The sequence below is a fragment of the Dermochelys coriacea genome, chromosome 4 (assembly GCF_009764565.3).
Source record: "Dermochelys coriacea isolate rDerCor1 chromosome 4, rDerCor1.pri.v4, whole genome shotgun sequence".
NCBI classification, from domain to species: domain Eukaryota; kingdom Metazoa; phylum Chordata; order Testudines; family Dermochelyidae; genus Dermochelys; species Dermochelys coriacea.
Genome location: NC_050071.1, coordinates 143,976,640 through 144,241,614, shown reverse-complemented (window position 1 = coordinate 144,241,614; position 264,975 = coordinate 143,976,640). Strand labels below are relative to the sequence as shown.

The window sequence follows — 264,975 nt, the reverse complement described above, 5'->3', positions numbered from 1 at the left end:
GTTACAAGCATCCAGTCTGACCGCCTGCGTAGCACAGGCCAGAGACCCACCCCCAGAGATTCCAGCATCCAGCCCCATCACCTGTGCTGGAGCTAGAGCATGTGGAGACTGCACCACACCCCTGGGCAATCTCCAGTAAAGTTACCCTCCTTGGTTAAAATTGCCTCTCGTTTCCAGTTCGCTTTGTAATCTGGTGTGTCCCCTCCAGCCCGAAACTAGCAATGGGTTCAACCCTCCACAACCTCAGAGCTTCCAAGATCATGCCAGGGCCATCTCCACCCTGCCTCCCAGCTCCCCAGGTCCCTAGGGGCTCTCCCCACAGCTCCATCCCACGCAAACTCCCACAGCAGTTGGACAGGCTCAGCCTGGCATCGCTGTAGGCTTGGGGGGACACGGGGGATCATATTGTGGATCCCAGCAAAGGGACCCCCCAACCATCCTTTGCCACCCACAGGATCAGGAGTTATCAGGGAGCAGGCCTGCGAGTGGGCATTGCTCCCCTTTCACTCACCCCCAGCCTGGGCCGGCTGAATTTTGCACCCAGAAGGGTGAATATGGACTGGTAACAACCAAGGCCTTGTCCGTCCCGGGGTTAACCATTCAGCTGTGCATGGCACAGCAGAGAAGGCATGGTGGAGGGCGGGAGGCAGATTGTGTCCTAGGATGAGTTAATTACTGCTGAAAAACACCTCTGATTTAAGATGAGCATTCTGGGCCAAATTCACCCTGGTGTAAAGGCCGTTGTATTCCATGGAGTTGCAGCAGCCACAGACTGAGGTCACAGGGGCCTAAATTGTTTCATAAGTCTGTTTCATGGTGGTTTCTTCAACAGGAAATCTACAAATCTACTGGGTGTTATTTCAGGAAGGGCTCTAGGGAGGAAGTGTAGTTTTGTGGCTGGGTCAGAGAGAGGCTGGGAGTCAGGACTCCTGGGTTTTAATGCCAGTTCTGGGGGTGGGGTCTAGTGGCCAGAGATGGAGGGAGAGGAGGGCTAAGAATCAGGACTCCTGTGCTCTAGTCCCAGTTCTGAAAGGGGAGTGGAGTCTAGTGGATTAGTGTAGAGGGGATTCAACACAGATTGGGAGTCAGGAGACTTGGAGTCTATTCCTGGCTCTGCCACTGACCTGCTGAGTCACTTCCTCTCTCTGTACCTCAGTTTCCCCTTCTGGGAATGATGAAGTTGACTCACCTCACAGAACAAATTCATGAATGTGCGAGAAGTGCTTTGAGAGGCTCAGCTGGAGCTGGGAGGGGCAGAGTGCCACGCTGGGTCATATCCGCCCCTGGTGTGACTCCATCCACTTTAGCAGAGTCACAGCAAGCATGGGCTTCACCAGGGAGTTACAGCTGTCAACTGCCAGGGCCCAGACGTGCCAGGCTGCCCTTTAAACCCCATCAGCTCTCCCATTTATCCCATGCTAACCAAGGAGGGCTGGTCCGCTTTGGTGATTGTTAGTGGAGGGCTTTGTCTACACAAGGCTTTTTTGCCAGACATCTCAATCTTTGCTACCCTTGGGCACCAATGGTGGGAGTGCTAGTGTAGACAGGTCTCTGGCACCCACTGGAGTTTTAAGACAGAGTCTATAGGTCTGATTCTCCTTTCAGTTATGCCAATTTTATAGCATTGAAATTCCATTGACATCAGTGGAGTTGCTCCTGATTCACATTAGTGTCAATCAATTAGGGGGCCATCAGTCCCAGGGAATCTAAGGGAAGTGTGATCTACTTCCCCATTCACATCAGTTGGGGTGTTGACTCTGAAACATAACAATGACCATTTGAATATCAATGTACTTTTTCGCTAGTGACGACTTTAGCAGGAACATTCAGCTAATGGTCGTAGATTCTAAAGCTAGAAAGGAACGCAGTGGTCTTCTAGTCCGATCTGCATAACGCAGGCCAGAGAATCCTTCCTGGAACTGAATTAAAGCCTATCTATTAGATGTCTAATCTTGTTTTAAAGACCCCAAAGCAATGGTGAGTGCACCAACGCCCCTGATAAGCTGTTCCAATGTTTAATCACCCCTCGCTGCTAGGAAATTGCATCTTATTTCAAGGCTGAATTTGTTTAACTTCAGCTTCCAGCCATTGGCTCTTCTTATGCCTTTGTCAACACGATTGCAAAGCCCCTCCACTATCAGATCTCTTGTCCACGTGCAAGTCCGTATACCCAGGGATCAAATCACCTCTCAACCGCTCTTCCGTAAACCGAATAGATGGAGTCCCTCCACCACTGCAAGGCTTCTTTTCCAGTCCCGTGATAATGTCTGCAGCTCTCCTTTTGAACTCTCTCCCCATCCTTCTTGAAGTCTGAACACCAGAACTGAACGCTGCATTTTAGTAGCTGTCTTACCAGCGCAGTGTACAGAGAGGCAAGGTCTCTTCCCTCCTTTCTACTTCTTATACACCTAAGGATCCCATTAGCTCTTTTAGCCAGAGCAAGCATCACCCTGAAATCACTCATGCTGAGCTCAGGGCCTGCGCTATATCCCAGAGCATTTGGATTCCTTTGAAAGGAGAAGCCACCGGGGGAGCAGGGGGGAAAGGAGGCTGGACATTTTAAATGCAGTTAGTGTAATGTTCTCTCCAGTGCTTGCTTTCAGTTATTTGTTTGTCCTCAAAATAGGAATCTTGAGGGGGAGGGGGAGGTAAGGTAATCTTGATTAGGGAAAGCATGGTGAAGGTAAATTCTAGTCTTCAAAAGACAAGAAGAGGGTGAAAACACCCCACTTCATTCAAAGTTAGTAGCAATATGCTAAAGTGTTAGAGTTTTCAGCTGTGTTGGGAGTGAATTTGCTTTAAAACGTATCTGATTAAAAAAAAAACCCCACGGAACAATGTACTGTGGGTGGGCTGGGTGTGTATGACAAAGGGGGTGTGTGCACACCACCACAACACTTCTGATATTTTCCCAGTGCTTCCACTCCTTTAGGATTCAGCTAGAGCCAGCGTTTGTCTCATCAGCAGCTCTCGTGATTTCGTCGTGACTCCCATGATTTCTGGATGTTTTGCTGAATCATTTTCTAAAGTCTTGGCATGGTTTTCTTAAATCCCCAGCTCCTGTAGTCATGGGGTTAACTGAGTCTCAGCTTTTACTTTTTAAAATGTGAGTTTCTGGAGTCATGGCTGCAAATAAAAGCTCAAAAATATGACCAGTCCCACCCCTACCCCAAAGGCTCAAAAACCCACAGGCAAATAAAAAGATCTAATGTTCATTTTTGTAAAAAATCTGATTTTGTGGGGTCCTTACTCTGATTTTTGAGCCTTTGACATTGGCAATACTGTATATATTGTATATTACAGTAATGCCTGGGGCTTTGTCCGTATTGAGCCCCAGTGTGCTGGGTGCTGTATAATCATATATTACATGAAGTGCTTATAGTCTAAAAGAAGATAAACCCTAGACTGCAGCTGCGTCTGATTTGTTGTTCCATGCCATTTCCCCTTTGATGGGTGGGTTTATATGGTCCAGCTGCAGGATGAGCTCAGGCACCTCACCCTGCTTCAGTTTCCCCAGCTGTAAAATGGGGATCATGTGCTGACCCATCCCACAAGGCAAATCTGGGGACTGATTAATTAATATGTGAAGTGCTTTGACAGCAAGTGCTATAGAAAGGCTGAAGATTATTTTTCTAATGAAGGAGCTCAGAAGACAGCTGGCCTTTTTACATGGTTTGTCCAACTGGAAAGTTTTCACACCATCCCCCTGAATTTATCTTTGCTCAAATGCGCCTGCAGAATGTCGAGGGATGATAGCTGCATTTTGCAACCAGTTTTCAGGAAATTTACATTCCTCATAAACTGGAGGCAGTTGCCCAGTGAATGAACACTTAAGAAACATCGTCATCACAAATCAAGGACTGCCCAGCTGTGACTTGAACCTATGAAGAGAATTGGGCTGATCCCTGGTCCAAGCCTCCCAGGGCAGAGTGATCTAATCATGACTGTTATGCAGAGCTGGGGTGATTGCAGTGTCCAGACAGAGAACTAGATCAACTGCCTGCTGAAATCAATTGAAAGACTCCCATTGACTTCGGTGAGGTTTGGATTGGGCACAGAGGGCATGTCTATGCTGCAGCTCACAAGTGTGATTCCCAGCATGGGTAGAAAGACTGGCACTAGCTCAGCTAGTGTTAGCGTGCTAACAACAGCCGTGTGGACACCATGGCCTGGGCAGTGGCTCGGGCTAGCCACCAAAGTCCAAGTCTGCCTGACCCCCTGACATTTCTGTAGCCTCTAACAACCTATGCACCCTGAGTTAGGCCTTGTCTACACTGGGTTATGCGGATTTCAGCCATCAGTATAGCTGACCCAGTGCAACCATCCGTGTAGACAGGCAAAGCGACTATTTGCACTGATGGGTGCTTAGTTCTTCTTGAAATAGGGGGTAACCTGTCCTGCAGCTGTGCAAATAGTTGCTTTGCCTGTCTGCACTGATGGGTGCACCAGTGCAGCTGCACTGATGACTGATATCTGGGCACAACTCCCAGTGCAGACAAAATCCTACAAATTAGGAGTGAGTCCTCATTTCATTTTTACCCAGTCGTAATTCAGACAAAACTCCAGGCCATTCTTGCACTAGGAGGTCTTTGCTTGAATATCCCCCGATTGCTACCACCAGTTCAACTCCACCTGTGACAGCAACAGCGATGGCAGTGCCAGTATAGGCGGAGGGCTCAGGTGGCTGCTGGTGTTTGAACCATCATATCACATAGGCCTAGTCTGAGTGAGGCTAAATGGCATGGTGCTTGAAACAGCTGTGGCCACCCAGAGACCTAAATTGCAGTCACCAATGGAGCTGAACTTGGTGGTAGCGGTGATGGGACTTTGGGGGGGGTGTCAAAAAGCCTAGTGTAGACACCTCTCCTCCCCATAGGGTCAGAGCCTTAAGTACACAGGCAAACTCTCTTATAGGCAGTATAGCCTAGTGGATAGGGCACTGAACCTAGATCACAGAAGGTTATGCTTTCAGGGCACTTCACAGTCTATTTGCACCATACCTATCATCCCTCATTCGCTGTCAAGCTGTGGATCCTCACCTCTGATCCGCCTCCATCGCCCACTTGTTCCATTTTCAAACAAGCCCCTTCATGCTTCCTCCCACAGGACCCCTCACGCTTGGGAGGAGCTCCCTGTAAATATCCACAACGCTAATCGTCCTCCTCCAAACCCCTCCTTAAAACTCTCCTTTGCCGCCACGCCAACAAAAACACTGGCACCGATTAGGATCTGGGATCCCAGCTGATCATGTTGAGCTGAATTGTCTTTCGGTTTCCTTGCACTCCCCTGTCTGGCTGTCTCCATCTGTCGCCTCTTGTCTTGTACTTAGCTTGTCAGCTGCTGGGGGCAGCGCGATGGGACACGTCCCCGTGCCTGACAGCCATCCATCCAAGAAGCATCCTTGCACTCTGGCTGTGCCAATTCGGCGCACCCGCAGAGTGTGCTGCGTCTGGAGAAGGGGAGCTTGAGAAGGTGAAGCTGGCCACAGAGTTGGAGAGAAGTTTGCGCAGGAAGAGAGGCTGCAAGAGAGCCCAGCCCAGCCCACTCACCTTCCCTCCCTTGCGTAGGCAGACGTATGCCACAGCCTTGAGAGGGGCTCTGGACCTTGGCTCTGTCAGTGCCCTGCAGGTGGACTTGAGGTGCGGCCCCAGGGTCTGGAGGTAACTAGACTGAGAAAGGACCCAGGGTGAACCCAGCTCTCTCAGGGAACAGACTGTGCCCAGGATTGCGGTTTCCAGAGGGGATCCAGGGGCCAGGGACATAAAGAGTGAGCCCGGCTGACTGCAGGCAGGGACTGTCTTTTTATTCCGTTTGTACAGCAACTAGCAAAATGGGGCTTGGGCCATGACCAGGGCTCGTAGGTGCTACTGTAATACAAATACATTATCACAATTAACAATAACAATAATATAACTGGCTCATTGGGTGGCCTTGTGCAAGTCGCTTCCCCTCCCATTCCCCTCCACAGTTTCCTCATCTGTAAAATGAGGCTAATGATACTGACCATCCCCCTGTAAAGCATGTTGAGATCTACTGATAGAAATCACTATATAAGAGCTAGGTGTTATTAATTATTATTGTATTTAATGAGTAAGGACTGAGCTAAAAACTGAGTCTGTATCCATCCATCCATCCATCCATCCATCCACACCCCGCTATTTATCTCTACCGTGTCCGTCGCCGTGGTGTCTGAGCTGGGATGTATCAGTGTCCTGTCCTGAGGGTGCTGGGTGATCTGTGTGTGGATACGCCTGCACCCGGGGCCTGATCCAAAGCTCACTGAGGTCAATGGCAAAGCTCCCACTGGCATCAATGCGCGTGGGATCGGGCCCTAATGAGGAAGCCTATGGGGACACTGCATGACATGGCTGGCTGTGGCGCTCACCCTTCCACTGCTCAGTGCCTGACACACACCCACAGCGAACTGGGAAATCAGGGGAGTTAGGCGCCCAGCGGCTTTTGAAAATCCCACCTAACTGCCTCTTCAGGCACCAAAATACTGATACAAATCTGGCCCCAACATGGGCGACTGCCCTCATGCATCGTGGGGCTCCTGCAGCAGCTATCCCACAAGGCTGAGCGCTGGTGCTGAGAGCAGGGCTGTGGAGGCAAGTTCCCAAAGGCTAAGGAAAAGATGCTGGGAAAGATCATGCATGCTTGAGAAGCCGCCTCAACCAGCCGGGATCCGTCCTGACTCTCCCCACCAACCACCCGCCTGCCTGAGCTCCCAGAGCTCAACCCCCCGCTCCTGAGGGATTTCGGTGTGCACTAAAGGAGGCCTGGCCCAAGATGTGCGCCTCCCACACAAGCCCTGCCTGGCTGGTGAAAGAGAGTCACGTAACGACTGGTGCCGGTCCTGACCAGGACAGCCAAGGAGCCAATCCTCCCTTCCTTCTTCAAACACACAACCATCCAAATACCACTGGAGAAACCCACCGTGGACTCTTCAGTCCTAGGCCACTGCCACCCTGTGTCTAACCTCCTGGAGAAGCCAGAAAGGCCAACTCCAAACACTTCCCACAGCACGGTCAGGAGTCAGGCCAGGACACAGAACTGAAATGGCTTCTGTGGCACTGAGGGATGCTCTTCTGCTCTCAATAGACAGGGCAGACATGCATTCCCGCCCCGCTGGACATCTCTGCAGCATTGGACGCTGCTGACCTGCCTGAGGGAGGTGGCCGTGGTCTAGGATAACGCGTTAAAATAGTTTGAGCCCTTCTTGCAGGGACACACCCAAAGAGAAGTGATGGGAAATTGCACTTCCACCCCCGGACCCCCCTCCCGTGTGGAGTCCCACAAGGATCCTTTCTCTCCACAGTCCTACACAGTGAGACACAGTCCTACACAGTCCTACACAGTCCTCATCATCTACAGGGAACCACGAGGTGAACTATTCAGAGGACAAAGACTAATGTACCAGCAATATGCAGATGATGCGCAGCTCTACCTATCCTTCACCACATCCGACCACGCCACTGCCACCAAGATGGCCCAGTGCTTGCATGAGACCAGCTCTTGGCTGAAGAGCAGCTGGCTGAAGCTGAACCTGAGCAAGACAGAGGCGATGGTGATGGGCAGAGGGAAGAGTTGCTGCTGCAGATACACCCCCAGAATTGATCAGTTCAGGCCAGAGTCTAGGAGTACGCTTGGATTCCTCCCTGAAGCTGAGCTTGCACATAGAAGCATCCATGAGTTACGTTTTACAACATCTCCGGTTGCTCAGAGACTCCATCCCACCCTGGTGGACAATGACCTGGCTTCAGTTACTCACACCTTCACCACCTCGCAGCTGGGCTCCAGCAACGTCATATACCTGAGCATGAAACTCGCAGTGCTTAGGAAAGTCCAGGTTAGAACAGAACACTGCCGCTTGTCTCCTCAGGAACACGGGCTACCGTGGGCGCATCAGACCTGTCCTCTGCTCAAGTTCAAGATCTCGGCCCTTATCTGCAAGGTGCTCCATGGCCTGGGCCCAGGACACCTAAAAACTTTCCGAAGGTCTGGGACGAAGGTGGCTGACAGCTCTGCTCCTCCGGCTCTGCAGAACTTTACCATGAGGGCAAAGCTTGCCTTGCAGGAGACAGAACCTCCTCCGGGGTGGGCTGAGATTGTGGCATGAACTCCCCCAGGAACTAAGGACTATCACAAACCTCATCTCCTCCCGCTCCAAGTGCAAGTCACCTTTCTTTGACCTGCCCTTTCTACTATCAACAGATAGCAACAGGTATATTTATATTAAACAAAATCGCCAGGAGACACACTCTTCCAAAACCAGACACTCTGTGGCACACGCGTCTCTCTCTGGAGAGGATGGGACAACAAACAGCACGTGACCAATGTGTGGTCATGTGGCTGAGCACTACTGCAAGGCTCATCCTACGGTGCTGAGCGTGGTATGAAAATCTACATAGGCTAGAATAGAAAGTACCAAGTCATTTTGTGGAGCTGGGCAGCCTGGCCCGGCTGAACTGGTGCCGCTCCCGCTCTTCTGCATCCAGACCCCACAAAAGGGGAGCTGTTGCAGATGACACCGGTTGAGTGGGGCCTGAGCTAACGACCCCATTGCAGGCCAATGAGTGCAATCAGCATAGGAACAGAGCAACTGTTGCATCTGATCAGGCCACCAGCCAGTCCCAGCCGCTTCAGAGGAAGGTGCAAAGAAACCCATTTGTGGACCATTATAGGCTTGAAAGAGGACAATTATCCACCTATAGAGCAAATTTCTTCCTCACCCCTCATCAGTGAGGCCCCATCTAGCCAGGGTGTTTTCACATTAGTGTAGCTGCACCAACATGGTGATGCTAGTGATATATTGGTGCAAACCTCTAATCTAAATATGTTGTTAACATGGAGCTTTCCCACGGCAGCTCTGACACCAGAGTGAGACGCACCTCTCTGCAAGCTTTGCTTTCCACCAACTGTAGCACATTTTACACCAGGGATTTGCAGTGGGGGAACTACGCGGGTGCAAAAACCCCTTTACAGATGGGGCCCTAGTGGGTAGCTTCAGCCCTATAGTAGGAAAGTTTGTAACCGCATCTAGCGTGACTCTGGCTGTTCCCACTATCGATCTTTTTTTGGACCCCTGCAAAGCTCTTGTCTCAGGAATATCTTGTGGCGAAGGGTTCCATAGGACAATTCTTGTTAATTACTGTTATTATCTGTGTCTCAATCATTGTGCTAGGTGCTGGACAAACATAGAGTAAGAGACAATCCTTGTCCAGAAGAGCTGACAGTCTAATGGCTGTTGCATGTAATGCAGTATTTCCTTTTATCAGTTCTATGGCCCCGATCTCGCAGGTGAACCCATGCAGAAGGAGCCCGGGCCTGTGTGGAGCGCCATTGCAGGGGTCTAACGACATGGAACCGAGTTCAGGATCAGGGCCTGAGTTTGTTACCCTTCACTTTCACTGGACCCCCTTTATGCCATCCTTATGACTGGCAATCCCTTGTCCAAATGCCTCTGATGCTCTCTGTGTGAGGACAGGCCCAGCCTCCTGCAAGCTCAAGACCTTCCAAGTTGCGGGGTTGGACCAGGTCTGTACTAAAAAGTTAGGTAAAGCCAGCTATGGCGCTCGGTGGGGGGGAACCCTTACCCCTGAGCGACAGGGTTAAGCCAACCTAAACCCCGGTGCAGCCAGCACCAGGCTGACGGAAGAATTCTTGCAGCACTGCCGCTGCTGCGGTTTAAGTGAAGACATAGCCTTATCGTTTGCAAAGCTTTTGGGATTAGTGTGGACGGGGCCCACCTGTCAACGCCAGCCAGAGCTTGTGTGACTTGGGAGGTTTCCAGGGCTGAATGGTGTGGAGCTTTCTCATGTAAAGCAGCTGTTATCAGCATTCCACTGCCCTGACCCCGGCTCTCCGAGGGCTCCCCAGGGCTGGGGGTGGCATTCCTTTCAAGCCAGTGTCAGGGAGGGCTTCATTCTTTCTTTTCGAGGGGGGGACCCAAAGGGGAACAGAGGGCGGGATCTGTTTTGCCTCTGCCCAGGAGATCTGAGCCTTGCTTTGAGCTGGGGCCAGGAGTGGGGAGCCGGGTGCTTGCGAATGGAGGATGGGAACAGCAGGCTGGGTTGACAGACCACAGGGGAACCTCTCAGCTCACCAAGCTGAGCGGGGGAGGTTGGAAGGAGACAGAGAGATCAGTGAGATCACTTGCTCCATGGGGAATAGACAGTGGGCCAGATTTGATCAGGGACATGGGGCAAAGGCCAGATTCTGCTCTCAAGTCATTGACTTGGATAGGGCCAGGGATCGGCCCTAACTCCAAAGAAATTCAAGCCCAGGGAGATACTTTGGATTGACACCAGCGTCACTGAAATCTGGCCCAGTTTCTTTATTACTCCTGGGAGCAAGGCTGGAGCCAGACAGACTCTGTGTGCCAGGAGCCACGAGGACAGGACCTTGCTTACCTAATACACTGACCTAGGTTTGAATATTAAAATTCAGTAATACGCCAACACCTTCCCCATTTCCAGAAGGAGTCAGGCTGTCACTGATTCCTTCCGCCCTGCCCTCCCCAGGACCCCTTGTGTCTCCTGGTCTTGTCCTCACCCAGCTTCCTGCCATATCCGTGAACTAGCGAGTGCCTGATCATGGCACTCCACCAGCTCGCTGGAAGGGCGTTCGTGCTCGAGCGGGGAACATCACAGGGAGGCTTCTTCTTCTGAGGCTCTGCCGCGGTCACAGGCAGCGGCTGCTGATGAAACCCCACTCGACACCGACCAGCCCCAGTGTGGAGATGGTGGAGGCTACGCACAGGGTGCCAGGTGCTCGGCTGGTGGGAGCCGGGGCAACCTTGGCGAGGGAGGAATATAAGTAATGTAGTCCTCCAGCGTAGGCCATCTCCCTGGCAGCAGGGTCGTGGTTCATCGCTCCCGATAGCAGCAAGATCGGAGGGGAACTGACTTAGCGACTGGTCGGGGGCCCCTCGGACACTGGGGCGCATGGCCCTCGTTTATCACAAGGCCAGGCACCCTTTGGGCACTTAGCAGGATGTGATGAATTACACTGCCCTGCCCCTGCATCTGCCCTTCCCGATTGGCCCCCCCTGTAGTCCAGCCAGCCAGAAAGCCCTGGGGGCCAGACCCACAGCTGGCGCCAATGAGTGCAGCTCCAGTCAAGTTGACGCCGCTTGGTGCCAGCGGAGGATCTGGCCCAGAGAAGCGAGAGGAGAAAGCACCAGAAGGCTTTGCACCATACTTTCTAGTGCAAGAAGCCAAGCAGCACTGGCCACCAAAGGTGACTTGGGATGGCGGGGGCCTTCCATGGTCAAAACACAGAGCCAAGCAAACAAAGCTCTCTCCCTGGTGCACTGCCTGGCCCCATCCAACAGGGCTGCCATGCCAGGGCTAAGGCCTCCCAGGGTCCTTAAAACTCGCTGGAGCCAGCTGGCTGCATTCTCATTCCGCTGGTTTAATTGCTTCCAGTTTAATAAACAAAAGCTTGATGGGGGGATGGGATGAGACAAGGCGCCTTCGCCTGGAGGCCACCGCTTCCACTTCCGGTGCTGCTCGGGAGGGACCGAAAGCTGCCCCGGCCCAGCCGCCGTTCAGCCTCCCCCAGGAGCTGAGATGGGGGAGGTCTCGATCCAGTCCGCTCCCTGGTGTCCATAAACCACCGCAAAACCAGGGGGCCTTCCCCTCCTGGCGTCCCCGGGATGTGCTCCTGGAGAGCAGTTGCTGCTGGGCTGCTGCCCATCCGTGCTCCCAGGGGATGGGCCGCTCCGTGGCGGTGTCACACTTTGTGATGCTCACATCCAAAAACTCAGACCCGGCCCGATCAGGGAGCGAGGCCGGTCCAGCGATTTGGGTGCTAGCCCATGGCTGGCAAGAGCCAGGCTCATGGTCCTCGTTCTGCCCCAGACACCCTGTGTGACCTGGGGCAAATCATGTAACCTCTCTGGGTCACAGTCCCCCATTTGTAAGTCAGGGTGAACAGCACGGCCCTGCTTCCCGAAGGTGCATGAGGATAAATACGCTAACGCCTGTGAGGTGCTCAGATACTGTGGCTGGGGGCCAGATGAGGACCTAGATCAAAGGACTGATTTATAGTTAACTCAGCTGGGGATGGGTGCAATCAGGATTGATTCGAGCAAAGCCAGGGCCTCCGGAAAGGCCCGCACACCTTGTACCAGGTCAGCGCCAGGGTGTGCATAGGGGAGAGGCCCTGTGTGTGTCCAGAACTCGGCTGGGCAGCTGAGAAAGGACTGGATGGAGGAGCTTCAGTGGGAGGAGGGGGAGACTGGGCCGTGCCCCAGGCAAGGCAGAGATATGGGGGAGACATGCCTGGAGGCCTCCAGTTCTCAGCCCCACAGAGCTCTCTCAGCCAGCAGGAAGCAGCTTGCAGCCCAGCTCAGACACTTGCTGGGCCACAAACCAGGATCAGCCAACAAGCCCTGGGTAGGGTATGAGGTTATTTTCTGAAGCAGTCGCCAGCTCACGCTGAAATGGGGCTGGGGGCAGAGTGGGCCACTGAGGGTGTGGGGTGGATCCCCACGCAGCAACCCTGAGCTTTCCACCTGCTCCCTCCCAGCGCCCAGATCCCTTCCCTGACTGCACCGGCCATGAGGTCAGGGCAGAACCCTCCCTTCCCCTCCTTGAGGGAATGCAGCCCAGGAGAGTGGGAAGGGAGGGGGCTCAGTCCAGAGGGAGCTGGTCTCACTTTAATGCTGCGCTGGGAGAGCTGCCATAACAATTAGTTTAATTAATGGCAATGGGGCCCTGGGAATATTTGCTGCCTTCCAGCCCAGCACCTGTCTGGAGAGACTAGGGCAAGGTTCGTCCCTCCACATTCCCAAATGGGGTGGCTCAGCCGTCGAACTGCCAGGTAAGGAACCCACATGGATTGAGATCTCAGCAGTGCCAGCCAAGCTGTGCCTTCCTCTGCGCTGGGGTCATAGATCGCCAGGCACTTGCTGTGGGTGGGTCTTTCAGATCAAACCCACATCATCTCCACTCCGAGCACATGGATCTTAACAAAACCAGCACGGCCACTCGGCTGAGGTTCCCTCAGCCCACCTGCTGGTTGCCCTCCACCCCAGAGCACTAACGGACACCTGGGCAAACAGGCCCTGAGATGGAGAAACAGAGAGAAAGACAGACAGACAGTGACGAACACAGCCATGCTGAACAGCATACCCACTGATAATAACAAGAACACTTCTCTCTTGTAGACCATGTGTCCTCAGAAGGTATCAAAGCACTTCACAAAGCAGGTCAGTAGCATTATCTCTAGTTCACAGATGGGGAAACTGAGGCACACGCTGGTGAAGTGACTTGCCCAAGTTCACCCAGCAGGACAGTGGCTGAGACTCGGGTAAAAATCCTATATTTTCTCATAGTAACTTTCTTTGTTTGAGGAGCTGAACACATACTGTAAAAAGTAGCTGTGAAGTAATAAAGGCCACACATTTGCTATTGTGATCCCCTGTCATTCACTTTCCAGGAACGTTGGCACAAGCAAACATTTGTTTCAAGGAAAGGGAAAGTGTGGTGGATACTTGTGCAAATGCATTTGGCCCATGAGTGCTTGTGCAAACCTGTATTCTCATGAGTGTTCAAATGGGAAGTCTTCAGGCAGCCAGTTTGAAGACCCCTTGTAGGTTTGGGGGCCATCCACCCAGAGAGTGGAAACAATGCCAGGTGACTTAGGTGGACCACGTGAATAGCACATTACTGACCGTGACAATTCAGAGCAATAGTCCTGGTAAATTGTTTGCAAGTGACCCAGGAGGCTGGAATCATTTTGCTTCCACCATGTGTGAACATTTAAATCTGTTACTGGATGATCCACACATGGGAAAAATTACTGAATGTGCCGAATGGTTCCTTGCCAACGGCTGTCCCTGCTCTAGTTACAGAGAATATCTCGCATTGATGCAGCTCCCATCACTGGAAAAATTCCCATATCTTTAAAAAGCACAGAGGCCATTTGTTTGCTGTGCGCATTTTGCTAGCTAGGCTGGTCAGCTTCACTTTTGTTTGTAGTCAGTTTCACTTTCCAGTTCCCATACAGATGGGGGCTTGTCTTCGCTTGAAATGGCGCATGGCGCAGCGCCATTGTAGTGCTTCAGTGTAGACACGACCCATTCAAACAGGAGGGGTCTCCCATTGCCCTAGCTAATCCACCTCCCTGCGAGCAGTAGCTAGGTCGAAGGAAGAATTTTAGGGCTTTCTACACTGGGGGTTAGGTTGTCTTAACTACATCCCTCGGGGACGTGGATTTTCCACACCCCTGAGCAATGTAGCCGGGTCAATCTAATTTTCTATTGTGGACTATCCCTAGGAGAGCAGATTCTCATGTATGCTGTGCTTCTGTTATCTGGACTTATCTTACAATGCCCATGCAATGAACACACCCAGCAGAAACACTCCTGGTAGGATATTGAATAAGTAGCATTTACAGAGCATTGTACCTTCCACCTTCAAAGCACTCTACAGACATTAACTAATTAATCCCTCTAACTCACGTCACTCCAGAATCGTGAGCTGGGTGATGCGTATGTGTTCCAAGTGCCATCTACTGGATGGAACTGTAGCTGCTCAACCGTGAGTCATAGGCCCTATACTACGGAATGCTAATAATGATTCTCCTGTAGCTCAAGGTTACAAGCTCTTGTTGGCAGGGCCCTTCAGATATGGACCGCACCTAGCACATTGTGGGTGCAACTGAGACACAAATAATAATATTGACAAGTGGGATGTATTATTGTTCCCATTTTACATAGGAGGAAGCTGAGAGGAGACTCCATAAGGAGGATCCAGGGAGTTAGGCCTCATTATTTCAGGCTCCAGGACCCAGTGTGTTGTCTGTATTCTGATTGCATCACAATTCTCCCTTCTATCTTAGTTGGGTCAGACTGTGGAGAATGATCTCCCGCTGTTTGCTTCATGGGCCATACAGGCCCGCAACGCCCCCACAGTAAAGTCTGCCATGTGTCAGCTGCCAGTGTTCCTGGAGCTGGGCACATCACACTGAAACAGCCCCCAGATTTGGAAAGACTCTGTTGCTTTCAGTCTGTTGTGTGAGTGTGAGTGTGTGTGTGGGGGGACACTAGAGTGACCAGACAGCAAGTGTGAAAAATTGGGACAAAGGGTGGGGGATAATAGGCACCTATATAAGACAAAGCCCCCCAAAATTGGGACTGTCCCTATAAAATTGGGACATCTGGTCACCCTAGGGAACACTGATGTGTCCTCGTTTTGTGGCACTGTGGCAAGGTTGTTGCACTGCAGGGGGTGTTTTCCCGCACACTGGCTCCCTGATGAGAATTTCAAGCAGCCTCGGGCTTCTTTGAAATGGGCTGAAGGGGAGTGTGTGCATGTGTGGGCCCAGATATCACAGTGGCAGATGGCGGGACCGGGCGGAGCTCCTGGACTCAGCCGATGCAAATGCAATGGAGCTGTTTTGTCTGGTGAATGTGTGACTGGCAAACCAAGAGGCCAGGTCTCTTTCCTTTTAACTGACTCATTCAAGCTCTTTTAAAGGAAAGCTGCAGGACTAGTTATAAAACTGTAGGCAGTTAGATAGTTACTAAGTAAGGCCATGTCTACCCTGTTTGCCTTTATAGATCTATACTAGAGACATAGTAGGGATATACTAGCTCTTTTGCCAGTATATCTTAAACCAGTTCCCTGCATGGAGTAAACTCTACCCGCAAAAGAACCTTTTGTTGCTATAACTGTGTCTACACTACAGGATTTGTTGGTTTAGCCATGTTGGATGGGGGTGGGGTAAAAGAAGCACACCCCTGACTGATGCAGCCATGTAGCAAGTGTTGTAAATGTCGACCAAGCCTAAGAAAAGATACTGCAACAGATCCTAGGCGTTTATGGTGGTGCTGCACCCTTGTAACTTCCTAGAAAGAGCAAACATAGAACTCAGATCCTGCATTACTGCTGGAGCTAAAAGAGAATCTCCATTAGCTACTAGCAGTATAGGATCTATGAAACACAGCTGATCCATTCTTATTACATCCCGCAGAGGGCCGTGCCGATACACACTATGAAAAGTCATTTTTCAAAAGTTTTTCTTTTAGAACACCTGTCTGTTTCTCACCACAATTGCCAGTGGCACTGGGGGTTTCTCTCTGCAACAGCTGCCATTTTACTGTGCTTCCCAGCAGAGCCCCAGTCCAGTGTAAAAGGGCTGATTTCCAGGAAAGGCAGCTGGTTGGTGCAAGGCATAACAAAGGCCTTTCAGAGCTGGTGGAAGTGGAGTTTTTGTTTATTCAAATCAGTTTTTACAAAACCGAAAACTACTAGAAGGATTTCCTGAGTTTTTTAAAAAAGATAAGTTTAATGGATGAAATTTTTAATATAAACGTAACCATTCCCCTGTGCCTCCTGCAACCCAAACACTGAGCTGGTGCACACAAAAACAAAACAAAACACCACAAAACCATCACAGTGAAACTGTTTAGGGGCTCTAAGCGATTGTCTGCCCAAACTTGCAACCATTTAGCTCTAGGAGTATTTTGACAAGAATTGAGTGAAAGCCACGCAGGCTTGTGAGTGGAATTCCTATGCCGATTTCAAAGTGCTTTGTGGCGATTTGGCTTAAGTTGTTTCCTTACCAGTTTAAGCTACACTGCAATAAGCCACTTTTAAAACCAAAAATAAGATGTACAGAGGGTTGTGCACTGGTTTAACTAAATCATGTGAAAAAGCTGTTTCAATTTAAACCAGTGGGACTCTGAATATACACAGGGTCTGCCTATGTGGAGTGGATGGCAGGATTGTGGTCCAAGGCTTTGTCTTTAGGCAGCTCTTCACACTTCTTGTAACACATGTTGCGTCCACCCACAAAAGAGCAGCTACCAGTTTATAGCCTGCTCAGAGCCAGCTGGCGTCGATCCTGTCAATAGGATTAGAACCAGCTCAGTCTAAATTGGTTTATTCTGAATGGGGTAAGCCCCAGACACAGACAAGCAGAAACGGTTAAACTCGTCTACCCGCGACTCTTCCGTAGTGCTCCAGTGTGGCTTTCTGAAATCTCTCAGGAGCCGTGCCGAGATCTCTGGGATAGGTGAGCAGAGGGCATTGCAGGTGACGCGGTTCAGGACAGCGCTGACGTGGATATGGGGCAAAAGTGCCAGGGTTCTCAAACAGATTCAGCAAGGGCTGTTGTGAACAGGCTGAATGGTTCATGCTGACACCTGGTCTGTCTGGACACTTTGTCTAGCGCAGAGCTGGAGGTAGGGCGTCTGGCGCCACGCCACAGAGAGCAGGACTTAGCACCCTGTAGCGGGGCAGTTACCCAGCTCCTGAGAGAAAAGGTTAGGCTGATGGGAAAGGCAGCCACAGCTGGGGCCATGCCCCAATCAGGCCACAGCTGGCCCTATAAAAGGGCTGTGAGCCAGGTGCTCAGAGAAGGACCTGGCTGTCTGGGAGCAGGATACCAGAGGTAGAAAAGTACAGCGGAAAGGCAGAGGCTGGGGAGCTCCAGCCGGGGAGCTCCCCAGGCTGCAGGCCTTGTGCAAGGTCCCAAAGAGGTACTAGGCTGCAGGGAAAGGCAGCAGGTCCAAACCCCCTTGCAAGTGATGAGTGGTTTACAGACTGCAGCTGCCCCAGTGAGTGGGGGCTAGATGATGACTAGCAGTAACCACTGAGGTAAGGTGGGGATAGAGGGCTGGGGGTTCCCCTGGGAGGGGAGACCTGGAGTGTGGGGGCACTACCAGGAGGCAGCACCCCAAGGTAAAGGGCACTGGGGTCTGGGAAGGACATGGGGGGCCAAGCAGGTGAGACACCAGCCAGGAGGAGGCGCTCCATATGCTGGAGAGCTAATTCCTGAGATGACCAGTAGGAGGTGCTGTGCTGGTGAGTCATTGCTTTGCTACAAACCCCCTATTTGCTCAGAGATGAGAGAGAATATTTAGGGAGCTTTGCCAAGGAGACAAACAAGTGTATGTACCTAAGGTACTTATCTATCCCCTATTACCTCAATACCTGTGCCTGTCACAATCATTAATGTATTTAAGCTAATCACCACCACCCCTGGGAGGCAGGGCAGTGCTGTTATCCCCATTGCACAGATGGGGAAACTGAGGCATGGAGCAACTAAGTGAACTTCTCAGCTCAAACAGGGGGTCTGTGGCAGAGCAGGGAATTTAACCCTGCTTTTTCCACCCCAGTGAGCACCCTAAGTTGTGGATTAGCCTTCCCTGTAGGGCCTGGACCTCCCCTTTCCCCCCGCTCTGCCCCCAGGCAGCGGGAGCCTTGTCACTGGGGGAGGAAGTGGCGATAAGCAGCACCAGCTGTGTCAGTCCCCTTTGGGAGAGTGGAGCCCTCCCTGAGGACACCACCCTGTGCCAGCTCAGGAAACCAGAGGCCTCTTCGTGGTTTAGAAGCTCAGCAGGTGAGGCTGTTTGTTGAGAGCAGAAGCAGAGCGCAGCAGAGACACCCCCCCGACAAGGAAGTGCTCACCCTGCTCGGAGGAGCATCGCACGGACAGACGCAGCGCGGGATGCACAACTAGCTGCCCGCACCCCCCGGCTCGCAGTGGGTGTCTGGGGTGAGCACCCCCTCTGCCTCGGCGTGGAACGCTGCCTGCAGCCCAGCAAACGTGCTGCTGGAGAGTCCAGGCAGTTCTCACGTAGCCCCTGCCGAGCTCATAAGGTCCCTGGGCTTAGGCTGTAGGCTCCTGGGCGAATGTGTGGCTGTGACCCGCCCTGGGCGAGGGGGCAGCAGCGCTAGTGGCCTCCCAGCGCCTGCCCCGGGCAGGCAGCTGTGCACGTCCAGCTGTCGCTGCCCGTCTCTGCTCCGCCGGCAAAGTAGGGTGGCCTCTTTCCAGGGCCTGATCCTAAGGTGTGCCAAGCCCCGCTGCTCCCTTTCCCTCCAGGATGGGAGCCCACGCGCCAGCAGGTCTCAGCGCTGCCCAGCACCCCACATTCCTGCGTGCACAACCCCCAGTGTCCCCTGCTTCTTATTCGGCTGCAGCGAAGCCAGTGGGGGAGAGCAATTTGCAGAGCAGATCCCAGGACAATGGCGTCTCTCCCTAGGCTGCCCTTTTGCAGGCTAGATTGGGTGATAATCTGGCCCTCCTTTAGGAAGGCACCTGGAGGGGTCAGAGGGCAGGTGCAGCCCTTCTGTTCCTCTGGGTGGGGGAACATGGGAGTTGCAGAGGAATCTGCTTCTTAAACAGGGCTTCTTCTGGCTTCAGGCTCATTAATCCCTCTGGGCCCCATTGCCCCCTCCTGCTGGAAAACCACATGGGGGCAAGCTCCTCTCTAAAGGGGCAATCCCCACTAACCAGGAAGGAGCTGGTGGGGTCGGGGGAACAGTGTAGCCTCAGGCTGAATTCCATTGGCAGCCCCAGTCGGATCAGGGCCCAGCGTGCTAAGCGCTGCGCACCCAGAGAACCAGCCCTGCCCTCTGATCTCACCATCTAACACAGTGGTTCTCAACCAGGGTGTGCATGTACCCCTGGGAGTACATGGGGGTCTTCCAGGGGGGACAGCAACTCTAGAGATTTGCCTAGTTTTACAACAGGCTACATAAACAGCACTAGCAAAGTCAGTACAAACTAAAATTTCATACAGACAATGACTTGTTTATACTGCTCTATATACTATACACTGACATGCAAGTACAAGATTTATATTCCACTTGATTTATTTTATAATATATGGTAAAAATGAGTGAGCAATTTTTCAGTAACAGTGTACTGTGACACTTTGGTACTTTTATGTCTGAGTTTGTAAGTAAGTTGTTTTTAAGTGAGGTGAAATTTGGGATACATAAGTTAAATCAGCCTCTTGAAAGGGATTCAGTGGTCAGGAAAAGTCAAGAGCCACTGATCTAACAGACAAAGGAAGGATCGCAATCTCCATTTTACAGAGGAACAGAGTAAGTGATGTGCTCAAGGTCACACAGTGTCTGTGGCAGAGCCGAGAGTAGAAGCCAGGTCTCCTGGGTGCTAGCCAGCTTAACCACATGACTAGCCTGCCTTTCCCTTAGCCTCACTTCTCTGCACTGAAGGCCTCTTTCGTGGGTGTGTGGCAATGGGTATCCACCCTGTACCCTGCTTCTCCCACTCCTTTCCAGTTCTTCATCTCTTAATCCCACACAGATCCTTGGGTCGTGAAATGCTGCTGGGGAGTCTGGATTAACAGAAAGGGTTTACTCCATGGAGGAAGCTAACCCTGTGCCCCCCTCCCCACACACACACCTTTGACATGCCACAGTGCTAATGCTGAATCGCCTGGGTCAGAAAGGACTAGTGAGATGGTCAGACTGCTGGAAAACTTTGGGACAGATGTACAGAGAGAAAGGGATGGGTGGGAATAGAAAGACTGGAGCCAGTTAGATTAAACAGAGAATTCCTCACTCCATTACTAATAATCTTATTCTGTAAGAGTCTTAACAATGATTCGCGGTTTGAGAGGGCAGGGATTTAATTTTGGGGGGTGGCTGGAAGCACATTATGCCACAAGATGGAGACAGGACTCCTGGGTTCTGTCCCCCAGCTACTGCACTGACTCGCAGAGCTGCCTTCTGTGAGCCACAGCAATCCTTTGTGCCTCAGTTTCCCTACCTGTAAATAGGGGCTGGTGACACTGGTCTTGCATCCTTTGGCTATAAAGGGGTGATCTTGACTTGGTCTGGGATACTGAGCATCCTCTTGCCCCAACTGAAAGCAGAAGGTTCCCTGCCAAATGGGGGTCAGAGCCTAGAAGGGCTGTGTGGGATTGGGCCTTGCTATGACATGGTTGGATGGCTGGGTGCACAGGGTATTAATATAAATGGGGGTGGGGGGAAGAGGCAGAGGGGGGAGAAAAGCCAACTGATTGATGATCAGCTGCCAGTTTAAAGAAAATGCAGTGAAAATTGCTTCCTGCAGCAGATCAGAGACTGGGAGCCATGACAGATGCTTAATTCAGGATGCTCTTTAGGGCTATTGTCAGCAGCAAATGCTCTTTCCCCATCTGGCCCAACTGTCCCAAAGGGTGTGCGGTATTGATTTAGAAGGCATCAGAGGTGTTAACATCACCTCATCACTGTCCAGTGTTAAACAAGGTTTGGGGTTTGATGCACAGACCTCAGCCCACTTAGACCATGGGAGACACATTAGCAAAAATCCTTTTTAACTTCTATTAAAGATACAGAAAACAAAGTCAGAGCGTTTGCAATGGAAGTGTTAAGCAAGGCTTCCATCGTAACAGCATCTCTTGTTCTCTTGCCCTTTAACTGGAGAGAGTTTTAGAAGGAAAAGGCCCTTTGTCTGACAGTGTGTTAGAGGGTATTGAAGATGAGATAACTGGGCTTTTGGGGACTAGAGAAGGAGTTAGCGGAGAGCGGCTGGAGCTGTCATTGTTGCTGCTTTTGTTAGTCTGATCCTAAGGAGACAAAACAAGGCAAATACATGCCAAAGGGAAGAGAAAAGAACAGCAAAAGGAGAAAACGAAGCATCTGTCTCTAGTGCTGCTTATCACTTGCAGCGTCGGTGCTGAAATTGGGGCCCAGCGCACAGTCGGATGGGCCACGCTGAGACTCGCAAACTTGTACCAGCATCGGGCTGTTCAGGGCATTGCTTTTAGCTGCCTCTTCCTGGTCACAGGCTCACAGCAGTGTGGCAAAATGTGAAATCCTGGCCGAGTAAACCAGAGAGAAGGCAAAAGGGGAAAGAAGAAATAATTGTGGGGAGAAAAGGACACATAGAGGGAGGTGTGTATTACAGGCTTGGCCTACACAAAAAAACTAGGTTGGTTTAACTACATCAGTCAAGAGTGTGAAAAATCAACCCCCCCCCCTTCCCCCGGGTGGCGTTGTTAAGCCTAAATCCCCGTGTAGACAGCACTAGGTTGATGGAAGAATTAGCCACTGCCTCTCCGGGAGGTGGACTAGTTACCCTGACAGGATACCTGCCCCCCCCGCCACGCGGCATAGGTGGTGTCTACACTGATGTGTCTACAGCTGCACAGCTACAGTGGCAAGCCCCTCGTCTCACATCCCAGGTGATATTCAGGATTCAGCCAGAGCTGGAGGAGGTGGCAGTGTGATCTCGGTCCGTACCCTGACCAGAGTGAGCCAGGAGATTTCTCTCAATCTTCCAGAACTGTTCCAAGCTGCAGAGGGCAGGTATCTCATGCTGGGGGACAAGGAAGACAGCAGGAGAATGCAGAGGTTTGGATAACAGTTTTGGATAAACAGGAGGATTCTGTATATGGCAGATCCTGGAGGGGAATGGTGGAACTCTCCCCAAGTCTTGTCAGATTTATACTGATTCGTATTTGCATTAGCACAGAAGCTCGAGGCCCCAGCCAAGGTCAGGGTGAGAGACAGTCCCTGCACCAATCCTGCAGGGGGATGTGCACAGACAATCCCTGCCGCTGTGGGCAGCTTATTGCAGGATTGGGGCCTAAACAGACAAAGGGAGGGGGGAGGAAAGAGAGATTACAATTGTCATCCTGGTGCTGCTGGACGACGGAGACCCAGAGGGAGTAAGGGACTGAAAGAGGCCCATGAGAAAATTGGGAACCATTTTTAATTTCTAGTGCCTGTTTGTTTGTTTTTAAAAAAAAAAAAAAAAAACCAGGAAAAGGGAAGATAAAGTTTACTGAGCACTGGAGTATCACCACCTGCCAGACTATGGGCTGATTGTGATGAGGGTCTGTCTACACTAATCTAATTTATGCTGATACTGTGCCCATCACCACAGCATTGCCACAGCCTCCTCGGAGAATGTGGAATGGAGCAGAATGTGCAGGTCCCCTGGGAAGGCTTGTTTCACCAAGAAGCAGATGTTACCCTTAGCATTGATTGTTATGCTCTAATAAATTTGTTAGTCTCTAAGGTGCCACAAGTACTCCTTTTCTTTTTGCGAATACAGACTAACACGGCTGCTACTCTGAAACCTTAGCAAGAGTGGACTAGAGGTTAAATGGATGGTGGCGTCTCTCCAGTCTCTTGGGGCTTCCTCCAAGAGCTGTCAGAAGACAAACACCAGCTGGCTCAAAGTGGTTGTTAACTTGGATTTACTTAGCTCAGGGTGTTTTTCCTTAGCTTTATCTGTGCCATTTAACACACACACACACACACACACACGGATCACCTTAGCTAGTACTGAAATGCAACCATCTCCAAGGCAGAACTCAGTGCCATTTAACAGCCGTCAACAACACAATGATGATAAAAGTTAGTTTAGGGCAGGAAGTTGCTGAACACCACAGCCAGCTGTACCTACAGGAGGAATTTATGGAGATTGAGTGTAGATACCCAATCAGGAATTCAGCCAGGATACACCCAATCCTTGCAAAAACTGTTCAAGTACAACAAACAGTCAAGAACTCAAGATGGACAGGCACAATCCCTTTGCCTCTTTTTTCTGTGAGCCAATTGTCCATGAATAGATCAGGATCAATGCAAGTGTAGTTGCAATTGCAACTGGAAATTATTTGTGGAATAATTGTCATGTATGATTCTTGGTCTGTCTTGTTCACCACAAGCATTTGGGATGCAGAATTCAAGCTGTTTTGATTGGATGCTTAGCTCACACGCTATCATTTCTGCTCTCTTACTGGATGAGCATAAGGCCAAATCTACCTGCAAAAGTTGTAAATAAAGTGTCAATTTTTAGCAGAGTAATTAGCCGTTAGAACAATTTCCCAAGGGTCCTGGTGGATTCTCCATCACTGACTAGTTTTTAAATCAAGACTGGATGTTCTTCTGAATGATCTACTCCAGGGATTATTCTGGAGAAGTCCTATGGCCTACGTTGCACAGGGGGTCAGACTAGATGATCACAATGGTCCTATCTAGCCTTGGAATTTATGAATCTATGGGATAGTTTCTATTATTGTAATGACACCATTTGGATGAGCCCACACTGCTGTGCATGCACTGATTTAAACGCCATCATTTGGAAGCATGGTGTCCAGCCAGTGCAGCGCAGCATTGAGAGAAATGCATTTCACTCTGGGTATGTATCCCGGAAGACTAAGCACTGCTTCTCTAGACTGTGCATTCTGGGTAACTTTCACAGTGGATTGTAGGATCCCAGAGGTTCCTGCCGCATTCAGTGACTTAAGTTTGCTGCCTTGGCAAAGGATTGTTCCCACCAACCATCTCGATCTCTAGCATAATTGCAGGAAGTGAGCGTGAAAGACACTGACAGAGGCAAAGCAGGTTTGTTTTAAAAATTCAAACCAGTTCTCCTGATTAATTTATTTGCAGTGTTTACCCAGCTCTAATCCAGATCTCGGGTTCCTAGCTCCCCTAACAACTTGCAGCATTAGTGGCGCAGCACCAGCTAGCACCATGACCGAGCACTGACTCAGCATCCCCAACCACCATGATGGAGCACAGACAGAGGGAAGGGTGCTACTTATTTACTGGTTCCCGTACCACCTCATTTTTCCTTGGCAGTTCACCTGCTGAGTGCTCACTAAGCCTGACCCTACTTCATTGTCCCAGCCCAAGCTGGGACGGCTTCGTGTTTAGAAGACGGGTGTTTTTTCCGAGTCAGTCCCAACTTCCATCCATGTGTCCTGTAACCCTGGCAGGGGCACAGCTAAGGTTTCAGGTTTAATTCAGCTACCAAAAGCCCCTTGCCGTGTGTCTGCTGTGATCTCACGCTGTAACATTGCAGCATGCCCTAGCGATGATGGGGTTTTTCCCCTTCTTCCTTCCTAATAAAAGGGCCTGTCCCCTACAAAGGCTGCTTCATAAACTCAGACCTCCAAGAGTTACTTCCTGACTCCTGGGGTCAGATTAGGCTGTGTTAGGTGCCCCACCTTCCCTTTGCCTTGTATGCACCATCCATACCTGTCCTCCAGGAGATTTAGTGCTTTGAGTAGGAATCGGGATGCTGCCATTGACTCACTGTTTGGCCATGGATAAGTCCCGTCCCCTCTCTCTGCCTCAGTTTCACCATCTGTAAAACAAAGATGGTACTGACCTACTTCAAATTGCTTTTGGAATCCTTATGACAGGCGATATTGGCAGCATCTGCCAAAGCCAGGAAGCAGGTCTAATCTCCATCTTCCAGAGAGGGTGGTTTAAAACCTTACTAGCCACTTTAGAGCTTGCTGTTGGCAGAGCTGCCTGTTTAACTGAAGGCATGATTTTTAAACCTACTTAGTTATACCAGGGCAAAAGGCCGTGTGGACATGCCTATTTCTGTTTAAACACGGGTTACTTCAGTTTGTTAAATAGATTGGGAACAGGTTTAAAGTAGACAGAAATGAACTACACAAAGCAAATAAGAGCATGCACACAGGGATTTGCACCAATTTAACTAAACCAGAGCAACTTTTCTGTGTAGACAAGCCCTTAGTCTGTTTTCCATTCTGAAACTGGGAGCATTCTAGCATTTCTGTAAAACTCTTGTGTGAGGCAGAAGTTGGGAGTGCAGAGTTTAAGTCAAAAAACAGAGTTTAGGAGGAGAGAAATCAGGGGTGTGGGGTGTGTATCCTTTTTTTGCTTCTTATGTACTAGGAAGGAAAGAAACACTGTCTTTCTGCTCATTTTTTAAATTCGAATATCACGCTTTCTGTACCCCTGGATGGATGACTGGAGAACCAACAAATTAATGAGTTCAGACACAACAAGGAAGTGAAGTCTGGTTAGTTGAGCGTGGGAGGAGTTTTTACTGGAATCTATTTACTTGGGTCATACTAACACAAATGTATAACAAACTGTTGGGAGAAAAGCTCTCTTTGTTAAAAATTAAGCACTCGTATCATTTGTATTAAAGGTGAAGAAAGGTCCTCAGCCATATTTTCTGAGTCATCTAAACAGTTCACTAACAACACAAACTGGAAGACAAGGCTTATTATTCCTGATATCTTTACAGTAAAAAAACAAATAGGAAAAAATGGAGGAAAAAAAAAAACACCTTCCAGGCCATTAGCCTTTAGCCATCCTAAGGAAGCAAAATAGGGCAGAAGCTTCAATTGATTTCCCCTTGTAAGTAACTTTGAACAGAAGGATGGGAGGTTAGTTTGCTGCCTATGAGATGTGGATGCAGGTGCCTTCTGTTATGGGTGCTGTCGTGCTCTGTGCTGCTTATAAAGCAAGGAATTGCCATCTTCATTCCCTAGCGATAAAGCAACAGCCTCTCTTTCCCTGCCGTCTCTGCTCTCTCTTGAGCACCCGGTTCATTCTCAGGGCAGCCCCCCAGCTGCTTTTCCTGCCTGACAGTGATTCCTCAAGGAGGGCAGATGGGCGCATTGCTACCCGTTGGCGCCGTGGTGCCTCTGGGGATGAGAGAGCTTTGGCAGAGTGTGTGGAGTTGTCTGGGAGACAAAGGCAAGTGTGGGTCAGATGGCTGGGAGGATCTGGCCAGGCAGACGTTGAAGGGTAGACTGGAACACTTGTGTTTGAAATTCGTTAAACCACATGGGGTCTTTGCAGCCTAAGGAGCCGCTTGCTGCAGGGAAGGCTTGTCCTCGCCAGCTACAAATATTGCTCTATTGTAGCTCTTTTGAGACTATAGCGTCTGGCTTGATAGAGGAGAGACAGGCCTGGGCTGGGCTGAGTATAAAAGGGGGCTTTTTCTTTCTTGAGGCTGCAGGACAGACAGATGCGGTGGTTTTCTTGCTCCCAGATGGACAAACACAGGCTGTGCTGCCTGGTGCCCCTGCACCTGGGGGGCCAGATTCTCAGCATTGACTTCAATGGAGACAGGCTGATTGCCATCAGCTGAAACATCCCTAAACCCTGACCCAGATTAAGGAATCCTGGAGCACTCTGGTGCCTATACTGCAATAATCCCTAGCTCAGATAGACTTTCCATGTGTGACCTTGGGTACGTCCCTTAGGGTAAAGTTTTCAAAAGTATCCGAGGGCTTATCTACACTGCTGGGGTATCACGCTATGCAGCTATAACCCAGCAGTGTAGATGCAGATTACAGAGATTGATGGGAATTCCACTTCCCCCCAACGGTAGCTAGATGGACAGAAGAATTCTTCCCTCAACCTAGCTGCCTCTCCTGGGTGTTAGTGCAGCGTAGCTAAATCGCTGTATGGATTTTGCACGCTCCTGAGTGCTGGAGCTACGTCAGCCTAAGTTTTCGGTGTAGACCAGGCCTGAGTGACTAGGAGCCAAAGGCTCATTTTCAGAGGTGAGGTAGATACTTAGGGCCCAGATCCACAAAGGTAGTTAGGCACCTACGTACCAATGAGGATCTGGGTCCTAGAAGCCGCAGTCTCATGGCTGAATTGCTTTGAAAATGTAAACTAGGCTCCTCCATCACTTTTGAAATTTTACTCTTACTCTCTTTGCCCAAAGTTCTCCAAGCTCTTCACAAGCTCTTCACAAAGGGAAGGGCGATGTCATTATGCCTATTTTACAGATGGGGAAACTGAGGCACTGAGTGATCTGTTCAAGCAGGTCAGTGGCCGAGTTGGGACTAGAACTCGGGTCTCCTGTGTCCTAGTCTGCATTGCCAGGCCCTACAGTGTTATGTTTATGACACACAAGCAGAGAAGTTAGCTAAAACCATCAGTATTCTCGCTAGAAGGTTGCAACATAACAGGACTTTATTCTGTAGAATTCAGAACAACAACACACCAGAACCAAAAACAGAGGGAGAAAAAAATCAGGCTGCTCTCTAAACAGAGAGGCACAACTTGCCCTACCTTACCGTTGCCTGCCTGCCTGCCTGTCTGCAGAACTGACTGCTGCTAGGCCCAGATCCCACACTTTTCTATAGAGCCCCTTAGCCTGGAACAAGCTGGACCAGGAAATCCTTCTGAAATGTATAGTGACAGTCTACCATTTTAACCCAGTTTTTAACACCCCATCACACATCAAGAATGATCATACACAGAACTTTTCATCTGTGGGTCTCAAAGCATTCATTATCTCCCTTTATTTTCCAAATGGGGGAACAAAGGTATGGTGAAGTAGAGACACTAACAGCATGCCTGCTGTTTGTGAAATTTGACTGGATCAAAGCCACTTAAACTCATGCCAAAAATGATTTATTTATTCCAGATGATATAGCAGATTAACAAATAATCACCCTTTGGTATTATAAAACTATTTCAAGTGGATCAGGAGCAGAGAAGAGCTAGCAGGATGATCAGGGGAATGGACAGTGGATTTTATGAGAGGAGACTAGAGGAGCTTGGTTTGTTTAGTCTGGCAAAAAGGCAGAGTGAGCAGGGATCTATAAAGACATGGGGCTGGGGGAGTAAACACCAGAGAGGGTGAAGCGCTACTGAAGCTAAAGGATAATGTTGGCCCAAGAACCAGTGAGGATAAACTGGCCAGGCATACGTTTAGACTGGGAATGAGAAGAAGGATTCTAACCCAATAGGCAAACAACCTAACTAGTCTGAAGATGGAGCATGATAAGCTTTGGAACGGGAGGGGGTTGCCTGCGATGGTGGGGGCTGGACTCGTAGACCTGGGAGGTTCCTTCCCATCCTGTGTTCCTAGGTAGCATACATTCTGCCAGGCCCCACGAACACAATGGTGCTCTGGAGTCTTCAACACTTGCTCAGATCCGTGGGTTAACATTTTATCTCCTGCTCTTATAGCAATATAAAATCTACGATGGGGCTAAATCCAATAGCAAAAATAGCATCTACAGAGCATGCTATAGAGTCGGACTAAGCCAGATGGAAATGCAAATCCTAAATGGCTTACAGACGCTTCTGAAGGCATCTCTAGTATGAAGTGTCACCTTGCCAGCGTTAGAGGCTTGATCCATTGAATTCAATGGGTTTCCACTTAGTCCAACAGGAGCTGGATCAAACTCTGATTCAGGACTGATGGGCATGGAGGCCTGTTGTTTAGTTTTCTGGGCGGGGCTGGGGGCGCATGTGTAATGTTTTTCACAGCTCAAGGGAGAGGTGTCACTTACTAACTGGGGTGTGGGATGCTGGCAGCACAGGGCAGCACATAGGGGAGGAAGCAAGACTGGGATGGAAAGCGGATCAGGGAATTAACTACACTGATAAGGGTCACGCTAACAACCTTCCATTGCAGTGTGAAGAGGGGTCTGAGCCCAGGACCGGGAGCCAGGGACAAGTGTAGAGCCTGGCTTACAATTCTTAGGGTGCAAAGCAGAGCGAGGCTGGACCAGGGGTTAGGGTGGCAGCCAGGGACTGGGGCGACTTGGGTTCAATTCTCTGCACCACTACAGGCTTCCTCTGCGACCCTGGGTGATTAACTCAGGCCCAGTTCCTCCAGGGTATTTAGGTGCCTGCCTGCCTTACAGGACCTGAGCGTCAGTACACCCCAGCATACAGTGGGGATAACACCCCTGCCCTACCTGACAGGGTGTTGCTAACAAGAGGCTCACGTTAGCCAGAGTAAGGGGGCATGTAAATACCTTAGCTAGAGACGCTGCTGGGGTTGGGGTGCAAATAGGCTGTGAACTGCATCCCAGTTTGGTCCCACTGCCATAATCTGGCGGGAGGGGGGAATTAGGCTGAGAGCTGGACTCCTCCCGCCTAGCCCTGCAGCCAAAAGGAGTGGGGAGCAGAGGGCCTGCCTTGGATGCAGGTTGAGCTTTGAACCTGCACGGGGACCCCAGCCCTGCAGCCGGTTTCACGCTAGGTCTGAGCAGGCTGGGATTCTCTGTGACGCCTCCAATGGGGATCTGGCCTGTGAAAACAGGACACATACAAGACCTGCCTGACCTTTGTGCTGGGGTCACTATCTCTGCTGCCCTCTCACGATACTGCAGGGCGTTGAGCTGCCCAAGGGGCAGATGGGAACGAAGCAGCCGTAAATCAGAAAGGCTGCAGCCTCAGATAAACCCCAGCACACAGACAGGGAGCTGGGGAGGATTCACATCAGCTGCTGACCCCATTCCCTGTGCTCCTAAGGAGCAGAGCAATCTAAGGGGATTCACTCCTATCCATTGCTCCCCTGGCAGTTTAGTCCGTTGCTACCTTGATATCCACATGACGCTCCACGTATCTATCCCAGCTACTGCCCCAGTCCTGCAACATGTAGCATGCCGGCCTAGTGAAGTCAATGTGTCTTGCCCTGGGCACAGCAGTCAGCTCACCAGAGGCAGGATCAGGGCCTCTCTCTCTCTGCTGGGGCAGCCTGACTGTCCCATTTGCAAGCTGTGGCAGCTGGGCATCAGTTATTTGCTATTTGGTGTGAAATTTCCGTCTTCCTGAGGTCCGCAAAAGCCAGCCAGGGTTTTCACAGGGTTTTCTCTGCCTCAGTCCTTTGCAAAGCAAAAACCTGGCTGCGTATTACCAAGCAGCAGCAGATTCCAGCAGAATTCTTCCTTTCCCTGGGGGAGGAAATTGGGGGATCTTGTATTACCCTCTAGTGGTGCTCAGAAAGATTTCCAGATACTTTATTTAATAGCAAGGTAGCAGCAGGGTTCTCTGGGAAAGTACGTTAGTACCAGCCTGCTGTCCTGTGTTTTGCATATACAAGCCCTGATTCTGCAAAGACTTAGGGATTAACTTTACTCATGTGAGTCATTGGGGTTCCTTGTGTAAGTAAAATTAAGCACATAAGTGACTGGAGCATTGGGGCTTTGAGTTAGGGTTGCTAAATGTCTAATCACACAAACCCAAACACCCATGCCCTGCCCCTTTCTTGAGATCCCGCCCCTTCTCCGAGGCCCCGCCCCACTCACTCCATCCCCCCCCCCCCCCCGTCGCTCGCTCTCCCCCACCCTTATTCACTTTCATCGGCAGGGGGCTGGGGTGTGGACTCAGGGCTGGGGCTGAGGGCATAGGTGCCGACTCCGTGGGTGCTCCGGGGCTGGAGCACTCACAGGGAAAAATTGGGTGCTCTGCACCCCCAGCAGCCAAGCTCCCCGCCCCACCCCCACCTCATCTGCTCCTCCGCCCTTGAGAACGCCGCGTCCCTGCTTCTCTGCCTACCTGCCAGCGCTTGCCACCGCCAAACAGCTGTACCAAGCTCCGGGGGGAGGAGTGGGAACGTGGTGCACTCAGGGGTGGAGGCGGGGAAGAGGCGGGGCCGGGGTGGGGATTTGGGGAAGGAGTCCAATAGGGCCAGGTAGGGGACGGAGTTGGGGCGGGGACATTGGAGAAGGGGTTGGAATGGGGTGGAGCCGGGAGCAGATGGGGGTCGAGCATCTAGCGGTGCCAGTAGAAGTTGGCGCCTATGGTTGAGGGGTTTGGAGTGTGGGAGGGAGCTCTGGGCTGAGCTTGGGGCAGGGCTGCAGGAGGTGGTGCAGAGTGCAGCTCTGTGAGAGAGTTTGGGTGCTGGAGGGGGCTCAGGGCTGCGGCAGGGGATTGGGGTGCAGGCAGGAGGGGTTGGGGTGCAGGCACTGGGAGGAGTTTGGGTGCAGGAGGGGGCTCAGGGCTGGGGCAGGGGATTGGGTGCAGGCAGGAGGGGGTGAGGGTTGCAGGCTCTGGGAGGGAGTTTGAGTGTGGGGGGTCTGGGCTGGGGCAGGGGTTTGGGTGAAGGAGGGGGCCCAGGGTTGGGGCAGGGGTTTGGGTTGTGGGAGTGGGTGAGGGGTGTGGCCTCTGGCCGGGTGGCACTTCCGGGAACAGTGTGGGGCCAGGGCAAGCAGGGAGCCTATCTTAACTTCGCTGAGCTGCTGGACTTTTAGCAGCCTAAAATCTACTGGTTTGGCTTCAGTAGCCTCCAGGAGATAGGGCTTGATTCCGGGAGACTCCCGGCGAAACCAGGATGGTTGGCAACCCTACTTTGAGGTGAATTTTCAGGCTAAAATTGGCATTTTATAAACTAAATGGCCTTACCTGTGTTGTTATTTATTTTACTAAAATAAAATTGTATTTTTAAACAATCAAATATGCCTTTAAGCATCATTTAGGTTATAAACTGCAAGGACTGTGTGACTACTTCTGGAATTTGTGCTCTGCAAAATTGGCACTTAAATTAAAAGCATTAAAGAAATGAATAACAGCACCTACTTTTGTGCTGTTTGTTTCTTGTAAAATCCTCTCAGATTGGGGGGATGAAGAGAAACTCCAGTTAGTTTCACTGTTGTTTCTTGTCAGTTTTGGATCAGCTTCACTGTTCCTGGATCAGCCCAAGGTTAATCTGATAGTTCAGAAACAAAACTGGGAACCAGAAAAACTGTTATCTCTGGCTTTGCCATGTACTCCTTAGGTGGCCCTGGGAAAGATCACTTGATCTTTCTGAGCGTGAGCTTCTGTAAAATGGAGATAATGCTAGTTCTACTTCACGGTGGTGGTGTGAAAATAAATGCATTAATATTTGCGAGGAATTCAGATATGGCAGTGATAACTAGCATAGAAATAGCTATAAATAGCTCTTTGGGTTGCAAACACTTTAGGAGGAATGTGTCAATCCAAACAAAACACTTATTCTCATGGACTTTGAGAGAAAGGGCAGCATTTCTATTCATACTGGGCTTTGAGAAAAAGCCCCTTTTTAAATAGCAAAACCCAGTTAACTTTACATCTGGATTGTAACAAGTAAAGATGGATTATAACTTTACAGAGACAAACCTCATTTGGGGGCACAAACTACCTTTATTATTACATATATTGCAGTAGCAAACAGAGTCCGCAGGCATCTATGGGGAGCCTAAGAGGGAAATTGAGGCAGCAGGCAGATGACCAGCAGGTTAAAAAGGCTGTAATCCAGTCTCTGTAGGATTTCAGGTATTTCCTGCTTCTGCCTGACCCCAGAAATAGTAAGAGAATCATTTACATCAGCTACCTTGCTCCCATTCTCAGCCAGAACAGCAGAGGGGAAGATCAGAGCGGGAAAGGGAATGACCAGTTAACCAAACACTTTACTATTTATTTAAAACCTCCTGGTTTTGATTCTGTTTCTTCACACACTCTTAGCAGCCAACCTGACAGCACTTCAGAGGGTCAACCACATACATCAGAGCCTGGTAACTATGGGCTTTGCAATCAGGGATGGTGATAGCACTTTGTAGCTAGAAATAATAATCAGTTAGATTGTAAATTCTTCAGGACAGGGGCTGTCTCTCACTAGGTGTATGCTCAGTGCCCAGCACAAGGGGGCCCTGATCAGCTAGAGAGTAGAGCTGCAGTATTGCTAACCCTAAGTGCTCAAAAATCATGAGATATTAAAAATAATACATGTTGGGCCTTGTGGCGGGGTGGTCCCCCACCATTCCTTGAAGGGCTTAAAACTGCCCTGGGAGGGCTGAGAGGGAAAGGGCTGGGCTGTTGGGGAATACAGCCACAGCTGTAGCCTGTGTAATTAGGGCCCAGCTGGCCCTTATAGAGGGCAGTGGGCCAGAAGGAGAGAGACACTCTCTCTAGCTACAAAGGAGAAGAGGACATGGGTGCCAGGGAAGCTGAGGAGGGTACCTAGGGCAGGGCAGTGCTGGGGAAGGGCAGAGGGAGCTGGGGAGCTCCAGCCTAGCTGAGGTAAAGGCCCACGAAAGGGAACTAAGGCTGCAGAGGAGCAGCCCAGACCTAGACAGAGGCAGCTGGTTCAACCGCCCCCTTGCCGGTGATGAGTGGTGCAGACGGCAGTCTGCCCCAGGGGACGGGGGCTAGATGATGACTGACAGTAGCCACTGAGGCAAGGGAGGGATAAGGGCTAGGGGGTCTCCTGGGGAGGGAGACCCAGACTAAGGTGGTACTGCCAGGGGGAAGACCCTAATCTAGAAGCGCACCGGGGGCCGGAAGGGGCACGGGGCCAGCGGCAAACGAGACAGCGATTGGCAGAGGGTGCTCCTGGCTGAAAAGAGCTAAGTCCCTGGACAACCAGCAGGAGGCGGTACAGGGTGAGTCCCACCATGACAGGCCTTTTATTTGCCTTTTGTTCCGAGACTTTAGGGCTCGCATTGTAAAGCTTTTGTCCACAACCCACAGGGCTAGAGACGCGGGTGGGATCCACAAAGGTACTTAGGCACCTAAACCCTGGCCTGAGGCACCCAAGTCCCAGTTTTGGCTCCCCTGTGATCCACAAAACTCTCTTCCCAAAACCTGTGGGTGCCTAATTTCACTTGGTGTCTAGGTTTTTGGAGTTCCCCCCCACCTGTTTCTGACTTCAGGCATGCACGCTGCTGCCTCCTACCAGGCACTGGGTGGGCCCCCTATCTCCCCCGGGCCCCAGAGCGACCTCTGAATCGGAGAAAGACAGGCATTCGGGTGCCCAGGTCGGTCACACGCAGACCTGATCCGTGCTCAGTGGCATCCAATCCCACCCAGCCAGAGGAGGAGATGGGGGCAGTGCCCACCTTGTACTGTTTAGCTCAGTGGTTAGAGCAGTCACCTGGGATGCAGGAGACCCAGGTTCAATTTCCCTTCTCTCTGCCAGCCGGGGAGAAAGGATTTGAACAGGGGTCCCCCACTCTCAGCTCAGTGCCCCAACCACTGAGCTATTCTGATGCAGGGAATCTCGCAGTCTCTCCTGGTGAAGCTGTTCCCTGGTGGATCACCAGTGAAAGAGCGACTGGGGCGGGGGACCAGGACCGGGACCAGGGTTGTGAGGCTGCAGCATCTCCCCCACCCCGCCCAGCGACGCTGTGTGTTTATCACAGTGGAACAGCCGCCGGCCCAGAGGGACAAGGCGAGCCTGGCCCTTTGTGGATCGCAGCGTTGTCCCTGGGTGTTTCCACGCCCTGAGCTGCTAGGCCCTGGCCCGTTGCGCACCCCAGCCCAGCCTGTTTTTCAACGACCGTGGCAATTCTCGGTCACGCTGGCGCTGGGGCCCCGAGCAGAACCCCTGATCGTGGGCGGCTGGCGGTAGCGATTGGCGGTGCTGCCGAGGTGCAATTCATATATTAATTAATCCCCCAGACCCGGGCACTGGAATCAGCTGCATCCTTTCAGGGCAGCTTGCGAGCTGGGCCCTAGCTGTGTTGCTAGGCGAGCTCGTTGCCTGGCAACGGTTGCCCCCAGCCTCTTCAGGAGGCAGAGGACTACAACTCCCAGAATCCCTTGAGTGTCCCCGTCTAGCTGGCCGTTGCCATGGTTCTATGAAAACACTATGGCTGCCTCCAGCCCTGTGGGCAGGCAGAGCCAGGGGCGAGCTTGGCCGTGCCCCGCAGGCGTGGGGGTGGAGAGGCCTGGCCTGGGCCCAGCTGGCGGCCGAGCCGATGGCGAACGGGAGCTGGACGAGGAGAGCCTGCAGGAGCTCTACAGCTGGGTGGATGCCATCCCCCTGTCCCGACCCAAGAACATCACCCGGGACTTCAGCGATGGAGGTTGGGGAGCTAGATCCCAAGCTCCTGGAGCTGGCCGCAGTCTGGCCGGGGTCCAGACTTCACAGCTTGAGGCCTACGAGTGACCCAGGAATGGATCCCGATCAAATACCCTGAGCTCAGGGAGAGCCCAGACCCGGATCCAGACTGGATGGCTTGAGCCCTGTATGCAATGGGACCGACCTGGGATCCCAGATCCAAATTCCCTGAGCTCAAGGAGAGCCCAGACCTATACTGGATGGCTTGAGCTCTGAATGCAGGACTGACCTGGGATCCTGGATCGAAATACCCTGAGCTCTGGTGGAGTCCAGACCTGGAGCCAGACTCTGCTGTTTGAGTTCTCTTTCTGTAATGGGACTAACCTGGGATCCTGATTCCAAATAGCCAGTGCTCTGGGGGTCTAGACACAATTCTGATCTTTACCGCTGACCCCTCTTTCTATAACTGGCCACGTCCATCCTTGGGATGCAATGAACTTTGGGAGAGTTTGAATCCAGCTCTGAACTCCACAGACAGGGCCTCCTTTACCATTTGCAGATTGGGGTTGTGGGGAATGTGGGGGGAGTATGTCCATTTCACCCTCTGGTTAAAAAAGTTTTTGTGTTTTTTGTTTTGTTTGTTTTTAAAAATCAAGCAATATTCACAGAGAGGAAAACTAAATTTAAAATAAGATTCTTATAGGGTTAATAAGAAAGAGGTGAGCGACTGCGGACAAATTCCCGAGTTGTGCTGTGTGCAGTTTGGACACAGAAACTAGGATTATTTACAAAGGTAGATTTAAGTCTCCTCTATGCCCCCCAATCCTGGAGCCATCTGGCCAAATCCTTGATATAAGAGCAGTCTCAATTTATGCCAGCTGCCCACAACGCCTAAAGAAGAGGCTGCACATAGGACCAGACAGCAAGTGTGAAAAATCAGGAGGGGGGGGGTAATAAGAGCTTATATAAGAAAAAGACCCAAAAATCAGGACTGTCCCTAATAAAATCAGGACATCTGGTCACCCTAGGTGCACAGGTGTTACTAAAGGTAAATTTTGGCCAGCAGAACCAGGTGGTGTTGCCAACTTTTGAGCACTTATCACAACTCTCTCATAGTTCAGGCTTTCCTTAAAGCCTCAGCTGCTGAAGTCAGCTGACTATGTGAGAACTTCAGCTTTCATTTCAAAAATAGGAAAGTAGGTCTCTAGCTCTCTTGGTTACAGAAAAAAGCTTGAAAACATGAGTTCTAAAGGCTACCAAAAAACCCCAAGGCAAATAGAGCCAACATTTATTTTTAAAATCTTGATTTTTTTTTTTTTTTTTAAAAGCCAATCTTACAATTTTTTCCTGGGTCTGGATTATGATTTTTGACTGTGTGGGGTTGGTAATGCTGTTTACTGCTGTGGATTGTGCATGAAAGTGAAATAACCTGGATACCTTTCTGATCCCAGGGCAAGTTTGCAGGGTTTTTGGTTAGAAGAGATGAATTCTTCTTTGGTGTATTTGTCCAAGTGGCTCTTGCATCTGAAGTGCATGAGTCCCATGCATGCACTCAGAGGTGGATTAAGGTTTCTTGGGCCAGAGCAAGTGAGTGGCCCCTCCCCGCCCCTTCCACTTACAGTCCTGCTCCCATTCTTCCCCTTCCACTTGCAGCCCTGCTCATGGCCCCACCCCATTCTGCCTCTTCCCACCCACAGTACTGCCCCATTCTGCTCCCCCCCTGCAGCCCGCAACCTGTTTGCCCCCCGCCCCCGACTGGAAAGCTCTGTCCCTACCCACGACAGCCCTGGGGCTGCAGCGGGGAGTGAGAACGCCTCCAGTCCCGGGACTGCAGCTGGGGTCTGGGCTCTGGTGCTTCCCCCGCTGCTCCGGGCTTCTGCTGGGGAGCGCCACACCCCACCCGTCCACCTAGTGCTTCTGCCGTGGCTCCGGGCTTCCACCGTCTGGCGGCAGACTTTTTTTTTCTAGTGCCCCCAATAGTCTGGTGCCCTTGGGCACAGCCCCGTTGGCCCAGTGGCTAATCTACCATGGCATGCACTTCCTGCATGGAGCTCATCTGCTCCAGAGTGGGATCCACTTGGACAAGTACTTGAAATAGAATCACAGTTGCTATGAGGTAAGGAACCCTTCTTTTTCACTTGTGAATTGATCATCTTAGATCTGGAATCTCTGACAGACAATAACTAGTCTGGCTGTGGTTTATATAGTATCTTTCCTGAGCATCCATATATATAAATATAAATAAAAGGCATCTCATTGTTTTCATTATGCAGATCATGGCATGATGCTCATCTGACCTCTCCGAGCACTGCATTGTCACTGATTCCTCTTCTTCTTTCCTATGCAGTTCTAGTGGCAGAAGTGGTGAAATTTTACTTTCCCAAAATGGTGGAAATGCACAATTATGTCCCAGCTAATTCAACGCAACAGAAACTCTCCAACTGGGGCCATCTCAACAGGTAAACATGCGCCCAGCGCCCATCAGGCAGCATGGTGCTGGGGAGGTCAGGCCATGGAGCTGCGGGTACATAGGGGGGGGAAAACAGTGATTCAGTTCCTTGTGTTTCCTCTGCAATTTTTGACATAACCCACTGACAATACCATGCAGCTTTTTGAGATGACTCCCTTGAAAAAAGAACAAACAGTGGCTTGGACTTCATAACTCGTCTGATACTCCCCACCAAGTGTGCAGCCTTCCTGAGTTCAGACCTCTTTCGGGCAGGGATGCAACTGGAAACAATAAGAGAGCAGCGAGGATCCTAGACATTATGCAATGCTCTCCTGCATGCTGAGCATGATCTCCGTGGGGTAAATCAGTGTTGCTACATTGTCTTTGAGGGAGCTACACCCACATATCCCAGCCGAGGATCAGGCCCCTTAGTCCAGGAGAGATACTTCCACATGAGACTATTATAGGAACTCAAGCCAGTTCTACAGAGTGGGTGCCCGTACTGTGGTTTGACCATTTCCCCTACCGTGGGGCGGTTTGTACCCTTGCAGGAAGGTGCTGAACAAGCTGAATTTCTCCATCCCGGAAGACATGATCCGGAAGATCGTACAGTGCACGCCCGGCATGGTGGAGCTAGTTCTGCTCCCACTGCGGCAGAAAATCGAGGATAGGCAGAAGCAGAGCAAGGTGGCATCTAGCACATATCAGGTCAGCGGTGCTTGAGGGACGAGAGGGCGGCTCAGATGGTCAAACGTGGTGTAGGATCCTATTGTGTATATGGGCCATGTGCTGAGGTCCTTGCTCAGGCAAACTGCCTTGGGAGCAAATGCTGGGTGAGCACTTTGGAGCTTGGCCTACAGCTGTGACAACTAGGTGTAATTTACAAACACAGAGCCAATAAACTGCATTCAGAAGGAGCATGGTTAAAGTGCAGGAAGTGTAAGATTCATCACAGGGACTGAGGCATGAGTTCTGTTTCTGACTCTCTCAGATGTGCTATGTGCCCTTGAGAGAGTCACTTCATCGCTGTGTGCCTCAGTTTCCCTGTTTTCAAAATGGGCTTGCTAGACCCTTCCAGCGAGTGGGTGGGGGTTAATTCATTTATTGCAGAATAGTGACTCACCAGCCAGCACGTCTCCTTGCAATGCCATGAACAGCCACAGGACCTTCCCCTTCTCCATCTGATGGCCATTCAGACCCTGTGGTGATCAGGTTCTTAGTTACTCAGCCCAGTCACATACACTGATGTACATGGCTACCTCCTTGGCGCCTTTCCCCTATTTCAGGGCCCACCACAGGGCTCCACTGTAGCTTCCCCTGGCTCCTTTCACAGGCAGAGGAACCCCAGAATGCTTTCCTGCTGGGTTTCTCACTCCCATGTCTCCCCCTTCTGGCTCTCTTCTTCCCCTATCTGGAGGATGGTGTGGATTGCACTCTCAGCAAATTTGCGGATGATACTAAACTGGGAGGAGTGGTAGATACGCTGGAGGGGAGGGATAGGATACAGAAGGACCTAGACAAATTGGAAGATTGGGCCAAAAGAAATCTAATGAGGTTCAATAAGGATAAGTGCAGGGTCCTGCACTTAGGATGGAAGAATCCAATGCACCGCTACAGACTAGGGACGAATGGCTCGGCAGCAGTTCTGCGGAAAAGGACCTAGGGGTGACAGTGGACGAGAAGCTGGATATGAGTCAGCAGTGTGCCCTTGTTGCCAAGAAGGCCAATGGCATTTTGGGATGTATAAGTAGGGGCATAGCGAGCAGATCGAGGGACGTGATCGTTCCCCTCTATTCGACACTGGTGAGGCCTCATCTGGAGTACTGTGTCCAGTTTTGGGCCCCACACTACAAGAAGGATGTGGATAAATTGGAAAGAGTACAGCGAAGGGCAACAAAAATGATTAGGGGTCTAGAGCACATGACTTATGAGGAGAGGCTGAGGGAGCTGGGATTGTTTAGTCTGCAGAAGAGAAGAATGAGGGGGGATTTGATAGCTGCTTTCAACTACCTGAAAGGGGGTTTCAAAGAGGATGGCTCTAGACTGTTCTCAATGGTAGCAGATGACAGAACGAGGAGTAATGGTCTCAAGTTGCAATGGGGAGGTTTAGATTGGATATTAGGAAAAACTTTTTCACTAAGAGGGTGGTGAAACACTGGAATGCGTTACCTAGGGGTGGTAGAATCTCCTTCCTTAGAGGTTTTTAAGGTCAGGCTTGACAAAGCCCTGGCTAGGATGATTTAACTGGGACTTGGTCCTGCTTTGAGCAGGGGGTTGGACTAGATGACCTTCTGGGGTCCCTTCCAACCCTGATATTCTATGATTCTATGAGCTCCTTCCCTTAGGGAATCAGCTGGGTCTGAGTATGAATTATGCCAAACACCCTCTCCCCAGGTGGAAATGGGAGAGCTAACTGGGCCCACCAGCTCCTGTTAACCCTTTGTCTACCTGTGTGTGGCTTATACACCCCATCATGTGTATGTACGGGGCTTTGAGATCCTCAGATAGAAGGCATTAAACAAGTGCAAAATTATTGTTGTTCTGACCAGCTCACAGGGTGTGGCCGCGAATAAAATGGTTATGGCTGCCACCAGAAATGTGCTATTGACCAGCGAGTGATGGAAATCAAATAGAAATAACCATGGATCAAAAGCTCAATGCAAGCAGCACTCCAAGTAGTGTGGTAATCGGACTCAGACCACTAGGGTCAAGAGAGAGAGCCCAGCTACCAGTGCTGAGAGTTCAGGGCTAGGAACAGAGTGCCCAGCTGACCCTATCAGACTGGGTATGGGGTGAGAGGCAGGTCTTGTCAAGATACCGGTTATCCCTCAGAGTCAGCAGAGGGCATTGGGGGTGTTCTATGGAGCTGACAATTTAGCTGATACCTCTGATGCTGGGATAGATGCACAGGAAGGAGGAAACTGAGTGAGTGGTGAAGGGCTAATGAAGGGGCACTAAAGCCAGGTGAGTGGAGCTGTTCTGAAGCTCAGGCATGGGTCGGGGAGGTCTCTTCTCCTCCTTCAGTGTGAGCCCACCTCCAGCCGCTCACCCTTAACCCCTTCTCGGCCACACCCCTCATTCCTGCTGTGCATCGTGACGAGGCTCGGGGGGAGCATTGGGGCTGGTAGTGTCGAGGTGTACGTGTAGGAGTAGCACGGGCTGCCGCAGGCGTTGGGATGCCAGGCAATGAAATGGGCGATAAAGCAGCAAAAAATAACTTTAGAAAATGAGGAGATTGATCTAGAGAGTCCCCTGAGGCTTGGTCTACGCTACAGACTTGTCTCAGTGTAACTACGTCACTTGGACAAATCCGCACCTCTGAGCGATGCCGTTCTACCAACCACACTGCTGCTGCAGACGGTGCTATGTCGACGGGAGGCAGGAGCGCCGGAACCTCAGTAGAGATGTGTGTGTGTGTGGGGGGGGGGAGGTATGAGGCCTGGTCCCTCTCAGCGGCCCTGCCACTGCTTTGCCTCTTCCCCTGGAGGCCCCGGCCCCTGGCCAGGCTGGAAGCCAGAGCCAGGCAGTGGTAGGAGCTGCCCAGGGAGCCCGGGCCGCTGTAGGGAACCCTGAACCTTCCACCTGCCCTGGGGCCAGGGTGCCCGTGTCCCTGGATCACACCGCCATGGGCAGGTGGAAAGTCCAGGGCTCCTGACAGCACCCCAGGCTCCCTGGGCAGCTCTTACCATGGCCTGATTGCAGCTTCTAGCCTGGCTAGGGGCAGGGCCTTGGGGGGTGGGGAGCGGCTCTGAGAGGGACCGGACCACATGGTGGGGGCGACTAAGGGCTACCTTAGCCCTCCCATGAGGAAGAGGTTGGCGTCACCGGCAGGGGCTGCACCTGCACCAGGCTTGCAGTTTGGGCGGGACAATGGCCCCTTGACCCCCAAACTACACCCTGTTAAAAAGTGGGTGGGCATGGCCCTCCCACTTTTAAAAGTGGGGGAGGCCATGCCCCCCTTCCCAGTTCTGGCCCCCCTGATGGGAGGGCTTCTCCTGTCAATATAGCTACTGCCTCTTGAGGAAGGGGAGTACTTGCACCAATGGGAGAATCTCCTCGTCGGTGCGGTCGTGTCTCCCCCTAAGCCTGCAGTGCTGTACGTGTAGACAAGCTCTGCCTCAACACGAATGCAAAAGTGTGGTTAAGGGAGAACTCACGACGGAACGGAAAGAACTATGGCACAAAGAGGAAAGGATGGAGGGTCTATGAAATATGCCCGAACTTTGAGGATGCCGTTATCCTTCACAGCTATGACAGCACAGTAACTACCCTGAGAGTGCGAACCGCTCACTGAGCAGAATGTGCACATTGAGTAGAACTAAATGACCAAAGTTGGGTTGTGTGAACCTGGGTTGTGCAAAGGTAAAGGAAACAGTTGAGCATCTGCTGTGGCAAAGCAGGGAGAATTTTACAGAGACAGATTCTTGATGAAGACCAGAGGCCTCAAAATGAATAGTCTGAAAGGATCAGTAAGGCCCTGGGAAAGCAGGGCAGCGTGGAAAAAGCATGATTCCGCTTTTTCAAAGATACAGGACAAGGTGAGGACAGATTTCTGAATATGTGAAAACTGCAGTACGTGGCAGTTGCAGCCTTGCATGCTGAGCCGCTGCACCAGAACACACCAGAAAAAGAGCGCAGGGGCCTTCAGCGTGCTGCTGGTCTTCGAAGACGACCTGATTGCCAGACAGCTTCGACGGGGCCAAAATCTTCTCTCACACCTCTCTGTGTAAATTCAGAGTAACTCCATAGTCTGCAATGGAGCCACTTTGGTTTTACCCGTGTCAATCAGAGCAAAGCAATTCTTCTCCTGGCTGGTCACCGGGGATGATTTCCTGCTGGAGAACAGCTGCTGGAGAGAGATGGCTCTTACTCATGGGCCTTGGGCGGACACCAGTATACAGAGTGGGCCAGATTCTTCTCTGTCACGCCCATGTAAACCCAGAATAACTCCGCTGGAGCCAGTGGAGTTGCTCTGCTGGAACTTGATCTGGTCCCTCCTTGGGTGTAGAGATTGCTGCAGAGCAGACTATGGCTGAGCGTCACCCGCTCCTGCATGTTCACCATAGCCACAGCAGTGAGATGTGCACCATCTGCATGGCTAATACACCAGTCATTATGCAATTGCCCTACTTTGGCAGGTCCACTCACTGCTGTTTCAGAGGTGACGCCTCTCACTGCTTGTACGGACTGCAGAATCTTTGTGGCCGCTCCCTCCCTCACCATACACCCATGCTCTGTAATCAGCCACATAGACTTAGTGTCTTATAATCCCAGCAACTGCGGTTCTTCCCCTCTTCAGTGCGAGCTTGACAGCCCCAGCGAGTGAGCGCTGCTGGCCTACAGCTCAGGCGTTAGCAGGGCAAGTTGTGCCGGAGGGACCCTGCCCCACCGAGGTGAGGACAGTGTTGTCTCCATGGCCCATTCAATGGGCCGCCTCTCTGCTGAGACTGGCAGTGAGGTGGCCGATTTGTGCCAGTGGTGATGTTGCTTTGGAAATGTGGACACCAGTGTCCTAGCAACCAGACTGAGACTAGACCAGACGTATTTTTATTAGACTTAAAAGAAAAAAGGGGATTTCAATTGATGACCAGATTTCTCTGACCAATAGGTCTAGTTAACTGTACAAAACCCTGCAAAGCCTTCCTGGGGAAGAGGTTTCTGATAGCAGAGGGCTCTAATCTAGTAGAATGAGACCCCGTGGTTGGCAGCTGAAGCTAGACAAATGCCATCTAGACATAAGGTGTACATTTTGTAAATGATGAGGCTAACTGTTGGTGCAACCTACCCTAGTGACGTGGTGGGTTCCCCATCACTCGAGGGCCTTAAATCCCAGCTGGATGTCTTTCTATATGTTGTGCTATAGCTCCAACAGAAGGGCTGGGCTTGATGCAGAAATCACTGGGTGCGGGCCTTTCCCCGGTGTAAGACTAGATTGTCATAATGGGCCCCATCTGACCTGTGAAACCCCCACTACTGAGTTTATAGGGACCCCCATCCTCAGTATCTTTCCTAAAGACTTGATCATTCTTTCCACTGATGGGGCAGTGCAAGGCTTTCAGTCTAAGGCCCCCGCAAGTGTTTCAGTCCCACCTGTTATCGGATATTGTACAAGCAACTGGCTGGGGTGCACCACTGCCCTCTACTGAATGGGATCAGAGCTGCTTTGCCCATGTCCTGGGTGCCACCTTGTATTTTGCCTTCACTCGGACCCACTGATCTCTGCAACATCCATAGGTGGCGAGATGGCAATGATCAGGAAGTCTTGCCAGGCCTCTCTTGGGACGAAGCTGACAGCGGATTGCAAGGCATTTTCACTTGAACCATGTGTTTCTCTGTGCAGGAGCTGGGCACACGCTATGCACTCAATGAGAACAGCCATATGGAAACAGGTAGGAGTGATGGGAGTCTCTCTGAGCAGTATGTGTGTTCTGGGGGAGTTGGCTTCCATCCCTGCCACATGGCTCTGTGACCCTGGGCAAGTCATTCAGTCTCCCTGTGCCTCAGTTTCCCGCCTGTACAATGGAGATGCACTGTCCTGCATTGCAGGGGTGTGAGGAAGATGCATCATTTGCATTACACTAGCACCTAGAGGGCCTGATGGAGTTTGCGGCCCCATTGTGCTGGATGCTGCACAGACGTAGTGTCAACAGCGGGGTTGGACTAGATGATCTCCTGAGGTCCCTTCCAACCGTGATATTCTATGATTCTATGATTCTATGTACACAACAGCTGAGGAGTGGGAGAATGGGAAGATTATCTCCTGTAAGCTGACACTCAGAGAGGGACTCCTAATGGCTACTGAAATTGATGGACGTCAGGAGCCTAAATACCTTAGAGGATCTGGGCCCGAGTGACTTACCCAGGGCCTGTGACAGAGCGACAAATTGGGCTGGATCTGCTGGTCCCAGCCCAGTGCCTTAACCACAAAACCAGCTACATTAATTACTGTTGCTGGAGAGTCCAGCTATTACGATGCTGCAGCTCTAGAAAGACCTGCAGCAATTTCATAGGTCAAGTGGCTTCTTCACCAACTGCTTGGCCTCTAGGAATCCGAAGAGTCTGTAAGTCCTTGTAGCTTTTTCTAAGGGGACCAGCTAGCAGAAGGAAGGATGGTCTTGGATTAAAGAACAAAGATATAAGTCAGGAGATCTGGGGTTCAGAACCAGCTCTGCCATGGACTTGCTGTGGCAAGTCACTTCCCCTCTCCATGTGCTAGGTAAGGCAGGGATAACGGCAATGCTGACTGACAGCACTAGGTGTACATGAGCTTTTTCAGATGGACGGTGCTAGCAAAGTGCCATCTCCCCAGTGGGCTCGAGCATGAAACCCTTCCTGTTAGCCCCTCTGGGGTTATTCAGAGCTGCCCCTTCTGAAGCCTTATGACTCCTAGCCCATACCTGTGAGCTCCTAGAGCCCGACGTGACATTGGCACACAAGTAAACTACCCCAGCGTCTGTGTGCGGCACCTCTCTGCTGCTCACTGGGGGAGTCACTGGGACTTGTGGCAGGGGCAGTTCCTTGCTCCAGACAGTAGTTCTAACCTGACCCTGCTGGAAGAGGCCAGATGAGCCCCGGTCCTCGCAGAACTGGCTGGCCACACCCAGCCAATCAGCCAGTGTTTAAGCTGCCCCGGGTCCTAAGGTCTCACTTTCCCAGTATTCAGTTAAGGCTCAATTCTGCCCTTGCTGAGGCTCCCACGGAAGCGGGTTACACTGGGGTAACGGAGGGCTTGATCTGCAGCTGTAACCTAACGTGGTTTGTGTTACCCAGGCTACTTGTCAAAGCCAAAGCCCAATGCAGCAGGGATCTACGTGCATCAGTCCCCACGAGCTGAAAGGTAAAGTCTGCCCTGGGATTACCGCACAAACTGACCACAGTGTTTCTTGATACAGTTCCCACATGACCCTTTAGGACTATGGCCCCTTCCTGGTTCCTTGGCTGGGAGCCCTCCAAGGAATGCTCAGGTGCTCCACAAGGGTCTGGGGGAGGGGCAGGTAGCTGGCCCTTCCGTCCTCTGGGCTGTACTGCTCTATGGGGAAAATGGAGGCCCCTACTCCACAGGACTGTCAATCCAACCCTTCCCAAAGGGCAAGTGAAATGCAAACCCTTCCTGCCTGGGGCAGCTTTGCCCCCAAGATTTATGGAAGTGAATGGCCCACCTGAGCAAAGAGGAAATCACCATGGTACTTTTGTCGCATATTTGCACACAGGCCCAGATCCTCAGCGGGGGTAAGTCAGTGAAGTTCCACTATCATCCACAGCATGAGGCTGAATTACCCCAGCTGAGGATCGGGCCCTTAGCATGTGCCAGGACGCCCCCGCCCCCAGCACTGCTCAGAACCCCTGCACCCCTTCTGCCTCTTGCTGCTGCTGCTGGGGTTTGTCTAAGCTGAGCCACCTTGCAGCCTCACAACAAAGGGCACAGGGGAATCGGCCGCCTGCTTGGGCTTTGTTTGCCTGGGCCACTCTAGTGGTGCCAACCTAACCCCTGCTCGGCAGAGGCCTGGCACTTTCTCCCCTTCATGCTGCTGTGTGTAGCCCTCTCTGCTGCCAGCCCAGATCCCAGTGAGCAGCAGGGACTGTTCCTAAAGCAAAACATTCAAGGACCATCCTGTAACTCACTGAGATGGTTAAACCTGTGATGTCCCGAGGAAGGAAGAGGGAACTTTGATGTCTGCCTTGGCCTCCCTTATGTCTACCAGTGGGCCAGGGTTTACCCCAGGGTGGCTTATGTAAGTGAGAGAGGCAAAGCCCGAATCTTCTCTCACCTGGTGTAACCCTGTTGATGGCTTTGGAGTTCCTCCTGACTTGCATCAGCACATGGGATGGGAGACTCTGGCTCGTCAATTCACTCGGCCCCAGTGCATTCAGGCCAGTGGGAGACAGGTGCTCTGATGCCAAGACTGAGTATGACCTGCAGAAGGAGAGATGGGGCCTGTTGTTCGTTCCAGTCTGTCTGAAATGCCCAGACAGTGGCACATCCACTGCTTCCCTTTAGACACTATTGCCCATCTAGTCCAGCAAGTAGCTGATGGAGGGCAGTCCAGTCACCTGTGCTGCATCCAGCCTAGTTCTCAATGGCCCCCATGATGGGGCTCCCACCCCTTCCATAGGGGACCCTCCGCGATCCAACGGAGCTCAGTGTGGGCAAGTCTCTCCTCCTCCTATGTTTATCTCTCTGGTTTTACTTCTTTCCCAGGATGAACAAGGGCCAGCAAGGCTATGCCCAGGCTCTGCAGGGAGACACCAGCTTTCGCATTCAGTTAACGGAGAGGGAGCAGGCTCTGCTGGCTTGTCAAGAAACGGTCCAGGTGAGGACAGTTCGCGTGCTGTCCATGGAACGGCAAGGCATCCTCTGACAGTAAGCCAGGCTTTGCCCACACCCACCTCAATGGCTCATCCCACCCCACCCTCTGGGAAGGGAATATCCACTTCCCATGATGCCCACGGGACGGGAGTCCTCCACAAGCGTGGAGGTGACTGCACAAGCCTGGCTTTCCTGAACTTACCCACCTTTGCTGCCTCCAACTCAGCTCCTCCACTAGTCGCAATGGTGGGACCATTAGTGTAGACCAGCTGCCAGCATCTTAATCAGCTCCATGCAGGTGAGGGTGGCCAGGTCCAGTGGTTGGAGCTGTAGTCGGTCAGGCTTGAGAGGTCAACCCAGAGTTGGTAGCTGGGGTCTGGAGCCAAGGGTCAAGCCAGAATCAATAGCCATGAACCAGAGGTCAGGGCGAGGAATCGGGAACAGGGCTGGGTCTATCTCAGCTGCAAGTAAGACCTCCTTGTTGCACAGACAACTTCCTGCTCCTCCCTCCAGGCTTAAATAGTAGGTCTGGGCAAATGATTGCTCATGGGAGGAGCTGCCAGTTATTTCTACCAGGGCAGCACTTCCTGCAGTGACTGGTCTCCCAGGATATAGGCAGAGCCATGGTCCATGCACCCAAGGCTGCCTGGTGATGCCGCCTGCCCAGGGCCCCATAGGTCTGGGCTCAAGAACCCTGGGTGAGGATTCACAGTATGTCCACACTGCACTCAGATGTGTGACTGCAGCCCATGTAGTTCTGGTTTCACTGCTGGTGGTGGTGTCCGGGCAGGAGCTGGGAACGGGGGATGGATCATGTGGTGGTTCCCTCTTCTGTTCATTCCCTCTGGGGCACCTTGCATTGGCCACTGTCAGAAGACAGGATACTGGGCTAGATGGACCTTTGGTCTGACCCAGGCTCTCCGTTCTTATGGGAGCATGGGCTTCGGTGCAGGCTAGCCACTTGACACCCGTGCTGCTGGGCTTGGCCGCTGTTGGTATGTGAGCAAGCTAGAGCAAAGCTAGTGGATTGCAGTGGAGACAGAGCCACTGTGGTTAAAATGCTGGGGATGGGTAGGGTCCCATGGACTGCTGTGCTGGGCTTGCAATGGTGGGAAATGGTAGGACAATAAGTCAAGTGTAGACAAGGCCAAGATTTCAGCAAGCCATAGCCCATCATTACTCGTGTGCAGGGCTCCCTGTGCAGCCACATGCCCTGCTGGTCAGCCTGGCTCTGTACTTGCATGTGAGATGCAGCCACAGCTCCAAGAAGCCTGCAGTCAGGTTCAGACCCAGACAAAAAGCTCAGATAAGCATAAGCCCCCAGGTGATGGCACGGTGCCAAGGGGGTGAAAACACTGTGAAGTCCTGGGGCCATTCTTGAAAGCTCTGCAGGCGAAGGTGCGTTTTATGGCGGTCTCCGAAGGTGGTGAGAACAAGTGGTGTTATGACAGTATGCGATATCCAAGAGCTGGGTGATCCTACTGATCTTGTCCCCAGTAAGTGACACTCCTGGAAATGTGAGGTAGAAACAAGGGTCTGGTTGCATCTTTGATGGGAGATCAAAAGAAGAGAACACGGTCATTACTGCCAGCCCAAAAGATCCTGTTAGAGCTTGCCATTGGCTTAAAGCACAAGATTATAAAAAAAAAATAAATACTGGATTCTTTTTCATGAGAAACAGTATAGCCTAGTAGGTAGAGTGCTCGACTCGGGAGGCCTGGGTTCTAGTCCTGGTTTTGCCACTGTCCCGCTAGGTGACCTTGAGCTAATCTCTACCCCTCTCCATACCTCCATTTCCCTATCTATAAAATGGGGATCATGATGCTGATCTCCTTTGCAAAGTGCTTTGAGGTCTACTGGTAAGTCCTCAATAAAAGCTAGGTAGGAGAAAGAGGACGTTAAAAATAGGCAGAGACAGGCACAAGCTGCAGAATTCAGAACAGGCTCCAGCCTGCAAGGCCCAGGGAGCTGGAACAAAGGGCTTGATTTGGGCCCCTCGCCTTAAAAAAGGCCGATCACCACAGCCAGCATGTGCTTCCCTTTGCTCAGATCCTGCAGATGAAGGTGCGGCGGCTGGAACACCTGCTCCACCTGAAGAACGTTCGGATTGACGACCTCACGAGGCGCCTCCAGCAAGTGGAGCAGAAACAGAAATGAGGCAGGGCTTGGTTTCCCTCCCGTGCCCTTCCCTGCGACTCTCACACCTGCAAACTTCTTACCGGCACATTTGTAAGAGCCGGCGTTCCTGTGCCTCTCCCACTGCTAATCGCTCCTCCTGGGCTCGGAGAGACCAAGCCATCACAGGCAGGACCGGTAGAGGTCTGAATTTGAATAATGACACAGGGCTCCCAGTTACTTACAATCCAAGGACAAGACTGAGGAGAAAAAATAAGGCCTAGAGTCCAAGAGTGAAAAGTGCACAAGCACAGGTGGCAAATACACATCTAGAAGCTCACTTGCAATTGTGCATGAGGGTGTTGTAATTGTCTAAGTGCACCGGTGATTGTGCATGCATTTGATAGTCACGTACATGCAGCTGCAATCAATCGGCTTTGCATTCATTGCAGTTTTGGACATGGACCTGCAGTTGTGCATGCACTTATACAATTGCAAGAAATGCTAGTGCAAATGTGCACTCACAAATGTGCTTGAAGGGGATCGGGCTGAGGCAGTATTTCGAGTGCTAGGTTTTCTATCTCTAACCAAATCCAGCAACTTTCACTCTGAATATAAACTCCTTTGCTTTCTAGGCTTTAGTACCAGGCCACCCCTTTGCTTGTTAGTTCTTTTAAAGAGCCCCAAACAAACCCCTCTTGTTCCATCTGGTGACTCTTGGGTGACAGCTGATTGGAGATGCATGGGGAAGGAATGGATCATTCACAAGGATGCTTTTCTACAGGAGCAATCCTGGAGCCCTCACTCAGGGACAACTCCCACTGAAGGGTAAGGATCTGTCTAAGCAGCAAAAGCTGTGCACAGGGCAGCCTACCTGAGCCAGCTTGAATGCAGCTAGCGCAGGTAACATAGCCATGAAGCCAACACAGCACAGGGTACTGAGCAGAATGCATGGCCAGGCTCTGTGCCAGGCAGCACTACCCAGGCTGACGTCCCTCCTGCTCTGTCAGGCCCAGCTGGTGCTGTGTAGACACACCCTGAGGAAGGCCCTGTGGAGATCGGTCGCCTCCACCCATTGATCAGGTTTACTCTGGGCTTCATTTGGATACAAGCATGAAAAGGCCCTCAGCTCCTGGCTCTCTGCTCTTTACAGTTTGTTGGGGTTCTGCGGCCCTTGGGTGGGTTTCAAAGGCTGCCTGATTAGAAAGGAGCCATTTCTGCGGTGGTCCAAGGGCTGATAATCGCAACAGGAGGAGGGCTGACCAATCACAGCCACAGAGAGGCCCCTGTGGGGAGATGCTGCGCTGCTCAGACATGAAAGCTCCAAACTCTGGGCCAGCCCCACACCTGCTGTAAACGGGAGTAGCTGTACTGAGGTCGATGGGCCAGGTCCCGGCTGCTGTAAATGGGAGTAGCTGTACTGAAGTCAGTGAAGCGATGCTGACTTGCATCAGTGGAGAATCTGGCCTATAAATGCTCTTCTAGCTAGGGATGGGACTGAGCTGCCGAAGCTGGCCCTGCATTCTGAACATGTGGGAGCTGGAGGGTGTTGGATAAAGAGCTGCTTTGGCCCAAAGGGAGCCAACGTTTGGGTTCAGACTGACACCTCCTGAAATTCTGAGGTATGTGGGTCAGAGGCTGGGGTTCAGGCCTCGCTTCACTATCTTCTCTACAGTCAGTGACCTCGCTGCACTATCGCTTGGCATGACACATTTGCCTTCAGCTTCCTTTGGTCCTGGAGAACTGCTGAATTCCCACGCAAGCCCCAGTGACTCCCCCGTGGAGGGAGATTGCCCCATTGACCTCTGGGGAGTTAGTCCTGGTTTGCAGCAGGGTCAGGGAGAGCAGGTCTGGCCCCATGTTTCTCCAAGGCAGGAGCAACATAAGGATACCATTAAGAAGCAGCTGATGGGAACGCTTAGGTTAGGAACCATCCTGCTCACTGGTAGGGCCTGAAAGTGGCTCCCATCTGATGAGGCCCTGATCCGGCACCCACTGGTGTCGTTGGGACTCTTTCCACTGATATCAACAGACTTTGGGCCACTCAGGATCCCACTCCAGTTCTGAATGGAGGGGTTCCATCAGGGCCAGAGCTGCCAACATTAATTGGTCCCCTTGTTGGCAGCCTCAGAGAGACCACTGACTGAATGAGCCAAGAAGACCGAATTCCCCGGACATCCGTTCTGGTTGGGACAGTGCAGGGAAGTTTGCTGCTGGGGTCTTCAGCCCCCAGGGCTGTCAAGCTGACACTAAACTGAGCCAGGGAAGTCACTGTGCTGCTTTCCCTTATAGTTCCTGTGTGGCAAGGGGAGCGTCATCCCTTTGTGCTTTGTAAAGGGATGCTGGATCAGGATCCTTGTCTCTCCGGAGTCAGTCTGCTCCTGCACCCTCTCCTTGCATCTCCTCTGATCTTTAATCTCTGCTCCATCTTGTGCATCCTACCATGGCAGTCGATACCTCTGCAGGCTGAAAGATCAGAATGCCAAGCAAAGCATGGGAGACAAAATATCCACTTTGCCGCGAGACCTGCTGGTCACCTCCACCAATATCCAGGTATCAGATGCTTGGGGGCAAAACCTAGCTGGGTATGTACTTCATCATCTGTCAAGGGGACCCCCCCAGTTATCTACCATATGGACCTCATTATGTACAATATGGACTGCAGTAGCAACCATATATACCTCATCATCTCATGATGTTCCATTGCTATTTCAATGGAGCATAGCAGACCAGATGCTGGAGTCGAGGCTTAGGTTATCCTGGGTTATAAGACGTGACGCTCTCGGCCGGCTCCACCTTCCTAGCTGATCAGCACCATGTGCTAATTTTCGAGACGGGGGCTGGCACTTACTCAATTGTTTGATTTTTTTAATTGTTTTATTTACCAGTCTCTGTTTAGATTATTGTGTTGCTGTTTGGTGTGGACTCTGCTGTCAGCATAACCCCGGAGGGTAAATTGTATAAGGGTTCCCTATATCATTTTCAGTCTAAAAGTGTTTATGCCCTTTCCTCCTGGGGTGGGAGGGTGGGTGTGAGAGAGAGAAAGAGTTGATGTAGACATTTGAGAGTAAAACCTGATGCTTGCAAATGTCTCAGCAGCTGGGTCTTCATGTGAAGTCAGCGATGCTCTGCTTGTTAGTCAGGATTTCTTGGCAACTAGTGCGTGGGGTGGGCAATAAGCTTTGGAAACATCTAGCTTCCCCCATGGTCTCCCACATACCCAAACCCAGGCCAGCTGCTCTGCACTGTCATGGGGGATAGAATCCCATATTGATCAGCCATCTCCATGCTATTCCCAGAAGCATCCCATGGTTCTCAGGGCAGTGCTGGGATATTAATCCCACCAAGATGTGGGTGTTTCCTGCCCTATTCCCGTATTAGACAGTATCCTAGCTTCCTGGGGGAGAGGGAAAGGTAACTAACCCCCAATCTCTCAGCTCGTTCAGAAGGCTGATTTTAACCCTAGTCCTGCATTCGCAGCCGTGAGGGGGCGAATGTGGAACCCGGCCTCGTGGACGCATGTGGCACTCTTCCCAGCTGCTGGCCAAGGACAGTTGATTGAACAGGTCTTTGTAACAGCTGTGGTGGTGGTAAAGAAAAAGGCTGTGCTGCCCCCCAGGGGGAAAGACATAGTTTGCAGCTCTGTTAATTACAACTGCCAATATTGTGAGTAGGAAAATATCACCCTGATGATTAGCTCAGGGTCTAACTAAACCAGGTCAGAGGCTGCACTGAGATGGAACTAGCTACCGCGAAGTTTTGGCTGGGCTGAGAAGGGGACAAGCCCAGTGCAGGGACAGGTGATAAACAGGAGGATTTCATTAAACTTTGACTATAATCCAACCTCCCTAAATTGTTTACCCAACACCCTTGCTGCAGGAGCCCTCCTAGAGCCCATCTCACTCTCTTGCACTGCACGTGGACGCGCAGCGTGTCACCTGTGATCCCAGGGACAGGGTGCAGGACACCGCGGCTCTGGCATTCCACCCCGTTTTGGACACATTTTAGCTTAGCAGTATGTGCTGGAGGGTGTAAACCCCACACTGGAGCTGAAGGGGTTAAGCAGCAAGTCTGGGTCCAGCTGGCCCTGCCCATCCCCACCTGCAGGGATGCCACAGCTGAAGGTGCTGTTGAGAAGGGAGACAGACATCTCAGAAGGGACCTGCCAGGGCAGGGAGAGCAACAGACCCTGAGAGCTCCTGGAGACGGGTGCTGCAGAAACCCTTAGGAGGAACTAACTCCTGCCTGTCTGGTGTGCCCGGGCAGCTGACAGTCCAGTTCCTCACCTTTTCTTTGCTACTGCATCAAACTGTAAAACTTTGGTGGGGCAGGGAGTGGTAGGAAGCGGCCCTGGGAGGCGGCCATAAAGCACTCCCGGGGGCTGGACATAGTAGCTTCTCACAGGGCCCTGGGCAGGACCCCAGTGGAGGGCCTGGGCTCCTCTACCAACCGCCTTGTTACGGAGCATACAAGAACCCTCTTTTCCAGACACCCCCTTGGGGAAACCCCGAGAGCATAGACTTTGCAAACTGCACAATTGGGACTGGCCACCTGCAGGGGTCACTGAACAGACTGAAGGTGCTTCCCCGCCATGCCCGTCCTTTGGCAGAGTGTGGATCCGACATATTCCTTGGGGTATGGCTAACTGAGGACCTGAGCGGCAGGCTGGGTTGTCAGCCACCAAAAGGTGGACCACCAGGGCACAAGATGGTGGCCAGTGAGCGACCCTGAAGGCAGGGTGACTAGAGACCTAGTACCCTGACCACTAGGTGACACCGCCAGTGAGTGCCACCCACTGCATGGTGCTACACGACCCCTCGTGAATGTAACATCAGCCCGACACGTCAGCCCAGCCGTTAACGGTACAAAGTCCACCAGCCCATCACAGTTCCTCTCCTTTCACCTACGTTCTGGTGCTGGTGTGCGAAAGGGGCCGTTCGTCCCCTCCTTATCTAAGGGCTCATTAGGACACCCTGGCCTTTCCACAGCCCAGTCTCCCAGCTTGCTGGGTCTCCTTCACTGTATCCAGCAGTCTCTCTACAGCCTGGCAACAGGGGCCTCCAGCAACCTGGACTCTCCTCCTCGCCTTGTAGGAGGGAAAGAAACATCCTTTTGCTACAGCCCAGCAGTCTTACCTCCCACTCCACAGGGCAAGCCTCTGGCTCCACTTGGGTGGCTCCTTTCCAGGCTCCTGATGAGGAACCTCCTTGAGATAGGCCCCAGCCTCTCCAGCAGCTGCCCCATGCTGCCTGAGAACCATATTTCCCATCGAGGCAGCTACTTAGTCACAGCTGGGGGAGTAATTACTCCATCCCTTAACCCCTTCGTGCCTGCTACAGTGGGGGGTTAATGGGTGGAGTGACAGGAACGGCGGCAGTGCTGGGTGTTTTGGGCATGTGCAGGAGGCTTGGGGGAGGGAGGCCATGTCTGGTCAAATGGAGAATGAGCAAGATCTTATTTTAAAGGACACTTTGTAAAACTGCCTCCCCGTGTGAAACAGCGCCACTGAGCGGAACCGGGCGAGCTTGCCCTCCCAGCAGAGCACATGGGACGGTGGGATTGCTTGATAATGCCATCCTCAGTCAGCATGGTGTTCTACAGGTGCCCAATGCCCCGCTCAGCCTGGATGCTCCATAGCAGAGGAGCGGGGAGGTGTGATCAGCAGAGGTTTGCAGCACATGTGCAGTGTATGGCATTTGTACAGTTAATTGGCAGCTCATCTTGCCCCTCACTCTCTGAGCAAACCTGGAAATGGGCCAGTTTTATAGAATTAGATGGACACTATCAACGTCTTGAGGCCAACATAGGGAGTAAACTCCAAGGGTCCCTCCCCAGAGCATAGTTGCTGCATCAAGACAACTCCTTGGTGCTAACGCTACGGCAGTGGTCCCCAAACTGTGGGGTGTGCCCCCTTAGGGGGGTGCAGAGGAATGTTCAGTGGGGTGTGGTGGGGCCTTGCCAGCACTAATGGGGAGTGGGGAGGGAGTGTCACCCAGCCCCCTCTGCCCCCAGGTCTGCTCTGGCCCCGCCCACAAATGCGGCTCTGCTCCTGGCTCCAGCCCGTCTGCAGCTCAGTTCCCAGCCCTGGCCCAGCCCCAGCCTCAGCCCCCCTACTGCTGTCTGCACACCCTTCCCCCCCGGAGCTGTGGTCCCAGCCCTGAGGGGGGAAGGGTGCAGACGGGTAAGGGGGGGGCACAACCAGGAGAAGTTTGGGGACCACTGCACTACGGCTAAGCAGGAGATGCCAGTTCCGTTCTGAGTCACATTTTCACTTGCTCACAATGTTCTCAAACAGAATTCCTTTGGGGCTTCACTTCCCCGGGCTTGGTTTTGGCCCACGGGAGATTTTTGTGAAGGAAATTTGGCACAAACTTAGTTGTGCTTCTTTTTCTGGGTTTATTCCAGCAGGAGGAATGTGTGTTTTGGAAGGAAATTGTGCCAGCATTTTTCATATGGAGAACACTTAAAGTTGGCTTTATTGTACATGTTCTTCGTTGACCTGTCAGTGAAAGGTCTTCCTTTAAGACCTCCTTGGGTAAGGGCACCTCAGCCAAGGATGGCCATATCAAGACTATCTCAGCGGAGGGCCCTGTTGTATTTATTTAGATGGATTAAATGAGCCAAAGCTGTTAATATAACCCAGTCACTGTCCAGCATTAAACAGTGGTAAATAAGGTCTGAGGTTTGGTACACAGACCTCAGCCTGCTTCATAGCAGGGCAAACCCATTACTAAAATCCTTCTGCCTTTTATTATACAGAAAAGAAAGAAAACCAGAGAAAGCATTTGAAATGGAAAGTACTGAGTCAGGGTTTGATTTTAACACCATCCCTTGCTCCATTTGCCTTTAGCTGGAGAGAGTTTTCAGAAGGAAAAAACCCCTTGACTGACAGTCTTTTAGTACTTACCAAAGATGGTAATAACCATCCTTGGGGGGAAAGAGAAGTGAGTTGAGATGGGTTGGAGCTGTTGTTAAAGTTGGATCCCGTTTCATCCCAGGTGGTGGTTGGGTTTCTGCTGGAGCCGGCAGAGGTGATGATGTCATCTAGGTCCCTCTCTCTGGCCCGGTCTGGCCAGGACATCCCTCCGGATCAGGAGGACAAAGGCCCAGGGTCCCAGGAGACAGTGGGGGTGGCAGCCACGATGGTGACACTCACTCCAGTAGCCTCCATCTGTTCTTCCCTAATCTCTCCCCAAAGTCTCTTTCTTGAAGGATTCACAAAGGGAATGCATAATAACAGGTTTCAGAGTAGCAGCCATATTAGTCTGTATTTGCAAAAAAGAAAAGGAGTACTTGTGGCACCTTAGAGACTAACAAATTTATTTGAGCATAAGCTTTCGTGAGCTACAGCTCACTTCATTGGATGCATCACAAAAGCTTATGCTCAAATAAATTTGTTAGTCTCTTAAGGTGCCACAAGTACTCCTTTTCTTTTTTACAAAGGGAATGGTGGGTGGAATAGCCTAGCCCCTCATTATTTTGTCCACCAATGAAGCCTAATATCCGACAAATCAATGCTGGTCTATTCATTTCCAGGTCCATATCTTATCTTTTTACCCAGCATGGTTTCAACATCACTGTACTGGAGTTATCACAATTAGGTCTGTTTTTGGTCTCCATCCAGTCTCTGGCCAGTTCTCGTGCACCTTCCTATAACACACATTACTGAACACTACTGGCCCTACTATCAACACTTGCCATTATAGGTTATGGTGACATCTCGTGAACTTTCATAGACTTTTTACAACTGAGCTCACCATTCGGGTCAATTTGTCAGTCCAATCATCACAACAGTCTCCATGGAAATATGCCTCAATCCAAGTCCTCCCCGTTAAGGTCACTGCCCTCAAGGACATGTTTCTCCAGGGCTCGTGCGCTCCAGACACCTCAGAGAAAAGTGATCTGCTAAAGAGGCTGAAGTGCGCCTACAGCATCTTTATTTCAGACAGTGAAATCTGGTAAACCAGTGGTTCCCAAACTTTTCAGCATCATGGCCCCCCTTACCCCTCTCAATACCCTCTTCTCCCCTCCCCCCTGAGACACAGACAGGGGTAAGAGGGCTGAGACTGGGGCTGGGAATGGAGCTGCAGCCAGAGGCTGAGGCTGGGGACGGGACTGGGGCCAGGGCTGTGTGCAGAGCTGCAGCCAGGCTGTGGTCCAGGGCTGAGGCTATGGGGCCGGGCACGGGACCGGGAGTCGCGGATGGTGCCAGAGCAGAGCTGGGGGTGGAGCGGGGCTGGGTGGCGCTCACTTCGCACCCCCTGTGGGGGCTGTCCCAGACCTGTTGTGCCCTCCGAATGTTTCTCCATGCCCCCCCTAGGGGGGCCCACCCCACAGTTTGGGGGCCTCTGTGCTAGATTGTGGAATAGGCCCCCATCACCTGGGACACTTAAGGCTGGACAAAGGCCTGGAGCCTGGATTGTATGGAAGGATCCTGGCCCGGCCCTGGGGAATATGGTCCAGACAGGCTCCAGCAAGGCGCGCTCTGCTCTGCCACAGAGGAATAGGCCAGGGGGTGAAGTTCTGTCATTCTCAACTGGCAGCAGCTTGCCAGCTGGCAAAGGGCTGGGGCGATGGAAACAAAGCCCCTTTCGGCTGCGGCCCAGAATCGATCCTGCCCATTAGCGAATTACAGACTCTGATTGAATTACCAGAGCTACCCTGGGCTGCTCTCACCAGCCGAGCTGACGGGTCTCTGGAAAGTGGATAGGTTTCATCCTGGTCATAATTACTTCCAGCACCTGGGGGGGTTCTGGACAGTCACATGAGCTGACTGGCCCTGAAGCACGGAGAGACAAATACAACGTGTCAGTAGCAGCCGGCCAGGAGAAAGATCCCCTCGTTCCTGTGCCAAACGGCCATAAAGCTGCCTGGGAGAAGGTTGGGGTCCCAGGTGAGGGCTTTGGGCAGTGCAATATTTTAACGCCAAAGCCAGCACATTTCAGAGGAGGGATTCTATGGTCATTGTTATTCCATCAATTCTTAGCATGATCGTCATACAAATCTTTCCTCATGTGTGTCAGAAACGTAAAGGCACCTCCCCCAGGCCCGAAAAGCCCATCTACGTTAGACAAGACACAGGACAGCCATCCGGGAGGGTGATACTAAGAGGGCTTTGAAGGACAGGAGAGCAGCGTTCGGGGCTGTGGGACAGCCGGCGGGATGCTGAGCGCGGGGAGGAAGAGAACAGAAGTCGGGAACAGGAGGGAGGGGATGGGAAATAGCAGCGGACCCGTAGGTGCGGGGTAAAAAGCATGTGTGGGTGTGGATCCGACGCAGGCAAGGAGAGGGAGCCCTGCAGCCAAGCACTCATGGCCAACCCTATGCCAACGAACCAGAAAGGGCGGGGGAGTAAGAAAATCAGATCGACCAGCCCCCCTTGTTTCCAGGAACGTCAGCATTCACCTGCTGCGATCAAGAAGCAACACAGGGCCCTGACTGGTGCCGGGCGGGGGACGATCTCAGCCCAGCTGCGAGCAGGCAAATGGCCACGTCACGTGCTGGTGTGTTTCCTGCTGCTGCCTCTTATCAGCCACCAGCAACATCCTCCTGCACACGCGGGTGCCCTTTTCTCATTTGACTCTTCTTCCAAATGCCGTTTCTCCTCCCTCCAGCTAACATGACCAAAGGCCACCCCGGGAAGAGGTGTCCGGAGAGCCAGTCACAGCTAATTTGTCTGCAGGCCGCCTTGGGCACCTCTGACTTCAGAGACGGCCGGCTGCTTCCTTCTGCGGCTTGCCGGACAGGTGTCCCGGGGGGCAACCGGAGACGTGGTCTTTGTAGTCGGGCAAAGGGTAAAGCGGCTGCATGTACCGTCAGCGTCCCATCGGTCACCAGGTGACGCGTGGGTGTTCTCGCTGTGATGGCAAGACCTGGTGTGGAAAACAAGCGGTAGGAGGAATAAAGCGGGCAGGGAAAGAGACGCTGGGCAGGGTCAGGAGGCTCAACCCAGTTTTCTTCCACCCAGCTGCGGGATCTGTAGGACCGACGTCTCCATTCCCGCTCCCCACCCTAACCAGGAAAAATGCTTTTTCCTCAAAAAGAAATGGCGAGTCAGGGCCCTACAAGAACAAAGCTGTGCATGCGGCCCAACGCACACCCCCTCCCTGTGCTCTATTGCCCCGCCCCAGAGCACCCTCTTGTGGCTTTCTAGACTGGCTCCTGCCTGTCATGTACGGCTGGTACAGGGCAGGTTGCTGATCAGGCACTTGTACCAGATATGGACTGGCTCCCGGGCTTCCTTCCCAGAGGGATACACCAGGGACATGTTCTCTGTATGGTCATGTAATGTACTGTCGGAAGTGGCTGTTGTGCGCTGATAAAGGCATGTTACACGTGTCAGCACTGAGCAGGTGAACGTATAGTCCACTTTAACCTTCTATTATACTGCCACTGGGACCTGGCCCTCTGGCTAGAGTCCCCTAACATCCGGCCCCTTTCTGAGTGACAGTGTCCTCCTTCCAGTCTGTCGCAATGTCCTGCACCAGTGTTCAAGCCAATGTAGGAAATCCCAGCCAGTTTGCTCCCTGTTAGATCTTCCCCCTGTCCCAGCCGTGGCCACCAAACGGAGTCCAGAATTTGGCTACCACCAGACCTTTTCTCCGCTGCTGTGTTTAAGGTCTCCTCCTCCTGTCATGCTCTTTGTCCTTTCCTCAGGACCTCTCATTCCTGGGGCACCAACTGCTCCCCTTGAATCTGGTTGCTGTCCTTTCCTCCGGTCCCTAACTTGCAGAGACTGCTTCCCTTGAGTTCTGGGCCCATTCCAGGCATTGATCCTATCCCCTGCAGCCTCCTTTCTCAGTACTTCTGGATAGGATCTGTGACACTAGCAGACCAGCTCATGCCAAGGTCCCCATGTCTCAGCCGAACACTGACAAATACATGGCCGAAATCAGTCTGGCTCAGCTGTACGTTAGGATTGTTAAAATGGGGATTAGGGTTATAAGAATGTTTAGTGCTGAGACTTTACTGAATACTTGTGAGTTGCTCTCTGCATTAGGCTGACATACCTTACAGTATGGAATACAGATGTTACTATTTGAGCGGTTGTATTGTGAGCCTCTGTGATCATGTAAATCATCAGACTGGAGAGAGACAGTAACTAGGGTGAAGTGCTGGTTTCCAGCAGAAGGTGTTACGTCCTGCCCAACAGGGAAGGCCCAGCGACACCAGACAGACCATTGTGGGACATTAAAAGAGGACAAAAGACATTGGCTGTTCTGCCCTCCCGCCGTGAAGATGAGTTGTGGAAGTGGATTCCTTCCGTCAGCCAAGTTCACAGCTCAGAACACATGGCGGGTGTCACAGAGTGTGGGGGAGCCCGGGGTCTGCACCCCTCTTCCTGGGATTCACTCTGACTCTCAGCCAGCCAATAAAACGGAAGGTTTATTGGACAATAGGAACACAGTTTAAAACAGAGCTTGTGGGTACAACCAGGACCCCTCAGTCACGTCCTTCTGGGGGCGCAGGGAGCTCAGACCCCAGCCCTGGGGTTCCCTGCATTCAACCACCCAGCTCGAAACTGAAACCAAAACCCCCCTAGCAGGCTCTCTCCTGCAGCCTTTGTCCAGTTTCCTGGGCAGAGGTATTATCTCCCCCTCCCGGCTCAGGTTACAGGCTCTCAGGTATCCCATCCCCAGTGAAACTCCCCTGCCACATTCCCAGGTCAACACTCCCCCTCCATGCTTGTCACATCTCTCCCCCCTTCGAGACTGAACTGAGCGGGGTCACTCTGATCAGTGAGCTGGGGAAGTTCGGGGTCCCCTCTCCGGGACAACGCATCCACTATCATGTTGGCATTTCCCTTCACATGGACCACGTCCATGTCATAATCCTGCACAGGAGCTCCATCTCAGGAGTTTGGCGTTGGCTCCTTTCATCTGGTGCAGCCAGGTCAGGGGAGAGTGGTCGTGTACACGGTGAAGTGTCGCCCAAAGAGATAGGGTTCTAGTTTCTTGAAGGCCCACACCATGGCCAGGCACTCCTTCTCGATGGCCGCGTAGTGTTGCTCCCGGGGTAGCAACTTCTTGCTCAGGTACACGATGGGGTATCTCTCCCCCTTTTCATCCTCCTGTATTAACACCGCCCCCAGTCCCGTGTCTGAGGCATCGGTGAACACCATAAAGGTCTTGTCAAAGTCTGGATTTGCCAGAACTGGGCCACTGACCAGAGCCTCCTTCAGCGCCCAGAGAGCCTCCTGGCACTGCTCGGTCCAGACCACCTTGTCTGGCTTCCCCTTCTTGCATAGCTCAGTGATGGCATGGCTATGGCGCTAAAGCAGGTACAAACCTTCGATAGTATCCTGCCAACCCAATAAAGGCTTGGACCTCCTTTTTGGTGTGGGGAGCGGGCCAGTCTCTGATCACCTCCACCTTAGCTGGTTCTGGCTTTAGGCGGCTGCTCCCCACCCGATGGCCCAGGTAAGATACTTCAGCCATCCCCACCTTGCACTTCTCGGCTTTTATGGTCAGCCCAGCCTCCTGGAGTCGGTCCAGCACTTGTCTAACCTGGGACACATGGTCCTCCCAGATCTGGCTAAAGACACAGATGTCATCAATATACGCCATGGCAAACTCTCCATCCCCCTCAGTAGCTGATCCACCAGGCACTGGAAGGTGGCTGGCACTCCCTTGAGGCCGAAAGGCAGGGTCAGGAACTCATAGAGCCCCAGAGGGGTGATAAAGGCAGATTTCAGCCGGGCATCTGCATCCAGCAGCACTTGCCAGTAGCCCTTTGTAAGGTCCATGGTGGTAAGGTATCGAGCTCCTCCCAATTTGTCTAGGAGCTCGTCAGGCCTGGGCATGGGGTAGGCATCAGATACAGTGATGGCATTGAGCTTCCGATAGTCCCCAGAACTGTATCAACCCGTCCTTTTGGGGACCAGCACCACCGGCGAGGCCAAGGGCTGGCAGATGGCTGGATCACCCCCAAAGGCATCAGATACAGTGATGGCATTGAGCTTCTGATAGTCCACACAGAACCGTATCGACCCGTCCTTTTTGGGGACCAGCACCATTGGCGAGGCCCAAGGGCTGGCAGATGGCTGGATCACCCCCAAAGCCAGCCTGTCCCTGACCTCTCTTTCCAGGTCCTGAGCAGTTTTCCCTGTGACTCGGAAGGGGGAGCATCTTATCGGTGGGTGCGATCCTGTCTGCACCCGGCGGACAGTCAGATTAGTGCATCCAGGCTGGTTGGAAAACAGCTGTCAGTACGGATGCAGCACCCCCCTGATCTAAGCTTTCTGGGCAGGGGTTAGTTGATCCAAGAGGGGAATTGTTTCCAGGGGTGAACCAGCTCTGGTTCCAGGGAATAGATCTACTAAAGGGTCATCTCCCTGCTCCTCCCAATGTCCACACACGGCCAACACCACATTCCCCCTGGCATAAAATGGCTTCATCATATTCACATGGTACACCCGGCGGTGGTGCGCCCGGTTCGACAGCTCCACCACATAGTTTACCTCATTTAGCGGCTTGACAACCTTGAAAGGGCCCTCCCAGGCGGCCTGTAGTTTGTTCTTTCTCACAGGGATGAAAAACATCACCTGATCCCCGGTGGCGTAGGCGTGGCCCCACGCCGTGCGGTCATACCAGACCTTCTGCTTCTTCTGGGCTCTGGCCAGATTCTCCCTGGCCAGGCCTATGAGTTCAGCAAGTCTCTCTCGGAAGATCAGGACATACTCCACCACTGACTCTCCATCGGGAGTGGCCTTCCCCTCCCATTCGTCTCTCATCTGGTCCAGGGGGCTCCTTACCCTCCTTCCATATAACGGTTCGAAAGGCGAAAATCCAGTAGACTCCTGGGGTACCTTCCTGTATGCGAACAGCAGGTGAGGTAAGGACTTGTCCCAATCCTGCGGGTGCTGGTTCATAAGGTTTTCAGCATCATCTTTAGGTCCCATTGAACCTCTCCACCAGCCCATTGGACTGGGGGTGATAAGCTGAGGCCCAGTTGTGCCAGACCCCACATTTCTCCCACAAGCACTGGGGCAGGGCCGACATGAAGTTGGATCCTTGGTCTGTCAAGACTTCCTTGGTCCTGTCAAGACAACCCCACTCGGCTGAAAATGGTCAGGAGCGCATCTGCCATGGTATCTGCTTCAATGGAAGCTAAGGGCACTGCCTCGGGGTAGCGAGTGGCGAAATCTACCCCCACCACAATGTATTTCTTCCCTGACCGGGTCGTCTTGCTGAGAGGCCCCACTATGTCCATGGCCACCTTCTGGAAAGGTTCCTCTATGATGGGCAAAGGTCTCAAAGCCGCTTTCCCCTTGTCCTGGGCCTTCCCCCACCCTCTGACAGGGTCACAGTATCGGCAATACTGCCGGCCAGTGGTAAAGACCCCAGGCCAGTAAAAGTTCTGTAGCAGCCTCTGCTGGGTGCGCCGGATTCCCTGGTGCCCTGCGAGGGGGATGTCATGGGCCGGGTACAGGAGCTTGCGGCGATACTTCTGGGTACCACCAGCTGCCTCCTGACCCCACAGGACTCCACTTCCCCTGGGGGCCCATTCTCGGTACAGGAACCTCTCCTGGCAACCTCTCCTCATGGTCCGTACCACACTGTGGTCATCCAGGTCCCTGAGCTTCTGCAAGGAGGGATCTTTCTGCAGCTCGGCCTGGAACTCAGTGGCTGGGGAAGGGATGGGGACCGGTTCCCTCTCATTGGCCAGGTCTGAGGCCACAGCCTCTCTGAGCCATGCCCCTCGGCGCTCCCTCCCCACCAGGGTAGGGTCCTGAGCCTCTGGTGTGGTACCCTCCCCAAGGTCAGGGCGCAGTGCCCCTCACCAGCTCTGGCTGCGGGTCACAACCGGGGCAGTCTGGGGGTTGCTTGGCCAGTCTTCTAGGACTCCCTCCCCATCAAAACCTCAGTGGGCAAATGGTGGTGCACCCCCACATCCTTGGGGCCCTCCTTGGCCCCCCATTTCAGGTGTACCCTTGCCATGGGCACCTTGAATGAGGTCCCGCCCACGCCCGTCAGGGTCAGGTAGGTGTTGGGCACCACCCGATCTGGGTCCACCACCTCAGGCCGGGCCGCGTCACCTCTGCGCCCATATCCCAGTTCCATTGACCTTCCTCCACCCCCTCCAGGGGTAACAAGGCACTCTCTTCGGAGGGACAGCCCCGCACCACCCTGTAAAACCGAGAACCCTGAGTCCAGAGCATCCAGCCCTCTGGAGGAGCTGCCTGGGGTACTCTTCCCTCCTGAGCAGGTGGTAAGCTGGGAGCCCCCCCCTTGCCTGGGCGTCGTGCCCCTCGTCCTGCTGGGTCCCTTACCCAGTTAACCTAGGGTAGGTTGGGTCTGCTCAGTCTGACCCTGAGCCCGGGGCACTGGGTCCGTACGTGGCCTCTCTGGCCACAGTGATAGCAGCTCATGTCACGTTGGTCCCCTCTAGCGGTCGGAGGGTCCCGACGCCAGGCATTTCCCTTGGGAGGGGGTTCTCCATATTTCCCCGCTGGGAGGTCCCATGGTGACTCTCTCTCTGCATCATGGGGGGCCTGTTCTTTTGGGACTCCTCCCTGCTACCCCCTGACCGACTGTTCACAAACTCGACGGCCAGCTGCCCTGCTTGCTGTGGGTTCTCTAGCTTTTTGTCCACCAACCATCTCTAGTTTCTAGCACTCTGATGGGTGACCCCCACCACCTAGCCCAGTGGCCCAGCTAGCTGGCTCATCCATGATCCTGCTAAGACCTGGGAACTTGCCTCCAGTGTTAACGTTTACCGGTGGCAGGAGACTGTAGCATCTCAAACAGGGAGCAGAGGTTTAGCTGAGCGCGATAAGGAGCAGCCAAGTATGGGGACGACCAAAAACTAATGACACCTCCCCATTCTAGATAACCTCACAGTAGATCCAGTGTCAGCTTTTCCCAGACCGGAGAGAAGGTCACCATTTCAGCCAACACCGTCAATTATTCATTAAACAACAAGATCTAACTCTGTCCATTCAAATGTGTTTCAATGTGTCTGTGTGTTCAGAAACTACGAGGGCCCAACCTTGTCCCACATCACTGCATTACATCCCTGGGCAATCACGTGTTTTAGAAACATGCTAGCCACTAAGAGCAATATTCTACGTTTCTATCTCCTCCTTACTTCAAGGCATTTCACAAACCACACTCCTGTGGGACAATCACCTCTGCTTCAACAGCTTGCAGAGTTCACGGACATGTCAGTCCATGGCTCGAAAAAAATTGCAACACACTTAGACATGTGTGTTAGACATGACGGAAGGAACTGGCACGGACCTCTAGGGACCTGGAAGCCCCAATGCCCCCTGCTCCTGGGAAAGCGAGGGTGCGGGGATTCCTACCAAGCATTCTCAAAGGACAGTGCACAACTGGTACCATCTTTCCTATCAGCCTCTAGCAAGTAGCTACCTCAGCTCTGGGCTCCTGTTTTCTTGATGGAAGAGAGAAAGACCCTCCCCAACCCTACCCCCCTCCCCCCAAAAATCTTCCTGGTAGTTTTGGAATGTGGGAGGGGTAGGAAATAGACAAGGGGTAAAAGAGGTTTGATAGTCTACCCTGTACCGTACCCCTCCTCTGCTTTCAGCTCCTCCACCCCGCCGTGAAACAGCTGAAATGCTCCTACTGCTGATCACAGCTTTAGCCCAAGCAGCCGCTAAGTGCACTGACATGATTCTTGACTGTTCCATGGGGCTCACAGCTGCAGTGTAACTGCCCAGTGTCTTGCTCCTTCCCCAGTGCCACGGCTTGGGAAAGATACAAGCAGCAGCCATGCAGACACAGAACGATACACAGCCAGCACTAGTTCATACTCTGTGCGTTTCTTTGTCATCACAATGAGATGAACATCAGTTCTCTACATAACCAAGTGTAAGGCCAGCGGTTCTCAAATGCGGTCACCAGGGGCTTTTTCTTGCGTCCATAGACTCATGGACTGTTATGGGGGGTGGGGGCCAAAATAGCAGCCCCTTTCCTGTTGCTCCTGGATGCACGGCATTGGTGTTGATTGCTGGGGACACCAGCATTGATTGGGTCCCGCTCCCCCTGTGGAGATACCTGGGCACAATAATGGAGGGACCAGGCAACTGGTGAGTTTCAGGCTTTGGGCTTCAGCCCTGGGGTTAGCAGGGCAGCAGGGCTCTGGCCACAGGGCTTCCGGCTCCCGCCCTCCACTGCCTCACCACTTCCCCTGGCGCCTTCCCGGACCCTCCTCCCCGCCCCATTCTAGGACTTAATTTGTCCCCAGGCTTGGTTGACAGAACTGAGTAAGTCTGCTGTGAATAGTGATACTTCTGTGTTGTTAATACTACTTTTCACTGCAGACTTATTATCTAGCAATACATTAAATTGATTTGGCCGTGTATACTTATTTGTTTTTCCTAAAGCTAAATTAATTATTTTAGGAAAAGCAATGAGAGCGGCCACCAGCAAGAGTTGCCAACTCCTCATTTCACGTACAGAGTTAAGCTGAATGCACCCAAAGCTAGGACACTGGTAGAGCCCTGCACAGATACAAAATCTGGATCTGCATCTGATCCGTAAACATGGGCCGCGGGGATCTGCAGATTTGCAGGGCTCTAGACATTGGGGACGCTGCAGAGCTGAAGACACAGACCCCGCAGCCTTGTGTGGCAGCAGGAGCGGACACGGGGCAGGGGACCAAGATTCTTCAGCTCTAGGTACGGCTCTGTCCAAGTTCTTACGCCCTGCCCATCACATAGGACGTGCCGGACTGGATCAGACTTGTGGTTGATATAATCCAGTATCCTGTCTCTGACAATGGCTAGAACTAGCTGCTTCAGAGGAAGGTTCAAGAAACCCCACAGCAGGCAGATTATGCCAATTTCCCCCTCCCCCATGAAGGTTTCCCTCCTAATCCCTAACAGTGGGATGCATCCGATGAAGTGAGCTGTAGCTCACGAAAGCTTATGCTCAAATAAATTTGTTAGTCTCTAAGGTGCCACAAGTCCTCCTTTTCTTTAAATGACCCAGAATTCCTACTCAGTTTCATTTAACCCTCTCTCATCACACCCTCGCCCCAGCACTTCTACAGCCAGGCTACCAGGGAACACGCCATCAGACCCTAGTACACCAGTAATATAGAGGGGGAGAGGGTCGCCATGCATCCAGATGCATTTTCTCCTCCCCTGGCACCTTAGTTGTGTCCAGCAGCTCAACAGACCGGGGTGGGGCAGGCGAGGGTAGGAAGGAGGCTGGCGATGGCCTGGGGCAGGGGGCAGTACCAAGGGGGCGGGGTCAGGAAGGGGGCGGGATAGATGAGGGGGCGGGGTCCATGAGCGCGAGGGGCGGGGCCGGGCTAGAGCGCGGGGCTCCGCCCCCCGGACTCACCGCTCCCCGGCGCGCTCCGCCCCGCAGCGCTGCCCAGAGCCCCGCGCGACCCCGCTCGCGGACACGCCCCCGCCCGCTCCCATTGGCCCGATCCCGTCCCGCTCCTCGCTCGCTCATTGGCCAGGGCGGTTCCGGGGACAGCGAGGGGACCAGCCGGCCCCGCCCCACCGGGGGAGGGACCTAGGGGGAGGCGTCACCCTGTGGGGCGGGGCGACGGTTTAACTGGCCAATGAGAAGCCCATGGGGGTGGGACTGTGAGTCTGTGACGGCAGCCAGGACTCCCCCCATGTGCTCCCTGGACCCCCCGTGTGCTGCTGGGGGCTTCACTCACTGAGGGCTGGGTCCCTCCCCCCCCACTGCCCCCTTGCCTAGCCAGCCCCTGGGCCACTGCCCACCCCCCACTTCCTGCCCAATCTCACCCCCCCTTCGCCTAGCCCCCCCTTGGGCCCACTGCCCACCCCCCACTTCCTGCCCAATCTCATCTCCCCCTTGGCCTAGCCCCCCCTTGGGCCCACTGCCCACCCCCCACTTCCTGCCCAATCTCACCCCCCCTTCGCCTAGCCCAGCCCCTTGGGCCCACTGCCCACCCCCCAATTCCTGCCCAATCTCATCTCCCCCTGGCCTAGCCCCCCCTTGGGATCCCCACTGACCACCACCACTTCCTGCCCAATCTCACCCCCCCCCTTCGCCCTAGCCACCACCCCTTGGGAAAACTGCCAACCCCCCAAATTCCTGCCCAATCTCATCTCCCCCTTGGCCTAGCCCCCCCTTGGGCCACTTCCCACCCCCCCTTCCTTACCAATCTCACCCCCTCTTCGCTAGCCCAGCCCTTGGCCCACTGCCCAACCCCCCCTTAGCCTAGCCACCCCCCTCGGGCCCACTTCCCACCCCCCACTTCCCTTCCCATCTCATCTCCCCCTTGGCCTAGCCCCCCTTGGGCCCACTGCCCACCCCCCACTTCCTTCCCAATCTCACCCCCCCTTCGCCTAGCCCAGCCCCTTGGGCCACTGCCCACCCCCGTTCCTGCCCAATCTCACCCCCCTTCGCTAGCCACCCCCTTGGGCACACTGCCATCCCCCCTTCTGCCCAATCTCACCCCCCCTTCACCCAGCCCAGCCCCTTGGGCCCACTGCCCACCACCCCCTTCCTTCCCAATCTCACCCCCCCCTTCGCCTAGCCCCCCCCTTGGGCACACTGCCCATCCCCCCTTCCTAACCCAATCTCACCCCCCCTTCGCTAGCCACCCCCTTGGGCAAACTGCCCACCCCCACTTCCTTCCCAATCTCACCCCCCCTTCACCAGCCCAGCCCTTTGGGCCCACTGCCCACCCCCCCTTCCTGCCCAATCTCACCCCCCCTTCGCCTAGCCAACCCCCTTGGGCCCACTGCCCACCCCCCCTTCCTGCCCCATCTCAACCCCCTTGCCTAGCCACCCCCTTGGGCAAACTGCCCAACCCCCCACTTCACTTCCCAATCTCACCCCCCCTTCACCCAGCCCAGCCCCTTGGGCCACTGCCACCCCCCTTCCTGCCCAATCTCAACCCCCTTCGCCTAGCCACCCCCTTGGGCCCACTGCCACCCCCTTCCTTCCCAATCTACACCCCCCCCTTCACCTAGCCACCCCCATTGGGCAAACTGCCCACCCCCCACTTCCTTCCAATCTCACCCCCCCTTCACCCAGCCCAGCCCTTTGGGCCCACTGCCACCCCCCACTTCCTGCCCAATCTCAACCCCCTTCGCCTAGCCACCCCCTTGGCAAACTGCCCACCCCCCTTCCTGCCCAATCTCACCCCCCTTCACCCAGCCCAGCCCCTTGGGCCCACTGCCCACCACCCCATTCCTTCCCAATCTCACCCCCCCTTCGCCTAGCCACCCCCTTGGGCACACTGCCCATCCCCCCTTTCTGCCCAATCTCACCCCCCCTTCGCCTAGCCCACCCCCTTGGGCCAATGCCCACACCCCACTTCCTTCCCAATCTCACCCCCCTTCGCCTAGCCCACCCCTTGGGCTCACTGCCCACCCCCCCTTCCTGCCCAAGCTCATCTCCCCCGTTGGCCTAGCCACCCCCTTGGGCCCACTGCCTCTTCCGATCCCCCTCTGCTGAATTCAGACTGAACTCTCGGCTGCGGACACTGGGACTGGGCACCGAGCGTGTCCGGAAAAGCCCACGTCGTCCCTGCTGACCTGTGTCCTCCGCCTGCGTGGGCAGGTGCTTATCTCCCTCCTCGGCACAGCTGTGCACATCTGCCTCTCGCTGCGTGCTCAGCCCCACCTCCGCCCAGCCGCGGGCTCCGCTGCGAACTCTGCCAAATGTATGGAGGAAGGGGATTCCCCCCAACCCCAGCATTCTCATGACTTAATTATCTGCCCCCCTCCCCCACAATATCTGACCACCCCCCAGACCAACAATTAGCCCAGCTCACACCTCCGATGTGCCCCGCAAGCCTGCACCAGATCTGCTGCCCCCCACTCCCCTACATACCTCACTTCTTTCTCCCACTCGCTAAAATCAGAGCTGTCCCCCTCCTCTCAGTTCTGCCCCCGCCGGCTCCTCCAGCAGCAGCTCTGATCACACGGGTCCCTTCTGGCTTTACAATCGAGGAAAGACCCCCAGTTTTAGGGGGCTTGAACCTTTGAGAGACTCTGTCCCTTTAACATGCAGGAGGCTACGAGTCCCAGTGCCAGTGGGTGCCGGACAGAATGGACTGGTGGCCACTGGGCGTCGGGGCGGGCAGAGTACCCAGGCTGCGGTGAATGGGGAATGGTTCCTCCGAAGGGTCGAACCTGCCTCTCTTACCCAGCTACAGCATCCACTGGCTGGGGCTCGCAAGCCGCTTCTCCCTGGGACCAGCGGGCGGCTGCCCTTTTCCACCTGGCTCATTCGTGCGGGTGCCTGCGGTTTCTTGTCATGAGGCTGTCGAGCTGGTTCAGTGCATGGGACAGGCTCGGCGTCCCGGGCAAGTTGAGCTTGGTGTGAGGAAGGGATTGGAGCTACTTTGGGCCCGAGAGTGCTCCTCATCCACCTCCCCTTCCCCCCTCCCTCACTCCTGGACCAAGCTGACCAGCTAAGGGCCACCTGGAACCTCCGCAGGGACAGGTGGTCGGGGAAACACCTCCGGGGTTTCTCCACATGGATGCAGCGCGGGGTTGCTGAGCCTGTCCTCGGGGCCTCGGTCTCGTGGGGTCAGACTCAGCCAATGGCACGTAGGCCCCCCGGCAGCCTGCGTGTTGGCTCTCGAGAGGAACGCACTGCGCGTGCGCGTGTGTTCGAGTGTAGGGCCCACGTGCTGACCTTCCGGTCCCTGCGATGTGATCCTCGCTACAGTGCCCGTCAGGGCCTTAGTGGGGTGACTCATGGCCATGGTGGAGCCGTTGGTCCACCCGCCGGAGCATCATGACCAGCAGTTGTAAAGTGACGGGCCTCAACTGTACTGCCAGCGAAGGGCGCCCCCAGAATTCGCTGGAGCCAGTTGGGGATCCCCTCCTTCGCTCTACTCTCGGGTCTGGTCCGCCCTGGGCAACGGACCTGAGCGAAAACTGCTGCTCCCCACCGCCAGGGAGGTGGGGTCCGACAGCTCTTCTCCTGGGGGGGTTGACCTGGCGGCCGGTCGGAACCGGGCTGGATCCTGGTGGCCGGTGGGCACTCAAGAGGAAACGGCTGCTCCTTTGCACTGGGGCACCCAGGGGTGTGGGGCTGGGGGTGCAGCACCCCAGGTGTCACTGTGAGAAGGTGGCTGGGGCTGCTGGCCGAAGCACATAAGATGCTTTGCAGCAGAGCCCTCCAGTCTGTGCAGCGGTCCCCCCCAGCGGGGGAGGGGGAACTCTTGTTTTGCAGGGGGGCGGTTCAGGCTGTTGGCCCCGGCTGTCAGTCGAGCGAGCAGATCGGGCCAATGGGAGCAGGCGGGAGCGTGTCCAGAGAGTGGGTCCCGCCCCCCACCTGTCCCAGCCCCGCCCCTTCCCCCTCATCTAACCCGATCCCTGCCTCTCCCCCCCTGCCCCTCCCCAGTCCCCCTGCTCCCCTCGCGCTGCCCCAGCCCCCTTCCTGCCTCGTCCCGGTCCCCCAGCGCCCCTCCCAGGCCCTGCTTCCCCCTAGTTCCTTCCTGCCTCAGCTCCCCTCTTCTCCGCCTTTCTGCGATTGCCCCCTGCTCTGCCCCGACTCCTCTCGTCTGCTCCCCCTACCTCTCCTTCTCCCCTTCCTTGCCTGCTCTGCTCAGTTCCTTCCCTCCCGCTCCCCCTGCCCCTCCTTCCTTCCCACCCTTGTTCCTTCCTCACCCCCTCTTCCCTTCCCTTGCCTTCCTTCTCTGGGCATCTGTGTGGAGGGGAGTTTCCCCTGTGACACCGAGAGAAACTCTCCCTCTCCAAGGCAGGGTCGGCCTGTCTGCTGCGGGTTCCCTGGCTGGTTGCTGGGGAGGGTGAATTCAGCAGAGGGGGACGGGGATGGTGAAACACATTTGAATCGACAGAGCTTAGATTGTGTTGTTTATGAATAATGATGCTGAAATGGTCACCTTCTCTCCAGTCGGAGAAAAGCTGACACTGGATCTACTGTGAGGTTATCTAGAATGGGGAGGTGTCATTTAGTTTTTGTTCGTCCCCATACTTGGCTGCTCCTTATCGCGCTCAGCTAAACCCCTGCTCTCTGTTTGAGATGCTACAGTCTCCTTCCCCCGTAAACGTTAACACTGGAGGCAAGTCCCAGGTCTTAGACACGGGTGAGCCAGCTAGCTGGGCCACTGGGCTAGGTGGTGGGGGTCACCCGCTCAGAGTGCTGGAAGCAGGTTAAGCTGAGTCTTTGAGGCAGAAAGGGGAAACCTGGACTTCCAGGGTACATCTACATTGCAATAAAAAGCTGCAGAACCAAGACTCAGCCCGGCTCAGTGGGCTCGGGCTCCGGGGGTAAAAATAGCAGTGTAGATGTTCAGGCTCAGGCTGGGCCCAGGCTCTGAGACCCTCCCCCGTCCCCCTGCCCGTCTCTTTTTCACAGTGTAGACGTGCCCCTGGTTTCCTAGCGGTAAGGCTAGGATGAGGGCTGCACAGGGTCATGATGTTTGTTTTCTTACTGAGGTTTTGAATGTCTCCATTTCAGGCTTTTGAGATGCCGGGGTACCATGGTGATGGGGGTTGGTGGTGGGGGGTGAAAGGGGTTGAAAATGGTTGTAACAATAATATTAAAAAGGCAACACAATAAAATTCTAAAGATGGTCAGTTTTAACGTTTGATCCCAGTTGCCCCAACCTGGGCTCATCAGGGCGTTGACTAGACAAGGTGCGGCCAGTTGTTTGACTGCACTTCAGTTTTGTGCTTAAAAATCCTTGAGACCAGATACACTTGGCTAGGTTTGGTTATTGTCTAAAGACACAACAGTGCAATATGTAAAGGAGGTATGGGAAGAAAATTCTTGCCGTGTGTTCACCTTACACAGAAGGTGTGCTTCCAGGACGTGCATTTCAGCTAGCAGCATTCATAAGATGATTTAACAAGTTACAAAACTCTCTACATCCCTAAAACCCGGCCCACCAGACTGTCCCACATCCTTCACTTGTTCTGTACCTTCCTTATCTTTGTTTTGGGTACCAACATTCCAGGTATTGGTCCTTGAAGGCACCTCCCCGGCTTGTGCCAGGGCAGAACATTAATGTATTTTGCCTTTGACAAGTGTCCCATTTTCTAATGCCAAAGCTGACTCCAGTTTTGTGAAGTGTTGTGGTGAACAGAATTGTAGGAAGAGCCTAATACGTTCAGTTAACATAACTTCCCAGCACTTATATAAAGGATGTATATTCTATTAATATCGTGCACATAATACCTAACAATGTGGTGTATACTACACTTAACATATGTTTTGACTAACAAGGGGAATGTAGGTGATTTTTTGTTTGTTTGTTTAAATACCAGAAGAATTCTGGGGAAGACTGATTAGTGGACTTGCCTAAGCACCTTTAATGGAGGGGGCACTGGCCTGTGATTTAAAGAGAGAATGGTTTGCATTCATGCTGTGTCCCATCCCTTCAGCCTACAGTTCCCTGCAAAAGCACTGTATATTCACTGTAAGTTGCCGAAGGGCTGTTTGTGAGTCCTAAAGCTCTTACAGGCTTAACATGCTGGTCACATTTGCAGCATGTCCACCTCTAGTGGCTGGTTGGCTGGAAGATAAAACTTACTGCTGCTGCCGCCAGCTAATGAAGTTGCCCCCCTGGCTCACGTGATAGAGGTCTGTGCTGAGCTATAGAAGGTCCTAGGATCAAACTCTGCCTAGGATTCGAGTGCGAAGGGAGGGGATCATTACACTGATAACTAGGTATGATGGGTGTGGAAAAGCAATTTGCCAGCTTGTGAGCTGGTTACCTTCATATTTTTTCCTAGGGGGTGGGGAGCCTACAGATCTTGGCATCAATACAGCACTAGTATAAGAGCAAGTATTCTGAAGTGAAGCTTGCTCTGGCATGGTTAACTCCGCTTGTATTGCAAAGGAAGGATGCAGGTGACTGGACACTGTGGTGATATGTGGCGTAAATAGATAATTATACAGTGGTTGTAAGATCTTCATCCTCAGAACAGTCTTTCATCACCTGGGACACTTAAGGCTGGACAAAGGCCTGGAGCCTGGATTGTATGGAAGGATCCTGGCCCGGCCCTGGGGAATATGGTCCAGACAGGCTCCAGCAAGGCGCGCTCTGCTCTGCCACAGAGGAATAGGCCAGGGGCTGAAGTTCTGTCATTCTCAACTGGCAGCAGCTTGCCAGCTGGCAAAGGACTGGGGCGATGGAAACAAAGCCCCTTTCGGCTGCGGCCCAGAATCGATCCTGCCCATTAGCGAATTACAGACTCTGATTGAATTACCAGAGCTACCCTGGGCTGCTCTCACCAGCCGAGCTGACGGGTCTCTGGAAAGTGGATAGGTTTCATCCCTGGTCATAATTACTTCCAGCACCTGGGGGGGTTCTGGACAGTCACATGAGCTGACTGGCCCTGAAGCACGGAGAGACAAATACAACGTGTCAGTAGCAGCCGGCCAGGAGAAAGATCCCCTCGTTCCTGTGCCAAACGGCCATAAAGCTGCCTGGGAGAAGGTTGGAGTCCCAGGTGAGGGCTTTGGGCAGTGCAATATTTTAACGCCAAAGCCAGCACATTTCAGAGGAGGGATTCTATGGTCATTGTTATTCCATCAATTCTTAGCATGATCGTCATACAAATCTTTCCTCATGTGTGTCAGAAACGTAAAGGCACCTCCCCCAGGCCCGAAAAGCCCATCTACGTTAGACAAGACACAGGACAGCCATCCGGGAGGGTGATACTAAGAGGGCTTTGAAGGACAGGAGAGCAGCGTTCGGGGCTGTGGGACAGCCGGCGGGATGCTGAGCGCGGGAGAAGGAGAGGAACAGAAGTCGGGAACAGGAGGGAGGGGATGGGAAATAGCAGTGGACATGTAGGCGTGGGGTAGAAAGCACATGTCTGCAGACCGCCTTGGGCACCTCCAACTTCAGAGACAGCCGGCTGCTTCCTTCCACGGCTTGCCGGACAGGTGTCCCAGAGGGGCAACCGGAGACGTGGTCTTTATACTCAAGCAAAGGGCAAAGCGGCTGCATCACCATGGGACGCGTGGGTGTTCTCGCTGTGATGGCAAGACCTGGTGTGGAAAACAAGCGGTAGGAGGAATAAAGCGGGCAGGGAAAGAGACGCTGGGCAGAGTCGGGAGGCTCAACCCAGTTTTCTTCCACCCAGCTGCGGGATCTGTAGGAGCGACGTCTCCGTTCCCGCTCCCCACCCTAACCAGGAAAAATGCTTTTTCCTCAAAAAGAAATGGCGAGTCAGGGCCCTACAAGAACAAAGCTGTGCATGCGGCCCAACGCACACCCCCTCCCTGTGCTCTATTGCCCCGCCCCAGAGCACCCTCTTGTGGCTTTCTAGACTGGCTCCTGCCTGTCATGTACGGCTGGTACAGGGCAGGTTGCTGATCAGGCACTTGTACCAGATATGGACTGGCTCCCGGGCTTCCTTCCCAGAGGGATACACCAGGGACATGTTCTCTGTATGGTCATGTAATGTACTGCCGGAAGTGGCTGTTGTGCACTGATAAAGGCATGTTACACGTGTCAGCACTGAGCAGGTGAACGTATAGTCCACTTTAACCTTCTATTATACTGCCACTGGGACCTGGCCCTCTGGCTAGAGTCCCCTAACATCCGGCCCCTTTCTGAGTGACAGTGTCCTCCTTCCAGTCTGTCGCAATGTCCTGCACCAGTGTTCAAGCCAATGTAGGAAATCCCAGCCAGTTTGCTCCCTGTTAGATCTTCCCTCCCGTCCCAGCCGTGGCCACCAAACGGAGTCCAGAATTTGGCTACCACCAGACCTGTTTCTCCGCTGCTGTGTTTAAGGTCTCCTCCTCCTGTCATGCTCTTCGTCCTTTCCTCAGGACCTCTCATTCCTGGGGCACCAACTGCTCCGCTTGAATCTGGTTGCTGTCCTTTCCTCCGGTCCCTAACTTGCAGAGACTGCTTCCCTTGAGTTCTGGGCCCATTCCAGGCATTGATCCTATCCCCTGCAGCCTCCTTTCTCAGTACTTCTGGATAGGATCTGTGACACTAGCAGACCAGCTCATGCCAAGGTCCCCATGTCTCAGCCGAACACTGACAAATACATGGCTGAAATCAGTCTGGCTCAGCTGTACATTAGGATTGTTAAAACGGGAATTAGGGTTATAAGAATGTATTTAGTGCTGAGACTTTACTGAATACTTGTGAGTTGCTCTCTGCATTAGTCTGACATAGCATCTGTATTCCATATTGTAAGGTACTATTTGAGCGGTTGTATTGTGAGCCTCTGTGACCATGTAAATCATCAGACTAGAGTGAGACAGTAACTAGTGAGAAGTGTTGGCCTCCAGCAGAAGGTGTTACGTCCTGCCCAACAGGGAAGGCGCATTAACACCAGACAGACCATTGTGGGGCATTAAAGAGGATAAAAGACATTGGCTGTTCTGCCCTCCCGCCGTGAAGATGAGTTGTGCAAGTGGATTCCTTCCATCAGCTGAGTTCACAGCTCAGAGCATATGGGGGGAAGGGAATAAAAACTCTTAACAAGAAGGAACTGGATCTCTATGATGCCTGGACTCTGGAGCGGCAAGTTTTCTAGGCATAAGCAACAGAACCCCAATGTGTAGCCTGAGTTAGCCCTAAAAGACATACAAAGCTTGCTTATCATAGAAGCTTTGTATTATCCTTTTAAATTTAAGATTGAACTCATTAGTGTATCTATGTTTACCTGCAAAAAGAAAAGGAGTACTTGTGGCACTTTAGAGACTAACAAATTTATTTGAGCATAAGCTTTTGTGAGATACAGCTCACTTCATTGGAATGCATTCCGATGAAGTGAGCTGTAGCTCACGAAAGCTTACGCTCTAATAAATTTGTTAGTCTCTAAGGTGCCACAAATACTCCTTTTCTTTTTGCAAATACAGACTAACACGGCTGCTACTCTGAAACCTATGTTTACCTGCTTTAACCTTGTAAATGACTCTTTCCTTTTTAATAAATCTGTATATAGTTTATCATAGGATTGGCTACAAGCATTGTCCTTGGTATGAGATCTACGGTGCAACTGACCAGTCCTCTGGGACCGGGAGTAACCTGGATGTTGTTGTGATTCTTGCTGTAAGGGACCAGCTGTCACAAAGGCAGGCTCACCATGGGGACAAGAGAGATTAGCGCACCCAAGGGGACTGTCTGTGACCCCACCGTTAGCTGTTATGGTGCCTGAGGAGTTTACATTGGATAACTAGTTGAAGTTGGATAACTAGTTTACATTGGATAACTAGTATAAGTACTGAACTGACAACCAGTTGGGTTTGTGCTCTGCTTCCTAACAGTCTGCCCCAAGGTTGGGTCTCATGCTCTTGAGCCCCTGCAGGACAGCGTGACAGGGTCTGCTCTGACCTCATCTCCCAGGTAAGGACCCAACACTTCCTCACTCCTGGGCCTTCTTACCTTGACTGCCTCCACTTCCATGCATTTCCTAAATCCCCTCTTCCACCTGATCACCCCCTCCCCAGATGGTATAGACCAGGTGGATCAAGCCATCCAGATGTTCCACAAGCATCAGTTCCAAACCGGGATTCCCTAATGAGCTCCGGCCCAGTCTAATTCCCCCATCCCTTCCTGTAGATGGACGGAGGCCCCTGAAAGAGGCCAAGTCACCCCATGACACTATCCGACAACAACAGATTGGTGCACGCAGTCCAGCACACGTAAGCTAGCCTACAATAACAAACCGCTGTGTGCGGCCCACTGTTGCTGAGGAAAGATGCAATAATGTACCAAGGTGCATGGTTCAGGACTCGTGTCACGAGACCACACAGTAACAAGAATTTGCACCGCTCCATTCTCACGTGTGGTGCATGGTACAAGAGATTTGAACATCCTGCTCTAGTAAGTCTCTGCAAGCAGGACAGCGAAGGACAATGACGATAAGGAAGCTGATTTCACTGTCAAGCTTTCAAGATATTATGAGAAACAGCAATGGGAACAAAATGACTGGAGACATTATGGAACATACCACTTACAAGTCGTTAGAAATCAGAGCTCATCCATCTGAAAGGAAGTTCCCATTGCAGGGGGGCCGCTTGCCGGAAAACAAAAACAGAATCAGTTACTGCATATGCAAACCTATGCCACTGCTAATGGCTTGCAGCTGCATTCCATTCCCTGGGATCTACTTAAACCCTGCAATCATGTTAATACATGCAATAGCCCCCCCTCCCCTTCCCCTTCCCAGTGTAAAATATACCCAAAGGCTGAGAATCGGGTGGTTATGAGAGCAGGAGACTTTGCTGTTATAGTAAAAACTAAAATGCGTTTGTTTGGTGTAAAGTAGACGGTGCTCGTGTCAGTAACAGCAAGTGCTGTGTGAACTAGAAACCTGAGAGACAAGCTGAGCTGTCGCATGACTCACCAGTGGTGGACACTGCACGCTGGCTTGTTATCGCAGTGCTGGGTTCTGCACGCTGGCTTGTTATCGCGGGGTCACTCACCAGCGCTGGACTCTGCACGCCGCTTTGTTATCGTGGGGCCACTCACCGGCGCTGGGCTCTGCACGCTGCTTTGTTATCGCGGGTCACTCACCAGTGCTGAGATGTATGTTCTTTGTTATTGTAGGGTCACTCCAAGCACTGGGCTGTGCACACAGGTTTGTTATCGTAGGGTCACTCCTGCATGCTGGATTCTGCACACTGGGTTGCTGTTGTTGTAGAGTTGCTTCTGAGTCCTGTATTACAGAATTTAAAGATAGAAAAAAATCCTCACAACCCCCCAAACTACCTGGCTAATGCAACAGGCGTTTATAGTCGCTGAGGCCAACCCGAAGGAGGAGACATGTCCCTCTGTCCGGAGTGGCTCACGACCTCAGGCCAGGCTTCCAGAAAAAGACAGATCCCCCAAGCTGGTGGTGAGTTCTATAGATAGATTTCACCAACCCAGTGTCAAATGTGAACACCTGGATCACTCTGCTAGTCTTACCCTGGAGTCACAGACTCTCTAAGACTCTCCAGTCTATCTTGCCACCCCGACAAACTGGGCATTGTGATAAAAGGCAGTGGTGCAAGTAGAAATCATTTCTTGCCGGTACTGTGCTCATGGGAGGGACATGATGGGGGGGAGGGGCACGTGACCTCCCCATGTGACCCTCCGTGTGACTCCTCCCCACCCCGCCACCAGCCTAGGGCCCCCCACGCTCTCCCCATCCCCTCCGACACCCCCCTTTGTATATACAAATATCAACATGCTTAACGACTCACTTTCCCCCCACATATGTAGTATTTCAGTCTGTTTATATGGAATATGGGACTGGGTGAGGAACCATTTCAGTATATGTCTGACTTCTTAAAAGACAAATTTTAAGTAGAACTGTATCCTGAACTGCTTTATGGTATTGTACCCAAACACTGCATTTCAATGGGGGATTCAACTTCCTTTATAGGAACAGACTCCTAAACGCTCATCTGTCCACAAAAGTGGTCCACAGTCATACAGATAGTCCCATTGTCTTCCATGGGATTGATCAAATGATGAAGGTGCACAGTGTTAGGTTCCAAGTTTGTAAATGGTTCTGGATGAAACTGCCAATGCCTGGGCTGTCAGATCAGAGGGAGTGTCCGTCACGTAAAGGGGGCAGATGTGTGATACGGCTTAGCTCCCTTGAGGAACATATTTTCAGCAAAGTTCTTGGCAGATTCCTGAGGCAGCTGGTTTAAGGCCCTCGGTGTCTGGCATTATCATCTTCACTTATAGTTCTCTGACCCACAAAGCTGGAAAAGGAGGCATTTGTTTTCTTTGTTTTGCTGCTCCAGTTCCAGTTAACAAAATGCATGTTAGACGAGTTTGGCTGCAAAGAAGAATTCTGTGTACACTGGGGACAACACCTGATTCCTGTCGGGCTGCAGAACTGGGCTGACATCAGAATCCAAACCTCTGCCGGTCAGTGCAGGCAGAGGCATTCTTCTGCTGATCTGGACTGGATGTGATGCAGTATGGATGTCGCGGGTAATTCAGACCAATGGAGAGAAACAGAATCAAAACCACTATTTAAACACCTTCTGTCCGCCCCACCCCTCCCCTCTTGAGGACTCCTGAGCAACTTAACAGCACAATATAGATGCTAACAGACTTAAACAAAGCCTTTCTCTAAATTTGTTAGCATATGTATTGTGCTGATAAAGCCATTTAAAGAATGAATGCCCTCCCTAGCCCTGTTCTGCTCCTTCAAGGAGCACAGTGCAGCCCTACCCACCCCCCTCTGGAGTGGGGCCTAGCCCCAAGGCTTTCCGGCACCCTGTACCGGCTAAAAATCTCTTGCCGGTACTGCGTACTGGAGGGTAGCGCCCTACTAGAACTCCTGATAAAAGGTCACTTAAACAAAAATCCACACTGTGTCAGGTTGCTCCCAGTCCCAAGAGAACAGTCACTTACCCCAGAGCAATCGGTACTCTAGATCTTACACCAAAGACAACGCTGACAGCCAATTCTATGGTAAACTAACTCAAGGTTTATTAGCTAAGAAAAGGAAATGCAGATTATTGAGGGGGTAAAACAGGTAAACTATATGCACAGATGAGTCACAGTCTGTAATTCCAAATGGTGGCCGTGATATAATAAACAGCCAGTTTCCCAAAAGTCTTTTCAGGTTACCCGGATTGTGTCAGGGGATCTCCACTTTGTATCTAGTGCACTTCCCTGTCAGAGTCCAAACAGTCCAGAGAGGCAGGAATTCTTATAGCTTCTTCTCAAGAAAACAAGTGGACAGTGTCACTACCCACGTGGACTTTCTCTTTGATGATGGTGAATGAGGAACGCACCTTGAGTCTCTGACCTCCGGTCATCACACACAATGGCCACTGGCTTTGAAATTAGCTCTTTTCTCTTAAAGTTCTTCATTTGCATTCAACAAGGCTTCTTTCTTGTCTGATGGGTCATTTATTTCCGGGTCTACAGAGTGTAAATGTTTGCTCCTATGTTATAGTGGGATACAGATAAGTGAAAACAATGCAAGTAACATCCCACTCGTTTTCATGGCGTTTAAACTCCAAATACACTCGTACACATTTAAGAAGCCCTTTGAACTACACTAACACACAAGTGAATTGGCCTGGGGCTCTGGCCGGAGCTGGCACCTGGTCTGCCAGGGTCACGGCTGAGGCCAGCCCCTCGGAGACATGATCACAAGCACTATGCCAGTCTATTGCCCATGTATTGAGAGGATCAGGCTCTGAAGGGGGACGCAGGAGCTCGGAGCTCAGGTTCCGACTCTGCCACAGACTCTCCATGTGACCTTAGGCCAGTCATTTCAGCCTTTGGTACACTGGAGATGATAATCCGTCCTTTCTCCCATCTCCTCTCGGTTTAGACTGTAAGCTGGCTGGGGCAGGGACTGTTCTATAGGATGTGTCCGATCCTGGTTAGGACCTCCAAGAGCTTCTGGAACACAGGCAGTGGATAAAGTATCTCCCAGTGCAGCCCCCAGAGCTGCTAGCAGACCCTCCTCCCCCTTAGCTGTCTGCCTTGTTCAACAGGATGCTGCCAAGTTGGGCCCTGGGCCTTGTGTGTTTTAAAGAGCCAAGGAATCAATAATCATTTGTGTGCCAGACTCTCATTGAACATAAGCTCTTGCTGTGAGCTCCTGAGGGAAGCTGAATATTTAAAACCTCCCCCTGCTTTTAATCACATTTCAGAGGCAGGCAGATACTTTTGGGCTTGTGCTGTTTATTGGAACAGACCAATGCAGATCGCTCCTGAGTGGGACAATCGTGGGTTTACGGAGAAGCAATAATAACGCTCTGACCATCACCTTCCAACCAAGGGCCTTTATGTGCTTTACATTCAGGAATGAATGAAGCCTCCCAGTGTCCCTGAGAGGTAGGTAGGTCTCTTATCCCCCCTCTACAAATGGGCAAACTGAGGCAGGGCGAGTGGCTGTGACCTTCCCAAGATCATGGCGAGTTGGGAAGAGACCAGACCACTTGACTCTTCAGCTGTTGCTCTAGCCACAGGGCCCAACTCGACGCATTTGCTAGACCTCTTCATCCCAGCCTGCAGCTCTCCCCCGGCCGTGAGAAAGGACCCCGCCCCTCAGACCCTCTCCTTGCTCTTCCAGCGACAGATCTAAGCTGTGTCCCGACATAGGCCTGGGCTTAAGGAACTTGCCTCCTTTCTGAGTGGACACAATTGGGAAGGTGGCTGGCTCAGCAGGCTAGAGCCAGGATACCTGCACTAGCTGAGATAAGGGGGACCTCCTGGTACCATTTACAAGGCCAGGCTAAGGCTGGGATGCAAGGCGAGGTGAACAGCAGGTGGTGCATGGGCAGCGTGTGGCCAGAGTGTGCTGGGCAGGGATTGTGTCCTGTGGGGTGACCAAGCCAACCCCGAAGCGTGTGATGCAATATGTAGTGAGCAAGGTGGGTGGTAGGCCCTATACCCACCCCCTGCACTGGAGCGGGTCAATACAGGACGGGCCTTTATGCCAGGGTCTGTTTCCTGGCCCACTCTAGGGCCAAAACTTCCACCATTTCACTCAAGAGGCTATTTCCCAGTCTAATAGACCTCCTGGCTGGGAAGTGATTCCTGACATTCAGCCGATGTTCTCCCGTTCCTAATGTCACCCCCTGACTCTGAGCCACAGTCCCTTGGGGTGCCCTAGGGAATTCCTCTTCCCCTCACGCCTTCCAAGGCATGTGGCACTGGTGTGGCTGCCGTGATCAGGGGGTCACAGTGGCCGAAGGAGAGGCGGGAGGTCTGATTTTAGTTCAGACTCGGTGGCGCGGGACCTCGGGGAAGCCTCTTGAAAGGGGATAATGACACTTTTTGCTCATAAGGTGATTTAGAAAAGGGCACTGAAAAAGAAGCTGCAGGGGATGAGGCTGAAATCAACATTTGGGGGTGCAGAAGAATCTTCCCCAGACTAAAAAGGGCCCCCTGAATCCACTCCCTGGTGACAAGTGAGCGTGTGGGAGGGGGCGGGCACGCCCCAGAGCCTGCTGCAGGACTGGGATGAAGTTGTCATACAATGGCAAAGGCCCTGCCTGCCCGCATGAGTGCACGGTGCCAGACACTGGGCAGCAGGCGCAGATGGGCTGGCGCTAGTGGGCGAGCGCTCTCGGCCTGGCTTACACAAACACAGTCTTTGTTTAAACTGCTCCGGTTTTTCTCCATGGAAAAGAAGCCTCCTGGCTGGGTCTGTAGGAACAGGATTGGCTTGATTTCTTTCTCCGACAGCCTTTCACCCTGCATTGGAGGGACCAGCTGGGGCTCTGCAGTAGTGGACTTTAATGCTGGCCATAAGGAGACCTGGGGGGATGTTGGGATCTGGGACACACTGGAGTCCACAAACTGTGGCCCTAGCCATAGAGAAACGGCAAGAAGTGTGTTCGCCGGGTCTGACTAGCTGGGGAGGGAAGTGGGGGGAGCCACTTGGATACCTGGAATTCAGCATCAATATGTGCATCTCTCAGACACCTCCATGCTGACTGAGATGAAGAGGGCTTAGACAGAGATTAGACAGGTCAATGCTGAGCCAGGCACCTTCCTACCTCCTTGTTTGCCTCAAGCGGCATTTCGGAGACTCACGGGTATTTTGGTGAGTACCCGCCTTACCCAGGCAGTGCCTTCTTGTGGCCTGTCAGGGCACAACTCACCCGGGGCAGGTCTCTGCCAGCATGTCTCTGTGAGGTGGCGGTGGGCCAAGGCCCACTTCCCACCAACGTCCAAAGGGAATCAGGAACCAAAACAATCCCACCACTCCAAGCAGGCTCGTCCAGCGAATGGTCGCTGGGACCTCGCCCTTCTGTTCAGGGCTTGTCTCCAACAAGCTTCTGTGATCCCCCAGGGTCCGCTCGACCCCTCTGGTAGGAGCTCATCAGGCTGGCAAGCGAGCACCGGCTCAGGGCTGCAACCAGGGTTCTCTCCCACCAAAAGAAATGGAGTGCTGCTCTCCCTCTGGGTCAGCCCTGACCTGGGGTAGGTCGCTGTCTTTTAACACCCATCTCCGTGGAGCCCAATTGGGTCCCAAGCCTCTCCCTAGCCCTCTCGCTGCCAGTGTGGAGCCGGAACCGGAGACCCCAGAGCGTGGGGCCAGCGGGCAGCCGGGGGACCTTGGGTGCAGGAATGGAGGGAGGGTGGCGGGGCCAGGAGGCAGCCAGGGGACCCGGGGCCTGGAGCGGAGCCTGAGCCCAGGGTGGCGGGTCCTGCAGCCAATACTCAGCGGCGGGGCCGGGGGCGGAGCCAGGGGACCCCGGGAGCGGAGCCCTGGGGCAGAGGGTGCCAGCAGCAGCCCGGGGGGGGAGAGAGACCGGGCACTGGCCCAAGAGCGAAGCCGGAGCCCCCCAGGGCGCGGAGCCAGTGGGCAGCCAGGGGAACCCAGGGCCGGGAGCAGAGGGAGGGTGGTGGGGCCAGGCAGCAGCTGGGGGGCCCGGGGACGGGAGCGGAGGGAGGGTGGCGGGGCCAGGCGGCAGCCGGGGGACTCAAGTCGGGGAGTAGAGCTGGAGCCCTGGGTCCTGCAGCCGATACTCAGCGGCTGGGCCGGGAGCGGAGCCCCTCGATTGGCAGCCGGGGCCAACAGCCTCATCGCCCCCCCGCCCCCCGCAAAAAGTTCTCCCTCCCCCACTAGGGGGGACCGCTGCACAGACTGGGGGGCTCTGCTGCAAAACATCTTATGTGGTTCCACCAGCAGCTCCGCCCACCTTCTCACAGTGACACCTGGGGTGCTGCACCCCCAGCCCCACACCCCTGGGTGCCCCAGTGCAAAGGAGCAGCCGTTTCCTCTTGAGTGCCCACCGGCCACCAGGATCCAGCCCGGCTTTGACCGGCCACCAGGTCAACCCCCCCAGGAGAAGAGCTGTCGGACCCCACCTCCCTGGCGGTGGGGAGCAGCAGTTTTCGCTCAGGTCCGTTGCCCAGGGCGGACCAGACCCGAGAGTAGAGCGAAGGAGGGGATCCCCAACTGGCTCCAGCGAATTCTGGGGGCGCCCTTCGCTGGCAGTACAGTTGAGGCCCGTCACTTTACAACTGCTGGTCATGATGCTCCGGCGGGTGGACCAACGGCTCCACCATGGCCATGAGTCACCCCACTAAGGCCCTGACGGGCACTGTAGCGAGGATCACATCGCAGGGACCGGAAGGTCAGCACGTGGGCCCTACACTCGAACACACGCGCACGCGCAGTGCGTTCCTCTCGAGAGCCAACACGCAGGCTGCCGGGGGCCTACGTGCCATTGGCTGAGTCTGACCCCACGAGACCGAGGCCCCGAAGGACAGGCTCAGCAACCCCGCGCTGCATCCATGGTGGAGAAACCCCGGAGGTGTTTCCCCGACCACCTGTCCCTGCGGGAGGTTCCAGGTGGCCCTTAGCTGGTCAGCTTGGTCCAGGAGTGAGGGAGGGGGGAAGGGGAGGTGGATGAGGAGCACTCTCGGGCCCAAAAGTAGCTCCAATCCCTTCCTCACACCAAGCTCAACTTGCCCGGGACGCCGAGCCTGTCCCATGCACTGACCAGCTCGACAGCCTCATGACAAGAAACCGCAGGCACCCGCACGAATGAGCCAGGTGGAAAAGGGCAGCCGCCCGCTGGTCCCGGGAGAAGCGGCTTGCGAGCCCCAGCCAGTGGATGCTGTAGCTGGGTAAGAGAGGCAGGTTCGACCCCTTCGGAGGAACCATTCCCCATTCACCGCAGCCTGGGTACTCTGCCCGCCCCGACGCCCAGTGGCCACCAGTCCCATCCTGTCCGGCACCCACTGGGCACTGGGACTCGTAGCCTCCTGCATGTTTAAGGGACAGAGTCTCTCAAAGGTTCAAGCCCCCTAAAACTGGGGGTCTTTCCTCGATTGTAAAGCCAGAAGGGACCCGTGTGATCAGAGCTGCTGCTGGAGGAGCCGGCGGGGGCAGAACTGAGAGGAGGGGGGACAGCTCTGATTTTAGCGAGTGGGAGAAAGAAGTGAGGTATGTGGGGGAGTGGGGGGCAGCAGATCTGGTGCAGGCTTGCGGGGCACATCGGAGGTGTGAGCTGGGCTAATTGTTGGTCTGGGGGGTGGTCAGATATTGTGGGGGAGGGGGGCAGATAATTAAGTCATGAGAATGCTGGGGTTGGGGGGAATCCCCTTCCTCCATACATTTGGCAGAGTTCGCAGCGGAGCCCGCGGCTGGGCGGAGGTGGGGCTGAGCACGCAGCGAGAGGCAGATGTGCACAGCTGTGCCGAGGAGGGAGATAAGCACCTGCCCACGCAGGCGGAGGACACAGGTCAGCAGGGACGACGTGGGCTTTTCCGGACATGCTCGGTGCCCAGTCCCAGTGTCCGCAGCCGAGAGTTCAGTCTGAATTCAGCAGAGGGGGATCGGAAGAGGCAGTGGGCCCAAGGGGGTGGCTAGGCCAACGGGGGAGATGAGCTTGGGCAGGAAGGGGGGGTGGGCAGTGAGCCCAAGGGGGTGGGCTAGGCGAAGGGGGGGTGAGATTGGGAAGGAAGTGGGGGGTGGGCAGTGGGCCCAAGGGGGTGGCTAGGCGAAGGGGGGGTGAGATTGGGCAGGAAGGGGGGGTGGGCAGTTTGCCCAAGGGGGGTGGCTAGGTGAAGGGGGTTGAGATTGGGCAGGAAGGGGGGGTGGGCAGTGGGCCCAAAGGGCTGGGCTGGGTGAAGGGGGGGTGAGATTGGGAAGGAAGTGGGGGGTGGGCAGTTTGCCCAAGGGGGTGGCTAGGCGAAGGGGGGGTGAGATTGGGAAGGAAGGGGGGTGGGCAGTGGGCCCAAGGGGGTGGCTAGGCCAAGGGGGAGATGAGATTGGGCAGGAAGGGGGGGTGGGCAGTGGGCCCAAGGGGCTGGGCTGGGTGAAGGGGGGGTGAGATTGGGAAGGAAGTGGGGGGTGGGCAGTTTGCCCAAGGGGGTGGCTAGGCAAAGGGGGTTGAAATTGGGCAGGAAGGGGGGGTGGGCAGTGGGCCCAAGGGGCTGGGCTAGGCGAAGGGGGGGTGAGATTGGGAAGGAAGTGGGGGGTGGGCAGTTTGCCCAAGGGGGTGGCTAGGCAAAGGGGGTTGAAATTGGGCAGGAAGGGGGGGTGGGCAGTGGGCCCAAGGGGCTGGGCTAGGCAAAGGGGGGGTGAGATTGGGAAGGAAGTGGGGGGTGGGCAGTGGGCCCAAGGGGCTGGGCTAGGCGAAGGGGGGGTGAGATTGGGCAGGAAGTGGGGGGTGGGCAGTGGGCCCAAGGGGGGGCTAGGCCAAGGGGGAGATGAGATTGGGAAGGAAGTGGGGGGTGGGAAGTGGGTCCGAGGGGGTGGCTAGGCGAAGGGGGGGTGAGATTGGGCAGGAAGTGGGGGGTGGGCAGTGGGCCCAAGGGGCTGGGCTAGGCCAAGGGGGCAGTGGGGGGGGAGGGACCCAGCCCTCAGGGAGTGAAGCCCCCAGCAGCACACGGGGGTCCAGGGAAGCACATGGGGGGAGTCCTGGCTGCCAGTCACAGACTCACAGTCCCACCCCATGGGCTTCTCATTGGTCCAGTTAAACCGTCGCCCCGCCCACAGGGTGACGCCTCCCCCTAGGTCCCTCCCCCGGTGGGGCGGGGCCGGCTGGTCCCCTCGCTGTCCCCGGAACCGCCCTGGCCAATGAGCGAGCGAGGAGGCGGGACGGGATCGGGCCAATGGGAGCGGGCGGGGGCGTGTCCGGCGAGCGGGTCGCGCGGGGCTCTGGGCAGCGCTGCGGGGCGGAGCGCGCCGGGGAGCGGTGAGTCCGGGGGGCGGAGCCCCGCGCTCTGCCCGGCCCCGCCCCTGGCCGCCTCGTCTACCTGAGCCCCCACCTTCCCCCCCACCCATCTCGGCCCGCCCCCCACCGGCCCCTTCCTACCCCGCTCCCCCCGCCAAACCCCGCCCACCCCCCGCCTGCCCCGGTCCCCCCCCCACGTCCCCTCCTACCCTCCCTCCCACCTGTCCCGGTCCCCCCCCCAGTCCCTTCCTACCCTCCCCCCCGCCTGCCCCGGTCCCCCCCCCCCACGTCCCTTCCTACCCTCCCCCCCGCCTGTCCCGGTCCCCCCCCCACGTCCCTTCCTACCCTCCCCCCCACCTGTCCCGGTCCCCCCCCCAGTCCCTTCCTACCCTCCCCCCCACCTGCCCGGTCCCCCCCCCAGTCCCTTCCTACCCTCCCCCCACACCTGCCCCGGTCCCCCCCCACATCCCTTCCTACCCTCCCCCCACACCTGCCCCGGTCCCCCCCCCCACGTCCCTTCCTACCCTCCCCCCCACCTGCCCCTGTCCCTTCCGGTCCCCCCATCCTGGTCCCCCTAACCCCTTCCTACCCTGCCCCCTATCTACTCCGATCTCTTCCTGCCCCTTTCAGTCCAGCCCAGCCCCTTGTTACTGCCACCTGCCCCACCCCTTCCTGTCCCCCCCTGCCCCAGTCCATCCCCACCTGCCCCAGCCTCCTTCCTACCCGCACCTGCCCCACCCCAGTCCCCCAGCTTCCCTAGCCCTGTTCTTCCCCACTTCCCCAACCTGCCCCAGCCCCCTTCCTGCCTCATCCCGGTCCCCCAGCGCCCCTCCCAGGCCCTGCTTCCCCCTAGTTCCTTCCTGCCTCAGCTCCCCTCTTCTCCGCCTTTCTGCGGTTGCCCCCTGCTCTGCCCCGACTCCTCTCGTCTGCTCCCCCTACCTCTCCTTCTCCCCTTCCTTGCCTGCTCTGCTCAGTTCCTTCCCTCCCGCTCCCCCTGCCCCTCCTTCCTTCCCACCCTTGTTCCTTCCTCACCCCCTCTTCCCTTCCCTTCCCTTCCTTCTCTGGGCATCTGTGTGGAGGGGAGTTTCCCCTGTGACACCGAGAGAAACTCTCCCTCTCCAAGGCAGGGTCGGCCTGTCTGCTGCGGGTTCCCTGGCTGGTTGCTGGGGAGGCTTTTCAGTTTGGTAGAGGCAGCTGGAGAGTGGAAAGGCAAAGCAAAGTTCATGCTGCAGCCTCCGGTAAGAATGCAGAAGTGTGAGCGCCAGCCGTGCTCTTTAGCTGGCTAATCTCCCCTGTCTGTAGTGGGTCTCCTGTCTCTGTATGTCACCTGCTCCTCGTGGGTTCTGCAGGCCGCCGCTGGGTTGGAACTCATGGATTCAGCTGGAGCTGTGCTGAGCCTAGCTTGGCTGGGAGCCTCTCTCCCCACAATGAATATCGCCCGGCAGGGAAATGTCTGTTGAGCTCCTGGGACAATAACTAAGGTGCCAGGGGAGGAGAAATGCATCTGGAGTGCATGGCGACCTCTCCCCCTCTATATTACTGGGTACTAGGGTCTGATGGCGTGTTTCCTGGTAGCCTGGCTGTAGAAGTGCTGGGGCGAGGGTGTGATGAGAGAGGGTTAAATGAAACTGAGTAGGAATTCTGGGTCATTTAGGTACCTGAGATACAGGGAACGCTGGTTTTGAAGCCAGTGGGATTGGTAGTAGACATGGCTCAAAGCAGAGTCTGTGTAGAAAGGAGTTGTATGGCATTGAGACTATTCTATCAGCACTCAAATGCTGCTCCCTTATTGGGGAGTCTGGGGCATGAACCCTTAGTTTCTGCAGAATCTAAGCTTTTATTCCTTTCTTTTAAATAGCCCAACTTTTCCAGGGCGCTGAGCTCCAGTAGAATTGGTGGGTGCTCAAGTGCCTTTGAAAATGTTGCCATACGTTTCTAGCTCTTCTTTTTAGGAAGAGAAATTTCCCAGCATGACCTGATTCAGGGTCATCTGTCTGAATCTGTTGATGGACATCTCGGGGGCACCTGGTGCTGCTCAGGATTCTGCTAAGGAGCAGCAGAGAAGTGGGGAAGAGCCTAGTGATTTTCACTGCAGCCTTTGGGAACTTAATGTGTGGCTGTGAAACTGACAAGAAGATGTCAATTTCATGCTTAGCACAGCTGTGAGCTGCTGCAGAGGCTGGTATTGGAGCTGGGTGGGAGGGGGGAACTGCCCAAAATATGGAGCCAAGGGGAAAGGTAGAGTAGCAGACACCCTACCATGCAGCAGCCTCAGGAAGGGCAAGACAGCAATTCTCCCTTCTGGAGCTGGCTGGGGGTCTGTGTGTGTGTGTGTGTGTGTGTGTGTGTGTGTGTGTGTGTGTGTGAGAGAAAGAGAGACAGACAGACAGACAGAGGAACAAGGGGAGAAATGATACTTCCTCATGTATCAGATGCCTACAGGCCATATGCTGGAAATGAAAAACAGAGCCCTTGAACAGTACTCCTCTAGCCTTTGTTATGCAGGAGGTCGGACTAGATCATAGTGGTCCCTTCTGGCCCTAAAATCAATGAGTCTAGATGCATGTTCAGCTAATTACTATACAAAATAATAAAACTGGATCAATATTAACAGTAAAAGTCGCCTACTTCACGCAGACCTTTAAGAGAGTGGGAAAGCAAGGCACAAAGTGATGACATGACTTGCTTGAGGATACCTAACAAGCCAGTGACAGGACTCCTATCAGTGGGATCACTGATGGGGAGTTCATAGAAGAATCAAGGGGCTGGGGGAAAAAAAAACAACAAAACCTGTCATGAGGAAAGACTGAAGAGCCTGGTCTTGTTTATCTGAGAAAGATGATGAATGAGAGGGGACAAAAGTCTGTATGGTCTAGTGGAGGTAGATTGGGAGCATCTGTTCTCTGTCTCATAACGCAAGAACAAAGGGACATTGAGTGAAATGAAAAGGCTGGAAATTCAAAACTGATAAAAGGAAACACATTTTCACATGGTGAATAGCTAGTCTGTGGAACCCACTGCTACTGGATGCTGTTGAGGCTAAAAATGTAGCAACAAAAAGGGACTGGACATTTATATGGATAAGAAGAATATGTAGAGTGATAATAGTTAATGCTCCTGTTTCAGGGCTTTAAGCTGATCTCTCACTGTTACAGATTAGGAGGGAAACCTTCATGGGGGAGGGCGAAATTGGCATAATCTGCCTGCTGTGGGGTTTCTTGAACCTTCCTCTGAAGCAGCTAGTTCTAGCCATTGTCAGAGACAGGATACTGGATTATATCGACCACAAGTCTGATCCAGTCCGGCACATCCTATGTGATGGGCAGGGCGTAAGAACTTGGACAGAGCCGTACCTAGAGCTGAAGAATCTTGGTTCCCTGCCTCATGTCCGCTCCTGCAGCCACACAAGGCTGCGGGGTCTGTGTCTTCAGCTCTGCAGCGTCCCCATGTCTAGAGCCCTGCAAATCTGCAGATCCCCGCAGCCCATGTTTGCGGATCAGATGCAGATCCAGATTTTGTATCTGCACAGGGCTCTATCGGTGTCCCTAGCTTTGGGTGCATTCAATTTAACGCTGTATGTGAAATGAGGAGTTGACACCTTCTCGTGAAGGTGAAGAGGAGACTGATGCAGCTGACTAAATCCTGACGCCATCAGTTTACTCTCTAGGGAAAATTTCCTTCTTGCCAGTGTCAAATAAAGGGCTTAGATACAGGGGTTCAATTTTTTGGTGGCCTCAGTGCGGCCACCAACTCTTGCTGGTGGCTGCTCTCACGCTTTTTCCTAAAATACTTAATTTAGCTTTAGGAAAAACAAATATGCACGGCCAAATCATTGTATTTTATGTATTGCTAGCTAATAAGTTTGCAGTGAACAGTGATATTAACAAACATAGAAGTATCAATATTCATAGCAGACTAACTCAGCCCTGTCAACAAGCCTGGGAACAAATTAAGCCCTAGATAGGGCGGGGAGGAAGGGTCCCGGGAGGCGCCAGGGAAAGTGGTGAGGCAGTGGAGGGCTGGAGCCGGAAGCCCTGTGGCCAGAGCCTGCTGCCCTGCTACCCCAGGGCTGAAGCCCAAAGCCTGAAACTCACCAGTTGCCTGGTCCTCCATTATTGTGCCCAGGTATCTCCACAGGGGGAGCGGGACCCAATCAATGCTGGTGTCCCCAGCAATCAACACCAATGCCGGGCATCCAGGAGCAACAGGAAGGGGCTGCTATTTTGCCCCCACCCCCCATAACAGTCCATGAGTCTATGGACGCAAGAAAAGCCCCTGGTGACCGCATTTGAGAACCGCTGGCCTTACACATTGGTTATGTAGAAACTGATGTTCATCTCATTGTGATGACAAAGAAAACGCACAGAGTATGAACTAGTGCTGGCTGTGTAGTCGTTCTGTGTCTGCATGGCTGCTGCTTGTATCTTTCCCAAGCCGTGGCACTGGGGAAGGAGCAAGACACTGGGCAGTTACACTGCAGCTGTGAGCCCCAGGGAACAGTCAAGAATCATGTCAGTTGCACTTAGCGGCTGCTTGGGCTAAAGCTGTGATCAGCAGTAGGGAGCATTTCAGCTGTTCACGCGGGGTGGAGGAGCTGAAAGCAGAGGAGGGGTACGGTACAGGGTAGACTATCAAACCTCTTTTACCCCTTGTCTATTTCCTACCCCTCCCACATTCCAAAACTACCAGGAAGATTTTTTTGGGGGAGGGGGGTAGGGTTGGGGAGGGTCTTTCTCTCTTCCATCAAGAAAACAGGAGCCCAGAGCTGAGGTAGCTACTTGCTAGAGGCTGATAGGAAAGATGGTACCAGTTGTGCACTGTCCTTTGAGAATGCCTTGGTAGGAATCCCCGCACCCTCGCCTTTCCCAGGAGCAGGGGGCACTGGGCTTCCAGGTCCCTAGAGGTCCGTGCCAGTTCCTTCCGTCATGTCTAACACACATGTCTAAGTGTGTTGCAATTTTTTTTCGAGCCATGGACTGACATGTCCGTGAACTCTGCAAGCTGTTGAAGCAGAGGTGATTGTCCCCTATGGGTGTGTGTTTGTGAAATGCCTTGAGGTAAGGGGGATATAAAAAGGTAGAATATTGCTCTTATTGGCTAGCATGTTTCTAAACACACGTGATTGCCCAGGGATGTAATGCCAGTGATGTGGGACAAGGTTGGGCCCTCATAGTTCTGAACACACAGACACATTGAAACACATTTGAATGGACAGAGTTTAGATCTTGTTGTTTATGAATAATGATGACTGTGTTGGCTGAAATGGTGACCTTCTCTCCAGTCTGGGAAAAGCTGACACTGGATCTACTGTGGGGTTATCTAGAATGGGGAGGAGTCATTTAGTTTTTGTTCATCACCATACTTGTCTGCTCATTATTACTCTCAGCTAAACCTCTGCTCCCTGTTTGAGATTCAACAGTCTCCTTCCCCGGTAAACGTTAACACTGGAGGCAAGTCCCAGGTCTTAGAGAGGATCACGGATGAGCCAGCTAGCTGGGCCACTGGGCTAGGTGGTGGGGGGTCACCTAGTCAGAATGCTAGAAGCAGGTTAAGCTGAGTCTTTGAGGCAGAAAGGGAAACCTGGACTTCCAGGGTCCATCTACAATGCAATGAAAAAACCTGCAAAACCAAGACTCAGCCCAGGTCAGTGGGCTCAGGCTCTGGGGGTAAAAATAGCAGTGTAGATTGTTCAGGCTCAGGCTGGGCCTGGGCTCTGAGGCCCTCCTCCTGTGGGTCTCTTATTGCAGTGTAGACGTGCCCCTGGTTTCCTAGCGGTAAGGCTAGGATGAGGGCTGCACAGGGTCATGATGTTTGTTTTCTTACTGAGGTTTTGAATGTCTCCATTTCAGCCATTTGAGATGCCGGGGTACCATGGTGATGGGGGTTGGTGGTGGGGGTGAAAGAGGTTGGAAATGGTTGTAACAATAATATTTAAAAGGCAACACAATAAAATTCCAAAGATGGTCAGTTTTAACGTTTGATCTCAGTTGCCCCAACCTGGGCTCATCAGGGCGTTGACTCCACAAGGTGCGGCCAGTTGTTTGACTGCACTTCCGTTTTGTGCTTAAAAATCCTTGAGACCAGACACGCTTGGCTAGGTTTGGTTATTGTCTAAAGACACAACAGTGCGGTATGGGAAGGAGACATGGGAAGCAAATTCTGGCCATGTGTTCACTTTACACAGAAGGTGTGCTTCCAGGACGTGCATTTCAGCTAGCAGCATTCATAAGATGATTTAACAAGTTACAAAACTCTCTACATCCCTAAAACCCGGCCCACCAGACTGTCCCACATCCTTCACTTGTTCTGTACCTTCCTTATCTTTGTTTTGGGTACCAACATTCCAGGTATTGGTCCTTGAAGGCACCTCCCCGGTTTGTGCCAGGGCAGAACATTAATGTATTTTGCCTTTGACAAGTGTCCCATTTTCTAATGCCAAAGCTGACTCCAGTTTTGTGAAGTGTTGTGGTGAACAGAATTGTAGGAAGAGCCTAATACGTTCAGTTAACATAACTTCCCAGCACTTATATAAAGGATGTATATTCTATTAATATCGTGGACATAATACCTATTTAAGTGGTGTATACTACACTTAACATATGTTTTGACTAACAAGGGGAATGTAGGTGATTATTTTTTTTAAAATGTCATAAGGATTCTGGGGAAGACTGATTAGTGGACTTGTCTAAGTCTCTAAGGTGCCACGGGTACTCCTTTTCTTTTTGCGAATACAGACTAACACGGCTGCTACTCTGAAACCTTTAATGGAGGGGGCACTGGCCTTTGATTTAAAGAGAGAACGGTTTGCGTTCATGCTGCGTCCCATCCCTTCCGCCTACAGTTCCCTGCAAAAGCATTGTGCGTTCACTGTAACTTGTCAAAGGGCTGTTTGTGAGTCCTAAAGCTCTTACAGGCTTAACATGCTGGTCACATTTGCAGCATGTCCACCTCTAGTGGCTGGTTGGCTGGAAGATAAAACTTACTGCTGCTGCCGCCAGCTAATGAAGTTGCCCCCCTGGCTCATGTGATAGAGGTCTGTGCTGTGCTATAGAAGGTCTTAGGTTCAAACTCTGCCTAGGATTTGAGTGGGAAGGGAGGGGATCATTACACTGGTAAGCTAGATATGATGGGTGTGGAGAAGGGACATACAAGCTTGTGAGCTGGTTACCTTCAGATTTTTTCCTAGGGGGTGGGGAGCCTAGGGATCTTAGCATCAATGCAACACTAGTATAAGAGCAAGTATTCTGAAGTGAAGCTTGCTCTGGCATGGTTAACTCCGCTTGTATTGCAAAGGAGGGATGCAAGTGACTGGACACTGTGATGATGTGTGGCCGTAAATAGATAATTATACAGTGGTTTCAAGCTCTTCGTCCTTGGTATTGTGCCTGAAGCGTGAGGCAGAGCAGAACCCCCAGCTCCTTTTTTGCGATTGTTATTACAAGCTAATGATGAAAATCGTCCACTCTGTCTCCCTAAGATTAACATGGTAAATAAATCAGTGGGGGAGGGGAGCAGCATGTTTGTGGCATTAATGGAAAAGCTATGAAGTCTGCAGCTGTATCCAGTTAGGAGGCTGGAGGAAGGAGCCAAAAGCTGATGAAAACATGCACTGAGGTAGTTAAGCAGAGTTAAAAGGGTTTAAAATATTTTTCCTCTTTCAAAGTGGATTATCCTCTGCCATAGAATGAGAATGTAGCTTTTATACAGAACTTGACTGACCCAAATGGCCCTGTAATTAATCTTTGATTTTTTTTTTAAAATTCAGTATTCACAGCTTGAATTCTTTCTCCAAACAGTTTTTTAAATTATTATTCAATGTGTTCCATGGCAGACTGATACCATGTGTTTGCTTGAGTGGGTGAGTGTGTGTGTGTGTGTGTGTGTGTGTGTGTGAAATCTACGTGGAGGTCGCTGTTGGGTTTAGTGGTTGGAACAGGGGACTGGCAGTGGGTTCTATTTCCCCAGATGTCCTGTGCGGTGTTAGGCCCGAGTTTGAAGGTGATCCTCGCTAATTGCATGTGAGTGCCCGAATGGGAGCTGAGCTCTCTTGTGTTGAGGATAAATTGGTGGGTGTTCAGGGGCTAAGCTGCTGCAATGGTGTGAGTCATGTAGGCACCCAAGAGCTGTGTTGCTATGATTGGGGGAAAACCAAGCAGTAGTCTGCTAGCTGGCTGAGGCCGATGAAGGTCACCTGCATTGCTCTCTTATGGTTGCAGGATTGCAACTCTGAAACCTAGAGCTAGGGAAAGGAGCCAGCCCTGTCCTACCTGAATATCTATTTTAAAACACGTGTGAGCTACTGTAACATGCCTCTTGGTAGTCTTCTGTGCTGTGGAAACTTGCAGGTTCATTTCCCTGGAGCTATCGGCACTCATAAATCATAGCCCCTGACTTTGGGTTCATGTCAGCTTGATGCAAGTGTTCTTCCTTCCTCCGCTTCATCACAGCTTCATGAGCCAAAAGCTTGAGAAAGGCCCTTCATCCTCGGTGTCTTGGGTGGGGTGATCTCACAGCACTTAAGGCACAGACCTTAGCCTGGCAGCAGCCGGTGTAGCAGGTAATTTGTCGCCCCTATTTGATATCTGGGGGAAACTGGCGCACAGAGAGAACAAGGATGAGTGAATGGCAGAGCCAGGAAAAGAACCCAGGAATTCTGCCTCCCCAGGGCATAGCTGCACTGCAAAAAAAATCCTGCTCTTAACCTGAGTTAGCTAACCTGAGTTAAAACGGCGGTGAAGATCTGGCAACACAGGTTAGCAGGTTGAGTTAAAACTTATAAGGTTAAAACTTACAATTAAAGCTTCTAACCCAAGCTGCCGTGCCTTCAGCGCTCTTTTAACCTGTCACAGTAAACTCTAGTTAAGACCACAGGCTAGTTCTTTTTTTGGCTGTGTTGATATACCCCCAGCCCTGTGCTCAGATCACACCCCTTCCTCGGCCGTCAGGGTGCCACATGGTGTCTCTTTCCCACGTGCACTGGAAGAACGCTCTGCCTCCAGTGGTTAACTGTGTCAGCTTTTCACCATGTAAACCCAGCTGCTTATTTATATTGCCATTGAACACAGAGGCCCCCGTGCATTGGAGGCTGTACAGCCAGAACTGTTCGGAGCAAGCTGGTTCTTCCATTCCCTCCACTACTCAACTTAGTGCTCTATCTTTCCTGTTTAACCAAACGAGTGATCCTGCTCTCCCTGCGATGCAAATTCTTTGCCACCGCCTTTGCCTAAGCACTACTGAGCATTTCAAAGGCTCTTTTTCCCCGCCGTGGGTATTAACACTGTGGCCTAAGCAAACCTTCCTCCTCTTTGACATGTCTGCTGGGAATTCAGTGGACTCCATACCCCTGAGCTAGGCACTCCCAGCTGTGGTGTGATATGGCCCCCTTGTCTTGAGAACGTGTCCCTGGCTCTGGCACTGGCTTATTGGAACGCGTTTTACACACACAATAAAACTCCCACTGGCGTGTGTATCGACAGGATCGGTCGGATGGCAGCTCACATGTGGGTGTCTGTGGTTTATGTGGTTGGCTGTTAAGGCCCTTTTTGGTCAGATGGCATGGGACCTCCATGCCGCTGACTCGGGGTAAGCTTGTATGGATGTGTGCATTAATCAGTTACGTCGCTAAGCTGGATACCGCCACACAAGCTTACTCCGAGTCAGGATCGTACTGCACACATCAGCTGTGTGGCCAGATACACATAAGCGCTGGTAGACGTGATGGTTCCTGGGGATACCCTGGTTTATAAGTAGGGCCATACCAAGTTCACGGTTCATTTTGGTCAATTTCACAGTCAAAGGATTTAAAAAATCATAAATTTAATGATTTCAGCTATTTAAATCTGAAATTTTATGGTGTTGTAATCATAGGGGTCCTGACCCAAGTTCCTCTAAGCTGCACAGCTCCCTATTAAGCCCTGTGCAGGGGCTCAGGGCTGTGGCAGGGAGTGGCGCCTTTCCCCCAGGATGGACCTGTTGCAGCAGGGAGAGATTGCTGGGGGGAGTCCTCTTTCCCTGCCGTAGCCCCCAGGCAGCCTGCACCCTAAATACCTCATCTTTGGCCCCACCCCACTGCACCCCCAGCAGCAGCCCTCATCCCTTCTGCACACCAATGCCCTGCCCCAGTCCAGACCCCCCTCCTGAACCCCTTGTCCCCAGCCCCACCCCAGAGCCCATACCCCCAGCTGGAGCCCTCATCCCCTGCACCCCAACCCTCTGCCCCAGCCCTGAGCCCTCCTCCCACACTCCAAACCCCTTAGCCCCACTCCCACCACATGAGTTTTGTGTTATGCACCAATATGGAGGTGATGTGTCACATATCACCTCCATATTGGTGCAAATAACCAAATTTATTCTGCACATGCATGGGAAAAATTAGAGAAAACACTGTTCCTGTCCCAAAAAGGAGGTAGGGGTGTGGGTATATGTGTGTGTGTGTTTGTGTGCCAAGTTTTTGATTGGGGGGGGTTGTAGTACTGCTACATTTCTGTACTGCTGCTGACAGCAGCGCTGCCGTCAGAGCTGGGCGGCTGGAAAGCACTGACTGGTAGCCCAGCTCTGAAGGCAGAGCTGCCGCCAGCAGCAGCACAGAAGTATGGCATCATATAGTATTGCCACCCTTCCTTCTGCCCTGCTACTGGTGGGGCGCTGCCTTCAGAGTTGGGCGCCCGGCCAACAGCCCCTACTTTCCGGCCACCCAGCTCTGAAGGCAGCGCAGAAGGGAGGCATTCTGGCAAGAACAGGGCTGATATTGCAGAAATACACATCCCTAAGAAGTGCTAGGCCCAGAGCACTCACACAGACACATTCCTGAAGAGTGGTACCAGAACATCCCAATATCCAGGATGGTTACAAACACATTCCCCAAGGATAACAGGAACACACTGACCCCTCCTAAAAGATCAGGTCAGGATGACCGTGTGATCAATAGAGATGTTTTGATTGAACCAACATGTACAAGGTGATGGGTGATAACTAGCCACGTCAGGGGCCAGTAACTAACCATGTCAGAGGCAGTACTAATTTGTTTGATTCAGGGTATAAAGATGCATCTCCGAGGGAGTATCTTTGTCCAGCCGAGGGGGGAATGGAAAGTCCCGCCATTCACTGAGCTGTGTCGATTGTCATGGGCATACATGTCTTCCATGCATCCGATGAAGTGAGCTGTAGCTCACGAAAGCTTATGCTCTAATAAATTTGTTAGTCTCTAAGGTGCCACAAGTACTGCTTTTCTTTTTGCGAATACAGACTAACATGGCTGCTACTCTGAAACCTGTCATACATGTCTTAGTATCCTTGTCGAGTTTGCCAGGTGCTATTACCATGCTCTGTCTACAATAAACCTGGCCTGGTGCCTTCATATCTTAATGGATCTTGTGGTCATTGGGCGGTTTGCATGAGGTCTGCCGTGCCAGCTGTTTGTGTAGAGCTGGGGCAGCACGCAGGGAAAACACAACACACGCAGCCGAACAGCTAACACCCTGCAGTTTCTCTCTTCCTGTAGATTTCCTCTTTTGTTGACTTCACAATCTCTCGATTTGCCTGTGGCTCAGTGTGCAACAATGGGAGGCAGACAATCCACAATGCACGAAGGGCCAGACAGGGATACATCTTCATGACATGTTACCTCCTGGTGACCTGCCTTAACTCCAAGCCCTTAAGAGCATAATTTTCAGCCTAGGCACAGAACTCTTTAGATATTATCTGTATGTACATCTCGTAATGATTGATGATCAGCAGGCTACTGGCTCTCGGTTTAGATCTCACGTGCCACCCTTTGGTGAACTATTCTGCAGCTATCTGACCTAGGAGATCCCCTGTAAATCCCTCTGGAGCCCCTGTGCCCTCTGCTAGTGGGCACCAGTTGGTCCCTGGGTGAAGGTAGGGATCAAACCCAGGGCCTTCAACACCAAAAGCACAAGTGCCTACTGTTTGAGCTAGGAGAGTATCTCTTCTGGCTGTAAATCTGAGGCTTTGATAGTAACCAGGGCCAGGTCTTAGAGGGCAGACTGATCGCACCGCCAAGCCAGGATATTGCAAGTGCACTGGCTGCTGTCTCCATGCCCCAGGGGGTACTTCCCTGGGGCAGGATTTGACAATGAGCATGTGACACCTACCTTAGCTGCAGTATCACAGGTTTCAGAGTAGCAGCCGTGTTAGTCTGTATTCGCAAAAAGAAAAGGAGTACTTGTGGCACCTTAAAAAGAAAAGGAGTACTTGTGGCACCTTAGAGACTAACAAATTTATTAGAGCATAAGCTTTCGTGAGCTGCAGCTCACTTCATCGAATGCATTCAGTGGAAAATACAGTGGGGAGATTTATACACACACACACACACACACACAGAGAGAGAGAACATGAAACAATGGGTTTTGTCATACACACTGCTGTAGCTCACGAAAGCTTATGCTCTAATAAATTTGTTAGTCTCTAAGGTGCCACAAGTACTCCTTTTCTTTTTAAGGTGCCACAAGTACTCCTTTTCTTTCTACCTTAGCTGTGCAGCTAGTTGCTAGGTATTTGACCTAAGGGCATGCTTTACTGCCGTGCGTTCCATCCTAGGGTCTTCAAGCTTTCGTGAGCAGTAATGAATGAACCCTGCTTCTGCAGTGGTGGTGGGTGGGGGAGATTAAGGCATGGAGAAGTGAATTGACTGTACAGAGGGAATCTGGGTCAGCACCTGAATTGGAACCCAGGAGTTCTAGGCTCCCTGTCTCCTGCTCAAGGTTATGCTGGCTATCTCCTAAACTGTCAGGCTGCAGCTTTTTAAATCCATTATTAAGCTAGAATCTAGCACTGGCTGGGCAGTACTGAGATCTGAGCCTCGTGTTCACACCCCAGGGGAAGTGCAGAACAGACAGCAGCAGGTCCTCGTCCTGAGACAATGACTGTCTCCAGAGGGGAGAGAACTCCTGTCTGAATGGCCCACTCAGTGTGGGTTCTGCTGGCAGTGCTAACAGAAGGGCCCATACTTTGTGGGTGCGGAGGGCACTTGTGTGCTGGGAGCTGGGCTAAGCTGTTGTCCCATGACAGTCACTAAACAGCTATCCAATGCATAGGCGCCAACTTTCCCCGGCACCGTTGGTGCTCGCACCCCATGGCCCCGCCCCGACTCCACCCTTTCTCTGCCCGTGCCCTGTCCCCATTCCAACCTCTTCCCCAAAGTCTCCGCCCCCCTCCCTGCCCCTATTGGACCCCTTCCGCAAGTCCCCACCTCAGCCCCGCCTATTCCCTGAATGCGTCACGTTCCTCCTCCCTCCCAGTGCTTGCCATGTGAAACAGCTGTTTTGCGGCACAAGCGCTGGGAGTTTGGGGGGAAAAAGCGGGCACACAGTGCGCTCAGGGGCAGAGGAAGAGGTGAGCTGGGGGGGCGGGGAGCTGCTGGTGAGTGCAGAGCACCCACCAATTTTTCCCCATGGGTGCTCCGGCCCCAGAGCACCCATGGAGTCGGCGCCTATGATCAGATGGTAACAGCTCCTGACTTGCGCTCGATTCACATCAGTGACTTAGAGATGAAAGGCGGCTTCTTATCTCCTGCTTTCTGGGGCAGGAAGTGCAGCTATTTCTGAATATCGTGCGCCAAGAGAATTTCAGTGCGTGTCCTGAACAGGTTCGAACTGAAAGCACAGACAGATTTTATCTACCTGACGCTTTCTTTCTAGACTGACAGGTTTCAGAGTAGCAGCCGTGTTAGTCTGTATTCGCAAAAAGAAAAGGAGTACTTGTGGTACCTTAGAGACTAACAAATTTATTAGAGCATAAGCTTTCGTGAGCTACAGCTCACTTCATCGGATGCATTTGGTGGAAAAAAAAAAAAAAAAAACTTTTTTTTTCCACCAAATGCATCCGATGAAGTGAGCTGTAGCTCACGAAAGCTTATGCTCTAATAAATTTGTTAGTCTCTAAGGTGCCACAAGTACTCCTTTTCTTTTTTCTAGACTGACTGTCCTTTCCCAGTCCTGCCGGTATTCTCCTAAATCCTAACTGGAGGCAGTGTGAAGTTGTAAGCTATGCCGACTGACTGACTGCTCCTAGGAGAATACAGTATGTGCTCGGCTGCCGGTTCTGCAGCAACACGTACGTATCTTACTGGGCAGGCGTTAATCTCTGACATGTTGCTCATGCCAGTCACGTACCCGCAGCTGTGCTCTCCGGGTTAGGTTCCTTCCTGCTGTCACTCTCTGATGAGACAGCTAGACTGGTGCTTCATGGAGGTGAATGGAGCCAATACAGAGCAGGCATCTAAATATGGGATCTGGTTTGCTATTGTTGCACCAGTGTTGCATTTGTCTTGGATAATGATAGAGTTGAGAGGCAAACTAGACAGCTAACGGCTTTGTTAAAGGCAACCTTTGCAGGGATATAGACAAATGAGGTTCATCTCAGTTTTTTGGTGCTTTGATGCATATTGTGGGTCGCAAGAGTTTTTGCAGGCCAAGTTTTGCTGCTTGGGTTTCTGTACATTAGATATTCAGGTCTCAGTGGCTACTTGTTGGGAAGCCGGTTTGGAATACTGGAGAATTTAGGAGGATTAAGACGTAATCGTCACAAAGGAAGCAAAACTGGATCGATGACGTGGGAAAGTGGTGATAATTCGGATGGTTTAAAACTATTTTTGGCATCTGCTGAACTCAAATGCCCAATAAGCAGTTTGGAGAAAAGATCTTGCTGTTAAAGATTCAAAAACTGTAAGGAAAGGCTAAGAGCTGCTTGCCTCCACTCCAAGACCTCCACTTATGCCCTCTTACAAGAGGAGACAAAACTTGACATTCCTACTAATTTGTTATGTGAAAAGCAAGAAAAAAAACCTACTTTATGTGCAGTGAAGCAACAAACAGGGCATGACCCTTTGCAGGTCCCCTTTAAGAGAGTAATGGACCTATGAAAGCAGAGGAGCTGCCGTGCTCTTGATACTGGAGACCAATGCAGGCTGACTGTCATCCCAACGCTGCCCACCACAGGTCCCTTAGCTGACTTAGTGGCAACACTCCACCAGTGGGATAAAAGACAGAACCATCTGGCTCTTCAGAGATGCTGTTAGTGGTTGATCAGTGACCGTGAGGGCCCTTGCTGTGACTTAGAAAGGTCTGAGAGTCAATTAACCCTTTCATAGGTATTAAAAAGCTGTTCTCTGGTGGTCCTTCATTGCATATACCTTCTCAGAGAAAGATTTTGTGGTTAAGGCACTCAGCTGGGTCTCTGGGGGTTTGGGGTCAATTCCCACACTTCTGCCATGTACTTCCTATATGACCTTGGGTAAATCACATAATCTCTGTGGGCCTCGATTCTCTCTGTAAAATGGGATTAATCTCTTCTTTGTCTCTTTAAATTGCAAGCTGTTCAGGGCAGGGGCTGTTGCTGTGTGCGTGTGCACAGCATCTGGTGCAATAGGTCCCAGAGCTCAGTTAGGGCCTTTGGGTGCCACTTGGATACTACTAATAAATAACCCCTGAGGGCTGGGCTATTATTCCAGCTGCTGCTCTGGGGTCCTCTGTACTCTTTTTATGGCTGCCTTTCCCCCGATCCTTTAATATTTGGTGGGGTGAAAGGGTTAACGCAGTGTCTCCGCTGCCCATCTTTGGATGGAGAGCATCTCAGACCATAATTAATGACCAGTGACTACAGTTACTCCATCAAATTATTTACTGAACCTGGTCCATTAGAAGTAAGCTATTAAAGAGTAAAGCAGATGCACTTAGGAGTTTGGCTAATGTTCCCTCGCCCTATATAATTTCATCCCAGCTTGCGTTCCCTTGTGTGCTTCGCTGAATGCGTGTGGCCAGCCTTGATTGCCTTTAGCCTGTCGCTGCGCATTGCATTATGCGTCCTGTTGGATCTTCCACCGAGAGGCTAGAGCTCAGCCTGTTTCAAAATAATTCTGCCTCGGGTGAAAGGAGTCGCTCTGCAGTGAGTGTGATGTCTGCGCTGGATTTGCAATAAGTGACCCTGATGGGGTGTGCAGCCAGGCGATGCAGGGGTTCAGAGCTTGCCTTCCCTTTCGCCCCACCTTGCAGTCTGCCCTGCTCTCCTGAAACTGCCAGTAATGGGGTAAAGCCCTCCTGAAGGACATGAGAAGAAGCAGGAGATAAGGGACAGGTGCTTCTAGGGTCTCTCTCTGGCTTTAAGGAGATGGGATGGGGAGGGGGCAGGACCTTCTCCATCCTGCCTGCTTGTTTAGGAAGCTCGAGGCCAGAGGTCTAGTGCTAGGACAGAGACATTTATCAGTGGGTTTAAGATGATTAAATCCAGAGGCGTTGTGATCTGGGGAGCTGAGTATCTCTGGGGGTCAGGGATCCTGGGTTCTGCTACTCTCTGGTCATGTGGCTTTTGGCAAGCCACTTCCCCTTCCTGTGCCTCTTTTTCTTTGTAAAGCAGGGATATAAGATCCTCCTCACCGAGTGAGGTGCTAGAAGTAATTGTGTGTAAAGCCCTCGGTGATGGAGTAATGCCCTGTGAAATGTATCTTTGTTAACTGTCCCGAATGTACCAGGCAAGAGCTGGCTAGATGACCCCCGACGTGCTCTGCATGTTCTGTCCCCTTCCTCCGAACGGGTGGTACCCAGCAGAAGAGCTTCATCGTTCTCCATTTTCCCCAAGTCTGTTAAACTCGGAGAGAAGTTCTAGAGTGACACGGCCAGCACGTGCCTGCTGCAGATACGGTTTGTGATGTTCCTCAAACACTGTGTTCTTAGTCAAGAAGCCATCCTCCCCTACTTCCTGAGTCTGTCTCTCTCCCTCTGCCTTGCTATCTCATCAGCCCCTCTGTGCATCCTGTGTCAGCCATATCGCCGCACGGCATTCCCTCGGCTGCTTCCCACTTCTCCTCTCTTGGCTTTTTATCTTTTTTCCTTCTCTGTCCCCGTCCCTCCCCCAGTTGATGATGTGCTATGGCCCCAATCTTATGGCAGGATCTGCCTGGGTAAACCTCCCCACGTGCGTGACATCCTTGTCTTCATTGGGACTTCGCTTGGGGGCAAGATTGCCCAGGTCCAGTTGCAGACTCGGGGCCTGTGTGCCCTCCATGGAGTGGGTGAGCTGGTTCAGCGAGGAAGGAGCAGTCAGCCCTGTAGTGAGTGGTGTTTCCTCCTCCAGGGAGCAGTCTTGAGGCCAAGAATCCCTGGGGTAGAAAGAGAGCCAACCTGGGCTGGGTGAGAGAACAGGCCTGGCCCATTTGGGTGCAGAGACCATCTTCCTCCCCAAAGGAGGGTGAGGTGGTTGAGTGTGTCTCTGGGTGTACACGCACACACCCCGAACCACAGCCCTCTCTCCCTCTTGGTGCCTGACTGTGTTCCTTCCCCAGCCTGCAAGCTTGTGTGAAGTCTGTTAATTCCCTGCCTGCTGGAGTGGTGTGGCCTGCACAAGCTGTGTGTCTGAGCCGTCCAGGTGACACCTAGAGATTATTATTTCTGTTATGGTACCGCTTAGGAGCCTCGCTCATGGAGCAGGGCCCCATTGTGTCGGGCGCTGCACATGCCCATAGTGGAGAAGACAGTCCCGGCCCCAGAGAGTTCACAACTGAAGTGTCAAATGAGGTGTGTGACTCGCAGATGAGCCAAGCTGGGGGGTTGGGAGAACGAGACCAGAGTAAGAGTTCAGCAGAGAAGCAGCTGGCTCCGCTCACCCCTTCTTTAACTACTGCGGGTCACTGGGTGGTACCAGGTTCGGTCACCTTGGCTTTGGCTTGATTTTATGATGTTCTCGTGGTCCAAGGTTCTGCTATCTCATTACTGATCCTCCCAGCCAGCCTGTTCCCCACACATCCCTCAGAAAAAGGCAGAAAAACGTTACCAACTCGCTGGGTTCTGCTCCTACAGCCTGTGCCTGAAGCCTGCGTCCCTCTGACGGACCTGTGTGTGACCCTGGCATGGTTGGGTGCTGCTCTGCAGCCCCCAGTGCTATTCTCCTGCCCTTCAGCCCCCTCAGTGGCTCCTTGTCTTTATGCCCTCAGCCCTCCTTCCTGCCCCTCTGACTTCCTCTCTAATCCAGGCTCCCCTCTCTCCCTCATTGGCCTAATCCCATAAGCCCTCAGTACATCCTCTCCCTCCCTCCTGGTCTCCCCACAGGATGCGGGGGCATGGTTATGCTTGGTGCTGTCTGGTCTAAGGGTGCCCGGGCTACAGAGCACTGTATCCTGCTGTCTTAGTCCTGCCTCCGACCTGCCTGACTGTCTCCTGCACCCGGGGCAGCTCTGGATCCTACGTGGGCCCTTCTGAGAGCAGGCGTGAGTGCCCATCCCAGAAACTAAAGGGAGGCTGGCCCAGTGGTTCAACTCCTGGCTCTGCCACAGACTGCCTGTGTGACCTTGGGCCAGGCACTTAGCCTCTCGGTGCCTCAGTTCCCATCTGTGCAATGGGCATAAGATCACTGGCCTGCCTCCCTGGGGTGTTGGGCGGATAAATCATAGAATCATAGAATCATAGAATATCAGGGTTGGAAGGGACCCCAGAAGGTCATCTAGTCCAACCCCCTGCTCAAAGCAGGACCAAGTCCCAGTTAAATCATCCTAGCCAGGCTTTGTCAAGCCTGACCTTAAAAACCTCTAAGGAAGGAGATTCTACCACCTCCCTAGGTAACGCATTCCAGTGTTTCACCACCCTCTTAGTGAAAAAGTTTTTCCTAATATCCAATCTAAACCTCCCCCATTGCAACTTGAGACCATTACTCCTCGTTCTGTCATCTGCTACCATTGAGAACAGTCTAGAGCCATCCTCTTTGAAACCCCCTTTCAGGTAGTTGAAAGCAGCTATCAAATCCCCCTCATTCTTCTCTTCTGCAGACTAAACAATCCCAGCTCCCTCAGCCTCTCCTCATAAGTCATGTGCTCTAGACCCCTAATCATTTTTGTTGCCCTTCGCTGTACTCTTTCCAATTTATCCACATCCTTCCTGTAGTGTGGGGCCCAAAACTGGACACAGTACTCCAGATGAGGCCTCACCAGTGTCGAATAGAGGGGAACGATCACGTCCCTCGATCTGCTCGCTATGCCCCTACTTATACATCCCAAAATGCCATTGGCCTTCTTGGCAACAAGGGCACACTGCTGACTCATATCCAGCTTCTCGTCCACTGTCACCCCTAGGTCCTTTTCCGCAGAACTGCTGCCGAGCCATTCGGTCCCTAGTCTGTAGCGGTGCATTGGATTCTTCCATCCTAAGTGCAGGACCCTGCACTTATCCTTATTGAACCTCATTAGATTTCTTTTGGCCCAATCTTCCAATTTGTCTAGGTCCTTCTGTATCCTATCCCTCCCCTCCAGCGTATCTACCACTCCTCCCAGTTTAGTATCATCCGCAAATTTGCTGAGAGTGCAATCCACACCATCCTCCAGATCATTTATGAAGATATTGAACAAAACGGCCCCCAGGACCGACCCCTGGGGCACTCCACTTGACACCGGCTGCCAACTAGACATGGAGCCATTGATCACTACCCGTTGAGCCCGACAATCTAGCCAGCTTTCTACCCACCTTATAGTGCATTCATCCAGCCCATACTTCCTTAACTTGCTGACAAGAATGCTGTGGGAGACCGTGTCAAAAGCTTTGCTAAAGTCAAGAAACAATACATCCACTGCTTTCCCTTCATCCACAGAACCAGTAATCTCATCATAAAAGGCGATTAGATTAGTCAGGCATGACCTTCCCTTGGTGAATCCATGCTGACTGTTCCTGATCACTTTCCTCTCCTCTAAGTGCTTCAGGATTGATTCTTTGAGGACCTGCTCCATGATTTTTCCAGGGACTGAGGTGAGGCTGACCGGCCTGTAGTTCCCAGGATCCTCCTTCTTCCCTTTTTTAAAGATGGGCACTACATTAGCCTTTTTCCAGTCATCCGGGACTTCCCCCGTTCGCCACGAGTTTTCAAAGATAATGGCCAAGGGCTCTGCAATCACAGCCGCCAATTCCCTCAGCACTCTCGGATGCAATTCGTCCGGCCCCATGGACTTGTGCACGTCCAGCTTTTCTAAATAGTCCCTAACCACCTCTATCTCTACAGAGGGCTGGCCATCTCTTCCCCATTTTGTGATGCCCAGCACAGCAGTCTGGGAGCTGACCTTGTTAGTGAAAACAGAGGCAAAAAAAGCATTGAGTACATTAGCTTTTTCCACATCCTCTGTCACTAGCTTGCCTCCCTCATTCAGTAAGGGGCCCACACTTTCCTTGGCTTTCTTCTTGTTGCCAACATACCTGAAGAAACCCTTCTTGTTACTCTTGACATCTCTTGCTAGCTGCAGCTCCAGGTGCGATTTGGCCCTCCTGATATCTTTCCTACATGCCCGAGCAATATTTTTTTTGACTGAGCGGTACTCAGGTGCTATGGTGATGGGGGTCAGATAACTGGCTAGATCCTACCCCTACCCTGTGCTCTTGGAGCATGCCAGCCACTGGGCACTCAGGCCACGTGAGCACATGAAAATTCCAGCTCACTTGGGTGCCCCCCAATGTTAAGGCTGTTTGTAAACCTCCCTGGATATGTCTGGCCTGCAGCTGGCAGCGACCCTAAGAGCAGACATGGTCATGCTGCCAGGGCTTGTGCCAGCGTGCTGACATAGCAGCGTGCCAATTGGATTGGGCAACAGCTCAGGCTGTTAAGCCCACCCCACCCCACCCCCTGGGTCTTAACTGGGCTGGCTGGCCTGAGTTCCTGCTGAATCCGCAATGTCCACCCTGCTCGAGCTCCTGCAGGCTGGGGGGCTTGCTCCCTGCTGCGGTGTACCGATTGTGACCCTTCAGTATTTTAAAAATGCTTTTAAATCCTCTGCTAAAGGGCACTCCAGAAATGGCAGAGTATAAAACGAACAGGCCTTTGGGACCTGCTCACCATTCACTTGCTATGGCCTAGTTCTGGGTTCGATGGATGTCACGTTCAAAGGAGTGGTGTTTTTTTTTTTTCTCCAATTCCACCAAGTATCTGTTTTGTTTTGTTTTTTTGTTTTTTTTCTTTTTTCAATAAACCCTTAGCATATATGCATCAGATAATGTCCTGCTGCTGGTGGGAACAGACAGATTCCAAACCAGATACAGGAGACAATAATATCAGCTGCAGATTTTGTATATATGAACCAGGCAAGTCACAGGATTCCGTGTCTAAACGTACCTAGCATTAGAGTCTGAAGTGGCGTGGAGCTGGCTTATCAAAGGAGTGATAAAGGGCCTTTCCCCTCTGGGAGCTGTGCCTGATTCAGGTGCCTGGCTACACCAGTGCAAACCTCTAGTGTAGATGCAGTTGGCATCAGTGCTGATAAAGCTGCCCTGGTGTAAATCATGTGTGCGCGAGGGCTTTGCCTGGGTGCAGTGACATCCAAGGGCAGCAGTGACCGTATTATTGGCTCTATGGAGGCCCCTGTATGGAAAGAGCCTGGAAGAGTCAGTTCAATTTCCTGGGCACAAAGTGTCCATGTGCGACTGCCTCCATCAGCAGGGATTGAACTGGGGGCCTTCGGAGATGAAAGCATCAGGCTTCTCAAGCTTGAGCCACACAGTGTGGCTGGGACTGTAAGGAACTGATGTCCTGTGTGGATCAGCCACAGGAGGAAACGTGTAATAAATTTGGCCTGGTGGGTCAAACCTGCTGCTTAAAGTGCGCTGTGCCCTCCTGAATTGTGATCTTGCTGGGGGCAGGCACTGTGTGTTCTGCATTTGTCCAGCGCCTAGCACAACAAATGCAATGGAAAGTCTCAATTTAAATCTGAGATTTAAATCAGCTTTTCTATTTGTACTTCAGTTATTTTCTGAAGAGAGGTGCATTCTCGTTGGCTGATATAACCACCAAAACGTGTTGATTTACAACTAAATAGAGTCTTTATGCTAGATTTGGTACATCTTTTTGTTATTTTGGAGAGTACACTAATTTTATACAGTTAATTGAGCAATTATATAGCTTAATATTTTCCAATTCTTGTTCATGTTTAGTGTGTTAGAAAATAGTGAATGACATATTGCTTGTTTACTGGATAATTAACTTTTTGCTCATGATTTGTATCAAACTCCATTAGGATGTGAACTGGAATTTAGTTTAAAACAGTGAATAACATTTATTTTTATTAAAGAAAACAACCTGGGGCATTTTGGATACACAAACTTCTCATCAAAACATGTTTCACATTTACAGCTACATGGTTTCTTAAACAGAGAAATTAACTGTAGTCAGTGAATTAAACTGATTATTTCAGCTTAGCCAGGGAAAAATTTCAAATATGCCTAAATGAAAGTGACTGGAGCTTAAAAGTTCCCACTTGCCTGAGTCTCTTGAAAATGAGACAATAGTCTCCTGAGTTACTCAGGCTTTTAAAACTAGTAAATCTTATCCACTCCCTCCAAATTTGTATTCATAGACTGGAAGTCAGACAAGTTTTCCTGATTTTTCAACTCCTAATCGATTTCTCAACTTTGAACGAATTAGTCCAAATGAAGGAAATATTCTTTCTCTGCTTGCAGGAAAGCCTACTGCTGTCAAAAGCTAGTTTAGCTCTTCAACATACTCTGGTTCCAGGTGCTTAGCTAATGACTTCCACCAGTTCAGTGCTGTGACTTTCTTTAAAAACACAATCAGCAAACATGTATTGCTTGAGTAGTTCACCTCCGCTCTGCTGCTTCTTCAGCAGTTATCCCGGGACTTTGGGTTGAGAATATTGGCGAGAAAATGAGGTGAAGTAAGTGCTTGATCCATCTGCTTCTTTGCTGCTTGCAATCTAACCTGATGCTGGGTATTTTTCTTCAATGTCTCTTGAGGTTCTTGCCATATGCCAGCAGCATCAGCAGTACAGCAGCAATCTTTGTGCAGTTTGTCCAAGGCTATGGGACAAAAAAACAAAAACAAAAAAACCCATTTTTTCAGGTCCAGTTTAGACATAACGAACATCCATCATCTGCAACATCTACAGCTTCAGAGTCATCTGCTGGCAACACCAGCAGTGCCGCAACTAAACATACCTCCGACAGGAAAATGCCTGTATCAAAAGACTTTCTTTATCATCCCATAAAACCATGGGTGAGTTCGTAATCAGGACCAGCAAATTTCAACAAGACTCCATAGGTGAAAATATTGCCCTGTTCCTTTATGCAACAGAGTCTCCCTTTCATCTTGTTCAGAACAAACATTTCATCCACCTGGTTCAATCATTGGGACCATGCTACACTCCATCCCGCAGAGCAGACATTGCTGGATGCAGTGTATGAAATTGAACAGTGTGCAAAAAAACCTGATGGGAAATGGGGTAATCTGGGTCTTAATGGGAAGAGCAATATACATAATAATCCAGTGATATGCGCTTGTGAGCCAGATGATGGAGTTGTCTCTCTCAGTGGTTCACCACCTTTTTTTCATTTGCTCCTAAACATTTTCAATTGGAGGCAGACCCCTTTGAAAATCTATTGTCTGTATATATAGTTGACTTCTGTTCAGTCAGTTTTCAGTCTAAGTCTTTCCCAGACCCTTTAGACAGCATCATATGGAGTCTTGTTGAAATTTGCTGGTCCTGATTACGAACTCACCCATGGTTTTATGGGATGATAAAGAAAGTCTTTTGATACAGGCATTTTCCTGTCGGAGGTATGTTTAGTTGCGGCACTGCTGGTGTTGCCAGCAGATGACTCTGAAGTGGTAGATGTTGCAGATGATGGATGTTTGTTATGTCTAAACTGGACCCTGAAAAAATGTTTGTTTTGTTTTTGTTTTTTTAAGCCATTCGCACTCACTGTTATCCAGTGCACTGCTTTAAAAAAATAAGAGATTGTAAATGGACGAATCCTCCTACTTTAGCTGCTTTTACCACTGTTTAGATATCATTTATTCTAAACCCAGTTTTATAGGGAAAATAATAAATCATAAGGATTATCTAAATCTATGTGAACCCTTATCTCTAGCAACATATCAAACAGCTTGGGGGGAAAAGATGTTTTTAAAATGTTAGAATTCATAAAAGCCCAATAAAACTTTACTTTTAAACAGGAAATCTTCACCTCGGAGGTTTGATTATACTGAGCAATAAAATAAATCATTTCAGAAGTCCAACAGTAACAGTAAACTGGAATTTAATAACATACCAATTCTAGTATGAACACATTTTGAAATTCATAAGTAATTTGACCAAAACACAGATTTATGACAATCTAGGTTCTCATTCACTAGCAGAGTCGACTTCATAGGCAGTCTGTAAGAACGATGCCAAATTAAGTTTACTAACCAGTTGATTCAGTTTGTTCAGACAAGTCCATATGTTCATCTTCAGTCACTGCTTTCTGAGGACCATTTTTCTTGATGTTGTTTCATTCTGACAACCAGCCCTTGCATCTCTTTGTTGTGCTGTTTACACTTGGCACCTGTTCCTTTTTTACCAGAGGTACAGGAATTTCTTGAAAATATTCCCAAATAGGGTCTTTTTACAACCTGCAGCCATTGCAGGTTTTTTCCTCTCCAGTTCCCAGCTCTTAAAATCAACCCTGGTGGCTGTGCTCTAAAGAATGTTGTCACCTCTTCACGCAGAGTCTTGTTTTGATATCAGCGGTGCACATTCTCCCTTGTCACAGAAGTCCTCTGCCCCATCCCTAGAAAAATAGAAGAACAAATGACAATTCAGGACATCTGCTTGTGTAACACACCACACCTTTTGCACTGCAGTGTGGTGTTTGTTGAAAGAAAGCAAGGGAGGCGGCTGAGAAATTACTGGGTTTCTGTGTGTTTGTATCTGTCTGTGTACACATGCAAAGAGACAGAACCAGGGCATTGACTGGAAGGCCTAGAACCATCCAGTAGCAAGGGCTGGGAGTTATTGGGTGGATAAGTGTTTTTTGAGAGCAAGTTTCTGTGGTGGGTGAAGTCAAGGCACAAAAAGAGATTAAATTAGCTAGAGGCATAAAAGGTAACAAGAAAACATTCTACAGATACATTAGAAGCAAGAGAAAGACCAAGTACAGGGTAGACCTGTTGCTCAATGAGGGAGGCAAAATAACAGAAAAGATGGAAATGGTGGAAGTGCTAAATGACCTTTTTATTTCAGTTTTCACCAAAAGTTTAAAAGCAATTGGACATCTAACTTAACGAATGGCAGTGAAAATGAGGTAGGCTCAGAGGCTAAAATAGGGAAAGAACAATTTAAGAATGTCTCAGAGAAGTTAGATTTCTTCAAGTCACCAGAGCCTGATGAAATACACCCTAGAATACTCAAGGAGCTGACTGAGGACATGTCTGAGCCATGGGTGATTATCTTTAAAACGTTATGGAAGACAGGAGAGATTCCAGAGGACTGGAAAAGGATGGGGTCTAAATTAGCTGTTACCACTCAAAGAGATTTTGGGGTCACTGTGGATAGTTCTCTGAAAAAATTTCACTCAGTGTGCAACGGCAGTCAAACAAACAGAATGTTGGGAATCATTAAGAAAGGGATAGATAATAAGACAGAAAATATCATATTGCCTCTATATAAATCCATGGTACACCCACATCTTGAATACTGTGTGCAGATGTGGTTGCCCCATCTCAAAAAATATATTGGAATTGGGAAAGGTTCAGAAGAGGGCAACAAAAATGAGTGGGGTATGGAAGAGTTTCCATATGAGGAGATTTTTCAGCTTGGAAAGAGTTGACTAAGGGAGGATATGATTGAGGTCTATAGAATCCTGACTGGTGTGGAGAAAGTAAATAAGGAAGTTTGTTTACTCATCTTAATTTCATTTGATGACCCCAGGTTCTTGTGTTAACAGGCAACAGATTTAAAAGAAACAAAAGGAAATATTTCTTTACACACTGCACAGTCAATCTGTGGAACTCCTTGCCTGAAGATGTTGCGAAGGCCAAGACTATACCAGGGTTCAAAAAAGAACTAGATAAGTTCATGGAGGATAGGTCCATTAGTGGCTATTAGCCAGGATGAGCAGTCCATTCCCTAGCCTCTATTTGCCAGAAGCTAGGAATGGGCGACAGGGGATGGATCACTTGATGAGTTCCTGTTCTGTTCATTCCCTCTGGGGCACCTGGCATTGGCTGCTGTCGGAAGACATGATACTGGGCTAGATGGATCTTTGGTCTGAGCCAGTATGGCCTTTCTTATGTACAAACTGGAGAAATTGACTAAAATAAATAGGATGAAATTCAATAAGGACAAATGCACAGTACTCCACTTAGGAAGGAGCAATAACTGCAAACATACAAAATGGGACATGACTGTCTATGAAGTGCTGCAGATAGCGATCTGGGGGTCATAGTGGATCACAAGCTAAATATGAGTCAACAGTGTAACGCTGTTGCAAAAAAAAGCGAACATCATTCTGGGACGTATTAGTAGGGGTGTTGTAAGCAGGACACGAGAAGTAATTCTTCCAGTCTACTCCATGCTGATTAGGCCTCAGCTGGAGTATTGTGTCCAGTTCTGGACACCACATTTCAGAAAAGATGTGGACAAATTGGAGAAAGTCCAGAGAAGAGCAACAAAAATAATTAGCGGTCTAGAAAACATGACCTATGAAAAAAGATTGGAAGAATTGGGTTTGTTTAGTCTGGAGAAGAGAAGACTGAGAGGACATACCTTTTCAAGTACAATAAAGGTTGTTACAAGGAGGAGGGAGAAAAATAGTTGCTCTTAACCTCTGAGGATAGGACAAGAAGCAGTGAGCTTAAATTACAGCAAGGGAGGTTGGATGTTAGGAAAAAACTTCCTAACTGTCAGGGTGGTGAAGCACTGAAATAAATTGCCTAAGCAGGTTGTAGAATCTCCATCACTGGAGATGTTTAAGAGCAGGTTAAACAAACACCTGTCAGGGATGGTCTAGAAGGTAATACTTAGTCCTGCCATGAGTGCAGGGGACTGGACAAAGAGACCTCTTGAGGTCTCTTCTAGTCCTATGATTCTATGAATATTCATAACTTGAGAATTGAGCCAATCAGAGCTCAGGTGAGGAGAAGCTATAAAACAGGAGCCATGAGACCATGCTCATGGGCTCAATGGATGATGCAGGTGAGATGTATGATGGGTGTCTCCTGGAGTCAGAGGTGTGGTCTAAACAACTGTGATGACTTTGCCAGTCCCCTGCACCCAGTAGCACAGCCTCTAGGTCCCCTGCAGGATCAAGCCCTTAATGTATTGCATGACCTATTGTGCCGTATTTATAAAACTTGACCTCAAAAGTTAGATGTTTTTCCCGTGTTTTTCTTTATATAGAAAAGCAGCCATTAACTCAGATTTTGATAGAGGCTCATGGATTCAGCATATTTATTTTTTATTTAAATGTTTTAAGAGATTATAATTTTAGGCATTAACATATTTTGTTTTAAATTCAGATTTCATTTTAAACAGGCTTATTTTAAGAAGAAAGATTTATTATTTAAAATCATCCTTTTTTTTAACCTATCCTGATTTTGTTTATCCTGTAGCTGGTTTCATACCTCTGAAGCCACTGGGTTTAAGCCTGCGCAAGCATCCATCCTTTGTTGGATTTTAAATGACACGGGTGGTGGAGATTCCACCACTTCCCTTTACAAATTGCTCCATCTTGCTGCCATGACGCTTGTCTTGAAATTCATTCCAGTATCCCTCCTTGTTCCTCCCCCACCTCCCATGATCTAGTGTTGTTAGTGCACCTGCATCTTCCAGCAGAGCGGGGAGGGAATGATGGGAAGCAGACAATAATGGCTCTTCTGTGACACTTTCCCTACAATGTGGCATCTCTTTCTCAGTAACCTTGTTGGGGGGAAGCTCCTTTTTTATGAGCCTTAAAAAAAAAAAAAAAAAGACGACTTGATCGGTTTGGTTTTAGGAAGATGTCTGCCATGATAAATGACTCTCAATATCCTGACTTAGCCAGTGTCACTATTGCTTCTCACTCTCCCGCTGTTGACCTCTGGAGCTCAGCTGCTTTATTTCATAATGCCCGGTCCCTTGGGTTTTACTGATGGGCCTTTCAGTGTAATTGGAAGGAAACAACTGAGGCTTGAAAAGCCCTCTGAGCCTGCCGCTGTGGCAGCTACCACGGACGCTGTCGCTTTTGGATGGGTTTGGTTCAGGTTTCCCTCCTACAACATGTTTATGGTTGGGCCTAGAGGCCCAAGCCAGGGTCAGGCCTGCATTGTGCTAGACACTGTACATACACCTAAGACATTCCTGCCCTAAGGAGCAAGGAACAGAACTCTTTCTCCTGACCCTCAGTCCAGTGCCTTATCCACTAGTGCCCACTGCCTCCCCTATAACAGAGGCACAATGCAACTGTGTGACTTTCATAGTTTTATTAGAGTAGAAATGAATCATAGAATCATAGAATCATAGAATATCAGGGTTGGAAGGGACCCCAGAAGGTCATCTAGTCCAACCCCCTGCTCAAAGCAGACCAAGTCCCAGTTAAATCATCCCAGCTAGGGCTTTGTCAAGCCTGACCTTAAAAACCTCTAAGGAAGGAGATTCTACCACCTCCCTAGGTAACGCATTCCAGTGTTTCACCACCCTCTTAGTGAAAATTTTTTTTCCTAATATCCAATCTAAACCTCCCCCATTGCAACTTGAGACCATTACTCCTCGTTCTGTCATCTGCTACCATTGAGAACAGTCTAGAGCCATCCTCTTTGAAACCCCCTTTCAGGTAGTTGAAAGCAGCTATCAAATCCCCCCTCATTCTTCTCTTCTGCAGACTAAACAATCCCAGCTCCCTCAGCCTCTCCTCATAAGTCATGTGCTCTAGACCCCTATCATTTTTGTTGCCCTTCGTTGTACTCTTTCCAATTTATCCACATCCTTCCTGTAGTGTGGGGCCCAAAACTGGACACAGTACTCCAGATGAGGCCTCACCAGTGTCGAATAGAGGGGAACGATCACGTCCCTCGATCTGCTCGCTATGCCCTACTTATACAACCCAAATGCCATTGGCCTTCTTGGCAACAAGGGCACACTGCTGACTCATATCCAGCTTCTCGTCCACTGTCACCCCTAGGTCCTTTTCCGCAGAACTGCTGCCGAGCCATTCGGTCCCTAGTCTGTAGCGGTGCATTGGATTCTTCCATCCTAAGTGCAGGACCCTGCATTTATCCTTATTGAACCTCATTAGATTTCTTTTGGCCCAATCCTCCAATTTGTCTAGGTCCTTCTGTATCCTATCCCTCCCCTCCAGCGTATCTACCACTCCTCCCAGTTTAGTATCATCCGCAAATTTGCTGAGAGTGCAATCCACACCATCCTCCAGATCATTTATGAAGATAAATGCTGAAACCCCACCCCACTGAAATGCACCGATGTGGCAGGAGCTGACAGATGGCCACTGAAATATTGGCCTGTTCCTGCTCCAGCAGGGTGGGGCTGCAACTTTCCTACAGTGCTTCTCGCCCATCAGTCTCTGCGTGATGGGCTGGAGCAGGGGTGGCTGGCCTGTTGCTCCGGAGCCACATGCGGCTCTTCAGAAATTAATATGTGGCTCCTTGTATAGACACCGACTTTCCAGTGTGTGTGTGTGGGGGGGGTGCTCACTGCTCAACCCCTGGCTCTGCCACAGGCCCTGCCCCCGCTCCACCCCTTCCCGCGCCCTTCCCTGAGCCTGCTGTGTCCTCACTCCTTCCCCCCAAGCCTCCTGCACACCTGGAAACAGCTGATCAGGAGTGCGGGGAGGGAGAGAGGTGCTGATTGGTGGAGCTGCGGGTAGGTGGGAGGCCCTGGGAGCAGTGTAGGGGTGCTGATGGGGGGGCTGCTGATATATTATTGTGGCTCTTTGGCAATGTACTTGGTTAATTCTGGCTCCGTCTCAGGCTCAGATTGGCCACCCCTGGGCTGGAGCCTTAAGCTCCTGCCCGGCCTGCCCCAAGGGACTGAATGCTAGGAGGTGGAATTCACCGTGCAGGGTGTGAAAGTGCCTGTGTCGGGGGTGGCATTTTGAGGCCGCAGTGCAATGACCACCCCTTGCCTTTGCACAGCTCTCAGTAACATGGACCTTGAATCACAAAGCAATTGTGAGTTTACCAGTGACTCAGTCAGACTAGGACCCAGGAGTCCTGACTCTTAGTCCAGTATGCTAACCAGTGAGCTGCAGCTGCCCCCACTAGATGATGATATTTTTAATGGGAGCTGTGAGGTTTTAGGTTGGGGCTGTGATGAGCAGCTACAGAGCTGAACTATCATTCCGGACTCCTGGCTTCTGTGTCCCGCTTGGTCACCTGTGACTTGCTGATGTTCCCGGGGAAGGTTCCGTGTCCGACGCCTTGTCGGAGGGCAGGATACTGGGCTAGGTGGACCGTCGGGCTGACCCAGGCTGGCCGTTCTTCCATTTCTTGGTAACATCAGTGGGATTTGGCACTCTGTTTTTTCAGGTCACCTTTCAGACTCCCATTATCTCCTGCATAATTGGGTATAATTGTAAACTGATCTCCCAAGTGGTGTTAAAACAGAGCCTGTTAGCTCGGAGGATTAAAGAGAATGTGCTGTAGTTTGGGGGTGGGGTGGGAACAGGCTCCTCGCTGAGAACATGCGTGGCTCGGCTCATCCTGTGTGCTTTAGGAACATGTTGCCATGGGTTTGCTTTGTGAGCTCAGCTGTAGGAAGAATTTGAAAGTTCATAAGACGTCTCAACAGCCTCTAGTAAATGTGGATGGGAGGAAGATGAAAAGGAGAGAGAGGCTGAATTAGTCTTGACAGAAGGGCCGACTGATTTGATTCAAGGACTATTTGCTGCGCATTATTTCAACAAAGAGAAGATGTGGAACTAGAAATGAATGAGCCAGAATTGGTGGGTCTGATATTTGGCCTAACTGGCTGACCAAATAATGAGGGGGATGGGCTATTCCACTCACCACTCCCTTTTTGGGTCCTTAAGAAAGACTTGGGGGGGGGAGCGGAATAGGAATAGAACAGATGGAGGGTACTAGAGCGAGCTTCACCAATTAGCTGCTCCCTACACCTGGGCTCCCAGGTCTTCATCAGCCTCGTCCTGCCAGATAAGCAGGGCAGAAGCAGGCACCCAGACGACATCGCCACGGCTGGCGGCTCCAGCGGAATCCCAGACCCTGCCCGGGCTGAGATGGGATCTGACTTGAAGAGCAGCAACGGCTCCAGCTCATCTCGACTCACTTCTCTCGTCCCCCCTCCCACCCCGAACAGTTATTGCCACCTTTTGGTTCTACCTCCGAGACCGTCAGGCAAGGGGCTTTTCCTTCTGAAACTCTCTCCGGCTAATGGAACAAGGGAGGGTGTTATGACGTAAGCCTGACTCAATACTTTTCATTTCAGCAGCTTTCCCTGCTTTTCCTTCTCTTCTGTACCTTGAATAAAAAGGTTAAACGGGTTGGTAATGGTAACAAGCAGGCTGAGGGCTGTGTGGGCCAAGCCCTGGATCGTGATCAACACTATGTAATGCCCGGCAGTGACTGGGTTACCACCTTTGGCCCATCTGTTTCATCTCTGCTAATACACCAGCCCCGTGTTTTTTACAAATGTGGAATAAGAGGCATGTAAAGTGAGTAATTTGCCCTGCAGCAGTGGTTTCTGTGCCTCCTGTCCCACCAGGCTGGTACTGGCTCTCCGCTCTGGGCATTGGGACAGGGCCCATGGACGTGTCACAACCGCGCATTCAAATTCAGCCTGGCTGTCTGCCTGGCATCATGAGCAGCACTGCCCGCTGTGCTCCAGGTCAGAATCCCTGGAGCATGGTGCTGGGTCCAGCTCTGTAGCTCACTCTCTGCAACCCCTCCAACCTACTCCCCTGATAGGGTTGCTAACTTTCTAATCGCACAAAAACGAACACTCCTGTCCTGCCCCTTCTGAGGCCCCACTCCCACTCCATCCCCCCCTCCCTCTGTCACTCGCTTTCCCCCACCTTCACTCACTTTCAAAGGAGGGCTAAATGCCCCCGCCCCTGCCACCGGGAGTGGCATAGGGCTGATCCCAGCGGCTCCCCAACCTCACCCCGCAGCCAGGAGTGGTGTGGGCCAATGTTGGCGAACCTCCTTCTCCCCAGTCAGGAGTGTGGGTGGCACTGAAGCCAGGAGCTCCAGTGTCGTCCCCCCCCATCCCCTGAAGCTGGGAGCAGCACTCGGAGCCCCCCCATCCGTACACAGCCCCTAGCTACCCCCTCTCTGCACCCTGAGCTACCCCCTTCACTTCACACAGCCCCTAGCTACCCCCCTGCCTGCACGCAGCCCCTAGCTACCCCCCTGCCTGCACGCAGCCCCTAGCTACCCCCCTGCCTGCACGCAGCCCCTAGCTACCCCCCTGCCTGCACGCAGCCCCTAGCTACCCTGCGGACCGCACACAGCCCCTAGCTACCCCCCTGCCTGCACCCTGGCTACCCCCTGCCTACACACAGCCCCTAGCTACCCCCCTGCCCATGCACAGCCCCTAGCTACCCCCTGCCCACAACCTGAGCAGTTTTTGAACGTTTTGAACTGAGTTATATTTTTTGGTTGCGTCCCTCACAGCCCAGACAGGCTGGGTGGCCTGAGTGAGTTAGGGGGTGGAGGGGGTGCTCCCTCCCTGGACCCCGCTGTGTGGAGCTAACTCGAGCCCCGCCAGCTCTTGTCCACCTCCAAATAGAAGTAAAACTATGCCTATGCCCAAGGGTCCCCCCCGGCCCGAAGCCCCATGTTTCTCCCCCCTCTGCCAGACCCTGGTATTTTTATAGCACATTGAGGGGGGGTCTCAGCAAGAAACAAAGATTGAGAACCCCTGGTCCAGACTGATGCATTGGTGCATTGCTAGCAGACCCTGGTGCAGGCTATTGAGAATTTTTAGGAAAGCTAATTAAAACTTTATTTCTGTGCTGAATATTTGTCCCAGCCCTAAACCAGTTTACTGGCATGGGGCATTCAGCGTGTAAATCTGTATTTCATTTAAAACCCAGCTAAGCTTTGTTACTTACCTCCAAGAACTGAGCTCTGTTTCTTTACAGGTTTGAGTTTCTTTAGCAGACAGAGTCTGTGTGTTTTGATGGCTCTATGAGGCTATTGGAAAATGGTTTTATAAGGGGCAGGACGAGATCTTCATTCTTTCCCTTGCACTATGTGGATAACACGGAGGTGATGTCACTCTCTTTTATCATCGATCTAGGCCAGGTTGTATTGCATCTGGAGAATAATTCACCTTTCCTGAGATTTGAAGCTGGATGACTTTGAGAAAGTTGGAACTGGAATCTGAAGAGCTTGCAAGCTCTAAATTTTTGGTGGTTTAAAACTGTCCCAGTTAAAATCTGATTGCAGCAAACTTGCACAGCAAAGTGTGCTTTAGTCTGAACAGTGACTCAATAAACTGCATCATGGGGCTCTGTGTCTTGAGTCTCAATTTCTATATAAGAATGCTCAGTTTACAACTATATATAATTTTTTTTTTTCTAACTGCCAGCCCTGCGAACTTGGGCTGGGATAAGAGAATCAAGCTGGGTTTCTTCCTTCTAGAGCAGTGGTCCGGAAACTTTTTATCTCATGCCCCCCCTTACCCATGTCCATGTGTCCCCCCCCTCCATGAGCTAGCTCATGCCCCCCTTACCATGTCCATGTGTCCCCCCCCTCCATGGAGCTAGTGAGGCCACAGCCCTGGTAGGGGGGATGTGGGCAGGGTTAAGGGCTGAGGCTGGGGCCACAGCTGCGAGTGGAGGCAGGAGCGGACCCCTGGGCGTGGCACCGGCGGCTGGGACCCCTGGGGACTGCTCTGGGCCCCAGCTGTGCCCCCTAAATGTTACTCTGCCCCCTTAGAGGGGCATGCCCCACAGATTGAAGACCTCTGTTCTAGAGCACCATGAGCAGTACTAAAGGTTCTGCAGAGCCACCCTTCAGTAGGCTCGCAAAGACGTAATGGATTGTCCCTGTAACTGGAGATTAGTGAACAATTGTGTAGCGGCATGGGAAAGAATAAAATCTAGTTCCTTCTTCTGTAGTGGTGCTGGCTTTGGAGGCTCTCAGGAGCACACAGCATTGGAGTAGTCAGATGATTTGTGAGCATATCCAGGGAACATGTGCATGGAGGAGAAAAGGTGCTTTGACAAAGGTTGCTTAGTGTAAGAAACCTGGTGGGTCCCTCTATTACGGCCCTCTCTTTGTCTCCTCCCTACAATAAAGAACTTCAATCTTTGCAATCCCTCTCCATGTGGAAGTATTTCTAAGCTTCATTGTTCTGTTGCTCGTCTTTGACCCTTTATTTCTGCTCTATTCTTTTGAGACAGGACAATCGGAACTGAATGCGCTATTCTAGTTGTGGACTAGCCATTTGATTTATACTCTGCTAATGTATAATGGTCAGGATTTTTTTTTCCTAATTGCCCAAGGAAATCCAAGGTTCTCTTTAAAAGTAGGCACTGTATTAGCAGTGTGCCAGTCTTCAGAAACATTTGCTGTCTGAGTCACAGTTGCCATGTAAGGAGGTCTGAGTTTGCAAGTAAATTTTTTCTATTGGCTAGCCCTCCCTACTCCCTCTGGGATCAGAGGATCAAGCTGGGTATTTTTCTTCTCCTGCGTCATCACCAGTTATGAAGGTTTTGCAGGTCAACGCTCCAGTGAGATTGTATAGACATAACTTTTGCCGTTTCTTGTTTGAAAAAGGGACCTTATCAGTAATGTATGCTGACAGCCCTTGGCCCTTGCGTCTGCTGTCAGGGTTGATCGGTCAGTTCGCTGTGCAGCTGGCTGGTGCCATGGAGATTGTGGTGGAGTGAAAGGCTTGTTTTGCTTTCTTTACAGCAGTGGCATTGTCCTAGAAGCAGTGGTTGTGCTACTGGCGAAGGGATCCAGGTGGCTGGTTTTGTTTTTAACATCACTGGCGTCTAATGGTCTCCCTGTGTGCTTCATTGGCCATAGCTCATTTGTCGACCAAGGCGATAGTCTTGGTCGGTGTGATGGTGGGAGGAGTGGATGGCTTGGGGCCACGGTGTTGGTAGTGGGGGACGTCAGTCAGGAAATTGGTTTGAGTAGCAGCCGTGTTAGTCTGTATTCGCAAAAAGAAAAGGAGTACCCGTGCACCTTAGAGACTAACAAATTTATTAGAGCATAAGCTTTCGTGAGCTACAGCTCACTTCATCGGATGCATTTGGTGGAAAAAGCAGAGGAGAATTTATATACACACACACAGAGAACATGAAACAATGGGTTTATCATACACACTGTAAGGAGTGATCACTTAAGATAAGCCATCACCAGCAGCAGGGGGGGAAAGGAGGAAAACCTTTCATGGTGATAAGCAAGGTAGGCTAATTCCAGCAGTTAACAAGAATATCAGAGGAACAGTGGGGGAGGGGGTGGGAGGGAGAAATACCATGGGGAAATAGAAAAGGAGTACTTGTGGCACCTTAGAGACTAACAATTTATTAGAGCATAAGCTTTCGTGAGCTACAGCTCACTTCAAATGCATCCGATGAAGTGAGCTGTAGCTCACGAAAGCTTATGCTCTAATAAATTTGTTAGTCTCTAAGGTGCCACAAGTACTCCTTTTCTTTTTGCGAATACAGACTAACACGGCTGCTACTCTGAAACATGGGGAAATAGTTTTACTTTGTGTAATGACTCATCCATTCCCAGTCTCTATTCAAGCCTAAGTTAATTGTATCCAGTTTGCAAATTAATTCCAATTCAGCAGTCTCTCATTGGAGTCTGTTTTTGAAGCTTTTTTGTTGAAGGATAGCCACTCTTAGGTCTGTGATCGAGTGACCAGAGAGATTGAAGTGTTCTCCAGCTGGTTTTTGAATGTTATAATTCTTGACGTCTGATTTGTGTCCATTCATTCTTTTACGTAGAGACTGTCCAGTTTGGCCAATGTACATGGCAGAGGGCATTGCTGGCACATGATGGCATATATACATTGGTAGATGTGCAGTGAACGAGCCTCTGATAGTGTGGCTGATGTGATTAGGCCCTATGATGGTATCCCCTGAATAGATATGTGGACAGAGTTGGCAACGGGCTTTGTTGCAAGGATAGGTTCCTGGGTTAGTGGTTCTGTTGTGTGGTGTGTCTCTTGAGGAATTCCACCATGATTTCAACAATTTCCATCCCCACAACCTCAGCCTGGACCAGTCCACACAAGAGATCCACTTCCTGGACACTACGGTGCTAATAACGATGGTCACATAAACACCACCCTATATCGGAAACACTGACCGCTATTCCTACCTACATGCCTCTAGCTTTCACCCAGATCATACCACTCGATCCATTGTCTACAGCCAAGCGCTACGATATAACCGCATTTGCTCCAACCCCTCAGACAGAGACAAACACCTACAAGATCTCTATCATGCATTCCTACAACTACAATACCCACCTGCTGAAGTGAAGAAACAGATTGACAGAGCCAGAAGTACCCAGAAGTCACCTACTACAGGACAGGCCCAACAAAGAAAACAACAGAACGCCACTAGCCATCACCTTCAGCCCCCAACTAAAACCTCTCCAATGCATCATCAAGGATCTTCAGACGTCAAGAATTATAACATTCAAAAACCAGTTGGAGAACACTTCAATCTCTCTGGTCACTCGATCACAGACCTAAGAGTGGCTATACTTCAACAAAAAAGCTTCAAAAACAGACTCCAACGAGAGACTGCTGAATTGGAATTAATTTGCAAACTGGATACAATTAACTTAGGCTTGAAGAGACTGGGAATGGATGAGTCATTACACAAAGTAAAACTATTTCCCCAGGTATTTCTCCCTCCCCCCCCCCCTGTTCCTCTGATATTCTTGTTAACTGCTGGAATTAGCCTACCTTGCAACTACAATACCCACCTGCTGAAGTGAAGAAACAGATTGACAGAGCCAGAAGAGTACCCAGAAGTCACCTACTACAGGACAGGCCCAACAAAGAAAACAACAGAACGCCACTAGCCATCACCTTCAGCCCCCAACTAAAACCTCTCCAACGCATCATCAAGGATCTACAACCTATCCTGAAGGACGAGCCATCACTCTCACAGATCTTGGGAGACAGACCAGTCCTTGCTTACAGACAGCCCCCCAATCTGAAGCAAATACTCACCAGCAACCACACACACACAACAGAACCACTAACCCAGGAACCTATCCTTGCAACAAAGCCCGTTGCCAACTCTGTCCACATATCTATTCAGGGGATACCATCATAGGGCCTAATCACATCAGCCACACACAGAGGCTCGTTCACCTGCGCATCTACCAATGTGATATATGCCATCATGTGCCAGCAATCCCCCTCTGCCATGTACATTGGCCAAACTGGACAGTCTCTACGTAAAAGAATGAATGGACACAAATCAGACGTCAAGAATTATAACATTCAAAAACCAGTTGGAGAACACTTCAATCTCTCTGGTCACTCGATCACAGACCTAAGAGTGGCTATACTTCAACAAAAAAGCTTCAAAAACAGACTCCAACGAGAGACTGCTGAATTGGAATTAATTTGCAAACTGGATACAATTAATTTAGGCTTGAATAGAGACTGGGAATGGATGAGTCATTACACAAAGTAAAACTATTTCCCCATGGTATTTCTCCCTCCCCCCCCCCCCCACTGTTCCTCTGATATTCTTGTTAACTGCTGGAATTAGCCTACCTTGCTTGTCACCATGAAAGGTTGTCCTCCTTTCCCCCCCCCCGCTGCTGGTGATGGCTTATCTTAAGTGATCACTCTCCTTACAGTGTGTATGATAAACCCATTGTTTCATGTTCTCTCTGTGTGTGTATATAAATCTCTCCTCTGCTTTTTCCACCAAATGCATCCGATGAAGTGAGCTGTAGCTCACGAAAGCTTATGCTCTAATAAATTTGTTAGTCTCTAAGGTGCCACGGGTACTCCTTTTCTTTTAGTCAGGAGATTGTACTCTTACCCGGCCAAGACACCCGTGAGTTAGTGCATCTGGGTGGCTTGTTCTTGGATGAGTTGAAAGCCCTAGGGAAGGTCAGCGGTCTTTGGGGGCGGGTCATCTAGGGTTGCTCGCTACCCCTCTGACCTCTGCCTGGGTGAGGCGTTGGTCGGACCAGGAGAGTGGTATGTTGGTGGCATCTCCAATATTCAGGCTTAGGCTGAAGATAGAATCTGGGATGTGTCCAGGTGCATGTGTAGGTCCAGAGGCCGCCTGGGAGAATCTCCTGGTTTCCGTGTAGGCCGTGAGGCCAGGTACCACTGCATCACTGAGATTGTCTATTTGATGGCTTGAGGACTAGGAATCTGGGGGCCTCAGTAGTGTGCTGGGCAGCAGCTCTGTAAACGCCTCAGCTTCCCATCTGGCGCTCTGGACACCACTAGGAGTCTAGGTTCCTCTTGTCCTTCATCTGGCAGATCATATGGATGCACTCTGGTGTCTTTGTTTCTGTGATGGGGCCTATTCTGCATTTTGAGGCCGGAGGGCACCGGGACAGCTTCTCCACCTTGAGGTGGCATTGAACCACGTTTCATGATGCAGGCAGGGCCAGGTGCTTTATCCCAAATCATAGAATCATAGAATCATAGAATATCAGGGTTGGAAGGGACCCCAGAAGGTCATCTAGTCCAACCCCCTGCTCAAAGCAGGACCAAGTCCCAGTTAAATCATCCTAGCCAGGGCTTTGTCAAGCCTGACCTTAAAAACCTCTAAGGAAGGAGATTCTACCACCTCCCTAGGTAACGCATTCCAGTGTTTCACCACCCTCTTAGTGAAAAAGTTTTTCCTAATATCCAATCTAAACCTCCCCCATTGCAACTTGAGACCATTACTCCTCGTTCTGTCATCTGCTACCATTGAGAACAGTCTAGAGCCATCCTCTTTGAAACCCCCTTTCAGGTAGTTGAAAGCAGCTATCAAATCCCCCCTCATTCTTCTCTTCTGCAGACTAAACAATCCCAGCTCCCTCAGCCTCTCCTCATAAGTCATGTGCTCTAGACCCCTAATCATTTTTGTTGCCCTTCGCTGTACTCTTTCCAATTTATCCACATCCTTCTTGTAGTGTGGGGCCCAAAACTGGACACAGTACTCCAGATGAGGCCTCACCAGTGTCGAATAGAGGGGAACGATCACGTCCCTCGATCTGCTCGCTATGCCCCTACTTATACATCCCAAAATGCCATTGGCCTTCTTGGCAACAAGGGCACACTGCTGACTCATATCCAGCTTCTCGTCCACTGTCACCCCTAGGTCCTTTTCCGCAGAACTGCTGCCGAGCCATTCGGTCCCTAGTCTGTAGCGGTGCATTGGATTCTTCCATCCTAAGTGCAGGACCCTGCACTTATCCTTATTGAACCTCATTAGATTTCTTTTGGCCCAATCCTCCAATTTGTCTAGGTCCTTCTGTATCCTATCCCTCCCCTCCAGCGTATCTACCACTCCTCCCAGTTTAGTATCATCCGCAAATTTGCTGAGAGTGCAATCCACACCATCCTCCAGATCATTTATGAAGATATTGAACAAAACGGGCCCCAGGACCGACCCCTGGGGCACTCCACTTGACACCGGCTGCCAACTAGACATGGAGCCATTGATCACTACCCGTTGAGCCGACAATCTAGCCAGCTTTCTACCCACCTTATAGTGCATTCATCCAGCCCATACTTCCTTAACTTGCTGACAAGAATGCTGTGGGAGACCGTGTCAAAAGCTTTGCTAAAGTCAAGAAACAATACATCCACTGCTTTCCCTTCATCCACAGAACCAGTAATCTCATACAAGGCGATTAGATTAGTCAGGCATGACCTTCCCTTGGTGAATCCATGCTGACTGTTCCTGATCACTTTCCTCTCCTCTAAGTGCTTCAGGATTGATTCTTTGAGGACCTGCTCCATGATTTTTCCAGGGACTGAGGGAGGCTGACCGGCCTGTAGTTCCCAGGATCCTCCTTCTTCCCTTTTTTAAAGATGGGCACTACATTAGCCTTTTTCCAGTCATCCGGGACTTCCCCCGTTCGCCACGAGTTTTCAAAGATAATGGCCAAGGGCTCTGCAATCACAGCCGCCAATTCCCTCAGCACTCTCGGATGCAATTCGTCCGGCCCCATGGACTTGTGCACGTCCAGCTTTTCTAAATAGTCCCTAACCACCTCTATCTCTACAGAGGGCTGGCCATCTCTTCCCCATTTTGTGATGCCCAGCACAGCAGTCTGGGAGCTGACCTTGTTAGTGAAAACAGAAGCAAAAAAATTGAGTACATTAGCTTTTTCCACATCCTCTGTCACTAGCTTGCCTCCCTCATTCAGTAAGGGGCCCACACTTTCCTTGGCTTTCTTCTTGTTGCCAACATACCTGAAGAAACCCTTCTTGTTACTCTTGACATCTCTTGCTAGCTGCAGCTCCAGGTGCGATTTGGCCCTCCTGATATCTTTCCTACATGCCCGAGCAATATTTTTATACTCTTCCCTGGTCATATGTCCAACCTTCCACTTCTTGTAAGCTTCTTTTTATGTTTAAGATCCGCTAGGATTTCACCATTAAGCCAAGCTGGTCGCCTGCCATATTTACTATTCTTTCGACTCATCGGGATGGTTTGTCCCTGTAACCTCAACAGGGATTCCTTGAAATACAGCCAGCTCTCCTGGACTCCCTTCCCTTTCATGTTAGTCCCCCAGGGGATCCTGGCCATCTGTTCCCTGAGGGAGTCAAAGTCTGCTTTCCTGAAGTCCAGGGTCCGTATCCTGCTGCTTACCTTTCTTCCCTGCGTCAGGATCCTGAACTCAACCAACTCATGGTCACTGCCTCCCAGATTCCCATCCACTTTTGCTTCCCCCACTAATTCTACCCGGTTTGTGAGCAGCAGGTCAAGAAAAGCGCTCCCCCTAGTTGGCTCCCCTAGCACTTGCACCAGGAAATTGTCCCCTACGCTTTCCAAAAACTTCCTGGATTGTCTATGCACCGCTGTATTGCTCTCCCAGCAGATATCAGGAAATTAAAGTCACCCATGAGAATCAGGGCATGCGATCTAGTAGCTTCCGTGAGTTGCCGGAAGAAAGCCTCATCCACCTCATCCCCCTGGTCCGGTGGTCTATAGCAGACTCCCCCCATGACATCACTCTTGTTGCACACACTTCTAAACTTAATCCAGAGACACTCAGGTTTTTCCACAGTTTCGTACCGGAGCTCTGAGCAGTCATACTGCTCCCTTACATACAGTGCTACTCCCCCACCTTTTCTGCCCTGCCTGTCCTTCCTGAACAGTTTATAACCATCCATGACTGTACTCCAGTCATGTGAGTTATCCCACCAAGTCTCTGTTATTCCAATCACGTCATAATTCCTTGACATCACCAGGACCTCCAGTTCTCCCTGCTTGTTTCCAAGGCTTTGTGCATTTGTATATAAGCACTTGAGATAACCTGTTGATCGCCCCTCATTCCCAGTATGAGGCAGGAGCCCTCCCCTCACAGACATTCCTGCCTGTGCTTCCTCCCGGTATCCCGCTTTCCCACTTACCTCAGGGCTTTGGTCTCCTTCCCCCGGTGAACCTAGTTTAAAGCCCTCCTCACTAGGGCAAATGAGAGCATGAAGGGTGCTGCAGCATCAATGAGGAGAGAGTGGGGGAGATGGGCGGTTTGACTAGAACTGAGGCAAAGCCCTGTTTTTATCTCTGACGTGTCTGCAAACAATTTTCAGTAGAAGTGTGCTCTGGTGTCTGGTACAAACTGTTCTGTGTCGAGACTGGAGAAATGTAATGTTAAAAAAAAAAAAGTGTGAATGAAACTCTAACTGGTTCTGGCTGGGTGAGGGGAATACATTAAGGATATTTTTGGGGGGTTAAAAACCCAAGTGTTCGGTAAAGGCTGTGTTTTACACCATTTCTGGGAGATGTATCCGTGCTCGAATTCTTGGGATACACCCCTGCTGTTTGAAACCTGTCTCTGGATAATCACACTCTCCTGCTTTTAGAATAGAAGAATATTTACATAGCATCATTTTAGCTGTACGACTCAGTGCTTTAAAAGTCAAGGTTGTACGGGCCCTCTCCACTGTACAGATGGGGAAACTGAGGCACAGACACTTTTTGCTCAGTGCCACACGGCAAGCTAGTTGCTGGGAATAGGTCTTCTGTCTCCCAGTTGCCTGCTCCACTAAACCAGGCTGCTGTCCTTCCTTTTGGAAGGAGATTGGTGTCCTTATGAAACGCTTCTACCTTTATATTGCATGGCATGTTTATTGTTTGTATTGCGGTAACAACTGGGGGGCTCAGCTACGATCAGGGTCGGGTTGTGCAGGGTGCCTGAGGGAGGCAGTGTAAGAGGCAGCTCCTGCCCCCAGAATCTCAATAGACGAGATACAGGGCGGGAGAAGGGAAGTGTGTTATGGGGATCCGAGGCCCAGAGGTTAAGTGACTCCCTCGGGGTCACCTGGGGAGTCTTTGGCAGGTCTGGGGACTGAGCCCTGTTTGCTCACCCAAGTGGCTGAAGACGACAGCTTGAGGGCTGAAGTAGGTTCCAAGGTACTAATTTGAGTGCTCCTTTGTTTCCAGGAAGCAAGAGGATCTTTTAATTCATATACGCTGCAAGAAAGCGCTCTCACCATCCACTTCCCCGCTGAGCATTGCTTAGCCTGCTTTAAACCCTTGGGTTGTCCTGCCTCGGCAGTACTGCGAATAGACAGAGCCTCTGCGTGACTGCAGATGCAGGACTGTGTTCAGTTGTATGTTCCAGGATCCAAGTCCCAGCTGGAAGATTGGTTTTTACAGGGGATGTTCTGCTCTTGCTTCCACTTGTCTCACAGCAGCATTAGCTTGGCTTTCTGTGTCTTACCCTTGTCAGGTTTCAGAGTCGAAGCCATGTTTGTATCCGCAAAAAAGAAAAGGAGTACTTGTACCCCTGTCAGACGCTAGGACCCAGAGAAGAAGTCTTTTCGGGCGCTGATCGGATGCAGTGCTTCAGTGCAAGACCTTCCTGCAGCCAGTGATTGGGTGATAGGGTTGATTCTTCCCTCTGCTAACCTGTGGACCCGTCTAATTCTGTCCCTTCCCTTCCCCAGCTCGTGTTCGAAGAGATCGCTGTGTAGAGGATGGCCTTCTGCCCATTCGTTTGAAGTTTAACACACTTGTGGGATAGATGGCTGCAGCTAATAAGGGTAAGTTACCATTCTGCGGGGGCTCTCTGATCTGCGTAAGCAGGGACCTAGCTCCTGGTCTCTTGCAAGTTGAATTGTTTTTCTATGCTACTTGCAGAAACCAGGCTAAGACAGGGTGGTAAATTTGAAATTCAAAATTGTTTAGCCCTAGATGTCAAATCTTGTCTCTGATTTTGAAAGTTGAACGTCCCTTCCGCTTTAGATTTTAGAACTTGGACATGTTTTAATCCTATATTTTGGGGAGGCGGGTGCTGGCGCTTCTCCCAACCCTTCACAATTAACTACCAAGTCTGATCTAGAGCCATTTCTTCAAGCCGTTGTCGTGAGACAAGTCGCTTTGATCAATGCGCTGTAACTTTGTTTGTGCGCCCACCTGGACATCTGTAGCTTCGATTGGGAGCTCTTGCAAGTGAAGCCAGGATAGGGAGGGGGAATCCGATGACATTTTGTGTCTTTGCTGCAACTTGAGTGACTGCCTGCGCTTTGAGTCTGCAGTGGGGATGAGTCTTGCTGCGGTACTTAGCCAGATGCAATCCAGGGGCTTGCCAGGGTACTGGTAATGCCTCCCTCAATCAGGGAGAGGGGCGGGTCAATAGGTGAGGGGTGTGTGATGTGGGAGAGACAGGCTGCTGTTTCTCATTGCCGGTGGGGTTTGGCTGCAGGCTGATATATTTTGGTCCATGATCCCAGCTGTCTGTTAAATGGCTTTTCCTGTGTCCTGCTCAGTGCTTAGTCCGGTCCTTGCAATTCAGTCAGTCTGATTTTGTTCGTGCCGGAGAAATCTCCTGGGAAGGAAGCTGGTGCTATGTGCCCCGGGGCACTGGGGCTCAGGACTCAAAAGACAGAAGAGGCTGTCTGTGTGTCTCCTTGCTTGTTTTTGTTTTAAAGTGCCCAGCGCGTTTCTCTCCTCTCCCTATCCTCTCAGTCTGGGAGTGAACTTGGACGCTCTGTTGACTGCTGGGGGCTGCTTGTTTCCCCCCAAAGGGATTTTAACTAGGAACACGTGAGCTCTTCCCTCCTGCACTGAAAATCTGCCAGTGCAGCTGGCTCTGGTTCCTCTCTCCGTAAGCTGCTGAACAGTGGCCAAGCAGGGGATCCTGGGGCCAGTGCTGTGGGCTCTCCCTCCTTGCTGTGGCTACGGGGTTGGGATGCCTGAGACCCTGCCCTCCTCCTTGGGCGGGCTGCTCAGTCTGCAGCAGCTCCTGTTAGCACCAGGGCACTTGAGGCTTTGCGGGGTGGGCGGGTTAGAGGAGACCCTCTTAGGCTGGTGTGGCCACTGAATGTTGAGACCCCAAAGGACAAACCTGCACCTTGCACCGCTTGTAAGTATGGATGTCCCAGCACTGCCATCCTGCTCTGCTGGGAGAAGGAAGTTTAAATGGGGGGGAGCAGTGGGGGGCAGGGTCCTACCTTTGCTCCATGGCAGCCCCTCTGTTGGTGCTCTGCCAAGATGGCATTCTGCAGGCCGAGGGGATCGTAGCTGGATCCCACCTTGCTGCTCTCCTTGGAAACTGTCGCCTTCTAGTGGGATGTGTGGAATCGAAGGGGCTGTGTCACTAGGGAAGTGCTGAGTCGGTGTTCATGTGTCCTGACTCGCCGTGGCTGGGTGGGTCTAGTGCCCGACACCTCGTGGGGGCTTGTGGATGTGGCCAATGCAGCTTTGGGTCCGAATGAGCTGCAGGGAGCTCTGGGGGTTCCCTGCCCCCTGGAGATGATGGGGCTGATAGTTACTAGCCTGCTGTTTGTTCTGCTACTTGCTGTCCCTCTCGCAACACCCTCTCCCGGCCACCTCTTTTCCAGGGGAAAGGAACCATCTGAGGTTCCCTTGCGCTGCATTTCAACCCTGCTCAGCCTGAGACTTGCTCAGCCAGGCCGGGGGAGCCTCTGCCCTGGGCATGGCTGTGCAGGGCAGTGGTCACTACGCTGGGCCATCTGGCGATTGATTACGGTGACCCTGCAGAGGACAGGGTAGGTGAAAATCGCTCATGGTGTTGGCCAACTTCTCACCTTCCATGCAGATCCTAGAGTAAGATGCCTTCCCTCCAGCCCATCCAAAGGGATGTGAGAGAGATGCACAGCTAGATAATCTCTCTAATCTGGAGTGAGCGTCTTTCTTGCTGATTCACGTTCCTGCATTGCAAGGTATCTGCCTCTAGTCCCTTTGCATGTAGGTCAGGTGTGCCCTGGCATTCGCACCTGGCGGGATAGCTGTTGTGGCTACGCAAGCTGGTTTTATTTCAAGTTCCTCAAAGCTCAGATTAGCCTAATTGCTTTGTGAGGAGCTGGCACTTGGCAGCCAAGTGCTGTCTGTGTTGCCATCGTGCCCAGAGGACGCTGCTGTGATGGGGGCCTTGTTGCACTAGGCTTTGCTGCTCATGCACACAGTATGAGAGTGTGAACTCCCTCTGACTGTCTCTATAGGCAACACAGACAATGGAGAATATCTGCATCCTCCTCTTGCTCTGAGACCAGAGCTGAAGTGACCTGCCCAAGGTCACCCAGGGAGTCTAGCAGAACCAGGAACTGGACCAGGTTTCCTGAATCCCAGCCCAGAGCCTTAGGCAATAGGGCACCCTTCCTTGCGGTCTGACTGCTGGGTTTGTTACAGTGTAGCACTATCAGCATGCCTGGTGCTTTCTAGACAATGAGAGCAAAGTCCCTGCACAGAAGAGTTTGCCACCTAATGTAAATATTATCTCTGATTTTAATTCCTCCTTTTATCCTGAAAGATCCCAAAGCACTTTACCTTCTGGGATCACTTCCCAGCACTGAAATGCAGTCACCTCTGGTGCTGGACTCAGGAGGTGTTCGCAAAAAGAAAAGGAGTACTTGTGGCACCTTAGAGACTAACAAATATATTTGAGCATAAGCTTTCGTGAGCTACAGCTCACTTCATCGGATGCATTTGGTGGAAAATACAGAGGGGAGATTTATATACACACACAGAGAACATGAAACAATGGGTTTTATCATACACACTGTAAAGAGAGTGATCACTTAAGATGAGCCATCACCTTACACCATGTCACCATACACCACACAACAGAACCACTAACCCAGGAACCTATCCTTGCAACAAAGCCCGTTGCCAACTCTGTCCACATATCTATTCAGGGGACACCATCATAGGGCCTAATCACATCAGCCACACTATCAGAGGCTCGTTCACCTGCGCATCTACCAATGTGATATATGCCATCGTGTGCCAGCAATGCCCCTCTGCCATGTACTTTGGTCAAACTGGACAGTTTCTACGTAAAAGAATAAATGGACACAAATCAGACGTCAAGAATTATAACATTCAAAAACCAGTCGGAGAACACTTCAATCTCTCCGGTCACCCGATTACAGACCTAAGAGTGGCTATCCTTCAACAAAAAAACTTCAAAACCAGACTCCAACGAGAGACTGCTGAATTGGAATTAATTTGCAAACTGGATACAATTAACTTAGGCTTGAATAGAGACTGGGAATGGATGAGTCCTTACACAAAGTAAAACTATTTCCCCATGTTATTTCTCCCCCCCACCCCACCCCCACTGTTGCTCAGATGTTCTTGTTAACTGCTGGAAATAGCCTCCCTTGCTTGTCACCATGAAAGGTTTTCCTCCTTTCCCCCCCTGCTGCTGGTGATGGCTCATCTTAAGTGATCGCTCTCCTTACAGTGTGTATGATAAACCCATTGTTTCATGTTCTCTGTGTGTGTGTATCAATCTCCCCACTGTATTTTCCACTGAGTGCATCCGATGAAGTGAACTGTAGCTCACGAAAGCTTATGCTCAAATAAATTTGTTACTCTCTAAGGTGCCACAAGTCCTCCTTTTCTTTTTGCAAATATAGACTAACACGGCTGCTACTCTGAAACCCGTCAGAAGGTGTTGAACAGCACACAGCCAGCCTGCGGGACAAAGAGAGGTTGTCGTTGAAGCTGTACAGTGAATCTAGTTACTCTGACTAAAAACCCCTTGCTGTTGTGAAAGTGCCGGGTCTTTTTAAGAACCACAAATAGTCAGGGCCTCTGGTCTATATTTCCTCTGGAAGACTGTGTCCCCCCCCCAAGATTCCCTAGCACTGCGCTGGGGCACTGGTTATGCTGTCTCGGAATGCCTCATAACAGATACCCACTTGCTGCTGCACTGTGGGTTTTCCTAAGCAGTCTCCCATCTAAGATCACTAGCCCTGACCCTGCCTGTTTAGCTGCTGAGACCTGCTGAGTCTGTAGCACGAGGTGACTTCTGGGGTGAATCCACAAAAAGGAGAGGTGATGGGAGGCTGTGAGAGTCCCCAGATAGATCCATCCCAGCCCACTGCGGCTTGAATCTGTTGAGGGGCTTGAATCAGTTCCTCCATAGCCGATGCATCTCCTTGGGAGTGAGGCATCTGTACGCGATCTCCAGGGCACGGCCATATCTGGGGACGTCCGCTACAGCCAAGTGTCTAAAAGCAGCCTCTGGAGCCCAGTGATTGTGGGTTGGCTTTGTGTTTCCGATCAGTGCTGCCACAGACTGCCCGCTCTCTGCCCCTCTGTGGCTGGGTCTTGGAATGAAGGACTGCAGAGATGCTGGGATAGATGGCCTAGTGCAGAGGGAATTAACCTAGGACCTGGGTTCAAGTCCTTGCTGCATCACAGACTCCCTGTATGACTGTAGGCATGCCCCAGAGTGTTTCTCTGCCTCAGTTTCCCATCTGTACAATGGGGATAATTGGCCTGCCTCACAGGGAGGTTGTGAGGAGAAATCCATTAAGGACTGAGGCTCAGATCCTACGACTATGGGTGTAAGTGGATGAGGGAGTCAGACCTGCCACTTCTCCCCCTTTCCCTTTTGTTCTCTCCATCTGCCAGTTGAGCAGTGTGTCTGGCGGCCCCCCTCTGCCCCGTCCTCTGTCTTCAGCATCCTTGTTTGGTGCCCGCGAAACTGCCAGGGAGCAGAGGCAATGGGTGCCTGTTACCCTCAGCCCTGGGCGGGCTGCAGGGGTCCCTTTTGAGGGCTGGAGTTCTAATTCCATTAGTTCCCAAGTGCTGTACAAATCCTGCAGTGGAGGGAGCGGCACCTGATGCTGGGCGCAGACTCGTGCATTTGAAGCATTTATTTTGAATGCAAATAGAAGCAGGTTTTTTGCCAAGCGATTTTGGAGGAACAATGCTGCGTTAATTATTCTCACATTTTAGTAGTTGAAAAAGACTCTTTGTGCTTTGAAGGTTTTCTTTAAGAATGTAGCAATCTGCTCTGGCGTCTCTGCCAGCTGAGAGCCTTTGGGACGGTTGCTGTACGGTGCTGGGGCGGGGGAACAAACCTGTCACTCGACCCTACGCAGAGCCCCGGGCCTGGTGGAAGTGGAGGGGGTCTGTGTGCTGTGAGTGCTGGGCTGTGGAGGAGATTGGGGAGGGCATGAGTACTAGATCTTCTGCTGTGCATAACCACTGCCACATCCCTTGTGGAGCAGGAACATCAGGGACACCCCCTCTGCACCTTGCCGCAGGCTTGGATACTAGGGCTCAGTTCACGGAGAGAGGTTTTAACCCGTGTCTCTCCCCCTATCCACCCCATTGTCTTTGTGCATCAGGGCATCGCCTTGTTCTTGGGGTGAGGAGCGTGACTGGCCATCACAGCGTGGTGTGCCCTGCACCTCTTTCCTCCGGTGGCAGAGGAGACATTTCCCATAGTCCAGCTGCGTTTCATGCCCTGCGTGGGTGCCCCGAGACTCATGGTAGGAGAGGAGCTGGCACTGCAGCACTGGCCCTCCTCTCTGTAGTTTGTGGCGTAGAGGATCATCTTGGGAGGGCAGGGCTCCAGAGAGAGGAAGAACTCGCCAGGTAGAGGAGCAGCTGGCTTTGAGGACAGAGGGCTGTGGAGGAATGCTGCTGGCTGCTCTTAATCAGCTGCACATTTTGGCATTTTAGAGCTGTCACGAAATACGTGAGTTGCAAATGTAACAGCATTGGGGTGGGGGTGGGCAGCTCTCAGCCAAATATTCTCACCAGCAGAACCACCTCCTCCTCCTGTCAAATGTGGGTGTGGAGGGGTTAGAAACGCCCAGCCGGCCAAGGGTTCCCTTCTCCAGGAACACAGCTCACAAAGGAGGACAGAGCCCTGCAGCTCAGTCCCTTTCACGGGGCCTCCCACCCTCTGGGCCACGCATCTTGGCAAGCAGGATGTGAACAGGCAGAAAGAATTCGGAGAAGAACTCCCCAGGAACCCATTCAGCCGCATGGTCCTTTGTGACTTCAGCCAAAGCATCTGACTCCCATGCCAGACAAAGATGCTTGGCTGAAAGGGACGCCTATTCTGAGCTGATCCGGGGAGGCCTATGTTCCGATGGCCTGTTCAACATGTATCTAATCAGCTGGTCTCACATGCTTGCAAGCCGATGGGAGCCGGCTGTTTGGCGTAATCCATGTGCTGTCTTCCCACAAGGTTTATCTCATACGTGGCCCAATGGCCTGAGAGATGAGGCCCCCACAAAGCTAGGTGCCATGTGAGTCCAGGTGCAAACCGAATCCTTCTAGGACCGTATCCTGCTAATTATCAGGGGGTAGCCATGTTAGTCTGTATCCACAAAAACAACAAGGAGTCCGGTGGCACCTTAAAGACTAACAGATTTATTTGAACATAAGCTTTTGTGGGTAAAAACCCCACTTCTTCAGATGCATGGAGTGAAAATTACAGATGCAGACATAAATATACTGGCACATGAAGAGAAAGGAGTACCTCACGAGTGGAGAACCAGTATTGACAGGGCCAGTTAGATCAGGGTGGATGTAGTCCACTCCCAATAATAGACGAGGAGGTGTCAATTCCAAGAGAGGCAAAGCTGCTTTTGTAAGGAGCCAGCCACTCCCAATCCCTATTCAAGCCCAAATTAATGGTGTTAAATTTGCAAATGAATTTTAGTTCTGCTGTTTCTCTTTGAAGTCTGTTTCTGAAGTTTTTTTGTTCAAGTATAGCTACTTTCAAATCTGTTATAGAATATCCAGGAAGTTTGAAGTGTTCTCCTACTGGCTTTTGTATGTTACCATTCCTGATGTCCGATTTGTGCCCATTTATTCTTTTACGTAGGGACTGTCCGGTTTGGCCAATGTACATGGCAGAGGGGCATTGGTGGCACATGATAGCATATATAACATTAGTAGACGTGCAGGTGAATGAGCCTCTGATGGTGTGGCTGATGTGGTTGGGTCCTCTGATCGTGTTGCTAGAGTAGATATAGGGACAGAGTAGTCAACGAGGTTTGCTACAGGGATTGATTCCTGGGTTATTGTTTCTGTGGTGTGGTGTGTAGTTGCTAGTATTTGCTTCAAGTTGAGGGGCTGTGTGTAAGCGAGGACTGGCCTGCCTCCCAAGGTCTGGGAGAGTGAGTGATTATTGATAATGTGCTGGAGAGGTCAATGCTGGTTCTCCGCTTGTGAGTAACTCCCTTCTCTTCATGTGCAGGTATATTTATGTCTGCATCTATAATTTACACTCCATGCATCTGAAGAAGTGGGTTTTTACCCACGAAAGCTTATATTCAAATAAATCTGTTAGGTTTTTAAGGTGCCACCGGACTCCTTGTTGTTATCCTGCTAATGGTCTCGATCCGTCCCCAGTGTTGAAACGGGGAAAGATGGTACAGCAGGCAGGAGGAAGAGGACTGAGTGGGCAATGTGGTGAAAGGTTGGTGCTGAATAAGTTACGTATGTGGGTGTCCGCCTCTGAAATCCAAAGCAGCATCGCACAGGATCAAGCTGTGAACGAGACCCCACTTGTCAGGGGTCGGCACCAAGGCAGGGGTGGCTGGTTCGAATCCTTCCAGGGAGGTGGGAATGGTCTGGCAGGGAGGATGCTAGGGGCTGGGCTGGCTAACCTGAAGGTAGGAGCCCTCGGGCAGCCCTGGCTGGGAAGGAGGAGAGTTAGGCAGGGGTTTGGCTTTACAAACTCCAGGCAAGGGAATAACTTATGATTTATACAGAGTGTATGTGTGTGTAGACAGCCTTTGCCTGTGCACTGTTGATGCCACTTTTACACCTTCACGCCAGGCAGCTGTGCCACAGACTGGGAGGTTGTTTCTGCAAATTGGGTCTGCAAAAGCAGAAGCGGTCGAGGGACCAGGATTTTCCAAGGGCCCAGACCTGGACACGGACTTTCCATTGAAGGCAGGGAGTCCCAGCACGCAGAGGAGCTGCAGCAGGTGGCCCACACTGAGTGCCCTTAATTCCAGGAGGCAACGCTTGCAGTCCTGCCTTCCCTTTCTTCGAGCCTTGCCTTCTGCTGTAGCAGCACAGAAGCTTGTCCATGGTCTTGGGAGAACCCGATGACTCCAGCGACTGTCCATTCCTGGCTGGCCTTCAGGCATGACCATAATAAACATGATTAGCCATAATAGAGTTGCTTTAGACACATGCGATATCTGTGGCCCTGGGCATTATTTTGCTACTCTGAGCACGGCACTTCTTGCTCTGGGGGTCTGGGCAATAGGATTTTTCCATAGCAAAATCTGTGGGTTGGGCCCTTGGCAAGCCCTGTGAGCCAGGGCTTTTTCGTCTGTCTTCAAACCTCTTTCACCCATGGGCCTCTCAGTGTCACAGGTGTGATCCACAGGTGGGTGCAAGAAGGAACGTGAAGGACTTCCTGTCCCAGTAGTGAATTTGCTCATTAGCTGGTGAAACCTCAGGACAGGTGAGTGACTGTGGAACTGATGGGATCTGGAGGTGGTTCAAATACCCCGCCATTTCCTCAAAGGCTTGAGGTGCTGGAAGACAAGCCAAGTGGCTCTTTTTGGTAGTTGAGATGCTTGGATCAAGTGTTGTGGCAGCTGGTGCAGCCCAGCTGTCTGGGAGCTTCCGGATGACACTGCGGATTTGCATGGATGCTGGTGCAGGTAGACAGTTAAAGGCAGCCCCAGGTGCTGTCCTAGTTCTCTAGTAAGGTGACATGGCAGATGGAGCAGCGTTAGGAGCAAGCACTGTCTGTCTGCAGAGAAAGGGTGGATATATATCAGAGAAACTGGTTTGGGAAGCCTGGCATCAAACCAAAGGCAGGATGCTCCAAGATCCTCGAGAATGGAATCTGGGAGCATCTGCTGCATGCAGTTATAACTTGGGTCTAGCTCCAGCAAACCCCAGGTTTCCTTGAGCCCCCCCCGCTGTATGTCCCTCAGGAGCCTCAGGGTCCAAGCTAATTTGCCAGCCCCCTTGTGAGTCCAAATGGCTAGAACCCTAAATTCTCAATAACGTTCTTTTTTTAATAAACCCTACAGATTACATCCACAGCTGGGAGAGGTCATTCAGTCCTTTGTTCAGAGCTTCAGTTTGTAGCAAGATTCCTCCAGAAGTAAGAAGCAGGATTGAAGACAAAATGAAGCGGTTTCCAGGGCCTTTTATATTCTCTGCTTGTGGAAGGACACCCCTTTGTTCTTAGTGTGGAAAATCACAGCAGCAAGGTGGAGTCTGGAGTCACATGGGCAAGTCACATGTCCACGCATGACTCAGTTTGCAGGCCGACGCCATTGTTTACGTGTTAGTTTGAACGTTTCCTGGAAAGCTCAGATGTGGATTGGTGTCTCTGAAAGTTCATTGTCAGTTAAGTGTTTCTTCATTGGGCACTTACTGAGAATAGTCCTTTCTCAAGAAGCTGACCAAATGCTTCACTGAGGCTACTTGGAATCAAAAACATTTGAGATACAAGTACATAGCCCATATTCATAACTGCAAATACAAAAATGATACACACATACAGCTAGCATAATTATAACCAGCAAATCACAACCTCTTCATAGACACCTCACACGACAACCTTTGTACAATATTTGCTGCAAATATATAACAGTGGTTGCAACAATGATCGATACAGTTACAGTTTTTCAATAACATCACACCATTAATCAAGGCTATTGCCTGCTTTGATTGGGTGACACCGGGGAGTGACTGAGCGGGTGGAAATGACCTTGCGTGCTCTTCGAAAGGGCTTCCCAGTCTGATGCTGCACAAAGCCACGTCCGGTTTTGTGTCCGTCCTGGATGGGGGCAAACCCTAGAAAAGCAGGACTGTCTGGTTTAATACCACACAGGTGGCCTGCCTGGGTCCTGAACTCTGACTTGGGGCCCTAAGGGGCTGCTGCAGTGGGAAGAACACTGGGGCCCAAATCCTCAAAGGTAATTAGGCGCCCATCTCCCAGTATGTTAGGCACCTAAATACCTTTAAGGATTTGGGGCTTGGTCTTTTGCCCCTCCTAACTTGTAACTCCTCTTACCACATCCCCTCTAAACTGGGTGTAAGTGTATTTTGGGCACAGTGCATGAAGGTCCTCACCGCAGGCGCCGACTCCATGGGTGTTCCGGGGCTGGGGCACCCACGGAAAAAAAAATAGTGGGGTGCTCAGCACTCACACAGCCAAAAAGCTGATCGGTGGCTGCTGCCAAACAGTTGTTTGGTGTCTCAGGGAAAGAAGGAGAGCAACGTGTGGTGTGTGGGTGGGGGCCCCGGGGAGGGGGCAGAGCAGAGGCAGGACCTTGGGGAAAGGAGCGGAGTGGGGGCAGGCCCTCGGGCGGATGGGTAAATTAGAAATCGGTGCCTATGGTCCTCACTCAACAGAAACTAGGACGTGACAAAATACTGTATTTATATGAATCTCTTTAAACACATGTGTCCTCGGTTGAGGTAGCTGAAGATCTGACCCACAGAGTTTTAAACCACTTTGATTTTACAGTATCTTGGCGGCTGTTGTTGTGTTTGAGACCCTGGGGAGGTTGAGTCGTTTTCATTGCTGCCTCTTAAAGGAACAAACTCCAAGACTGTGCAGTTCAGAGTTATCACTCCCTGTCATCGTGTGGGTTGTTTGAGATTGCGCCCCGCTATGTGTCTGTTTAGCAAGGCCATGCGTCGGAGCGACAGTCCCTTGTAAAAGGCTTTGCAGATGCTAGACATGTTTGGACTGTGTGCTGATGGCGTCTGGGGCCCTGTATTCAGGTCAGAGCCTCTGCTGAGTCGGGCTCTGCTGGGCAGAAGGTGAAGGGAGAAATGCCCTTGTCACATGGAAAGACACACATGGGCAAAGCGAGAAGGGAGTGGGGACAGAATCTTTGAAGGGTCGGGCTTGGAGGGACCTTGAGAGGTCATGTAGTAGTGCATCTAACCCATCAGAAAGAAGCAAAAAAGGCAAGGCATGCACAATTTGTTCTCCTTTGCCGGTGGCCTGGAAGTCCCTTTGCTTTCATAGGGCCTCCTCGAAATAGTGTCTGGTACTGCACGGATTTGTGGCTGGAGGAGAGGTGGGAAGCCACTAATACAGAGCAGGCCCCAGCTAGTGAAGGGGTAGAGGTTGTGTTCGAAAACAGAAGCACAGCCCCAGTAATGGAAGGGGGAGGGGAAGGCAGGAAGTGTGGGCTCATGTTTCCACATTAATTCGCTGCTGCTTTCCTGTTTGTTAAGAGTCACGATTGAGCTATCTTTAGAGAGCAACTGTTCCACGAAGGCTCTTACATCGTCCTCATCACCAGAGTATCTGGGTTCATTAAGCTGAGAGACTAACGTTAGTTACCCATGGCTCGTTCTCTCGCTCTTATCCTGGCCCCCAAGGGGAGAATTGTGTGTGCCAGGGAGTGTTTTGTTTTGCTAGGGTCTTGTTTTGATGTTTAAATGTCCACATTGCTCTGTGTGGGTGGAAGAGACGGCAGGGTGGGAGAGAGCACCTGGCACTTGGAGCAGGAGGTGAGCTTGTGACGGTCCTTCATTCATTTCACAGGCTCGGGCCAGCCCCTGAGAAAGTTCCGTCTCCTCCACAGACGAGCTTTCCCCTCATTGTGGAAAGTTCAATGGGGCTAGAGGAGTGAAGTCGACCGTGATCTTCAGCTCGGAGCTTTAGGCTCTTTTAGATACCCAGGCCATGGAGTACCTTGGCCTCGACTCGGTATTCTGTGGGCAGCCAGGGTAGGGAGCGGAGGACAGCTGTGCCCAAGGAGCTGTTCTGTATGAGCTGGACTTTCCGAAGTGCTGCAGGTTTCACGTCCAGTGAAATCTGTAAGTCACCCCGTTACCCCTCCGCCTTAGCCAGAGAGGAATGTGTTGGTGTTAAACAGTGTGACAGCTGCCCGTCACTCCAGTCTGTTAGCCAGCCAAACAAACCCTTAGGACTCTGCCAGTCTGGACTTGGCCTTGCAGGTTAACCCTTGGTGTACCTCAGTGCCCAAATTCTCCAGAAAAGTTGCCGTGCAACAGCCAGCCCCTGTCACTGGCTGCCCGCGGAAATCAAGTGCACTGTTTCCAGAGACCAATTCCACACCAGCACACCGGATCAGCTGAGGTGCCCACCTCACTCGACTAGATCAGCATGGAGAGGAAGTAAGAATAAAACAAAAATGAGTTTGTTAATAAAGAACAGAGAGATCTGAATGATGCGAAGCAAAGAGAATAGAAACACAAAATGGTTACAAACGAAACTAAAGTGTCATACGCTTTCTAGTGACTAAAACTGACCAGGTTACAATCCTTGTCGAAGACAAGTTTCTCATCGACAGCCACTTCTTAGCATCACCAGCACACATGGCCAAGGAGCCACCATTCACAGAGGTCCAGAGCGCTGACCCCTTTGTTCCCTCAGTGCTGGATAACCAACAAGTTGTCTTATTGTCTTTGTCTTTGTTTTGAATCCTGTGTCTCCCATGCTGATTTCACATCCTCAGGGTTGTTTGCTTCTGTTTACCTCAGATGCAAATGACCTGTCCATTGTTTCTGACATCACCATGCTCAATTTACATTAGACGCAGGGAGATAATGATCCTCTGTCTTGCCGGGAAAAAAACCTGATCATCCCTTTTGGTTAACAGACTTTAAAGCATTAGTAAGTATCCATAATTCCTTCTAATGTCACAGAGTTCTCAGTGATATTAATCACCAGTGTGTCACCAGCTTTCATCTGATATCTCACACGGCATCCTGACGGATAGGTATCGTGACAGCAGCGTGTTGGGTGTTGTGAGTTTGTCAGGGGTGATGGGAGTAGCTGTACATGGTAGTGAAGCCTTTGCAATTGGGCATTACGGGGCTCTTGGGGTCACAATATTGCATTGCTGAAGAGTCCATCTGGGCGTTGATAAAGGCATGAATAACTGAGGCCAGGTCTTTGTCCTCCACGATGGGATGGAGTTTCCTAGCAACCAGAGATGTAGCAGCATCCATGCTTTTTATGTGAGAGCTCAGCATCAGCAGGGAATCCAAGAGTACTCCTAGACCAGGGGTCGGCAACCTTTCTGAAGTGGTGTGCCGAGTCTTCGTTTATTCACTTTAAGGTTTCGCGTGCCAGTAATAAATACATTTTGACGTTTTTTAGAAGGTCTCTCTCTCTCTCTATGTCTATATATTACATAACTAAACTATTGTATGTAAAGTAAACAAGGAGGGGCAGGCACGCTTCATTTAAAAATTAAATTAAAATGCTGATCTTACGCCACCGGCCCGCTCAGCCCATGGCCAGCCTGGGGTTCCGTTCACCTAGGCCGGCAGCAGGCTGAGCGGGGCCTGTGGCCGGGACCCTGGCTGATAAGGGGCCGGCAGCCAGAATCCCAGACCAGCAGTGGGCTGAGCGGGGCCAGCGGCCGGGACCCCAGCTGGCAAGGGCCGGCAGCCAGAACCCCAGACCAGCAGTGGCTGGCGGCGGGCTGGACCCCAGACCTGCTGCCACTCAGCCCGCTTCCGGTCTGGAGTTCCATCCGCTGGCTCCTGCCAGCCGGGGTCCCAGCTGCCGGCCCCGCTCAGACCACTGCCGGTCTGGGATCCCAGCCCTGCCCACATAGAGCGGGTACCTACCTTCTCCCTGGTTCTAGCCCATTCTCTTCCTCTCTCTCTGCACTGAGCACAGGGCTGGGGGTGAAGGAGCAGGCTGGGGGTTGGGGTGTAGGGTCTAGCCAGCAGCTAGAATGAGGGAGGGGACTCAGGGTTGGGGTTTGTGTGTGGAGTGCTTACTTGGGCAGCTCCATTTGTGCAAGGGGTGCACATGGGAAGGTGGTTGGGGGGGTGCAGGAGCTCCCGTTTGGTGTCAGGGTGGGGTGGAATGTGGGGGTCCAAGAGTCAGGACATGAGGTGTGAGGGGGCTGGGTATGTGTGGGGGGTGCAGGAGTCAGGGCAGGGGATGTGGGGGGACTGGATATGTGTGAGTGGTACTGGAGTCAGGGCTGGGGTCATGGAGGGGTGCAGGGATCAGGTCAGGAGGCTGGGGTGTGTGGGGGGTGTAGGGGTCAGGGCAGGAGGCTGGGTGTGTGGGGGATGCAGGGATCAGGGCAGAGGGCTGGGGTGTGTGTGGGGGGGTGTAAGGGTCAGGGCAGGAGGCTGGGGGTGTAGGGGTCAGGGATGCAGGGGTCAGGGCAGAGGGGTGGGTGTGTGAGGGATGCAGGGGTCAGGGCAGAGGGGTGGGGTGTGTGTGGGGGGGGTGCAGGGGTCAGGGCAGAGGGCTGGGTGTGTGTGTGGGGGGGTGCAGGGGTCAGGGCAGAGGGCTGGGTGTGGGGGGTTGTAGGGGTCAGGGCAGAGGGCTGGGTGTGTGGGGGGGGGGATGCAGGGGTCAGGGCAGAGGGCTGGGGTGTGTGGGGGGGGATGCAGGGGTCAGGGCAGAGGGCTGGGGTGTGTGTGGGGGGGGATGCAGGGGTCAGGGCAGAGGGCTGGGGTGTGTGTGGGGGGGGATGCAGGGGTCAGGGCAGAGGGCTGGGGTGTGTGTGGGGGGGATGCAGGGGTCAGGGCAGAGGGCTGGGGTGTGTGTGTGGGGGGGGTGTAAGGGTCAGGGCAGAGGGCTGGGTGTGTGGGGGGGATGCAGGGGTCAGGGCAGAGGGCTGGGGGGTGTGTGGGGGGGGATGCAGGGGTCAGGGCAGAGGGCTGGGGTGTGTGGGGGGGGGGATGCAGGGTCAGGGCAGAGGGCTGGGGTGTGTGTGGGGGGGTTGGTGTAAGGGTCAGGGCAGAGGGCTGGGTGTGGGGGGGATGCAGGGGTCAGGGCAGAGGGCTGGGGTGTGGGGGGGGATGCAGGGGTCAGGGGCAGAGGGCTGGGGTGTGTGGGTGGTGTGGGGGGGGGTTGCAGGGGTCAGGGCAGAGGGCTGGGGGGTGTGTGTGGGGGGGATGCAGGGGTCAGGGCAGAGGGCTGGGTGTGTGGGGGGATGCAGGGGTCAGGGCAGAGGGCTGGGGTGTGTGTGTGGGGGGGAGGCAGGGGTCAGGGCAGAGGGCTGGTGTGTGTGTGGGGGGGATGCAGGGGTCAGGGCAGAGGGCTGGGGGGTGTGTGTGGGGGGGGTAAGGGTCAGGGCAGAGGGCTGGGGGGTGTGTGTGGGGGGGTGCAGGGGTAAGGGCAGAGGGCTGGGGGGTGTGTGTGTGGGGGGGTGTAAGGGTCAGGGCAGAGGGCTGGGTGTGTGTGGGGGGGGGATGCAGGGGTCAGGGCAGAGGGTGGGGTGGGGGGATGCAGGGTCAGGGCAGAGGGCGGGGGGGTGTGTGTGGGGGGGGTAAGGGTCAGGGCAGAGGGCTGGGGTGTTTGTGTGGGGGGGTGTAGGGGTCAGGGCAGAGGGCTGGGTGTGGGGGGATTCAGGGGTCAGGGCAGAGGGCTGGGGTGTGTGTGGGGGGGGATGCAGGGGTCAGGGCAGAGGGCTGGGGGTGTGTGGGGGGGATGCAGGGGTCAGGGCAGAGGGCTGGGGGGGTTGTGGGGGGATGCAGGGGTCAGGGCAAGGGCTGGGTGTGTGTGGGGGGGATGCAGGGGTCGGGCAGAGGGCTGGGGGTGTGTGGGGGGGGGTGTAATGGTCAGGGCAGAGGGCTGGGTGTGGGGGGGATGCAGGGGTCAGGGCAGAGGGCTGGGGGTGTGTGTGGGGGGGGTGTAATGGTCAGGGCAGAGGGCTGGGTGTGGGGGGATGCAGGGGTCAGGGCAGAGGGCTGGGGGGTGTGTGTGTGGGGGGGTGTAAGGGTCAGGGCAGAGGGCTGGGTGTGGGGGGATGCAGGGGTCAGGGCAGAGGGCTGGGGGTGTGTGTGGGGGGGGTGTAAGGGTCAGGGCAGAGGGCTGGGGGGTGTGTGTGGGGGGATGCAGGGGTCAGGGCAGAGGGCTGGGGTGTGTGTGGGGGATGCAGGGTCAGGGCAGAGGGCTGGGGGTGTGTGGGGGGGTGTAAGGGCAGGGCAGAGGGCAGGGTGTGTGTGGGGGGTTGCAGGGGTCAGGGCAGAGGGCTGGGGGGTGTGTGGGGGGGATGCAGGGGTCAGGGCAGAGGGCTGGGGGATGTGTGTGGGGGGGTGCAGGGGTCAGGGCAGAGGGCTGGGGGTGTGTGTGGGGGGGGTGTAAGGGTCAGGGCAGAGGGCTGGGTGTGGGGGGCTGCAGGGGTCAGGGCAGAGGGCTGGGGTGTGTGTGGGGGGGTGTAAGGGTCAGGGCAGAGGGCTGGGGTGTGTGTGGGGGGGATGCAGGGGTCAGGGCAGAGGGCTGGGGTGTGTGTGGGGGGGATGCAGGGGTCAGGGCAGAGGGCGGGTGTGTGTGGGGGGTGTAAGGGTCAGGGCAGAGGGCTGGGGTGTGTGTGGGGGGGGATGCAGGGGTCAGGGGCAGAGGGCTGGGTGTGGGGGGATGCAGGGGTCAGGGCAGAGGGCTGGGGTGGGTGTGGGGGGGGTGTAGGGGTCAGGGACAGAGGGCTGGGGGGTGTGTGGGGGGGTGTGAGGGTCAGGGCAGAGGGCTGGTGGTGTGTGTGTGGGGGGATGCAGGGGTCAGGGCAGAGGGCTGGGTGTGGGGGGATGCAGGGGTAAGGGCAGAGGGATGGGGTGGTGTGTGTGGGGGGGTTGTAGTAGGGTCAGGGCAGAGGGCTGGTGTGTGTGGGGGGGGAAGCGGGGCAGGGCAGAGGGCTGGGGTGTGTGTGGGGGGGATGCAGGGGTCAGGGCAGAGGGCTGGGTGTGTGTGGGGGGGGATGCAGGGGTCAGGGCAGAGGGCTGGGGTGTGTGTGGGGGGGGGATGCAGGGGTCAGGGCAGAGGGCTGGGGGGGTGTGGGGGGGTGTAAGGGTCAGGGCAGAGGGCTGGGGGGGTGTGGGGGGGTGTAAGGGTCAGGGCAGAGGGCTGGGGGGTGTGTGGGGGGGGGTAAGGGTCAGGGCAGAGGGCTGGTGTGTGTGGGGGGGGAGCAGGGGGTCAGGGCAGAGGGTGGTGGTGGGGGATGCAGGGGTCAGGGCAGAGGGCTGGTCTGTGGGGGGGGATGCAGGGGTCAGGGCAGAGGGCTGGGGGGTTGTGTGTGGGGGGGTGTAAGGGTCAGGGCAGAGGGCTGGGTGTGGGGGGATGCAGGTCAGGGCAGAGGGCTGGGGGTGTGTGGGGGGGGGGTGTAAGGGTCAGGGCAGAGGGCTGGGGTGTGTGTGTGGGGGGATGAGGTCGGGCAGAGGGCTGGGTGTGGGGGGATGCAGGGTCAGGGCAGAGGGCTGGGGGGTGTGTGGGGGGGGGTGTAAGGGTCAGGGCAGAGGGGCTGGGTGTGGGGGGGATGCAGGGGTCAGGGCAGAGGGCTGGGGGGTGTGTGTGGGGGGGGTGTACGGGGTCAGGGCAGAGGGCTGGGTGTGGGGGGATGCAGGGGTCAGGGCAGAGGCTGGGGGTGTTTGTGGGGGGGGTGTAAGGGTCAGGGCAGAGGGCTGGGGGGTGGGTGTGGGGGGGTGCAGGGGTCAGGGCAGAGGGCTGGGGGGGTGTGGGGGGGGGGGGGTGTAAGGTCAGGGCAGAGGGCTGGGGTGTGTGTGGGGGGATGCAGGGGTCAGGGCAGAGGGCGGGGTGTGTGTGGGGGATGCAGGGGCAGGGCAGAAGGCTGGGGTGTGTGTGGGGGGGGGGGGTAAGGGTCAGGGCAGAGGGCTGGGGGGTGTGTGTGGGGGGGGTAAGGGTCAGGGCAGAGGGCGGGTGTGGGGGGCTGCAGGGGTCAGGGCAGAGGGCTGGGGGGGTGTGTGGGGGGTGGTGTAAGGGTCAGGGCAGAGGGCTGGGGTGTGTGTGGGGGGGGTGTAAGGGTCAGGGCAGAGGGCTGGGGTGTGTGGGGGGGGATGCAGGGGTCAGGGCAGAGGGCTGGGGTGTGGGTGTGGGGGATGCAGGGGTCAGGGCAGAGGGCTGGGGTGTGTGTGGGGGGGATGCAGGGGTCAGGGCAGAGGGCTGGGTGTGTGTGGGGGGGGTGTAAGGGTCAGGGCAGAGGGCTGGGTGTGTGTGTGGGGGGATGCAGGGGTCAGGGCAGAGGGCTGGGTGTGGGGGGATGCAGGGGTCAGGGCAGAGGGCTGGGGGTGGTGTGTGGGGGGTGGGTTGTAAGGGTCTGGCGAGGGCTGGGGGTGTGTGGGGGGGGGTGTAAGGGTCAGGGCAGAGGGCTGGGGTGTGTGTGTGGGGGGTGTAAGGGTCAGGGCAGAGGGCTGGGTGTGTGTGTGGGGGGGATGCAGGGGTCAGGGCAGAGGGCTGGGTGTGGGGGGATGCAGGGGTCAGGGCAGAGGGCTGGGGTGTGTGTGTGGGGGGGGGTGTAAGGGTCAGGGCAGAGGGCTGGGTGGGGGGGGATGCAGGGGTCAGGGCAGAGGGCGGGGGGGTGTGGGGGGGGATGCAGGGGTCAGGGCAGAGGGCTGGGGTGTGTGTGGGGGGGGATGCAGGGGTCAGGGCAGAGGGCTGGGGGTGTGTGGGGGGTTGTAAGGGTCAGGGCAGAGGGCTGGGTGTGGGGGGATGCAGGGGTCAGGGCAGAGGGCTGGGGGGGTGTGTGGGGGGGGTGTAAGGGTCAGGGCAGAGGGCTGGGGGGTGTGTGTGGGGGGGTGTAAGGGTCAGGGCAGAGGGCGGGGTGTGTGTGGGGGGGTGTAAGGGTCAGGGCAGAGGGCTGGTGTGTGTGTGGGGGGGATGCAGGGGTCAGGGCAGAGGGCTGGGTGTGTGGGGGATGCAGGGGTCAGGGCAGAGGGCTGGGGGGTGTGTGGGGGGGGTGTAAGGGTCAGGGCAGAGGGCTGGGGTGTGTGTGTGGGGGGGATGCAGGGGTCAGGGCAGAGGGCTGGGTGTGGGGGGATGCAGGGGTCAGGGCAGAGGGCTGGGGGGTGTGTGGGGGGGGTGTAAGGGTCAGGGCAGAGGGCTGGGTGTGGGGGGATGCAGGGGTCAGGGCAGAGGGCTGGGGGGGTGTGTGGGGGGGTGTAAGGGTCAGGGCAGAGGGCTGGTTGTGGGGGGGATGCAGGGGTCAGGGCAGAGGGCTGGGGGGTGTGTGGGGGGATGCAGGGGTCAGGGCAGAGGGCTGGGGGGTGTGTGGGGGGGTGTAAGGGTCAGGGCAGAGGGCTGGTGTGTGGGGGGGATGCAGGGGTCAGGGCAGAGGGCTGGGGGGTGTGTGTGGGGGGGTGTAAGGGTCAGGGCAGAGGGCTGGGTGTGGGGGGGATGCAGGGGTCAGGGCAGAGGGCTGGGGGGTGTGTGGGGGGGATGCAGGGGTCAGGGCAGAGGGCTGGGGGGTGTGTGGGGGGGATGCAGGGGTCAGGGCAGAGGGCTGGGGGTGTGTGTGGGGGGTGTGTAGGGGTCAGGGCAGAGGGCTGGGTGTGGGGGGGGATGCAGGGGTCAGGGCAGAGGGCTGGGGGGTGTGTGGGGGGGGTGTAAGGGTCAGGGCAGAGGGCTGGGTGTGGGGGGGATGCAGGGGTCAGGGCAGAGGGCTGGGGGTGTGTGGGGGGGATGCAGGGGTCAGGGCAGAGGGCTGGGGGGTGTGTGTGGGGGGGTGTAAGGGTCAGGGCTGGGGGGCTGGGTGTGGGGGGGATGCAGGGGTCAGGGCAGAGGGCTGGTGTGGTGGGGGGGATGCAGGGTCAGGGCAGAGGGGCTGGGGGGGTGTGTGTGGGGGGGTGTAAGGGTCAGGGCAGAGGGCTGGGTGTGGGGGGATGAGGGGTCAGGGCAGAGGGCTGGGGGGTGTGTGGGGGGGTGTTGTAAGGGTCAGGGCAGAGGGCTGGTGTGTGGGGGGATGCAGGGGTCAGGGCAGAGGGCTGGGGTGTGTGTGGGGGGGGTGTAAGGGTCAGGGCAGAGGGGTGGGTGTGGGGGGGATGCAGGGGTCAGGGCAGAGGGCTGGGGGGTGTGTGGGGGGGATGCAGGGGTCAGGGCAGAGGGCTGGGGTGGGGGGGATGCAGGGGTCAGGGCAGAGGGCTGGGGGGTGTGTGGGGGGGTGTAAGGGTCAGGGCAGAGGGCTGGTGTGTGGGGGGGATGCAGGGGTCAGGGCAGAGGGCTGGGGGTGTGTGGGGGGGGTGTAAGGGTCAGGGCAGAGGGCTGGTGTGTGGGGGGGATGCAGGGGTCAGGGCAGAGGGCTGGGTGTGGGGGGGTGTAGGGGTCAGGGCAGAGGGCTGGGTGTGGGGGGGATGCAGGGGTCAGGGCAGAGGGCTGGGGGGGGGGGGGGGGGTGTAAGGGTCAGGGCAGAGGGCTGGTGTGTGGGGGGGGGCAGGGGTCAGGGCAGAGGGCTGTGTGTGTGGGGGGGGGATGCAGGGGTCAGGGCAGAGGGCTGGGTGTGGGGGGGATGCAGGGGTCAGGGCAGAGGGCTGGGGTGTGTGGGGGGGGGTGTAAGGGTCAGGGCAGAGGGCTGGGTGTGGGGGGGATGCAGGGGTCAGGGCAGAGGGCTGGGGGGTGTGTGGGGGGATGCAGGGGTCAGGGCAGAGGGCTGGGGGGTGTGTGGGGGGGGGGTAAGGGTCAGGGCAGAGGGCTGGGTGTGGGGGGGATGCAGGGGTCAGGGCAGAGGGCTGGGGGGTGTGTGGGGGGGGTGTAAGGGTCAGGGCAGAGGGCTGGGGGGTGTGTGGGGGGGTGTAAGGGTCAGGGCAGAGGGCTGGGTGTGGGGGGGATGCAGGGGTCAGGGCAGAGGGCTGGGGGGTGTGTGGGGGGGATGCAGGGGTCAGGGCAGAGGGCTGGTGTGTGTGTGGGGGGGATGCAGGGGTCAGGGCAGAGGGCTGGGTGTGGGGGGGATGCAGGGGTCAGGGCAGAGGGCTGGGGTGTGTGTGGGGGGGGTGTAAGGGTCAGGGCAGAGGGCTGGTGTGTGGGGGGGATGCAGGGGTCAGGGCAGAGGGCTGGGGTGTGTGTGGGGGGGGTGTAAGGGTCAGGGCAGAGGGCTGGTGTGTGTGTGTGGGGGGGATGCAGGGGTCAGGGCAGAGGGCTGGGGGGTGTGTGGGGGGGATGCAGGGGTCAGGGCAGAGGGCTGGGGGTGTGTGGGGGGGTGTAAGGGTCAGGGCAGAGGGCTGGGTGTGGGGGGATGCAGGGGTCAGGGCAGAGGGCTGGGGGGTGTGTGGGGGGGGTGTAAGGGTCAGGGCAGAGGGCTGGGGGGCGTGTGGGGGGGATGCAGGGGTCAGGGCAGAGGGCTGGTGTGTGGGGGGGATGCAGGGGTCAGGGCAGAGGGCTGGGGGGTGTGTGGGGGGGGGTGTAAGGGTCAGGGCAGAGGGCTGGTGTGTGGGGGGGATGCAGGGGTCAGGGCAGAGGGCTGGGTGTGGGGGGATGCAGGGGTCAGGGCAGAGGGCTGGGGGGTGTGTGGGGGGGTGTAAGGGTCAGGGCAGAGGGCTGGGTGTGGGGGGGATGCAGGGGTCAGGGCAGAGGGCTGGGGGGTGTGTGGGGGGGGTGTAAGGGTCAGGGCAGAGGGCTGGGTGTGGGGGGGATGCAGGGGTCAGGGCAGAGGGCTGGGGGGTGTGTGGGGGGGGGTGTAAGGGTCAGGGCAGAGGGCTGGTGTGTGGGAGTGCTCCCTGCCCAGAGCGGCTCACGGCAGGGGGCTGGAGGGGATATGCCCTGATTCCACCCCCCCCCCCCCGTCTCCCCGGCCCCCTCCCTGCCTCTTCTCCCCCTCCCGCGCAAGGGCCGCAGCTGTCGGCGGCAGGGAGGGAGAGGAGGAGCGGCAGGAACCCAGCAGGCTGGGGGAAGAGGCGGGGGAGAGGGAAGCTTGCCTGCCCTGCAGCAGCAACCAGCGGGAGGTGGGGGGCGGAGAAGAGCGGGCCGGGGCAGCCAGAATTTTGAATGGCACGTTGCTACCTGCCGGGGTCCCGGCCTGGGTTTGGCAGCGGGCGGAGCAGGGCTGGTGGCTGGGACCCCATGCCGTCTTTGGCACACGTGCCATAGGTTGCCGACCCCTGTCCTAGACTATGGACTGAATTGACAATTGTCGGGGTGAAAGTAACTTAGATGACTTACTGGTACACAAGGTGGCCGGGGTCCTGGGCGAGATGTGTGGGAGGGGCGGCTCTGGGTCCCCAGAAGGGGCGGGGCCTCAGGCAGAAGGGGTGGTGCTGGGGCCAAAATCCCCCAGCCAGCCCTTCAGTGCTGCCCGGCCTGTGCCACCTGGGGCTTTGGCAGTGATTTAAAGGGCCCTGAGCTTCTGGCAGCAGCTGGAGCCCCCAGCCCCCACCCCCCACCGCCGCTACCCGAGACTCCAGTGGTGATTTAAAGGGCCCAGGGCTCTGACCGCAGGCACAGTGGCGGCAGGAGCAACCAGGAGCCACAGACCCTTTAATCTCCGCCAGAGCCCTGGGGTAGCAGCAGCCTCAGCCGGGAGCCCCAGGCCCTTCAAATCATCACCTCTACGGCAGCAGCTGGAGCTGCGGGCCCTTTAAATCGCTGGGCCATGGGGCAGCTGCCCCTTTTGCCTCCCTCCCCCCCTCTCAGTCAGCGGCCCTGCCAGTACGGTCAGCACTTTCTTACCGATACATTGGACCAGACCAGGCTGGCTTACTTTCACCTCTGCCGATTGTGGATGTTAACCTTCCACCAAAGGAGGCTGCACTGTGGCAGGAGACTCCTCAAAGTACTTCTTTTGCCCATGGCTTCACCTGTGTCTTGCTCAGGTTCTGCTTCAGCCAGCTGCTCTTCATCCATGAGCTGATCTCCTCCAAGCACTGGGCCGGGCTGGTGGCCATGCTGCGGCTGTGTGTGGTGAAGGAGAGGTGGAGCTGTCTCCTCTGCATATTGCTGGCCCTGGACTCTGTGTCATCTGCGTCTGACCCATTCACCTCCTGGCTGCATGTAGATTTTGAATAGGACCAGAGAGAGAATTGATCCCTGGGGGACTCCTCAGATGAGGGGCCCATCTCTCCTCAGGAAGGAGTCAAACCATTCTAGTGCCTTACCCTGGGCCCTGCTACCACAGCAGTATCCCATGGGCGATGGTGTCAAATGCTGCAGAGGGGCCCAGGGGGATGGGCCCTCTGTCCACTGACAGATTATCATCACAACCACTAACATGGTTCCAGTCCCATGTCCTGGCCTGAATCCAGTTTGTGCCAGGTCTAGGCTATTGGTGTCAATTGTAGGTGGTCTATGGCTGCTTCTCTGTGAGCTTGCTCAGGATTGAGAGCTTCAACAGCAGCTGGCTGTTGGCTAGAGCCGATGTGCCAGGGTGGGTTTCTTTGGGGTTGGTTGGGTTATTGCTGTTTGGAGGAGGAAGGGATGATTCCTGCCCTGAGCCAGGTGTGGGCTGGTCCCGCCAGGAGTGGCCTCAGAGGCTCCCACCAGCTGGGAAGGGCAGGGCTGGATTCACAGCTCTTGGGTCGAGTGTCCTCAGGACATTTTGGACACTATAAAGGAGTGGGTGGGATGAGCTCTGGGACTGCAGGGGGCTGTTGGTAGGTGGATCCAGGCTGTTGGAGAGGCCTTCCCGAACGTGCGCGATTGTTTCAGGGCGGTCGGATGATCACTCTGCACAGCACTTGGTGCTCGGTGCTGTTACAGGCTGTAGACACGCAGGATTGAAGAAGGGTTCACCACCCTGGCTAGCTCCTTGGGGCAGGACACGTCCGCTTCAGTGGAGGCTGCTAGGCAAGTTCTCTTGGCCTGTAATCCAGCCTCAACCTAGGCTTGGTGGGATCCATTAGGTTTTATCCTGCGTTTAGCAGCCTTCGTTTTCTGTATCAGCACTCGAGTTTCCAGGCCCTTTCTCCATCCAGCGCCAGGAGTCGGGAACTGCGGAGATGCAGGCGATGGGGAGGGAGAGGCTGCTGGGGCCAGTGTGCTGATGGAGGAGGCTAGCGTGCAGTGATGGTGATTCACCAAGTCTTCAACTTCTCATCCTGTGCGGCGAGTGCTGCTCTCCTCTGGCTTTGGGGTTTGGTGGGGTCTGTGAGTCAGTGTGGTCGAATCAGAGACATTGGGGTCTCATTGCCTGGGAGAGCTCTGGCTCACTGCCTTAGGGCTTGTCTACACTACAAAATGAGGTAGACGCAAGTTAGGTCAACCTATAGTCACCACGACAATTAAATCAACTGTTGATGTCCGCACTGCCCTTCTTCTGCCAATAGTGCACGTCCTCACCAGGAGCGCTTGCACTGACAGAAGTGGGGCATTGTGGGGCACTGACAGCTGGAGTGTGGGTGCAGTGACAGCCGCCCGTGGGTCACAGCTGGAGTCCCCCACACTCCGGATGATAGCCAGAGCCAGGGCTGAAATGTGAAATAATACCAGCCATGAAACTGACAAGAATGTCAATTTCACAGCTGGTAGCATCCCAGCTATGAAATTGAGCCCCATGTTGGGCTCACAGCTTGGGCTGTCAGCACCAGGGATAGGGGGCTCCAGCTGTCAGCCCAGTGCAGGGCTGACAGACAACAGGCCATGTAAGTAATGTGGTGTCCGTCTACATGAACACTGTGTCACCCTAACTGTGTCAGTCTAAGCCTTACATCAGTGGGAGTACCATCGTAGTGCAGACGCTGATAGCATTAGGTCAACATAAGCTGCCTTGTTGTGTAGACCAGGCTTTAGTGAGGGGCTGGTCTGCTCAGGGCAGTGGCTGGATTGCAATCTCCTTGATATTGATAGCAGAACTGAAGAGCAGGGCCTCGACATGACAGGCTGGGTGGGCTGGATCAGGGGCAACCTGTGAGCGTCTGAGGGACGGGAGTGAGGGGAGGAGATCTGGGCCTTTTGCATCTGCAGCCTAGTTGACCTGAATGTTGAAATCTCCCAGGATGGCTGGTCTGGGTATTTCCTAGCCATCTCCGAGAAAGCTCCTTTGTGAGCTCGTTAGCTTTGGGGGTGTAAATGAGCATAAAATCTGTTAGCTTTGCCCCTGGTTTCTGTTGTCAGAGGAATGAATTTGGATGACTTTGTCTTACCCCAGCCACCTCTTTTTGGAATTGATGTTTGCAGAGGACATTAATGCAGTGCCACTTGTCCTGTCTGGGGCTGCAATGTACTGAGCTTTCTGGGGGGCCGAACTGGGCAAGCACAGGGCTAGGGCAGCTGGCCATCAGGGCTTGGTGATGCAGGTTGTGGGCTTTGTCACTGATAAGGCCGTGTATTGTTCGGTGGCAGTGGATCTTGCATTGGTCAGTATCAGTCTTCGTTCCGGTTGCCATGTGCTCCCCGCTTCATGGGGATGCTATGAGTGGAGGAATGGTTGGTTTGCCAGATGCCATGGGAAAGGCAGGTGTGTTAGCCGCTGTTGGCGCTGGGAATGGGCAGAAGTGAAGCAGTCTGTCCCTGGAGAAGAAAAGTCATCCTGATCAGAAGATGGCAGAGAAGGGTGGGGAAGGGCAGAGGATCCAGGTTCCTTCCCCATAAGAGGCTTCCTTCCTGTGCATCAGAACCCTCCCTCTTTGTGCCTCTCCCTGCTGGAGCGGAGGCCTGATTTTTTTTGTTTGTGTCATTCGGAAGTGGTGCTGGTGTCCTGCCATGCCCTGATCCTCAGCCGGTGTAAATCCATGCAGCTCTATTGATCCCAGCACTGACTGCCCCCAGTAGGAGATGCGGTCTTAGGACCGGTTTCAGAGTAGCAGCCGTGTTAGTCTGTATTCGCAAAAATAAAAGGAGTACTTGTGGCACCTTAGAAACTAACATTTATTTGAGCATAAGATTTCGTGAGCTACAGCTCACTTCATCGGATGCATCTGATAAAGTGAGCTGTAGCTCACGAAAGCTTATGCTCAAATAAATTTGTTAGTCTCTAAGGTGCCACAAGTATTCCTTTTATTTTTGGTCTTAGGACCGCGTGTCCTTTTGCAGTAAATGGCTCGGTGTGATGTTTTAATAACCAAACAAACTCTTATTTTTACAACTGGCGATTACACAGCTGGGCTTAATTGCGAGTGTGGGCTTTGGGGGGAGACTGTTTCATTTGGCAAAAGCCTGCTTTGGCAAAAGCAGAGCAAAGCAGAGGAAAGCACTGATGGATTAGCGCTAATAACATTGACAGAGCTGTGTGGGTTCTCTGCGTTTCAAAGGCTTTGTTACTTTCTTTGTAGCAAGAGAACAATAACGGCCAATGTCCTTTGCGGAATGCAGGTTTCCAGGGAAAAGGATTGTGATTTAAGAGGTTCTTTTGCAAGTTTCACAGTTTCCTTTTATGATGGTCAGACTTGAACCTTCCTGCCTGTTTTCGTTTTTGAGCGAGAGTGATGAAGACTCATGGATTTTAAGGTTAGAAGGGATCGTTCTGATCATCTTGTCTGACCTGCATGGCACAGGCCAGAGAACCTCCCCCAGGAATTGGGGCAGTGGAGGGAACTATTCTTTGCTATTACTTGTCTGTTTCCTTCACATCACATCCTGGGATAGCTCCGTTGTAAACTTCTGGCCCATTGATGACTTGGCTTTGTCTATACTTACAACTTCCCATGTTGCATGAACCAGCCCGGCGCAGCTCCCCCAGTACTAGCAGTGCTGGTAGAAAACAGAGCATCAGCATTTTGACCACTGCGTTCTCTGGATCTGATCTGCGGGGTGGGAGCAATGCAATGGTATTATACTACTGCCCTGCTCGCGCTGGTCTGGATGCAGCCTTGTACTGCTGGCAATTTGTTGATACAGGACAATCTCCTCTGAGCTGGGAACAAAGCGCCCTGAACTGAGGAGATGAGTCTCAGACAAATCAGTGACTGTCTCCGCCCATAGCCAAGCCACTGCAGTTCTGCTGGGCTGTATCTGCAGAGGCTGCATGCCGAGGAGCTGGGAAGGAATTGGTGGCTGGGGAGAGTTCCTCTTTCTAGGCCTGTGGTGAAACACGCCCCCCCCCCACCCCCCCCCCCCCCCCAGCTGCTGGGCACCTCCAGGAGGAGGTAGATGCAGGAAGCTCTGGGCAAAGTGGAGGAAGTTCAGAGAAGAAGAAAAAATGATCCGGGGCCTTTTCTTTTTAAATGTCTAATTTCAGGCACCCAGCTTGGCCCTAGTGCTTCGCTATGACTTGCACTATGCATCTGCTGGGACTTGCAGGGTCACGGTGTAATTCTCCAAGCAAGTCAGTGCTGATGTTATGCTTATAAGAAGCACACGGGATCTTTTTCAGGGAAAAAGGCAATACACCACATTTATTGAAAATACAACAGTTAGCATATGCATTCAGTCACTGCCCCTTCCCTCCCACACCAGTCCTGCAGATGATTTCAGGTAGTCCTGCAAACTACCTGAAAGGGGGTTTCAAAGAGGATGGCTCTAGACTGTTCTCAATGGTAGCAGATGACAGAACGAGGAGTAATGGTCTCAAGTTGCAATGGGGGAGGTTTAGATTGGATATTAGGAAAAACTTTTTCACTAAGAGGGTGGTGAAACACTGGAATGCGTTACCTAGGGAGGTGGTAGAATCTCCTTCCTTAGAGGTTTTTAAGGTCAGGCTTGACAAAGCCCTGGCTAGGATGATTTAACTGGGGCTTGGTCCTGCTTTGAGCAGGGGGTTGGACTAGATGACCTTCTGGGGTCCCTTCCAACCCTGATATTCTATGATTCTATGATCTTGTACTTACCAGTCTGTCGTAGCTCAAGTCAATTTAATGGCCAGTTAGATTGAGCACGAGTGAGGAGCTGGGCTCTGTTGGTCGCAATCTGATGCTTCGAGGCTTTGCAGGACTGAACCCAGAGTTCTATGGGAAAACACCCCAGCTTTATACTTGTAAATTCCCACTTTAGTCTATGGATTTTGTAATGTCATTCTGTAATCGTTAGTTCTTAAGTGGTGGTAAGCTTGGGGTTTTCTGCTGTTGTTTCTTATTTGTTGCCTCACCTCTGAGGTTGTCAGTGCTGCTAACTCATTTAGCATCAGATACATTGGCTGTTTTCTGCTTGTTTCCTGCTGTCTCTCCAAGCTTCTCACTTCTTCTTGACCATCTGGACATTTGTGATGGCTTTCACACTCATCCTTAACCATGCACACATCCTTTACTCACACCAAACAATTTTACAGAGAATTTCAGAATGGATTACATTTTAGAAAGGGTGATATGGTTTAATGTTATTGACATAAACTGCAACTACTGTTATATATTTGCAGCAAATATTATACAAAGGTTTTCGTGTGAGGTGTCTATGAGGAGGTTATGATTTGCTGGTTATGATTGTGCTGTTTGTATGCATGTATCATTTTCGTGTTTAGAGTTATAAGTATTGGCTCTATAATGTCTGAACTTCAAACTTGTGCTATGCTTCCGGGTGACACCCCAGACAATTTGGCATCAGCACTGCCTAGCCTGCTTGGTGGCCCATTGAGGACCATCAGCTCTACAACTGACCTATTGAGAGAAGGCAGATATACCGTGTGACTCAGTAAGGCATGCAGGGACATACCTATGGACAGAACTCTAAGTTTTTTCCATGCCATGTGCTGGATAGCTTGTCTTTGGAACAAAGACAGCAGAAGACACATGGCAAGAGACTATAAAAGGCTGCTGCAGCTCCTCCATCTTGTCTTCAATCCTGCTTCTTACCTCTGGAGGAACCTTGCTACAAACTGAAGCTCTGAACAAAGGACTGAATGACCCATCCCAGCTGTGGATGTATCCCAGAGACTTGGTTTGAGCCTGCAGTTTATTCCATTACTACTGCAAGCCTGAACCAAGAACTTTGCCATTACTGTATGTAATTGATTCCATTTAACCAATTCTAACTCTTATCTATATTTCTTTCTTTTTATGAATAAATCTTTAGATTTTAGATTGTAAAGGATTGGCAATAGCGTGATTTGTGGGCAAGATCTAACTTGTATATTGACCTGGGTCTGGGGCTTGGTCCTTTGGGATCAGGAGAACCTTTTTTCTTTTACTAGGGTATTGGTTTTCATAACCATTCGTGCCCGTAACTAGTGGCACTAGTGGTGATACTGGGAAACTGGAGTTTCTAAGGGAATTGCTTGTATGACTTATGGTTAGCCAGTGGGGTGAGACCGAAGTCCTCTCTGGCTGGCTGGTTTGGTGTGCCTTAGAGGTGGAAAACCACAGGCCTTGGGCTGTAACTGCCCTGCTCTAAGCAATTTGTCCTGAATTGGTACTCTCAGTTGTGTCCTGCCAGAGGCAGCATTGTTACATATGGTTACTAAAGGGGTTACAGAAGAATCATACACAACTTCGTTTGCAAAGCAGATAAGAAACAAAACCTTATAGCAAATACTGTAATGAAAACTTATCCTAAAACAAAAGGTGACCATAATCAGCCATGAGGACTGTTTTGGTCTGTTCCTGCCTTAACATCAGTTCAGACGCAAAAAGAAAAGAGGTGAGCTGTAGCTCACGAAAGCTTATGCTCAAATAAATTTGTTAGTCTCTAAGATGCCACAAGTCCTCCTTTTCTTTTTGCGAATACAGGCTAACACTGCTGCTACTCTGAAACCTGTCATAGTTCAGACACAGGCAGCCTGTCTGATGCATTTTTTCCAATGACCCAGGGTCGTTCCTTCCTGCTATCCAGTCAGGGTGGCTGGCAGAATACAATCAAATCATATCATACATCAATACATTTAATACATACTACATTGTTATCTTTTATCCTTCATTCTAAGTTATACAAAATACAAACATAAAATCCTACTACTACACTAAGTCCCTACATTCTGCTGCAAGACCCCATTACGATCCCCGTCTGAGACTTGGGGTAAGGCAGCCAAATGTTGAATGAGCACTTGGGCCAGGCCACTGCCTTGAAATGTGCCTCAGTGTTTCCTCTGATTCACAGGCTGGGGATTGTGGAAGCCTGGAAGGGAGCTAAATCATGCTTGGGTCTTCTCCCCTTGCAGGCACAAAGCCTAAAGTGGGTGGTGTCCGTTTCGCCGCCAGCCATCCCGAGGAAGGTGCACACTCCCACGTGCACTTCGACGAGAAGCTCCACGACTCCGTGGTCATGGTCACCCAGGAGAAGGATGGCAACTTCTTGGTCAAGGTAAGAGCTGTAGAGATCAAAGGAGGTGGAGGAAGATGAGGAGGAGGATGTTTGGTGGGTTAAGGGGGAGTAGAATAGCTTTCTCTCCTCTGGAAACTGGAACTGATGTCAGGCTATGCCCCATGTGCCAATTGCTGTAAACATTCAATTCCAAAGGCTTTGCTGTGGCTGGAGTTTGGGGCTCTACTTTTGATTAATCTCTGGAGAATGAGCTCCCTGCCCGGTTCACCTTCCAGTGGCACGTAGAAAACAGCTGACCGTGCTGGAAGTTGACATAGTGTGAGTTATCTAAAACCAGCGTTGGGATGGCCTTGAAGACAAAGCAGTGAAACTAGCAGCTCCTGTTTAAGCTCAGAGAATTACTGGTTTGGTTCCCTCTGTCCTTGACTCTTGGAGAGCATCCAAATAAGGAACCCATCAAGGTTTGTGCTACAGCATAAGGGTGAGTTAAAGCCATGGTTGAGTCAATGCTTAGCCACAGCAGCAATGATCGGCAGCTGTTATACGCTTCCTCTCCCAGCCTTTGCTAATGTCTGGAGCTTGGTGCATGTTCTTAACAGGCAGGGATGGGATTCCTTCCTCTCCATAATAAAACAACCCAAAGGGGTTTCTCCCTAGATTTTAGGGACTGGGTCAACAAATGGCCTCAATGTGTGCCTCCAGAATGGCAGAAATGTGTCCACCTAAAAATCCTTTAATGTAGCAACTTTCATCCAAAGATCTCTGATCCCTTTAGAAGCAATAATGAAGTTTGCCAACATCCACATAAGGGAGATGGAAGTCCTGTGGTGGGAATTGGAGCTTGGTAGGTCTACCCCACTTGTGAGCTTAACTGTGGGAAAGTGGATAGAAGATTATGAAGTGTCACCATAGAATCATAGAATCGTATGACTGGAAGGGATCTGAATAGGCCATCTAGTCCAGTCCCCTCCACTCAAGGCAGGACTACGTCATAATTAGACCATCCCTGATGGGTTTGTCCAACCTGTTCTTAAAAACCTCCAGTGACAGATTCCACAGCCTCTGTCAGCAATTTACTCCAGTGCTTATCTACCCTGACAGGAAGTTTTTCCTAATGTCCACCCTAAACCACCCTTGCTGCAATTCAAGCCCATTGCCTCTTGTCCTATCCTCAGAGATTAAGAAGAACAATTTTTCACCCTCCTCCTTGTAACAACCTTTTATGTGTTTGAAAACATTTATCAATAACCCGTAGCAGTAAATGTTGGTGGGGCGAGGAGCAAAAGGGAGACAGGCCTCCTGCTACAATTCAAGGAGAGACTGGTGGGACTGGCACTCAGTGAGCCAAAATTGGTGTGTCAGAAATTAGACCTAATTCGTGGACAAAATAACGAGGGTTTGGGCTGTTTTACCCTCCACTCCCTTTTCGGGGGTCTGTCGCCATCTCTTGGTGGGGTCTCTCAAGGGGTCTCAGCCTCTTGTGCCAGACCCTCCTCCGTTTGCTCTGTCAGGTCAGTTCCTGGAGCCTCACCTTCCATTAACCCTGTCAGCCCTTCACTTTTTGGGCTTGCTGCTGTCTCCTTTAGTCTCCTGGCTGTTTTCTTAGAGGCAGCCTGGGGTGGGGCTGTTGCCTGGCTTCCTCTCCTTCCTTTGTTGGTTGTGGCTTTATTGGTTGTGGCTGTGGGTGCCTGCTTCCATGGCTGGCTGCTTGCTTGCACACAGGAGAGGCTCTCCTCCCCCACTATCTGTGCTCAGGATGGGCTTTGTCGCCCTGATCCTGAGAAATGTCCTGACCAGAGCGGGCCAGAGCAAGGGACCCAGATAACGCCACCACGTCCACCAGCTCTGGCTAAATCCAAACCACCACCTGGGATGTGAAGTTTGTCTCCCCACCCTGAAAGGGTGAGTCTACACTGCAAAAAATACCCTGCAGCAGCAAATCTCAGAGCCTGGGTCTAAAGACTCTGGCTCGGGGGACTCATGCTACGGGGCTAAAAGTAGCTGTGTAGAGATTCTCGCTCAGACTGGAACGAGTGGGTCTCAGAGCTCAGGCTTCCACCCAACCAGGCACATCTATAGAGCCCTGCAAATCTACAGATATCCATGGATCATGTTTGTGGGTTGGATGCAGATACAAATTTTACATCCGTGCAGGGCTCTATGCTTCTACCTTGCTACTTTTAGTCCCATCCCGCAAGCCTGAATCTGTGACCCAGGTGCTGATACTGACTGCTGCAGGTCTGTCTTTGCAGTGTAGATGTACCCGATGTGTTCTATCCCTTCCCCTCTGTTATTGCTTTTTTCCTATCCCTCTCCTTTTGCCTTCTGTGTAATCAGAGCCTGGTGCAGCCGGCCAAGACTGCATATTTTGCATCACTTCTGTACGCCGGTTACCGGCAAGGCAGCCAAAAGCAATGCCTTTGCTTGATGCTGGTCCAAGTTTGGCAGGTTTCGGAATGGCTGATAAGACAGTGCGCTGGGCCTGTCTCTCTCTGGCAGCGAGGCTGCAACTGCGAACCATGCCAGAGACAGAAGCAGCTGCATTTTCTGTCTTTGCTGTTCTTTTCTCTACCCTCTTGTGCGTCTTCGTCTTGTTTTGTCTTCAAGAAAACCGGATTGGACTTTACAGCTCCTGTCCATCTCAGCTAACTGCTTCTCTTTGCCCCCAAAAGGACTGCTGTTACCCTTTGCAGTGCCTTCTAAGAGACTCTCAGGTGGGGAGTTTTTCCTTCCAAAGACTCTCTAACAAAAGGGAAGAAGGGATGGTGGTAAAATGAAAGCCTGACTTCTCGCCGCCCATTTCAAACACTTTACCCATTTTTCCTTCTTTTCTATATCTTTAAGGAAAGGTTAAAAACATTTGAATTGTGTGTTTGCCATGGTAGTAAGCAGGCTGAGGCCCCTATATACCAAGCCCTGGACCTTGGTTAAAAGTGGTGGACAGAGACAGGGTCATGTTAACACCTTTGACTTTTCAGGCCCATTTATCCCATCGAAATTCATAGAATCATAGACTATCAAGGTTGGAAGGGACCTCAGGTCATTTAGTCCAACCCCCTACTCAAAGCAGGACCAATCCCCAACTAAATCATGAAATTAATGCAACAGTGCTCCCCAGTTGACAGGAGAAACTGAGGCACAAAAGTTAATGTCTTTCCCAAGGCCACAGAGTGATTTCGGTAACAGAACTGGGAATAAAACCCAAGAGTCCTGAGTCCCAGCTGCCTGGGTAACTATTTGTCAGCAGCGCCTTCCTTACAATTAAATTTGATTAAGACCAAAATAAAAGCCTGAGGTGTTTTCAGAGCTGGGGGTGCGGGAGGTAGGAAAACATGGCTGGTTCTCCTTTGGGGACAGTATTAGGAGTAGCTAGAAACACCATCGGGGCATCCAATAATCACTAAAGTACCCCAAATAGTAGTTCTAGCTCAAGTTTTTATGCACCAAGTAGGCTAATATTATAGATAAGAGTATCGGCTCCTACCGAGTGCTGCTGCTGTTCATGCCGTTATTGGTTGAGAGCAGATAATAGGGAACATTTTTGAAAAGTGCCTTAGGACCCTAAATCCCGCTGGGAGTCTGGGAGATTTAGGCTCTATTGAAATTCTCGGTCCTGCAGGAGACTGGTTATGATGGCTCCGGCTCAGAGGAGCTCACAACACCACAAGGTGACCAGATATCCTGATTTTATAGGGACAGTCCCGATATTCAGGGCTTTTTCCTTACATAGGCATCTATTACCTCCCATCCCCTGTCCCGATTTTTTACATTTGCTCTCTGGTCACCCTACAACACTAGCATGGTGCAGAGGAGGGTGTTGAGACGTGAGTTCCGCGTGTGCATTGTGCTCATTGTATAAATTTTCTGGGGTGGCAGCGTCTCTCTTGCCAGGACTGGTGGGAGAAGCAGGCTCCCAGGAGCAATCTGAGAGCCAGCTGTTCCGGGTGATGTTGAAGAAGGTGCAGCCACGTCCTGATATGATGTGAAGCCACAATCTCGTCTATTGCTGTTTTCAGGTCTGTTCAGTGGCAGCTGCCTTATTTATACAAGTTCCTCTGGGTACGTCCACACTACATTGCAATTCTAGGTCTGTGGGACTCAGCCTTGTGGACTCAGTGTTTCCAAGCGTGCTCTTGAGCGTCCACACAGCGTTGCATATCAGGGTTTACAATTGCTGGACCTGAGTCTACACTCAGTGACTCTATCACACTGCATAGACCTTCTGACTCAGGTCTGAGGTCTGAGTTGCATCCACACTGCAAAATGACAGGGCTTGGACCCGAGTCTCAGTGGGACTCTGGCTCTGACACACCCCACTAGCAAGTCCTAGGACCCAGATCCTGAGTCAGGTTGATTTGTGTGTGGACGGAAGGGGGCTTTGGGCTCAAACCCAAGTCAGAGCTTGGGTTTAGTGTGCCATAGCATGAGTGTCACAAGCATCAGTTAGGTCCTGAGAATATGGCAGATCAGTACTATCTTCAATTTATGGTGGGAAACTAGGACACAGAGGTTAAGTGACTTGTCCTATCTTACACAGGGTATCGGGGGCAGAGATGGGAGTTTGAACCCAGATCTTCCGAGGCCTGAACCACAAGACTACCCTGGTTTTACGGTTCCACGGCCCTTTCCAAGGCGTAGGGAGGATAATTCTAGTGTCTTGCTCAATTCTCTCCTTCGTTTTTCTTCTCTTCAGACAGCTTGATTGACACGAGAAGTTGCCCAAAAATTGTCAACATTCCCATAATGATACACTGTGAATGAACGGGAGTAGGTGAAAAATAGACTGTCTGCTTTATTTCTGGTGCGAACGGAGTCGGATGGCAAGATGCAGTTTATCCCTGCGCTATTTTTGCCATCTTTCTCCTCTCTAAAGAAACAGGCAGGTTTTCTCTTCACTTGATTCCAAAACGTCTTTTGTTCAGTATCGTGAGACGACAACGCCCTATTATTATTGAACTTTGCAGTAGAAAACTCTTGCTTCTTGCAAAATCTGGCCGCTTTTGGTTCCCAATTTTAATTTGTCTGGTGCTGTAGCCTCTGAGCAGTGGTCGCCGCTCTTGGGGAGGAGCTGTCTGTGTATTCTGGGTTTTTCTCTGGTGTGAGGTAATCTGCTTGGGTTTAATTGCTGTTCAGGGATCTATAATAGGCTGGCTTGTTCCATTGTTTCATCTGCCCTTGCCAGTAGGCCATATACGGCCTCTCTGGGGACTGCTTTCAGCATGGCTGGCTCAGGGTTTAGGTTGCATGTGATGGTTCTGGGGCTGGGGAGGAATAGGCAGGCACATACTTGGTGTCTGGCAGTTTTCTGGCTTAGGTCGTGTAGAGGAAGGAGGTTGTTTGTCTGTTTGGCAGAGGCGACACGAACATCTGAATATTGTTTCTCACATCCTGGTTTGACAGATGGAATCTGCAGCCTTTGTCAGGCGCATTTCACAAAGATCTGCTCGCAGGAAAAACAAGGGAATATGCAGAATAGGGAGGGCGCGCTGTGTCTGGTGGTTAGAGCATGGAATGGAGAAGGAAAGGAGCACTGGTGGCACCTTAGAGACTAACAAATTTATTAGAGCATAAGCTTTCGTGAGCTACAGCTCACTTCATCGGATGCATCCGATGAAGTGAGCTGTAGCTCACGAAAGCTTATGCTCTAATAAATTTGTTAGTCTCTAAGGTGCCACCAGTACTCCTTTTCTTTTTGCGAATACAGACTAACACGGCTGCTACTCTGAAACCTGGAATGGAGAAGGGTTTTGAGGTGGGGGTGGGATCTAGATCTGGCTCTGCCCCAGAATCACTTCACCGTCTGTGACTCCCTCTGTAAAATGGCAGAGAAGGGCTGCAAGAATGATCTGAGAGATGGAAAGAAATGCCTTAAAGTGAGAGACTGAAGGAGCATAATCTGTTTAGCTTCTCGAAAAGAAGCTTGAGCGGTGACTTGTTCGCAGTGTATCAGTGCTGTCACAGGGGGAAAAGGGCACTCTAAGCTAGTAGAGAAAGACCAGACAAGAACCAAACTAAAGGCTTTGGATTCTTTGACCATGGGATGGTGTTCCATGAAGGAGGAGTGCTGGGCAGAGACGGGCTCCATCTTACGAAGAGAGGGAAGAACATCTTTGCCAGCAGGCTGGCTAACCTAGTGAGGAGGGCTTTAAACTAGGTTCACCGGGGGAAGGAGACCAAAGCCCTGAGGTAAGTGGGAAAGCGGGATACCGGGAGGAAGCACAGGCAGGAAGGTCTGTGAGGGGAGGGCTCCTGCCTCATACTGGGAATGAGGGGCGATCAACAGGTTATCTCAAGTGCTTATATACAAATGCACAAAGCCTTGGAAACAAGCAGGGAGAACTGGAGGTCCTGGTGATGTCAAGGAATTATGACGTGATTGGAATAACAGAGACTTGGTGGGATAACTCACATGACTGGAGTACAGTCATGGATGGTTATAAACTGTTCAGGAAGGACAGGCAGGGCAGAAAAGGTGGGGGAGTAGCACTGTATGTAAGGGAGCAGTATGACTGCTCAGAGCTCCGGTACGAAACTGTGGAAAAACCTGAGTGTCTCTGGATTAAGTTTAGAAGTGTGTGCAACAAGAGTGATGTCATGGTGGGAGTCTGCTATAGACCACCGGACCAGGGGGATGAGGTGGATGAGGCTTTCTTCCGGCAACTCACGGAAGCTACTAGATCACATGCCCTGATTCTCATGGGTGACTTTAATTTTCCTGATATCTGCTGGGAGAGCAATACAGCGGTGCATAGACAATCCAGGAAGTTTTTGGAAAGCGTAGGGGACAATTTCCTGGTGCAAGTGCTAGGGGAGCCAACTAGGGGGAGCGCTTTTCTTGACCTGCTGCTCACAAACCGGGTAGAATTAGTGGGGGAAGCAAAAGTGGATGGGAATCTGGGAGGCAGTGACCATGAGTTGGTTGAGTTCAGGATCCTGACGCAGGGAAGAAAGGTAAGCAGCAGGATACGGACCCTGGACTTCAGGAAAGCAGACTTTGACTCCCTCAGGGAACAGATGGCCAGGATCCCCTGGGGGACTAACATGAAAGGGAAGGGAGTCCAGGAGAGCTGGCTGTATTTCAAGGAATCCCTGTTGAGGTTACAGGGACAAACCATCCCGATGAGTCGAAAGAATAGTAAATATGGCAGGCGACCAGCTTGGCTTAATGGTGAAATCCTAGCGGATCTTAAACATAAAAAAGAAGCTTACAAGAAGTGGAAGCTTGGACATATGACCAGGGAAGAGTATAAAAATATTGCTCGGGCATGTAGGAAAGATATCAGGAGGGCCAAATCGCACCTGGAGCTGCAGCTAGCAAGAGATGTCAAGAGTAACAAGAAGGGTTTCTTCAGGTATGTTGGCAACAAGAAGAAAGCCAAGGAAAGTGTGGGCCCCTTACTGAATGAGGGAGGCAAGCTAGTGACAGAGGATGTGGAAAAAGCTAATGTACTCAATGCTTTTTTTGCCTCTGTTTTCACTAACAAGGTCAGCTCCCAGACTGCTGTGCTGGGCAACACAAAATGGGGAAGAGATGGCCAGCCCTCTGTAGAGATAGAGGTGGTTAGGGACTATTTAGAAAAGCTGGACGTGCACAAGTCCATGGGGCCGGACGAATTGCATCCGAGAGTGCTGAAGGAATTGGCGGCTGTGATTGCAGAGCCCTTGGCCATTATCTTTGAAAACTCATGGCGAACGGGGGAAGTCCCGGATGACTGGAAAAAGGCTAATGTAGTGCCCATCTTTAAAAAAGGGAAGAAGGAGGATCCTGGGAACTACAGGCCGGTCAGCCTCACCTCAGTCCCTGGAAAAATCATGGAGCAGGTCCTCAAAGAATCAATCCTGAAGCACTTGGAGGAGAGGAAAGTGATCAGGAACAGTCAGCATGGATTCACCAAGGGAAGGTCATGCCTGACTAATCTAATCGCCTTTTATGATGAGATTACTGGTTCTGTGGATGAAGGGAAAGCAGTGGATGTATTGTTTCTTGACTTTAGCAAAGCTTTTGACACGGTCTCCCACAGCATTCTTGTCAGCAAGTTAAGGAAGTATGGGCTGGATGAATGCACTATAAGGTGGGTAGAAAGCTGGCTAGATTGTCGGGCTCAACGGGTAGTGATCAATGGCTCCATGTCTAGTTGGCAGCCGGTGTCAAGTGGAGTGCCCCAGGGGTCGGTCCTGGGGCCCGTTTTGTTCAATATCTTCATAAATGATCTGGAGGATGGTGTGGATTGCACTCTCAGCAAATTTGCGGATGATACTAAACTGGGAGGAGTGGTAGATACGCTGGAGGGGAGGGATAGGATACAGAAGGACCTAGACAAATTGGAGGATTGGGCCAAAAGAAATCTAATGAGGTTCAATAAGGATAAATGCAGGGTCCTGCACTTAGGATGGAAGAATCCAATGCACCGCTACAGACTAGGGACCGAATGGCTCGGCAGCAGTTCTGCGGAAAAGGACCTAGGGGTGACAGTGGACGAGAAGCTGGATATGAGTCAGCAGTGTGCCCTTGTTGCCAAGAAGGCCAATGGCATTTTGGGTTGTATAAGTAGGGGCATAGCGAGCAGATCGAGGGACGTGATCGTTCCCCTCTATTCGACACTGGTGAGGCCTCATCTGGAGTACTGTGTCCAGTTTTGGGCCCCACACTACAGGAAGGATGTGGATAAATTGGAAAGAGTACAACGAAGGGCAACGAAAATGATTAGGGGTCTAGAGCACATGACTTATGAGGAGAGGCTGAGGGAGCTGGGATTGTTTAGTCTGCAGAAGAGAAGAATGAGGGGGGATTTGATAGCTGCTTTCAACTACCTGAAAGGGGGTTTCAAAGAGGATGGCTCTAGACTGTTCTCAATGGTAGCAGATGACAGAACGAGGAGTAATGGTCTCAAGTTGCAATGGGGGAGGTTTAGATTGGATATTAGGAAAAACTTTTTCACTAAGAGGGTGGTGAAACACTGGAATGCGTTACCTAGGGAGGTGGTAGAATCTCCTTCCTTAGAGGTTTTTAAGGTCAGGCTTGACAAAGCCCTAGCTGGGATGATTTAACTGGGACTTGGTCCTGCTTTGAGCAGGGGGTTGGACTAGATGACCTTCTGGGGTCCCTTCCAACCCTGATATTCTATGATTCTATGATTCTATGATTCAAAGGCTAGAAGTCAAAGCCAGAGAAATTCAAATCTGAAATAAGACAGACATCATTGACAGGGAGGGTGATTAACCCTGTGAGCAAACTACCAAGGGAAGTGATGGATTCTCCAGCTCTTGGAGTCTTCAGGTCTAGACTGGTTGCTTTTCTGTAAGATGGTTTAGTCAAATACAAGGTATTGGGCTCACTGCAGGGAAAGTGGGTAAAACTCTCTGGCCGGTGATGTAGAGGAGGCCAGACTGGATGGTCAGTGGGGCCTTGGAATCTATGAAACTGGGACACCAACTTTTTTGTAATGTGCAGCGAGTCTTTCCGATTGAAAGCACTAGGAGAGTGAGTGTGTGTGTAATATAAATTTCCCCCTGTTTTGTCTCTTATTAATTAATCGCTGGACTTCCCTCCCCTACAGCAGAACTCATTGAATTATACCATCAAAGAGTCTTGTCAATAACTTTGACCCTCTAGTAAAATGATAGGGTTTTGCTCGATTTTTTTTTGTTCGTTCTTTCTCTGAGGATACTGTCCCAAGCAACCGATGAGCTTGCTGTAAATGAAATTCACCCGTAGGCAAAGAGCTAGCGCGCAGGCTTAAGCAATCATCAGCCTATCTGCTAGCTCTTTGCCCAAAGGATGAATTTCACATTGACACTAAGCTAAACGTCATTTTGGGTGTGGTCTATGCTGACGTCATAAATTCTTGTTTTGATTTTAGACTTAAATGAGTCTTTCTTCTTCAGCTCCTGACCTATCTGGAGGGCCCATAAGACACCATATGGCCCTCTAAGAGTTTCAGGTTCTTTTTAGAGGTCTCTGATGTGGGTGAAAATGTGACCCTGCCATTGGGATGATGTTAGGCATTTTTTGAGTTAGCAACAAGTTGTGGGGTTGGGGAGCAGAGTGGGCAGGTCAGTTGAAGGAGACGTTGAACACAGCAGGTCTGAGTCTGCAATCCTGTGTCTCTGCATGTTCCTGCTAAAGAGCTTCTGAGCTCTTGTTGGCGTTTCTTCTAACAACTGATTGATACATACATACATACATACATACATTTATCAAGGTCATGCATTCCACCTCCTGACAGTGCTCCGAGCTGCACAGGCTTTAATCAGTGTCCAGATCTAATCGAATGCCCTTTTAATATCTACAGAGCAGAGAAATGTTTTCCCATTGGCATGTGTTTACACCCAGATTTGCTCAGTGTCTAGGTAGCGGGTGAGAGTGATTGAATGCAGGGTGGCTGCTGCCTTTTGCCTGCAGAGCCTTGGCGCTACGGGCTCTTAATTAACGCATGGCTTTGCAAAGTGGATTCAGGGTAGGGAAGCACTATGTAGAGTTTACTTCTTTATCCCAGCTTTCCAAGGAGTGCTAGCCTGGTGGAGTTGTTCTGGATTTCTGTTGGAGCAGAATTTGGTCCCCAACAGTGTTGGCTTGAGAGTTGCCAGCGTTTCTCTCATTTATGTGTTGATTTATTTATGGCAGGGCCTGCTTGGTATTCGGCGCTTTCCAAACACTCAAAGTGATGCTTGCAGCCTAAGGACAGACAGACAAGTAGACAGAGGTGAGGGGAAAGGGAACAACAATGCTCAGTGTACACACAAGTCCCCATGATTCTCTGTAGGCAGCATGGTAGTCACGGGCCTTCAAGAGGGACTTAAATGTGGGTAGGGATAAGCTCAGGGTGGTTGTACGGTGCAGAAGGGTGAGAGAAGGCAAGGAGGCGGTGGGTGTGAGAAGCTGGGCATGAAGACAGGATGACAGAGGAGGGACCCAAAGCTTGACAAGGGAGGCTAAGGAGGCCGGAGCAGAGTTATGCACCGTTTTGTCTCTGTTCCACCTTGAGTTAAATGAGCCAGGTGAATTGCTGGCATGGGACGGAGGTGTTGCCTGATAGAGCACAGGCTATTTAGTATGCTTCCTCACCACTGGGGTGGGAATGCAGAGAAGAGATGCCTTCAGCATGCCCTGGCTTGGATGACTGCCCACATGACACTGTTCTGCACTGGGTCTTGGGTCTCCTTTGTGGATGCCCATGCTGTTACCTGGTTCTGTCTGGTAGGGTTCTGCGCTGCTGCCCATTGCTGTAGTGTCTGGGCACCTTCCATTGATAATGGAGACAGAGATCTTTTCATTTCAGAGACCTTGGTTTCATTCTGCACTGGAGCTAAACCCCAACCTTTCCAGCTCGTTTGTGAGAAGGGGATTGCTATGGTCCGTTTTTGGACTGCAACCTGAGCCTTTCAGTCAGGAAGGGAGGTGTGTTCCTGTGCCAGTGCCATGCCAGTCTGGGATGTGGCAGAGCCAGGTTCAAATCCCTGCTCAGCCTGATTCAGATCAGAGTTTTTTCATCCCAGATCGCTGTGGATTGGCAGAGAGGGGACTGGAATCTGGATCTCTCACCTCCCAAGCCAGTGCTCTAACCACTACGCTAGTGCATGCAAGTCTCTTGCCTGCCCTCCGATGATGACTTTGTTGAGACCGATATGTGTCTGTGAAACATTCTGGCTTCCACAAAACAACATATTAAGGCGACATTTCATTTCGCTGAAAATGTTCCAGCTCTGTGTATGGGCTCCGTGGGGGTTTCTGGCTCTTCTCCTTACTGGGCTGTTGAAGTCATTGTGCACCATTCCTCTATTGGCTGAGCTGTCTCAAGCCAAAGGCAAGAACATTTCTGCAGTGTGAAGGGGAGCATCAGAGGCCCTTCCCCTTCCTGGTGGCATCGGGTCGCTGCAGGCATGTCTGATGTACCCGGGGGAGAGTTTATACCACGTTGCTTAAGGCAAATGGTCCTGACCAGGCCTGCATTGCTAGTGCTTTGGTCTGTGGCTAGTTAGGCAACTTATCGGGCCTGAGTTTCCAAAGCTCAGGAGGCCAGAGCCATAGGCACTTGTGTGCGCAAATTGGGCATTTGTGCAAGCAAATGGTCAGTTATAGGTTCAAATGTCATACTTAGAAAATAAAAACTAGCAGGATCTTATTCAGGGGATAAGGCAATATACCGTGTTTATTGTGAATACAGAAAGAATCAGAGTAAGCAATCAGTTATAGCTATAACATTCCATTCACACACACATTCATTCACACACAAGTTCTGCAAGGTCGTTATAATTACCAGCCTATGAGTTGCTCGTGCCAAGTCACTGGCCAGGTGGCCTGGACATGAGGAGGGAGCAGGGCCTTGTCAGATGCGCATCTGATGCTCCTGGAAGTTGGTTGCAGAACCAGACCCAAAGTTGCAGACCCCCTTTGAACCAATCCCCCTTCCCCCCGGCTTTGAAAGAAGACAGAAAGCTTTGCTTGTGCAGTAGGAGAATGCATTTTTATCACTCTGGTGCCCACGCCACAGCTGATTGCGGAGCATTCAGAAAACTGAAATGAAAACCAATTATCCAAGTTTTGGGCAAAGAATGGCCTGATCGCTGGTCTTGTTCTGTCTTGTATTATTGATGCCTCTCTCATTAAGCATAAACTCAACAGGCTGGAGAAGGAAAAAGCATGTACTTTGTATTATTTCCTGCACTTCATTCCTTCGTGTTTCCCTCCTTGTATGAAAGACTAAATGGAAGCCTTTTTCATGTTGTTTTTCTGAGTTCCCTCAAAGGGCATTTGATCTCTTTTAGACTGGTTGTTCCTGGGGCTGAAACATTCTTTGCATATATCGGGCGACGCTGTTACAAGTGCTGTCTGTCGCACGTGGTGCTGAACTACAGAGCATCCTCATCCTTGTTTTTTGCCTGTTGGGCCAGATCCTCAGCTGGTGTAGACAGGCATCGTGCCACTGAAGTCAGTGGATTGACACCCGTTGTGGATCTGGCCCGTTGGTCATAATGGCGTAGAGGTATTTTTGAACACAAGCGTGCACAGTTTATTACACACAGACATGGGTGTGTTCTTGAGGGTTTAAATGATCCATGTAAATACTTGTGGATGGAGTCATCTGCTGCCTACTTCAGTTTTCTCCCTCTTCTCTTAAGTCCGGTGCATCCCATCCCGAGTCAGAAGCAGCTGCAGGTAGGGGTTCTATCACCACGGAGGGGCTGGGTGGGTTATGAGGAGCCATTAGGAGGTAGAGAAGTACGGTGTGGCTAAGTGGGGGCTGAAGGCAGAACTGGAGCAGATGTACCAGCACACCAGAAGGAAGGGTCGAGAGGGGTCTGAGAGGCTGTCGTTTGAAGTGAAGGACCATTTAGGCTGGAATATCCAGAGCAGTTTCCCTATACTGAGACCTACTGGGTTGTAAGAGCTGCCCCCAGGGAATCCTAGGCCTGGAAGGGACCTCAAGGTCATTTAGTCCAGTCCCCGGCATGATGACCACAAATAGGTTTGCAAGTGCCTTTAATCCCAAAGTGCTGCCCAGCTTTGCAGCCTTCAACCAGCGAGTGGGCGATGTGCAGAGAGATTGAAGTGTTCTCCGGCTGGTTTTTGAATGTTATAATTCTTGACGTCTGATTTGTGTCTATTCATTCTTTTACGTAGAGACTGTCCAGTTTGACCAATGTACATGGCAGAGGGGCATTGCTGGCACATGATGGCATATATCACACTGGTAGATGCGCAGGTGAACGAGCCTCTGATAGTGTGGCTGATGTGATTAGACCCTATGATGGTGTCCCCTGAATAGATATGTGGACAGAATAGGCAACGGGCTTTGTTGCAAGGATAGGTTCCTGGGTTGGTGGTTCTGTTGTGTGGTGTGTGGTTGCTGGTGAGTATTTGCTTCAGATTGGGGGGCTGTCTGTAAGCAAGCACTGGCCTGTCTCCCAAGATCTGTGAGAGTGATGGGTCGTCCTTCAGGATAGGTTGTAGATCCTTGATGATGCGTTGGAGAGGTTTTAGTCGGGGGCTGAAGGTGATGGCTAGTGGCGTTCTGTTGTTTTCTTTGTTGGGCCTGTCCTGTAGTAGGTGACTTCTGGGTACTCTTCTGGCTCTGTCAATCTGTTTCTTCACTTCAGCAGGTGGGTATTGTAGTTGTAGGAATGCATGATAGAGATCTTGTAGGTGTTTGTCTCTGTCTGAGGGGTTGGAGCAAATGCGGTTATATCGTAGCGCTTGGCTGTAGACAATGGATCGAGTGGTATGGTCTGGATGAAAGCTAGAGGCATGTAGGTAGGAATAGTGGTCAGTAGGTTTCCGATATAGGGTGGTGTTTATGTGACCATCGCTTATTAGCACCATCGTGTCCAGGAAGTGGATCTCTTGTGTGGACTGGTCCAGGCTGAGCTTGATGGTGGGATGGAAATTGTTGAAATCCTGGTGGAATTCCTCAAGGGCTTCTTTTCCATGGGTCCAGATGATGAAGATGTCATCAATGTAGCGCAAGTAGAGTAGGGGCATTAGGGGACGAGAGCTGAGGAAGCGTTGTTCTAAGTCAGCCGTAAAAATGTTGGCATACTGTGGGGCCATGCGGGTACCCATCGCAGTGCCGCTGATTTGAAGGTATACATTGTCCCCAAATGTGAAATAGTTATGTGTCAGGACAAAGTCACAAAGTTCAGCCACCAGGTTAGCCGTGACATTATCGGGGATACTGTTCCTGATGGCTTGTAGTCCGTCTTTGTGTGGAATGTTGGTGTAGAGGCTTCTACATCCATAGTGGCTAGGATGGTGTTTTTAGGAAGATCACCGATGGACTGTAGTTTCCTCAGGAAGTCAGTGGTGTCTCGAAGATAGCTGGGAGTGCTGGTAATGTAGGGCCTGAGGAGGGAGTCTACATAGCCAGACAATCCTGCTGTCAGGGTGCCAGTGCCTGAGATGATGGGGTGTCCAGGATTTCCAGGTTTATGGATCTTGGGTAGCAGATAGAATACCCCAGGTCGGGGTTCTGGGGGTGTGTCTGTGCGGATTTGTTCTTGTGCTTTTTCAGGGAGTTTCTTGAGCAAATGCTGTAGTTTCTTTTGGTAACTCTCAGTGGGATCAGAGGGTAATGGCTTGTAGAAAATGGTGTTGGAGAGCTGCCTAGTAGCCTCTTGTTCATACTCCGACCTATTCATGATGACGACAGCACCTCCTTTGTCAGCCTTTTTGATTATGATGTCAGAGTTGTTTCTGAGGCTGTGGATGGCACTGTGTTCTGCATGGCTGAGGTTATGGGGCAAGTGATGCTGCTTTTCCACAATTTTAGCTCGTGCACGTCGGCGGAAGCACTCTATGTAGAAGTCCAGGCTGCTGTTTCGACCTTCAGGAGGAGTCCACCCAGAATCCTTCTTTTTGTAGTGTTGGTAGGAAGGTTTCTGTGGGTTAATATGTTGGTCAGAGGTGTGTTGGAAATATTCCTTGAGTCGGAGACGTCGAAAATAGGATTCCAGGTCACCACAGAACTGTATCATGTTCGTGGGGGTGGAGGGGCAAAAGGAGAGGCCCCGAGATAGGACAGTTTCTTCTGCTGGGCTAAGAATATAGTTGGATAGATTAACAATATTGCTGGGTGGGTTACGGGAACCACTGTTGTGGTCCCTTGTGGCATAGTTTAGATAGCTTAGTGTCCTTTTTCTTTTGTAGAGAAGCAAAGTGTGTGTTGTAAATGGAGAGGCTCGTTCACCTGCGCATCTACCAATGTGATATATGCCATCATGAGCCAGCAATGCCCCTCTGCCATGTACATTGGCCAAACTGGACAGTCTCTACGTAAAAGAATGAATGGACACAAATCAGACGTCAAGAATTATAACATTCAAAAACCAGTTGGAGAACACTTCAATCTCTCTGGTCACTCGATCACAGACCTAAGAGTGGCTATCCTTCAACAAAAAAGCTTCAAAAACAGACTCCAACGAGAGACTGCTGAATTGGAAATAATTTGCAAACTGGATACAATTAACTTAGGCTTGAATAGAGACTGGGAATGGATGAGTCCTTACACAAAGTAAAACTATTTCCCCATGTTATTTCTCCCCCCTCACCCCCCCCCATTGTTCCTCAGATATTCTTGTTAACTGCTGGAAATAGCCTCCCTTGCTTGTCACCATGAAAGGTTTTCCTCCTCGCCCCCCCCCCCCGCTGCTGGTGATGGCTTATCTTAAGTGATCACTCTCCTTACAGTGTGTATGATAAACCCATTGTTTCATGTTCTCTGTGTGTGTATATCAATCTCCCCTCTGTTTTTTTCCACCAAATGCATCCAATGAAGTGAGCTGTAGCTCACGAAAGCTTATGCTCTAATAAATTTGTTAGTCTCTAAGGTGCCACAAGTACTCCTTTTCTAATTACAACACTGTAACATTTCAGATTTAAATAGCTGAAATCGTGAAATTTATGATTTTTAAAATACTATGACCATGAAATTGAGCAAAATGGACTGTGAATTTGGTAGGGCCCTATCTAGAAGTACCTACATGGGGGACAAATATTTAATAATGGGGTCTTCAATCTAGCAGAGAAATGTCTAACACGGTCCATTGGCTGGAAGTTGAAGGCAAACAAATTCAGACTGGAAATGAGGCGTAAATTTAATAGTGAGAATAATTTAACCATTGGGACAATTTACCAAGGGTCATGCTTTGTCACTGACCATTTTAAAACCAGACTGGCAGTTTTTCTAAAAGCTCGGCTCTAGGGATTATTTTGGAGCAGGTCTCTGGTCTGTGTTATACAGGAGGCCAGACTAGATGATTACAGTGGTTGTTTCTGGCCTTGAATTCTGTGAACTCAATGACTCGGTACTCAGCTCAAGGAAAATAACAGAACACCACTGGCCATCACGTACAGCCCCCAGCTAAAACCTCTCCAGCACATTATCAACGATGTACAACCTATCCTGGAAAATGATCCCTCGCTCTCACAGACCTTGGGAGGCAGGCCAGTCCTCGCTTACACACAGCCTCTCTACTTGAAGCAAATACTAGCAACTACACACCACACCACAGAAACACTAACCCAGGAACCAATCCCTGTAACAAACCTTGTTGCCTACTCTGTTCCCATGTCTACTCTAGTGACACCATCAGAGGACCCAACCACATCAGCCACACCATCAGAGGCTCATTCACCTGCATGTCTACTAATGTTATATATGCTATCATGTGCCAGCATTGCCTCTCTGCCATGTACATTGGCCAAACCAGACAGTCCCTACGTAAAAGAATAAATGGGCACAAATCGGACATCAGGAATGGTAACATACAAAAGCCAGTAGGAGAACACTTCAATCTTCCTGGACATTCTATAACAGATTTGAAAGTAGCTATACTTGAACAAAAAACTTCAGTAACAGACTTCAAAGAGAAACAGTAGAACTAAAATTCATTTGCAAATTTAACACCATTAATTTGGGCTTGAATAGAGACTGAGAGTGGCTGGCTCCTTACAAAAGCAGCTTTGTCTCTCTTGGAATTGACACCTCCTCATCTATTATTGGGAGTGGACTACATCCACCCTGATCTAATTGGCCTTGTCACACGCTGGTTCTCCACTTGTGAGGTAACTCCCTTCTCTTCATGTGTCATCATATAATATCTGCATCTGTAATTTTCACTCCATGCATCTGAAGAACTGGGGTTTTTTACCCACAAAAGCTTATGCCCAAATAAATCTGTTAGTCTTTAAGGTGCCACCGGACTCCGTGTTGTTTTTGTAGATACAGACTAACATGGCTACCCCCTGATACTTGATACCCAGCTCAAAGAATCTCCCCCCTTGTAAGACAGTGAGATGAAGCCCAGTATTGTGCTTTGGTGCAGGAGGACTGCTCGCAGCTCTGATGGAGCAGCTAGTGAATTTGAAACGATTATCCTGATGCAATGATAAGAGGCAGAAGAAACTGACTGTCATATAATTATGGAGTCAGGAGTTTTAGAGAGAGAAGAGAATTCTTGGTTCTTGTAATAGAGTTTGCCTGACACACACCTTAGCCTATTAGCAGGTGCTGATCCTGTTGGGAAAGCATAAAGGGCTTTGCTGACTCACCAAGGCATGTGGTTTGTTATCTCAACTGGATATAAGTTCATCTCAAGTGGATATAAGAGAGATGGGCTTGGCTATCTTGGGAGAGAGATGATCTAGGATGTGGGCTTAGAAGCCCTGAGGGAGAAACCTTAGGAGCAGCCTAGCCTGAGAAGGTTTGAACTTTAATCTTATTGGAGGTGAGTTGAGCTAAATAGATTGAATTCCTTTAATCTCTCATTGTAAAGCAGGTTTTTTAATTCTGTAATCGTTCTCCTGGTTCTTCTCTGATTTATCAACCTCCTTCTTTAATTGTGGACACCAGATTTGGACACACTATTCCTGCAGCGGTCACACCAGTGCCCAATATGGACGTAAAATAACCTCTCTGCTCCTACCCGAGATTCCCGTTTATGCATCCCAGGATCACATGAGCTCTTTTGGCCACAGTGTCGCACTGGGAGCTCAGGTTGAGCTGATTAGCCACCATTACTCCTCAAACCTTCAGAGTTGCTGCTTCCAAGAGTCTGTACGTGTGGCCTGCATTCTTTGTCCCTAGAGGTGTTTGTACAGCACCTAGCGCATGGGTCCATGACTGGCCCCTTGGATGCTACTGCAATATAAATAATTGAAATGTGCTTCCAGGCCCTCAATAATCAGGTTAATAAACTTAGATATTGCCCTTGCCCCGCCTTATGTTCCAACACCTGTGGCTGTGCTTGGATCACTGGCATGCTCCTAGGACGTACTGGGGGATCCATTCCATTTTATCTAGGAACTTGTATGGCTCCCACTATGGTGTTTGAGCCCTTTGCGGTCGTTACTATATCTCGCCTTGCAGCACCCCCGGGAGGTGGGGGTGTACTGTCACCCCCTTTTACAAAAGGGGACCTGACGCACAGACGCGCTAAAGCGACTTGCCAATGTTGGTGGCAGAGCCAGGGACAGAACCCAGATCTCCAGAGTCCCAGTCCCAGCCTCTTCCTCCCACGTCCCCATCGCGTCGCCCCCTGCTGGACCCTGTGGCTGGGCATGGGAAGGGGATTAGAAGTGAGCCTCCCTGCAGGCTGGCCTGAGGCACATTGCTCTGCTAACATGGGGCGTTCCCCATTGCTGCCTACGGTGCTCCTGGTTCTTTGGACAGGGGACGACGTTCTTTGGGGCTGCCTTGTACGCTGGCACAATTCACCAGTATCTGGGAAGGCAAGTACCAGGTTTGTAGGTTGGTGGGGGTCTCTGTCCGCCCACCGGGCGAATATGGACTTTCTTCACCTGAATAACTTTCTCCCTCTTGGCTCAGTGAATGATACCGACCAGAGTGGTGGTGGTGCAGCAACTTCCTTGCATCCAAATGGGGAGGGTCAGAGAGAGAAGGGAGATGTCAGGAGGATGTATGTTACGTCTGCAGTTGTTTGATTACTATAAGCAGTCAGGGGCCGCCATGCAGCCAGGCATGTACAGTCTGAAGTAGAGAGCTGCGATTATACAAAACAATTTCATAGAATCATAGGACTCGAAGGGAGCTCGAGAGGTCATCTAGTCCAGTCCCCTGCACTCAAGGCAGGACTAAGTATTATCTAAACCCTCCCTGACAGGTGTTTGTCCAGCCTGCTCTTAAAAATCCCCAATGATGGAGATTCCACAACCTCCCTAGGCAATTTATTCCAGTGCTTAACCACCCTGACAGGAAGTTTTTTCTAATGTCCAATCTAAACCGCACTTGCTGCAATTTAAGCCCATTATTTCTTGTCCTATCTTCAGAGGTTAATGAGAACAATTTTTCTCCGTCCTCCTTATAACAACCTTTTATGTATTTGAAAACTGTTCTCATGTCCCCTCTCAGTCTTCTCTTCTCCAGACTAAACAAACCCAATTTTTTCAATCTTTCCTCCTATGTCATGTTTTCTAGACCTTTCATCATATTTGTTGCTCTTCTCTGGACTCTCTCCATTTTGTCCAAATCTTTCCTGAAATGTGGCACCCAAAACGGGACACAATACTCCAGTTGAGGCCCAATCAGCGTGGAGTTGAATGGAAGAATTACTTCTTGTGTCTTGCTTAAAACACTCCTGCTAATACATCCCAGAATGATGTTTCCTTTTCTTACCTTTTGGCTTGGCTTTCTGAAGTTAAGACTGATGGTCTAGTCAACAGGCAATAGTGTGATTTGGGTTTGCGCTTTGTGCCCATCAAGGAGAATGCAAGTTTGACTCTTGCATCCATGCAGAGCCCTGTTGAGTTCACCCTAGTGGATCCAATTGCAGGATCACAGTCTGTCCCAGTATTGCTTCATAGTTTTTTTTTTTTTTTTTTTTTTTTTTTTTAAGGCCAGGAGGGACCATTCTAATAATCTAGTCTGTCCTTCTGCATATCACAGGCCTGAGAACCTAACCCAGGGATTCCTGCATGGAGCTCTTGTGGTGGACCCAGGAGCATATTATGTTTCAAAAGAGAACCCATCTTGACTGAAAGATGTTCCACTACACCCAGTAGTAAGCGCACACCCCCCACTCTTCCTCCACCTAAACATATTTCTTTACCTTAGTTCTAGTATTTGTACCTAACGAACACTGTGGGAAACCTTATGCCCCTCCCCCCCCCAAAAGGAAAAAAGATAGTTGTAGTTGAACCTGGTCTTCAATGAAGATTCCCACCATCAGTGGCCGATATCCAGCAAGGTCCCCGTTGTAGGCAGGAAAAGTTGGAACAAGCTTTCCTCAGTTTCAAGCAGAGGTGAGCTGCACTGTTGCAAATCTCAGCATATAGCAGTTTTGCTTCTGTACTGCTGCAGCCCTCCTGCTGGCTGGAACCATAGAGAAGTTTCATTTCTAGCCCTCCTCTTGGTTGGCATGCTCTCCCGCAGAGCTGAGCAAATCATCCACTTTTTCTGTTCAGTGGCCAAACCAAAAAAAAAGTTGGTTTGTTCTTAACTGAAATTGATTTTGGTGTTTTTTTTTTGCCGAAATGAACAAAGGGGGAAAAAAATTGGTTGAAATGACCTGTTTTGAAGGTCTGTTCGAACTGACGTTTCATAATGATCCATTTTGTTTTTTTCCTAAATGAACCATTCTGTCATTTCCGAAATTTTTGTTTTCAGGTTTTTTCAGCGGAAGCTATCCATTGAATTTGACTTGAATTCACAAATAGTTTTGGTGCCCTGAAATACACCTTTTTTGGTGCATTAATATTTGCTGAAAAGAATTTCACTCAGCTCTATTAATCCCTTTTTATGAAAAAAGAATGCATCCGATGAAGTGAGCTGTAGCTCACGAAAGCTTATGCTCTAATAAATTTGTTAGTCTCTAAGGTGCCACAAGTACTCCTTTTCTTTTTGCGAATACAGACTAACACGGCTGCTACTCTGAAACCTCCCTTTTTATGCTTAAACTTGATGCTGTCATGCTTTGCATCAGCTCAGGTGTAAATATTTTTGTTGTGTACATGTGCAAAATTTGAAGAAAATTAGTTCATCCCTTTTCCTTTGCTTTGAGCTAGGCAGTTCTGCAGGGATGGAATCATAGAATCATAGAATATCAGGGTTGGAAGGGACCCCAGAAGGTCATCTAGTCCAACCCCCTGCTCAAAGCAGGACCAAGTCCCAGTTAAATCATCCCAGCCAGGGCTTTGTCAAGCCTGACCTTAAAAACCTCTAAGGAAGGAGATTCTACCACCTCCCTAGGTAACGCATTCCAGTGTTTCACCACCCTCTTAGTGAAAAAGTTTTTCCTAATATCCAATCTAAACCTCCCCCATTGCAACTTGAGACCATTACTCCTCGTTCTGTCATCTGCTACCATTGAGAACAGTCTAGAGCCATCCTCTTTGAAACCCCCTTTCAGGTAGTTGAAAGCAGCTATCAAATCCCCCCTCATTCTTCTCTTCTGCAGACTAAACAATCCCAGCTCCCTCAGCCTCTCCTCATAAGTCATGTGCTCTAGACCCCTAATCATTTTTGTTGCCCTTCGCTGTACTCTTTCCAATTTATCCACATCCTTCTTGTAGTGTGGGGCCCAAAACTGGACACAGTACTCCAGATGAGGCCTCACCAGTGTCGAATAGAGGGGAACGATCACGTCCCTCGATCTGCTCGCTATGCCCCTACTTATACATCCCAAAATGCCATTGGCCTTCTTGGCAACAAGGGCACACTGCTGACTCATATCCAGCTTCTCGTCCACTGTCACCCCTAGGTCCTTTTCCGCAGAACTGCTGCCGAGCCATTCGGTCCCTAGTCTGTAGCGGTGCATTGGATTCTTCCATCCTAAGTGCAGGACCCTGCACTTATCCTTATTGAACCTCATTAGATTTCTTTTGGCCCAATCCTCCAATTTGTCTAGGTCCTTCTGTATCCTATCCCTCCCCTCCAGCGTATCTACCACTCCTCCCAGTTTAGTATCATCCGCAAATTTGCTGAGAGTGCAATCCACACCATCCTCCAGATCATTTATGAAGATATTGAACAAAACGGGCCCCAGGACCGACCCCTGGGGCACTCCACTTGACACCGGCTGCCAACTAGACATGGAGCCATTGATCACTATCCGTTGAGCCCGACAATCTAGCCAGCTTTCTACCCACCTTATAGTGCATTCATCCAGCCCATACTTCCTTAACTTGCTGACAAGAATGCTGTGGGAGACCGTGTCAAAAGCTTTGCTAAAGTCAAGAAACAATACATCCACTGCTTTCCCTTCATCCACAGAACCAGTAATCTCATCATAAAAGGCGATTAGATTAGTCAGGCATGACCTTCCCTTGGTGAATCCATGCTGACTGTTCCTGATCACTTTCCTCTCCTCTAAGTGCTTCAGGATTGATTCTTTGAGGACCTGCTCCATGATTTTTCCAGGGACTGAGAAAGAAAATCCCTTTTCTGAAATGTTCCCATTGAAACATTTTGCTGCTATAGCTTTGGTTGTTGGAGCTAAATGCTTCAAACTTTGCTTGAACTTAATTCCTCGTGGAAGGACACACCACCAGTCCAAGTCTCAAGAAAATCAGTTAGAGGTCGATGAAGCTTTGAAACCTTCACGCATACAGAGTGCTCCGAATGCAGCAACATGAGGACATGGTCAGTTTCTCCGCTGAACTTTTAAGCAGCCCTAGTGTGAAACTAACGTGATCCGGTCAGTGCTAACCCTGAACCTTAGCACTGTCTGAATCATGCTAGGGCTGCAGAGGCATTTGTGTTCTATCCTATTCTGCTCTATGTAGTGTGTGTACACGGTGATGAGGACGCTCACTCTGAGCACTTTCCAGTGATGCACTGAGCACCTTGACTAAAATCTGTCACATGTATGTTCTCTTTTCCTCTCCCTATCAGGAGGAGTGTGTGCAGGGGAGTGTTTTGTTTTGGAATGAAGCTATCAATATTTGATGTACACATTGCTATGGTTGTCTCAGAGACAGCAGGTCAAAGAAATGAGACTTGCAGCTAAGAGTGGAAGGTGTTGAGATTCGTGATGGTCCTTATTTCATTTCACAGTTTCAGACCGGCCCCTGAGAAAGCTCATAATCCAGAAGGACCCCCCCAAGTAGCAGCTGCCAGTGCGGGAGGAATACAGTACTGGAGACATCCCCTAAGAGCAGCCAGAGAGTTAGTGGAGAGGTAGAACTGCCACATTTTGCCCTCTGCCAGTCAGTAGGCCTAGGGTTGAGTAAGCAGCTAGGGGCTTTGATGCTGTGGTAATAAAACCCCAAGGCAGAGGCGCAGAGATCCAGTCCAAGGAGATGTTGTGATCATCACATTATTATAACCCACTAGCGAGGGGCTGATACGGAAGATGAAGCCATTGAACGGAAGATGGGGTGGCGCTCTGGTAGCCATCGGTGACCAAGGTAGTGGGTAAGGTGTCTCAGTGGGAGTTTTCCCTGTGTCTTGCTGGTTCATATTCTCTTGAGCTAATACATTTAGTCCTCTGCTTAGCAGATGTTTGGTTACCCTGTTTTCCAACTGCATTGAGGTTCCCTTGACTACCAAAACACTTTTGCAAAGCTGATCCAGCAAGGCTGCTTCCTTTGATATGCAAAATCGAACCAGGCAACATGATGTTGAGAAGCCAGACAGTCCAGATTGCTATAGCAGCCATGCACATATCTTACATGTTCTATCCTGAATTATTACCTTGGCTCTATTGCTGATTGCACTGTGAAACACAGACCAGGAAGTTCTTCAGAATGGTTTCATTTCATGCAAAAAAGATTTGCTCTCACATTCACTTTACGTTTATTTCCAGGCTCCGAGTCGGTACCATGTGGACTGCTGATTGCTTGTGGCCAGATTCTGCTATCTGTTACACAGGTGTATATCAACTTCCTATTAGCCAGGATGGGCAGGGATGGTGACCCTAGACTCTGTTTGCCAGAGGCTGGGAATGGGTGACAGGGGATGGATCACTTGATGATTACCTGTTCTGTTCATTCCCTCTGGAGCACCAGCCACTGATGCATCCAATGAAGTGAGCTGTAGCTCACGAAGCTTATGCTCAAATAAATTTGTTAGTCTCTAAGGTGCCACAAGTACTTCTTTTCTTTTTTCAAGAGCAGAATCTGTCTCTAACTCTTGAACCTATTGGCTTGTGCTTGATGCAGCTTTAAAGCTGAGAAACGAACATTAGTCTTTCTTTGCATTGACTTGTGTAGCTTTTCCTTTTGGAAAGAAGCATAGTGATGGTGTTAGGCCTGCAGCAATGGAAGGCTTTGAATCAGGTCTTCACGGCACTAAAGAGAACTCCTTTGGTACATCAGTTGTTCCTATGGACTGTACCCCAACAACTGGGAGGGAGGAGCTGGGAAGAGCAAGCCACCATCTGACCCCAATGGTGCCACATCCTCCATTGGGCAGTGGCCTGCTTCAAGGAGAAGCGCCTTGCCCCCAAAGCTGAAACAAGAGAGAAGGAAGGAAAAGGAAAGAACTTTCTCCCAGAAGTCAGGTGGCCTGCCAGGAAATGTCTGTATCTACTGCAGGCAGATCTGTGGTTCCAGGATCGGACTCCTGAGTCATCCAAGGACCCACATGTACATCCATGATACAGATCATTCTTGATTCGAGGGATTGCCGGTGATGACCCCCAACACCGCACTTACAGCCCCGACTCGCGGAGACCACTTCTGGGGTGAGTGGAGAGCTCTTAGTCTTCACGCCCATTCAGTGAGTAGACAGAAGACTTTGTTTCTAGCGCCAACAACCAAGCATCTTTCCCTGGCATAAAACCTCCCCAGACCTAGGAATAGCAGTGCTGATCCTGCTGGTTGATTGTATTGTGGCAGTGCTTAAGTGCCGCGGTCCTGGACTGGGATCCCATTGTGCTTGGTGCTCTACAAACACAGAGCCGACAAGTGATCCCTTCCCAAAGTGCTTGCAGTCTAAGTCTAAGGCAAGAGACAATAGGTGGAGACAGACAGACTGAGGAACATAAGGAAACGATGAGGCACTGCCCTTCAGAGGGGGAGCCAGCGGAGGGATGTGTTGGTAAAAGGTGTTGTCAGTTGCTTCACCACACAGTGGTTCATTATGAAATATACTCGAGACCAAATAACCAGTATCGGTCAGGTGTACTGCTGAATGTCAGGAATAGTAGAGTACGGGGGGAAAAAGGTTCAATGTGATGCTAATTTCGGGAAGCCATCTTGGGCAGCCTGTTGCATTCCCCTGACAAAGAAGGCTTGCTTCCAAAGTTACACCCGCTAACGAAAGGCTGATATGGAAGATGAAGCTATTGAATGGAAGACGGGGTGGCACTCTGGTGGCTATCAGTGACTGAAGTAGTGGGTAAGATTTCTCAATGGGAGTTTTCCCTGGATCTTGCCTCTCGGGCTAGTAAATTTAGTTCTCTGCTTAGTAGATGTTTGGTTACCCTTTTTTCCACCTGCATGGAGGTTCCCTTAAGTACCGAAGGCACTCTTGCTTGGCTCATCCGGCAGCGCTGCTTCCTTTCGTATGCAAAAACTAACTGTGTTTGAAAAGTTGAACTTAAGTCAAGAAGACAGCCAGTCCACATTGCTATAGCAGCAATGTTGTATGCAGTCTTGTAGCCACGTTGGTCCCAGGATGTTAGAGAGACAGGGTTAATTTTATTGGTCCAATAAAAGATATTGCCTCACCCATCTTGTCTCTCTAATAGCAGCAGTGCATGTAGGTAGCATTTTCTATCCTGTAAAAAGGTGTGGTCTGCATCCTTGAGGCTTGATTAACTCAATCCTCTTTCTACCTTGTTTTTCTGGTGCCGTGGTGTACGCCTGATCTGAACACATGAATTCCAGGTATCAAGGGCGTGAAGCACCTCCTCGGCTTGTACCAGGGTAGAACGCTCATATGTCTTGATCCTGACAGTTTTCCTATCTATTTAAGCCAAAGCTTATTTCAGCTAATACAAGGTGTTATGGGATTCTTAACATAAGTGAACAGGATTATAGAAAGACGTAGGCTGATTCAGGCCATGTAACTACAAGAAATATATATACAATATGATGCTTCATTGATACTGTGTGCTTAATGCATATTAATTTGTGTTGTGAATAATACATATTGATGATGTGATTTTATATATATTCGCTCAGCATATATTGGTTTATAGATGCAAAGAGAGGGGTGATGCAGTCAAAGTGATGGGTTAGGAAAATGATCATAGCAACAGGGTTTTTGAATAGACGAAAGTGCAAGATAGCAGCTATCAAGGTCAGAGAAGCGTGTGCTGCAGTAGCTGAGATGTGAGATGACTGGTTTGAGCGCGTGAATGGTAAGCAAAGACTTGAGAGATGTTATGCAGAGAAGAATCTGCAGTCTCACCGGGGTATGAGGATCTGGAGAGAGGCCAAGTCAAAGATGAACCCCAGGTCCTCTGTCATTGATGTCTCTGGGAAGTACTGGTGGTCAACACCTAGTGGGATCTGACCTTCATGGGTCTGTCTCCGCAGCCCATGGCAGCGAGCCTCCCAGCCTGGGAGTGGGGCTCATCCCAGCACTCTAAAAATAGCTGCGTAGACAGTGCTTTGAAGTTGCGGCTCAGGCTCTAAAGCCTAGAGTGAGGGGCTTATGCTAGCCCAAGTCTGCTGACCCAGGCTGGGGGGCTGGCTGCTGCAGGCTCTGTAGATGTACCCTATGGGGCTTTCACGCGCTCTGCCCAGACCGCGTGTTCCTGTGGATTTAGACAAAGGGCTGTAGGACTCACGAAATGCTTATCGGAAGTGGGCTGAGTGTTCCTGATTGGCGAATGTTAAACCTTCTTTTTGCATTTCACCATGCTGTTTCCTGTGAACTTGCATGCTCTGCAGAGAAGCAAGGAAGGGAGGAACGGAACTTGGGTTGATTTTAGTGCTTTCCTGCGACTGCTTCTCGAGTTGGTCCAAGAGAAGATTAAGAAGTGACTTGATCACAGTTTAGAAATTACCTGTATGGGGAAGAGACCTCTGACTGCAGATGGCTCTTTAACCTAGCAGGAAAAGAATGAGATCCAATGGCTGGAGGGTGATGCTAGACAAATTCAGACTACAAAGAAGGTGGGATTTTGAACAATGAGGGTGTGATGGGTTGTCACCCTTCGGGTTCAGTCTGGAACTGGGGTACCGCTGAGCCCTCTGACTCACCAGCTGTGCTGCTGTGACAAGCTGCAGACCGCTCCCGGTCCTATGCTCCCACCAGCATTCACAAAGGCAGGGACCTATCCAGCTGCAGTTGTATGAATGAGCCAACAATAGGGAGTCTACAGCTATAATACCCCCAGCTTCCCAGCCTAGGACCCCAGAGCTCTACCGTCCTGCCCTGATCAAAAACCCGACCGGTGTGAATTTATTACCCAGTTTGCCCCTCTCTCGATGTGGAGAGGAATATGCACACCAGCCCTTGTTAACTGAGCTGAGATTTTCCCCAGACACTTCACTCAAAACACGCAGGTAAAGATAAAACGTAAAACAAGTTTATTAACTACAGAAAGACAGATTTGAAGTGATTATCAGGGATAGCAAACAGATCAAAGCAGATTACTTAGCAAATAAAAACACAAACTGTGTCTGACATATTAGATGGGATGGGATTTGAATGACCAGTTTTTCACCCTGACTGATGATACAAACAGTCCACCAGGTTTCCATACGCAGGATAGAAATCCCTTTAGCCTGGGATCAGCACTTCCCCCAGTTCTGTCTTTGTTCCTCACGTGTGTCCAGGGGTTCTCTTGTGTAGGGAGTGAGGGACAAGATGATGCCACTCCCCACCTTGTATAGCTTTTCTATAGGGCGGGAACCCTTTGTTCCAAACTCAGCTCCCAGTCCAGTTTGGGGAAAAATACGGGTACCAAAATGGAGTTCAGTGTCATGTGGTCTGATCCCAAGCCCTTACATGTCCCGATGAGTCATAGCAGCCTTTGTCCATGGGCTGGCTGGAGTGTTCTCAAGAAGGCTCACCAGGTGGAGGATAAGCTTCTTTCCTCAGTCCGGGGTCTCCAACCTTTTTACACCCGAGATCACTTTTTGAATTTAGGATCTACCCTGCCCCTTCCCTGATGCCCTGCCCCACTCATTCCATCCCCCTCTCTCTCCGTTGCTCACTCTCCCCCACCCTCACTCACTTTCTTCAGGCTGGGGCAGGGGATTGGGGGTTGGGTGGGGGTGCGGGCTCTGGGCTGGGGCCGAGGGGTTTGCAGAGTGGGTGGGGGCTCCGGGCTGGGGCAGAGCGTTTGGGTGCAGGAGGCGGTATGGGTTGCTGGCTCAGGGAGGGGGAGGGAGTTCAGGCTGCAGGAGGGGGTATGGGGAAGGGGGTTCAGGGCTGGAGGTTGGGGTGCGGGCTCCCGTCGGGAGATACTTACTTCCATTGGCTCCCAGTTGGCAGCGCACTGGGGCTAAGGCAGGCCACCTGCCTACCCCAGCCCCATGCAGGCACATTGGCACCTCCTCCCCATCACGAGCTGGGCCCCCTCTCCATTCTCACCCAGCCAGTAGTGCACCATGTTGCCACGCCGCTCCTGGAAGGAGCCAACGTGCCCCCTCAGAAGGGGCACGTGGCACTGCATGCTGCCCCTCTCTGCAGGCACTGCCCCCGCAGCTCCCATTGGCCACAGCTCCCTGTCCCTGGCCAATGGGAGCTGCGGGGGCAGTGCTTGCAGGCAGGAGCAGCGCTTGGAGACTCGCGTCCCGCGGGGCTACAAGGGTGTGCTGGCCACTTCTGGAAGCGGTGTGGGGCCGCAGCAGGCAGCCCCGCTGCATTGCCGCACCCAGAGATCACAATCGACTGGAAGAATCTCCAGGATCAACCAGCTGATGGTCGACGGTTGGTGAACACTGTCCTAAGGGCTATTATTTCCACTAATGTCCCACTACCTTGAATAGGCCCTTCACATCCAGCTGTCTAGAAGCATCTTGCCTAGTGGGGGTCACCCAGGTGTAACTACATCTGGAATATGGGTACATAGTCAATATTTATGACTTCACATACAAAAATGATACATGCACACAAATAGGAATATTGTATTCAGCAAATCATAACTTGTCCAATGACACCTCGCAAGACACATCTTGTACCACATGCAGCATAATTATGTCATCATCATATTATAATGGGGCCGCTATGAAGAATATGGGGTGCAGTGTCACAGAAGGTAACTGACCATTGGAGCAGCTTACCAACAGTCATGGTGGATTCTCCAGCCCTGACTTCTTTCAGTCAAGACTCGATGTCTTTCTAGACTGTAGCCCAGACAGAAGTTAGGGCTTGATGCAGAAATTATCGAGTGAGCCTCTCTGGCCTGTAAAAAGAAAAGGAGTACTTGTGGCACCTTAGAGACTAACAAATTTATTTGAGCATAAGCTTTCGTGAGCTACAGCTCATCGTTGCATCTGATGAATTGGGCTGTAGCTCACGAAAGCTTATGCTCAAATACATTTGTTAGTCTCTAAGGTACCACAAGTACTTCTTTTCTTTTTGCGAATACAGACTAACACGGCTGCTACTCTGATCTCTGGTCTGTGTTATCCTGTCACCATTTGTGATCAAAATGGTCCCGTCAGGCCTTAAAAATCTGACTATCCTCAAGCTGGGAAGCTGCAGTGTTGCCTGCATCTGGCCTGGATCTCTTGGCAGCAGCAAATGCTGTTTTTTTTTGGTTTTTTTTGATCAGCAAAATCAGTTTTGGAAATGTGCCCAGTTTCGGTTCCCATTCATCGTTCGGCTCCTCTGCTGTCGCGTTGCTTGTTTTCACACCTTCTGATGAGATTGGCTCAGCAATTAAAGAAGGGGAGAATATCTGCAGCCATCTGCAACAATAAACCCACAGCTGATTGATACAGGTTCAGGCTTGTTAGAGTACTAAAAGGGAAGGAGTCCTCTGAGTAATGGTATGTAATAAATAGGGCTGTCAAGCGATTAAAAAAATTAATCACAATTAATCGCGCTGTTAAATAATAATAGAATACCATTTATTTAAATATTTTTGGATGTTTTCTACATTTTCAAATATATTGATTTCAATTACAACACAGAATACAAAGTGTACAATGCCCACTTTGTAATGAAAAATAAATATAAATAGTATTTTTCAATTAACAAGTACTGTAGTGCAATCTCTTTATCATGAAAGTGCAACTTACAAATGTAGAATTATGTAGAAAAACCCACCTGCATTCAAAAATAAAACAATGTAAAACTTTAGAGCCTACAAGTCCAATCAGTCCTACTTCTTGTTCAGCCAATTGCTCAGACAAACAAGTTTGTTTATATTTGCAGGAGATAATGCCACCTTTTCTTGTTTACAATGTCACTTGAAAGTGAAAACAGGTGTTCTCATGACATTGTTGTAGCCAGCCTCTCAAGATATTTAGACGCCAGATGCGCTAAAGATTCACATGTCCCTTCATGCTTCAACCACCATTCCAGAGGACATGCGACCATGCTGATGACGGGTACTGCTCAATAACAATCCAAAGCAGTGCGGACTGACGCATATTCATTTTCATCATCTGAGTCAGATGCCACCAGCAGAAGGTTGATTTTCTTTTTTTGGTGGTTTGGGTTTTGTGGTTTCCACATCAGGGTGTTGTTCTGTTAAGGCTTCTGAAGGCATGCTCCACACCCTGTCCCTCTCAGATTTTGGAAGGCACTTCAGATTCTTAAACCTTGGGTCAAGTGCTGTAGCTATCTTCAGAAATTTCACATTGGTACCTTCTTTGCATTTTGTCAAATTTGCAGTAAAAGTGTTTTTAAAACAAACGACACGTACTCTGTCATCATCCGACTATTATGCATTTACATCAAATACATGGCAGAATGTGGGTAAAACAGAACAGGAGACGTTCAATTCTTCCTCAAGGAGTTCAGTCACAAATTTAATTAACGTGTTATTTTTTTAATGAGCATCGTCAGCATGGAAGCATGTCCTCTGGAACGATGGCTGAAGCATGAAGAGGCATAAGAATCTTTGTAAAATATCTTGTGATGCCAGCTACAACAGTGTCACGTGAATGCTTGTTCTGACTTTTAATTTTTTTGAGTTAATAGTGTGAGTTAACTGTGATTAACTGACAGTCCTAGTAATAAAGCGTCTTCCCAGAGTCCTGTGGAAGATGCAGGCCATCAATTTTCAGATGGATTTGCTGCAAGTTTGAATGAGATCGGTTGTTTTTTTGTTTTAAGCTGGCATTTGCTCAGTTGTCCTCCCTCTTAACTTGACGGAACTTCCCCTTCCCGTGTCTTCAGAAGGCCTTTTGCTAATAGGATCCTGGACCATAAACCTCTTTGGGGCGGGGGATGTTGAGTGGAACTAGTGCATAGTAGAATTCTTTGGGTAAACGGCACTATGGGCTCATTAGCAGGGATGGCCGTGATTTAATTCCTCCTTTTACCAGCCTCAAGAAAGATCCCAGCAGAGTTTGTACTCAGGGCAGGTCTGAGTTTTGATGATGAATCTGGAGCCTATCCTTGGTATGAGATGCTGCGTGGTTTATACACACGGGGGGTAGGAGACATGCTTTTCCCAGCCTACAGTTCCTCCTCTCCTGTGCCGTCAGCTCCTCTCCTTTCATTGCAACCCCCTTCTCCTCCAACTCCCCAGGTCCCGCTGTCCATGCTCCAGCACGCACCGGGTGCTTCTGCCGGCCTTCTCGTATCTCCTGAGTGTATGTGCATCGGCCCATCTCCCAAGAGCACTGGCTGCCAACTCACTTCAGGATCCAGTTCAAAACCCTTGCGGTTTATAAAGCTCTCCAGGCACTTGCTCTAGTTGACCTCCAGGACCCCTCTACTCCCCTAGAAATGGCCTCCCTGACCTGCTATGTATCCCTGGTCACCGCTGACCTGCGAGCCTGCACCCCTGCAGCTCCCACCGTCCGGCGCAGCCCTGGGGCCTTTCCCTCTCACTTCAAATCTCTGCTGGAAGCAGCTGTTCTCTCCCTTGGCGATACCTCCAGCTTTCTTTCCCTCTGCTGTTTGTTGTCGTGTTACTGTGACCTTCTCAGCCATCTTGGGACAGGCGTACAAAGGGAGCTCTCTAAAACAGGGCTCTGATCCTGCAATGGGAACGTTTTACGTAGACCCCTATCCTTTCATTGCCACTGAGTTCACTACGGCTCTGCGTGGGGACAGAGGGCTACTTACGTTGTAAGTTCTTTGAGACGGGGACCCGTCTGTCTTCGTACAGAGCCTAGCAAAGTGCAGCCCTGGCTCCTAGGCACTACAAATGAGCATAACATCGGGGCAGATTCAATTGTCAGATTGGATTTATGGTTATAGTCTCTGCTTAGACCATTAGGAGGCCTCGCGTTGTGAAAAGTGAGCGAGTGTCACTTGCACTTCACAAAAGGAAGAGATACTAGTGCCTAGTAGCACTGTTCTATCATTTAAAAAATCACAAGAGTGAAACGCCTGCAAAGCTGCATGAAAATTATTTTAAAACACCACCAGAGAGGCTCAAACTAAATGTATTTCTCCCCCACCATCCCCCTCCGGGGGAAGCCATCACAGCTAAACAGCAGAGTAAAAGAGGTTGTTAGAGGCAGACAGGCATCCTGTAAAAATTGGAAGTCAGATCGTACTGAGGAAAACAGAAAGGAGCATAAACTCTGGCAAGTCAAGTGTAAAAGTATAGGTTTCAGAGTAGCAGCCGTGTTAGTCTGTATTCGCAAAAAGAAAAGGAGTACTTGTGGCACCTTAGAGACTAACAAATTTATTAGAGCATAAGCTTTCGTGAGCTACAGCTCACTTCATCGGATGCATTTGGTGGAAAAAACAGAGGAGAGATTTATAAATATATATTTTTTATATATTTTATATATATATATTTATAAATCTCTCCTCTGTTTTTTCCACCAAATGCATCCGATGAAGTGAGCTGTAGCTCACGAAAGCTTATGCTCTAATAAATTTGTTAGTCTCTAAGGTGCCACAAGTACTCCTTTTCTTTTTGTAAAAGTATAGTTAGGCAGCCCAAAAAAAGAACTGGAAGAGCAACTAGTAAATGACGCATATGTTCTTATGACACAAAAATTAAGAGCCGACATTTTTAAAGTACTTCAAAAGCAGGAAGCTTGCCAAACAGTCAGTGGGGCCACTGGACAATCAAGGTGCTAAAGGAGCAGTCAAGGAAGACAAGGCCATTGCAGAAAAACTAAATGAATTCTTTGCATTGGTTTTCACTGCAGAGGATGTGAGGGAGGATCCCACACGTGAGCCATTCTTTTTAGGTGACAGATCTGAGGAACTGTCCCAGATTGAGGTGTCCCCGAGGAGGTTTGGAACAAATCAATAAATTTAATGGTAATATGTCACCAGGACCAGGTGGTATTCACCCAAGGGTTCTGAAGGAACTGAAATATGAAATTGCAGAATGACAGTAGTAACTGTGGTTTGTAACCTATCATATAAATCGGCCTCTGTACCAGATGAGTGAAGGATATCTCATTAAGAACTATTTTTAAAAAAGGCTCCAGAGCGGATCCTGGTAATTACAGGCCAGTAGGCCTAACTTCAGTAGCAGGCAAATTGGCTGAAACTATAGTAAAGAACAGAGTTGTCAGACACATAGATGAACATAATTTGCTGGGGAAGAGCCAAAACAGCTTTTGTAAAGGGAAATCATGCCTCACCAATCTACAAGAATTCTTTGAGGGGGTCAACAAGCATGTGGCCCTGGGGGATCCAGTGGATATAGTGTACTTGGACTTTCAGAAAGCCTTTCACCAAAGGCAAAGTAAGCTGTCATGGGATAAGAGGGAAGGTCCTCTCATGTATTGGTAACTGGCTAAAAGGTAGGAAACAAAAAGAGGAATAAGTGGTCAGTCTTCACAGTGGAGAGAGGTAAATAGAGGGGTTCCCATAAGATCTGCCCTAAGAACGGCCAGACTGGGTCAGACCAAAGGTCCATCCAGCCCAGTGTCCTGTCTTCTGACAGTGGCCAATGCTAGGTGCCCCAGAGGGAATGAGCAGAACAGGGAATCATCACTACCTGAAAGGGGGTTTCAAAGAGGATGGCTCTAGACTGTTCTCAATGGTAGCAGATGACAGAACGAGGAGTAATGGTCTCAAGTTGCAATGGGGGAGGTTTAGATTGGATATTAGGAAAAACTTTTTCACTAAGAGGGTGGTGAAACACTGGAATGCGTTACCTAGGGAGGTGGTAGAATCTCCTTCCTTAGAGGTTTTTAAGGTCAGGCTTGACAAAGCCCTAGCTGGGATGATTTAACTGGGACTTGGTCCTGCTTTGAGCAGGGGGTTGGACTAGATGACCTTCTGGGGTCCCTTCCAACCCTGATATTCTATGATTCTATGATTCTAAGTGATCCATCCCCTGTCACCTGTTCCTAGCTTCTGGGACCAGTGTTGTTCAACATATTCATAAAGCCCTGAGTTGTCTCTACCTTGGGCTCTCCCAAGGCACTCCTCTTCTCTGTGCCCATCTATTAGACTGCCAGCTCTTTCCATTGTCTCATTTTGTGGCTTGTACAATGCCAGATGCATCATAAATGATCTGAAAAAAGGGGTAAACAGTGAGGTGGCAAAATTTGCAGATGACACAAAATTACTCAAGATAGTTACGTCTAAAGCAGAGTGCGAAGAGCTACAAAAGAATCTCAGAAAACTGGGTGACTGGGCAACAAAACGTCAGATGAAATTAAGTGTTGATAAATGCAAAGTAATGCCCACAGAATGGTTTCTAAACAGTAAATATAAAATGATGGGGTCTAAATTAGCTGTTACCACTCAAGAAAGAGACCTTGGAGTCATTGTGGATAGTTCTCTGAAAACATCCACTCAATTTGCAGTGGTTGTCAAAAAACCAAACAGAATGTTAGGAACCATTAGGAAAGAGATGGATAGATAAGACAGAAAATATAATGCCTCTATATAAATCCCTGGTACACCCACACCATGAATACTGTGTGCAGTTCTGGATAGCCTTCTCATAAAAGATCTATTGGAATTGGAAAAGATTTAGAGAAGGGCAACAAAAATGATCAGGGGTATGGAACAGCTTCGGTATGAGAAGAGATTATAAAGGCAGGGACTGTTCATCTTTATAAAAGAGATGACTGGGGGGGGGGGGGGGATATGATTGAGGTCTATAAAGCCATGACTGGTGTGGAGAAACTGAATAGGGAAGTGTTATTTTCCCCTTCACATAACACAAGAATCCGGGGTCACCCAATTAAATGAATAGCCTGCATGTTTAAAACAAACATAAGGCACGACTTCTTCGCACAATGTACAGTCAACCTGTGGAACTCATTGCTAGGGGATGTTGTGAAGGCCAAAAGTAAACTGGGTTAAAAAAAGAATTAGATAAGTCTCTGGAGGATGGATCCGTCAATGGCTATTAGCCAAGATGGTCAGGGATGCAACCCCATGCTCTGGGTGTCTTTGACTGCCAGAAGCTGGGACCGGATGACAGAGGGACCACTTGCTAATTGCCCTGTTCTGTTCATTCCCTCTGAAACATCTGCACTAGCCACTGTTGGAACACAGGACTCTGAGCTACATGGACCATTGGTCTGACCAAGCGTGGCTGGTTTTATGTTTGTTAACCCTCCCTGCCCATCGTGTTAGAAATGAGAAAAGTGCCTGCAGTTCATGTGCTTGTTGGGGTGGGAATCAAGGAATGTGAAACGTCAGAGACTGACTGAGAATTGTTTGTTTCCACTTGTCTTTCTAACCTTTATTTTTTTCCCTTGGAAACGTACTAAATCGCTGCTTCCACAAAGCGGATTAGCTTCTAGACAATGCTCTGTTTGCACCTCAGGAAAGAGACTGCCGAACATTTCATATTGGCTGAAATCTGCTGCTTTCTATGTTAGATGCAGTCACGCTTAAAGGACCTGACCCTCAGGTGGTGCAAATCAGTGCAGCTCCATTGAAGTCCATTGATTTATGCTACCTGATGATCTGGCCCAAAGTTCTCTGGCATTTTCTAGTCCAAAAGAGAACTCACCTGGATTCCTATAGTGTGGAAAAGCGGCGTAAAGGAAAAAGATGATTTCATACGTAGCTTTCAAACCCAGCTGCTCTGACTGGGGTCAGAATGACTTCACGCTACATTTATAATTTATTCCCCTGTTGCAAAGTGGATTATGAGTTATTGGAAAAGGCTTTGGGCTCATGCTACAGGGCAAAGAATAGCAGTGTAGATGTTCCCACTTGGGCTAGTCCCTGGGCTCTGAGACCTGCTGAGGGGGGAGGGTCTCAAAGCGCTGGGCCCGATCCCTGTCTTCATTGATGTTATTGGACAATCGCTCGCTGTCGTTAGTGGCACAGGCATGGGCCCACTGGGAATAGGATTATCGCTGCCTTGGTCCTAATGGAAAAGCAAACTAGTTAAATGCTTTTTTGTGTGTTGGTTTTTAATTAGAGCAACAGGAATGTGGATAATTAAACATCAGACGAATGTGTTGATTCAACACTGTTGATGCTGTCAACTTAATAACCACATGGAGCAGAGAGGACTGATAGGACTTTTAAACACCTGAACTCACTGGGGACTATGCTGCACTTCTCTCTGTGTGGCTAGGGCCCAGGAAATAGACTTCACCCTGTGTGACTTTGGGCTGGTCTCTTAACGCAGGTCTATGCTTAAAACATCTGCCAGTCTAGTAACAGCGATCATAACTCCATGAACGGGAGAATATAAGGGGGTTGTCTGCAACAGTAGAGGGCTGGAGATCCTTTCCATATGTTCCCAATGTCAGTTACAGGTGTGATATTTACATATATTTATTTCTTATGACATTACCATGCTGGTGAAAGCCCTACTGTAAATGAAGTTAAACTGGCACGAAGGTGCTTTTACCAATGTAGCTTATTTCAGCAGTATGAGATTCACCGGCAAAAGTGCTCTTTTGCTGGTGTGCACTGCAGCTCCGCTTGCAGAGTTTGCTGGCATAGCTACAACATTTTTCTAGTGTAGACAAGGCCTTAGTCTCTGCACCTCAGCTCCCCATCTCTGAAAAAGGGATAAGAATCCTTCCTTTGTCCGCTTTGTCTGTTTAGGTTGCAAGATCTTTGGGGCAGGGACTGTCTCTTGCTGTATGTGTGTTGCACAGTGCGATCCTATCTTGGTTGGGGCCTTGAGGTTCTGATGTATTGTTCATGTATTTGTAATCTATTTCACTTTAAGGCTTTCAGGGCTGAAAAGTTGGGGTTGGAAAACTTCAGGGGCAGCATGGTCTGGTGATTGGGGCCTGGGACTGAGACCAAGGCTCTGGTTTCTATTCCTCGCTCTGCTATGGATTGGCTGGGACAAATTGCTTATCTGCTCCATGCCTCACTTTCCGCATCTGAAAAACAAGGGCACAGATCAAGTATCGGGGGGTAGCCGTGTTAGTCTGTATCCACAAAAACAACAAGGAGTCCGGTGGCACCTTAACGATTAACAGATTTATTTGGGCATAAGCTTCCGTGGGTAAAAAAACACTTCTTCAGGTGCACTACATTTGCCTTTTTCCAGTTGTCTGGGACCTCCCCCGATCGCCATGAGTTTTCAAAGATAATGGCCAATGGCTCTGCAATACATCAGCCGACTCCCTCAGCGCCCTCGGATGCAGCACATCCGGCCCCATGAACTTTTGAACGTCCAGCTTTTCTAAATAGCCGTAACCTGTTCTTTCACCACTGAGGGCTTCTCACCTCCTCCCCATCCTGTGCTGCCCAGTGCAGCAGTTTGGGAGCTGACTTTGTCTGTGAAGAGAGAGGCAAAAAAAGCATTGAGTATTTCAGCTTTTTCCACATCATCTGTCACTAGGTTGCCTCCCCCATTCAGTAAGGGGCCCGTGCTTTCCCTGACCACCTTCTAGTTGCTAACATACCTGTAGAAACCCTTCACATCCCTTGCTAAGCTGCAACTCCAATTTTGCCTTGGCCTTCCTGATTATACCCCTGCAAGCTCTAGCAATACATTTATACTCCTCCCTAGTCATCTGTCCACATTTCCACTTCTTGTCAACTTCCTTTTTGTGTTTAAGCTCACCGAAGATTTCTCTGTTAAGCCAAGCTGGTCGCCTGCCATATTTGCTATTCTTTCTGCACATCGGGACGGTTTGTTCCTGCGCTCTCAATAAGGCTTCTTTAAAATACAGCCAGCTCTCCTGGACTCCTTTTCTCCTCATATTAACTTCCCAGGGGATCCTGCCCATCAGTTCCCTGCCCAGCCAGCTCCTGACAGGGTACAGCAATCATTGCTTCTTAATGTGTCTGTGGCTGATCTGGATGTGGAGTGTTTGGTATAAGCAGGTGCCTCTTATGTCCCTTGACACCCTGTCATTCCCCCCCCGTCTCCCATTCCCCCCCAACGCTGGTTGGGAAGCTATTTTTTGGTGGTGTGACAAAAGCAATTTTTTTATCATTGTTGTCAAAAGCTTTTCTTTAGTGTTTCAAGGTTTCATCAAACCCCCATCTTGTTTTTTTAACAGAGTGGATTGATTTTTAATTGCTGATTTTAATTGGCAGGCAGGAAACTATTTTAATCATTTTAATTCAGAGGGCTCTTGATAAATTGGAGAACTGAGGGAAGAAAAACCAAATGCACAAATTCAGAATGGGGGATAACTGGTTTGGCGGCAGCACCGTTGAGAAGGATCTGGAAGTTGTGGTGGATCCCAATGAGTCAGCAATGCGATGCTGTTGCAAAAAAGACAAATGCAATTGAAGTTGCATTAACAGAGACATAACATGCAAGTCACAGGAGGTGACAGTACTGCTCTTCTCGGCACTGGGTAGGCCTCAGCTGGAGCACTGTGTCCAGTTTTGGTCACCAATGTATAGAAAGGATGTAGAGAAACTGGAAAGAATCCAGAGGTGAGTGACACAGATGATCAGAGGGATGGAATGCAATGCCAGTCATATGTGCAAAGGCTGAAAGAACTGGGTATGTTTAGTTTGAAAAAGAGGGGATTAAGGGGGGACATGACAGCGGTCTTCAAACATGTGAAAGGCTACCATAAAAAAGATGGAGAAAAGTTGTTCTCTTTTGCCACAGACGGCAGAACAAGAGGCGATGGGTTCAAGCTACCGCATAGCAGATTGACATTAAATCTCAGGACAAACTTCCCAACTGTAAGAGCAGTAGGACAATGGAACAGATGCCTGGGGAGGGGGGGGGTTTGGAAACTCCTTCACTGGAGGTTTTCAAAAGGAGGCTGGAGCCGTCTGTCTAGGATGGGTCAGATACAACAAATCCTGCATCTTGGCAGGGAGTTAGATTAGGTGACCCTTGCGGTCCCTTCTAACTCTATGCTTCTATGTTTTTTCTTTTTACTTTTCTGTTGTTTTCCTAAAGAAAGGTTGATTTTTTTCATTGATTGGTAGCCATTAAAACATGTTGATTTGCAACTAAATGGAACCTTTATACTAAAATTGGTGTTTACTTTTGCTAACAGGAGGCTACACTATATGTATTGCTTATATAAGCAGTTATTTAGCTTGACTTACATTTATTCAGATTCTTAATTTTTAATATTCTGTTAGGAAATGGTGAATGATGCCATTCTTATTTACTAGATGATTGATTTGATTGTGATTGATTCAGGCTCTATTTGGATTGACATTCAAATTGAATTTAAAATGCACAAAAACAGCATTTAATTTTTTTAAATTAAATTACCTTAAATAAGCTGTTACCATAAGCAAAAAAATTTATCAAAGCATGGTTTGCATTTAAAATAAATTGATTTATTAAACATAGGAAGTATTATCTGTAGGAGTAGTGTATTGAATTGATTGTTTTCAGTTATGTCTTTCATGATTTTAGAACTAGTAGACCTCATCCTCTAACACCTTGTTTTTGGTTCATAAATTGGAAGGGGAAAACAAACTTTTCTGCTTTTTCAACTCCGAACTAGTTTCTTAACTTCGTATGAACTAATCATTGAACTGAACTGGGTGAACAAGCTGAAGTGAAAAAATATTTTTTCTGTACCCCCAGAAGAGACTCCTGCTTTCAAAAGCTTGTTTAGCACTTCAGCAAACTGTGGTTCTGGGTGTTAGCCAGTGACTTTCACCAGTTCAGTGATTTGACTTTCTTAAAATTTGGCAGCAAATGTACTGATGAATATTTTTTGTGTGTGTTTAATTTAAATTATTTTAATAGATTATTATAAGTTTAGGCCTTAACATAGGTTTTGAATTTCAAATTTAATTTTAAATAAATTTATTTTTTAAAAATTAACCAGTATTTCATTTAAATAAAAACCCCTATTTAAAAAAATATTTTTTTTATTTAAGAAAGAACCATTTGATTTCTGTTCTTGGTTTTTGAACACCAAAAACAACAACCCAAAATTTACAGTTTAAAATAGAAAAATTTTGATTTTTGGTTGTGCAAATCCAAAACACTTTGTAAAAAGAAAAGGAGTACTTGTGGCACCTTAGAAACTAACAAATTTATTTGAGCATAAGCTTTCGTGAGCTACAGCTCACTTCATCGGATGCATCCGTGAGCTGTAGCTCACGAAAGCCTATGCTCAAATAAATTTGTTAGTCTCTAAGGTGCCACAAGTACTCCTTTTCTTTTTGCGAATACAGACTAACACAGCTGCTACTCTAAAACACTTTGTGTTTTTTAGGGTTTTTTGGCAAAAAAGTTAAACTTTTTTTTGACTGGACCAGAATTTTTTTCATGAAAAATTCCATTTTATCAAACAAAAAAAGTGGACTTTTTGATCAGCTCTGCCCTCCTCCCCTGTTTTAGGTGCCATCACTGACTTAGGGTGCCTAGGGCAGAGGGGTCAGATCAGGGCCTTGCTGCTGACTTGCCTAGTAGTGGAACTATGGTTTTCATGCCCTCCAGGTCTCCTGCACCTTGCTGTATCACACCTCTCCCCATTCCCTCTCCCAGCTGTGCCATGCAGCACCCCCACCCCAGCCAGGGAACATCAGTGGAGGATTATCCTGATAGCTGAGGAACCCACCCCAGCAGCAGATCAGCCTGGGGACTTTCCCTGCACCCCCAGTAGACTCTCTACCTGGTGAACAGCAATGAGAGCTGCCTTTGCTTTGTGGCCCATCTGCAACAATCTGGGATACGAAAGAGTAGCACGTGCCCCATGCTCATTCTCTTTCTTTGGCCTCCAACCCAAGCCCTTGCCCTTGTACAGCGCCTTTCATCAGACACCCTCAAAGTATTGCGCCCACATTTGTGAAGCCGTCCATCTCTAGTTTCCAGATGGAAAACTGAGGCATGGAGCAACAAAGGCCACATTGAGTTGGTGGAAGAATCGGAATGAAAACTCAGAGCTTTTGGCTCCCCAGTCCCTCCTTCTAACCGTTTATTTCGGGTGGTGTCACGGTTAAGGCACTGGACTGGGTGTATGGAGATATGACTTCTATTTCCTACTCTGCCCTGTGTGACTCTGTACCTTAGTTTCCTCTCTGTGTGATGGTAGTAATAATCCTTCCCTTCTTCTCTAGATTTATAAACTCTCCAGGGCTGGGACTGTCTCTCACTAGGTGTTTATACAGCGCCTGGTGCAAGGAGGCCCTGATCTCAGTTGACTACGGTAACACAAATGACCAGCCAGCCCCTCAAACTAGGCTTTGGTTCCTGTGGATTCAGTTCCTGTCTCACTGGCACCTTGTTATTTTAATTCTGTGGTCAGTGTTGTTGCTGCAAAGTGTTCAGTACGATGGCAAAGGTGACCCTGCAACCTGCATTTCTTTCCCCCCTTCCAGGTAGGGTTTCTGAAGATACTACACAAATACGAAATCACGTTTCTTCTGCCTCCCATTCAAAGGCTGGGGAAGGACGTCTGTGCCATTCCACTTCCAAACCTTAACCTTAAAGTCATCAGCATCACACCAGTGGCTGAAGGTAAGACCTGCCTCTCTGGCGCCAGCCTACTGAGGTTCAGAAGGGCAAACGTGTTTACTTGAAGGTAGTTTTATTTGCATAGACCCTGTGATCTGCAGGTGCCCTGAACGCCTTTCTTTCCTTAATGCCCCCTGCATTCCTGGTGACTGTTAGTTGCTCCTGATTGGGCGGGTATTGGGGTGGCAGAGACATGTAGGTGTGGGGTGGCAGAGAAAAAGGCATCTGCCCTCCCTCTCCTTCACTGTGGCTTGGACTCTAGGTGTGGCAGGGGCTGGCTTGAGAGGAAGGGGGCAGCACAATGACTTCGTAGAATGATGGGATATCAGCATGTGACGTGCCAGATGTAGGAAGGCATTAGGGGAGGGTATGCGCTCAGCCAGCTGGTGGACGATTTTATCCTCCCAGCTGGGCAGCAGCTTCTTCAGGTGCCAGAGCCTAGCAGCAGTTACGGAAACCAGGACGAGGGTAGAATTCCTTTGAAGGTGTCAACCAGCATGTGGACAAGGGTGATCTAGAGTACTTGGATTTACAGAAATCCTTTACCTTGGTCCCTCACCAAAGGCTCTTAGGCAAAGTAAGCAGGCCTGGGAGAAGAGGGAAGGTTCTCTCATGGATCGGTAAGTGGTTGAAAGAAAACCAAAGGGTAGGAATAAATGGTCAGTTTTCAGAATGGAGGGAGGTAAATAGTGGTATCCTCCAGGGGTCTGTTCTGGGACCAGTCCTATTCAACATATTCATAAACGATCTGGAAAAGGGGGTAAAGAGTGAGGTGGCAAAATTTACAGATGATACAAAATTACTCAAGACAATTAAGTCCAAAGCTGACTGCAAAGAGTTACCCAGGGATCTGGCAAATGGCAGATGAAATTCGATGTTGATAAATGTAAAGTAATGCACATTGGAAAAAAAATAATCCCTACTATACATACAAAATGATGGGGTCTAAATTAGCTGTTGCCACTCAAGAAAGAGACCTTGGAGTCATTGTGGAGTTATAGTTCTCTGGAAACATCTGCTCAAAGTTCAGCGGCAGTCAAAAAGGTGAACAGACTGTTAGCATCGTTGGGAAAGGGATAGGTAATAAGATAGAAAATATCATAATGCCTCCATATAAGTCCACGGTATTCCTATACCTTGAATACTGTGTGTAATTCTGGTTGCCCCATCACTTGAACTAAAGGAGTAATTCTATCAGCTGACAGACACAGTAGGTAGTTATCTTCTATTGGACTAGCCACTAGAAGGGGACATGACACACTTGGTTAGTGTGTTATGCTTGTTTGGGGTTTATAGTATTTGAGGAACACAATTGAATAAGAAAACACTACACAGGGTTATCTGTGTTCTTACCACGAAAGGAATAAACTCTGTTTTCAAGATTTTTGGGCCAGTTCTGATCTTGGGGGGCCCAGGTGTAACTTTGGAGCAACTCCCAATGTGGGCAGATTTACCCCGAGATCAGAATCTGACCCTCTTCACTCTCCTGTCCCTTTTGTTGTTTTGAACTAAAAATACTTTTAACATGGTGAGAGAGGACATTTAGAACTCACTGTAGCCCGATAACTAGATTTCACCTGTGTTCTGTATCATTAGCAGTTGAAGCCCATTGTGTTGAATCTATGCAAGTTTCTGCCATTGTGGGTCGACGCACATTGTCTCTTTGAAGTGAAGCCTGATTCTAGCATTAATTTGTTCCCAACTGCAGCAAAAATTCTGGAGGGTTGGGCCATATGGTGGAAACCCGCACAAGACGAACACAATCTTTTGTGGGTGTCCTTTGTAAGTATCAAGTTCTTCCATACAATGACAGCATGTTGCTTGTGCACTGAGTCATGGTAAGCAGTAGGCGCTCCTCCGTGTGTGCTGACTTATCACACACTGCCCACACATCAACGGGCAATAATAGTGAGTGTCCTTGAGTCTCTTGTGTGAGTCACCTGATGTGGGAATGTGTTTCTGCCTGTAGAAAAGGCATTTCTCCTCCAATTCCATTGCTGATTTTAACCTTCTAATCTCATTCCACAAGTGGTGATCAGGAAACTCATTCTTTTTGAAAGAATAGAATCCTGTTGTGTGCCTGAGAGACTTTATGCACCACTTTGTCTTTGCCACTAAAAATCAGGAGGAGACTGAAAACTATGGTGACTATTATTAATTATTCTGCATTCTGTTAGCCCCTAGAGGCTGCAGTCAGGGGCCCCAGCTGCACAGCCATGGAGGGAAAGGACAACTCTTGCACCAAAGAGCTCAGTCTTGCATTATGACTACCTGCAGCAGGGGGATGATACAAAGAGAGCGTGGAAGGCAAGACAACAGTTAAACAAACTGCACAGTAACCAGTAACCACAGCTCATGGCCTGCATAGTGTGGCCAATTGGCGGGGTTCATTCCTCAGCATGGCAGAGGTGAATCTTAAGGAGGGATTTTTGCAGGGAGGATAAAGTGGTGGCTTTATGGATTTCCTTTATGGGAGGAAGGGAGAGAGGGAGTTTACCCCCTTCATAAGGGATATTCTGGGAGGAACTGGGCAGGTGTTTGAGGAAGAAGCTGATTTGTAGGAACCTGGAAACAGGTCTGTTCTGGTCTGGCAAAGGTCCATCTAGCCCAGTATCTCAGACAGCGACCAGCACCAGATGCTGCCGAGGAGGGTGCAAGAACCCAGCAGCAGCAGCTGTGGGATAATCAGCCTCTTGCGTTAGGTCTCGTCCTGATCTCTAATTGCCACATTGACTTAATCCTGAAGCGGAAGCATGGTGGGTGCCAAAGACTGCCAGCACTGGCGGAGCGAAGTGGTGCTAGATTTCATACACTTTCCAATGCAGAACGCTGCTTTCTGTCTCCAGAAAGCAAACCCAGTGCCATTTGGTGCCAGTCAAATGATCTGCTTTAGCTAACCATAGAATAGTTCTGCATGTGCCACCGAATATCCCTCCGTCTCCCTCCGAATGTCACCGGGACAGACAATCAATTTGGGGGTTAAAGAGGGGAGGGGTTTTCTACTTGTATGTGTGGCTGCCACTGCCTGAAACCTCTGCCCGTGCTTGCCCCCGCCTCTGCCGGGCCCTGCTGCTATGTTACTGCAGAGTTTGAGGCTCCCCTGGCAGTGTTTCTGTTCTCTGCACTGATGTGATGGAATATGTGACAGTGGCTGGACTGTTTCTAAACAGATCTTGTTTTCCTCCCACGTGTGTATAAATGTCCAGTAAGTACAAGATCTCATTTCAACTAGTGCATTTAGCTGCTGGGTTTTTTAACCACAGACGCCTTGCCTTCTGGATATTTACTAAGGGACAGGATGTGAGTTTGGGCACAGATCTGGAGCAAAGGGTGGGGTGTAAATTGCACTGCCCAAGGAGGCAGGGTGGCTCACGGACACCCCTCTACATTTTTCCGTCCCTGCTTGTAAGTAGATGGGTAGTTATTTGCTCCTGTCCTATACCAGCAGTAAATTAGTAACCTTGCATTCACTCCCCTGGTTGGCTCAGCCACTTTGGCCAGTGAGTGGGAGCTCCTGTCCCCTCCTGGGCCATCTGCTTTAGGCAGTGAGTAAATACTTACTCTTCCATGCCTGGAGCCAAGAGCCAGGTCTCCCATAAAAGATATGGGGGGGGCGGGGTGTTCTTTCTCCCTCTACCTCCCTTGTATGGGTACAATGTCCAAGACACAATCTAACCCTGAGCTGTTTGCCGCTTGTGTCCTGCAGCAATGAGTTCCGTAGCTTGTTAATGGCATCTGCACGGTTCTGGGAATAAGATTTGTTAGTGGAGTAATAACTGGTTATCTCTGTTGTGGTGATGCTGAAAGCTCCCCTGTCAGGACCAGGGCCCCGTTGGGCAGGGTGCTGGGCCTGCATATGGCAAGACACAATCCCTGCCCCAGGGAATTTAGTTTCCAGTTTCTAGATTCTTTCTGCCTCTGCAGCTGCAGAATGAACTGGGACATGGTCATTACATGGCTATAACATCTTTCATTTGGGGTGATTGTCCTGGATTTTAATTAGCTGCAGACGGAATCCCAGTGTTTCCACTGGATTCTAACAGTGTAAAAAGCAGGTCACAGTTTGTGCCGTGGCTACTTTACAGCAGTCTCCTCAGTAACGGATGCCCCCGGGATGGGAGATGGATTGGGAAGGGGGCTGTAGACAGAAGGTACAAGGAGGTTTGACTATTTATTTTGCAATGAAATCTCCCTCTTCTGTTGTGGACTTTGACCCTGTTTTGGGCCCTGCTGCATGTGCTGGGAGCTGATAAGACTGGACTGGACTGGAATGCCTGCAACCCAGCACTTCCACTCCTAAAACTTTCTGGGGCTGATATAGATGGGATTAATTTCTAGTTCCCAAAGTGATATTAAATTCCTGGTGAGTCATCCCTTCTCTGCCTTTCTCAGCTGTGACAGTCCAAATTCATCCCCAGTAAGGTACAAGCAGCAGCTCAAACCTTTGTCTCAGGCTAAACTGTCTTCCAGGGTTCCTCCCTCCTCAGTGCTCAGCCCACACCCTCAATCTTCTCTCCCCAGAGAGCCTCTCCCATCTGCTTCTGAGCCACTTAACCCTTTCTTAGCAGATTCCACAGCAGCTAATTGTGTGGGAGGAACCTTGCCAGCTCATTACACGGACCTGCCAGATTTTGTGAGGTCATCTTGTGTGGGTTCTGCATTCGGGGTGCACTGCTTGAATGATAGGGGTTGGTCATGGAGCTGTCCATTCCTGCCCCTCCCTAGAGGCGAAGTTCAGGGCTCCATTCACATCATACAGGAGCTCTGTCGCATGCTCTCTCGCTCTGTGTGTGTGTGTGTGTGTGTGTGTGTGTGTGTGTGTGCGCGCGCACACGCCACACTGTAGCAATCGCTGGCAAACGGACCTGTTGTGCCAATGACCTTTTCACTCTCCCCAGGCAGATGGAGGGGAGACCATGCAACAACACAGCCCCCTCTGTCGCCCTGTGCTACCCCTTTAACAACTGGGGGAGGATGCTGAGCTCCCTTCCCCATGCAGCAGCTGTGCACCCGCTGTGGAAGGGAGACCTGGCCTGGGTCCACGGAGATGGGGGGAGGTCACTTGCATCTGCTCTCAGCTCCATTCTGGCCATCTGTGTGATCTGTCCTTGAAGGCACGGTCGTGAGGTTGGCTTGATCGTCCCCTGGACTGGGGACTCCAGCTGGGACTCCACCTTTGACGTAGGGCCCGTGGGGCTTGTGCTGCCCCACAAGACTCTCACCTCCTTCTTGGGCCCCAAATTTGCATGTGCAAAACGCCAGGCCTGGGAAAGCTGAGCGTGCAGACCCTGACTCACGTGCACTTGAGTGGTTTTGCACATTCGTGTGTGTTGCTGCCTGTGTCACTGATCACACCCCAGTCTGTGTCAATGTCGCTGGTTTTACCCCTGTATCTTCTCTCTCTGTTGTTAAATGAAACTTACATTGGGAGTCTTAATCCCGTCTGTCTTGGTGTGTTTCCCTCTCCCTCCAGCCCCTCATCTCTTGTGTCAACTGGACACCCCCCACCCCTTTTGTTCTCACTCCTGTGTTGCAGGGTGCTTAGGTTTCCTTCTATCTTTTCTCCCCCCTTTTGTGTCCCAGCTGCCAGGTTAGCTGTGTAAATCCAGCTGGGCTACATTCTGCTGCTCCCCTGTTCTGCTTTGGTGTGTTCTTTCCTGCCCCACCTCTTGTCCCGAGTTGTCCTAACCTCTTCTCACCTGCACTTGTTTCTGGTTGAATGACTCTGAGAGACCGTGCCGAATTCCGCCCCGCTCTGGCAGCTTTGTGGGCAGGTTCTCTGACACACCAAAGCATTTCAACGCTCAGAGCTGGAAGAGACTGTTACAGGATCATCCAATTCATCTCCCTGCCTGTACTGGATAGTTACCTACCCATGTACTTCCAGATACTTGCATGGGATCCTACTAATTCTTTGTACCAATAGCTCTTCTGTTCCATGGATCTCAAAGCACTTGACCAAGTACATGCTGCCCCATTTAATGTATGGGGTGGAAACACAGGTACAGAGAAATGAAGCGACTCCCCCAAGGTCACACGGCGAGTCAGGGGCCTTGAACCCGGGAGATCAGACTTGCAACCCTTTGCTTAATCCATTCGATTGCAGGTCATGCGCTAGAACGGGACTCTCTCTGCAGTACTCCATTGCCTGATGGTTTCCACTCGGGTGGCTTGGAAACAGAGGTCTTTGTCACTCCTGCCTGTGCTGCATCATGCCCCCACTGACAAACAGGCACAAATTGCCTCTAGAGCAGAAGCAGATCAGAAAGCTGACAGCTTTCAGGCGAGGGCTCCTAACCGTGCTAGGGCAGTCACAGACACATGCTGGTTGTTTTCAGGTGCCCATAGCTGGGGTGTTGGCTGTTTGTCTAACCCCAGAGGCAGTTCCTTCCTCTCAGAGGAACAAACCAGCAGGGACCATTAGCAAGGAGCAGAAATGGGGAAATAAGACTGCTGAGGGGTATATTAGTATATTGCTAAACATATAGTACTCCCGGGTGTAGCATTCCTCACCGTAGCATTTCTGTGCCAGAGGTTAGACGCACCAGGTGAGCCCATTTGGTGATCCGGGTACTTGTTTTTCCTTTATCCCCGCAGTGCAGGAGTCAAGTAATGGCGTAGGGAGTCTCTTAGCTGCTAAATCTCCCATTCAGATCCAGTCAGCAGGGACTGGGGGTTATTACCTGGCTCACTTAGTTTGTGTGAAATGAGTTGGTGGGGTCACAAATTGCTCATAAATTCACTGCTAGCACCACCCAGTGTTGGGGCAGAGGGGTTTTTGGTGCTGTGGCTGCTGTGGGGGGCATCATTTATTGGTCTGCCCCAATGGCATAGCCAGAGAAGTGAGAGCAGAAATCAGAAAGCAAATGTTAGTGGGTCAAAGCGACAGAGGTGAGAAAAACAGTGTCTGCTCCGGCTCTGACCCACTTCGCCACCAGGACTGCTGCACCGGGCTTAGTTGGGCTTTCCCCTTGATGCATTTGGATGCTGAGTAGGACATCTGGGGCCAGGTCGGGGCAATGGGCTCTGCTGGAAACTGCCTTTTACCGTGTCCTCAGCGATTTCAATACGGGAGCACACTGAAGACGCCTGCAGTCAAAGCCTGTGATGGCGAATTGTCCAGGGGTAGTCACTCAAATTAGCACCATAGGCTCCTCTGGACTTTCTCATCAGCCATTTCTTTCCCAGCTCAGCGCTCACTTGTGGGGCTAATCTTCTGGGACATTCAGCTGCTCAGACTGAGGTGACGGGGGCCATAAAAGTCCCTGACTAGCTGAGCATCCTATTGGAGTCTGCGTGGTATCATGAGGGTCCACAGAGCAATGCACGGAGTCAGATTCACGGAACAAGCTGTCGAGCTGGCTGGCCTAGGAGGGAGTTGGGCAGCATTCACCCTGAACCAAGATAGAAGCGCTTGCTGTGTGACCCCTTAATGAGGCTTCGTGGTCTGGGATCTAGAGTGGAAAAAACCCTGCTCACCTACTGGGTGGTTTAGTGTTTCTCGGCCAGGCTCCCCACTGCACTTTTGATTGCTTGTTATCTTCGAGGCCAGTTCCAACTGTCCCAAGTGGTGGGGTTTCCACCTTTTCCCCCCCGTCAGAGCTTCCCAGATCTCGGCACCTGCAAGACTTGACGGTTCATTTATTTTTTCTCCATTCTTAAATTCATCCCGTTTAAGATTATAGTGCCTGAAATGCTGTGGAGCTCCATTGGGTAGAGCTCTGGACTGGGAGACCTGGGTTCTGTTTCCAGCCCTTCCACAGACTGTCTGTGTGCTCTTGGAGGGGGGGAGCCTCTCTCTGTGCCTCAGTTTCCCCTCTCACCTTGTGCGGGTCCAGTCCATTCAGACTGTAAGCTCTTCGTGGCAGGGACTGTCTCGCATTATGTATCTGTGCATCACCTGGCACGATGGGGCCCCGATCTGAGCTGGGGCTTCTGCAAAACAAATAACGAAAGGGCTGCCTCAAACCTAACTCTCTAGCATTGCTCCCTTGATGATGTAACCTACCCAAGGAGATCAGCACCAAGAAGGAACCCAGTGTAATTTTATCCAGGTGGCATTTCCTGTGGGTCCATGATACCTTTTGAATGCTACATCACCCTAAGGCATCTGACATTTGTTCTTGGGACGCTGCTCTGAAGGGCAGCCCAACTTCTGATTCTCATGTGGAAATATCACCTCTCCTCTGGCCTGTGACAGCCTTGCAAAGAAGTCATCTGTGTGATCTCAATAGCAGGGCTGCAGGCTGCCCCCATGCCAAGCCCTCAGCATAATTCAGCCGCTTCTGGGAGCGGCACGCCAGATGGAGCTGGCCCAGGTTCTGCCTTGGCAGGGAGATCTGTGACCCCAGAGCGAGGCTCTGAAACTGCTGGGACTCTAATTAAAGCTGCTGCATTTCACTAGGGATTCCTCCTCGTCCCAGAACACTGGGTTTCTTGTAAATGGATCAGAAGCCCTTTGAATATTTCCTTGCAGCTCCCATTGAACCAACAGACTGGCCTGGTACAGATGCTGTCCTCTGACCTGGATGCACCTGCACCCTCGCCGCCCTTTATCAGATGGATATGGGTGTGAGCCAGGACCACCTGCTGGTCACATGCGCCCCGCTAGGCTGTTCCACAAGCACTGCCTGTTAGCAGCCCTGACCTTTTGAGATGGTGTGTGTATGTATGTATGTATGTGTATATATATATATATATATATATATATATATATATATATATATATATATATATATACATATATGAAAGTAGATTTCTGTTCTCTCCTCTCTCAAATCCATGGTTGGTTTTCCTAGTGTTGGAGGAAAAAGGAAAACATGCAGCTTAAATACTAAAATGTGAATTTTTTTTTAAACAAATTTTTTGTACTCTATCACTGTCCATGATCTGCAGCTGTAAAACGCGTCAGGAGAAGCCAGTCACTTGCATGTTTGATGGCAAAGAGAACATCCAGCTGATATTGTGCAAGAGTCTCGTTGCTCTAATAAATTTGTTCCAACAGCTCTCTATAGTGACAAGCAATGATATGCGCCACGCTTCGCAGGGCATGTGAGGTTTACAGTTATGGTTAGACCACAGTCAAAGGTAAGTTTGTGCCATTGTGTGAGGTGCCTGAGCGCCAGAGATAACACAAGGAAATAGGTTTCAGAGTAGCAGCCGTGTTAGTCTGTATTCGCAAAAAGAAAAGGAGTACTTGTGGCACCTTAGAGACTAACAAATTTATTAGAGCATAAGCTTCGTGAGCTACAGCTCACTTCATCATCCGATGAAGTGAGCTGTAGCTCACGAAAGCTTATGCTCTAATAAATTTGTTAGTCTCTAAGGTGCCACAAGTACTCCTTTTCTTTTCACAAGGAAATAAATTCCCAACTGTCCGCTGACACCGTGGGTTGCATCCATTGAACTTCTTATCATTCAGATCTGTTCTTTGCTTTCTCTGTCCCAGTGTGCTGAGGAAACTGAGCCCTTCCCCATCTTCTGTCCCAAAATCTGTGCACCTGGGGCCTGATCCAGCACCCTCAGACCCAAAGAATCCCATGGGCTTTGGATGGAGCTCTCAGTTCCATTCATAGATGTGCTGCACAGTGAATGGAGTGGGGGGACCGTACAAACCCATGTGAAAAACTATCCTGTAGAGTTAAATTCTGTGCCTGCAAAATGAAATCCTCTTCCCTGACCACGCCAGGACAGCCCTGCTCCCACTAGGGGAAGGATTTTACATTCACACATCTCCCCCCTGTGCTCTGCAGCGCCCATTGCAGTCCCAGGATGCAGTGGCCTTGCACCTCCATCCTGCTTTGCTCATTCCCCACGCTCTGCCCGCTCGTGCTGTCGGCAGCAGCTGCCCCTCAGAGCAGATGGTGGAGCTCTTGGTAACTTGGCCTAGCAGGTGGGGCAGCTGGGAAGAGTTGCCCATGCCCAGGGTTGCTCGTTATCTTCTGCAGTTTGAGGTTCAGGGGCACCCCTCCAGCTGGGATGAGGGACCTGGGTGTGGCGACTTGCTCTCAAAGCGCAGTGGGAGCAGAGCCACTCCAGAGGGGCTTCGATGGCATTGGTCGTTCCACCGGCAGCCTGCTCTATCACGAGGCTGGCAGTGAGGAGGCCCCTTTTCTGCTTCTATCACTGGGCGCCATCATCTGTGGATGGCCTGTGAGGGAAAAGGCTGGGAGTGCCAGCTGGAGGGATCTGATGGGCTCCTGTCCTGTGGTTGTGCTGGAAGCGCAGAGGGACAACTCTGCCTCCCCACTCAAGTCTGTCCAGTCCCAGTCGGGAGGTGTGTTTGGAGTTGTGGACTGTCCTGTCCATGGCTCAGAACCCTTTCCTGGTGCGAGGGTCGTGTGGGTTCCTCGGCCGGGTGGGCAGAGTGGATTAGCCCAGCGCTGGGTGTGTCTGGAACCACAGAGCGCTCCTGGGATGGTGCAAACTCTGGGCCTTCTGGTTTGAGGCTAGGCTGATGTACAGGGAGTCATGGGAATCCTCCCTGCCACAACCTGGCCTTGGGCCCGTGGTCCTACTTGGCTGGTGGGGGAGGGGGGTATTGGGTCTGTTAGTGGGGAGGTCCTTGCCTGCCCCCCTTTGGGAGTGGCTGTGTGCTCATCACTTGCAGGGGCAGAAGGGACCATTCTGACCATCCAGTCCAACCTCCTGCATAGCACAGATGAGGGAACCTGGCCCAGGGACTCCTGCAAGCCAGCCCATTGCATGCCTGGCCCTGACTACCTGGCTGACTTCCACCCAGTATCCAACCTGCCCCTTGGGTTCAGATTCGAGAGACACGGAGTGTCTGGCTGCCTCCGTTCCTTGAGTCTGGGCAGACCTGGGCATGGCACAGATGCCGCACTGGCCGTTCTGGTAGATTGTCCTGGTGATGCATAAAGACTTGCCCCTCTGAAGGGGGCCCATGCAACACACAATCCACTCTCGCACCCAACCCCGAGGCCTTGTGGGAGCCATCCGGGGAGGGCGCCATGGACAAAGGCATTGTCTGTGATGCCCAGAAGCTTAGCAAGTTCTGCTGCTCAGCTCCATCCCATCCCCATAGATAAGGAGGGCTCACAAAATGCCTGGAAACAAAACCCCAAACCACGTTTTGGGATGGTTGCTCCCTCTGTTTTAAACTTTCTGCAGTGATGCTCAGTGCACTCTGGTTTTATCACCTGCAAGCAGGGTTTAAGGAGCCCTTTTGTTTCAGAGGTCTGTCATGCAGCCACTGGTTTTCTAAGAGAATTTTAGATCAGCCATGGTGGGAAGGGGGATCATTAAAAAGCAGCCGGGAGCTTGTGTATACTGCAGAGAGTGAGCAGCTGACCCCAGCAGGCACATACAGGCTAGAGGATTGCGTGTGTCTACAGTTAATTGGTAAATCGTATGGGTTTTGATAGGTCAGAGGGGTTTATACATCTAAAGGCAGTTTGTTCAGCTCAAAACTCTGCGGGGGTGTGCGCGCGCATAAATATGCACATTTACTTTAGTTGATGTTGACTAGGTGGCCATGGGTCAGACTGAAACCTGCGAGGGGTCACGTCAGTCTTCTGTTGAGATCCGCAGAACTGGAAGTCATTAAATTCCTTCCTCTCTCGCTTTGAATGAGCAGCATGAAGCCCTCCTGGAATTCCCATTGACAGTCCAATTCGTTCGCTCTAATAGCAGTGCTGTACCCCCGTAAAGCCCCTTTTGGTCCATCGATCTTGAAAGTGCTTACCAAGTTAGGTCATTGCGAGCCCCATTTTACAGGTGGGGAAACTGAGGCATGGGCATTGGGTGGAAACGCAGCACTTCCATTCCCAGCTCTGACCCAGAACTCCAGCCTCTTGGCTCCCAGCCCGATGCCTTCTCCACTGGTGCACACAGCCAAATTAACTTGGACTGTACAGGGTCACTTGCAGTAACACAACCTTCAGCAGTAGCAGCGTGGGGTGGATGAGACAGGGGCCGGAAGTTACCTCTGGCTGCTCTTCCTGGGCAGGTTCCTGCCCTGCCCTCACCAGTGGTATTTGAGCGCCTTCCAGCCATGCATTCGGGGATGGGGATTGTATCGATCCCGGGCGGTTTTTGTCTCTCTCATCAGCTCCCCAGGGGACAGCTGTGTGTGCAGTGGAGAGGTTTGTGGACCATATTTACTGCGTCTGGGTTGTGCTGTATCGATGTCAGAGGAGGCCGGCTGGAGAAGTGCACCCAGCCCTCAGCACAGAACGGGAGAGGTTTGTGATGGTTCGTTGCCCCCGTGGGAGTTCATTCCCCAGCTAGGACTGGGCTAAGCAGGCTCCCACAAGCGCCACTGCGTCGGACCCAGCGTTCGTTCTCTCTGAGATGTATTTTCAGTCTTGGTGCAGCCATTAAAGCCCCTCGGGTATTTCAGTCAATCTGAAGCCCTCGGGAACATTCCTCTCTTGCGGGGCGGTGGGCGGGACATAGCAGGAGGTGGAATTTTACATTCTTCAGCCTGGGTATGGGAGCCTTGCTTTATTTTTGTGCTTAGCTTCAAGCAGTAGAGGAGCCCAGGTTTGGCACTTGCCCGACGTCTTATCCACATTCGCAGGGTATGAGGCTCCTGGCTTGGTCAGCATCAGCCAGTCCGAGCTCATCAGAATGACAGTCTCTCCTGGATCTGTCACCGTCTCTGGTGTGCGTCTTCCCTGAAGCTGTTAAGAATGAGCAGCTGGTGAGAGCAGCTGTCAGATGCAATGGAAAATGGTGAATCCTGCTCCTGAAGCGGCGGGTATGGACGCTTTGGGCACACTCACCCTGTTCTCAGCCAGCTCCCTTGGCTTGTCATTGATTTCCTTGTTCTGCCACCGGCTTCCTGGGTGACCTTGGGCAAGTCACTTAGTCTCTGCTTTCATTCCCCAGCTGTAGCATGGGGACAATCGCCCTGCCCTGCCTCACCAGGGTGCTGTGAGGAGAAATACATAAAGGATTCTGAGGTGCTCAGATACTAGTGTAGTGTTGGTCAGATACATGCCGTTGGACATGTTCAGTTTATTTTACAATTCTTGCCTTCCTCTTCCCTTCCTCTCACCTGGCATTGGCTTTATCTCCATCCTGCCACGTGTTCTGTGCACTGAGGCAAGACCTTTCTCCTCCGCAGCATCTGCCCCTTGGAGGAAAAACCTTCTTGTGTCTCAGATCTCAGCTGAGCCTTTCTCCCATTTCCTTCGCAGCCCCTTAGCAATTCCTTATTGCACTCTGTCCCGCAGTGCGGAGAGTACAACATCTCTGGATCTTCATTAGTCTAGGAAATTAGGGCTCAGTTCTACCCACTGTTCAGAATGCTGGTGCTGCTCCAGCAAAGCACTTAGGCATGTGCTTCCCTTGCAGCCAGTGGAACCCGCTCTTGTTCTCCTAGTCAAACACCGTGCATAAGAAGTGCTTTGCTGGAATGGGGCCAGGATTCTGAACTCCTTGCAGGATCAAGTCTGTCAACAGTATTGAAATGCCAGGCCCTACGGTGGATTGGAGGCAAATTGGATCAAACCAGCAAGTTAGTAACTGGAACGGGTTCTGTGGAATCCGGTGTGTGGGGAGTTTAATGGGGCTCGGCTGTAATTTTACTGTCAGCGAAGTGCAGCTTCTGCAATAGAGCAGCCGAGCACAACAGACCAGAATTATCTTGAGAATCTGCCTCTTGGTCCTGATGGGTGTGTCTAGACAGGGAGCTGTGTGTCTGTCTCTGGTTCTTGAACTGCTTGTTTGGAATCATTTGTCTCTAATGAACAATTCCCTGCGTGCCTGGCTGATGGCAGGGTTATGTTGTACCTGGTTACAGCGAGGCTGCTTTCAGAGCTGACATTTGGGAAGGAAATCTGTATTCAACTCATTCATCCTTCAAGGTAGCGGGTTGTAGTCCCGGTAAGTAGGATTTCTGTCCTTCCGAGACATGGGACTTAACCCCTAAAGCCACGTTTGTCGTTCTTCCCCACGTTTACTAATTGTCAAAGAATTAATCAAGAGATTTGCTCTCCCAGCCTATCTTTTGCTGTCGGAAGGGAGCATGCCAAGGGATGCAGAGCAGATCAGTAGCAGAGCCGGGAAGAGAAACTAGGTTCTCAGACTCCCAGTCCAGTGCCCCAGCCCACCCTGCACTGCAGGAGGTCAGAGCCTATCTCTGCTTTTCAGTAAGACCAGCCCTGTAGTGCGTGGGGCCCAGATAGTAAGAACAGTGGAAGAGGAGGTGTTTGCTCTGAGAAGTGACCCTGTGCAAGTGAACGGGCAGGGAAAGGATGGGTCCCTATTGTCTGATTTTCTTAAGCCACCCTCCGGATGGGAAGTTGCCAGGGAGCCATTTTAATTGCCGATACTGGAGCACAGGGAGTCCTGGTGTGGGAACGAGTGGGTGAAGACTCCCCGTCTGCCACACTCCGGCCGGCCCAGCCTGGTGCTCTCCAGTGGCGTCTCCTGTCTGTGTGAACCAGGAGGGAGTGACCCCAACTCTTCCCTGCGGTGCTTATCTCCTGCCTTGACCAGCTGGTGACAACACCAGGAGCAAGAGTGCGCCCGCTACCTATGAGCTTTTGGTGCATCCCCAGGTTGCAGGGGGAAGCAGTGCAGGCCAGGACAATGGGGAGATGAATGCAGGGCTGGGGGAGGCAGTGGGGGCCCTAAGTGTTATAGGGCTTATTCCTTCACCCACTTACTTCCCTAGTCCTTCTCGCATGAATAGAGAGCAACAATACCGGAAGTCCAAAGGTGCAAACAATTAGATGTTTATTGGGGTGAACTTCCAGCAAGCGTGATTCCAGTTTCCTTCCTTAGTGTCCCCCTTCCCAGCTCTGACACCCCAGAGCTTTACCTGTGTCCCTGTTCCCATTCCCCCCTCTTAACCAAACATGATTCCAATTTCCCCACCCCCATTCCCTGTTCCCATTTCGCCCTCCGCCCACCCACCCACTTCCTGATTGACTGCAGACTATACAGTAAAACTTGAGTTCTGCTTAGCTATACCTTAGCCAATCATTTTCCTGACATTTAACTAACCAATCCTAACATATTGTAACATGATTATTTAACCAATTATATCCCACCACCTTAATTAGTTTACACCCAGCAAAATTAATTATAAGCAGACAGAAACAATCCCAGAACCAGACAGAGATTATACAGACAAACAATGGGGAAATGGGGACTACAGGGATAGAACAACACAGAAATGAGGATTTCACATCCCAGCTATTGATAAGCGAGTTCTTGCCAGACAGGATGCTGCCAAACTAAGTTTCCTTTTACATTTTCTAGGCACTTCCCTTTCTCTGGAAGCGACAGGCACTATCAGGGCAGGATTGTATCCTAACAGCCCCATAGCACCTGATTTCAATGGGACTAGTTTGGGATGTGAGGAGGTGACCGGTCCCTTCCCAGCTTATGGCTGCCCCTGCTGCTTAGCCAAAGGCCTTAGCCTCAGCACAGGGCCTCAGACGGTCGCAGTGAGAGAAGGACCTTACACCGGCAGACAGTGATTTCGATTCTTTCTTTTATACCTCTAGAACTAGCCAAGTGATAGGAATACACCTAAAATTCTTACAGTAGAGGCCTTTACAGACAGGCCTGAATATCCATATCCTAACACTAAGCAATGAGGGCAATGAGCTCTGCTGACGTGCAGCTGGGGTTGGCGCCCGGGGCCGGGGGTCAGTGCCCATGGCCAGACCTGGGGTCTGGAGATGTGCGGCCAGAGCCCAAAGCCTTGCAGCCAGGCTCCCAAAGTCCTGCTGCTGGAACCTGCTACTCATCCACCCCAGGACTGAAGGCTGAGCCCCAGTGCCCCTCCCCACAAGATGAAGAACTCACCTTGCTCCTGCAGCGTTGTGCCCCACCTGTCTGCACAGGCTGTTCAGGGCGACACATCCAGGAGCAACAGGGAGGGGCCGATGCTTCTTCCCTCCCCCCCAAATCACTGCCCAGGAAACTGTCATGGTTGCACGAAAAGCCCCTGGTGTGTGCATTTGAGAAATTCTGGGCTAGGGGACCAGGAAAAGGTTCAAGGGTTGACACAGGTTTCAGAGTAGCAGCCGTGTTAGTCTGTATTCGCAAAAAGAAAAGGAGTACTTGTGGCACCTTAGAGACTAACAAATTTATTAGAGCATAAGCTTTCGTGAGCTACAGCTCACTTCATCGGATGCATTTTCCCACAGCCACTACAAACTTTCCCTGATCCTCAGGCTAGCTTCCTAGTCCCTTAGGCGCAGCCAACGCCCTCCACGTGCAAATGGCCTGTGCCATAAGGGCACAGGCTGGAACGTTTGCCCCCTTAGGATGCCGTTGGTCATGCCCAGCTATTCTCCCAGCTCTCCGTGTGGCTCAGCTGGGATCATACAGCTCTCGCTTGCTAGGACAAAGTACTGATCTGAAGCATCACAAATGAAACTGCTCAGATCCTCAGCTGCCTCCTGTCAGACCCCGTAGATGGGGCAGAGCACAAGGACGTCTGGAGCAGCTGGTGCCAAAGGAGAGAATCAAACCATGGTAAATGCTTCATAGCATTTGCATGAATTAGCATGGTGCAGATGGGAAACCGATGCCTGAATCCCTGGAGAATGGTCCCCGCCAGCAGCCAGGGACAAGGAATAGGTTGATTCACCTTTCGGCTTCTATCTCAAATTACGCCATTCAGCAAGGCCACAACAGAGACACCCAGACGTACGTATGGACGCCAGGCAGTGGTAGCCTAGTTATAGACTAAGCAGCAGCCTGTGAGTCCGGATTCCTGGGTTCTGATCCCATTTCTATCACTTGCTGTACCACTCTGGGAAAGACACCTCCATTGAGGTTGTCCAAAAAGGGACTGTGAGGAGCACTGTGGGGAACCATGTCCATTGCATCAAATCTGCTCCGTTGACAAGTAAGAAAGTGTCTCCACCTGCCGGGCCTGCAGATCTCCACCCCCCAGGGCTAGGAGAGTCAAGCTGGGTTCTCTGTCACCAAAGAAGGGATTTTGCATTGGGAACGTAGTTAACTTGTTCTGCTGCTGATGCCTAAGCCATGGTAAACCCTGGTTCCTTCTGCTGGAGGCGCCACAGGGCTAGTAGGAGTAAAGACTCTAAAACTGTGTTTGCAGCTCAGGAAACACGGCTCAATCCGTGCAGGAGTAGGTCTGCTGAGAAGGAAGGCGCCAGTAGTACATAGTTGCTTTTCAGAGCCCCATCTCAGCATTGCTGTTCCTCAGTTTCCCAGAGGGGCCATCTATCCTAGAGGGCTCTTTAATCTACCTGACAAAGGCATAACAACATCCACTGGCTGGAGGTTGAAGTCAGTAACATTCAGATGGGGAATATGTCGCAGCTTTTAGCAATTAACGAGGGTAATTAACGAGTGGAACAACTCACTGAGGCTTGCTGTGGATTTCTGAAAGAGAAGTGCTAGCTCGACCACAAGTTCATGTACCTGATGCGGGAATCACTGGCTGAAATTGGCTGGCGTTATGCAGGAGGTCAGACGGAAGGTTTTAATGGTCCCTTTTAGCCTTTGCCTCTGCAAATGGGAAGAATTCTACTTGCCCTTTGCAAAGCACGTGGAAAGCTGTGGCTGAAAAGCTCTAGGTAAGAGCGAAGTATTAGTGCTCTTCTGTGAAGGCTGTGGACAGAGAACGCGAGCCTGAAATCAAAACCCGCAGGCCGCCAGAGTAAAGAGCTGTTGAACGAATGCTAAAGTCAAGGGAGGATTCAAGAAGCAGAGAGCAGAAAAGGGCTTGATGCTCCCACCGCAAACCTAGGGGTGCCATGAGAAAAGATCCCTTGGAGCAAGAAAGACCCTGGGAAAGCCCCCATCTTCCTGTTACCGGCAGGGAAGGTCTTGTTCATGAAGAGCAATCCTTAGATTTCCCTTGGGCTTTGCTCGGCACTTGCCTTCAGAAGAGCTTGTAAGGACACGGCAGGTATGGAAGAATCTGCTCAGGGGTTGCTGTGTGATTACCAGGGGTGGTTCTGAGAGTAGTTTGCAGCTGAGCGAATCAGAGATCCTGTTTAATTCTCCAGGGATGAGCTATTGCCATCTAAACCCAAACCGAGCTCAAGTGCTGCAGCAGGGTTTGGAATCTGACATCCAGACAACACTGATCTGGATTTGACCAGTGAGTTGACGGGCTGCTGGAGAGAAGGGTTTTTGCATGGAGATATCTTTAGGCTAAAAAAAGTTGTACTTTGACACCAAAAATGGCATCTACTGTATCATAGGCCTGCTGACGGGGGGAGGGGGCAAAGGGGATGATTCCCAGGGGCCTGGGTGATTTAAAAGGGCCTGGGGACCCACTGCTGCAGTAGCGGCGACCAGGAGCCTTGGGCCCTTTTAAATCACCCGGGCGGGCCCCAGGGCTCCTAGGCGTGCACAGGGTGGTACCAGCGGTGGCGAAGGCAGCTGGGTGGGCATGTGGAAGCCCTGGCCCTGCCCCATTGACTGATTTGCCCTGGGGCCCAGAATTGCTGTCAGCAGGCCAGCCTGTATGACATTATCACATCTTAGAAGTTTAAAATCCTTTTCAGGTTCCACCATCTGGCCTTTCACCATTGTGTATGTTTGCTGGCCTGTGGCACTTCGTTCTTCTTGGACAGTGAAACCACACTGACCTGTTTCACTCTTGTTTATAATGAGTTTTGCGTCCTGCTTTTCATGTGCAGTGTTGTCTCGGTTAGGTTTCCAGGGCTTCGGGGGAAGGTGTAAGTCGCGGGGAGAAAAGGATAGGGGTTGTTCCATTAGCACTTCTAAAATTTTGAAGGCTTTGGAGACATTTCCCCCCCCCCCAAGTGCCCCATGCACATCAGTGCTAAAGTATTAGTCCCTCTTTTGACTGACATACACCTGTACCATCTTACACTCCTTTCCACCAAGTCTCTTCCTTTCCACCAAGTCCACACAAGAGATCCACTTCCTGGACATTACAGTGCTAATACTCGATGGTCACATAAACACCACCCTATATCAGAAACCTACTGACCGCTATTCCTACCTACATGCCTCTAGCTTTCATCCAGATCATACCACTCGATCCATTGTCTACAGCCAAGCGCTACGATATAACCGCATTTGCTCCAACCCCTCAGACAGAGACAAACACCTACAAGATCTCTATCATGCATTCCTACAACTACAATACCCACCTGCTGAAGTGAAGAAACAGATTGACAGAGCCAGAAGAGTACCCAGAAGTCACCTACTACAGGACAGGCCCAACAAAGAAAACAACAGAACGCCACTAGCCATCACCTTCAGCCCCCAACTAAAACCTCTCCAACGCATCATCAAGGATCTACAACTTATCCTGAAGGACGAGCCATCACTCTCACAGATCTTGGGAGACAGGCCAGTCCTTGCTTACAGACAGCCCCCCAATCTGAAGCAAATACTCACCAGCAACCACACACCACACAACAGAACCACTAACCCAGGAACCTATCCTTGCAACAAAGCCCGTTGCCAACTCTGTCCACATATCTATTCAGGGGATACCATCATAGGGCCTAATCACATCAGCCACACTATCAGAGGCTCGTTCACCTGCGCATCTACCAATGTGATATATGCCATCATGTGCCAGCAATGCCCCTCTGCCATGTACATTGGCCAAACTGGACAGTCTCTGTGTAAAAGAATAAATGGACACAAATCAGATGTCAAGAATTATACCATTCAAAAACCAGTCGGAGAACACTTCAATCTCTCCGGTCACACGATTACAGACCTGAGGGCGGCCATCCTTCAACAAAAAAACTTCAAAACCAGACTCCAACGAGAGACTGCTGAATTGGAATTAATTTGCAAACTGGATACAATTAACTTAGGCTTGAATAGAGACTGGGAATGGATGAGTCATTACACAAGCTTATGCTCTAATAAATTTGTTAGTCTCTAAGGTGCCACAAGTACTGCTTTTCTATTTCCCCATGTTATTTCTCCCCCCACCCCACCCCCCACTGTTCCTCAGATGTTCTTGTTAACTGCTGGAAATGGCCCACCTTGATTATCACCACAAAAGGTTTTCCTCCTTCCCCCCCTCCTTCCTGCTGGTAATAGCTCATCTTAAGTGATCACTCTCCTTACAGTGTGTATGATAAAACCCATTGTTTCATGTTCTCTGTGTGTGTATATAAATCTCCCTACTGTATTTCCACCAAATGCATCCGATGAAGTGAGCTGTAGCTCACGAAAGCTTATGCTCAAATAAATTTGTTAGTCTCTAAGGTGCCACAAGTACTCCTTTTCCTTTCCACCAGCCTACTTTGAATTGCCAGTTGTCTCCTTGCTCCCACGGCAGTTTGTTAATGAAATTGATCTGTCTGATCATTCCCTCCCTTCTCCCTCCTCATTACAGCAATGATGGCTGCAGCAGATCAGTGGGTGCAGATCCTCATGGCTCTGATGGAGAGCGGGAGAGGCAGCACCCAGGCTGTCTTCCCTGAGCAGCTCCTAGTGTAGTCTCTCGGGCTCAGTACAGTCACACCCGTGCTCCCACACAATCTAACTTTCTGAGTTTTCAGAGCAGCGGAGCTCCCACTATGACCTGTGCTGGAGGATCCGTGAAGAATCTCTGTCTGGCTGTGAGATACCACAGCCCATCCTTCTGCCAACGCTCCTGCGAGCCTGTGGATTGCTGGCCCAAGGGGCGAGTGGGACACCATCCCGTCTAAGTTTGTCCCCATCCAGATGCTCCAGAGAACAATTCTGCACGGACCAGGTCCTGGGCTGCGCGATCAGCTCTGGGAATTTTAGGGCAATCTTCAACCAGGAGCAGAGCGCTGGATGTGCCCTGAAAGCTTCACTGATGGGCTAGAGCGGCGTGTGAGTTCACACAGCTGCGTCTGTGCTTTCCACACTGTGCCTGCCCAGGAGGGAAGCATCTCTGTAAACACCTGTCTGGAAGTGTGATACTCCCCCCAGGGTGCAGTAACCTTGGGAGCTGCCACAAATCCTCATCTGCTGAGAAGATAAAAATAATTTGGAAGAGGCCCCTGCATGCTTCAGTGGCTTTGGATTTTGCAAATTACAATGAAGAGTCTAAAAACACCAAGTCTTAATACTGACCAGGAGGCTGTTCAGTAACCCATATGTCTAGAATAGAGTGCCCTGCACACAAGAGAGAGGTCATTAGCCTACTGAGCTCCTGGAGCAGGAACTGTCCTTTAATATATCTGTACAGAACCTAGCACAGTGGGGCCCCAATACTAATGAAGGTGGCTAGGTGCTACCGAAGTATAAATAGACGGGGCAGAATTCCGTTTTGATTGTTATAATTTTGATGGATGAAGTCTGTCTATTTTTAAACATTTTTCTATTTTTATCTATTTAAATTTTCGCTGTTGTGGGAAATTATGAGGGTCAGACAGGGCGGGGGTTGGACAATAATTATGTAATGACAGTAAAAGCTAAGATTCAAAAACCTAAAAGCTTTGATAACCATTAAAATATCATCAACATCACATGTAAAAATATACAGAATAAATATCCTTAAATCAAACTCTGAACAGTTCTCAAGCAGCATTTATCTCACTTTGCCTAGCTATAAAATTTCTGTTATCAATGGAACCACTTTTTTCTCAGTTTGTGACAGAATGGTGAAATTGACATTTACTGATTAAAAAATCTAATCCTTCCAAGCCTCAATCTAAATGATTAATACATGTGAATCAATACATTTTGTATATGTAAATCATGTATATTTCTGTAATTAGAGATGAGCAATTATTTCACAAGGACTAGGTAACACAACAGATTTTAGCTTCTTTCTGCTTGTTGAAGATCAACACATGCAGACCCACTGAATAGGCTACTGAGAGGGTTCAGACCCTTAACGTTTAGTGCCATAGTTCAGGCCTCTACCCTGTGAGCTGAAGAAGTCAGTCAGCTTGTTGTTGGTAGTAGTAAACTGTCATAATCCTTGTGTGGACAAGTCACTAGAGGAGGATGTGACACACTTTGGGTTGTGTGTGCAGATCCTGATTTCCTTGAAATAGTTTTTCTGGGTGTGTGTCGGCAAATCACTCTGCAAATCCGATCCACAAACTACAGGACAATTTGAAATCTGAGCCATGGTGCTTCAGTCGGGATGGATCAGAAGTCACAGGCTTTCATTTGGGCCCCCTGATGGGGTGAGTGTACAAGCGTGCAGTATAAAGTTTTTCTCAGGATACTTGTGCACAAGACGTTGAAACTTGTTTCTCAAGAATGTTTGTGCCTTTTGAAAAGCAACAGGGGGTCGAACATTTACAGTTAAAAAAAAAACAACCAAAAACCCAAACACAGGCCCTTTGGCTGGGTGACTTTCAGCTCCTTTAAGTCCCTTCTGCACCTCTCAAGGCTGCTGAGGGGTGAAGCCTGCTTTAATTTTAATTGAGCTAGGCTCCGAGTCCTCCTTATGGGTTAGGGTCCTGGTGGTTCTTCTGTGTACAATAAATAGCCACATAGGGTGTATTAAAGATGTCAGCTTAGCTTGGAAGGAGAAAACACACCCATTTGAAGCATTGCTAGAGAGTTTGCTTTTGGCCTTTTGTTTCTGAATGATAAATCAGGCTGTTAGACTGACTTATTGATCTGTGTTCTCATAACAAGTAGCTCTTTAGGCGAACGTAAGAAAGGAAGCTATCTTGGTTATTTATACAGTGCCCATCACATTGATATTGGATGTCTGCCAAAGTTATGCTGTCCACATGAAGATATTCTTTCCTCCAGCCTGCTGGGACTGGGAGTCATTGTTTCCTGTCCGGGTTCTTGTGGGCAGGCTGGTGGGAGAAGTGGGGCTTGCATTTTGCTCTGAAAGCCCAGAGGTTGACTGCTCACCTTGGCTTCTAGCAAAAGACCACTGGCCCGCCTCTGAAGGTGTTTCCTGAACACCCGAGCCTGCCCTTTGGTGAGAAAGGTTCCATTGTCCCAGTAGAACGTCGCTGTGGTGGGCAGTCGTGCTCTTGTGGGGTGGGCCGGTCCCATGGAGAGACTGCGTAGTGAGAATTCAAGTCTTCAGCTTTTGCCTCCAGGAAGTCAGGGCAGAGTGGGACACAGGGTGATGGGCTTGGGGTGGTCCCTGTTGCTGAGCTGCTGTGTTCTGACTCGGGTGTAGCTGTTCCTGGGCTATGGTCTCGCACCTTAATGCAGAGAGTATTGGAGGTCCTGGATTCCTGGGTCACCGGAGAGCAGGCTGGAACTTTTCCAATGACCATTTTGTTGGAGGATGATAGTTGGTGGAATCTGAGGTGTTTGGCAGAAACACGTCAAGTTTGATGACTTTTCACCCGATCACAAGCAGGCTTCCTGGCTGGTTTACTGTGGGGAGCCCCACCAGGTGGACTGCCCCAAGGCTGAGGACCCCAGATTTCTCAGGTCCATGGCTCAGGAGTAGCCCTACCATGCATGCCACTGGAAGCTCATTGGGGCAGGGACTTGCTATGTATTTATATGGCACCTAGCACAATGTAGCCCCGATCTCAGTGTGGGCCTCTAGGCATTTCCTTTAGGAAAACCTTTGCAAAGCACTTTGAGATTAATTGATGAAAAGCATTCTGTTAATGCCAAACATCATTAATATGGAGCAAAATGTGTGTTTTCCCCTAAACATTGGTTCGTGAGGGTAGGGTGAACTGTCAGCTACTGATAGAGCTATGAATCATTCGACCTGAAGCTTCTGAAAGCATCAAAGGGGAAATCTTGGTGGTTTCAATGGATGCTATTTATCTTATTGCTTTCTTTTGTTCTTGCCCTGCCGTGCCCCTAGCAACCAGTTTAGATGCTTCAAAAGTCTTGAATCGTTGCATATAAAAGTTGAATCAGCTATGATCATCACCTAGCCTGCCAGAGCTCATGAGCTCCATTCTGCAGATTAAGACGCAGAGAACGTTTTTTGGATTGTAATTTCCCGCCCACCCCAAATGTCACTTTCCTTTGAGTCCCTCTTCAGGCATCACAGCGGTAATTGGCAAAGATTGTGGACTGTAGAGGTGCACGTTTTCGGCTTACTCGTGGCAAGCCCCTGTTTTTCTGTGTTTCTCGTGAGCTGGGGATTTGACTAATACATTTCCTCAGATGAAAAGGCTTAGCGTGGTTTGCTTTTATGTTGCATTTTTCTCTGGCCTATGAGAAATGAGAACCTACTGTGCTGATAATACTTCCCCCTCCCACCCCCTTACAATTTTCAAATGTGTGGCTGACAATAAAGCAATTCATTGTTTGAACAGAACGGATCTGCCGTTCGCCCCCACAGGTATGAGCTGTTGGTACTTCTGAACAGCTCTTATAAATATTGCCTTTTAATGTGTTTTTCATGCGGAGATGTGCTCTGAAAAGTTTGCAGACATGCACAGCTGGTTCCATAACTTGCGCCTGGTCTACACTACAAACTTAGGTTGACGGAAGCCGCCTTACGTCCACCTAATAATGTGTGTGTCTCCACTACCAGGTCCCTTCCACTGACCTAACTCACCTGTTACGTTGCCTTAATTACTCCACATCTGTGAGAGGCATAGCGCTTAATTCCATGTTGATGTGTTGACAGGCAGGCAGTGTAGACGCAGCATTGTGTAAGTTGACTGAATTGGCCTCCCGGAGGTGTCCCACAATGCTCAGCTGTGACCGCTGTGCTGAACGATTTCAACTCTGCTGCATAGCAGCTGGGTATACAGGAAAGAGCCCCTCCCCTCTTAAAGCCCCAGGAACTTTTGAATTCCCACTTCTTGTTTGATCAGAGCAGAGAGCTCGCCAGCCCAGCTGATCACGGTGGCTCAGCGCCCCAAACACCTTCCTGCCTGAAGTACACAGGAGATGGTGGATCTTATTGCTCTGTCCAGGCATAGCTCTGAACCAGCTGAAGAAATGTAGACATCTACAAAAAGATCACTCTGGACATGGCGGAGAAGGGGTACACCAGGGACCCGCAGCAGTGCCACATGAAAATCAAAGAACTTCGGCAGGCGTACCATAAGGCAAGGGAGGCGAACGGTCGTTCTGGTTCTGCACCACAGACATGCCGCTTCTACAAGGAGCTGCATGCAATTCTCGGCAGTGACCTCAGCACTACTCACAAATGCAGAGTGGACACCTCCCAGGAGTCTGAGTCCTGGGCCACCTCAGGTAACAATTTGGAGGAGGAGAATGGGAGACAAGTGAGTGGGGGATTCTCCCCAAGAGCCAGGAACTATTTTTAACCCCAGAGCAGGGGGACTGCCTCATGGTAGGACTGCCTCATGGCTGAGCGTGATGCCGGGGAAGGCACGCAAGGTTAGTATGCAATTCAATCCAACTGTAGGGGTTACATGCTTCTTTAATTTGTTTAATTTGAAGAGAGAGTGTGGTGCAGTGGGTATCTGCTTCCCAGTGGCCGCACCAGCTCTGCAGAGGGTGCCCCCGCGGAAAAGACTGTGTAGTGCACAGGGATGGCTTGGGAATCCTCCATGGAGATCTCTAGGAAGCTTTCATGGAGGTACTCTACAATCCTGTGCAGAAGGTTTATGTGGGGCGCTGCCTTATTTCTTCCACCACAGTAGGAGAATTTCCCATGCCACTCCAGGATTAACCCTGCTGGCTTTATTGCAGTACATAGTACTGCCACATAAGGATCAGGTCTGTACCCAGACGCTTGCAGCATCTGCTCCCTTGCCACCTCTATTACCCTCAAGTGCCTGATGTTGCATTGGGTCTCCTAGTGGAAATGGGGGAAGTTTTCATGACAGGTGCTCACACTGCAAACAATAGAGCATGCGATCCCCTGCCCATGGTGATTTTGGGTCCCTCAACCTTGGTTTTCCTAACAGGCCGTGGTTTGGATGGCAGGGATCAGCACTGACCTAAGAACTAACAATATCATAGAATCATAGAATATCAGGGTTGGAAGGGACCTCAGGAGGTCATCTAGTCCAACCCCCTGCTCAAAGCAGGACCAATCCCCAATTTTTGGCCCAGATCCCTGAATGGCCCGCTCAAGGATTGAACTCACCCAATGCTCAATGTCTGCAAACACACCATATCTTCCAGCATGTTACACTCTTCCCACCAAGTAGCACTGGTAATGCTCTACATAAGAACAAATGGCCACACCAGGTCAGACTAATGGTCCATCTAGCCCAGTATCTTGTCTTCTGACAGGGGCCGCTGCCAGATGCTTCAGAGGGCAGGAACAGAACAGAGCAATTTTGAATGATCCATCCCCTGTCATCCAGTCCCAGCTTCTACAGCTGAATGCATGGGGTTGCATTCCTAACCATCTTGGCTAATGGCCTATCCTCCATGAACCCAGTTATTCTTTTGGCCTTCACGACATCCCCTGGCAGCGAGTTCCACAGGTTGACGATGTGTTGCCTGGAGGAGTACTTCCTTCTCTGGGTTTTAAACCTTTGCAGACTCTGTGGGCTGGATTCCGTGGGATGAATAACAGAGAATTCCTCACAATCAGACTGTTCTCCCCTCTTCCCTTCTGGTGGGTAAGGGGGCCGAAGAGCCTGTGGCTTACGCTGAGTGGGAGGAAGTTGGGGAGTGGCGTCTCCACTGTACACCACTTTGCGCCTCCTCAGAACTTACCGTACTCGTCAGTGGGTGTGACTGGGCAACAGGACCCCGCCAGGCACAGTGGGAAGCAGGGGCTGAGCTTTTCGTAATGGTGAATGAGCAAGGAGAGCACTGTATGTTACGAATATGCAGAGCGCGGTCGAATTCACGGCAGCAATGTTAATGCTGTTACCTTCCAGTGGATCTTGGAGGAATCACCCAGGCTCTGTGCGTGCGTGTGTGAAATCCGTGGCCTGGCCTGCTTCTACTTGGCAGAGGGGAGTTCTGAAAAGTGTTCAGTGCAGCCAAAGGCAAAGCTGTTCATGTAGCTACGCGGAACGCAGGCCATAGCTACGGGATGGGGGGCAGTGTCCTGGCAAACCGCGAGTCTGCAGAGGGTTTAGGGGCCACAGGGGACCAGCAACTGAGCATGAGCGCCCAGTGCAACGCTGGAGCCAAAAGGGCGAGTACAATCGTTAGGTGCATCAGCAGGGGAGTAGCGAGTAGGAGCAGGGAGGTGGTTTCACCTCGAGGTGCAGCATTGGTGTGACCGACAGTGGGCACTGCGTGTCCCGCCGGGTGCCCGCACTTTCAAAAGCAAGTTGAGAAATTGGAGAGGGTGCGGAAAGGAGCCACAGCAGTGATTCAAATCAAATTCAAAGTGATATAAATCTCTCCTCTGTTTTTTCCACCAAATGCATCCGATGAATTGGGCTGTAGCTCACGAAAGCTTATGCTCTAATAAATTTGTTAGTCTCTAAGGTGCCACAAGTACTCCTTTTCTTTTTGCAAATACAGACTAACACGGCTGCTACTCTAAAAGCAGTGATTCAGGGGCTGGAGAAAATGCCTGAGAGTGAGAGAGTTCAAGAGCTTGGTCTGTTTAGCTTCTCGGAAAGGTGCCTGAGAGGTGATTTGATCCAAGTGTTCAATTGCCTTCCTGAGGAGAAAATGCCAGGTATTGCGGGCTCTGTAATCTCATGGAGAAAGGCAGGACAAGACCCAATGGCTGGAAGTTAAAGCCCGACATGTTCGCATTAGCAAGAAGGCAGGTTTTTGACAGGGTGGGTGATTAACTGCTGGAATAAACCACCCAGGGAAGGGGCAGATTCTTTGTCTCTGTGTGTTCCCATAAGCCTGGCTGCCTTTCTAGAAGGTGCTTCAGTCCAGCGGTTCTCAACCTTTTTGGACTCAGGACCCCTCTGTAAATGTTCCAGGCCTGTCGCGACCCAGGGGTGGAGGTCCTGGGGCAGAGCCGTAACTAGGGGTTTTAGCTTCTGGGGCGAGCAAGCATATTTGCACCCTCTGCCAGCAGCGATGTATGAGGGGAGGGGACATGTGGGACCACGTCCCTGTCCCCCTCCGCTTTTTGGTTGTGCCCCCTCTCTCCACCCAGACAGGCTGGGTGATCTGCTGAGGTGAGTCAGGAGGTAGAGATGGCACTCCTTCCCCAAGCTCCGCTCTACAGGGCTCGCCCAAGCTGCCTGGCATTATTGACCCTGAGCTGCCCCTGCAACCACGCCCTGGTGGTTACAGCCCTGCCCTGGGGTAGTTCAGTCGGGTGCTGCCCCCCAGGGGGGTTGGGTCCTGCCTGACACTCACCCCACAGTGGCGTCTCCTGTAGATGCTGTGCTGTGGGGCTGGCTGGGCTTGGCTCTCCCCTCCAGGGTTGCAGTGCTGCTCCGGTTTGGCCCCACCTCTCTGACTGGACAAATTTGGGTGAGTGGAGTTGTGCCCTGGCTCACAGGGTAGAAAGTAGCCTATGGGAAATAGGGCCTGATTCCGGGAGACTCCTGGTGAAACCAGGAGGGTTGGCAACCCTATCCGTTGGTGAGACTGAAGCTGGCTTCCCCGTGCTAAACCAGAATTACCCCCCACTTCTCCAATCCACTTGGCTTGTCACGTGCCAGAGCTTCACCCAAGATAGAACTTTTCCAGCAAGTTTTGAGCAAATTACAGGAGGCATTTTGGAGACTTGGGAGGTTGGCTGGTGGTTTATATTACAACAATGTCCAGAGCCCAGCGACCCCCATCAAAGATCAGGGCCCCATTGTGCTGGGTGTTGCACATATCTTAGAAGCAGGAATGGTAGATAGCGCCACCTAGAGTTAAGGTTACCTGACACTTCCCATTACAAGACCCTGTTTTCAGTTGCTTGTAACTTTGCCAAACTTTAACCTGTTGGGCTGGAATTTTCCACACTCGGCATCTGACTCCAGCTGATTTTTTTTAAAAGTTTTAGCAAAAATAGTTCAGTTCTTTGAGAACCGAGTTTTGGGGAAAATGCATTGTTTTGCCCATGTTAGAAAAAACAACTCCTCTTACAACAGTTTTGAGATGCTCTAGCATCCCCCATGCTTTGGCATAGGGACTTGAAACTAGGCCTGGGTCTAGCTCTGGTATCAGAGAGATGCCCTCTGCCATCCCGGGGAAAAGCTGCCCAAATCTGGCCAAGTCATAAGCTATTGAAAAATTACAGTTTGCACATGCATATTTAACACCCTTGTGATTTGCACCCGTGCAAGGCTCTGAGCCTTGTGGGAGTAAAGTGTACCAAAAATGAGAAGGCAGAGCACAGTTCTACTCTGCTGCATAGGTCAGGCTTGATAATGACCCTAAGACCCAGAGGAAGAACCGTCAAGTTGGAGCCTTGTGACCTGACCCCGAGGGGATTCGACCTCAGGTGTTAGGTTTGGGTTGGGGCAGGCGTGGAAATGGCTGAGGATGCTTGGATCAGGTTTGGGTCAGGCTTTACAATTAGGCCTGAGCAGAGCGGGGACGGGTGCTGGGGGTTGACTTGGCAGAGTTTGGACCATGGCAAATAGTCCTTTATTTACATGGGCTAGTGGCTGGCAGAGGCAGCCCTGCCAAGGGAGGGAGCGATGTGCTCGCACCAGCTGTTTCCTGCCTTGATAGACAGACTCAGCTGCCAGGGGAGCAGTGTGGCCAGCTGGGACACCGCACCGGGCGCCCCCTGCCCAGCACCCTGCCTTGCCCGGCGTGGAATAGCTCATGGGGCCTGCTGCATCACTTTGGGAAATCCAAGGAGGAGGAGCTCGGGGGGCTCTGCCAGTGGGTACTGCCCCCGCTCTTCCCCCCCGACCCACCCTGTGCCCAGATCCTTGCTGCGGGGCTGGACAGGAGGTGGCAGCAGATGGGGGGGCTGCCCCGTCCTGCGGGACAATTGGGCCATCTCACTGTCTGGGGGTGCGGAGGGCTGTGGCAGGGCTGGGGTGTGGGCATGGGTGGCCCCCGGCTCCTGGGGGCAGAGCGGTGGGTCAGGCAGGTTTGGGAAAGGCAGAAGGAGATAGGTCTATTTGAAGCACCCCAGCCATGCTGGTCCATTGGCTCCAGCTCCTGCTGTATTGTGCCTGACCTTGCCACCCAGCCCAAACCCAGCGAGACGTGGCTACAAGTGCCAGATTCAGGTTGGATGTGAAAACAACTCAGTGCTCCAGGGCAAGATTCAGATTGTCTGTGAGCTAATCTTGTTCGGGTTAGGCTTTAAAATGAGCCCTGAGCAGACCAATAATTCAAGTTCATTTTGGTCCTTAAATTGCATTTGAGGAAACTAGCTAAGCGTAACTACCCGGAGGCCAGAGATCATCTGTTGCTCTGTTGGAAGTTGCTCTCTCTGAGCCAGATGGTGCCAGGCCTTATTAGCCATCTCTCCAATTAGGCCTGGGGGGAAGCCTTCTCCTGGGCCGCCATCTGGCCAGCCAGATGCATCCCTAACACCGTAGATTTCCCTACTTCCTGTCCCTCTCCTGCCTCTCCTCATTTGCCTGTTGTTCCTTAAAACACCTGGGTTCATTGCTTCCCTATCAGTCTGTCCACTCCTTTTTCCTCTCCTTTGCTCAGTCATCTGGCTGCCTGCAAAGCGGCCCGGGGTTAGACTTTGGCATGAGGAATCAGGATTCCTGGGTCTGTTCCCAGCACCATGTATGTTGCTTCTCGCACCTCACCCTGCTTCACCAAGTGTCGTTGTTGCCATTTTACAGTTAGGGAAACCGAGGCACCGAGCTGGGCTGTGAGAGCTAGGAATAGAACTCCCAGTCAGTAGACAGGGCCTGATCCTGAGATGTGCTAGTTATTTGCAGTTCCCTTGGACTTCAGCATGAATTGCGGGTGCTCAGCCCATCTTGGGATCATCGGGGGAACTCCTGCGTGTGACTGATACACAGTCTGCCTTGCCAGGGCCACTCCCTCAGACTCAAATGGTGATGGCCAAGTGGCTAATCATTGTGTCTTGCTAATTACCAGCGTACGCCAACCTAGCACGTTGGGTCTTGGGCATTTACTGCAATGCCCCTATTACATCATAATCTCTTTGGAGCAAGGACCCACGAGGCATTCGGGCACGTGAAGGGTGTGGCAACTTTTGGGCACTGTGTGAAAATACTACAGCATTGAGGGTAATCGTGCAGAATTCCAAATGGGTATGTTGTGTGTAATGGACCGGAGAGCTGGTGAGAGAGAGTTCTGTGTGCCTGGCTGTGATCACATGACATGGGTCAGTGTTATGACATGTTGTATCTCTATCCATCAGCTGCTGGGCTGCCTTTTGTTTGTCGGTTTTGGCATCGCTCTGGAATCTCTCTCAGTGGGACGTATTGCTCCCTTAACGTGTCCCTGTTGGTTTAAATGCTGTGTCCCAAATGGTAGGAATATCTCTTGCGTCCTGTTCCTGAGACAAATTGTGCACCTGTTTGATCATCTGCATTCGCAGACTGCTCTTCACCTCCAGCGCATATGAGACTTCCGGTTGCACTGGTTCAAACTCTTAACGAAGCTTGTGCCCAACTGGCACCCCTCACGTGCAAATGCAGTTACTGTGAATGTGCACAGAAAGTGGGTATTTGCACCTACCTTATTTTCACACACAGTAACAGAAATTGCTCATGCAATTGGCACTCAGTGTTACCACATGCAGCTTTCCACTTAACTTTGAATATTGGGATGTTGATCTTTATTGTAAAAGTGACCCTGATAGCCCAGGAGCTGGGACAGCTGATGCTTGGGGCTAATGCCAAGTGTACCAGAGCAGCTTGGCCGTAGGGCTTGCAGTTCTTCCATTTTGCTCCTCCTCAGCCTCCATACACCAGCAAGCAATCTGCTCCAGTTCGCCACTCTGCCCCAGGTGCCCCAGTGAAAATGGGTTCTATAAGTCTGCATGGGGTGGTGAACGGGTGGGGCCATCCAAGTTTGTGGCCTCTGCTTATTTTCACTCGGGCCTAGTGCAGAGGGAGAGGGAAAGGCAGGGTGTGAAGGGCGAGGATCAGTGTGGAGAAATGGTGCTGAACCCTGGCTTTGCCAGCTGCTGCCAGATGGAGGGAGTGTTGAAGGTAGGGCTTCCACCCATCCGGATTTTACCCAGACACTCTGGGTTTTGGCATCTGTGTCTGGGTGCCATTTAAGGTTGCCAGGTGCCCAGTTTTTGACCGGAAAGTCTGCCTGAAAAGGGGATCTGGCAACCCTAAATGGCACCTGAACCGAAAGTCCGGTTACCACAGGTTGGGGAGAGGTGCCGGGTTATTAACCCGTGCCAGTCCCTGCTCAGCTGGGGCCACCTCCTACCTGCAGGCAGGCTCCTTGAGACAATCCAGCAAGTGACAGGGATGGGTCCTTGGGGTAGAGGTGGGGCAGGTCCTCGGGGATAGAGGTGGGGCGGGTCCTCAGGGTGAGAGGCGGGGCCTTGGGGGAGGAGGCAGGGCCCAGCAGTTAGAAAGTGGCAACACTAGTTGAAGGGGGCTACACCAGCAGCAGTGGCTGGAAGGGGATCCCTGCAGAGGCAGGCTGTGTACTAAGGGGCCCTGAGGCATATACAAGAGCAGCTGCACCTTTCTCAACCTGAACCCCCCTCCCCCCGCCCCGGCAGGGGCTACGTGGCTGCAGAGCACATAGTACAGTGCGACCCAGATCCGGATTGGGGCCTCCGGGTGCTGCTGCAGTTCAGACCCTAAACAAGGGCAGCATGTGCTCCTGTAGCAGTTGCAGCATGTCCGGCCCCGGCTCTGCACCCCCCGCCCCCCGAAGCATAGTGGGGGCTCGAAGCACCTTTTCACCGCGGGCTGAGCAGGGCCTGCGAATGACTCCTTTTTAGTCGCACTGGCAAAGCGCATGCGGTGTCCCCATCTAGCGGCTGGTCCACAGCGGATAAAAGCCCACTAGTGCTGCCAGCCAGAGGAGTTGCTCCTTCAGCTCAACCGGGCGGTGCAGCAGTGCTGAAGGGCTGAGGTTCGAACCCCGCTGAGGACCCTGGGCTGGGTCGTTACACTTGCTAGATACAGTGGGATTCAGCTCCGGTGATTCCCACCTACAGTGATCGCTCAGCTCAGGCTCCAATGTGAATTCTTTGAAGCCATTTCCTGTTGCTGCACTTCCTCGCCTCCCCATGGCTGCTCTGTGGGGCGCTGGGTTAGAGGAGTGGGTGGGTCGTCAGCTCTGACTGGCTTTGCTGTCAAAGACGGCGAATCAAGTCACCTCCCTGGCCCTCCTGATTAGGGACGGTTCATGCCACCGGCTCAGCACAGACGCACCTAGCAGAGTTCTCTCGGTCCGTTGGGCATCTGGGAAACATCACCTGCTCTCCTCTGATGGATTAAAGCCCCAGGTCTGTGCAGATCAGCCCCGGCTCCCCAGCCCCGCACAGACAGATGCATTAAGGATCTGTGAGCCAAACCGTCAGTTTGCTGGGTGGAATGGCCTCCTGGCATGGGCCACTGGTCATGGCGGAGATGCTGGGCCCGGGCTCTGCAAAGCCCCCCGCCCAGTCAATAGAGGGACGCTTCCCAAGCCCAGCTGCAGGGAGCCAGGAGAGCATCTCCCTGCCCAGAGCCTGGTGTCGCTGCAAAGCTCCCGCGCTCTGTGATGGACAGGACTGATCTGAAGCACCGGCTGGTGCTCGGTAGAGCTCCAGAGCAGATGTTTTCTGAGCACACTGACTCTCCAGCCCAGGGAAGTGAGGGGGATCTATAACCTCGCCAACCATAACCCCTTCCCAGCGTTACCACCTGGCTCCTAGAGAGTGCCCAGGGCCAGTCACCAAGTGTTTTACTAGAAAGTAAGTATCTTTATCCCCATTTCAGAGATGGGGAAACCGAGGCAGTGGGTGAACATGGGAAAGTCACTTCAGCAATCCAGTGGTAGAGCCCAGGTCTGCTGAGTTCCAGTCCCATGCTTTATCCATAAGGCCACGCTGTCTCCCAGCTCCTGCTTGCCAGCTGGTTGCCCCAGTCCCTTTCTGGCTCCAGGCACCATGTGGGAATGGGTGCCTCTGTCCGAGAGCTGTACAGCCCTGTCGCAAGGTGGGGCTACATATGTATGGAGTGCAGGGGATGTTGTGGCACCCAGAGGTGACACTGCCATGACCAACGGAAATCAGGAGTAGACCAGATCTCCCAGCTCTAACCCCTGCACAACGCTGCCTTCAAGAGGCTTGGCTATTGACTCTTGGCTTTAATTTCTTCTCCATTCCAGGCTACAGTGTTAAGTGTGAGTACACCGCGCACAAAGAAGGGGTCCTGAAAGAAGAGATGTTGCTGTCCAGCGAGACCCATGATGGTGCCTGCATCAAAGTGGTGGTTCAAGCCCGGGTCATGGGTAGGTATCCCTTTAAACACCGCTGGAAACAGGGCCTGGAGCCTTTCACTACACGGGCCGCCTGGAATCCAGCCCTGGTGAGTGACTGCGGTCTGATTAGCGGCTGCGGCCCACTGCTAGGGGATTTAGAACGCATCAGGCAAGGTGTTTCCAGTAGAGAGAGAGATCAGCCAGCGCACTGGTAAGATCTCTCCTGGAATCCTGTGCACAATTTTGGGTACCCATGTTCCAGAAAGAGGCATTCGGATTGGCACAGGGCAGAGGAGGGTGGGTAGGATGGCCCAGGGAATGGAGAGCCTGTCTTAGGACAGCACGCTGGAAGAGCTTGGCAAAATGCAGGCTGAGGGGGGATCTGATTGCTCTGTAAATACACTGGGGGCAGGGAACCAAGGAGGGAGAAGAGCTAGTGAAGCTAAAGGACAGTGGTGGCCCAAGAGCCAATGGGGAGAAACTGGTCGGGAGTCAGTTCAAGCTGGAAATGTAAAGAGTGGGGGGAACACATGGTCGGAGCAGCGTGGGGCAGGGAAGACAGTGTCTCACTAGTTTGAAGATGGCGCTTGCTTGGCATGTGATTGGGACGGTATGTTGGGGTTGCATGTGATAGCAGGGGCTGGGCTCGGGCTGGGCCCTTGCAGTCCGGAGCCCCCATGTGATCTGGGTTTGGATGTGGATGTTTCATAGGTCTGCTTGCTCCAGGGCCGCAGACCGAAGTTGCTTCGCAAGCAGGACGATGACCCCAATGCTGGCCCCTGGCTGGGTAAGAGGGCGTCAGGGACCGAGAAAGAGAAGCAGGTTCCCACCCTTGGGGACGGGTCCAGTGGTTTGGGCGCTAGCTGGGGACTTGGCGAGACCATGCTCTGCCACAGATTGGCCATGTGACTTTGGGCTGGATTTTTCAATGTATTTAGGTGCCTGAGGGCTTCTGAAAATCCCACCCAGCGCTTACCTGCATCTTTAGGTGCTAAATCCCTTGACAAATCTGGCCCATAGTCTCCGTGCCTCAGTTTCCCACCCATCCAATAGCGAAATCAGCATTTTCCCATTGTACATGAACGATTGCGAAGCACTGAGAGGATAGAGACCCCATAAGTACCTGAGGTGCCCCCTGTTATTTGCCTAAAGAGTGTGGGAGAAAAATAGGAAGGCTGGGGGAGGGGTTCTTAACTGCAGCAGCCATCTGCACTCGTGTCCACACCGCTATAGACACCCCATGCTGTATGCTGGGCCGCATGCTATGGAGATCTGACAGATCCACACTCCGTCACTGTCCCCTTGGGCCAGGGGAACGTCGCTTGGCTTCACCGGGATGCCGTGTTTACGGGGGCTGGGGTTTCCCAGCGAAGGGGAGCTAGGGGAGGCACGTGGGGGGTGTCTCTTGCCATTCTCAAGCCAGCCATGTGGGCTTGAATTGTCTGATTGTGAATTTGCTTCCCCTCTGCGTGAAAGTTACGACGTGGGGCATCCCCCTGTGTGCATCTTGGGCAGGGCTGGGGCAAGAGGTGGTGCGACACTTTAAATCTGCCTTAGGAGCTTGGCTGGAGTGTCGCACCAAGGCTAGGAGCCAAATGGACGCCCAGATTTGGGGCCGGGAAGGAATTACCCCCAGCTCAGATGAGCAGGGCCCTTGGGGGTTTTCACCTTCCTATGCAGCTTGGGGCACGAGCCGTCTGATGGATCACGTGGGCACATCTCGCCTGATCAGCCTCCTTGGGCACTGGCCGCTCCCCGGTCCCTCCTGTCCTCTGCTTGGGCCACACAGCAGTTCGGTCTCCCGGGGACTGAAATGCCGAGTCTGACCCAAGTGACCGGGTTCCACGCGGGGTAACAGGGCGGAACGAAGCGGCCTGGCCTACGCAGGAGGGCGGACTAGAGCAGTGTTTCAAATCGAGCAGCTGTTGTCCCAAGTGTATTTACTGAGCTAGCCCCTTACTGGCTGCGTCTCCCAGCGGTTTCAGTAGAAGTTTCAGATGCTCAAGCCCCTGCAGAATTGGGCCCTGGCTCGGGTCAGAGGAGTCCTCTGTCTCAAAGGTGCCGACTTCCCCACTTCACCCTGGGTGTTCAACCCCCCGCCGCCCCCGGCCCTGCCCCCACTCCAACCCTTCCATGTGGCCCCGCCCCGCCTCTTCCCCAAAGTCTCCGCCCCCTCCCTGCTCCTATTCCAACTCCTTCCCCAAATCCCCACCCCGGGCCTCTTCCCTGAGCATGCCACGTTCCCACTCCCTCCCCCCCCCCCGCACGCCTCCAAATAGCTCCTCCCCTAGAGCCCAGGAGAGCTCTGCACCTTGTGCTGGATGGCGTATCAGCCCCCGTGCATATCTTATCCTAGTGCAACTAGAACGCAGCAGCACTAACGGAGCGATTGAGCTGGCAACAGCAGCTGTTCTCTCTTTGAGCTGTGAACAGCAAAATCCCATGCTGAGGACTTTAGACAAAATATTGTACCTGGCGCTATGAATTTCCACAATGCTCTGCAAACCTACAGCTGCCTCCCCTGCCCTGAAGAACTAAATAAGGCAAGATGAAATGTAGGGTGCTGTGTGTGAGTGGGGCAGGTCCATATAGAGGATAATAGCCTACTACTGCTGTTGTTCAGCTGAGCTGATGCCTTTAGCTCAAGTGATGGAACTCTGGGTTTTGGTGCAAAAGGGTCAGGGTTCAACCCCTGTTGTCTGCCTGGTGTGTGTCTTGGGGGTTCACAGACAGAGACAGTAACAGCTCAGGAGCGGAAGGTTGCTGTGGGGGTCATTGATAAGGGAGGAGGAATTGTTTGAGGTAAGTTGCTGTAGATTGTCTCCAGGTAAGCAGCCCCCATCTCCTGCCTACTTCCAAGCAGGTACAGTGTAGGGGGAGAGCCCCATGGGTTCAGGGCGTCCCCTAGCTAACATGCAGAGTTTGTTGGTGTTTCTGTCCAGAAAGGGCTGCTTGTGTTTTACCCCTCGATTCACAGATTCTGAAGCTGATCTCCTAGTCTAACTTCCTACATAACACAGGCTGGAGACCTGCCCTGAATGAATTCCTTCGAGCTAGATTCCTTTGGGTCTCCTTTAAGAGAGAATTTTGTGGGGCTTTTTCCTCCTCTTATAACCAAGTGTCTCAATAAGACCCAGTTCTTGGAGATGCTGCTTGACAGGTGTTGGGGGGGGGGTACTACCCCCTGGCAGTTAATGGAGGGATGTAATTCAAATTCTTGATTGGCTTCCCAAAGCCACATGAACCTGGCCAAAGGTGTAAACAGGGGCGGAGGTGTCGGGCCTCTGTCAGAGGTGGGTACAATCCATCAACAGCTGGATCTCACAGAGGCTGGAGCTCAGGGGGTCAAAGCAGGCAAAGCAGGTGAGTTAGAGAAATGAATTGCACTCCTGAATGGCTCTCCGTCCACTTGGGGCCGTACTTGGTTCCTGAGGAGCCTATCGCTGACCCTCGGTGTACCCCAGAGTAAATGCACTGATAGGAACGTGAGATCGTACGATCTTACACACCTGATGCCTCATCAGACTTGTAGTTGCTGGCTTCTAAATCTTACCGCAATGCACCTTAGTCAAAGTTAAAAGGGGTATGGGAGCTGCTCAGCAGCTAAGGCTCAGACCTGCGGGAAGCAAGAGATAGAGCGTTCTGTTCCCTGGCCCTGCAACCTAGCAACTCACTCAACCTCTCTGAGCCTGTGAACCCCCTGACACGTACTCCAGGCAGCTAATGGGGTTTGAACCCTGGCCCTTTCGCTCCAAAACACAGAGTTCCATCCCTTGAGCTAGAGGTGTCAACTCAGCCGAGTAGCAGAAGTAGTAGGCTATTATTCTCTATCTGGCTCAGTCCGTAAAATGGGTCTGCTTGTCCGGGGGGTGTGTGTGTGTGTGAATTGTCATTGGTAGTCGTTTGTCGAGTGCTTTGAGACCCATGGATGGACATGCCCAGTGCCAGTCACCACAGCAGTGATATTAGCACTGAGCGTGTCCTGCTGTCCACCCTTCCTGCAGCCCTGCCTTCGGGCACTGACTCTCGTGCAGTCTGCTGTCGCTGTGTCCCCCATTCCACCTGAGCCGGCAGCGCACCACTGACTCGGCTGGTGGCTGGGTGGAAATGCTGTTGGCTCGTCACATGGTGGCTTTTTTGTTCCCCACCCACACGGGCTGCTGGGGCGGGTCCTTGTCCTCCCATAAGTGAAACTGGCCTGCCCAGCTACGCTGTCCAAGCTGAGCAATATGCAGACAGCAGACTAGGGCACCAGTCTTGCAAACACAGGCACGACTCCAAGCACATTACACAGCCCTGACGTGGCTGAAGCACGTGCCGAAGGGTTTGCAGGATGGAGGCCTGGATTTTAAAAGATTTTTTCCCCCCGATGTTACTAATCTAGTTATTATTAGTAGCACCAGTTGGAGACATAGAGCTTGTTTCCAGGCCAGAGTTTAACCCAACAGTGCTCCCTTAATTCCCTGAGCTTCTTATCAGCCCCGCTCCAGCATAAGGGGTGACTCATCCCAGCAGAGCTCCCACCGACCCTAATAACAACAAAAAAAAATAGCTGAGAAAATTAGGCTTGAAGAACAGCAGTGGACAAAACAGCTTTTCAAGCTCTGAAACCGAAATCCCCTGGCACCTGCAGCTGACACTTGGCATCACGGCCAACGCTGCCTGCCAACGGAGTGATAACCGTCTCGGATGGAGGGAGAGAGAATGGGGAGCCAGGACATATAAGGCCTGATCCAAAGCTTCGAGCAGTCAATGTGCAGCTCCATTGACTTCAGCAGCCTTTGGATCAGCTCCTTACAACGGATCAGCAAGGTAGGGCTTGTTGTACCTCTGGCTGCTCTCAGCTGCATGGCTCGGGAACAGCTGGATCTGTACCTCTTCCTGGAAGGCAGCGCTTGTGTCTGCGAGTGCTAAGGCGGTGCCATTGCTCGGGGCACGGGCACCCAGTGCAATTTAGATCTACCGCGAGGAGAGCTGCAAAGGTTTCCGTTGAAACGGCCGGGTTCCAGCACAGACACAGCCCTGCATCGTGCAGCTCCTCGCTGCAGCGTTCTACGGGCTGTGCGTCTCTGCCGTTCCCCGGCAGATCAAAATGGGCGGCTCTGCTCAGGCAATGCAGCAAAAGTGGCGTTGGCTGAGCTCTTGGGCAGGAGCTGCTGGAGATGGACTGGGCTGCTTAAAATGGCCTCCCCCAGCCTCTCAAAGAGCTGAGGTAATAGCCACAGGATCAGCACGTGGGAGGCCCAGGTAAGTGTGTAGGCCAAAGGCAGCAGTGACTTAAATGGAGGTGTGGATTATACCTGAGGTGTAAGCAGACACCCAGACGCCCTCACGCTGAGCGTGTGCTGTGATTGTAATCGCAGGCCACGTTGACATCTTGGTGAACTGGTGTGAATCCGGAGTAACTTGGGAGTGGCAGGCTGAGTTTACACCAGTGTGACGGAGATCGGGGTCTGACCTGATCAGAGGGAAAGGAATGTCACTTGGCATTCAGTGAGCGTCGCTCATGCGCTGAAGGAGTGGAAAGCGGCTGCTTTGTCTGTCAGTTGCTTTTCTCTGTGAGTCGCTCCCTATACCAGACCCGGGGCTTAAATCTTGAATCCCAAACACTGAATTTGGTGCTAAAATATGCTGACTTCACTCTGAACTCAAACTTACCTATGACACAGGAGCAACAGCATGATCCAGATCGACAGAGAACCAGGAGTCAGGAGACCTGGGGTTTCTCCCTGGCTCTGCCACTGGTGCATTGGCACTCCAGGAAACCTCCCTGTGCCTCAGTTTACCCATTTGGAAGGTGAGGAATGGACTTACCTGCTTGTCTTTTTACAACTAGAGGAGAACTTGTTCAGCCATCAGTGCCCACCACAGCCAGTCATTTCTCTTCAGCTAATGTGACGTGCCCAGAGGCCACGGTGATGGGTGCCCATAAGGAGAGGGACGGGTAGTTAGTGTTAGACATGCCCTAGCAGCCCCCTCGGATGGGGTTTTCCAATCTGTCTCAACTCCTTGCTGCCACCTGCTGGTTCTGTACAGGATTCAGCTTTCGCTCTCTCCCTGGTTTAATTAGAGATGACTTTCTCCTTAAACGCATTACGATCTGCAGAGGGCGGCTTTGGAGCTGATTCTGTATAATCTCTCCTTTCCCTCTGAATAATTACCCAGCTTTGGACACATCCTATTAATGGGCCCGACGCTGTTTGTAGCAGCCGTGTTAGTTCCATGCTGGACCCCCCGCTGAGCCAGGGGCAGGGTTGGGTGGCAGCATGGGGGAGCTATGCTGCTGTAGGGCCTGGGAAGTGACGGCAAGGTGGTTCTGGTTTGGGGGTCCCTGTGGCAAATACGCTGCCCGCTAGGGAGGGCTCCTGAAGGAGAAAATAAGGCTGTGGAGGGAGACCGGCAGGGTCTTTGCCCAAGCCTCTGTCCCAGCTAGGCCAGGCTCTGCTCCGAATTACATCGGCTGCAGTGACTCCCTTTGCTTCAACATCAATGAGATCAGGCCCCAGGGCGCTGGCCCTAGGTCCCCAAGGAACCTGGTGTCCTGGCATCTCCTTTCTCAGGCTAGTGGCTTTACAGCACATCGCACAAGGAGACAGTGGCCCCGATTCAGCAAAGGATTTAAGCGCATGCTTAAAGTTAAGTACGTGCTTTGTGGAATCAGAGCTGGACAATTCTAAGGAGGCAGGTTGGAGGTTCCCTTGCAGAAGGTCCAATCTGGAGCCATCTTTTACAAGTATCAGCCCTCGAATTAATATCCTGCCTATGTTAACATCACACTGGGCAGGAAATTTGTTTTCTCTGGTGCTGGCACATGAATGGAGTTAATGAACTGGAGATGAAGCCGAAGTGAGATGAGGGGGCAATTAGCAGTGATGTGCAGAGCAGCCTGCCCCCTGGCTCGGCAGATGGGAGTAAAGATTGAGCAGCAGATCCAATGAAATGTGTTTTTTAATAAAACTTCAAAACTGCAATAAAAGCCCCAGGAAAACTGGAGTTTTGCAGTATTTTGGAGCTGATTTTGCTGCAGGGAAGTGACTGGCCGTCCTGCGACTCCTGGCACAGTCGGGAAGGAGGTTGCTGTGGGGAGCAGAGAATTGTGGGGTGTATGGGAAGGTTCCCAGAAGCACAGAGATGGACCTAACCCAAACCAACCTGTCTGCTGACTGACCAGCTTCACCTTCTGAAGGTCAAAAATGGACCTTTCCTCCTAGAACAGCACCCCTAGTAGCTGGGCTAGGAAATGGGACAGCCCCCAAAGTCCTCAGGCCCAGGAGACAAGCGAGTCACCCGAGGGATAATTTTACTTTTTTGGGTGTATTCTAAATGCAGGGGGGTCTGATTTAAATCCAGGCGCTTTAAATCACCAATGGGAAGGCCTCAATTTAAATAATCAGTTTTAATCAACTTTTCCATTGGTACTTCAAAAAGAAAAGGAGGACTTGTGGCACCTTAGAGACTAACAAATTTATTAGAGCATAAGCTTTTGTGAGCTACAGTTCACTTCATCAGATGCATCCAATGAAGTGAGCTGTAGCTCCCGAAAGCTTATGCTCAAATAAATTTGTTAGTCTCTAAGGTGCCACAAGTCCTCCTTTTCTTTTTGTGAATATAGACTAACACAGCTGCTACTCTGAAACCTGTCATTATGTATTGGTACTTCAGTTATTTTCTAAAGAAAGGTACATTCTACTTGCTTGATACAGCCATTAAAACATCTTCATTTACAACTAAAGAGAATCTTTACTCTAGGCTGGTATCTCTTTTTGCTTCCTAGTGGGATGCACTGTAACTACGTAATTCTATTTAAGCAATTACTGTATATAGCCTAATGTTTTCAGATTCATATTCATTCATTGTACATTTTTAGTATGCTAGAAAATGGTGAATGACGTTGCTTATTTACTAGATAATTAACTTATTGGCCATGATTTCTTTCAAGCTGCATTGGGATGGTAATTGGATTTTAATTAAACACAGGCCAGCCTATAAAATTTATTGTTACTAAACAAAACAAGCCCTGACTGCAATACGTAAGCTATTGTGCCATATTTATAGAGCTTGACCTGAAAAGTAAGATGTTTACCCCTGATTCTTTATATAGAGAACCTTTAACTCACAGTTTTTGATAGAGGCTCGTGGATTCAGCATTTATATTTTGTAGTTAAATATGTTAAGAGATTATAATAAACTTAGGCCCTTGACATATTTTGTGTTAAGTTCAGATTTCTTTTTAAATAAGTTTATTTTTAAAAAGAAAAACTTTTTATAATTTAAATAACATAAAAATATCCAATTTTAAGCAAAAAACCCTGATTTCTCTCCCCCCCCCATCATTGGTTTTTATCCACCCTGTCTAAATGTGGGGTGGGGATGGAATTAGCCAGTGTGTGCTGGGAGTTGGTGCCCCATGAGAGGCTGAGTTCATAGAATCATAGAATATCAGGGTTGGAAGGGACCCCAGAAGGTCATCTAGTCCAACCCCCTGCTCAAAGCAGGACCAAGTCCCAGTTAAATCATCCCAGCCAGGGCTTTGTCAAGCCTGACCTTAAAAACCTCTAAGGAAGGAGATTCTACCACCTCCCTAGGTAACGCATTCCAGTGTTTCACCACCCTCTTAGTGAAAAAGTTTTTCCTAATATCCAATCTAAACCTCCCCCATTGCAACTTGAGACCATTACTCCTCGTTCTGTCATCTGCTACCATTGAGAACAGTCTAGAGCCATCCTCTTTGAAACCCCCTTTCAGGTAGTTGAAAGCAGCTATCAAATCCCCCCTCATTCTTCTCTTCTGCAGACTAAACAATCCCAGCTCCCTCAGCCTCTCCTCATAAGTCATGTGCTCTAGACCCCTAATCATTTTTGTTGCCCTTCGCTGTACTCTTTCCAATTTATCCACATCCTTCCTGTAGTGTGGGGCCCAAAACTGGACACAGTACTCCAGATGAGGCCTCACCAGTGTCGAATAGAGGGGAACGATCACGTCCCTCGATCTGCTCGCTATGCCCCTACTTATACAACCCAAAATGCCATTGGCCTTCTTGGCAACAAGGGCACACTGCTGACTCATATCCAGCTTCTCGTCCACTGTCACCCCTAGGTCCTTTTCCGCAGAACTGCTGCCGAGCCATTCGGTCCCTAGTCTGTAGCGGTGCATTGGATTCTTCCATCCTAAGTGCAGGACCCTGCATTTATCCTTATTGAACCTCATTAGATTTCTTTTGGCCCAATCCTCCAATTTGTCTAGGTCCTTCTGTATCCTATCCCTCCCCTCCAGCGTATCTACCACTCCTCCCAGTTTAGTATCATCCGCAAATTTGCTGAGAGTGCAATCCACACCATCCTCCAGATCATTTATGAAGATATTGAACAAAACGGGCCCCAGGACCGACCCCTGGGGCACTCCACTTGACACCGGCTGCCAACTAGACATGGAGCCATTGATCACTACCAACCCAATCACTTCATCGATGAAGTGAGCTGTAGCTCACGAAAGCTTATGCTCTAATAAATTTGTTAGTCTCTAAGGTGCCACCGGTACTCCTTTTCTTTTTGCGAATACAGACTAACACGGCTGCTACTCTGAAACCTGAGATTACCAGCTATTACTTTCTGAGTAAGGGGTTTCCTGGTCCTGCTTGCAGACTAGGTGTTTCTGTGGGGAAGCCTGCATTCTGGGTCTTCAAGAGTCAATCTGCAAAGAGCCAGCCCAGAGCAAGGGGGTTAGTCATGTGTCTCTATTTTAGGGAGCAGCCTGATTTGTCTCTCTCTGATGTTGGTTCTTGCGTATGTTAAGGTGCTGGATTTTAAGAAATAAAGCAGTGTTACATTACAAGCTTCCAGGAAGAGTATTTTCCGTGTTTTATCTAACTTCTCTATGCATATGCCACGAACAGAACAGGATCCTTGCCAATCCCAGCCTGCTGCTTCCCACTGGTCTGCCAGCAATCCAAACCAACCAGCTGTTTTCATTCTCTCAGTTTAAACATGATGATTTTAGGCACCTTGGCATATGAAGGACGGACAACTCGCCTGTTCCTGCCAAGATCTGTTCTATGCATGTTCTTATGCTGCACCCATCACCATGGTCTCTGCCTGCCTGCCTGCCTGGCTCTTAGGGGGTCACAGTTTGACCACCTCCTATTTTAAGCCTTAAGCCTGTGAGTCCTAGGGCTTGTCTACACTACAGAATTAGGGTGACTTCAGTTGACCTACAATGAATGCAGTAATTAAATTAGCTGTTGGTGTCCACACTGCACTACTACTGCTGGTGGTGCACATCCTCACCAGGAGCACTTGCACTGACTGAAGTGGGGCATTATGGGGCACTGGCAGCCACGCAGGGCACACAGCTGGAACCTCTTCCCCACCCCCTGGGGCTGACAGCCCCAGCTGTGAGCCAGGTGGTGGGCTCAATTCCACAACAGGAAGCCGACCAGCAGTGAAATTGACATTCTTGTCAGTTTCATGGCTGCCCTTGTTTCATATTTTGTCTCTGGCTCTGGCTGTCAGCCCAGGTGGGGCTCACAGCTGGAGCTCCTGGGCTGACAGCTGGAGAGGATAATAGCAGCCATGAAACTGACAAGAATGTCATTTCCACTGCTGGTGGGCTCCCTGCTGTGAAACTCAGCCCAGAGATGGCATCACAGCTCGGGCTGTCTGCCCCAGGAGTTTGGGGGGAGCTCCCACTGAGAGCCCCACACCGCGCTGTCAGCTTGAGCCCTGCTGCCACCTCCCAGTGTAAGAGACTGGGGGCAGGGAGGGAAAAAAGCCAAGCCACCTCCCAGTGAGGGATTGAGGGTGTGGGAGGAGACCCTGGGCAGTGGCCAGGCTCAGTATCTCCTTCCCTCACCCCAGTCCCTCACTGGGAGGTGGCAGCAGGGCTGTGGGCTGTCCCTGGCAGCGGGGCTCCAGGCTGTGAGCCCCATGCAGGTCTGACAGCCAACAGGCAATGTAGGTAACACAGTGTCTACATCGATCTAAGCGCTATGCCTCTCGCGGAGGTGGAGCTACTAGCAGTTTAGTGGGCGAGTTACATCAGTGGGACCGACATTGTAGTGGAGGCACTTACATAGTTAGGTCCACGTAAGCTGCCTTATGTTGACCTAATTCTGTAGTGTGGACAGGCCCTAGATAGCAAAGCAGATAAGGAGAGGGTTTTATAGACTGGGGTTACAGGTGTGTCCCTTTTTATTGTACATTTAACAGGGGGAGATGCCTGGCTGCCTGAGTGATGTAGGGGGGTAGGAATTACCCCAGTTCAGACCAGTTCTCCACCAGTATTCTCTCTCCAAAGGTGGCAGGTCACACCTGTGCAGAGGAAGGTGCTGAACACCCCCTGGTGAGCAGTTAAGGAAGAAATTTCTTCCTAATCCCCATGGCTGTCTGTGTTTAATAGGAAAAAAAGTTTTGTTCTAGCTAACTTGCGGTAACAATATCCCCAAGAGAAGACGTGACCCATTGGACAGCGTTTGGCTTATGCCCCGAAGCAAGAGAATTTACATCCTCACTAATGTAACACTGGATGGTTACTTCCTTTGGGCCATCCATTATTCTGTGTCCTTCTCTATCATGTCCCCTCTTAACCATCTTCCCTCTAAGCTATACAATCGCATTGTAATCTCTCATCATAAGGGAATCTCTCCAGGTCTCTAATTGCTTTTTTGCCTGTCTCTGAATCCTCTTCTGCCCTTTGAGAGAGGGCAATGACAAATGCATGCAGTAACGCACTGACATGTGTAACCAGAGGTGCAGTCCTAAAATGCAGTGTCTCCCTGCGAGCCTGGCCCTCTAGGCCTCTGCGGTGGGTGGGGCACAGGGGATGGTGTGGAGCTGGAACGCCATTCTGACCATTGCTGCACCTCGATCAGCACCAAAGCTGGGCAAAACTTTTAGGACAAAACTTTTTTCCAGTGAAAAAATGCAGATTTGGTGACACTGAAAGGTTTTGTGAATTCACTTCAGTTTCGCCAAATTCATTTGGCGGAGGGTGTGTGTATGTGTGTTTAAATGACTTTTTATTGTTATAAACATTGAAAATGTTAAATTGGTTGAAATTGAAATGAAAATTTGTTCCACCTGAAACTCATTTTTTGGACTTTTAAAAATTACCAGTGAATTGAAACAGCCTCAAGAATGGAGCTTGTTTGTAACTCTGAACAAAACGTTATGGGTAGGGCCCTACCAAATTCAGTCCATTTTGGTCAATTTCACAGTCAGAGAATTTTAAAAATTGTAAATTTCACGATTTCAGATATTTCAATCTGAAATTTCACAGTGTTGTAACTGTAAGGGTCCTGACCCAGCGCTGAAGGCAGCAGAGCAGAAGTAAGGGAGGCACGGTACGGTATTGCCAACCTTACTTCTGCGTTGCTGCTGGTGGAGTGCTGCCTTCAGAGCTAGGCGCCTGGCTGGCAGTTGCCACTCTCTGGCCACCCAGCTCTGAAGACAGCGCAGAAATCAGGATGGCAACACTGCGACCCCACTACAATAAGATTGTGGCACCCCCCCAGGACCTTCTTTTGGGTCAAGACCCCCAATTTGAGAAACGCTGGTCTCCCCCGTGAAATCTGTATAGTATAGGATAAAAGCACACCCAAAAGACCAAATTTCACGGGGGAGACCAGATTTCACAGTCCATGACGTGTTTTTCACGGCTGTGAATTTGGTAGGGCCCTAGTTATGGTGGTTCTTTCAAAAGTTTACAACTGAATATTGACTTAATACAGCTTTGAAACTTTACTACGCAGAAGCAAAATGCTGCTTTTAACCATCTTAATTTAAATGAAACAAGCACAGAAACAGTTGCCTTGTCTTGTCAAATCTTTTTTTTTTTTTCAACTTTCCCTTTATTTTTGTAGAAGTTTGTTTAACACAGTACTGTGCTGTACAGTATTTGGGGTTTTTTTGTCTCTGCTGCTGCCTGATTGTGTACGTCAGGTTCCAAATGAGGGGTGTGGTTAATGGTCAGTTTGTGACTCGGAAGTTCACTGTAGTCATTATTTGCACAGCTGTAATCATTCAGCTGTCCACATTGACACTAAGGTCCTATCACTGAATTAATGCAGCTGATTTTAGCGCGTTCAGATTATTCCTTCCAGTGCACGTTGCCTTGCATTTATCAGCATTGCATTTGATCGTCCATTGCATTTCACCTGGCCTGGTTCAGTCCTTAGTTTTTTCTGCTCTGTTTCCTAAATAAGGCATGAAGTTTCAATGGTGCAAGTCATTAACCACCGGAACAATTTCCCAAGGGTCATGATGGATTCTTCATCACTTGCAATTTTTAAATCAGAATGGAATGCTTTTCTAAAAACTCTGCTCTAGGAATAATTTTGGGGCAGGTCTGACTAAATGATCACAATGGTCCCCTCAGGCTTGGAATCTGAGAGTCTAAATAATATTGTGTCATCAGTGATTTTTGCCATCTTGCTGCCCACCCCATTTTCCACATAACTAATAGATCCTTTAAGCAAAATCCTAAATAGTTGTAAGCTGAGTGAACCTTGATCCATCCTCTCTCATAAAGCAAGCAAGTTGTGAGCGTATGTGGGATTCTGTATAATTATTTTTTTGTTGGCTAATTGGAAATGTTTATTAGAATAGGGATTTAACAGTACTTCTCCTTATATCTCTCCTTCTGGTAAAGTAATTAGCTTTTTAATTGACTTCTTTGAATCATAGATGAGTTGGAATGGAAGGGACCTCACAAGGTCATCTTGTCCGGTCCCCTGCACCCAAGACAGGACTATGTAATAACTAGACCACCCCTGTTAAGTTTTTGTCCAACCTGCTCTTTAAAACTTCCAACGATGGAGATTCCACAACCTCCTGGACAATTTATTCTGGTGCTTAACCACTCTGACAGGAAGTTTTTCCTAATGTCCAACCTAAACCGCCCTTGCTGCAATTTAAGCCGATTGCTTCTTGTCCTATCTTCAGAGGTTAAGGAAAACAATTTTCCTTCCTCCTCCTCGTAACAACCTTTTATTTTTTATAGTTTTAGCACTTGAAAACTGTTATCATGTCCCCTCTCAGTCTTCTCCTCTCCAGACTAAACAAACCCATTTCTTTCAATCTTTCCTGTAGCGAGATGATGACTCTCCGGCACAGTGCCTCCTGCTGGTCGTCTTGGGAATTAGCTCAACTTCAGCTCCGGAGCGCCCTCTGCTGGCCAGTGCCTCATCTGCCTCAAGCCCCGTGTCCCTCCCATACCCTGGTGCCCCTTTACCTCGGGGTTCTGCCCCAGCAGTACCCCCACACTCTGGGTTTCCCCTCCAAGGGGAACCCCCAGCCCTCTAAACCCACCTTGCCTCAGCGGCTACTGCCAGTCATCGCCTAGCCCCTCTCACTGGGACAAACTGCCGTCTGTAATGGCCACTCATCACTGGCCGGGGGTTGGACCTGCTGCCTTTGCCTATTCCCAGGCTGCCCCTCTGCAGCCCCAGTACCTCGGGAGGCCTTCAGCAAGGCCTCAGGCTGGAGCTCCCCAGCTCCCTTCGCCCTTCCCCAGCACGGCTCTGCTTCAGGTACCTCCCAGGCAGCCAGGCCCTTCCCACTCCAGGGCTAGCAGAGACTCCTTCAGCTCCTGGCCCCCAGCCCTCTTATCAGGGCCAGCCAGGCCCTGATTGGTGAAGCAGCCACAGCTGTGGCCATCTTAATCAGCCTAGCTTGGGTGCTTTTAACCCCTGTTCTCCAGGAGTGGGGCAGCCACCCCACTACATTCTCTCATAGATCATCTTTAGAATCTTTAAGATTCTACTTGATAAGTTTATGGAGGAGATGGTATGATGGGATAATGGGATTTGGTAAGTAATTGATCTTTAAATATTCAGGGTAAATAGGCCAAATCCCCTGAGATGGGATATTAGATGGATGGGATCTGAGTTACTATAGAAAATTCTTTCCTGGGTATCTGGCTGGTGAATCTTGTCCATATGCTCAGGGTTTAGCTGATCGCCATATTTGGGGTCGGGAAGGAATTTTCCTCCAGGGCAGATTGGAGAGGCCCTGGAGGTTTTTCGCCTTTCTCTGTAGCATGGGGCATGGTTGACTTGAGGGACGCTTCTCTGCTCCTGGAAGTCTTTGAACCATGATTTAAGGACTTCAATAGCTCAGACATGGGTGAGGTTTTTCATAGGAGTGGGTGGGTGAGATTCTGTGGCCTGCGCTGTGCAGGAGGTCGGACTAGATGATCAGAATGGTCCCTTCTGACCTTAGTATCTATGAATCTATGTTTTGCTCTTCTCTGGACTTTCTCCAGTTTGTCCACATCTTTCCTAAAATGTGGTGCCCAGAACGGGACACAATAGTCCAGCTGAGGCCTAATCAGCGTGGAGTAGAAATGGATAATACCCTGTGGATCAACAGTAATTTCTCTACTGTTAAGTTCCTATGTCTCAGAATTCAGAAGAATTGTTCAGATTTAATGATCAAAGATGATCTCTCCCCTATTTCACACACAACTCTCTTTATCCACCTCTACTTCTATATACATTATTACTCATTTAACCCTCACTCATCACTGGTGTTCTTTGACAGTGAAATTACATTCAGTGTAATTAATTGATCAGAAAGCCATGCAGACTTTGCAATTGTGGTATCTTTCCATTTTTTTTCTTGACCTGGAAAGTGACAGCTTTCCAGACAGCTGCAGCGGCACAGGAGCTAGCAAACAGAGCTCTAAACAGGGGAGTTTGAGTGGGAGTTTGAAAAGGGAGTTTGTATTGTGCTTGTTTGGGGTTTGCTTTTGCTGGGGGGGTGGTGTTTTGGTGTGGTTTGTGTTTTCCAGATTAACAGGATTTAGGTGGGAAGGCGATGACAGATACAGAGGCAGCTGTGGGAGTGACTCCTGTAGTGGAAGACACATTGAGGATGACTGGATGTGGAAGCTGTGGTATGTACATGATCCTGGAGGGGGGAACCGGTAAGAGTTTTTTCTGCATGAAATGCCGTCTGATAGAGCTGATGGAGGAAAAGATCCGAGGTTTGGAGATGCAGGTGGAAAGTCTGGTTGAGTTTAGGAAGGGGTTTGAGCAGATGATGGAGCAAAGATATGAGGTATCTGAAGGGAAAAGCTCAGACTCACGGATGGAAGCAGGGCTGGGGAATTTTGAGGGGAGACTGGGTGAGGAAAGTGGTCAGTGGAAGCATGTAACTAAAAGAACCAGGCAGAGGAAAAGACGGGCTAGTGAAGGAGAAATAGAGCTTAGGAACAGGTTTGCAGAGTTGGAAAATGAAGAAGGGGCTCAGCAGGTACTTGTTGAAGGTGGAAGGGTAAGGAAGAAGAGAAGAGAGGCTAGTCCTATAGGAAAAGCGGAAGAGTCAAGGGAGACTACACCAAATATGAGCCCCAGGAGGATACAGGATGGGTTGAAGAGGATTATAAGGGAAAATAGGAATGGAAAGAACTTGCAGCCAGAGGGAACAGGGGAGAGACTGGAGAATAGCACCGTCACCAGGAAAAGGCAGGTCTATGTGATCGGGGACTCTTTATTGAGAAGAATAGACAGGCCTGTAACTAGAGCTGATCCAGAGAATAGAAGGGTGTGCTGTCTTCCAGGTGCTAAGATACGGGATGTAGACCTGAGGTTGAAAAGGATCCTAAAGGGAGCGGGAAAGAATCCCCTAATTATCCTTCATGTGGGAACAAATGATACGGCTAGATTCTCGCTGGAAAGTATTAAGGGAGACTATGCTAGGCTGGGGAAGACGCTTAAGGAAATTGAGGCTCAGGTGATCTTTAGCGAGATCCTTCCTGTTCCTAGAGAAGGGCAACAAAGGTGTGACAAGATTATGACTGTCAACAGATGGCTTAGGCAGTGGTGCTATAAGGAGGGCTTTGGGATGTATGGCCACTGGGAGGCATTCACGGACAGAGGACAGTTCTCTCGGGATGGACTTCATCTGAGTAGGGAAGGAAATAGACTTCTAGGATCAAGGCTGGCACAACTGATAAAGAGAGCTTTAAACTAGGAATTAGGGGGAGATGGTTGGGAGATGTCCAGGTAATCTCCACGCCAGATGTTAGCATTGAGAGGGAAGAAGACGATTAGAAAGGATACAGCCGTGGGTAGGAGAATGTATATAAGGAGCGAGGGCGGTGTGGATACTAGTCTAATAGGTTATACTGACTGTAGAATGACTGTGCCTAATAGGGTACAAAATGTGAGCGAGGCCAAACAGCAAAAATTAAGATGTTTATACACCAATGCGAGGAGCCTAGGTAACAAAATGGAGGAACTAGAGCTACTGGTGCAGGAAGTGAAACTAGATATTATAGGGTTCAGAGTAGCAGCCGTGTTAGTCTGTATTCGCAAAAAGAAAAGGAGTACTTGTGGCACCTTAAAGACTAACAAATTTATTAGAGCATAAGCTTTCGTGAGCTACAGCTCACTTCATCGGATGCATTTGAGCTGTAGCTCACGAAAGCTTATGCTCTAATAAATTTGTTAGTCTTTAAGGTGCCACAAGTACTCCTTTTCTTTTTAGATATTATAGGGATAACAGAAACATGGTAGAATAGTAGTCATGACTGGACTACAGGTATTGAAGGGTATGTGCTGTTTAGGAAAGACAGAAACAAAGGTAAAGGGGGTGGAGTAGCATTGTATATCAATGATGAGGTAGAATGTAAAGAAATAAGAAGCGATGCAATGGATAAGACAGAGTCCGTCTGGGCAAAAATTACATTGGGGAAGATAACTAGTAAAGCCTCTCCTACAATAGTGCTTGGGGTGTGCTATAGACCTCCGGGATCTAATTTGGATATGGATAGAGCCCTTTTTAATGTCTTTAATGAAGTAAATACTAATGGAAACTGTGTGATCATGGGAGACTTTAACTTCCCAGATATAGACTGGAGGACCAGTGCTAGTAATAATAATAGGGCTCAGATTTTCCTAGATGCGATAGCTGATGGATTCCTTCATCAAGTAGTTGCTGAACCGACTTGAGGGGATGCCATTTTAGATTTAATTTTGGTGAGCAGCGAGGACCTCATAGAAGAAATGGTTGTAGGGGACAATCTTGGCTCAAGTGATCATGAGCTAATTCAGTTCAAACTAAATGGAAGGATTAACAAAAATAAATCTGCAACTAGAGTTTTTGATTTCAAAAGGGCTGACTTTCAAAAATTAAGGAAATTAGTTAGGGAAGTGGATTGGACTGAAGAACTTATGGATCTAAAGGTAGAGGAGGCCTGGGATTACTTTAAATCAAAGCTGCAGAAGCTATCGGAAGCCTGTATCCCAAGAAAGGGGAAAAAATTCATAGGAAGGAGTTGTAGACCAAGCTGGATGAGCAAGCATCTTAGAGAGGTGATTAAGAAGAAGCAGAAAGCATACAGGGAGTAGAAGATGGGAGGGATCAGCAAGGAAAGCTACCTAATTGAGGTCAGAACATGTAGGGATAAAGTGAGACAGGCTAAAAGTCGAGTAGAGTTGGACCTTGCAAAGGGAATTAAAACCAATAGTAAAAGGTTCTATAGCCATATAATAAGAAGAAAACTAAGAAAGAAGAAGTGGGGCCGCTTAACACTGAGGATGGAGCGGAGGTTAAAGATAATCTAGGCATGGCCCAATATCTAAACAAATACTTTGCCTCAGTCTTTAATAAGGCTAAAGAGGATCTTAGGGATAATGGTAGCATGACAAATGGGAATGAGGATATGGAGGTAGATATTACCATATCTGAGGTAGAAGCGAAACTCAAACAGCTTAATGGGACTAAATCGGGGGGCCCAGATAATCTTCATCCAAGAATATTAAAGGAATTGGCACCTGAAATTACAAGCCCATTAGCAAAAATTTTTAATGAATCTGTAAACTCAGGAGTAGTACCGAATGATTGGAGAATTGCTAATATAGTTCCTATTTTTAAGAAAGGAAAAAAAAGTGATCCGGGTAACTACAGGCCAGTTAGTTTGACATCTGTATTATGCAAGGTCCTGGAAAAAATTTTGAAGGAGAAATTAATTGAAGTCAATGGTAAATGGGACAAAATACAACATGGTTTTACATGGAAATGCAGTGGATCTAATTTACCTAGATTTCAGTAAGGTATTTGATACCATGCCACATGGGGAATTATTAGTTAAATTGGAGAAGATGGGGATCAATATGAACATCAAAAGGTGGATAAGGAATTGGTTAAAGGGGAGACTGCAACGAGTCCTACTGAAAGGCGAACTGTCAGGTTGGAGGGAGGTTATCGGTGGAGTTCCTCAGGGATCGGTTTGGGGACCAATCTTATTTAATCTTTTTATTACTGACCTTGGCACAAAAAGTGGGAGTGTGCTAATAAAGTTTGCAGATGATACAAAGCTGGGAGGTATTGCCAATTCGAAGAAGGATCGGGACATTATACAGGAGGATCTGGATGACCTTGTAAACTGAAGTAGTAGTAATAGGATGAAATTTAATAGTGAGAAGTGTAAGGTTATGCATTTAGGGATTAATAACAAGAATTTTAGTTATAAGTTGGGGACGCATCAATTAGAAGTAACGGAAGAGGAGAAGGACCTTGGAGTATTGGTTGATCATAGGATGACTATGAGCTGCCAATGTGATATGGCTGTGAAAAAAGCTAATGCGGTTTTGGGATGCATCAGGAGAGGCATTTCCAGTAGGGATAAGGAGGTTTTAGTACCGTTATACAAGGCACTGGTGAGACCTCACCTAGAATACTGTGTGCAGTTCTGGTCTCCCATGTTTAAAAAGGATGAATTCAAGCTGGAGCAGGTACAGAGAAGGGCTACTAGGATGATCCGAGGAATGGAAAACTTGTCTTATGAAAGGAGACTTAAGGAGCTGGGCTTGTTTAGCCTAACTAAAGAAGGTTGAGGGGAGATATGATTGCTCTCTATAAATATATCAGAGGGATAAATACAGGAGAGGGAGAGGAATTATTTCAGCTCAGCACCAACGTGGACACAAGAACAAATGGGTATAAACTGGCCACCAGGAAGTTTAGACTTGAAATCAGACGAAGGTTTTTAACCATCGGAGGAGTGAAGTTTTGGAATAGCCTTCCCAGGGAAGCAATGGGGGCAAAAGATCTATCTGGTTTTAAGATTCTACTTGATAAGTTTATGGAGGAGATGGTATGATGGGATAATGTGATTTTGGTAAGTAATTGATCTTTAAATATTCAGGGTAAATAGGACTAATCCCCTGAGATGGGATATTAGATGGATGGGATCTGAGTTACCCAGGAAAGAATTTTCTGTAGTATCTGGCTGGTGAATCTTGCCCATATGCTCAGGGTTTAGCTGATTGCCATATTTGGGGTCGGGAAGGAATTTTCCTCCAGGGCAGATTGGAGAGGCCCTGGAGGTTTTTCGCCTTCCTCTGTAGCATGGGGCATGGTTGACTTGAGGGAGGCTTCTCTGCTACTTGAAGTCTTTAAACCATGATTTAAGGACTTCAATAGCTCAGACATGGGTGAGGTTTTTCATAGGAGTGGGTGGGTGAGATTCTGTGGCCTGCACTGTGCAGGAGGTCAGACTAGATGATCAGAATGGTCCCTTCTGACCTTAGTATCTGTGACAGACAGCTTGCAATTTAATATTAATTTGCAATGAGGGAAGTGAGAGGATGTGATCTTTGTCAGTTTTGTTAACTGGAAATTTTAATAGGGAAAAATGTGCATGGAAGACGAGAATCTTCTAAAATATTCCCTGTCCCTGAACTTGTGACACAGCAGAATTTGTTATTTGTACCCTTTTGCTGTATGGTACAAGGAAGGTCTGGGAACGTGTGTTGTGATTATTTTATATGTAAGGTTTGACATTCCTGGTATTTCTAACCATCCTTATGGATGGAGAAATCTTGGGATGATTCAGATGTGAAGTAGGAGCATATGCCACAATCTTCACTGGAGATCTTGCCACCCACCTTTGCTCTTATTCAGGCAGGGACAAAGGCATGTGCCTACCTCTAAGCGTGTGAGTAAGCCTCATTGACTTCAGTGGAACTATGCACAGGCTTAAAGTTATAACCCATGCTGACGGGCCATCCTGAATCCCCAGGGCCGGATTGCATTAAACAGGTGTTAGTAAAAACTGTTTGAAACAGTCTCAATAAAAACCATACTCTCCCCATGAATCAGGTTTCACTTGCTCAGTTTCGCAGGTGCCAGTGTAATGCCAACAAAGCTGGTGGCGGCGGGTGGGGTCAAACTTGGGAGATCTGAAGCTTTGTGTGTGAACCTGTACTGCATGAGCTAAAAGACAGGTGGCTCTTAGCCACTGCTGTAGCAAACTCATCAATCTCTAGCTCAGGGGTAGGCAACCTATGGCACGCGTGCCAGCGGCGGCACACGAGCTGATTTTCAGTGGCACTCACACTGCCCGGGTCCTGGCCACCGGTCCGGGGGGCTCTGCATTTTAATTTAGTTTTAAATGAAGCTTCTTAAACATTTTAAAAACCTTATTTACATACAACAATCGTTCAGACTTAAAGGCTTAGAGAAAGAGACCTTCTAGAAAAATGTTAAAATGTGTGACTGGCACGCGAAACCTTAAATTAGAGTGAATAAACGAAGACTCTAGCTCTAGCTGATCTAGCGGCCACTCGGGTGCGACAGAGCCCCACACCAAGCAGCCCGGAGTTACACCAGCATGGAGGATGCTGGACTTAGAAGACAGGACACCTGGGTTCTCTTCCCTCCTGTGTGACTATGGGCGAGTCTCTCCTTCCCCTCCCACGTTTTGTCTCTTTAAACTGTAAGAATTTTGGGGCAGGGACTGTCTCTTGCTAGGTAAAGTGCACAGCACCCAGGGGCCCAACTTCTAGGCCCTATTGATTTACAAATAATAAGAAACTCCTTGTCCAGAAAGCGACAGAAAGATGCTTGCGAACGATACCAGCTGTGGTCTCACTGGCAGGATCGATATCCCTCCCTCCTGGGAAGAGAGGGTATTGCCACGATCCATGCCTAAGCTAGTGTAGCCGGGTATCAGTGAGCAGCCGGTGATCTCCGTCCCTGTATTGCTGTGTGAGCAGAGTCCATTCTGTCTTGCAGATCGCCACCACGGCACACCCATGCTGCTGGAGGGGGTCCGGTGCATCGGGGCGGAGCTGGAATACGATTCGGAGCAGAGCGAGTGGCACGGGTTCGACTAGCCGCTGCGGACTGCAGTCTCCTTTTAGGTTTTAAATTTAAGCTTGAAATGTAAGAAAAACAAATAGTTCACTGGCTGCAGGATTCTGAACGCTCTAGTTTTGTGGTCACCAATGGAGCTTGTCTTGTGAGGTTTGGGTGCTGTGCTTTCCCCCCCTTCCCCTAATATCAAACCAAACCGTAGGCCACTAGTTGTAAAGGGTTTGGTGAAGAGCAGGTGGCGGTTTAATGACTCCGGCTCAGAGCTGAGAGCATAGCCAGGGCCGTCACGGATTGGGTCAGGGTTCTCGTCATCTTTTCAGCCTTAAAACTAAACTCTGTGGGTGTGGGTGTGTGGGTGGGTGCGCGCGCGTGCGCACAGGGCTGTACATGCTGGCATACAAGTGCATGCCCGACCTCCTGAGCAAGTGTCACCTACTGGGCATCTCTCCTATCAGAACATTATTTCTTATCCTTAAATGTTGGTTATTTTTTCCTTCTCTTTAGTGATCTCATCGTCGCACGTGGTGTTGTCCAAAGTTTCTACAGCTGCCATTTAAAAACTGAACAGCTGCTGTTTTCTTCAGCCTCCAGTGTTGGGGTTGGTAAATACACCGGGTGGGGTGCTGTAGCTTCATATGCTTTGGCTGCTTAGTTTGTGTTTACTCTCAGGAGTATTTCCAAAAACCAGGCATTTGCTGCCTTCCTGAGATTCAGGAGCAATCTCTTGTCGCAAGCCATACGGTGTCTTTTTCTCTCTCTCTGCTGCTGCTGCAATTTTACTTTATTTTTCATGATCTTTCATGATGCATGTTTAAACGCTGCGGGCTGGATTCTGATCCCAGTTGCAAATCTGGAATTAACTCCACTTTCCCCCAGTGGGTGACTCCAGATTGATTCAATTGGCTTTTGGGGAGTTAACTCCAAGTTTACACCATTGCTGACTGAGAGCAGAATCTGTCTCGTAAGGGTGCATTCTGCCTTCAGCTGTGCAGATTTAACTCGCTCGAAAAGCAATAGGGGTTGTGTGCATGTATCTGAAGGCAGAATTTTCCCTTTAGGTTGGGTCATTTGAAGGCATTTAGGAGAGCTGGGGCTCAGTTCCAGTGGGAGTTGGGTGCTTCACCCTCATAGACACCTTTGAAAATCCCAGTCTGAATTTTCATTTCTTAAACTTTGTCTGGTGATTTTTGTTTTTTAAGACACATGGTACAAGGACCAGAAACAGTGGTTCAGTTTTGAAAGCAACAGAAGGATTTATGTGCCTCTCTCTATATATGTGTACGTGTGGGTTTTTTAAGTACAAAAAAATATCTATAAAGGAAAATAATAAACTTCAGTTGAAACAAAACAGAACTTGGTTTGTTTGGATTAAAACTCTCTCCAGCGTTTGTTTGTCTTGGCGTTAATTCGTGTTTGCACAGTGCTGGGCCTGCTTTCACTAACAGGCTATAGATTTTTTCTCTCTGTTGTATACTGGGAAAAGCCAATTTTAAAATAATCATTTTTTGTAACGTCTTGAAAATCTTTCTGTTCAAAGTTCGACTTCCTTGGGAAAGCTGCAGCAGGCACTTCTGCAGAGCAGCCTCCGGAGCTTCCCTTTGACTTCCTGGAGGTATGGATTATTAGTTAATGTTTGGCTAACCACGGCGCCTTGGAGCCCCAGCCATGGACCCGGATCTCACTGTGCCAGACGCAGAACAAAAAGGCAGTCCCTGCCCTAAAGAACTCACAATCTAAGTCAGGGGTGGGCAAACTATGGCCCGCGGGCCAGATCTGGCCCATCAGGGCTTTGGATCTGGCCCGCATGATTGCCAGCCCCGTGCTGCTCCCAGAAGCAGCCGGCACCATGTCCCTGTGGCCCCTGGGGGAGAGGGGGAGCAGAGGGCTCCGCATGCTGCCCTCACCTGCAGGCACCGCCCCTCCTGCAATTCCCATTGGCTGGGAATGGAGAATCGCAGCCAATGGGAGCTTCGGGGGAGATACCTACAGGCAAGGGCAGCTCACAGAGCCCTCTGCCCCCCTCCCTTCCCCAGGGGCCGCAGGGACATGGTGCCGGCCGCTTCTGGGAGTGGCACTGGGCCAGGGCAGGCAGGGAGCCTGCCTTAGCCCTGTTGCATGCCGCTGTCACTCCGGAGCTGCTCAAGGTAAGCGACACCAGGCTGGAGCCCGCACCCCGAATTCCTGCCCTGAGCCCCCTTCTGCACCCTACACCCCTTCTACAGCCCAACCCTTTTCCCTGAGCCCCTTCCTACACCCTGCACTCTCTCCCACACCCCAACCCCCTGCCCCTACATTCATGGCCCTGCATGCAATTTCCCCACACAGATGTGGTCCTCGGGCCAAAAAGTTTGCCCACCCATGGTCTAAGTATAAGACAAGAGAAAGCTGGTGGAGCCAGACAGAATGTGAGCACAAGGTCGGCAGGCCAGACAGTGGTTGTGCAACACACCAGCTATGTCGTGTGTTAAGGTTATTGTGGGCATCACAGTAAATGAGTGTTAAAGAGGGATTTGATGGGGTGGAGACACTTGTGTTCCCCTTTTCAGAGATGCCATTCACTTCAGATTCATTCAGAGAGTGAGTTACTTGAGGGATAGTGGCCAACTGCTCAGAGTCCAATACCACAGGGATGGGCTTGCTATGAGGATGCAATTTGACACATAGTGTTGGAGAGGAGTGAACAGAACCTCATGGCTACATCCTTGTCACAGCAAACCCTTCTGTACGGCACCCTCTCTGACCAGCACCACCCCGGCCCAAACAACCTCAGTGATCCGAAACTTGGATGAGCAATGTGTGGTGGGTGAGGACTTTTAAGATTCTTTGTCATCTCCAAGTGAAAGCACTAGGACCGGACCCTTTCATGCTGACCTTGTGGAGTAGGACCTCACCTGGTGGGAACACGGGCCTGGAGAATGTGAAGAGCAGGGATTCCGTCACAACCGTGGGGAAGAATCTCGGGGGCCAGGTTAACAGCTTATTCTTATATAAGGTGGGTCGGTTGTTAAAACCTGAAATGTGCTCGCAATGGGCTTCTAACACTGCCACTCCGGGCTGTGACAGTTTGCATAGGAAACCTGAGTTCAGAAGTACGGCGCAGCGCAAAAGGAGCATCCTTCATCTTAGTCACGGCCACAGTGGGGTTGGGTAGTTCAATGAAAGGGGGCAGGGCTTCAGATGTGTCACATCCCACCTGATCCTGTCTCTGGGCTGCAGAAATACTTGTCTGCTTCCTCCACTTTATGGCCAACTGCCATGGCTGCTGAATGAACACATCTCCAGTGCTGGTCTAGACACATGCCGAGGATCAAGCTATGCTTGTGGGGTGTGTTTGTTACACAGTCTGTCTGGACTTGTGTGCAACATGCCATAAAGCTTTTCCATTTAACGTTATCCAGCCTGCTTGCCTTCCTGGAAGGGGGTTTTGAGACATTGGCTTAGCAAGGACATGCCCGTGAACCACTGTCCCTGGCCAGGAGCAAAGCTGGCATGGCGAGGGGATCCTAGGCTGGGATGAGACATGATCTAGTTCCTGCACCAGACTCAGAGCTGGACACCCTCAAAGTGTCATGGACACGTGCTGTTTGTTATGCTCCTGTGCCAAAAACGCATCTCATCCAATCATGGAATAGAAACGTTACCATGTGCCAGAGGTGAGCCAACCGCCGCTAGTGGGCGGGAATGTTCAGTGAGCAGCCTTGAGTTGGAAAACGGTCAGAAAACACGTGACCACTAAGTGCGGTTGAAGGAAACTAACCAATCTTCTAGCCGAAAAGGGAATAGAATTGAAATGCCACGATGAGTGTACTTGTCCCCTCTGGCCTTGAAATCAATGCAGCACGAGTCCTACCGAGTGGCAGTGTGTGCTAGTGGGTAGGGGACAGGCCTAGACTTGGGGGACCTGGCTCTATTCCTGGAGCTTTCCACCCACCCACTCGGTGTGTATCTTGTCAATTTCGTCTGTAAGTTCTTGGAGACAGGGACTGTCTCTTACAATAGCACAGTGGAGCCCCCATCTCAGTTGGGACCCTAAGGGGTTACTGTTCTGCAGTTTTGGGTTGAAGCTGAATTAGGTATTAAATACCAATGAGATGCCGTGAGCGACCAGAGCCCCACGGCTCTGGAACCCCCTATCCAGCTGCCCTTTGGATCGTCCAGCCAGCCGATAACTTAGACCTGTTGTCCTAGTCACATGTGCCACCTGGAAAGAGGAAGATAGATGGTGGAGCGTGGAATATGCACCGGTACATAAATCACTTTCCCTGCCCTCCTGGAAGCCTTCCAGACATTAACTGGATACTTGCTTTCTGCTGCTACTCACTGTGTCTATGGATTGCAGGCATCACTGGAGGCAGCAGGGTTTTCCTTTTCCTAAGGTAATTTGTGCAATGATTAAATCAGCTTGGAACGAAATCTAAAGAGGGGAGAACATAGCGCCCACTTTGGCTAACTCCCCAAAGACCCTCACCGCACGGTGCCATGTTACAGCAGCCCTGGCTGTACGCACTGGGGAGTCGGGCAGTTAAATTAGAGACACCAGGTTAATGGCTTAGCAGCAGAGAGCACTGGTGCTTGAACAGCCCATGCTGGTCCATTAAGCCACTTACTGCAGCGCTGCTGTTTGTTTGACTTGACAAATTTCAAACAAGGGGAGCAGAGAGCGTGCTCTTGGGATTAAGGCACCGCAGCTGGGTTGAGAAGACTCTCAGGTCAACGTCTGCTCTGCTCTGGACTCCTGGTGTGACCTTGTGAAAGTCCTTTAACCGCTTTAGGTATGGCCACACTGTGCTGTAAACCCAGGTCTGTGGGACCAAGGCTTGGGGACTCAGTGTTTCCAAGCCTACGCTTGAGGGTCCACACTGCATTGTAAACCTGGGCTTACAAGTGCTGGGCCCCAGTCTCGCAGCTGTGCTAACGCGTCCAGATTGTGCTACGCCGACCTTCTGACTCGGGCTGCGGCTTGAGCTGCATCCACACTGGAGACCAGCTGGGCTTGGGCTCGGGCCCAAATCACAACAGGACTTTGGATCTGACCCACCCTTCTAGTAGGAGTGTAGGACCTGGGTCCTAAGTATGTTGCTGAGCTGTCAGTAACTTGTGTGTGGACGGAAGGAGGCTTGGACTCAAACCTGAGGCCACGTCTGGGCTTAGTGTGCCATGTAGTTACACCCTGTGTTCCCCCAGTAGAGTCCTTCATATTTCACAGATGTGTTGTGAGCATAGACTGTAGACAAGAACCAGCCATCACTTGCTAGGTACTGCTGGCCTGGGCTGGATTCAAACTCCCAGCCAGCTGCCCAGAGTTCTCATCAGTGCATCTTCCTCAGGCATCATAGGTGACTTTGAGTCGCTGGTGGATTCCTGGGTTCAACTCACAATGGCTTGTCAGACTAACGAAAGCTTCACCTTTGACCAGAGCTTCAACCCCACGTGTTGCGAGTTGAGTTCAAACCCGCTTCCCTGTGGCCAGTGGTTCTCAACGTGTTGCCTTGCTAGGACCTGTTGTGATAACTGGTTCTCCAAATATACCCTACGGGCGAGCTCCACTGCAAGAACGAAGTGAAAGGTCATAAAATGTCCCCAGATCCCCATTTCCCATTGCGGGCCGCATATGCTGTTCTGTGGGGTGCAGCCGCACAGTGTCTATACTCCCAGTATGGCCCTGAGGAGGTCACATGGGCCGCAGCTGTGTGCTGATTGGACCGTGGGTTGAGAACCACTGACCTAGACCAATAAATGCCAATGGGAAAAGGTACAAAAGGGAACCAGGAGAAGTGAATTAGTCCTGACAAAAAGGCCCATTGATGTAACTCAAGGACTGTGTTAAGATTATGGCTCATACGCAAGAGATGTTGGGGACTGGAAATCAGTGGAGCAAAATTGGTGTATGGGAAATTAGGCCTCATTGCTGGACAAAATAATGAAGGGCCGGGCTCTCCTGCCATCAGGGCCGTGTGGGAACCTGAAAGGAACATATTTGTGGGAGAAAAATCAAGCAGCAGCTGTCTGACAACTGCTGGCCAGGAAATGGGTGAATGGGAAGGTGTGAGCTTTACTATCATGGTGGCACAGCCAGGATCCGTTGGTTCACCATTGGGAGTCATCATCCTAACCAGACCAAACCAGACCAAGTGCAGGACCCAGAAGGCACCACCACCTCCCCTGGCTCTGTCTGAATCCCAAACACCACCTGGGATGTCAGACTTTGTCAAACCCCCTTCCTCTCATCTCCCG

The 264,975-nt window shown here is 50.9% G+C and overlaps 2 protein-coding genes and 3 long non-coding RNA genes across 9 annotated transcripts; 2 read left to right on the top strand and 3 right to left on the bottom strand.

Moving 5' to 3' along the window:
* Positions 1–18,423: 18,423 nt before the first annotated feature.
* On the bottom strand, positions 18,424–46,669 carry LOC122459772. Its single transcript, XR_006280669.1, has 4 exons — positions 46,270–46,669; positions 24,765–24,873; positions 22,856–23,543; positions 18,424–22,749 (listed from the first exon to the last, which is right to left on the bottom strand). It is a non-coding gene; the product is annotated as an uncharacterized LOC122459772 (long non-coding RNA).
* SPEF1 (sperm flagellar 1) lies at positions 34,860–50,680 on the top strand. The gene is made up of 7 exons (XM_038400555.2): positions 34,860–35,077; positions 37,400–37,511; positions 38,053–38,209; positions 43,842–43,890; positions 45,272–45,338; positions 46,701–46,812; positions 48,858–50,680. Exons 1-7 carry the CDS (start codon positions 34,861–34,863, stop codon positions 48,963–48,965), a joined length of 822 nt encoding a protein of 273 aa, XP_038256483.1. The 5' UTR covers position 34,860; the 3' UTR covers positions 48,966–50,680.
* Positions 50,681–56,372: 5,692 nt separating this feature from the next.
* Positions 56,373–75,518, bottom strand: LOC122459771. Its single transcript, XR_006280668.1, has 3 exons — positions 74,823–75,518; positions 58,329–58,445; positions 56,373–57,702 (listed from the first exon to the last, which is right to left on the bottom strand). It is a non-coding gene; the product is annotated as an uncharacterized LOC122459771 (long non-coding RNA).
* Positions 75,519–87,382: 11,864 nt separating this feature from the next.
* C4H20orf27 (chromosome 4 C20orf27 homolog) lies at positions 87,383–260,089 on the top strand. 5 transcript variants are annotated; one of them, XM_038399985.2, is made up of 7 exons: positions 87,383–87,463; positions 130,275–130,370; positions 160,221–160,363; positions 202,483–202,621; positions 236,549–236,671; positions 258,661–258,810; positions 259,246–260,089. In XM_038399985.2, the coding sequence occupies exons 2-6, from the start codon at positions 130,352–130,354 to the stop codon at positions 258,759–258,761; spliced, it is 525 nt and encodes a 174-aa protein (XP_038255913.1). In that variant the 5' UTR covers positions 87,383–87,463; positions 130,275–130,351; the 3' UTR covers positions 258,762–258,810; positions 259,246–260,089. The 5 variants fall into 5 exon arrangements, 4 of the variants coding, with proteins under 4 accessions (XP_038255913.1, XP_043368806.1, XP_043368804.1 ...); XM_043512871.1 differs by lacking the exon at positions 87,383–87,463 and adding an exon at positions 88,358–88,680 and having other exon boundaries at positions 258,661–260,089; XR_006280666.1 differs by lacking the exon at positions 87,383–87,463 and adding an exon at positions 247,846–247,978 and having other exon boundaries at positions 130,178–130,370; positions 258,661–260,089.
* LOC122459770 lies at positions 252,156–257,955 on the bottom strand. The gene is made up of 3 exons (XR_006280667.1): positions 257,189–257,955; positions 253,586–253,587; positions 252,156–252,274 (listed from the first exon to the last, which is right to left on the bottom strand). It is a non-coding gene; the product is annotated as an uncharacterized LOC122459770 (long non-coding RNA).
* Positions 260,090–264,975: the final 4,886 nt, after the last annotated feature.

Excerpts from the sequence above, each read along its gene's own strand:
- SPEF1 (XM_038400555.2), top strand. The coding sequence starts at position 34,861 with ATGGCTGCCTCCAGCCCTGTGGGCAGGCAGAGCCAGGGGCGAGCTTGG. Across the intron at positions 38,210-43,841 it reads TGGCATCTAGCACATATCAG|GAGCTGGGCACACGCTATGC; the intron begins GTCAGCGGTGCT and ends TTCTCTGTGCAG. Across the intron at positions 45,339-46,700 it reads CAGTCCCCACGAGCTGAAAG|GATGAACAAGGGCCAGCAAG; the intron begins GTAAAGTCTGCC and ends CTTCTTTCCCAG.
- C4H20orf27 (XM_038399985.2), top strand. Across the intron at positions 160,364-202,482 it reads ATGGCAACTTCTTGGTCAAG|GTAGGGTTTCTGAAGATACT; the intron begins GTAAGAGCTGTA and ends CCCCCCTTCCAG. Across the intron at positions 202,622-236,548 it reads CATCACACCAGTGGCTGAAG|GCTACAGTGTTAAGTGTGAG; the intron begins GTAAGACCTGCC and ends TCTCCATTCCAG.